Source organism: Hippocampus guttulatus, chromosome 3 (genome assembly GCF_054856545.1).
Source record: "Hippocampus guttulatus isolate MCC_2025c chromosome 3, RoL_Hgut_1.0, whole genome shotgun sequence".
NCBI lineage: Eukaryota > Metazoa > Chordata > Actinopteri > Syngnathiformes > Syngnathidae > Hippocampus > Hippocampus guttulatus.
In genome coordinates this window covers 23,402,016-23,609,450 of record NC_141263.1, presented here as the reverse complement: position 1 = coordinate 23,609,450, position 207,435 = coordinate 23,402,016, and the positions used below count along the sequence as shown (strand labels likewise).

Genomic DNA, 207,435 nt, shown 5'->3' with positions numbered 1-207,435 from the left:
CGGTTTGGGTTTGAGCCCCCACCGGTTGCCTTCTCTGCATGGATGGTTGTCAGCCGAGGGCTTCAGATGGCCGGGAATGGTGGCATCGCAGCGGCTGTCCCGTCACCCCCTACCCCTGCCGTCTGTTGTGGCAGAGCCTGTTGCCTTGATTTTTTATTTTTTTTCTCGCTCTAAGGTGACGATGGTGGTGCTGCTGCTGCTGTGAGGGCAACATGGCTGCAGGCGTTATTTCTCTCAAACCTCCAAGGGAAGATTCACTGCTGTATAATGTGTGCTAGCAAACTTCAACTTGAAGGTTACAGAGACAATTGTCGTTTTTGACTGAAAATTTTCTGAGGGCTAGTTTCACAGTACTATACTGAGCTTTTGTCTTTTCTGCATTGTTGTGGTGCAGTAAATACAGAAATATTGTGCATAAATACAGAATTTGTATGGTTAGCAAGGATAGCAAAATTATTAGAAAAACATCACCTCATTTAAACAAGTTGATATGGATAGCAGTTAAGGTTCTAAAAATAGAATACTGTAAATGGATATTCAAAATAATGCAAGCACATTTAAATACTAAACATAAAATAATTTAAATAACATGAAATTGTTCCGGCGGCCCGGTAGTCCTGTGGTTAGCACGTCGGCTTCACAGTGCAGAGGTGCCGGGTTCGATTCCAGCTCCGGCCTCCCTGTGTGGAGTTTGCATGTTCTCCCCGGGCCTGCGTGGGTTTTCTCCGGGTGCTCCGGTTTCCTCCCACATTCCAAAAACATGCATGGCAGGCTGATTGGACGCTCTAAATTGTCCCGAGGTGTGAATGTGAGCGTGGATGGTTGTTCGTCTCTGTGTGCCCTGCGATTGGCTGGCAACTGATTCAGGGTGTCCCCCGCCTACTGCCCGGAGACGGCTGGGATAGGCTCCAGCACCCCCCGCGACCCTAGTGAGGATCAAGCGGTTCGGAAAATGGATGGATGGATGAAATTGTTCCAATTATCATAGCAACAGACAATTTTTTTCAAAAACGTTAAAAAAAATACAAAGCTAGCAAAATATTACTAAAACATGTCATTTAAATAAGTTGATTTGTATAGCAGTTAAGGTTCTAAAAATGGAATCCTGTAAATAAAATTTAAAAAGAATTAAAGCAAATTTAAATATAAAACATAAAATAATTTAAAGAACATGAAATTGTACTAATTATCATAATCAAAGACAATTTTTGCACACGTGTGTAAAACAAATACAGTACAAAATATGACTTGAAATTTTTTTTTTTGTGGAAATAATATATTGAAATAGAAACACCAAGTACATTTTCTGAAACTGTTAATACTTCCCATTTGCATCGTCTGAAAGTGGGAGGGAGGGGAAAAAACTACTCTCACCAAAACTATGATGCGAATGAAAGAAAAAATGGTCATGTTTCGTGCGCCTTGTCATAAGTTTTGGATGTTCTTGTTGGGAACCTCTGGAGTACAGGATATACAATTTCACTACAATACAAAGGCTTTCAGAAATGGGCAACGTAGATAGAAAAAGCTCCTTAACAAAATAAAAGCTATAAGTCAAGCCTTGCTCACCTGTGGCGACGTTTAGCAATATATGCTAATCTGTGTGAGCACGACCGCCGAGCTAAACACGCCATAAAGCGGCTTATTGCAACTCGACATTGCTCACAATCAGGCATACTTTCTCACGGGACTAAGAATGAATTTGCCTTAAGGTATATATGTACAAACTACTGTCCAATCGTAATACTTGATTACGTTGTTTTTATCCCCTTCTGTACGCACTGCTCATTGTGACAGAAATGTCAAAATTGAACGCCGTTTTCCCCTGTTCTTATTGGGGAATGCTTGTTGCACACTATTTTGAAGCATCCGCACTAACGAGCTACGGCTAGTACTCCTTCAGGAGTTGGACCGGGCTCATTTTTCCATCCTCCCTCTTTTTCTTTGCCACCCTGGGAGACTGGGAGATTTGGAGAAGGGAAATGTGCGGGGGTGGGGGGGGTTATTACAAAGCAATCCATTGCCGAGATGGACTGGAAGCGAACTAACCAACCAAAGGCGCGTTCGGAAATTCACTCTGACGTCCGTGCACGACTGAGAGTGGGTGTGTTCGGAGAGTGAAGAGTGCACTTTGCCCCCATTAAATTCTGAACGCCGCCAGCACTGGCACACTGTATCCCCCAGTCGGAGCGCCGAGTGACATTTTTGGTGCACTCTGAATTGCCGAACGAAAAATTTGAGCAATTCTCTAAATTTCCGAACGGTCACAATGAATTATTTCCGAACTCGCCCCTAATGTACAAATAACTAAAAGAGGCACCCTGCACCAGGTACAGCAGCAGCACAAACACGGAAACAGGAATTGTATTGGAATAGAATGGCTCCTAATGATTTTATTTTCATCTTTCAACTTAAATATATAAATAAACGAATTGCTGGGGGCGCTTGGAAACGATTAAACTCACACAGTAGCACCGCTTGGAAAGCTGGAGAAAAATTGCACCCAAACATCAGATGGACCACCAGCGTTTTTCAAAAAAAGACCCACTAAATTATTGGGCGATCTTTATAATATTTTCAGAGGTTGAAGTGGGCATGAGTAGAGATGTGCACGTACATTTTGGTGATGATTTATATTGTTTATCGGGCATGAGGTGACATTAAGCTTTTTTTTTCATGAGGAATGCTTGCAACAAGCTGTTTATTTGTCACTCCCAGTTGAAGTTGATGAGAAACAAAAACTGGAATTATGGATTGTATATTCAAAAACCAAAATATTCACCCTTACTTCATCTAACCAAAGTCTCCTATCCTAAATGTGCATCTCCATCCAAAATAGGGGAACAGTTGTCTTGGGGCATCACAAACACTAAAGAACTTATTTTGATTTCCACATAAAAAAAAAAAAAAAAAAAATCTTCATTAGATGATAAAGATGTCATATCTTTCGGTAGGTGTTACATATTGCAATATCATAGATACTGCAAAACAACACCCATGTCGCATATTGCATGTTTTTCCAATACAGTATAATGCAGTCTCACTTGAAAATGACGAGAGTCATAATGTATGACACCTATGAGTATCAATTCAGTATCACGATGCCAGGCCGAGTGTACTTTTTTTTTTTTGGAAATCAAAATATTGTCACTCTACTGTGACACATGGAACAGCAACACGTACAAAAAAAAAAAGCACAGCCGTACTCACAAATATTCACTTTGCTCTGTGTTAAGAGATGAGGACGTTCTCTGCCTCTTCCACTTCTTGCGCAGCTCCTCTCCAATCAAACCTCCTTGCTGCCATTGTTGCAGCACAACGTCGTTCTATCTACGCCGAAAGCGCGCAACTTTAAATCTGGACTTCCGTGTAGATTGAAATGAAGTATTTCGGTATACATTTCCGCAAAAACAAACAACCCCCCCCCCCCAACTGTGACAGAGTGGGGGAACAAAAAATTGAATAAACTCCCATGATTCGACAGTATTCCGTTGTATATCATTGTGGTATGGTGGCCTTGGAAAAAGGTATAAACAGGTGCACTTGGGAGCAGTATGAGCGATCAACAAATCTACACACGTGCGTGCATGCTTGCGTGTGACCCTCGCACATGAGTTGCAAGACACGTCAAGCGCCAATTCAAATCAGGCCAACAGGAAACACCTGAAAAACATTTCACCCGTATTTCTACAATCAGACGTAGGTGACTCAAAAAGGAAATAAGTCGAGTCGTGTGGGCGTTTTAGTGGAAAGGAAGCACGTTTTGAGAGGGTGGGGGGTGCGCGCAACAGATGTGACAGCACCACAGGCAAAGCCGCATCGAATGGAAGCCGTGTGGCAATACTGACATCTACCGTGTGCGTTGAATAATATGATGATATATATTTTTGCCTTTGAGGGATTGTGTGAAGTCTTATCACGTATATTTCCACAACGCAAAAAAAAAAAAAAATCTTGAAAACTAATACCAGGATATATGATTAATTTATAAATGAATATGACTGCAATATCAAGTTATGTTCAAAAATAAACAATTGATGAGTCCTGCTAATGGGAAAATACATCCATCCATCCATCCATTTTCCGAACCGCTTGATCCTCACTAGGGTCGCGGGGGGTGCTGGAGCCTATCCCAGCCGTCTCCGGGCAGTAGGCGGGGGACACCCTGAATCAGTTGCCAGCCAATCACAGGGCACACAGAGACGAACAACCATCCACACCCACACTCACACCTAGGGACAATTTAGAGCGTCCAATCAGCCTGCCATGCATGTTTTTGGAATGTGGGAGGAAACCGGAGCACCCGGAGAAAACCCACGCAGGCCCGGGGAGAACATGCAAACTCCACACAGGGAGGAGGCCGGAGCTGGAATCGAACCCGGTACCTCCGCACTGTGAAGCACTGTGAAGCCGACGTGCTAACCACTGGACTACCGGGCCGCCTGGGAAAATACATGTTACAGTAATTGTGTAACTTAATATTTTTCAATGAATAATACAGAAATAAACAATTACAAACCCCCAATATTAAAATTTGTATTTGAAAGTAATACAATAACTAGTGATGGTCTAATTAAAATGAGTCCAATGAAAGTTTAGAGTTTATGTATACTTGAGTTTAAATGAATCGGTAAGACAGAAATACAGAAAAAGAAAAACTTTCAAATGAATTACACGGATAAAACATTTGGGTTTAATACGTCAAAAAAATAAAGTAAAATTCTACACTTTTACCATCCAAAATAATCAATTTTAGGAAGATATTTTAAATTACAGTATTTGCAAATAAATAACGGCAGTCAGGTCAGGTGGAAAAAAAATCTGTTTTATTTGAGCAACAAAAGGAAGAGCAAAGACACGTAATTAGCTACACCTGCACCATCATTTGCATCAAGCCTGTGTATGGATGATGCGGGTGTACCTAATATTGCGACTCATGGGCCCAGGATGAAACGCTCCACCTTCATCATGTAGGCCGGCTTCAGGAAGCGCTGCAGTTCTCGTTTGTTCAGCCACATGAGGGCGGTGTTGGCCTCGGCGTTGGTTGGGGTGTCTGGTGTCAGGATGGCTTTGAAAAAGAAGATCTTGGCGCCCACCGAGGTGTCGCTGCGGGCGGCTTTGGGCAGCTTGTACTTGTACACGCCGCACGGTGCCTGGCCTAGGAAGTTGGCCTTGATGGTGGGCTCTGAACACGGAAAAAGGACACCAAGCTGTCAGTCATATGTTCAGTAGTACATGTATAAATAGGAAGTAGTGGTATTAGAAGTAGGAGCAGTGGTGGTTTTACTGGTTATTATATCACATTTTTCTGAAAAATTGTTTGAAATTTTCAAGTGACAAAAACAGGAGCCACTAAAAGTAACTCCAACATAGCCGGCGGGGGTTCATAGCTGCTAAATACCTGCGAGGGAGGCGAGTGCCCTCTGTGCCGTGTGCCTCAGCGTCTCTCCCGGGCACCACTGGGCCTGAGGCAGCAGCCACAGCTTGTCACTTCCCACCTGCTGCTCGGCCAACAGCACCAGCGAGTCGGAGAGCAGGCGCCCCGACGAGCTCAGGTCCTTATCCGCGTCATCTGTGCAGACACACGGTGACGGCGTCGCTTAGCAACCGGGGAACAACTGTGACATCCGGCAACCCTTGGGAAATGTCGCAGGTGATAAAAGCACGAGAAGAATAGAAGGAGTATAACAACTGGCTGTCGAGGTACAGGTGGAAAGAGCAGAAGAAGACAACGCAGAAGTCGCATGGCAGTGGTAGTGGCACTACTAGTAATGGTGGTCGTAGTAGTGGTAACAGTAATAGAAGTAGCAGTAGTCATAGTTATACTGGTGGTAGTATTAATAGAAAAAGGAGTAGAAAGAAAAGGAGCAAAAGTACTAGCAGTAGTAGTCGGAAGTACAGTTAGTATAGTTTTAGAAGTAATAGTAGATTGTATTCGTAACCTGTGGTTCTGGGCGCAGGCCTAAATGTCTTGAATTTGCGCTCCCACTCGTCCTCCAAGTCCTGCGTTAGTACAATGTCTTGCTCCTTGCGCTCGTCGTCATCGTCGTCGTCGTCGTCCTCATCCGCCTGCTTTCTCCTCAGCCTCTCCGCGTCCTCCAGCAGACGGAGCTCATGCTCAGACAGGATGCTTTTCTCCAGCTCCATCTGATAAGATAGTACACAGTTACAAAACACGGAACCTTATTCCTTGGATTATAGAAAGACCTTCATTAATCAATGAAGATGTCATAGCATTGAGGATTTTATGACATTTTGGTGACATCGTGGAAACCCTTTTTCTCTCGGTTTTAACAAGTCCTCCATTCAAATATGTTAACATTACATCTGTCTCTAATCTCTCGCACAACTCTAATTGCCCCACGGGGATAAATAAAGTTTTCTGAATCTGAAAAAAATCTATATCATGTATCATATAACAGTACATGTATGCATAATGCCATGTTGTACTTTCTTTCCGTGTCATTTTTTTACACATAAAAGGTACCACCTATCTAGCATGACGTCATAACGTCATTCAACCCTACTTGACATGACAAAACTACGTGAGCATAGACACACACACACACACACACACACGATATATATATACTGTATATAATCAAGTATCAAGTACAACTTTATTGTCAAATGTGCTGTATGTGTAACATACAAAATATAAGCTTATTTTAGGCTTCGTGGGAGCCCATTTTGTGCGTGACGTCCTTTGCTACGTTCCTGGAAACGAGGTAGTTGGACCATGTCCAACACAACGACGCAATTTGTGAACTGTACGTAAATGAACTTCAACATGTCACTATCAATGCCCAATTGTGATTTATTATGGTTATTATTGTCAAACACACCTGCTGCATCAGGCGAGCAAAGCGCTGCTCCACCAGACTCAAGTCCGCAGAGATGACCGGCGGCCGCTGCAAACACACCGCAGCCATCAGAGTCCATGGGGACCGCGGTGTTTCCGGCGCTAATTTGTTCCGCAAGTTTGAACGGCGAAGGGAACTGTTGGAAAACGGACGAAAAACAGAGTTCGCGATCGTGGTCCTCTCAAAACGGGAGAAATAACGAAGCAGTGGCCAACTCGCCATCCTTGCACAGGGAGCCGCCATCTTCTTCTGTGACATTCAGGAATATCAAAAAAATATATATTATTTTAAGAGGTACCGGATTTACGCTTTTCATCTTATTTCACTATGCTGCAAGAAGAAGAATAATATTAATATGTATTTTAAATTGATGCATTCGATAATATTTTGTGTCATTAACTCTAAAAAGGGAATGGAGCGTACGCGTGCCTTCTTGTTAATAAAATGAAAATATACGAGGTTTTGAATTGGTTCATGAACGCGACAAATTACACCCACAATTCTTTGCAGTAATCGGGCTAGCCCATTCCAATTATTGTGGGTGAAACATGTGTTAATATGTCATCTTAAGTTACGTGAAATGTTGTCAGAAAAAGTTAAGACACGTTATGCGATGTAATATATAGGTTATTTCAATATAATTGACTCCCTTTTGAAGGAAATACCTATTTTCAATGATTAGTAATTATTCTGTCTCGATTCATTGACCCTTCCAGTTATGTACTCCTCGGACTGGTGTCTGGAAGCAGTCAATGTCACGTTTGTAGTGTTTTTGCGGTTAAAATTGTGCAAAGTCTCCATCTTTTTAAAATGTTTAAACTAACGTGTTCAGTCGTAACCTCTTTGAGTACTGCTTGTCGACAAGCTTCAACCAAAGGAACCTCGTTGTAAGTTGTTTTTTTATGCCGAATGATAACTCGCTCGCCATGTAAACATTGTACACGCATACCTATAGTGGCTGCACGTTATAGCTAATGGATGCCAGTAGCAAGTACGTTCATGTGTAGTCAGATAATTTGTGTTTTTATGACATGTATTTCGAAGCAGCCGTACATTCCATGGCACCACCGTCGGTTTCCAGGAGGTGGCAGCGAGCAGCAAAGACTCCTCGGAAGCCTCCAGAGACTTCAGGTGAATTGTTTTCAATTGATGTCATTATGGATATGATGTCATTATTAATCCCATCATATTGATTGACTGGATTTGGACCCGCAGCCATTTCCCTCCCTTGCCTGGCCACGACAGCCCCCTTAGGTGGGGCGGAAAGAAGTTTGAGGAGTTGCCCATCCTGCACATCAAAGCTACATATAACAAGTATGCTCATTTAATGTTGGTACTTTGTGTAAATAGCTTGACAACCACTGGCATACAGTATCATCATAACTAAAAAAAAAAAAACTAAATTGGGACAGTCTTAAATCAAGGTGCGCATTTTTCTAGGGTTCATTTTTCTTATTTCAGAGGAAAAGATGAATATGAGCCAAACAGTTTGAATTCCAGCTGTTATTTTGTGGTATTTACATCGAGATGTGTGAAATAACTCCGGACCGAGCACCTCTCTAACCAAATGGCGCAGTGAACCGGGCAGCTTTCCCATTCCATTTGGTGACGTCATGATATAACATTTCCTCATGAACACACTTTGCTCCCCCAGCACACACATCCAGCTGACAGACTGCGAGGGCCAGTCCTTGGTCAGGACTTCGTGCGGGACGGAAGGCTTCAAGAACATCAAGAAGTCCACGCCAGTCGCCGCACAGACCGCTGCCATCTCCGCTGCGGCCGTATGTATTTATTAGTCATTATTCATTCAAAACATTGTATTTCTATGAATGAATGAATTAAATTTGTCCTCCCCACCCCCCTCCTTTGAGAAGAAAGCAACGGCCAAGGGGGTGACGTTTGTCCGTGTCATCGTCAAAGGTCTTGGTCCGGGCCGCTTGGTGAGTTTTCACATCACGGCATTAATAGTACTGTACAGTGATCCCTCGCTACTTCGCGGTTCGTTTATCGCGGGTTCAGTGCATCGCGGATTTTTTCAAACATATTAATTTTTTTTTTTTTTAAATACATATACATGGAGTACAGTACTGTATATGTTGCTCTATGTGACTCGCTGTTGTTTTGCAGCTTCTCGCGGACCGTTTGCGGACTTTAAAAAAAACTAAAATAAAAATTTTACCTGTTTATGTTAATTGGACGCTACTTCGCGGATTTTCGTTTATCGCGGGTGGTTTTGGTCCCCATTAAACGCGATAAACGAGGGATTACTGTAGTTAATACTACAGTTAAGTGACTTATCAAAAGTTTATAATGGCATCATGACCAGGAATCCTATTTGTATGTCACACCTGTCTTTTTTTCTCCCCCCCCCCAGTCGGCCATCAAAGGCTTGACCATGGGGGGCCTGGAGGTGGTCTCCATCACGGACAACACACCTGTACCGCACAACGGCTGCCGTCCACGCAAAGCCCGGAGGATGTGATCATCCTCTCCCACAGTAAAAAAAGCCATTTGGGGGTTTTTTTTGTTTCAAAATGTCTTGGCCGCGCTGTGCCATTTTAAGATTCATCAGAACATTTGGACACACGGCCGATCGCCATGACGACTTGAGCAGTAGACAAGTGGAAGACACATCAGCGCAACCTTCCGTCACTTGACTTTTTATTTGTATTATTTACACGATGCACTGTTGCCAAGACAACAAAATCAACGTAACATATAAATATATCCTCAAGTGCTGCGTTTCCATTTGACAGGTTCCTTAATGGCAGATTAACGTTATTCATGATGTGCAGCAAAATGGAGGACACATACTTTTTGCTAAAATAGCCCTTCATAAGCAACATGGTCATCAACACAATCCAGAGATAAAACATATGAAAAAGTACTTCACACTGATTAAGATGAGCAGATATATCTTGCAGTATATGATTACATTGACAGCATGGCTGGCATAAATTGCCCAGCAGAATAGTTTCAAACCGACAATATCCTCTGAAAGTATTCAAAAATAAAATGTTCTGGACTGCAGTGATTTTTTTCTGTTTCTTGACACGTACAAGATTCAAGAGTTCCTTTGGATCAAAGGGAAGAATAATACAAGAAATAATGTTGCTATTTTAGGTGACAATCATGTGAGGTGGGGGGGGCATTAAAAAAATTTTCATTTATGTGTGATTGTTTAGGGGAAGTGTTCCCCACCTACTGCCCGAAGACAGCTGGGATAGGCTCCAGCACCCCCCGCGACCCTGGTGAGGATGAAGCGGTTCGGAAGATGAATGAATGTTTTGGGGAAAATATATCAAGGATTAATACATTGAATGAGAATCATTGTAATGCCCCACAAAAAAAATTAAATCAATCAAAACAGAAGTTTTGACAGAGTTATGATTGGACCAAAAAAAAAATGAAATGGAAAAAAGGGGTTATGTAGTATTAGCCAGGAAAGAAATGTAATTTGATGAAAATTAAGTTTAAAATATATATATTCTAAAAATTGTATTTAGTTTTAAAACAAAATATTGTGTAAAATGAGATTTTATAAAATCTAAATTTTGTAATGACTGTTTTTTTCCCCCCATTTTCTTTCTTTTCCCCCAAAACCTATTTTAACATATTAAGCCTGTCGTATATTTCCATAAAATAAAAACATTTATTCTTGTGAAATGAGTCCTTTCCCTTCGAAGAAATGCATGCTTAATCTTTTTTTACGTGTCATGAGAACTTTTTCCCTTAACTTTACTCTGCATCTGTTAAGACTTTTTTTTTCAAAGAAACACAAATTTATAACATTATGGGTTTTTTAAACATAACTGTTTTTCTGTAAGAGTAAAACTTTTTCACATAAGATTCCGAGTTTCCTCTTGTAGCACATTACAATTTTTATTTTTGTGATGACAACTTTTTTCCCCTTAACGAAATAACATTTCCTTGTGATCTTTTTTTTTCATTAAACGCAAACGCTGTATCGTAACGTTGCAATTAAAAAAAAACGTGTTATAAATGACAACTTTCATTCCTCAAAGAATAAACGTTTTAACTTGATATGATGACTTCCCCCCCTCCCCCCTCATTCACATTACAACTTTTCATTGTATGATTTTGTACTCAAAAGATGACGTTGCCACACTATTCTTGAGATATTCAAACATTGTTGTCCAAACACTTTCTCATAACATGCATGTATGAAAATGAATAACCTGGTTCGATAGTGCAAACGAGATGGCAATAGGAAGCGACAGCAGAGAATTTTTTGACTGTGGACAACTCACATGTCTTCGATGGAGAACCGGCATGTCTTCTTTGACTGTGGTGGACCAGCGCGTTAGAGAGCTGATTTGACCTCCATCAAGGCACTTTTGAGTCCAGACCAATGAAGTAAATGTCTGACTTTTTTTTTTTTTGCCAAATATTGCACTTCAGTAAGCATGAGCAGCGATGTGTCGCCATCACTCGCCCTGGAGGTTGCTCAGTTCCAGGTCGTCTTTGCGTCTCCGGTGCTGCTGACTAAAGAGGGAGCTGAAGGGGTAAAGCTTGGCCTTGGCCGGGTATCTCTGCCCGGCCACGTCCACCTCGTAGTCTCCTCGATTGATGAAGTCTGGGGTGACGGAGGAGGGCAGGCCGTCGGGTCCGGGGGGCGGGGATACAAACCCGAGGCACACGTGTCTCTCCAAGGTGTAGCTGTAAGCGCTGCTGGTGGTGGCCCCCGCCAGATGCCCGTTGCAGTAGATGGGCTCGCCCCACCAGGGCCACAGGTCCAGCTCTGTGTCATGGTCGTCCAGGACCAACATGACGAAGCGGCGAAACACGCCGTCTTGACGCTGCTGCAGCAGAGCCGAGCGACCCACAAAGTCTGTGTCCTGAGATGCGACACAACAGAACACGCCACACTTTATAAGCGCAAGCGCCACAAAGGATTGCGAAACACTCACATATCACGTGGGGGTCGGACTCAAAATATGATACAGTGTGACCTTGACTTGTGGGTGCCCCATTTGCAGCGCTACAAACAGCCAAATGCACTAAGACAAAATGAGAACGCTACAGAGGAGCTTTGAGGAGATGGTAATATTCAGCCAACCATACACAAAAACCAGAGAACACTCCATACTCACAAAAAAAACCCCAAAAGGAATGAAAATGTTCCAGATAAACACCTCACTCGGAATAAATATGTCTAAAACTATCACAACTACTGTGCTAAAAGAGAAACTAACTTCATCTTGACAAATCACAATATGTTTACATCAATCTCCCCGTGTCACATGGTCAGTGTAGCGGAGCATGTAAACGGTAGATCGGCAAAGATCACCTTACATGGAAACCTGTGATCAGAAATCTTCATTCGGAATGATTTCAATCAGATCGACAAAAGAGTCGCCATGTACAGTTACGACGTGACATTGGATGGACCGTCTGTCTACCTTATCAAACTTGACGCGGAACTCCCGTCCGCACTCCAGTGGCGTGGTGAAGGTGTCCAGGTCTTGTCCCCAGAAGGCGAAGAACTTCTCGATGCGCAGGCTGCGCAGTGCGTAATAGCCGGCGTTGCGGATCCCGTACTTCTGACCCACCGACATCACCTCGTTGTACACGTGTAGCGCGTACTGCGAAGAAGAGAAGAAGAGCTGGAGGAAGCCTTCATGCATTTTTGTGGAAGCCATTTGAGCATCTCTTCGATATCCTTGATACTCATCTTATGGTCCACGTACAGGTACACACTGCACATAAATGTCTGGAAGCTAATGGCCGCCACTTTGAGCACGTCTTGTAATTGAAGATGTCATGTCTGAATACATTTTACTCACGTGTGAATACATTATTTTGACCGACTGTCCATATAAATATACCGGTACATATATTTGGGATGTGCTATATCCCCAATTAAAAAAAAATGTTGATACATCCAGCATCTCTATACATTGGGCCCAATACAAATCAAGGACGATTTGATTTGGTTTGATTCAATGCACTCGTGATTAAAACCAGAATTGATTTTCCGATTCAAATGAGTTTTCGTTCCACCCCTAATGTAAACACTGTCCATAAACTCAAAAGAAATCCACGATAGACTGTTATAGCGTATGGCATTTTATATTGTATCTACGATAAGCTGCATGTTGTAATATCACACAAATATAGGTTGTACCCCAAGTTCTTCTGAAATCTTTTTGAGTTTTATGCAAATTAAAGAGACTTAAGCTATATAATATCAGGTGTATTGAATGATCAACGGTTTGCTCTCCTTTGGAGCGTGTCGCTGGAAGTTATGAAGAAAAGCGTACCTCGATAGGGATGTACAGCATGAAACCCGGCTCGCCCGTGTGGGTCATACTCATCACTCGGATGCCGTTAGCGTAGCCCACGCTCATCTCCTGCAAACACACAGAAACAGAACGTTGCCAAGAATTGACCATTTCAACAGTCGTACAACCACACGTATAAGTCAAACTCCTGACTCTTCGAAGAAACATAATGCAGAGTGAACCTCGCGGTTTCTTCATTGGTACCAAATTGCTGCAACATTTTGCAAAGTTTCACTTCGGAGACAGCGGATGAGAACATCAACCCACCTTACAGAACATGGAGGGAAAGTGATCAGGAGTCATGGAAACATACGAGAGCTCCGCCAGAACATCCGTGGCACGAGGTCCAATCAGATTTAAAGCTGAAAAGAGAAGGCGCGGTTTTTGTCGTGGAGGTGCAGTGAGCGGGTGTGGATTGCGGGCTTACCTGTGTACTTCCAGCTGACGTCCTCGAGGTGAAGGTGCGGGTCATTGGGCATATGTTTCTTGATCCACGACCAGCAGTGGACTTGCTGGTCTGTTGGTGAGATGATGAAGAAACTGCCGAGGAGAGAACAATGGCAAAGTTGTTGTTCATCTCGGGAATCTTGGAATGAACTTCTCCTCCCAACCGCTACACGTTAAAAGTGTTAGTTTGAAGCACTTATACTCAAAAGATGAGTGAAAATTACAATTTTTTTATCCTTGTTGCGTGTGGGCAGCACATTCACTTAGCAACATGAAATTTGGGAGGCACATTTGTCACGAGTAGACCCACAAAGCCTGAAAAGAGATGAGCAGTGAGTTGTTTTGGTGCAACTTCCAATGGTCCTTCAAAGACTAACTTGGACAAACACATTTTTAATGAATAGATTAGGAAGCTCCATTACAGAAAATTCAAGTTTTCATGACTGTGTTCGTGCTCAGCTTGAAACAAAGACGACCATTTTAAGAGTTTGCATATATATGACTTTATAAACCTTTGTGAGAGGGCATTCATTTTTGCTTTTTGCTATTTGTGGCAGGGCTCTGTCCCTCTGTCAGGATGACTGTACGACTAAAATTTTTTTTTTTAATAATTACAAAAATAAATCGAAAAAAATGTCAAGAACGTTATGACTTTTTATCTCGAAAATAGGCAACTTTTGTCGTCTGATGAGGTTTAGAGGTCCATATATAGTTATTACTTGGCAATATGAGGGGTCCCAAGACTGCAAAAATGTAAGAACCCCTGCTTCTGAGGTCTTTTTTTTTTGACTTTTTTTTTTTTTTTGAACCTGTTCTTGCTGAGGCGCACTACGCTGCAGTCATTCTCGTAACCTCCTCGTTGGTTCAGCATGCCCGTGTGGACGATGTGTCCCACTGGAACGTCCAAGTCATTGGCACACAGGTGCTGCAGCAGGTCCAGGGCCTCATCGCCCGAGGACTAAAGGACGGTGGGACAAACCAGAAGACACCCCATTCGGTTCACATGCACAACCAACTGAGATCTAGTATCAATATTCAGTCTGGTCAGCTTCAAAATGCTAACGAGGAAGTGAGCAACCCATATCAGATCAACACGCGTGTTTATGATTGTCGTATATAGTTGCAGCTGCAATTTTACAACAATGTGAACATTAAATTAGAGATGAGACTGTGGAGAAGAATACTGTGATGTCCACAGCCGAAGCAGTGTTACCGTGAGTTCAAATTTGGTGAAGGACGACATGTCAATGACGCAGACAGCCTCCTTGCAGCACTTCACCTCCCCACCGACGATGTCAAACCAGTCAGGCTTGTAGAAGGTCTTGCTCTGGTCCAGAGAGAGAAGATCTGCATGAACAAACAACAATTCGCATGCCGGTTATTCATGATCATCGCATCCTTCATCCATCCATCTAAAGCCATATAAAAGGAAAGTCTGGACACTTTTTGACGTGAACAAGGTGCTGACTTTCCAATTATATGGCTGTGCTTTTGTCTGTCCCGGTTGTGTGAGCGGTCCATCCGCACTGCGTGATTCACAAACTCTTATTTGCTGTACTCGGGGTGTACCCCCGGCTGGCTGCCAGGCAAGTACAGACAAACAACCATTCACGGTCATATTTTTGGAAAGTCTCGTGTACCTTTGCCAGGCGGAACAAAGTATTTGGGTCTCTCAAAGCCGTGTTTCTCCATCCAACGAGCTCCCTGTGTGTCCAGTCGGTCATACAATGGACTTGTCCTAAGTTGCCGGCCTGTCTGGAAGTCCCAGCGAGGAACCTTTAGTTCGTACAACAGCGCTGGAAACACAAATACAAACACACCACACATGCAGCAGACCGGATTTAAGTGCCTTCCAGATTCAAGATGTGCGAATCGTGTGGCCGTTGACAACAAAATGGCGACTCACGCATGACCTCCATAACGCGGTGTCGCAGGAAGGTCCGGCTGCTCTGCAGGTTGCCGAAGCGCTTGATGTCGAGCGGCCACACGTTGGCGGTGGGGTAACCGTAGGTCATCCACTCAGCCAGATATCTAGGGTTAAAAAAAATAAATAAATACATTTATTGGGACAGGAGACATTTTCTGTGGAGTTCGACTTGCTGCATCAATACAGCACTGAACAGAAGGAAACACTGACTTTTTTTTGATCATCAGAATTTCATGGACAGAATACATTTAGCCCATTTTGGAAGAAGGCTGTAGTCAAAAAGCCTTTTTCGAAATGCAATGAATATTTTTTGAATGAACTGTACTATAAACAACGGAAGACCGATTCCCAACCCAGAAATCATGCAAATAATGTAGCCGTATCTAAAAGTGGCAAATTGTAAACGTGAGGCAATACAATAAATATTCTGATATTTTCTCGAAAACAGTAAGACCTCTGAGACTTAAGTCTCGTAATGTTACCATTTTTAAATTTTAAAAAAATATACTGTATACTACTTTTTTGTTAGATCAGATTAAAAAAACAAGTACCGGTACTTTTTTTTTTTTTTGAGAATAGCCAACATTTTACATTCAAGAAAAGTGACTGAATTCTCCTGAGATTACTGAGAAATATTTTTTTTTTCTCTCAATATCCAACAGGTTCTTCATACTGAGGAATCTTGACATGTGGCGTTTCAAGGTTATGCTCAGCACACAAACTAGTTTCTGCGATGCTCAAAAAGGCACTCCCTAAGATACTGCCCCCACTTACTGTTTTTCACTGGACTGGTTTATATTTATGGCCAAGGGGTGTTTTGCATACAAATATTTACAGTATGTCAGACTTTACTACTGCTTTAATTTAGTGCAGTGCACCAACGACACCCCATCCCAGACTCACTTGCCAGCTCCTCCGGCGAAGGCCAGACCCGAGGAGTTCATGCCGGCCAGCACGTAGTAGCCCGAAAGGCCCGGCGTCTCGCCCATCAGACAGCGCATGTCAGGGGTGAAGGACTCGGGGCAGTTGACCAGCTGCTGGATCTCCGCCGACTCCAAACCAGGCATTCTCCTCAGCAGCGCGCTGAGCATCGGCTCTGAAACGAACGAGGAGAGACCCCGCTTCAGCAACCGAAATTGAACAGGACGCCAGTTGTTTTGGTTTTAAACATCTATTTTAGTTTGAATTTGAGAGCTCATAAATTTGACCATGAAAAAACATGACGAGTATTTTTCATCACAAAACAAAACATCTGTTGCACACCTTATCTCAAAATGTCTTGCTTAAGACCCATGTTTAATGGACGAGGTCAATTCTACAAAGCATTAGCAAATTACTTGATTCGTGATACATTTTATATTTTTACATTGCACTTCAGGAGTAGAATTGGCAAACAGTACATTTCCCCCGCTTCTTTTCTCATACACAAAAGGCCGACTTAGATGTAACAACGTAAGGAAGCCAAGTTTGGCTCAGGCTTTACGACCACCTCTCAGGCTTCTATCCTTTCAGATGACATTACCGAATTGCATTCAAGGTTGCCCATGCTGAAGGAGTGTTGCTCACATGAGTGTGGTAAGGTGAACATTGGCCAGAGTCCAATGGATAGCGCTTATTAAAGCAGCCTGTACGCTCTAATAAAAATGTTTGATGGTGGAAAAAAGAAAAAAAACACTCACATAAACAAAGGTAGTTAAATGCAACATCTTGAAAGCAAACCTTCGTCAGGGAAAAACATTTCAGGGAGGGTGGTTTAAAAATGGGTTTCACTTGCTGTTTCTCTAGGTTTTACTGAGCAGGGGTGAGCCAAAAGGGAACGAACAAAAGTCTTGTTTAAGGGGGGAAAAAAAAAAAACACTCGCACAAACTCTCGTGATGGGTGCGAAAGCCATTTTCAACTGCTCACTGGTTTAAAATAACGGCTAATTTGTGTCCCAGGGGGGCTGGAATGCTCATAAACAATCATTGAACAAACCCCCTTTTTCTACTGTTCCTCACCAAAGTGGTCCCAGTCCTCCTGCATGTTCTGAATCTCCAGCTGGTTGCGTCCCTCCGTGAAGATGGGCTTGGGATTTTTCTCGAAGCCCCCCGAAAGCAAGCCTCCCTGCCACGGCCGAGCGTATATCCTGCCGTCCATGTCGAACACCACTGGAAGACACACAGAATGGTACCTTGACTGAATTCATTCCGTGACCATGCTGATCAATCAAAGAGACACTACATTTAAAGTTGGGTGTTTTCTAATGATAGAAAACAACAGCCAGGTTGCCCGCAAGTACGAAGGAGATGTTTAACAGCAACAAAAACTATTACATTTTTTGATATATAAATACATTTTAAATTTTACAGGTCGCACATGCGTGGGTAAATTAAAAGAATTATTTGCACTGTCTCAAATTTTAGAGGCAAAATGCCCCCATTTAGCGGCAATCAGGAGCGATGCATTGCGATGCAATGGCGAGGCGTGAGACCTGGCGTGTCGGCCGGGAGGTCCTCCTGGAGAGGTTTGGTGAGGAGGTAGAAGTGCTCGCAGCCGTGCAGAGGGACAGAGACTTTGGTTTCACTCGCCTGGCCCAGCTCGTACGCCCACTGAAGCAACACATTCAGAAAGGAAAGCGCTGTGATTCGTGGGCATTCTTCGGGTTGGTTTTGCAGACTCAAGCCTAAAATAATCATTCAAGCTTGATGATGGTGGTGAGTTTTTTTTTAATTGTATTCATAATACTAGAATCAAGTGGAGGTTCAACGCGCACACAGCTTTATAGTTTTGCATTTCACGTATAAGCCTTGCGGGTGAAAGCGCCCTTTATTTTTATACCTGTCCAGCACAGTTGACGAAATATTCACACTCGATGGAGCCGCGGTCCGTCTCCACCGCCATCACGTGGCCCTTCTCCACCAGAACCTGCTGAACGGCGGTTCTTTCCAGGATTTGAACCCCTGAGTGGGGAGACACAACGAGAAGGAAGAATTAGGCATGCGCCTTTGGTAATAAAGTACAAACCCATGTGCCATGCCTTGTCCGGCTGCCGCCACGGCCAGGGCGTGATTGACATCTGGCGGCGACACCACAGCGTCGGCAGGCAGGTGGAGCGCCCCCACTAGGTCGTGAATGTTCACCAAGGGGTGGAGTTTGGTCACGTCTTTGGGTTTCACAATGTTACAGCTGATTCCCATCACCCTGGAAAAACAGAGAAAGAGAGGTGACGGTTTATTTCGCATAAACATCCCTGCAGACATCAGTATCTGTTCCTGTGTAACGCTACTTATTTAATGTTATTTATTTATTTATGTCCGTTTCTATTTCTATATTTGTTTAATTTAATATGTTGTCATTCTTTTCCATGACCTCTGATTTCAAACTATTTGTTGTCAAAATTAGATACAGTGCAATAAAAAAATGCAACGGTAATTGTGCTGTGTATTTAATAACGGGATGCATTAATATGATTTTCATAACGACCCTCTGAGGGAAATCACAATGTGACCAGCCATGGAAATGAGATGGAATGACGCCCCTGCTTTTAAAATCTCACTCGGCTGAAATTTAACGATATGTGTTCACATATGATGGACCATCAATGATGACTTCTCATGTTTTGTGGGTCTTTGGAAGTGTATTTTCGAGAACATTGCTGTCCAGTTCTGCATTTTTGAGATTTACCCATATTCACAATAAATGTGGCCAAAAAGTCTCACTTGAGTCTTGACGCGAGGCGCTTCAGTGATATGAAGCGGTCCTGATTCTGAGCCAGGCAAAGAGAACCCGTCTTCACGTAGCCTGAAACACAGAAAATGGAGGGCAAATTCCAAGACGGATGCCTGGCGGGACACTAAGACGGCTTACCCGTTTTGACGCCAGTCTCCTCCTCGAGCTGCTTGTACAGAGCGTTGGAGTAGTCGGCCATTTTGCACTCAATGGAGATGGGCTTGGCTACACTGACAATACCAGCGCAAAGTTTGGTGGTTCCTGCTCCTAGTCTGTCAAAAAACAAAACAATGACAAATATAATCCTGACAGTAGAAGGACCTGTGCACCTTCATATGGGTATTTTGGCATTTTATTTCAGTTTACACGTTGAGTAATTTAGTGTGTTTTTTAGCTTATGGCTTTTTTTTTTACTTCATATTGTCCATTTTACTTTGACAAGTACGGATAGGCAACAGAGTCAACAGAGCTACTTAAGTGATTGTCAAGCATGCACAGTGATCCCGACTGACATCTGTTATGTTCCTTAAGAATAAAATGAAATAACATTTTATTTTGGACACCGTTACTCACATTCAAAGTCCCCGTACAGCAGCTAAAATCATCTTTAATATTTAAATGTGTCATTTCAAATTGCCCCCCTCATATGACTCAGGTAGAAAATAGACGAATGCTTCATCAGATGTCATACCTGCCCTGCTCCAGGAGAACAATATCAGTCCATCCCAGCTTAGCCAGGTGATACGCCACCGAAGTCCCCACGATGCCCCCGCCACAGATGACCACTCGGGCCTGGCTGGGTAGTGGCAGCGGCTGAGAGGAGTCCCCGCTCCCCGCCTGCATGCAGTTCGTGAAGGTCGACAGGCCCTTGCCGGCCAATGTGTAACCGGTGTGAGGCAGAAGCAGCCTGGGGAGCAGGGCAGGGGACAGAGCCCTGTAGCTCTGCACACAGCTACACATGGCTGGCTGTGCTCTCTGTTGGTACGCACACAAAAAAAACAAAAACAACCAAAAAAAAAAAATCTAACGTTCATATTTCTTATACGCATAACGGAAGATTTCAGTAGCAGTTCAAAAAAGACAGGTGAGGCTCCAAGTCTTCGGGAGGCAAGTTATTGTTTACCAGACACTGGTGTTCCGGATATTGCTTTGATTTTAAGGTCACACTTTGGTTCACATTTGTTATAGTAAGTTACTGGAAATGAAAACCAAACTGCTTATCACGTGATTACAGGGACAGATTTGATTTCCCCTAAAAGTCAAAACATCAGCAGAGAATGCAACAGCAAGGTTGTCAAGGCCGTTCAAATGTTGATATTGATAGTGTGGATAGCGTTGTACAAATCAGGATGTATTGTTTTGTTTTGTATAGTGTTCGCACTTCCTTTACTTTATTTTATTTTTTCAAGCCACGAAGTTTGCTATGAAGAAGCTGCAGCTGCAATGTCATCAAGAGGTTGAAACTGAGTAAAGGAGTCACAGAAAGGGACGTCATTGGAAATTCAAACGCCGTCCAAATTATGTTGGAAATGTGCATTTTAGTTTCATCCTGAAATTTCCCTCGAAAAACGATTATCTCCAACTTTTAGGAGAGGTTTTTTGTTTCCACTGTACGTTTTGTCTTTTCTTAATATCAATTAAAGTGACTCAAATCCTTGCGACTGTGTACGAAATGCGGCTCTCCCTGGGTGGCAGTTGAGAGTCACTGCACGAAGAAAGATTTTTAAATCACGCATCACGCCAAGTTCACTTACAAAAGTCCTTCAGGAGTCACAAATGGACTCGTCGACTTCTGCTCGACACGAATGTATGTCCTGACACAGCTGACCGCTCGAGAGCTTTAGCACACGCCGGACTTTATTCGCTTGTGCTGGATGTATTTATGCCTTAACTGCATTTTCGCTGTTTTGTAAACTTGTTAAACTGTTACATGTGTTGGTGTTTCAACGTCTCGGTGTGGGAGTTGGCACGCCGAGTGACAGACATCGCGGCTAATGCTAACGAACGAGTAGCAAAAAAATGTCGAAGGGGAAAGTATCTAAATGTCAACAAAATGGAGACGGGCGGCTCTGCTTTGACTGCCGTTCTGCTCGTCTTTCTCACTTACCAACTAAGTCAGTCGCAGCGGAATTTCGGCGTCGGTAGACATGTACACGAGTGAGCACTGGATCGTGTTGTGATGACGGAAGGGCCTATTGTTTGGGTCCAAGGCAAAGCTATTGAGTATTCAGTCGTAAGGCAAGCGAGCAGAAGTGTAAGCGGATGTTACTTCTGGGTGATTTTTCAACGTAAAAGTGAACGGGTGTTTGTTGTTTTTTTTAAAGGCTACTTTTAAAAAATCATAACATGTTCAGGGTAGGTTGTTGTTTGCCTATGTGTTACCTATTGGCTGGCAACCAGTTAAGTGTGCATCCAACCTCCTCCCCGTGCTCCAGCGCGGCCCTTGAAAGGATAAAGCGTTTCAGATATTTGATGAATGAATATTTACACACACGAAGATAGGCCAAAAGTAAGTATACTTTTAAAATTAACCTATTTAAAGAAGATAGAAATGACGGAAGACAATATGGAAGAAAGAAGGAAAGACGGAAGGAAGGAAGCATGGATATATGTAAGGAAGACCGGGAGGATGATAAGGAAGGAAGGAATGGGTTTATCATCACTTCTCGGGTCTTCACCAGATGAAACAAACCCACACCTGGATTTGGATCCTGAGTTGCTGGCATTGAAGCCGTAATTTGAAACTCAAGTCATCTTTTAACATTTTAAACCAGGTTGATTTGAATCCATGATTTGAAACGCTAACCTATAAACAGTCGAAAAAAGTTTACGAGATTAAACCGTCTTTATTAAATGCCGTAGTTATAACTAAAATGTCGTAGTTAAAAACTATTTTTGGTGCACCCCGTGTTGTTCAAAGAATAATTCTACCATAAAGAAAACAGCCCAGGACAACTGAAACGTTTGCTGCATGACGAGCCACAGAAGAAATAATTATCTATTTTTATTTACGGACATATTTTTACATTTCAGATATTTACAATCACCCAAAAACTAAAACTAACACAATGGCAAGTTAAAATACCACACATCATTTGTTAGTACTATACATGGTGTGTAATGCTCATGAGCATATTCTCCTGTATGGAAGTTGAATTAAATGCCTCATTGTCTGACTCAGAGGTGAATTCATATCATTTGGATTTTTTTGTTTTTTGTTTTCATTTAATATAATCCATTAGCCGCTTGTCACACATTAGCATTCGGTGATGGAGTTTTCTTTTGTACCACAAGATAGTAGCAGAGTAAAGTCAGTCAGTTCAAAGACATACAGAAACAAAAAAGTCCAAATAGCTTCCCAAAATCCAAGTAACACAGTCGGGTTTTAACATCAAACTGACAGGGCCGTCACAACTTGGCTCATTGTGGCCCTACTCAGAAAGGCTTAATGTTGCACCGGTGCCAAATCAAGACTGACCAATCAAGACCAAATCATGTTGGTGATGAATCTGAAGAGTTTGAATAATCGAGAGAGATTGAGGAGTCAAGACCAAGTCAAGGTGAACACCCTGAAGAGTTCAGACCAAATCCTTTATGCTTGCATTTCAGTGTGCAGTCTGAACAGAAACCAAACTGGGTGGAGAACTGTCAAAATGAACTTACCTTACAAGTAGGGGTGTAACTAAAAGAAAAAAAAATATTTGAATCGAAAATTTGGATTTGACCTAATGAACCAAAACGTTTGACAATCGTTGCATCCTTGAATCTTATCGTAGCCCGATATATCAAAATATAAATGAAATTGTCTTTTCTGAGAGATGAAAACCATCAATTTGATGTTGCCGCGTGATGATTTGTTGTTTCTCTTAATTTAATTTACTTGGATAGTTTGGGCTTTGCGGAGCTTTTATATGCTGTTGCAAATTAATAAACATGACAAATACTACAGCCGTACCACATTGAATCAAATCCAAATCCCATTTAATTGAACCAAATCCATTTGTTACATTTTAAAATCGTCACCTCCTTGAATCGTCTGGTGCCCAATGTATCTGGAATCGTATTGAATCGTCTTTTGTGGATTGATGCACACCCCTACTTACAAGCGATTTAGACTAGAGGAAGCAACCATTAAGCATCTCACATATAAGCACAGTCATACCATATATGTGTCACTTGACAGTACAGCAGATGTAAACAGACGGTCCACACACAGGCACAAACTGGAAATTGGGCCCTGCGCTGTAAATCCATCTGAGGCTACGAGCAGGACCTCGGGGGGCGTGACGGCGTCGTTTGCCGCGCTAAACTTGGTTGTTCCGGCTGAGTTCCTCCGAGACGCTGTTGTACGCTGTGGCCCGAGTGCTCATGCCCAGGTACTGTTTCAGGAACTCGCTGAAGCGTTTCTGGTTGTTCCATTTGCGCGCCGACTTGCGGATGCCGATGAAACCGCCGTAGCGCTTCTGGTAGGACCTGGCCGGGGCCATCAGCTTCCTGTAGCCATGGCGGCCCTTCAGGAAGCCACCGAACCTCTTGGAGACGCTCAGGGCCACGTCGCTGGCGTCGGAGTCCTCATACTCTTCGTCCAAGGGCAGGGGATCGTGGGTACCCGCATCCGTTTCATCCAGCCCCAGCTCTCGGGTCATGTGATCGAACCTCTGCAAGGCCAAGGGCAGCTCCTCCCCTTCCTTCTCTCCATTGTCTTCCTCCTCAGCAGGGAAGAAGGCCTCCACTTCCTCCTGGGATCTTTTGGGCATCAATGACAGCGACAGGGATCCACGGCAGGTGTCCCAGGAGGATGTCGGAGAGATGGAACCCTGACATGCAAAAAGACACTCCTGACAGGGAAAAAGATGAAAGGATTAACCCGGCATACTTTTTCTTTGGCTTTTTTTTTCATTATTCCAGAAGAAAGAAAAGCCTCAACAATGGAGAGTTACCAGAACGAATCACACATGGGTCCTTGCCATTTTACAAATGTCTTGTTATGGTAGGATTCGATTCATAGTAAATTTGTGAAACTCGTGACAGGGGCTATTTTTTTTTTAAGATAATCATGAAACTTTTTTTTTACATTTTCAGTCCACATTATCTTACATTGGTAAAACAGAAGCAAAAAAATGCAAAAATGTTGATTTTTGTGGGATTGTGGTGAGTACCACAACATTTTCATCGAGTTCCAGAAGAAGAAAAACAAGACGACACTGAAAAAAAATGGTGTGTTGAATGTACTCAATTTTATTTTGTCAAGTGGCTGCACATAATAGCATCATCTGGATTTAGATACATCTTTTTCAGTCTAGTATAGTTTACTTTATGGTGTAGTTGATTTTTAAGTGCATTTTATGTTTATAACCATAATTTACAGAACGACATGGACCCAAAATGTTATCGTACTTCTTAATTCAGAAAAAAAATTTGTTGAGATTGTTAAGATTTTTAAAATCAGTCCCAGACACCATCTTCACTGATCAGCACAAAACTGGGTCGACGTGTCTCTTATAATGCACACGAAAAAGTTAAAAAAAAAAAAAACAACAACCAATGACCCCAAGTGAACAGGAAGTCAACATTTTAGTTGACTGGAACAGGTGGAAACAAAAGACCGAACGGGACAAAACACAAACCTCCAAGTGTTTGGATGCTTAATACTAGTCGCTTCAAATCATTCTGATAAACACATTGTCCTGTGAATACCTCCCTTGTAAATAAGGCTTAACTGAGCCGATCGGTGCTGTCAAAAGGCAATAAATCATCATTTGTGCCTTTTCTTCATGCCCTCAAATGTCTTTTCCAGTGTCGACTTGTCGAGAGGCGCGCGCGTGCATCCCCCGGAATCAATTAGCCACAACAAATTAGTAAAAGTCAAATGCCAAAAGGCTAATTTGTTGAGTCACGCAGAGTTAGAAGTGGAAGGTTTAGCTCTTATCAGCAAATGAAAATTGAGTCTGTCAGGGAAAGCTTAACAAATAGCAAACGTGCGCGTGTGTGTGCGAGCGTGTGCGCGCGTGCAACGTGTGCTCACCATGATGTTGAAGGTGAGCCGTTTGGGCAGGATGAGGCTGCAGGACAGGCAGTCATCCTGGCAGTCGCCATGCGCGCCATCAACACAAAGCAGCAGCAGGAGCGCCACCAGCGTCTTCATGATGGTCTGCAGGACAAATATGAAGACGAGACAATCTTTAATCTTCTGCTTCTATATAAATCAGCATGTATTGTATTGTATTTTAATTATTTGTTGTTGTTACTGTTGTTGGTGTTGTTGTTGAAATGGCAGTCTAAAAAAAATAACAGAACAACAAAAACCATTTGAGATTCACAGTAAAACTTTTTCATAGGACAGTGCTGGACTGCTCATGTCTTGATAAGCAGAACTTGTGGGACATAATCACCGAAATACAGTCAAGGAATCATTAATGCCCCCAAAAATATTTCAGCCTGCAAAACCAGTTTCACTTCGCAAAATTACATTTTGTGGACATGTATATCTTATGTAGACCCATTAAAAGAACCAAAGCCCAAATAGCCACAGGACGTCGGCCATTTTGGTTCGAAGCAGCCATTTTGGGGGCTTTTTAACCAGATGTCTCCATCCATCCATCCATTTTCCGATCCTCTTTATCCTCACAAGGGTCGCGGGGGGTGCTGGAGCCTATCCCAGCTATCTTCGGGCAGTAGGCAGGGGACACCCTGAACCGGTTGCCAACCAATCTCAGGGTACACATAGACGAACAACCATCTGCGCTCACACGGGACAATTTCGAGTATTCAATCAGCCTGCCATGCATTTTTTTGGAACGTGGGAGGAAACCGGAGTACCCGGAGAAACCCCACAAAGGCCCGGGGAGAACATGCAAACTCCACACAGGGAGGCCAAAGCCAGAATCGAACCCACGACCTCTGCACTGTGAGGTAGACGTGCTAACCACTCGTCCACTAGGCCGCCAGATGTCTTTCCAAGGCAAAAGTATCCAGGAGATTTTGTTTGCTTGCTCTAAACTTGAACTAGTGTTTATTACACTAGGCAGATGGATTAAGCTAAATTGCAAATCATTTATCTTTTTGTCAAAGCATTTTTGGGGAAGAATGGTGGGAAAATTTTGATGAATTTTGGCCTCCTGGAAGTTTTAGAAAATGTTTATCAGGCGTAATCTCACCACCCCCATCCAAAAAAAAAGTCTGAAAAAGACATGGATAAGATGTCAGAGGAAGTCTGATATTTTGGTTTGGAAAGGAAAACTTGTCCGAGAAATTTTGTTTTAATGCTGCCAAAAAAAAAAAAAAAGCTTCCGGAAATATGCCAGACAGATGGGTGACATTTAATTGCAAAGCGTTTTAGTTTTTGTGTGCGTGGGTGGAGCATGACGACAAAGTTTGATGACTCACCAGAAAACAAAAAACTAATAACTCAATTCTAAGAAAAAAAAAAAAAAGACGAGACACGGGAAGTCGATTTCAAGTGACCATTTTTGGGTCATAGCAACAATTTCCAGGGGTCCTTAACAGGCAAACGTGTCCTAGACATTTTATCTGATTGCTACCATACCTGAACCAATTCTACGTGACAAACTGGGGACACCAACTTTTGAAATATTTTGAGATTTTCGTCATTGCGTGTGTGCAGAGCGTGGTGGCGAATGGCAGCGACTCAACAAACCGAACACTTTGTCTATCTCGAACTGACGAACAGCCTTTAAAAGGACAATATGTATTGAACAATAGACCTTATTAGAGGCAGACATCTTGACTGAGCTCCACCGCAACAACAAAAAACACAAGAAGCGCTAATGACAAAATGACGGAAAAGCCGAGCTTTCTGCACGTCGTCTTGATCAGAACTATTGTGTCTTCACTGATATGCTTCGAGAGCCACAATGACATGTTTGAGGGGTGGAAGTGAAAAATGACATTTACTGACGCAAAAAGAGATGAGGGAAGGTTTTTTTGACCTCATTTTAGGAGCATGAAGAAAAAGTTTCCACTCACTTTCCACTCATTCAATAAACTCATCAGCTCCTTTTATCAATGCCAACCTAGCACTGACTCATTGTTTCACTGACACAAAGATTCACTCACTTACACATAAAAGCTTATAAGAAAAATTTACATAATTATTCACAAAAATTCTCACATAGGCCTACACACACACACACACACGCACGCACGCACACACAAATCAGCATGGCAGCGTCATCTATTTGAGCAAAAATCCTCCATCTTCAAATCTCCGTCTACTTTGTGACGTTGCCGTCAAGTCCGCGCAATTAGCTGGTTATCTCCACTGAGCCGTAAAAATGTGTGCTCAGCAAAAGTCAATGACAATCAGTGTGACATGCAACTGGTGAACGTGACTTATTAATATTTCTATGAGGACACCGCCCAAGTGGAAACATCTGAAGACATCTAATAATTTTTTGGGGGGGGTTTATTGTTTTGCAATTTAACATCGCCCGTTTGTCTTGCATACGTGGTACCAACGTAGTAGTAAGTGAACACTAAATCTCCTTGACAAGGTCTCCTTGAAAGGACTCCTAGACATGAACAGACTGACTCCAAAATGGTCGCCTCAGACCAAAATGGTGGACTTTTGTGTCTTTTTCGGCATGGATGCTTGAGATTTAAAATTTCGCTGAGGTGCTGGAGGCCAAATATTTAGGAGTACCACCAGCAACAAGCAATGGATTTTTATGAACCCTGTCATTTAAAAGTCACTCATCTGCCTTCAGGGACAGAATTTAAAAATGACTTTAAAGGTGCTACTGATTTTCTTAAGAACTGCTAGCTGAAATCTAGCTTCTGATTGAATTCAGGTTATTTTCTTCTGTACCCCGTGTGGCATTTTTTTCCCCTTTTTTTTTTTGTTCTCACTGAAAATAACGATGCTGATTGAATTGAGCTAAAATATCCCATCGACTGTCAGGTCCTCCCGGGAGCTCCCTGAAAGCAATTAATTTGTTTTTAATGGACCGATTAACTGCTAGCTAAACTAGCTAATTAAGGCCATTACTGTCTGTGCTAGTGGAGCTCTGCTGCGATTAAGCAAGGGCAAAGCAGGGCAACTTTATTTATATCGCACATTTTATACACCGGGCAACTCAATGTGCTTCGCACAAGCAAAGACACACACCTTAAGCATTTCCAAACACGACAGCAAAATTATTAAAATAACGTACACGGACACCATTTAAACACGTTAAAAAAAGACTTTAAAAACATTGAATTCACTTCTATTTGGCAGCTTATTCTATCGTGCGGCATAGCAGCTAAAAACAGTTTCACCGTGTTTGCTTGGCACTCTGGGGTCCACGAATTGACCAGAGTCTGCAGACCACCAAGCTCTCCTACCTATTGCCGATTCCCTCCTGTTCCCTGAAAAAACTATCAATCCACAGAAAGAGCTGTGGAAGCTGAGGTTCAAGTCCTGTTGAATTTCATGAAAATGAGTGTCGAACCAAGCGTGAATAAAAAGTAAATGTCTTACATTGCACTTATTGAGCAGTTTATTTTTCTCAATGATTGCTTTTCTCCCATTGAGGACATGAGCAGCTTGAAAATAAATGACATCCGGTGACCTAAAGCCGGATTATTCACGGGCGATTGAGCACACTGCACATTATTATTACCGAACTCGAACTGGTTGCTCAATTTTGTGATGGTTTTTCTCATCATGTTTCTTTTTTGGGGGAATAATTGACCACCCATTTGCATGCAGCGTTCACAATGAGTTTGGATTACAGCCTTGCTATTCACCCTTAACTGCTTCTTGCGAGTATTAACACTTTTATAGACATGCTGGTCATCCGTCAAGAAAGTGCCAAGGCTGCTGTCATAAAAGGTTTGTTTCAAATCCAAACTCAAATCCAAAGTTTTTTTTTCTTTGAAGTAATGCTCCTGGAGCACTTTCGCCGGTCTTGCTCAATATATTTGCAGTAAATCTTCTGAATGTGCTCGTCTGTAAGTGTGGATAGAGTGTTGTATTTGATAAGATTTTAGGGGTCACCAACACAACTCAGTTACTGCCTGTGGAAAGCAAAAAAAAAAAACCAGCCCTAACGCCAATTCCACCACCCACAACGAAATTGTGTGATGTATCTCGTAACAGGAACCACAAAAAAAAAAAGTCTCAAGGAGCCACACGTGTAAATAAATAGAAAAGTTCCTCCGTCTTCATTCAAACAATCGTCTTGGCCACATTCCAACAATAAAACCTCAGCAAATTTGTGCAATTTGCATAAATAAGCTCAAAGTTAAATTGTGTTTCCTTGTAAAGCTTTTTTTTTTTTTTTTTTTGCCTCTGCCATGTAATTTTGGAGGTGTGTGACGTTAAAATGTGATGGTCATTTTGAGAATTTGCTTTATGGATATGGGTGTCCATTCATTGCTCATTTTACATTATTTTTTATTTCCATGGTAGAAGAAATACAAAATAGATTCATTGTAGTGATCCTGGCACTAAAAATAAGGGGCTAAAAGGGGCCTGAAATGTCCAATTTCTACTTTTTTTAAAAACAAATATTACGGTATACATTATTTGAGATTTCATATTTCATATGTCACACACAGAAATACACAGGCCTTTGTTCAGGCCAAGTGAACATAAACATGGATGCGTAGCTCTTATTTTCATTTTTCTTTCCAGAAATTTCATGGAAACAGTAAACATTTCCAATATCGTCCCTCACCCAAAACGTTTTTTTAAAAAAATCATTTATTAACATTTTGAATGGTTATACATGCAACTGGTCACACCGACCCACAAAAGTCTCGGTGCTCCAAAGAAGTAAATATAGATCGAAGTGTAAAGGGGCTTTTAGGAGCTCGTTATTATCCATTGATCCATTTTCCGATCTGCCTAATTCTCACAAGGCCGTCTCGCAGCCGTCTTTAGGCAGTAGGCGGGTGACACCCTGAACCGGTTGCCAGCCATTCGCAGGGCACACAGAGACGAACAACCATCCGCGCTCACACCCACACCTAGGGACAATTTAGAGTGTTCCATTAACCTGCCATGCGTGTTTTTGGAATGTGGGAGGAAACCGGAGCACCCGGAGAAAACCCACGCAGGCCTGGGGAGAACATGCAAACTCCACACAAGGAGGCCGCAACTGGAATTGAACCCGGTACCTCTGCACCGTGAGGTCGACGCGCTAACCACCGGCCCACCGGGCCGCTCGCTCATCATTATCCGCTTTGTAATTAGTGCTACATATGTCGAATGATGTGTAAACATTAGCATTGAAGCAAACATCGAGCCTTGTAAAGAGGCAGAAAATTTCTCCTTATTAAAGCCTATTCACATCCTGACAGTAACTTCACTTTGTCTGGCCCACTCAAAACACACTCTGTCCTCTTTTGTTTTAACTATTGAAAAAAGTCTGACCAATCTATATCACCAATCAGCTTGACTGAAATGCTAATTGGCTCGTGCTCATCAACATAATGTCGCCTGCTGTTAGAAGAGGAAAAAAGACCCCACGACATTTAGAATGGAGACAATAAAGCGACATTGTGAGGTGCTTGCTAAACAACAGGCCACAAAGCAACCTTCCAAAAACTACACAGCCGGGGTAGAAATTGCTCAAAAATATATTTTACTTTCGACTTTTTGTATGATTCAAAATTGTTTTGATTCTTGCTATGGTGGGCTTATTACAAGCAGACACGGTAAGCTGAATCCAATTCCCCTGTTCAATATGGCTAATCACCTCGGGTCGATTAATGAAGGTGGAGGTGGGCTCACACTTTCACACACACACGCACACAGGGGGGGGGCGTCATATCAGACAGTTTGCCATTGATTTTCTTTGTTCGCTTCTCCAAGGTGAGATGTTGTTAATGGCCTCATTCAATGTCTATTTAGACGGACTTGACAACGAAAAACCAAACAAGCTGATTGCCGATTGAAAGCGTTGCTGTTCGATAACCTGCCAGCCTAAAGATGTGATTAACACAAAATGCACAGCAGAGTCAGCTATAGTCGACATAATGTCGCGCATGCACAGTGAAGGCATAAAGCAAACATTGTTGAAGGGCCTTGGTCTTTCAAAATGTGCATCGAATGTGGGGGGGGCGGGCAGGTCAAAGAAAAAGCAAAGCACACACGTGCAGGCTGACGTCTTGCCACCTGTGACATAAACGTTCATCTCTTTTGTGAGCCAATGTGTACAAAGTAAGAAAACTAGGCACCCAGGATTGGCATAAACGTTGTCCACCTCACCGCCCCCCGCCGCCCCCCGGTACAAAAGGGACGCACGGGGGGACCCTGTCGTTTCGGGGACATTGCCTCTTTGGATTAACGTGGCACAGTCAGCGTCACATTGAAGACGGCATCCTGGCGTGTGACCCCGTGACCGCAAACGATTTCACTCGCCTTCCATCCTACCCGTAGAGTCTTTATTGGACGGTGGTCTCTGAAGGGGTCTTTGATGTTTGTCTATCTCATGTGGACTGTGTAATCCCTTTCAGAGACACTGTAAAATTGGAAAAAAACAACTAGAAGATTCCCCGCCGAAAAACTTGCGCAAGTCTGAAAGCCGCATTTGCTGAACACTTTGGAGCTGCTTGAATTCGCCCAAGTCATGTGGAAATTAAAGGTAACCGGTCAAAATTGTAATGCTGGGCTTTTATTTTGAAAATACAGTAAATATTTAAAAAATGAATAAATATAAAATAAGGAAATACAATTAAAATTGTGGTCAATGGAGGCATTGTGTGACATTTCCCTTCACCAATGTCGTGTGCATATCAGAGATGTATTGAATAGTATGTGGCCACCTACACATCTTGGAAAAAAAAACAGGCCAGAATCCATTGCTGCACTTTGTTTTGGACAAACGAGGCTGCTGTAGCCACCAGCTACAGAGTGTCAACGGCTCATCAATACTTTGCTCATCCAATATATCCCTTCCCGTAACAGCTGCACAGTTAACAGGCGCACTGACATGCTAATCCGTTAGCCGAGAGTTTGGTCCCGATGCGCAAATGCGCCAGACACATTCACCATCTGGTCTACGGCCAGTTCTGTGGAACGATTCTTTATTGCATTGATATCAAAAATAAAAGGTGTTTTATTTCCTATTTTACATTCTGCATATCTTTTAAACTCTTTCATGCACCAACAATGATAACCTGTAACCTGATAACCGCAAAAGGGGTTAAATTGTTAATAAAATAGACTTCTATCGGATCACATGACGTATTTTATTCATGTTTTTTGTGATAATAAAAACTATGTGTGTCCATGTGTGTTCAAACTTGTTGACACTTCTTCCAATTACAAAAAAATATGTCAAACACATCATATAATACGGCTCTTAATGACGTCCATAACTTACCTTGTTGGCAGCACATGCCCAACCGAACTCTGATAAAACAGTGAGACATTAAGATTGATCTATGTGCCCCGTTTGTTTAAATAGAAAAATCCCAAAGCATACATTAAATCCACATGAGTCCAGCCACATCAGTGGAGCGCTACCAGGGGTTCAAGGTTCATGGTACAGTCATTACCGAGCATGCCTTGCTACCGATACGACAATTCAATTCACCTATCTGGTCTGATAAGCTGCTAAAATAAATAAATAGATGTACTGTACTTTTATATTTTAAGAATTTTCAAAAGGGTTTTTTAAAAGCCCCTCCATCCTCAAACCGCCCCGGCCTGTAAACTCCTACCCGTGTTGGGGGTGACAATCCTCGGGTGCAGAGGCTGGAAGAAGTGAGTTTCCTCCGTGAGCGTGTCTGGCTACGTCGAGGATACAGGCGAGCGCTCTTATAGGGATAAGCCACCCCTTCCCCACCCACCCATCGCCATCACTTGCCACCAATCACCCTCCTCTGCCGGTTCGCTCTCTCGCCTCCTCGAAACTCCTCACAGAGGGAAATAAGGATGAGAATCCAGCCACACGCACGCGTACCAATGATTGTCGTGTTACAAAAAAAAAAAAAGCTGTAAATCAGAGTATAGCACCGCTTTAAACGTTTATCTCAACCAACTCATTTATTGTTGAAACTAGATGATTTTGCTCTCCTGTGAATCACTGAACAAATGCTTTGCGGAATAAACCCTGCCTCTGAGAGCCTCTTCACGTCTACCTTTTTCAATACAAATTAAAACGTTGACTGTTGAAGCTCTATTTTGGTAGATATGGGCAAAGTTTCACATCATGACCAGACCACACGCCGAAACTCACTGACCTTAAATTGAATTTTATAAACACTGTTTTGAAGAACCACTTTAATTCTAATTTAAGGGCTTGCAACCTATACAAAAAAAATCCAAAACAAGAACTAACATCAAGCAAAGGAGTGTATCTGTAATAGGTGTTAAATCTGTGTTTAACACCTATTAAATCTCTCGGTGTTAAATCTCGCTGGCTGAGTTCAAAAAACAAATTCAAGAAAATAGTACAAAAAACTACATCAATTAGAGTTAAGGTGTTAAATTCGAAACATTCATTAAATAGAATAATAAATCAGAATTAAGTTGATAAACGTAGTAATGTAATGCATAATCCATTAGAGGAAAATCAACATATAAAAGTGCGAGAGCGTGTATGTATATAATCCCTGTACAAACCAAAAGTTGTAAAAATAGCTAAGTATAGCACAGATAAGGGTAAAAGCATTTGTTTATATGCAGACTTTTCTTTTTCTTTTGTGATTGATATAAAAAATGATCTATTTATACATTAATACAAAACATGGGGTCAGACTAGATCAATTTTTTACTTCTTCCTACTCCTTTGAAAATATAATTGTAAAAATAAAATGCCTGTTTTCTTTTCCTTTTTTACTGTTTTACCTTTACTTGCTGTCAATGTATTACTGTGTTTATTGTTTATTGAACATAAAAACATATAAACAAACAAACAAAAAACTGTGTTGGACACATTTGTCATTTAATACGCGAACATCAAGACGGTTAAAGATGTAGCTTGAATAACATGGATTACATGAATATTATTGTTTGTGAAGACAGCTAAAATGAGTAATTGCTGTCATTTACTGTTTAGATACCGGCCATTTCCTCAGGGGGAATCTTAACGAGTTTTTAATTAATGACGTTGAATCGTTTATGAGAGGCCAATCCAGTCCCCCGGATCAGAGACAAGCGCATGAGACATGTTCCTCGTCAAAACTCTGTCACGGCTTTGATGATGGCGTCAATTTTCCTAATTAGCAATAGGCCAGCTGGAGTCAGGTACACGATGCCAAGAACAATTTTTTTTCTCAATTTATCTCTATTATTTGGTTTTGGATGGTTTGGTAATCCTACCAAATTATCCAATCCGATGGAGTTTTCATCTTTTATTTTGAATTTATAAAGAATGAAAGAACAATCTAAACAACACGTAGATTCACCAAAATTTGTAAGCACACGATACATTTGCATTCGTGATGTATCAAAACTCTCACAAAGCCCGATACCATAAACGCCTCTCGTGCTCATCGTATTCCACGAAAAACATTTATTCCAGGACGCTCCTGACGAACACGTAATTGCCTGTCGTCATTGCTTCACGTTAAAATGGTGACAGTAATGAAGCGCTGCCAGCATCAACGGCAAAGAAGAGGAAGAAGACGAGGAGCAAAAACGAGGAAGGGGTGGACTGTCACAAGATGGCGGAGGAGTGACAGCACCGTGTCCTCGTTGCTAAATAGCACAGGGCTCCTATCTTATCACAAAGTGATCATGTGCTTTTTCTCTGAAAATTGACTTTTATATTGTAAGAGTTTAGCTTGCTTATTGAAAAAAAAAGACAAAAAGATCGCTCGATAGTCATACTTGTTATACTGCCCAAGAAAAAAAAAAGCACTGCACTCGGCATACTTTAGTTTGCACCTTCCCCAAGTTGGAAAGCTTTTCCGAGTCGACAATTTGTCAGTGAAGCTTTTTTTTTTTGTCTTCTTTAGGGATGCCGAGGAGGTCGTGATGATGGCGAGGAGGAGGGGCCCGGGGGTTGCAGGTTGGTCAGACGGAGAGATAGATAAGCGGCCTTATCTTCTCCATGCCAGACGCCGAGGCCCCGTCCAATCCTGAGCTGCTTGAAACAATTCATCGACTTATCCACCTCAAAGACCTCCAGAGGTTCTTTAAAGTGGAGGAGGGAAGACAAAAGGTGGAGATGAAGGGGAACGTGCTGACGTCAAAAGCTTGGATGACGCTTTCCCTTTAAATGACGTAATTGTTAGCATACCACAGCACAACGCATCCGATCGAGGCCCGTTTTCTTGGCAAACCTTCCACCTAAATAAGGGGTAGGACTAGATAAGTTTACTTCTACTTACTTCTTCCTACTCCCTTGAGCATACAACTGTGATGATGTGTGTTTTTCTTCTTTTATGTACTTTCTAATTTTCCTTACATAATTTTTGTTTGACTTTTGTCAACCTGTTATTGTGTATACTATATATGCTCAATAAACAATAAACAACAACAACAACCTAGGAAAGCATTGTAAAACATCTTTACATTTTTAGCTATCCTTCAAAGATTCGGCAAGCCTCCTCGCTGCCCATCTTCAAAACCCTCCTCAAAGCTCACTTGTATTCTTTGGCATTCGACTCAGCATGACTTAGATTTGTTCTTGGTTTTACTGTTCGGTGCTTTCTACCGTCGTTATTACCGATTTGTTTTACTGTTTATTGTATATGTTAAATAGCTCCATGTACAGCACTTTGTATGCAGCGATGGCTGTTCGAACGTGCTCTATAAATACAGTTGAGTTGAAAGTGTGTCAGAGATTTTCTCGGATAAAGTTAAAGAAATGACTCGGCACACAGGAAAATTGTCTTCAATATCGGCGGAAGCGGATCTCTGAGAGCGAACGACGGTTAGTTGCTCCGCGATCACACTCTCAGTCCCGCCACCGCGAGTTCGACATTTTATTGTAACATATGCAAAATACAAAACACTGCCCCCGATATTTGCATGCCGCACCCCCGGTCCGGCTCCTCGGTAGTGATTGGTTACCTGTTTTTCAAACTTGAACCACCAGTACATTGGCGCCTTTTCTGGCTGGTCTACATCGAATTAGCATGTTGTAGACTTTGCGGATGGTCAATGTCGTCTGGGCGCGACGGGTGTTCTCAACTCGTCTTTTGTTGTTCAACCGCTGTTCCCGAATTATTCATTCCCCTTTTGTGACCGAGTTTCGCCCTCTCCCCCGTGATCGCCCACCTGTATTGACGTGCTAATTGTGGACTTCAACAGCCCTTCGGCTTTGTGCACAGGAATTTGGGGGTGCTGGATACGCACCCAAACGTTTAGAAACTTTAAACATGATACAATTTTGCTCATAGATTCCTCTAACAAAGTGTAAAAAGAAGTTCAAATAAAAAGTATATACCTGTATTTATTTTGCTGTAAAAAAAAAAGACATTTTTGGGGGGAAAAAGTCCCTTGAAAAATATTGCTAAATTTTGACATCGGTGGTTTCGGCCTGACGCCAGCGTTATATTAGCTATGTGAATATTTATGTGTTAACTGGGACCAGCCAACTTCTGTCCTGGCTCTCTGTGGACTAGTTCTTCGAACTTTTCATTTTGAAAAAAAGAAAATATTTTGTTTTCTTTATTCAGAAACAAACTTGAGGCATGTGCAGCAGTGACAGCCTAGGAGGTCCAACTGGTTTTCGTCCACCGTTTGAGCGTGGAGCCAAGGAGGCTCTTTCAGGAAGATTGATGGGTGCGCGACGGCCGCATCGGCGACATCTCGACGTCCTGATTGAATAAACGTATCCCTCCATCGGTGACGGCCGTATAATTCAAGTGAATACCCACAATTCAAAGCGGGGTCGGGGAGTCACCTGCCGGTCAATTGGGAGAGTTTTCCGTCATGACGCGAGTGCGTATCCAACAGCGCTGGGAAGCGAACAACATGAAGCGCAAGTGAGAGGAAAAACAATAAATGCGCTCATGTTGGAGATGAAGGAAAAAATGCAGGATGTCAGTGAGCTCTGCAGGTCGTCGCCGGAATCTTAAAATGGTCAAAGTCACATTTGACAACAACACATGTTTGATAAATGGAGAGACAGATCCTGTGTCAGGTCTCAGACTGTTTCTAAGGTCGTGTGAGACTCTTAACACTCACTTGTTAAGAAGATGACCTTGTTTTTTTTTTGCTTGTTTGTGAAGTCGGGTCAGGGAAGCGGCGACTTTAGCAGGAAAGCGGACCTCACTCTCCCAACTTGCAGGGTTCGAATAGTTTTGAGATTTTCATTAAAGTTAGCCTTTGTTTCATGTTGACTTTTTTTTTTAATTGAATTAGTTTGTTTTTAGAACAACTTTGTTTGCTTATGTATGTTTTTATTGTTTTATTTGTTCATTAGTTTTGTTTTTATTAGTTTTAGTATTACTTTGAGTTGTTTTTTTTAATATGTAGAGTGTTTGCCAAGTGCAAGATTAAAAAAAAAAAAAAAAAAGTAAATTACAATTCTCGACAGACCTAGGAATACCGGAATAAATAACATTTAAATGAACCATGAAAAGCTCATGTAGTGTTGATTTGTATTAACTGATAGATGTAAATCAAGGATATTTTTTGCTACAATCATAATTAGCATTAATTCATTTTAGAAAGATAATATGTAGTTTGTTAGTTTTAGTTTTTTTAAAAGCATTTTTGCTTTTTATTTTATTTCATTTCCAAAAAAAAAGGGTTTTTTTCAATTTCATTTTCAGTTATTTTAATTCGTTTTCATTAACCGTAATTTAAAAAGTAAACATGTAAATATGCCCATCTATAGCCAAAAGGCTAATTTCCATCGGTAGGAACACGGCTAATATAAAGCAAACACAACAACATCAGTTTAAAAGGAAAGCAAAATCAAATCAATTATTCAGTTTCGGAGAACCTCGGTCGTGTTGTCAGTTTGGCTGGCTCACGAAGCGTGACATCAATGCTAAAAATCTGCCTTGTTACTGGACTATACATCCTCGGAGCGCCTCTTCAATAGATGGAAGCTGCGGGTCCCCCTCCACCAATCAAGCCGCTAATGAGATGGGACTGTCGCTACGATGAGCTCACGGCCATAAGGCCTCTAAAACCATTCAGCTAATCGAGGTCTGGCGTAATGGACGTGGTCAGAGACCACCCAGGCCATCAAAGCAGGATTCTTGTGCTTTTAGCAGCCCCCATTAAAATGTCCATTGGCATAACTATGGAAGTCGAAGTCATCTGTACAAGGGTCAAGCTCTGGCCCCCGTACAACCCCTTCTGGCAGTGTTTTAAGTCACATTTTGCAACTGTGGTTTGTAACTGCTGTACAGTAAAACTAAAATAAAGCAAAACTATTTATAGATTTGATGATGCAAAGTGGATGTGAACATTTTTAACTCTCATAGAAGCGCAAAAGAGAAGTTCTCCAAATGTGATGACGTGTGAAGGAGGCGCACGCGCACGCACTTACACACAGACACACACACACACTCAAACACATGCACAAAATACATATACGTGCACACGAGTACATGCACTCACTCAAATGTACGTTCACACACACATTTACACAAACATGCACAAAAATACACACGCTGGATTTAATGATATGTGGTCCGGAACAATTATCGCTATCGTGTCATCATAACTAAAGGCAGATAAAGAGGCAGACCACCACCCCCACCCTCCACATTCGTATCAATCCCATCAGCACAAACACACACACAGACAGACACACACACACACAAACATGCATCCTCCTCTTTATGGTGATATCAACATAATGGCATGGCAACACATTCAGCATTTTTGGTGGAAATGTGTGTGGATGGTTACATTGTTTACAGTCTTCACTTTTTTCATGCTACTATGATGCCACCTGGGGAAAAAATATCCTCATTCTTTAATTGTGTGATATTGTTGGGATTGTGTAACAAAGTGGAAATATTATCAAAACATTTTAGGTTCTTTTTTTTTTTTTAAACAAATGGATTGCCCGTTCAAAAAACTCTGACGTGTGCTGAGTGATGACCTAAATGTCTGACAGGCCCACTCCGCCATTGATGCAAACACCCCCCCCCCCCCACACACACACACACACGAGTACAGCGCCGGGACATATTTTTTCTTTTCCGAATGTGAGTACTGTATTTGTTTTGTTTGTTTTTTCTTCTTTCTTCTTTCTACCCACATTCTTGCTGCTGGAGGCTGTAAATTTCCCCAGTGTGGGACAAATAAAGGATATCTTATCTTATCTTATATCTGTACATCAGTATAATATGAGTCAGCAACAGCCCCTCCGGCCCCATCAACACAAACGCCCATCTCACCCACTTACCCTCTACACCATAGGTGTCAAACTCAGGTCCTGGAGGGCCGCTGTCGCGCATGTTTTCCAAGTCTCCCTGTTGCAACACACCTGATTCAAATGAACAGGTTCAATGTCAAGCTTCTGCAGAGCTTGCTGATGATCTGTTCATTTGAATCAGGTGTGCTGCAACGGGGAGACTTGGAAAATATTCAGGGCAGCGGCCCTCCAGGACCTGAGTTTGACACCTATGCTCTACACTTTCCAGCTCTGTCCGTCTGCCGCTGCTGGTCTGGGAAAAGCATGAAATTGTATGAATGCGTCCATGGCAAAAAAAAAAAAAAAGAGGTTGGCAACCACTGGTATGGTTTCCAACTTTAGAATGTCAGAGTATGTCCTGAAGAGGGCAGAATTGTCCCAGAGAACCTGTTCGTGTGTTATACACGACTGACGATTCCTTGCCGCTACTTTCAAGGCAGTTTGTATTGCATAGTGTTATCTAGTGGTGAACTAGTAGAATGCAACAACCTAAACTCAAAACGCGTGCCCACCAGTTTGTCTATCGTCAGTCCTTCCACCCCTGAAAAAAAATATAATCATCCAAAAATGTCAAATCCACTGTGATAAGAACGGCAAATGGAATGCACTATCTACAATATAAGAATCTACAATCTACATCATACATAATTTAATTGTATCAGTCTTGTTTTAAAATGAGGATGTTTAAAATCTACCATAAGTGACAATCACGCATCAGATGGATGGCAAAATAATTGTTTGTCAAAACAAGAACCCTATACAGTACATAATTTTTTTGGACAATTGATAATCTGACTGCAGGTAATATGTGTGACACCCCAAGCCAAAGCAAGAATCCGGGTCCTGTTCATTTAGAATGCTTCACAAGTCACACAAGATCTGGTGAATATGTACACTGTATTCATATTTGTAAAGTACACAGTACCTGCATGTGTTCCCTCTAAAAGTAAACAGTCAACGCATCTGAGTTATCGAGACAAGAGACGTCAAGAAATAGGCAAAGGGTCACAGTCATTGTCATACAGTGAACGTGAGCTGGTAAAAAAAAAAAAAAGAGTTGCAACACAACGTCTTGGATGTTGCGCAACCTTATGCATGAGGACATCTCGAGACAGCATCATGTGCAAGAAGTCTTTTGCAACAAGTGTGGTGTAATTTTGGAACCCAGGGACACTCATTTTAGTCAACTCCAAATTCTCTTTCTCTCTCACATCCGTTGGAAATTATATTTTGAAATAATAAAAAGCCATGTTGAAAAATAATTCAAAATATGATTTAATAAATTACAACTACAGCAATGACAAACACACCACATAAAGCATGTAGCTCCACGTTATGTGGGTTCATTTTCATCCAACCCCCCCTTAAAAAAAAAATCAACAAAATGTTGACAGGACAAACTTTGGAGATACAATGCATGCGCAACACATTTGAGAGCGGTTCACTTCCAAAATAGATTAAGTGAATCAACTTCTTAAAATTCTAAATCAAAAAGAAAAAAAAAGTTTTTAATACTATTGCATTTTATAGATATAAAAATATATATTTGGGGGGGGGGGTTTACAGTAATCCCTGCACATTCGTGTGTCAATAATTAATTATTTGTACTTTTTTCTGTGGAACCTGGTCCTTGTAATTTGGTGAAAAACTCACCTTTGTTGCTTGTTTTGTCCACTTTCTGAAACACCCGAAGGTGCCACAAGATCCTGCCTTGTCAAAATAGGTATAAGTAGGACAGTTAACATTGTCAAGGGAGCAGCACTGTACATGCTCTTTGTTGTACGTTGACAAATGAATAAATAGCACAAAGACAAAAAAAAATGCAGGTGTCATCCAAGGCTTTACGTTATTGTGCGGATGAGAGCAGCCAGCGCACAAAGCCAAAACGAGGGTCTCGTCGATGTGGCGCTGCCCGTGACGTGTACGGCGTAGCGGGCGAGCACGCGGCTGAAGCCGCTCTCTTCTGACACGCACGTGTACGCCCCCTCCCGCTTGTCGTTAATCAGGAGCAGGCAACCGTGGGGGCTCCAGGCGCAGGGTGTGGCGCCCCCGTCATCGTGATGCCAGCTGTAATGGGCATGGCGGGACCCCACGGGGCAAGGCAGGAAGTACTGATATCCGTGAGGAAGTGCCACAGCCACCTCGGGCATGGTTGAGCGATTGACCACTGTAAACATCAACGCCCACTTAATACAAAACATGCGGAAGTGACAGATAGCACAAAAAAGTCTCCATTTCTTCTCCTAAAGCAACACTGCGGGATTATGGGATAAAGGTCGCTTTGTGTCAACCACCGATCACCTCATTTGCTGGTCGTGTTGTCGGTGGACCAACCTTTTTCGCTCTATTTTGTCATTTCAGAAATGTGTGCTAATGCTAAGTTATGTTAGCATTGAGTCATGAGCCCACTGTTTTAAATTTGCTCTACTTTCTTATTCCTTTGTACCAATCACCCAACGAATGTGCAAGAGTGCTTTGGTTCCCATAATATGTACCATGAGAAAACGGTGTTTGGTGTTTTGATACCAATATGCTGACTGTTGTTTTGGATAAAAACCACCTGCAGATAATAAAACCATGCACGCGCGCAGGCACACAGGCGTACACACAGCAGGAGCTCATATCATGCAGGTCACATGACAGCAGAAGCTGATAAGGGAGCGGCTGTTCTGTGTTGATGGGTCAGTTTCAAGGGCGTATTCATATTTGTCACGCCAAGGTTAGCCATTTTGTACTCGCTAAGAAGCTACAAATGTGGGAAATGCGGGTATTTACGTCTCTTATGGTACGTTTTGTGCTATTTTCTTCAAACAGTATGAAAATATCACTATTTGATTGTTAATGGGTGGAGGTGTTTTCCAAACCAAACATGATGCAAATGTTTCTATTATTGTGACTGGTCATTTGCATTTGACTCACAGAGGATGCGTGTTGACTTTGTTTAGTGATTCGGCCTCTCAGCACTTCATCGAAATGAAAGAGTTTGTCCTATTAATGACTTTTTAAGAAGGAGATGTTATTGTACACACCTTTTTTGATGTGATGAGAAGGTAGGGATGAGCACAAGTGGTAATTTCCTGAATTCACATCCTGAACCACGCTACCACTGTCAAACAAAACATACAGGCGTTACCGGCACTTAAGATGGTACAGCTCGAGATGTTTGCACTTAAAACGTCACCACTTTACACTTGAGATTGTACCACTTTATATCTTAGCACTTAAGATGAAAGCACTTTCGATATTTGAACGGTAGAATTTACAACTTGAGACATTAGTACTTGAGACTTTGGAAGAGACGTTGGAACATTTGGATGTGGAAACATCAGACTTTATGACTTCTGATTGTAAAACTTGATACTGTGACTAAATATTGAAAATGCAATGAGCATGAGTGGGGATGTACTAATTCAGTCAGAGTGAGTCATTTTATTCAAATAAAGAAAAGTCATCATGTCACGATGGTGTTGAGTTATATTAGTCACTGCTGTGCCCTTCACTGTGTCATCTTTATTTGATGGATTTTGCAACTGCTCGTTGACCAAGGGTGGATTGTTTGGATTGTAGGTCTATTCTTCGGCAGTGGTTGAGTTCATTTTAAACTCGTATGACAGTGAATGATGTTAATATGTTCATCAAAAAATACTTGGATACTTTGCTCTATGGTGACAAAAGATTATTTCTATTTGCCGATGGGTATTTTTCTTTCATCCATTTTCGAATCCGGTTATCCTCGCAAGGGTCGCAGGCGTGCAAACTCCACGCCGGAAGGCCAGAAGCGTGGAATCGAACCCCGCGCCCGCACCTCTGCGCTGCGAGGCCCATGTTGTAACCCAGGGGTCGGGAACCTATGGCTCGCGGGCCATATATGGCTCTTTTGATGATTGCATTTGGCTCGCAGATAAAATATTCTCGCTTGTTTAATCCATCCATCGATTTCTGACTGCTCATTTCCTGTTTGGGGCTGCAGTTGGCTCCAGGAGCAATTTTGATTGGCTAATACTGACTTACGTTGCTGCTGAAACAGGTAACCGCCCCCTTTTGCTTGCCCGCAGCAACTCTGGCAAGCTGACTATGATTCCGCTTGTTTTGCTGGATTTTTAGCAATCGTGAGGAACGGAAATCCATTCACGTTAATGGTGAGTATTATCACAAAATTATTTAAAGGGCTTATTATACGGACATTTTGTTGAATTCACTTTTAAAATACAGTTCGCATGTCGCCCCGTATTTTTCTTTCTTTCAACAAAAATGTCGAACTTGCGACACACTCGCCGCAAACACCCGCTAAAGAGACAACCACGGATATGAATCTACTCTATTTTCGATGTGACTGACTATTTCCCGCAGAGGTGTGATGGTGTTGCGGCATTCTGAGCCACGGTGGTCACACTTTGGTGAGGGTGTGTTTGTGTGTACGCACACTAGTAGCACCACAAAGTATGTCAGACCTGGTAGGGGTGGCGACAGTGCAGCCGGTGCCGTCCCAGGCGCAGTATGGGTCTCGCGCCAACACGCACTCCTCGCAGGTGTCTCCATAGTGGTCACAGTCGGCCAAGTCCATCTGGACGAGCTGAGTGCGAGAGCCGACGTAGAGTTTTTTCTGCAAAATACTTCATGTTAGGGTTAAATGCATTTAGCCATGAGGAGGATGTTACCTTTCATCGACTCACAGAGGAAGGATGGTGGATGATGCTGTCGATATGAGCTCTGTGCGCAAAAGGTCTATATTCTGCGATGATGAAGGCTGCGCTCTTGCTCTCCAATACCTTGTCCACTCCTCCGCAATCTGCGGAAAACAAAAAAAAATCCAGCAAGTTTGAAGGGAGAGTAAAATATCCCCAGAAAGTCCAATTAGGCAAAAACAACCTAAGAATGTACAAACATCAGACTACCCATGTTTTTCGACAGCATTACATTGTTTTTTCCCCCCCAGACTTTTGTTCTTCTGGCTTCTAATGGGCTCTAATGGAGGCGTACTGTAGTAGTTTTCCATAAGTCCTCGTTTCCTTCAATCACTATCATTATCGTTAGACAATAGACTCTTTACTGTCATCGACTTTCTTCAGGCTTGCGAATGGCTCAAATAGACTTACAGAGGTGACTTCATCAATCCACAATTCCGCATTTTCTCCCAATTATCATCACTGTTTGAAGTGCCTTTTCTGGAAAATGACTTTGTTCGGCCGTCTGATTGGACTTACACTGTAGTGGTACTCCTCCAATCAGTGGCATGGAACTTTTCACCCCGCAAATGATATTCTTCAGGCTTGTCTTAGGCCAAAATAGACTTACACAAGACATTTTTGTCATCTGTCCACAACCGCTCATTTCCTCTGATTGCTATCAATGTTCTAAGGGGTTGTTTTTTTTCCTGCAAATGACTTCTTCAGGAAGTCGCTGATGGTGTCGCAGTTCATTTGCCTAACAGGCAGCAAGGTTTCACATGCTTGTCGGTGATGACGTGAATGTGAATGTGAAAGTTTGTCTGTCTCTTTATGTGCCGTGTGATTTGCTGGCGACCAGTCTTTGGTGTAGGCTAGACTTGGCTGCCCTTGACCCCTTTGACACTGTCTGTATCAGCTACTGTCTGCCTTTGAAGATAGTATTCAAACCTCATTTAACGGGACAAAACTGCACTGAGCGACAGTTTTCCACCTTTGGAGGTAGGTAGTATGAAAAGCTCCATTCACGCTGTTTGTAAAAGCCGACATTTATGAGCCATTTTATTCATAGGTTGATATTCTGTCACGAAAGTAATGGCATAGACCCAAAATTGGGGAGACAAAGTTGTGAATTTTCTGCCTTTGAAGATATTATAGAAGTTATTAAGTTATCAAGTAGGTATTGTTTGGAGATGCCCTGTCGTTGTGTGAAAGCGCACACAATGGTGGTGATATGTCACTTTGCTGGGTTCTGTGTGAAAGGAAAATTGGATATACGCTGGGTCTTCTGCTATAGCTCCTGTGTTGCAATTTTGCTGGTTCTCTGGGTGAAAAGGGCATGCGGTGCTAATTTTCACATAATTACACAAGCATTTGCCGACACTAAACGTACATTTTGAAAGTTTGAGGTTGTAACTCCTCAACTCAAACGACTGAGATGGTGATGACGTTGATTTCAAAACGACCACGAAAGCTCCGTCCTCCCTCACTGCTTTGCACACCGGTGCGTGACCAACCAAACCCTTGACGCTTCTTTACTATTGGTTCATGACGATGTGGTCATCCTGAAGTGGGTGAGAGGTACAATGGGAACATTTGAGTGTTGCTGCTTTTTTTTGCAGGAAGCTTGAGTCAGCACATCATGAGCAAATATCACATTTACTCCAAGTCCAGACTAGTTTGCCCTGTTTCAACGACAATGAGCCGTTGAAGGCGTAGTCACCGTTGGGTTATTTGAGGAATGACAGAGATTTGTAGATTATTTGTAGCCATTCTGTGTGTGTGTGTGTGTGTGTGTATATGTGTGGGGGGGGGGGGGGGTTTGTGCAGGGTGGCACTAAGCGTTACTGTGAAAGACTGGCGGAAGGATAATTGTATAATTGGTATACTGAGTCCATACCTTTTCTCATGCGTGCTGTTTCATTCGTCTATCGATGATTTGTTGTCATTCTGTGCATTTCTATTGCAGCGGTAAGGAGTGCATTCCCACTCCCCAAATGTACCCGACTTTCAGTGTTAAGACGGCAAAGCACGGTTGCAACAAAGGCCTAGTGTGACCCGCTTCCTCGAAGCAACAGTTGACCTAGTTTTAACAGTGGCGGCGGTGTAAGGCGGCATGTTGGCGTGCGGTCCCCCTCCGAAAGGCAGGAGTTATTTTCAGTTTCACGATGCTTACTTCGAGTCAAAAAGAGAAGCGTGTTTTCCTTTGTGAAAGCAGCGTCGGCGCGGATGTGAGTATACATGTGGTGGCTGATGAGAAGTGGGCCTGATTTCTTCATAGGCTTCACCCACTCTTCCATCTCAGAGTTGATCCGGGTCATTTTCAGGACGTCCATAGAGAGATGTGTGCTGTCTGAAACGCACTGAAGAAGAGAATTTTTTTTTGTGGGGGTCGGTTGCATCCTGAAATGTCACAGTCAAGATCAACTGTTTTATTTTGACGCTGTCGTACCTCCCTGGACCGGCCCCTCTGATTGTGTGCGCCTTTAAACGGCGAGTTGGTGAAGACGTCCTGGATGTCCTGCGAGGAATAAACGCATACGGCGCTCATGTTCCTGCAAACAGAATGTGACACTGTTGTGAAACCCGTTCAGCTGTATCAACGGCTGCTGCGGCGCAGAGTGGGTCAATGTTTATACCAGCCGGAGAATAACAAACATCCTGTCATTTGTGCGCAAACAGCAACGAGTCGAACAACACGTCAACATTGACGCACGGCCCACACTCATCTAAAATGGTGGCAAGACCAGATCCATCTATTTACTAAAGCAGATCACTCAGAACGCTCATTATTAACGTCTTAAACTAACCACCAGTTCAGAAACATGGACGATGTTGAAGGGGTAAGAACTGAACGCATGTTTTTTAATAAGCACATTGTAGTCTTTAACTAAACTATGCACGTTTTCATAAACATCAACAATTAAAGTCTTCCATTAACTGAAGTGTTTATGGTTTTGCATAACACCAAATATAAGTGAGGCGACAATGAACCCGATGAGAGACTTAAGCAAGCCAAATGTCATTTTTTTGGTCAACATTGAAGATAATTTGGCCTTCAACCATCCTAAATTATGTGTTTTTGTCAACAAAAAAAAGAATCTAAGCCACACTAAGTCCCCAGTCGACAAAACACCGAACCAGATAACTTCTTGAAAGTGAACCATCCTTGCTAACCACTTGTTTAAAGTCCTACCATTCATTCCTGAAGAGCACATAAACACGGGTGTCCTGCCATTGCTCTGCGTGCACGGTGGCAATGTCCACCATCTCGAAGAAGTGTTGTTTGCTCTTTGGGTCACCACACAAGAGCCTGGCACTCATCTGGGAAGTCCAGATGAACTGCAGGTTGTTCTTGGGTCCACCCATGTCCGCCTGAGGAGAAGCAACGTTACAATGTAATATATACAATACATACAGTACAAGTTGTATCGAACTTCATATGTACGATGAAATAGCAAAGTGTGAAGAGTCTCTGTCACGAAATGCATGTGAGCTTTCCATAACCAAATTAAATTATATTTCCAAATACAAAGGGGGCGGCACGGTGGACCAGTGGTTAGCGCGTCGACCTCACAGTGCAGGGGTCGTGGGCTCGATCCAGGCTCCGGCCTTCCTGTGTGGAGTTTGCATGTTCCCCCCGGGCCTGCATGGGTTTTTTCCGGGTACTTCGCTTTCCTCCCACATTCCAAAAACATGCATGGCAGGCTGATTGAACACTCAAAACTGTCCCTAGGTGTGAGTGTGAGTGCGGATGGTTGATCGTCTATGTGTGGCCTACGATTGGCTGGCAACCGGTTCAGGGTGTCCCCCGCCTACTGCCCGAAGACAGCTGGGATAGGCTCCAGCACCCCTCGCGACCCTTGTCGCCGCGGATCGGAAAATGGAAATGGAAATACAAAGGAAAATCCTCCCAACTGGCACCAAGCCGTACAGTATACTGCAAAGTGTACGTATAGTATATATTAAGTGTTTTAAAACAATACTTAACTATATTGATAATGTCATATGTACCTGTGGGTAAATCATTGACATTTGTTGTGGAAAATTCACTACTTCAATGAAACCGACAGCCTCTGAAATATCCACACGTTCTCCTTCTATTTCTCGTCCCTTTCCTTCCTTTCTTTGTATCATTATATTATGCATCGAGTGAACATGGTGTTGTCTGAGGTTCAATAAAAAAATAACAATGCAGTGTCGGTGCCGCCTCAGAAACAGTTCCTGTTCAGAACAACGGGGATTTTGTTGCAACGATTTTGTATATGTGGGCCAGGGTCAATTGCTTGTTACGGATTTGGTTTGTGGACTGTTTTTTTTTTCTTCTCACAATCGTGCAGTTCAGTCGCTCTCGGGCCACGTCGCACCGTGTGCGGCAGCGCTAAATACTCACCATGCAATACTGGGAGACGTACGGAAGCCATGCGCTGCTCCACCCGTTCAAATCTTTATTTTTCTCCTTGTAGAAGGCGTAAACTTTGTCCTGCAAAGGTTCATCCCTCCGTCTGCTCGTCACCAAACCCAAGTAGTGCTGCTCTACAGGCAGAAGCATAGAAAAACAAACACACACCTAAGCTCATTCAACAATACAAATATCAGACGCTTATTCAAAATGACCCATCAACATTTTCTGCTACGCCTTTGCCTGTGGTGAAACCCACACCTGTTTTCGGTGCGGCTTGGAACTGTCACGCCATGGCATGAAGTACACGTGCACGGGCTATTGACATCCGATAGAAGAGTCGTATCAATAATTTGATCCACTCATTCATCTGTGTCACGCGTGAGGGTACTCGGAGGAAACCCCACACCTGCACACGGAGAACGCACAAACTCCACGCAGGAAGACGAGAGGCCAGATATCAACCTTCAACTTCAGAGCTATGACGCACACGTACAAACTATTCATCCACTCTTTTTTTAAGAACTCTGTCCTTATCAAAGATAATGTGCTCTAAGAGAGACTTTCATTGAACAAGGTTGAATATGAACATTAGCATACGTCCGAATGTTTGATACAGCACTTTGTAAAAAAAAAATAAAAAAAATAAAAATTAAAAGGTAAATGGCAAACCGCAACAGTTTAATCGGGGCTGTTGACTCTTATGACTGGAGTCACATGTGGCAATAACCAAACAACTCTTGTGAGCGGTCCTAGCGACACACCCACCAGAAAGGCTACACTTAAGATTTAAGACTTGCCAAGTCTCTCCATTTACAGGTGAAGCATCTTGAACAACCAAGAACAGTCCAGCTTCTTCCACTTCTACTCTTGCAGCTTAGCGTGACTGGAAATGGACACAGCCGCTCTCTGTATGGGACTTCACGTGTTACCTTTGTCGTGGTTAGCTGGTCCCACTCTGTTCTTCCCAAATTTGTGGACGCCCACGTACTCCTGAGAGCCGGAGTACGTTACATACAGCGAAGAACTTGTTTCAGATTCTGGAATTCAAAAATAAATACATCAAAAGAGAATCTATCTAATTGCCTCTCGCAATTGCCCGGTATGGAGGGAACTTCGCTAAATCTTGGAACGCTCGCCCCCCCCCCCCCCCCCCTCTTGTGTACCAACTCACCAACGAGAGCAGAATGTTCAGCGTCCTTCAAGATAAAATTCCTGATACTCCCTCGCATGCTCTCCAGGTCGTCAGCCGGTATGCAGATGGGAGGATTCTCTGATGGCATCTACAAAGAAACACGGGAAGTCAGCAAAAAGCCGCCATGCTTCTCGAATGCATCTCGAATGTCTCACTATGTCGCAGCAAAGTGTTTCTGCTCCGTCCGTCCCGCACACAAACACCCGGCTGGTGTCCTCCCTCTCATGGGCCAGGACCACATCATAGCTGCATCCCTGAACGACATTTTAGGACGTGAGAACCGAGCATTTGACCTACCAGGGTGCTGCGTTGTGTGTGTGTGTGTGTGTGTGTGTGTGTGTGTGTGTGTGTGTGTGTGTGTGTGTGTGTGTGTGTGTGTGTGTCTCACATTTGGCGACGCTGCGGTGTCGGGGCACTCGGACCATAGCAACTTTCTTTCAACGGGAGTCTGCAATGGAAGGATGACAGAGAGAGCACCTCGGCACTGTGAGGTTGACGCGCTAACCAGTGGCCCACCGGCCCGCCTAACCAGAAGTCATTTCGACATATTTTGTCACACGTTTTTCAATTATTTAATCACTTTCAAGTGCAGTTGGTTACCTTGGGAGGATGCAGGAAGCTGAGAGAGATCAAATGTTTTTTTCCGACTGCCATCAGCTTGCCATGAACTCTTTCTGGATGAAGAAGTGTGCGGATTTCCCCGGGTAAGATCACACTTTTTAGTGCGATCTCTGCCAAGGGAAACATCAAAGGATAAATTAGATAATGGATATATTGAATTAAGTCCAAGTCAAATTTGCAGCATGAGGTTTGAATCAAACCAGAAAGCCCTGCATGTTGATGTAATTACTTTTTAGATGGCATTTTAGCAAACCTTTCAGAAAATACATCCCCGCATTGACTCCTGATCTCACCGACTCCGCAAATCTCAGGAGACTTAATCTTCGTGGACTGACTGATTTTTTTTTTTTAACTGCTCTACCAGGGAAGGATACTACCGCGTATAAAATATGACAGGTGGGACGTTTTATGACAAAGATGAGTTTTTAACTGCAAGTATAGGTCAGTGATTCACTATGGCACATTTATGCAGAAATGTGGGTTGCATCACCACGGCAAAAAAATAAAACTAAAATGAATTGACAAAATTCAACAAGATGAGGTGTCGCAAGATTTGAGAAGCGGGCGTGATGTAGTGAGATTTGGTGCTGCTTCAGAAGTGTCATTTTCCAGAAAAGTTTGCTCAAATACCATCTAAATTGTAATTCAATCAGGAGGATGGAGAAAAAATATACTGTATATTTTGAAAATCTGTTTTTTCCATTGGCCACTGACAAAGAACAACAAAATGGAACGGAACCCCCTTCTGGGTAATATGATAACTTTTTGCTTTCGATAACATGGACTTTTAAATGATCTGCAATTCCATTCGCTCACTGTCTGCAATAGGTGCGCCTTTCTCTTTCACTCATGTTTCTGTTTTCATTGAAAACAAGAACAACTCTACTCAAATAGAGAACCAAGCTCCAGACATGACTTGAGTTTTTTGGTTCTTTTATTTAGTGGCTACAATGTAGTTATAACATGCACAGAAAATGCTGATTTGGAGGTTTATCATCATGACCATAGACAACAGGGGCAAATGGTATTCACCTTTGAGAAAAAATTGAATGCCTTGTGGCAAGGGTCTTTCCTTATTTTGTTGTCAATGGCAAGTGTTTCAAAAGGAAATTCAATTTTACTATACTGGCTCTGTGTTCCAAGTTTTTAGCCTGACCTCCACCTCAACATTTATATTTATATAAGGATCTCTCACTTTGCTTTTCCAACTATCCAGTACGAAGCCACAGCTTTTTTTGTGGCCACAAATGTGTTTTGTGCCCACTTTATGTCAAGCTCTAGGTTACAGATGAGTATTTTGTGACTGCAATTGAGAATTTGGTGCCCACTTCGTATCAAAATTGTGGCCAAAAATGATTTGCTTTCAAAAAGTACCCAACCACATCATGTCTGTGGGGCTCCCGTGCATGAGCATCATCATCTTCTAGGCCACAGGTGTCAAACTCAAGGCCCGGGGGCCAGATTCGGCCCACCACATCATTTTATGTGTCCCCCGAAAGAAAATCGTGGGTGTTAACTTCCATGATGCTCGCTAAAATCTGGACAGAAATGCTACATTGTCATGTGTAATAAATAATGAGATTTTGCAATAATTTTGTTCCCCTGGTTACACTCACTGCAACAATAATTGAACAAACAAATAGTTGACTGATTTCAAAATAAAAATTCCTTTAATACCAGTAATTTTTACTTGCCTTCACTTTTGTCAATCTGTTATTTATTGTATGTTCTGTATATGTTCAATAAACATTTTTTAAATAAACGAGTAAGCCATCATTTTTTGTGTGTGTGTGTGTGTGTGTGAACAAGTAATAATACGATGTGATGATGAAACGTTTATTCGGTTTCCGACAAAAATGAGTTTGACACCCCTGTTAGGCTGTGTAAGAAGTGAGCAGCAGCAGCAGACAAGAACACAAACACACTCAGAAACACACGCCGTTTCACTTGTATACTGTACAAAGTACATAGCGCCAAGTGCAAGTTGTCAGCTTTAAACACCTGCCTGCCCGTCCAAAGGTCCCTGCAATTCACACTCTGTAAAAAGGCACAACGTGGGGTAACGAGCAACAAAAAGTGATTTAAAATAAGTAGTCTAAATAAAGACAGCGGCCGCACGGTTAAAGTCGTCTTTCAAGAAAGAGAGCTGAGTCTCATTTCATCGTAGATTTCCTGCTTGAATAACATTAAAACAACTTCACTAGTGATCGCCTACCGTCCTGTGTGAACGTCATCCTCGGTAAAAGCGTCGGGTCCAGTGAATTGACACAAGAGAGGAGCCATGAAACATGATGAATAAAATACAACGCCGGTAGAAATGTGGTCATCCTTCTGCGTGACTGGCAGGCGCACACCCGTAACAGAAGTGGTAAATGCGCAACTGATGAAGATTGGCGTCGAACTTCGACTTGATCATTTAGGTGGATTCCCCTCCTCCTCCTTTTTCCCCTGTTCATTTCTCGTAACATTTGTACATGTATTTGTTTTCATAAAATAAATAAGGTTATGAAATAAATAAACATTTGAATAAATCATCCTTTTATCACCTATAAATACACAAATAAATAAATAAACGAAAACCAATTACATATTATATCATCATTAAAATGAAGTTTACATTCATATTTTCGCTACTTTTTTTAAAGTAATCTACAAATAACCTGGCCCAACAGTCTGTTAATAAATAAGAAAGAAGAGCATTTTTTCCCCTCAATCCCTCGGTTAAAAAGTACTGTACCGAACTTTATACCAGCAGGTGGCACTGAAGGATCGTCTAATTCTGCACTCCGGCCGATTTCACTGCATCGAATGAAATCCAATCCACAAAAATATGCCCATGCAAAAATGAGAATCCATATGCAATACTTAACATAACATTAAATAGGCTTTTGCACTAATAAAACACTCAGAGGCTATCTCATCCATCCAAACAATTAGCATTATCACTATGAAAATAAAACGGGGTGGGGGGGGGGGGCATGCTGTAGCTGTAGTAATTGATGCCAGGAGGGACTCTAATTCTTCGTTCACAGTCCATTTCATTGGGGACTGTAGAATCACTGCAGCAAATGAATGGAATACCCCCCAAAAAACCAAGAGGCAATCAGGAAGTGTGGATGCTGAGCAGTCCGTCAGGGCTGCAGTGCATTGGTGGAATAAATCCAAGCTCAGTCAGCCTGTGTGTGTGTGTGTGTGTGTGTGTGTAAGTATGGTGGTGGGTGGGGGGGGGGGGGCTCCTTGATGATGGTGCTGGGCTCACACTGACTCCACACACTGCAGAGTGGCGGATGCAATCATGTCACACTACATCCTGCCAGGTAAGAATCTGCATTTTCTGCTCTTTTGTTTTGGGGGGGGGGGGGGGGGGGGTAAGAGTTTGTATTATTGAAATAGCACTTTGGAGCTACAGGATTTATCTTTTCATTCTTAATTTTAGTCCAAAACATTAATGAAATGTAGCGTCCTTGATGATAAACATCAACACTGCATGCTGAATTCCGAAGTCAAAATGTAGGACCGGATCAGATGTCGTTGTAATGCGTTTCAAATGAAAAGATGACAATGAAATAAAAGTTCAAATATCAAGCTTTGATTTCATGGTACTTACATCTAGCTGTATTTAACAACCCAGGACCTTTTGTTTGAAGCCATCCTCTTTTCAAGTGAGCAAAAGTATTGGAACAGACTCAGAATAACTTTTAATATTTGGTAGCAGAACCCTTACTTGCAAATTTTGCATCAAACTTATGCCTGCCACAATCACAGCAGGGCAAGTGAGGAGGACATATTATGTTGACGTCAGCAACTCAAAAGACCATTTGAACCCGTTTCATAAAAGAAACCACGGGAGCCACAAACCCTTTGGAAATCTAAAATGAAGAGAGCATTTTTATTTTGCTTTAGTGTTTCTGCCTTGGTGACCCGTTCCGAGCAATGGTAAATGGGCTGACATTTGTATTGCGCTTTGGTACTCAAAATGCTTCACACGGTTACTTCGTTTACATACTGATGACGCAGAATCAGGAGCGAGTGGGGGCTCGGTATCTTTCCTCAGGACACTTCAGCATGGTTGCAATGGCCAGTAGTGAACCTCCAACCTTTGCGTGGGAAGACAACTACTCTACCACTGAGCTATACATGCTCGCCGTATCGGATGTGGCCATCGTATTAGCCATAAAAGTCAACATTTATGATTAAACAGGAGCTCATTTTTTTTCAGTATGTAAACGTTTTATAACATCTTTAATGGGTTGTGTGAAATTAGATTTTTCTTTTAATGCTAAATGAACTACAACTCATGTTGCTTCCTGCAAACACATTTCATGTCGCTTGAACCCCTTTCATTTAGATCTTCCATAAAATTGTGTCTCCATTGATCCTTCCAAGATTGTGGTCACTTGCTGATTGGAAATCTAAATTAAACCCTGTCATGATAGTCTCATATGAGGACACTTGCGGTCTGACTGTCAGGAAATTTAACATGCCCTCTGTCTGGCTTTTTGACAGCGACACTGTCATTAGCGATTGTCATGAATGAGGGACATTTCCTCATTGATCTCATTAAGATGACTGTAACTCATTTAGGCCTCTTCAATATATCAGTCTGGTCCCCAGTTTGGTCATTGCTGTCAGCAGTCTGCAAAATCCGCGTGAATTCAGTGTATATAGTTAATGTTTGAGTTTTTCAAGAATAATTGAAGACAGATACAAAGCTGCTCTCAGAAAAAAAAACCCGAACTATTGTTGCCTGTAGTTCATCTGCAGGTCCTGCTGGCCGTGCTCCTGGCCGTCTTCTGCTACTGCATGGTGCTCGCCTTCATCCTCTGCTGCAGGCCAAAGAAGGGTGTATCCTCAAAGGATAAGGAGTTGGGAAATCCGTGCCCTCACCCCAACGAGCGAGTGACCGTGACGCTGACGCCGACGCTGTGCACACGGCCCGTCCGGCAACAGTACGAAGAACTGGATGGTGACATTTTGGACTTCACGTCCTCTAAAAGCAGCTCGTCCCCATCCGAGGACGACCTCAGCGATCTCCCATTTGATTCCAGGTGTTCGTCTCCACTACGCCGCCTCAATTCACCGCTCGTTCCTTTAGCATCCCGCAAGAAAACGAGCCACAGCCAGGCATCCTTGCCCTCATTCACTAAGCTAGTTCCCAAATCCCGTTGGATGAAGGGTCGGCGCAGCACTGTGAGTGGGGAAAGTTTAAGCCACCAGGCTGCGCTCTCTCCATCTCAATATGGCTCCATCACGTCCTCCATCCCCGCCAAGCCGACCCCCTTGCTTCACTTCTCCCTGCTCTACTCCTCAAGCGGTACCCTGGTGGTCAACATCTTGGGGGTGTCTGGCCGGAGGAGGAGTAATAGGATTCTGGTACGGGCTAGCCTGCCACCAGTGTGCCCAGTACCATGCCAGGTGGCATCCCGACGCCGCAGCTTCAGCCCGGAGCTGCAAAGCCAGAGCGCGGCGCTCCAAGCGGGGTCCTTGGAGAAGCTGCGGGCATGCACGCTGAGACTAGAGGTCTACAGCCGAGACTTCTCAGGCCTGCGCGAGGTGGCTCTCGGCGTGGTGGAACTGTCCTGCCAGCAACTGGACTGGGAGCCTGACACAACGGCAACCTGCACTAGGCAACTCAGCCCTGCCAAAAGTAAACTCAAGAAGGTAACCTCAAGCATTTCTTTCTGTTTATTCAGTAAATATTTGAATTTGACACGATAAATGCAACACAAATGCGAAGCAGTTTTGAAAAACATGGCTTATCGGGCAAAATGTGAGTGCAATAATTCACAGCAGTTTTTACAGTAAATGTTTGAGTTTATCAAGAGTATGCTACACAAATATGATGCAGTTTGCAGAACCAAATGTGTTAACAAAAAAAAATCTTTGTACGTGTTTCAGTTGATAGAAAAAGAGTTTGAGTTCATCAAGAATAATGCAATAGCACCAAATCAGCTGTGCCACTAGTGTGCTGTACTTTTGTTCATCATGGTCAAAATGAGCAGCAAATCTGCCAGGGCAGACAAGAATAACTCAGGAGATTGTGACAACAGGCGGGCAAAGTCAAATTTTTGTGAGAGCCTGAATTGACTGATGCGTGTAGACGTGTGCGTGAGTTGCAGCGGCTGTGATGTAAACGCCAGCCACCCACACAGTGAATTTATGACCAAAGTCAATCTTCTCAGCTCGGATGCCCTGCGTGCCTTTGATACAGCATGCGAGTGACGCAAATCACAAGAATGATTTTATCAGCGGAAATCCAAACACAATAAAACAATTGCTTCCATCCATCCATGCAGGCAAGGTGCATGCGTGATTGGTTCACCAACCAACTGTAGGACACTTTATAGGCAAACAACGATACGATGATTCATACCTGTGGACAATTTGGAGTGAAGTCAACATTCATTTTTAGAATGTGGAAGTAAGACAAAGCATTGACAGAAAACCCCACGCCAACACAGAAGGAATTAAAAAAAAAAAAAGTCCACACACGAGCACCGAAATTTGAACCAAAACCCTTAGAGCAGGGGTGTCAAACTCAGGTCCTGGAGGGCCGCTGCCCTGCATGTTTTCCAAGTCTCCCTCTTGCAACACACCTGATTCAAATGATGAGATCATCAGCAAGCTCTTCGCAAGCCTGACATTGAACCTATTCATTTGAATCAGGTGTGTTGCAATAACAACAACAATGTTGTTTTGAAATATAAGGAGTATTTGTCAAGTACCGCATGAGTCACCACACGGCAATCAAGGCAGGGCAGTGACGTCATCATACTACTTGTATTAACTGTATGAAAAGTCGACGAAGAGTGACGTCACATTCCACCGTGAAGCCGACAATGGTCCTTTTTGGCGCATTATGAAGTCCCAACGACTCAGAAATAAAATGAATGGGATCCGACACAGATCACGAAGAGAACATCTGCTGACTAAAAGACTCCTTTGAGTGTGAGTTTGATCATAAAATGTGGTGTTCCTGTGTTGTTGTTCCTCAGAGTGTGAGCTCTCAGGACACACGGTCGCACAGGAAAAGCCCGCTGTGTGCGCCGCGATCACTGGGCCAACTCTTTGTACTGCTCCAGTACCAGGTGCCGGCCCATCGCATCAAGGTGATGGTGCGTAAAGCCGACCAGGTGGCCAAGCTCACCCGCATCCCCGGAGCCCCGGGTAATATCACCAATCAGAACACGTGAATGATATTTGATCAACACTCAAGTTCCAATGGAATACAATGCGAATCATTGCAATTACAATACGTTATCATCGGTATCAATTATGTAAGCTTAGTTTATATTATTAATAATTATCATTTTATGTTTGAGCATCATATTATTTCATGTTAAAAATACCCAAATTATATTCTGTTGTTTAATAATTGCTTAGACATGTTTTTAATGTTGGTAGGTTCTGATTGGCTGTTAAAGTTAGAGAAGCAGGAAGTGATTTTAGTTACGAGAGTTGTGGTCTCGAACGTGCTGCGGTGCAGATGTCTTTTTTTCCCTTTTAATAAAACTGCATTTAAAGGATTCCATCTCTCCCTTTGCCGTTCGTAAAGTAGAGCTATCCACTAAAAACAACGAACCCCTCAATTTACAATGATGATGGAAAGCTACCTAGTTCCCCCATTTACGATACATTTGACTCCATTTCCCAGATAATTCACTTTAACTACAATGATACAATAGGATTCCTTGCATTTACAATATGATTCACCTAAATACAGGTCTGATTCATTCCAATTGCCCTAAGATGTGTTTCACTCCATTTGCAATACACTTGACTCCAATTCTGACATGATGCATGCTGACTGGCAGCCAGAGGTAAACTTGTGACAAGTGAAGTGCGAGTATGCGGGGTATGACTGTACCACTATTACAGACTGTAGGATTGTCGAAATGCTAAAAAGCCATAACTATGATGTTATCGTATAACTGGATTAGGAAGCCGTGCCGTTTCCCCTCATGTTTACTCGGCATCTCATTTCCAGCCTCGCTTCACTGGCACATGAGAAGGGAGAGAACAAAACCAGCGTTGACATTTTCAGACAAATTCATTCCACTTTGTTGCCCCCAGAGAGAGTCCCACGCTTCCAGGAATGTGTCACCACCATAAATGACACATTGCTTTTGAATTATTATGCAATCCAATTAGAAAGCTTGAGTGGATTAAAAAAAGGAAGTCATATTGATTGTGGTCGACTGAAAATGCTGATGCTAAATACTGATGCCATGTTTTCCTCATCAGTCCACTACGTCGTCATCAACTTGCATCATGACGGCAAAGTGATCAGCACCAAAGAGACCAAAGCAGCCGGCAGTTCAAGTCCCGTTTGGAACGCTCCTTTCCTGTTCGATTTGCCACCCGGTGATGTCACTCATCTGCCATTGCTCTTCGAGTTCATTGTCATGCAGGTATCTGGAAAAAAAACGAACCCATTCCTCTTGAGTACCTCCAATTACAACACGAGCCACTCAAATTAGGATACAATACAATTTACCGTCAGTTATTTTGGATTTACTCCAATTAGGATGTAATTCAGCGGGATTAGCATACGATACTCCAATCATGAAACTATTTATTACAATTCACTACAATTTCTCGTCCACAGGGTCGTCTCTACACGAAGAGTAGCATTCTGGGCCGCGTGCTGATTGGTGGCCATGTTTCGGAAGCGGGGCGAGGACACTGGAAGGAAATGTGTAGCCGGGCCACCGGGGAGACCGCTCGTTGGCACACCATCCAGTCAGACAGGAAGCAGGAGTGATTGATAGACAATTTGATTTAGTGTTGTTTATTTCATTGTGAAGTGTCCATCTATAACTAATGTCTCTTACGAATCAATCAAAAGCAAAAAGCAATAGGCCTGCACAAGCGTCACAGCCTGAAGCATATACCCTAGCTTGCCTTGTTAGCTAAGCCTGCTAATATTTTTGTTTTTATTTTGATTTTTTGCATTGCACTGTGGGCGACCCGGTAGTCCAGTGGTTAGCGCGTCGACCTCACAGTGCAACGGTACCGGGTTCATTTCCAGCTCTGGCCTCCCTGTGTGGAGTTTGCATGTTTCGATTGCAGGCAGGATTGAAATTTAAAATGCTTTAACATTTCAATAAAGCGGGCGGCCCGTTGGTCCTGCGGTTAGCGCGTCGACCTCACTGTGCAGAGGTGCAGGGTTCGATTCCGGCTCCGGCCTCCCTGTGTGGAGTGTGCATGTTCTCCCCGTGCCTGCATGACATTAACATGCACGGCAGGTTAATGGAACACTCTAAATTGTGCCGAGTTGTGATTGTGAGTGCAAATGGTTGGATTAATATAAGATCAAGCAAGCATTTGCCTCTCTACACATTTAATGTATTTATAAAACTACACGAGTGATATTTGGGGTTTGTTTGTCAATTCACCATGTATGATGTGTACTTTTGCTATTGCTCTGAAGAAGAACCACTGGGAAACTGAAATAAACACATTTTGCCAAAAATTAAGCAATTTGGGGTTTCATGTACAGGTATGTCATGTGGTTTTTTTCTGCCTTACAATGTATCATTTTTGCCTAAAAATCATTTTTGCGCTACAAGCAAATTATCTAACAATCTCCACAACCCTCTTATACAGAAGTGAAAATTAACATGTCCTCCTATTAAAATGATCTACTTCATTTCTGTCATTTTTGCAGTTCACATAGTTGACTGTGTTTCAAAAATAGAGCACATCTGTGATGTAATCTCATCCTGGGGCAGTATGATGTCATAACACATCAGGCAGCACGTGAAATGGTGACATTTATGTAATGTGTAATATGCCATGTTGCCATGTAAATCCAGCGTAATGAGAAACATTTCATTAGTTGCTACATTCAAGTCTCTTCTGTTGTCATTGTACTCAGAGTGGAAGCTAAAATAGGAAATGCGTGTGCATTTAGTTTTTAACATTATGAGTCAACTTTACAAAATTATATGAATGGCAATATATATATTTTTTTAAGCCAGCGTATTAATTTGGACATTTTAAATATTAGAGCAGGAAACATTTTCAAGTGAGTTGAACTTTGGAGAAGTTATAGCAGTAAACATGCCCCTGACTCTGACTTTTTCCCCCGCTTATTTCTCAAATATTTGCAAGACTTTGGTCCTCGAGGTTAAAAAAATATTCAACTATCTAATTTTTCAGCGACATTTTTCAGCCACACTGTCTTGCTTTATTTTCATGTACAAATTAATTCACATGTTATATCTATAAATTCTAACCCTCTGCCCGATTTCCTGTTCTCACTGTCTCCAATATCTCAGACAATTTCCTGATTTTAACCATGTGTAAGAAATGATCAGTCAGTGGGCCTGGTGATCTCTTGAGAGTCTGAGTCATCTTCCACAAATAACTAGAACCTTTTCTTATTGATCACAACACGCTGGGTTGGTCCATGTGTCATTTGTTATCCGGATTGAAGCTTTAGGCCTTGTGTATTTACCCCCGGATTTGCAAAATAAAAACCTAGAAGGTAAGATGTGAGTTGACAGTTAACCAATATGAACTTCAACCGCTGCATAGTCCATCTGTGGTGTAACCTTTAAATAACGCACACCTCGCAAAGAACATCATTTTTTATTTATGTATAAATCATGCAATCAATGGATTACAAGAGAATAAATACTATGAATTCTTTGCCTTCGTTTGTTATTACTATTAAAGAGTATGCTTTAGCTTTTGTGTTGTTTTATATAAATGTCAACAGTGGTGCGTTGAGTCGTAAGTTTTAATTGTTCTATAATAAAGCTTTTAACTCACTCTATAATGTACTTTCTAAATACATACTGTATAGCGATAACATATCTAAGTAGAGTGCAGAGAATGCAATTGTGCATCACATTTACCGTAGGTTGATACAGCTCGTGCTGGGGAGTGATTTGGCCAGCAGGGGGCAGCAAATTCTAGTCCTCCCACAGATTGGGGTTATTTTAATGTGGTTTGTGAATCAATCATGTTGTTTTAAGATTGATCTTGGATAGTGAAAAGCAGGCATATTGTCGACCCCCAAAGGAGACTAATATCATTTCTTTTCTCCAAATTACTAAAAAGTTGCTAAGCCTCATGCACGACAAATTCGTTAGGCCTTTAAAAAAAATAGTATTGCCATAAGTACCCCAGCAGCTACAATACATATGCCATGAACCTGATTTTTAGGGACATCCATACATACATTTTCTATTCTGTTTTACCCTCACGGGGGTCGCGGGCGTGCCGTAGCTTATCCGAGCTGTCCTCGGGCAGGGGGGCATCCACAGAATCTCTGAGACCCCCTATCAAGGCAGTTTCTTCAGCCTTTTAAAAGCTTCATTGATCGTTGCTAATCTCACCAGCACACTTGTGTTTCTTAATATTTTGTTTACTCGAGAAGCTTTTATGACACACACTACAACTGAATGGTTTCTCCCCAGTGTGTGTTCTGGCGTGTGTTCTTAAGTTTCCCCTTAAAGAGAATTTTTGACCACAAACTGAGCAGGCAAAAGGTTTCTCTCCAGTGTGTGTTCTTGTGTGTGTTCCAAAATTTGCCTTAGTCGCAAAGCTTTTACCACAAATTGGGCAGGCAAAAGGTTTCTCTCCAGTGTGTGTTCTTGTATGTTCTTCCAAAAGTACCTTCACGCAGAAGCTTTTACCACAAACTGAGCAGGTAAAACGTTTCTCCCCGGTGTGTGTTCTTTTGTGTGTCGTTAAGTATTCCCTCACAGAGAATCTTTGACCACAAACTGAGCAGGCAAAAGGTTTCTCCCCAGTGTGTGTTGATGTGTGTTTTTTTAAGTTTCCGCTGACCGAGAATCTCTGACCGCAAACTGAACATTCAAAGGGTTTCTCACCAGTGTGTGTTCTTGCATGTATTCCCAAATGTCCCTCCTGAGAAAATGTTTTACCACAAATTAAGCAGGAAAAAGGTTTCTCCCCAGTGTGTGTTTTTGTATGCGCTCTCAAATGTCCATTCCGAGTGAACCTTTTTCCACAAACTGAGCATCCAAAAGGTTTCTCGCCAGTGTGGATCATCATGTGCTTTTTCAAAACGGACTTGTAGACAAACGTTTTGAAACAATGACAACATCTCCAGCGATTGTTGTCAGTGTGACATGTCTTAACATCTTTACAATGCTCCTGGCCATCATCATCATCATCATGAGAGCGTGACATAACATCATTACTATCTGATGAGAGTACGAGGCTGTCTCCTTGGAGTCCCCCACAGTGGTCTCCAGGTGTAATGTGTTGACTTGAGCTGCTACTTGGAGGCGCCGCGTTTCTGCTCTCCTCACTTTGACCTTTGTCTTCATCCTCTTCACCCTTCAAAGGGAAAACAGTCAAAGGAAACCGGGTGAGCTCATCCTCCTCTTCCTCTTTAGTGTAGTGGGGATCTGGCTCCTCCTCTTTGATGTTGGGGGAGTCTGGATCCTCCTCTTTGATGTTAGGGGTCTCTGGCTTCACTTCCTCTTTTATGTTATGGCGCTCTGGTTCCTCTTCCTCTTTAAATGCCCCTTCATCGTAGTCTGCTTTAACGTGAGTGGTCAGTGGCTCCTGTCGCTCAGGATGAAGATATTTTTCACTGACGTCTGCATTACACAAGAAGACAAAAACACAAGGTTAGGTGAATTCAAATCCCATGCTGTGACATTGATGTTGTGAATTTTCGTTAATACGGTTATAACTGATGATGGTTTTTGCATGATTTGTAAATATGTGTTCCCGGTGTCAGCGGCATTCCTGGTTGAATGTCTCTTATTTAAATTTATTTTTATAGGCTTACCATCATTTTTGTCCACGCCTGTTTCATTAGGTGTTTTTTTTTTTAATCCAATGAAGCAAAGTTCAAAAGAAATATTTGGCTTTCATTGGTTAATTTTCCTTGATTTTTATTATTACTTTTATTATTGATGTTGTCTTTCTTTCATTACCATTTTTATCAGCAGTACTATTAATTTTCTTTAACACAGTACCAACAATTTTGTTCAAGCGTTTAGTAAGTGATTGTGGAATTTTGTATGGAAAGGGGAGCATGAAACTTTAACGTCTTCAGGCTTCACACTGTGCCCATCTCCTGGTCAGGATGAGAAATGCTGTTGGTGACAACTTCCGGTATTACAAAACAAACGAGACCATTTTTCGTTGTCTGTTTCGTGCTTCATTCCACTTTCATTTCAGAAATTTAAAATGGAAAAAAAAATCAAACTGATAGTCGTCTTGTCCTGACTCGTCTCAGACAACAAGAACATCAAGTTGTATTTCAAATTGGATGCTTCTATTTTAAAACAGATATCTCATTATATGTGGGTTTTTTTTCTATTTTTACATCGGTTTCCAAACGTAATAACCAATTACAGTACCAAAACGGACACTGAGCACCTCTATTATATCTGAATTATCAGTGAACAAACCTGCCCTGTGTAACACAAGACGAGGCTGCTTGTAAACCGCTTCCAGTAGTTGACGTTGTCGCACGTTCTTCTTTTTTGTTCCACAAAGGTTCTCCACGAATTCTGTCGTTGTTCTTGCACACATTTTCACACTATGATGGCAATACTTTGCGCGCACACACGCACACTTGACATCTGTTTAGCGATGTGTTGCTAACAAAGGAATCTCGTCGGATTATGAATGGACCACAAGAGCCGTTTGGTCGCCTTCGTCAGAAGTGGAGCCACTGGTGGCCATTTTACGTTGCCAGTCGTTAGTCCCCGCCTTACTCGAATACATTGATGATTTCTCCGCAGTGTTTTCATGTTTTGTTTTGTTTTTGTCTCCACGGTGTAAATGCGTGTGGCGTACGGTTGTCCCGTTAAGTATGGGAGAGACGCTACGTTTAAATTTCATTTTACAAAATCTGATTGTATATTTTCTTTTGAAATGTATAAATCCGAGTATTGTACTACCCAGCCCTCTTGATCATGTCAGATTCACAATAACGGGTGAATGCAAACAATTACATTGTTTCTTTGGGCGGATCTCGTTAATCTCTAAAGAGATCCTGTCATAAAACACGCACTCATAACATTTTTTTCACTGGAAAAAAAAGCCGTCATAAAACATGCACTGATAACAGTATTTTCACCGAGAAAAAAAAACCCCGAACAAATTGTCATTCCGTGGCAACGTAAAAAGGCTGCCCTGTGGCTTCAACCACGGGTAGCGCTAAGAATACGTCACTTCCGCATTCAGTTTGAAAATCAGATGACGTCTGCTGCCGCTTTTTACAATGGTGTCTTCTCTGCTATTGATGGATGCTTGGTTGGAGTAAAGGTTGACGGCATGAACTGCATGTCATTTCACCAAATTTCACCCATGACGGTCGTTATCCAAGCCTTTTGGCACTGCGATGTGATTTTTCGATGACAGTAAGTGGCAAAACGGCACCTCCCTCAGATGAGTGGATTTTGCTGCGTAAATTATATTCCTCAAACGCAATATTAAGTAGTTTATTTCCATGGCTTAGGTCATAGGTGTCAAACTCAGGTCCCGGAGGGCCACTGTCCTGCATATTTTCCAAGTCTCCCTGTTGCAACACACCTGATTCAAATGAACAGGTTCAATGTCAGGCTTCCGCAGAGCTTGCTGATGATCTGATCATTTGAATCAGGTGTGTTGCAACAAGGAGACTTGGAAAACATGCAGGACAGCGGCCCTCCGGGACCTGAGTTTGACACCTATGGCTTATGTGATGAATTGTGCAGAACAAAAAAGAAAAAGGTAATATGAAGAAGAGAAATGAATGACCTTTCTGAAAGAAGAAAAATAAGCTTTGATTGAGTACAAATAGTGCGAAAAGCTCCATGTTTTTCAAATTTATATCGGTTCATAAAAGGCACACGAGTCCACTTCAACACAGTAGATGGCGGTAATGCACTATCTAACGGCGAGTAAACAAAGGCCCAAGTGTGACGTAACAGGTTCGCGCGAATCAGGGTGACGTTACGTGGCAGCCATGTTGAAGTCGGTTGTTTCGACGGAGCAACTGTTCAAGCGGACCCCATTCTCGAAACTTAAGTTAAAGAGAACATAGCAACATGTCAACGGACGATTTTCAAACGAAATACGCCTGTTTTATGGACACTCTGGTGAAAAGTACTGTTGCGGAAACGACCCGACTTTTTGAAACGGTGGTTGACGAATTAAAGGCAGAATTATCAAAGGTGAAGACGGAGAACGAGGCCCTGAAAACAACATGCAGGCAAATAGCTGACGCGAAAACCTTTGCTATCCGTGAGTACGCACGAGGTGGCCGTCCGCAGATCCAGGACAACGCTGTGCAATGTGGTGAGTGAGTTGCTCTTGTTTTTCAAACAGATAACCGAAACTTATTTAAATGATGTGTAAACGCGCGTTTTAGTTAGATGACCGGTGAACATTCACTCTACATCCGTGAAGTTACATTCGTTGTCGATTTACTGTCTTCCGGTTTGGCGAACTACGATGTCGCGTTTTCGTAATCTTAAGTGAAACAGGCGAACATGGGCCTGATGAAACATTTTTTCCACGATTCCAAAAGCTATACAAATAACTCCGTTAAATTAACGATTCAGTTTTGTTTGTGTTCCTGGCTGTCATTCGAACGTACTGTAAACTCGTTCAAACGCACAATGGAATGTATAGTTATGATTTTAATTAGCTCCACGAGTCCATTTGTAACTTGAAACGTTCATGAATCAAGGTAACGTTTGCCATTGAAATGAATGGAAATGCAATTAATCAGTTCGACAATAAAATGTAAACTTTACTTTTAAAAATTATACAGTATATATGATTAAAAATAAACATTATGCAACATAGTAACAAGGTTAAACACACACTATTGTAAAGAACTAAAACACTTAAAAAACATTAACATCAACATTAACATTATGACTCATTAACTTTACCTGAGAAGGGGAAAAGGGGGAAGATGACTACAGCCCCGTATTGAAAAATTATTCCATGATAATGTGGAGAAAATCTGATTCTAGAGTTTCTTATTAAGTCTGTTTCTTTTGTCATTCATTAATTGATTTTTAGCATACCGATTCAGGGACACTTGTCTTTTTGGTTAAAAAAAAAAGTGGGACACATTTTGTCACTTAAAAGATTATCTAGACACTAAAGAAATTAATTCATTCATTCATACTTATCAAAAAAATAAAGACTATGACCTTAAATATTTTTCCCCAAGATTGCAGTTTGAAAATTCAATTTTACTACATTGCGACGTAGATTAATTTGAATTAAATTAATTGTTCAGCCGTATTACGTATCCTTAATGTGTTGACAGAGTGTGAGGATCCCTATTTGTCAAAGTGATGGATGAACAACACTGCATATAATAAATGCATGTCAACATGTAAATTTGACTTTGAGCTAATGTTTTGCAGACCTTCTTCCGTGCCATTTTTTGCTGATTGAGCAACCGGTGGGGCCAAGTGTCGGTGAACAAGGCAAACAATGTACTGAACAGGAAATGGTGTACATCCTGATCAACGACAATGATGTTGATGCTGAAAAAGGAGCAAAAAACCTGACCGTTTCACTTCCAAATCATGAGGTGTGTATGTGTACTGGTAGCCAAAAGTGGACAACTCACCTGCCGACAGTGACATGTAGATCTGAGTATCCTCTGCCTAGTTGTGGTAGGACACTTTATACAGTCTGCATTATGTGTCCTAAAGAACGCCAGAGATTCCCACCCAGTGTTCTAACCTCTGTAATAAACTCACAAAGTTGAGTGTATCAGCAGCACTCAGGTTCAGCAGAACCAAGACTGAGACTTTGCCTGCATCAGTGTTTCGGCCGACATCATTTTGGCATTTTGGTCAGAGTTGTCTCAGTTCTGCGACGGGGCCTGAAGTTTGATTGGAAAGTGTCAAAGGCAGTATTAGACAGGAGAAAGTCAGTAAGCTGTTGGTGTACAACTTTCAAGGACTTTGTCTAAGAATGGCACGTTTGATGTGGGGATCTCCAGCACTCCCTTTTCTGTGCCCTAATAAATTTTTTGTTTCCTGTCTACTTCTAATATTAACAAGACGAATGGTACCCAAACATTTAAACACTTGATAGATTGGAGTTGGCCAGCTCAACCACAGAAGTTCACTCCATATTTTCAAACCTTATCATTTCCACAAACATTAAATAGAGCTTCAGCTTCTCCATCTTCTCCTGTTGTGAATTGGCACTATATTTTGTTCAATTTGTTACTATCAAGTTGTATGTAATATTTTTTCTTTCTTCTGTTTATTTTAAAGCATTCTGAACCCACCGTAGTCAGCGGAAACATAGTTTGTGCAATTGCAGGTAAGGAGTTAAAACAGACAAATATCACCACAAACTGAAGTTCTACTTGAAAAAGGTCTACAAACTGTAAATGTCTTAATTCTCTTTTTTTAGATCCACCACTGAGCTCTGCTTGTCAAAATGAAACCATAGGCCCTGAAACTCAGCTACCACCATTGAGTGAAACACCAGCACATGAACAAGCAAAGAGGCCGGACATTGCGCCAACGCTGCCAAACAAACAACTAGGAGCGGAAAAAACAAAGTGCGGCTTGACGGAGGATCAGACCGAGTGCGAACCAGAAGTACAAGTCAACGAAAAAATTCGAGAAAGAAAACAGCACTCAGAAACCCAAGATGGTGCATCTCACGGTGACATGAAGAATTCACACGCCAGCCCAACGGCCCCAATACCGCAAGCGGCGTCGCCTGCGCTCGGAATACCACGTCGCAGCTCCGTAATGGTGCAGGATGCAATGCTACTTATTGAAGCAATGGCTCAATCAAAGAATCGTACCTCGGCACTGGAAAATCCAATCGCCCAAGACTGCTGTAGTCGCCCTGTTGTTACCTCACCATCTGTGGTCAAGTCTCAAGTATTTTCCTCACAGTCACGACCAACCGACAAGGTAAGTGACAAAGGCGCAGAAGAGATGTCGACAAACCAGACACTTTCTGTCACTTATACAACAGCATCCAGCAGTTGTCCGTCCCACATTAGAGTTCCAACAGAGCACCAACAAAAACACGGTGTCGGTTCCTCTGACATGACTTCGACATTATCATTGACCGCCGCAGCAAGCGGATCACTTGAGCAGCGCGCACCCCATACTCAGAGCATGTTAGCCGAGCCATTACAGACAATGGTGGTCTCAGAACCCGTCCCCCAAAAAGTCTTTTCCAAATCGCCGTGCACTCGTCCGCAACGTACGATTGCCCCACCGTCCCCGAACCAGATTACAGCTGTCATGTCAACAGTTGCTCCTGCCCAGAATACGTTTACACCCATAGCATCATCTTCTTCGGAACTTTCTCAAAGAAAAAATGATGTTACCAGCGCAGCAGCTGCTCCGCTTGACACGTCTGACACGGAAATCAATTCACCAGAACAAGGGGCAGGCCCGGAGCCGTGCAAAAATATTAAAATAGCAATTCGCAGAGCTACAGATGCGACAAGCCAGCCACAACCGTCTGAAATACCGGTTGCATCTCGCAACAAGAATTCAGTTGGACCGGGTGTCCCTGTGTCATCCTCATCGCATCGCCCAAACGCGGGCGCTCAAGTGGTTTCAGATGAAAATAAAACACCGTTGGCGTCTGGACAAACACCATTGATTGCATCCCCGCAAGTGGAATGTTCTTCAACGCAGGCAACCGTTTGTGAAAGTTTCGAAATAACTCCTGGGGAACAAGCAGCAGCATCGGCGTCCGAGCTTGTGCCAGCAAAGTCTTCTCCACTAGTCCCAATAATCCGACTAAAAAGGCTGCCGAATCTAGCATCTGCCACCGGATCATTTTTGGTTTCACAACTGTTTTGTCATGGGAAGGAATCTGGAGTGGTCCCACCAGACGGCGCCTCATCTTTGATCAATGAGCAGGCGTCCACGTCAACGGTCCGTTCATCAGAAGCAGCTGCGCTATCAACCGGCTTGCATCCCAATTTAGAAGAGACCTCGGTTGGTGAAATTAGAAAGGCATCACCCTGTTCCGCTCCGGAAGAGGCGCCGCCCACTGGTTTGTCAGCTTGTACACCTTCCTGTGGGTGTGAATCGGTCTTGGAGAAAGCAACGACGGACTTTGACACGGTCGAGTTTCCAGCCGTAACTGACCAAGCACGTAAAACTGGCACTGTGGACGAGGGAAGACTCAACACGGTGGAGCACAATTTTGTTTCACCGAATGGCTCTTCGACGACCCCTGTGCATTCAAGCCCGATCAGCAAGCACCCATCTGAACCTCATTTACAATCGATCGAAACGGAGTTCTTCTCACAGTTGGAGCTGTTGCCTATAAATCAAGATGCTAAAAAGGTAATGTCAAATTTTGCACGCTTTGGTCGTAAAATTATATTTTCAATGGCTAATACAAAAGTAATCCTAAGTAAGACTTTACCAATCACGCTGAAATGGATTGATTGCGTTTCTTAATGATACAAAATCTGAATAAAATGTTGTCATCTTATTTTGTAGATAACAACGATTGAGTCTGCAGATGCCCAACGTTCGTGTGTTGAAAGGACCAGTACCGACGGAAGGAGAAAGTCACACAAAAAGTCCATCGTTGCCTGTCCGGGAGTTCCCCTCAAAACGTATTCGCGGACCAAGCGAACAAAAACGAATTCGCAGCCACATACAAGCCAGCCTTGTTTCCCTGAAAGCCCCAAGAAACCGAGATTAGAGAATGTTAGTACGACCAAACAAGTTTCTACCCAGAAGCCTATTTCGACAAATACTGCCATTCCCTTGAGTCCCACAGGGCCACTGAAGGAAACCGAGTTTTCCCAACTCAGTCTCAGGAATCAACGGCAGACAAATATCAGTTGCACTGAAAGTGAAACTGTTTCTGCGAGACCCCGAAAGCCAGTTGTAACTTTGTATAGGTTATCTCTAAAAGACACAACAGACAGCACTTCGATTATCGCCCCACTGCCACGCCCCGGAAAAAGCGTCACCCGCGTAAGCCCAACAAAACGTGCGTCGGCGTCTGGCAGTCTAAAAATAGGAGATGGTCTTGAACGCGTTCCAATCGACACTGAAAGGCCGTTTAGAGCTGAAGAAATTGCAAGCGCACCAGTTGAAGCTACAGTCTGTCCAAGGTCGAGTTCAATTGCGGGTACAGCTGAGAAGGCAAAGACAAAGTCGGCCCCGCTGAGTCGTCATCTGTCCAGTAGACCCGTCAGTCATGCCGTCCCTGAAAAATCGGGAGATTTGAGTCTGAGTCCTCGGTCGGGTTCAACCAAAGTGAAACTCTGTGTTACACAAACAACGGTCGCTGCCGTGACAACTGGAAAGCCGAGCACAAATGAAGGGAAGGGCAGCCCAAAGAAGTTGAAAGCCACAAATGTGTGTCTGTGGTCAAATACAACCGAAGGTACCACCGCCGCTTTCAAGACTAAATTGGCATATCAGAGTCCGAAGAAAATTGCTTGTGTTAAAAAGACCCATTTCAATTGTCCTCGAGACCTGTCTGCCCATGAAACGACCACTCCTCCTCCTCCAAGGAAAAAATTCACGAGGGACGATAAGAAGCCCAAAAAGTCCCAATTGCCTCCCGTCAGTCAAACTGAGTCGAGGATCATTAAATATGTTCCTAGACCTCAAACTTCTAACTGTGAATCCAAATCTCTTTGGATTTGCAACCTTTCTGAATTGGAAAACTCAAAACGAGCATCGAATTCATTAATGGGGAAAAGTGTCTCCCCAAGTAATCTGTCGCCGAATTTGACTGAAATTGCTCACGGTTCAAGTAAGACTGGAGAAAGTACTGCGAAGGCATCAAGGATGAATCCAAAGCCGACTGTTCAAGACAATGCGAAGGAACAGAACGCAAAGAAATTAGCCCAGGCGGCAAAAGCCAACCCCATCGCAGAAATGAAACAAACTAAATCAAACATACCTAAGCAGAAAATTCACCACCATGCCAGCAATCAAACGGGAAACAAATGTACTTCTCAAACCATCATGCGCACTCCTCCGAAAATGCAAGCAGGGGAAGCGACGCAAGCCAAAGCGACCCCAAAGCCTCGATTCGCCGGCGGCAGGCACCTGCGTAAGAACCAGTGCGGGGAGTGCGGCCGCATTCTGAGCAGCAAGACGGCCCTCGAAAGTCACGTCCGTGTCCATACTGGTCACAGGCCATTCTCTTGCACGCTCTGTGATAAGAGCTTTCCCGACTCCAGGGGTCTTAAACGGCACAGCATCGTGCACCGCAATGGGCGGCTGCACGTTTGCCAGCAGTGCGGGAAGGGTTTTGTTTACGGCTTTGGCCTCGCCAAACATGTCCAGATGGTACATGGGAAAATCAAGCCTTTCGTCTGCCAGGTCTGCAACAAGTCCTTCTTCACAAAGCGAGATGTGGAGACCCACATCCGAGTCCATACGGGGGAGCGACCGTTCCCTTGCCATTTATGTGAAAAAAAGTTTTCGAGGAGTGTCGAACTCAATGCGCATCTGAGGTGGCACCGTGGGGAGAAAAGACATTGGTGCCCGTATTGTGGGAAAGGATTTTTCGACCAGAACAACCTGAAAAGACACAAGTACATCCATACAGGAGAGAAACCACATTCTTGCCCACATTGCCCGAAACATTTTACACAATCTGGACACCTGAAAAAGCACGTTAAAAATGTACATAAGGTTCTGTGAGAGACGGCGGAAAGGTTTGTCACATTTCTTTTAGTAATATAAATGTCTCTTTGACATGATTTGTACTTGATATGTCAAATGAAATAAAGAAAATAATTTATCTTGGTGAGTTATTTTTATGGGGTTGTTAGTTAAGTTTCATGACTCCAATGGACCTCTGCTATTCGCGGGGAATTGGGCCCAGCATGCTACTTGTAAAAATCGGTTCTTCGAAATGTATTGGGAAATCTATACGTGTGTGTGTGCGGCGCGCGCGGGCATGTTTGGGGAATTTGGGAGGAAACCAGAGTACCCGGAGAAAACCCACGCAGGCACGGGGAAAACATGTAAACCCCACACAGGAAGGCTAGAGAAGCGAACTGGTGAAGCCAAATTCACCATCATAGTTTTGTTTCTTGTCCAAAGACACACTTTTACACCTGACTGCAAAGAGTCAGTTTCTTCAAAGTCTATTTCAGGCTTCATTGATTGCTTTTATTTCCACCTGGACACTTGTGTCTCTTCATATGATCCTTACGAGAGAATATTTTATCACATGCGCCACAACTGAATGGTTTTTCTCCAGTGTGTGTTCTTGAATGTGCTCGTAAGCTTCCGTTGACAGAAAATCTTTGACCGCACACTGAACAGACGAAAGGTTTCTTTCCAGTATGCGTTTTTGTGTGTGCTCATAAATGACCCTTGAGCGTGAATCTTCTCCCACAAACTGAGCAGACGAAGGGTTTCTCCCCGGTGTTCCTTCTTAAGTGTGTTTTTAAATCTCCTTTCTGAGTGAATCTTTTGCTGCATGCAGAGCAGGCAAAAGGTTTTTTCCCCAGTGTGTGTTCTTGTGTGCATTATTAAACTATAGTTGACAGAGAATCTTTGACCCCAAACAAAGCAGGCAAAAGGTTTCTCCCCAGTGTGTGTTGTTAAATGTGTCTTGACAGAGAATCTCTGACCACAAACTGCATGCAAAAGGTTTCTCTCCGGTGTGTGTTCTTGTGTGCATTCGTAATTGTCCCTTGACAGAGAATCTTTTACCACAAACTGAGCAGGCGAAAGGTTTTTCCCCAGTGTGTGTTCTCGTGTGTACTTTCAAGCCCCACTTGGAACTGAATGTTTTCTCACACTGTGAGCATTTGATATGTTTGTTGCCAGAGTGACATGTTGTACCATATTTTGCGTGTTCCCCAACATCATCATCATCATCAGATAAATTGGGCCAGATCTGGCCTCCGGGCTTTGCGTTTGTCACCTGTGCTCAAAACTATAACTCGATTGTTAAAATGGATGTCAAATAATTTGACACTTCGACTGTGCAGCTGAGTGAAGGGCGTGACATGTCACCTCACATTAAGATTGATGTTTTCTAAAGCAGCATACCAGCTTCAAAACAGGTTTGATTCCTTTGCTAACGTAAACTAAATGAAAAAAAACAAAACACTTTACTGTTTTTGATTTCTCAGATTAGGTGCAGAACACTAGTTGCCGTTTGTTTTTTTTTGTAGACAGGCATGAGACTACCATTAGTCACAATTTGTTTTTGTAAACGACATCAGACAAATGTCTTAAGGCCATGGAAGGGGAATATCTTGCTTCTCCGAATCTGTTGTTTATGTTGTTTAGGGAGTTGGAAATGAGTCAAACAATGATTGCCAACACAGCCTCCATTTATTCTGCCACTCTATTGACTAACACTCTTCTCACCAGCACACTTGTCTCTTAATCTGATTATGTTGTGAAATGTGTGTTTACAGCAAATCTTTTATCAGTCTGAGTAGGCAAAATGTTTTTTTTTTTCAAGTCTATGTTCATAAGTGTGTTAAATGTGTCTTTAAAGAGAATCTTCTACCACAAACTGAGCATGCAAAAGTTTTTCACCAGCGTGTCTTCTTTTGTGTGCCGTTAAATTCGACTTTCGAGCAAACCTTTTACCACAAACTGAGCAGCCAAAAGGTTTTTCTCCAGTGTGCGTTCTTGTGTGTGATGTTAAATGTGTCTTTAAAGAGAATCTTTTACCGCAAACTAAGCAAGCAAAGGGTTTCTCTCCGGTGTGTGTTCCTGTGTGTATTGTTAAACCTGACTTTCCAGAGAATTGTTTACCACATATGGGGCAGTCAAAAGGTTTTTCTCCAGTGTGCGTTCTTGTGTGAATTCTTAAATCTCCCTTCTGAGTGAATCTTTTACCACAAACTAAGCAGGCAAAAGGTTTTTCTCCGGTGTGGGTTCTTGTGTGTATTTTTAAAATTCCATGTCGAGAAAATCTTTTACCACAAACTGAGCAAGTGTAAGGTTTTTCGGCGGTGTGCGTTCTTGTGTGTATCATTAAATCTCCATTCTGAGTGAATATTTTACCACACACTGAGCAGGCAAAAGGTTTTTCTGCATCATGTCTTCTTGAGTGTCGTGTTAAATTTGTCTTGATGGAGAATCTTTGACCACAAACTGAGCAGGAAAATGGTTTGTCTCCAGTGTGTGTTTTTGTGTGTCTTGTTAAATGTGTCTTTGTTGAGAATTTTTTACCACAATCTGAGCAGGCAAAAGGTTTTTCTCCTGTGTGTGTCCTCGTGTGCGTTGTTAAATTGGTCTTTACAGAGAATCTTTTCCCACAGTCTGAGCAGGCAAAAGGTTTTTCTCCAGTGTGAATTCTTGTGTGTGTTTTCAACAATGACTTTTTGTGAAACGTTTTGTCACAGTGAGAACATCGGACACGTTTGTTGTCAGTGTGACATGTCAAATCACCTTTAGAGTGTTCATCATCTTCATTTAAAAAGTGCGATGTTATGTCATCACTGTCTGATAGTGGAGCCAAAAGGCCATCTGATTGTGATGCTCCACAGTGCTCTGCATCACTTTCTTCACTCTTCATAATGACACCAGGCAATCGAAACTTGGTGATATCGTCCTCCTGCTCTTCTTCTTTGATACAAGTGTACTCAGGCGGCCCTTCCTTGTTGGTATGAGCAAGCTCTGGCTTCTCATCTTTGATATGGGGGGACTCGGCACAAAGATCCTCATCACTGACATCTGTAGGACACAAGAAGGCAAACACGTTTTACTAAAGTCAAGCTTCGCTCAATCAAGCCTCATGTTGTGATTTTGATGTTGTGTATTATTGTGGCAATATTTACCATATCCGTTATTGATCAAACCAACAACAATGTACAGTTGAAACAACCACTATGACCTACTCCGGTCCCAACAGTAATTTCAATTTATAAAACCAAAGAAGTAACTTTGTCAAGGTAACGGTGTCAACACGTCAGTGATTAAGGTAAAACAAAAACATGAAACGACCACAGGGATGTTGTTACCAATGAAGTTGGGTTACTAAAAGAGTAAGAGTAAAATGTAAGCAAACCTCCTCTGCGTACCCCAACTGGAGGCGACTTGCAACCAGCGTCCAGTTGATGACGTTCGTTCTCTTCCGTCAGCGAAACGTCCGTTTCGTACTCATTTTCTTTCACACTTTTTGCACACATTTGCACAGGTTAAAGACAACACTTTACACTCACAATTGATATCTGCTGAGTGAGGTGTTGCCAACTCAAGTGTCTCTTTGTTAGCGGCTAGCAAGCTAAGCTAAGCTAGTTCGAAAGGCTTCAACTTGCGTCGACACGAGTATAACCGGACACAAGGGCTTAACTAATGATGTTTTAGTCTATCAAATTGGTGATGGAGTCTTCAGTCCGTTTGGTAATTTCGGAGGTTACAAATTGGCGAGGTTGCATCAATAAATCTGATGGGGAAGATGAGCCGCGGATGTTGTACGGCAACGCCACTTGGACAAACCACATTTAAAACTCAAATGCTGCCGACTGGCAAACCAGCAAAGGTAATGCAGTACTGTATTTCAAAGAGACATCTGACTACTTGTCGGACTGGAACGATGACACCCAAATTCCATTTGTAAAATATTTCAACTCTGAATGGTTTCCAAAACAAGTGTTGTTTCAGAGTTGATCACATAGGACATTATTTTACATTGATGCTGTGAACTGCAGTATGTACAGCGAGGAAACGATATTTAAAAGAAAAAGAAAACTGTGTTTGTTGAGGGGAATGAACAGTAATTGTGTGTAGCTAGCAGCTACTAACCTAGTTCTTGTCAAGTTAGTCTTATTAGCTAACTGTTTGGTATCGCTGCGAATATTCTCATTGATCCAAGTCATTTCATTCTCAGGGCGCTGAATCCAAAACAGACGAACAACCTGGGTGTTTTTCACCTAATATATGACCCAAAAAGGGACAAAAACATTCAGTTGTGCTCCAGAAATATATGTAAATAAATTCACGAGTGACTACATTGAGTTGAGACGCTGATGTTGTCAAGGGTGAGCAGAATGTTTGATTTCCGTCGTCATGGAACACAATGGCCGATACACGATCGCCATCTAGCGGTAGCGAGAGCAGTTTGATTGAGACTCGTTGTGAATTGCGACATTAGTTCGTCTCCGGGGTGTTGGAGAGGAGCAAGACACACCAGAACGCACGCTGGAGAGAAAACCTTTTGCTTGCTCAATTTTTGGCCAAAACTCTCACAATGTCTCACAATGTTGTAAATGTCAACATTACGACCGCACATTGGAACACACACTGATGGTAAACGTGTTCTATGTGCGTTTGTATTTTGGTCCATCGATTGCAAGCTTTAAGAATGCTTAAATTTCCCGAATGGGTTTATTATCAAGTATCAATCAATCAGTCTATCATAAGAAGGAATCAGTGTGTTTTACAATCCAAACGAGGCCCATTTTTGATTACAAGCTTTTGGCCATCGTTGCCTGATAAGGAACAGCACTTTTTATGCCAGTAGGTGACACTGTAGGATCGTCCGACTCTGCACTCCAAGGCCGCTTCCAAAGCTACATAATATCGAATGAGATTCAATACAAAAAATGTGCCTGTGCAAACACGAGAACGCATCTGCAATATTTAACATAACACTGAAGACATTTGTGCAGTAATAAAAAACACTCAGCTGCAATCTCGCGTGTATAAACATAAAGCATCATATCTCTTAAATAAGATTGCGGTGCATCAAGGAAGTTATAGATCATGATGTATCCTTAAAGTAGCCCTTTGGAGCTGCAGGATTGATCTTTTTTAAATTGAATTTAGGGAAAAATATGAACTCAATGTGGCCTCTTTGATGTGAAAAGACTGAGCTGATTGAAGCGGCATACATCTGTGCAGTCTTATTAGACGGTGTTGGTCATTTGTCAGACGCGCACAAGCACATTTTAAAAACAAGCGCGGTTTGTGCTGTTGTGGGCGTGAGCACTGCCAAGTTAGTTTGCCGCCAATCCTCTCATTCCCTTTAAGTGAGTGCAAATGACAGTCTTGCATAGATATATTTGTGTGCGGAAAAGGAAGCAGGAATCGGTGCATGATTGGAGTACAGTATTGTCAGTGCGTTTGACCAGTGTGGCAACAGACAACTTAAGCAGGTACAGAGTGAACTGTTGATAACGGCTGTTGAATTAAATATGCCCACGGACCTTTATCCATCTATCCCCACCGTAGATTGTCGCACTCAAAGAAGCTCACAATCTCTCTCTTTCTCTCTCTCTCTCTCAGACACACACACACACACACACACACACACACACACTCACTGCACAGGAGGGCCAGACCATCTGGAGGCCAACACAGACCTGGTGTTGGATCAGAGAAAAAGTCTTGAGATCAAATCAGGCTCTCGTCTATCAGCGCTCTCTGCGGCTATGATTAATGAAGCCTCCGTCACGGTGGCGCGACTCAATTTCAAGCTTTCGCGTGCGTACCCCTGAAGTCGGGTTGGAACGAAATCAATCACTGGGTCCAAAAGCAGTAGAATTTTGACAGTGACTGAAAAGAATTGCAAAAATATGCCTCAAAAAGTCAAACAAAACCTCCACACCACTGCACCTTGCAAGGCATTACATCATTGAGCAGCGAAAAGATATTTGTTGCACTTTTTCTTTTTTTTTTTCCGGAAAATCTTGATGTGGACTTTCTAGGCTGTGTAAAGATCTATTCGACTTCACGAAAGCACTATCGTGTTAAAGCCAAGGCTAAGCTGCGCGGCGGCATTAGCAAAGGCTATCATTAGCTAACAGTGCTACCAGTGTTAGCTTGTTATAATGCCCAATGTTCAGCTACTGTAAATTGTCAGACAGGCAGGCAAGGTTCCTTTTGGCGAAGGATTAATTTAATTTGAGATTTTTTTAAAATAAAAGGGGGGAAAAAAAGGTTCGGCTTTTGTGGTGTACCTGGCAGTGCAACCCATAACACAAATTTCTAAATCCGGACAGTGGTAGTCACTCACTTTCTGCCTGTGGGAAGAAACCACAGTGCCTGTTGTTTACAAACATTTAGAAATGGTTTAAATTCAGAACATTCTTCATGAATTGCTGTTGTGTATTTCTATTTTTATTGTCTTCTATGGGAGAATATCCATCCATCCATTCTCTCACTTGGCTAAATGTGTTTTGAAATGAGAACGCGTCTGTTGCAGTGTACCCTAATAAACAGGTGTCGCAGTGTGGTGCAGAACGGGGGTGGCGGGAAGTGTGTTCTCGATATTCCGGAGCAGCAGCTGGCCTCGGTGTGCCTTTCTCTCTCTTTCTCTCTCTTTCGCTCTTTCCGGGCCACATAAACAAAGCAAAAGCAGCATTAAGCAAAAACACATGAGGAGGAGACAATTTTCTTTGTTTCTTTTTTCTTCTTCTTGTTCCAACTCATCGACACTGTTTTGTCTTCAACTGACAATGAACCTTTGCCACCTGGGGAAAAGTCATTACTCTGCGGCTTCATTATGTGGCTGTTATTTAAAATAATTTTTTAAAAAAAGAAATAAGAAACGCTGTGGCCAAAGACAATCAAGATCAAAGAAGAAAAAGAAAACCAACTCTCATGTGTTTTGCATAAAAAAAAAAAAGCGGGAAAAAGTGCAAAAATCTGCTGGAAGACGAAAAACAATTGTGTGGGAAGCGAATAATTTACATTCCCATCCGTGTAATACAGTACACAAATGCAGCATTATTATATGTATTTGTGTTGGATAAAGCTGCGGGTGCCTCTTTCGAGGGTTAAACTATGGACCTCTAGGAGCTTTTTCTTTGTCTTTTTGTTTTTGTGTTCTCGTTATGTTGGGATGACAATTATGATATAGATCATAATGGCGATTGTTTTTTGGCAATTCGGTGTGTCCAGTCTTCGTCATCATATCACCGATGCATCTCACAGTCGTGAACCGTCAGGGCCAGCATAACCTTCTTTGCTGGCCTAAAACACGAGCAGAACCACATTTAAAGCATGAATTGAAATAGCATAATTTGCATAGAACAAAATGCACCAGGTGTAATAAGCTGCCTCCCCCACCCTGCAAAAATCACCCTTATAAGTTGTTTTTTTTCCTCTGTACTTGTGTATAATACAATCCCTCGATATGCTAGGTGTATAGTCGTCATGACTTACTGACTTTACTTGAACTGATATTTTTCACGGAAATCCATGTTGATGAACAGAGTAATAATAGTGATATTATTCACTAAAATATTTGCATTTAATTAACAGGCACACTGAACACTAATACAAACATTTCCATGATTTTAAGCCTCATTTTACATATTTATCATTACTTTTTTCATTCAAAGTAAAAAAAAAAATCAGCTGTATAATTATTTATATACTGCTGTTACTTTTTCTTCCAGTCAAATGGCAATCTAAAATATTTAAAAACTTACGAAAAACATTGAATGTGCAGAAAATTAAAAGCAGGGGGAGAGGATTTCTGAAGTTTTGATGCAATGGCTCATGTCTTTTGACAACTTAATGACAGTTAAGAATGTTAGTGTCGATGAAGGCTCAATCAGCAACAAGAATTTATAATTTGGCATGCAACTCTTTTCACATTCAATTGGGGCTTCACCGTCTAATAGGAAGAATAAAAACAAAACTGCCCGTCAGTGTTGTTGCGCGTGCAGTGCGTGCGCTGCTCATGATTTTCTTTCTTTTTTTTCTTTTTTTTTTTTAACAAGCTGCAACACACACCGACGGCGTGGCCAACAGGCTCTGCGTCACCTCCGCTTTTGTTCTCCTGCCAGAAGGCCAATAAATAAATAAATAAATCCATAATGGGAGTCAGATGACGTGACGGCGATGTTACGGGAAACGTGATGCACAGAAGTTCGGAAACAAAACAAAACAACCCCAAATTTCCATTTAACTTTTGGCACTGATTTTTTTTCCCCCCCAGAACATTTTAGATTAATTCGATATATATATTTAATTTATTGCATTATTTTTAGTTCAATTCAATGTGTTTATAATTTTTATCACTCAGTCTATCCAGTGGTGCCCATCTTTAATTACTCTACCGATGACTCCATTTTAAAAGTAAAAGCGAGCTCACAAGTTTCATAGTTACATTCAACAGATCCCGATAAACCTGCTCGACATTAAAAAAAAAATATTAAAACATATATAAAGCCCAAAAGGACATTCATTTAATCATCCAGCAAATCCAAAAATGGATGCAACAAATACAAAAAGTGTACAACTTGACCGGGAAATGCGTTTCTGAGTTTGTTTTAATTCTGCTTGCGTATTTCCGGTCAGATGTATAGACTTTAGAAACTAGATTGCTGCCAATATTTGGGTTATAAAAGGGTGATTGACCGTGTAAATGAAGTCAATGACGCACTGAGGAGTAGCAATGAAATGTGACCCGTGTGTGCGCACACATCCTCAGCAACGAGATCGATTAGTCAGCCTTGGATCGAAGTAACTGTTTATCAGACCATCCGCAGCCAGGGTTTCATGAAATAAAATCCAGACAATCTTGCCCAACACACGTAGAATACAAGCAGGAACAAATCAAAGTGAAGCGCAATGTTAAGCTGTGTTTCGTTTAGTAAATAAAGCACTTTTCTTTCCTGTTTCTTTGCTTTTTTTTTTTTTTTGGTCAATTCTATGTCTTGAACTGATTTGCTAGCGACCAGGCAATCAGAGTGATCAATTGTCATAGACTGGCGACACTGTTTTGCATACTACCAATGGACGGCTCGTTCATTCAAATCATATTGACCGGGCACAGTGATGATGCTACAACAATCTCGAAATTCTTCACAATTAACTAAACATTTATTTTTTTTTCAGACTTGTTCCTGCTTGTATCTTGAGTGCGTTGGGAAAGCCTAGTACAATAAATGTCTGCATTTTATTTCATGAAACCATGACTGTGGATGGTATGGTACACACGTACTACTCGGCCATGTTTACATTGAAATCCTTCACTGTAACTCCCAACCTTTAGAAGTTTTGTGTTTAAATGTAATGTACGCTGGTCTCCCCCGCGCTCCTTAGCGTGTATGTCATGGCTTTGTACAATTAATGTATATGTAATTGACATTTGATTGCATTTTTCGCTGTCAGTAAGTCCCACTTCCTGCACTGTGGTTATTCCTACACGTCTGCTGTAATTGAGCTCACCCTGATATTTTGTTTTGAAAGACCACCCCCGCTTTGTGCTTGTAGGAGGTGATGATCTTTGTAGTGGTGAATTAAGAAAGCCGCCTTTACGGGTGGGTTTCAAAAAAAAACGGTTGAACGCGTTTTAAATCCCCCCACCCCATGACATCACTTCCGCTCTCCCGACGGTGAAATTTACAAGGCACAGTAAAGGCAGACCAACAATAAAAGGACAACTATTTGCGGTTTGATGACTGGCAGCGCTGTCTCCATCTGGTCCTGCTTATGGCACAGCTTTACAGTTGCACTGGCACAGAGGCCAACTTGTTAAAATCTGCATTTGTTACCTCCACTCCAAATGGTCGCTTACTTGACGATATGGCATCTCACATAACCAGTAAAAAATACTTTGTTACAAAGTATGAATACTTTGATTGATTGATTGATAGCTTTTGAGTTTTAGAAGGCAGAAAAAAACTGAACGTGTACCTAAATCAGTAAGTTGCCCGACTTAAAGATAAGATAAGATAAGATAAGATATCCTTTATTAGTCCCACACTGGGGAAATTTACAGCCTCCAGCAGCAAGAATGTAGGCAGAAAGAAGAAGAAAAAACAAACAAACACCATCCAATTAAGTGCAATATAAATACAAAATGGATAAATCGCAGTGCTATTTACAGTTGTTTTCCACATCATTCAATTATTAAATATTATTGTTGCTATTTTTTATTCAGCAGCCTGACAGCAGTTGGTAGGAACGAGCGTCTGTATCTCTCCTTCTTGCAGCGCGGGTGTAACAGTCTCTGGCTGAAGGAGCTACCTAGTGCTGTCAGGGCGGGCTGGAGACGGTGGGAGGGACTGTCCATCATAGCTTTTAGCTTAGTTAGCATCCTTCTGTTGCCCACCTCCTCCAGAGTGTCAAGGGAGCAGCCCAGGACAGAACTGGCCTTCCTGACCAGTCGCTCCAGTCTCTTTCTGTCCCGGGCTGAGATGCTGCCTGACCAGCAGACAATGCCATAATGGATGGCCGAGGCCACCACCGACTTATAGAAAGTCTTAAGGAGCGACCCCTAAACCCCAAAAGACCTCAGTTTCCTGAGTAGGAAGAGTCGGCTCTGTCCTTTCCTAATCAGGTTGTCCGTGTTTGTAGACCAGTCCAGTTTGTTGTTCAGAAGAACACCTAGGTACTTGTAGGAGGTCACCCTCTCTATGTCCATACCCTGGATGTTCATCGGTGCCGGTGAGGACTGTTTCCTGCAGAAATCCACAACCAACTCCTTAGTTTTCCTAGGGTTGATCTGGAGGAGATTCTGCTGGCACCAGTCCACAAAGTCCTTCGTCATTCCCCTGTACTCCCGATCGTCCCCCTCTGTAATGAGGCCAACAATCGCAGAGTCATCGGAGAACTTCTGAAGGTGGCAGGTTGGAGTGGCGTGTCTGAAGTCCGAGGTGTAGAGGATGAACAGGAATGGAGCCAGAACAGTCCCCTGCGGCGCTCCAGTGCTGCAGAGAAGCCTGTCCGACTCACAAAGGGTGACAAGAATTGCAGTCAATGTGCTGTTTGGCAACATAGTGTGTACCGCATTAAACATGGATCAGAGGAAGCGAAGGAGAGTGTTGTCACTGGAGCTTAGAAAGAAAATTATCGACACGTAAATTGCACCGGGTACATTTCGTGGTTTGCCATTTGCAAATTCTCCTATTGGCCAGAAGGTTTATTTTTATTTTATTTTATTGACTTAAAATGCACAGATTGGTTGTTCCTGTGTACAGGCAGTGAAAAGTGATGGTGATGGCTGACAAGCTTAGTAGTGCCTTGCCGCCATCTTGTGGCAGCTTGATGCTCAAGGAACTATGTTGAAGTGAGTTGAGGAATTTCATTTATACAAAAGTAGTGCCAACTCTTGAAACTCTTGAACCGTTTTTTTTTTTTTTGCATCAAGTAATTTAGATTTTTTTTGTAGTTGCAACTTGGCTGGGTTCCAATCCACCACGTACCTCTTATGACCTGAAAGCTGCAGGGACAAGTGTATGGCACCGCTCACAAAACGCATTTTACTCGGGTCAGCAACCATGGGAACGTTGCAGACCTGTCTGGCATATAACATTTTAATGTGTATACTTTGAGCCGAGTGAGTCAGTGGACGTCGTAAAAGCAACAGGTAGTCCCGAAGCGAAGGACTTTGAGATTGGCACGAGACGTGTACGGATGGTTCCTAGTGAACGCAGCTGCTGTTGAGAGAGAAGTCTGGCGGCGAGCAGGAAATTGTTTTGGATTTCTGCGTGTCTCATTAATCTCGCGTTGGAAGTTTCGTTGTGGGCGTCGGGTCGTTTGTCAACGTCGGCTTTGCGGTTCACATTTGCGGTCGTGTTATAACTGCAGACGGAATGTTGCCATGAATGAAAAGGAGAATTATAATCACAACATTTCGTGTGAAAAGGTCCGTATTGGTACAAATGCATTCTTTGTTTTCATCATAATGCCCATTTTCTTTTCTCCCAATAAAATTATTCCGTACACGTCATTGTTAAATGAACACTTTATCCGCTAAATATGATTAGGAGTCGGACTTTTATCTTCAACTTCATTTTCCGTCGTAAAATCAACTTTTCATCTTGTGATGACTTCATCATGATGGGACGATAAATAGACATCCTCATTCTCATAAGATAGCAACTGTTTCTTGTTTTGGAAATTTGTCATCCACATGAAATTGCAACTTTTGCTTGTAAAATGACCATGTCGTTTCCAGAATATTGAAACTTTATTCTGGTGAAATAACCACTTGTGACAAGATTGCACATTTTCTCGAGAAAACATACAGCCTTGTTCTCACCTGATTTAGACTTTTACCTCATACAATTATGACAGTAAAATGACAAAATTATTATATATATATATATATATATATATATTACAACTATATTCTTCATCTGCATATAATTATAACAGTTTTGCAAAAATACATTTGGATTTTATTCTGGCAAAATAACAACTTTCTTCTCATCTGCTTCAACATTTTCTTCTTTTTTTTTTTCACTGTAAAATTACAACTACCTTTCGCATTTGCAACATGTGACCAGACTCTCCCACTTGACCCTGAGGCAAAAGTGCTGCTGTTTTGGTTAGCCACTGCAGATTTCAGATGACCTCGGTAGTTAACTCTGAACGATCAATGAACCACGAGCCATCGCATTGGGTACCTGTTATTTTACTGCTGTGAAAAAGGGGGCATTTATTGTATTTGAGGAGGGCCTTTATTCATCTTGTTGGGATACGACAGCCATTACAGTGAAGACCACTATTTGAAGAAATACGATAACTCACGTCATCGACGAGCCAGCATCTTTATGTTGTGTAATGAAGCACTGAAAGCCGGGAACCCAACACGACTTGTATCATCCAAGTGTTTTTGATGAGAAGGATCTCTCTTCTCCCACCTTCTCCTAATCCCTCCTGTCCGAGGTCAAGCAGCATTCCTGGCTGTGAGCTTTCCACACACTTGTAGCTCATTAAACATATCGTTGAAGACACGCACACTGGCTGGATGCAGATCTGCAAGGGGAGTTAGAAAGACGCAGAAAGTCCAAGCAAGGAGCAGGCAATGGGAGGGGAGGGGGGGGGGGGGGACATACACAGGTGAGTTAAAAGGCCTGTTGTGAAAGCTACATTTCCTAACCTAGACACTAGTACTGTATACCGTCCATTTTCCGATCTGCTTTATCCTCACAAGGGTCACGGGGGGTGCTGGAGTCTATCCAACAGCCATCCGTGCTCACACTCACACCTAGGGACAATTTAGAGAGTTCAATCAGCCCGCTATGCATGTTTTTGGAATGTGGGAGGAAACTGGAGGAAACCCACGTAGGCCTGGGGAGAACCTGCAAACTCCACACAGGAAGGCCGGGGCCGGGATCAAACCCACGAACTCTGCACTGTGAGGTCGACGCGCTAACCGCTTGCCGAGCTGCCCACTCTGTATACCCACTTTGCTTAATCTTTGTGGAAAACATCAGTGGGTCACATGGCGAGATGAAACCATAATGTCTTTTTTTCTTGACTTTGAATTAGAATGAGATTTTTTTTGTGAGGGTTGCACAATGCGCAACACAATTGGGCTAGGTTATTGTCCAAACTCGAGATTATTTTTCCACATCTAAAAATAACTGATATTAGAATGCCTTATCTGGTTCTCCTTCTTTCAGACCACAAAAAATGGCGTTTGAAAACGGGTGTGCATACTTTTTATATCTTATTTACACGTTTTCAGATCAAATATTTTTCTTCAGTGAAACCTAATCCAGTTTTTTTTTAAATCAAAATTGAAGGCAATATAAAAACGTCAAAGACGATTTTCTCAATTGAACCTAAAGTCTGCGTTTCTGTTGGGATTAAAAAACAGCTTACAAACGTTTCAAATATCAAACATGAGTTCAATGAACCTCACATACACATTGACATAAACATCAGTGACAAGCTGATGTTTATGTTAACCTTCAAGACAATTAGTTTTTTTTTTGTAAACATGGACTCCAATGCAGAGTTTTCGGTCACTGAAGCAAATGTGTTTCCTGCAAACACAATTGACAATTTTTGTCGAATCGTCATTGCTTTTCGGTGCCTCACAGCTGATACACATTTTGAGCAACTGAGGGGGAGGGTTGGGCTGGGAAGGGCTGACATGTTTTGAGCTCAGTGTGTTTCCAGCTGCATAAATGCTCCCTGCACCTGTAACTTTAAATCGGGTAAATCACTGCAACTTGTGCGTGCGGATTCTTTACACACCTTGCAAAAGAGCTTTTTTTGTTGAGTTAAAAGTAAGGTTAAAAAAAAAAATCATTCTTCTTGGCAGAGCTCCATCCACAGTATTTTTTTTCCCTCCTGTCTGGGGTTCGACATTTTATGGAAGATTAAGTACAGTAGTGATATTTTTACAAATCTTTACCTTGTTCGCTTGGAACAAATGATAACCACCAACCCCCTCCAGCCCAACCCTGCCCCCTTTGTGTGTGTGTCCCAGTGGAACCCAATTAAAGACACGTTTGCTATCAGCGGTTAAAGAACAACATCTGCTCAATCTATCACCGCCAAGGTCAAATCATTCCAAGGGTCATTTTCAGTTTATGAACGGTCGGTCAGCCCGTCCGTCCGTCCGTCTGTCTCTCATCCCCTTAAAGACATACTGTCCAGTGTATTTATCTCTACCTCGGCAGCACTTCCAACATCAAATCACCGGATTACACATGGATGTGTGCATGTGGCGCATGCAGCGGACACAATGCACACCCGCAATGACAACGTTGACGAATATTTGAAAATGTGCTTTTCGGACGTTAACGCTGATAACGTTGTTAGCTAAGCTATGTATCCGACAACAATATTTTATACAAGTTCCCTTTTACCGAATACAGGTGTATGTCTGTCATTTTGGTGCATATCTGGATAAATGTGCAGCTCTGAGACTTTAAAAAATAAAAAATAAAAAAATTATATATATATATATATATATGTATATATATATTTTTTTTAAATATATAAAATACTGCAATAATATATATATATATATTATTGCAGTATTTTTTATATTGCCTTTTTATGGCACAGTTGCTTGCTGGCTGATGACGTTCCCATAGACGTGAACCATGTAAATAATGGAGACATCCCACAAAAAACAAAGACAATAGAATCATCATAGTCGGCAATTTGTGTCCCGACAGTGAACCTCATCAAAAACCACTTCTCATCCTGCATCCAAAAAAAAAAAAAAATCATCAATCAATTGAGGCTGTCACTCAACATGCCACAGAGCTGGACTGACCTCTTTACGCTCCCCTTAATTTGTCATTGTAAGAATATTCATGATGGCAAAAGGTGAGGGCTGCTCAATTTTCACAAAGCCTTTGGGGAAAAGTTCTGGAGCGATTCTTTGCATTTCTAATTGGGGGAGGTTTGAAGTCGAATGAAATGAAAAGCAGATCAATGGGAAACACGCAGGGACTCTCCACGCTGGAAACGGCACAGAAATGGAACGTGTGATGGGAATAATGAAGACCAGTCGGCCAGTTCGGCAGCAGCTGCGCTTCTCGAGCAATCGTTAGTTTCCCTCTTCTTACATGAGAGATTGACTGTAATCCCCCTTCCATCGCGGTGGTTACGTTCCAGACCACACCTGCAACAAGTGAAATCCGCAATACAGGAATGAGAGTGAAATACTCCTTAAGTATGTTTTCAACATTTATATACAACACATTTATTGAGAGAGAGCGAGAGCAACGGGCAACACAAAAATATTGCGCTGTACCGTAGATTAGCGTGCTGATCCCTCTGTGTTTACCATACTGTAAACAATCCCGTTATTTTTTTCAAACATCCAAACTTACCTTGCTATCTCATAATATATAATATATATCAATAATCATGGCCAAAGACGTACATTATAAAATACAGCTGCTTTCTGTGGCCTTTAATTAACAACGCACTCACTCCCAAAGACGTTTTTAAACGTCTTTTCAGACTTGGTCTAGAATTGGCTGGTACTGAATGAGTTAAAAGCAAGATTACAGGAAATGACTTGAATTAGTCCTCTTTGTTCATCTTCTTTCAAAGTTCCACCTCTGAATAAGTTTTGTGCCACCATCTAGTGGTCAAAATAGAATTACCTCCAGAATCGACCACATTTCCAGAGTTATTATCTCTACCCAAATAATCTTACAAACCCGGAAACCGCCAAGGAGGTGGAATTACTGTAGATCTTCCTGCACGGAATGCGAAGCCAAAGTACACGATTGAATCGATTGCACTAGGGCTGGTTTACTTGCATGTGGATTCTTCATTCGAGTCTGAATAAAAAGCATGTGTTTGTGTTGAGCGCTAGCCAAGAGCCCCCCAATGTGGCTGGGAGACGGAACGGTCGCCATTACTTTACATGGCCTGTGCTTCCCAAAACACGTGAATAGCCCTTTGCTGGCACTCCCTAGCGTCACTGTTGCGTCAATATTACGCCACCATTGGCTTATACGTTCAACAAATGGTGACCTTCTGTCATTGGTCGGTCTACGCGTCACCACATCACTCTTCCATATGTAATGATTGATGACTCGACAAGGAATGACCACTGTTTAATAATCCCAAAGACCGATGCCACATAAGAAACTCATTCATCCAACGATTCAGATATGGTTTTGTTGCCATTGGTGAATAAAGAACGTCCCTAATAATAACAGCGTTTGAAAATATTCCTTTTCACCAAACACAGCGAACTTAATGGACTCCAGTGTCAAAGGTGACAGAACAATTATTTGAGTAATGTCGCTGGGAGATAGAGAAAAAAAACCCTCAAAAACTCAGTCGACATCGTCTGTCTGGGTCATTCCATGGTCGCTCACATGTTTCACTCTTGTAGTTCTGATGTCATCAGAAATTCTCTTGCTTACTTGATTTCCTCCTTCACCTCCTCCTCCTCCGTCCCTCTTGTTTCTTCAGCCCTTTGCACTCGGCTCCATCCTTCCTTGATTTGATCCCGTCTTTTTACATCTTTAACTCCGGGAAGACAAACGACATACACTGCAGTTGCTGCTAATCCAAACAGCAGCACCTAAATTAGACACGGGGCCATTTTTGCTTCTCACGTTTTATTTCATCCTTCAAAATAAAAAAACAAAAGAAATAAAACTTCAAGTCGGAACACCCTGAGCTGAACATGGACGTCGGCTTTCCTGGTTGCAAAAAAAAAATGTTGGCGGCTCAACAGAGTTAATAACTTGCAGCTTGTTCCCAGCAACAAAGCAAACCTTGAAGAATGATGCAATAATTCCTTCTCGTTTTTGGTGTTGTTGAGCCGCTCCAAGCCATCTGTCTGCGGGAAAGTTCCAATGCGTTACCGCAGCTATATTTCACCGCAATGTACAGTGTGTGTGTGTGTACGTATGTGTTCCTTAACTATTTTTTTTTCCAAATACCAAATATCATTTTTCATTCATTTCTTTTGTTTTGTTTTAATCACAACCTCAGCATTATTCATGGTTATTTCCTGGAGCTGAAAATGAAAAAAGTGGAGAAAAAACCCCTCCATGAAAATGGAAGCGATTTCAAATGTTTGGCCCAGTGGTTTATTTGTAACATTTTATAGCTGTGTTTTATTTGACTGTCAGATTTTGAAAGCTGGAAATGTTGAGCACGACATTGTGTCGTTTTTTTTTTGGCTGCTATTCCTTTCACTCACTCATTTTAAACGACTTGTTTCATCCAGAGGTCACCCTTGGACTTTATTCCACTTGATTTCTTGATTCCTTCATTGCCTCTTTATCCAATCCTCGCTCAGTTTACACGCCAATCATTACACACAGAATAGTAATCCGAGAATAAACTTTGGTCTGGTGGTTTAATTTTACTCTTCAGTTCCAGTTTGTATTTTATTTTTTCCTGGGAGATCTTATGACAGCATGAATGGATGTTGAGCGATACGGTGTATTGCACTTTGGATCAGGTTCCACTTTAGTTACTCATTTAAAGTGACCGATTTCATTCTGATCTCACAACTTTTTGGCTTTCATCCCATGCCAAGTGTCCACAAGAGAAATAAGTATGAAGGAATGCAATGTGTCAAAATTTCTCTTGGATTAAATCATACTGCTTCCAGTAAATCGTCGGCCATCGCACAGATGTTATCAAATAACTTGATGGGGGTCTGTGTTAGCTTTGCGTATTTCATATTGATTACAGAGGACCGTTTGGTCTTTGTGTTATGTTTGTTGTTATGTTTGGCATTTTTGGTTCATTTAGAATTGTCAGTGTCATTGGTTGGCAAGTGTGTCCAACTTCGCGGACCCAATTTTCACAGACAGGCGCCCATGCGCTGAGCGCATCCTCACTTTCGTGCCCGGGACATATCTAATTTTAGACCGCGCTCTGCCTCGATAGGCGTTCCAGCGTATTCTATTGCAGGCCCACAGCGCATCTGGCAATTGGGAGACAAAAAGTGGGCTGGATGTTAGACGCGCGTGTCTTTCTCACTTTATGCAGTCACTGCTTTGAACTGACAATTGATGCTCAGTGAAATGCAAGGACAGACCCCCCCCCCCCCCCCCCCAAAAAAACTAAATTTTATTTAAATGGTCCAAATTCTTAAAAAAAAAAGACACTGATAAATATTCAATATATGTTTCATAATATATGTTTCACATCGGGTAATGAGAGGGGGAAAAAAAAAGAAAGAAAAATTGCATTCTGCAAATGCGCTGGCGCTGAGCTGGAAGTCTGCGGCTGTCGACTAGATATTGGTCAGAATGTCTCTCCCACAATAAATGAGATTTGTGGCTCTGGGAAACCTTCAGAAGGACTTAATTAAATTGACTTTGTAATTTAATTGTTACCATATTGAAGGCCATTCAATAATAGGGCCATGTTAACGACATTCGCCGTAATGAGCCAATTATTGTGCGTTGTCTTTTGTGGTGAAAGCAGCAGGAGTGTGCCTCTTCTTTTGAGGAGGAACGGGGGCGGGCTGGGGGGGAGGAATGTAAATCCAAGGGGGGGATTAGAGGCAGCGCACTGGACCGTAAAGTCCTCCTTCTCCGCCTCAGCGCGTCGAGTCAGGGTGGACTGCACAGCGCGGGAGCGACTGCTGCTCACATGCGCGCAACACCACGCTGCGGTCCCGCCGGAGGACGAAGTCTTCTTCCTCCCCCTTCTTCTGGTTTTTGGAGGTGGCACACTCATGTGAAGAAGTGAAGCAGCTTGAGGAGCATCGGTCACGGACATGGGTCACATTGATGGTGCCACTCTACTAGCGTTTGGCGCCGCCATGTGTGCGGCCCTGCTTTGCGACTCTGGTGCCGGCTCCATCAGGACCGCGCACGGGACGGACGACTCACAGTAGGTCCTCTCTCGAGACTCGTGCTTGTCAGTGAAATCATGTCCATTCTAATGGATGGACGGATGGCTGGAGAAGTGGTCGGAAAGGTCGATGGATCGATCAAAAAAATTGACAGGTGGATGGATTGATGATCGGTGATGGATAGATGAAAAGATTGACAGAAAGGTGACATGGATACAGTATGTCGATCTAGACGTGTGGATTGGCAGATGATGGATGCTTGATCTGGCGATAGATTGATCCATGAGTGGATGGATGATTGATGGATTGGCAGATGGATTCTGTTGGATGGCTGAGTAAGTTGATGGATTGCATGATTGCAGATGGATTGTCACGGACGGATGGATGGATTGAGTGCTTGAGTGATTGGTAGGTTGCTCAAGACTGGAGATGGACGGATAAATATGAATAGCGATGATACTGTAGAGGGAGAGAGAGAGAGGGATAGATGGACAAATTGATCGGTAGGTAGATGTGGATTGATTGATGGATTGATTGATTGTTTGATTCATGTTAGGTTGGTTTTTGATTGGAGATGGATAGGAATGATGGATGAATGATTGACTGATTAGTTAAACAATTGATTTCATTGATTGATTGAAGGTATGTGGATAAGTACATAAATAGAGAGGTAGATAGATATGTGGGTTGATGATAGGTGGATCGGTGAATAGGTCGGTAGGGAGGCAGATGAACGGATGGGTAGGTACTATATCTTGAAAGACTGATCAATGGGTAGATTGATAGGTTGGAAGTTGCGTTGTTAGGCAGATCTTTCCACTATTTTTCCCATAGAAAACAATGTAAAAGGACATAATTCAACTTTTTCAGCATTATGAAATCCTACAGCTGTGTATATTAAGTTAACCATTGTATATTAAGACGTTCCAAAGAATAAAACACTCTATTAACTTTAAGGACATTTAAAAAAAAAAAATTTTTTCTTCACAAAAGCAAACAGAAGTTAACCACTGTAAAAGCCGAGAATGTCCGTTGTGTCAGAGAAGGATTAGGCACAAGCACATGGTCTCTGTACTGAATGTAATATTCATTGTGGTTAATACGCGTTAAGTAACCCAATACTTGGGACATCACATGCCTCCTGGAACCAATCATTGGCCAAAATTCAATTAAATAACCAGAACAAATGCATTTTGTTTCGGAACATCATGTGGAAAAAAAATTACCTAAATCTTTTTGATTCCTCAGCGCCAAGTGCCCGGACGATAAAATCATAACCGTGGAGTATCCCTGCGTCCAAGCTGGAGGGAAGAGCAGCATCTGCTTCAGGTAAGGTACCCTGATAGTTTTGTTTGGGGGTTTTTCTCGATAGCATCCTGAGCTAGCATTTTCAGAACCTTCCTCCCCACCACCCCCAAACAGTGTACATACTCCCACTAAAAACAAAACAAAACAAAACATGGAAATAAGTAAATAAATAAGCAAAAATGCCCAAATACAGAGTGGCTTTGAAAAAGTCCACTTGGAAGACATTAATATGATCGTAATTCATGTGCAACTTGCAAGATGCGTTTGACAACATCATGTCCATTTTTTTCCCCAACTTCCTGTTCACTTAATATTTGACAGCAGAGGATGTGATACGTTACTTTTATTGCCCTCGTCTCACACAGGAAGAATCCAGAAAACTCTGCAAACTCCTCTTTTTGAGGGCATGATCCACCCACGTTGCACATAGTCTATAAAGATTATTTAGTATGTGTAACCTGTTTCAATCTGCATTAGTTGTATGAAAGCCCTTTATCAGTTGTGTGTTAGCCACTGACTCGCTGTTTGCTAACCATGTAGCTTTGTGACGGGTTATATTTGTTGTGTGCTAATGCTGCTTTAGCTGCGTGAAATGTTCTATTTGCTGTGTGTTAGCCACTAGCCTGCTAAAAATAAGGGCCATAGTATTCGATTTTTTTAGCTATTTGCTAATCATATAGCTGCCTAGCCTCTGGTCAATCACTATGTGCTAGTTGTGTGAAACTTGTCAGTTGTGTATTGGCCACTGGTGGCTAATGTTTAGTTTAATTTTACTGTTTACTTACTATGTACCTGTTTGACAGGCAGAGTTAGTTGTGTGCTAAAGATTAAGCCCTTCTTTAATTGAGTGAAAGGTTTTGTTAGCTGTGTTGGATGAGCTAACACTAGCTTGACAAATTAAACAAACAACAGCGACAAAAAGAAGCGAAAAATGAAAATGCCCATATTTTGCAATTATTTTAACTGTTTGCTAACCACGTAGCTATGTGTTAGCCTCTGATAGCTATGTGGTAATAATTTAGCACCACAATAACCATTATCTCAAAATTGAACATCGATAAATTAGATAGGTGTACGAGTATTTGACATTGAACAGTATTCTTTTCTGTTTCCTGATCTGTGGTTCTCATCACACTTCTTCCTGGCAGTGCAGTGTAAAAATAGGCAGAATCGAGAATTCAATGCAGATTTATGTCAGAATGACGAGCAAATAGATCTTCCCACACGCCAGGGGAACACGTCAGCGGCTCCTTTTATTGTTTAGACAAGTTCCCCTTGAAGGAAAAACTGGCTGGCGTTTAGTCGGGATGCTCTCACAGTCGCGGTCGAACTGCATCTTGTTTGCTTACTTGGCTCGTTGAAAGACATACGACTCCACGGGAGGCAGTTTTACATGAAGATGGATGCATCTTGTTATTTTTTCCCCCCTCTTGGATCAAATTGTCCCTTTTTAAAAAAAATGAACTCACATCTGATGGGTTGATATGGATTCATTACAGGCCTTTTTTTAACTGGCTGAAACCAGGAGCACACACCAAATGGAACAATGTAGAAAAAGAAAAACCAAACCAGAAAAAATGAGATTAATCTTTTTTCATGGTCTAAAATATACAACTTTTTACATTTATTTTGTTGGCACTCGCTAAATGAGTCACTTCTCTGATCAAACTAGTATTATTCCATCATGCAGCTCAGGATACTCAAATCATATCAAGGCTGGGTTTAGGAAAAGATTGCAGATGGCATTCTGAAACAGCAGGTGGCGTTGTAAGCCATAACCATCAGGTCATTTGACCCAATCAGAAGCTAGGAAAAAAAAATCATTCACTAAACAGGCAATATAACTTCAAGGGAAAATCAGGATATTCAAATGTTTTCCTTTCATTACAGTGCCTTTTTTTTGGTTAACTTGTCAATCAATATGCTCAAATAGGAAGCCTCGATAGTTTTTACAAGGCTTTCGCAACATCCTACCATGCGTGCTCGGATGTGCTAACACTAGACACTTGTCAGTAGAACATACACAAAACGGTGGCGACATGTTTCGGGGTTACGAGCAGGCCACTCAACACGTTCACATAAGTTATTCTCAGGAATATCTCCAGAGAGAAAAAAAAATGAGTGTAGAGTGAAGCCGTTAAACTGCATTTGACTCGGTCCTGGTGAGTCCAATCATCGCTCGAAGCGCCGGATGTATTTTTCTGTGCGAATGCCGTTGACGTGTTAAGCATTTAGAAGCGGAGGGCCTGGCTGCTGTCCAACCAGTCGGGCTAATTGCGCCACTTATGGCGCTTCCATTACCGTCGCCGACAAGTTCTCTCGACTTTGGATGATTACATGACACATTCTGTCATGTGGTACGGCTGCTGTGTGGTTCCACACGGCTGAAGTTGGAGTCAAAATCAATCAAGTAATTTACCTCAAGATGGCGCCGTAGTTGACAGCCCTCTGCGGCAGTTCTGCTTTTTTTTTTTTGTTGTTGTTGTTTTTGTCTTTTGTTTTGTCATATGGTGTTTGTTGTCCTTCATGTGGACCCGTTGTGGACAGTTTTCAGTGTTTTGGGCATGATATGCCTCGAAGGAGAAGAATAGTTGGCTTGATGGTTTATGGTCTTGGCAGTACCCGTGAACCAGCACTGATTTTGAGAGGGTGGAATGTCGGCGAGATTTGTGTGTTGCCACTTGACAGCCCCCGGGGTTGTTTTTTGTGCCTGAAATCGACAGCGATTTTGTGCCTGTAATGTCAGCACTGTTGGACAGTCTGTCTTGGTGCGGCTGGATGATGGATGGCTGCTGGAAGCGAGGATGAGGAGAGAGGAGAGTCGGCGGGGAGCGCGGATGCGTATTTGGACCAGAGAGTCGGCGCTTGGAATTGAAGCGGATTTACATGGAACAGGAGAAGTGAACCCATCTCTTTTTTTCATCAATGGACACTACAGCTTCTTGTTTACTTTCAAACTTAGCTTGAGGCAGACATGTGCATGTTTTGAGCATGACATCTCTAGAACAATTCTCTTTGTTTTATGAATACTTTGACAATTCTTTTATTTTTTTTTTTTTTTACTATTTGCATTGAATTTCTGTCCGTAACCCAAATGAATAGCAGTGGATTACTGTATTAAGGGAGGAATACAAAGAGATGGCAATAATTAATGCAGACCGGGCGTAGTAAATCAAAAACACTCGATGTTGTGGACTAGCCGCATGTTGCAGTCTACCAGAATCAATGTCACATGATGTACGATCATCTTTAATGATAAGAATACTCCATACTTGAATTCATCTGGGACACTGTTTGTGTGCTGCTGCTGCTGCTCCTTTGGCGAGCAACAAAGTTTAAATTGATTTACTCTTTGTTTTTAACCGCACGTGAAGAAATGTATGTATTGGCACTGATCTCTTTTCTTTTAGGAGTGCAAGATCAACCGTTTTTACATTTTTTTCTAGAAAATGAGAAAATGAAGACTGCGGACCAACGTAACTGTAATTGTTTTATAGTCTGAAATTTTCGGATAGATCTTTATTGTTACTGTTGCAGGTACAATGTTAGGCATCTCACCACCTGCAGCATTGAGTTGAAAAACATATCTATAAAAATCTGCATTCTATCAAAAGACACTTGATAAAGTTTTACATTTTTTGTCCAAGACCCACCCAAAATGGCTCCACGTCCCACTTTTGGATTCCGACCCCCAATTGAGAATCACTGTTCGAATACCTTTACTGAAAATGTTACCGGTAGAGTACCGTATTTTCCACACTATACGGCACACCTAAAAGCATTCAATTTTCTCAAAAGCCGACAGTGCGCCTTATAATCCGACGCGCCTCATATATGGACCAGTGTTCGGATTTCTTGGATGTAGCATTTTAAATGTTCTGTAAAGCGCGTTGTTTCAGCTTCAGCGGTTGTGAAAGCACTATATAAATAAACCGGTATTGTATTGTATTCTCTTTAGCGTAGCTCCATCTAGTGGATGCATAACGCAACCGCCGCCACTATTGTAGTGTCTATTCTATCCACTTTATAATGTGGTGCACCCCCCAGATGAAAACACTTTTAAAATAGGCCATTCATTGAAGGTGCGCCTTATACTCTGAAGCGCCTTATAGTGTGGAAAATACGGTACTTAAACTTATGCCCACCCCCAAAAAAGCGTGAGATTTGAACTAGAGTATGGATGTAAAGTGTGTCGTAAAGCTTCACCCTTTGTGTATTTTGTATTTTAATTTGATCCCCCCACTTTAGGGAACTTGATTCTCATGCTATCGAGCTGCGAATGTCCGCCTTTGCGGCACTCTCAAGTGTTTTGACAGATCTCCTAAATCAAAATCCAATGTTATTGTCCCCAAGGAGTTTTCGCAGCGTCAAACAAGATCGAAGGCCCCTGCAACCCGCTGACAAAATGACCACTACATCCCACCTTCTGCGGTTTGCTCACAGCAACGAATTTTTTTAACATTCTCATTGTTGTGTTTTTTTTCTCGCTCGTATTACCCGTTCTTGGCAATAGGCCACTAGTGTGCATGTTGAGTCTCTCTCCAAATGTTTTAAATTGTCAGGATGATGACGTTACATTTTTTTTTTTTTGGGTGTGTATGTGTGGCTAAATGCTCTCAGCTGTGGAAAGCTCTCACGATTGAAGAGAACAACATGACAACAAGCGCTTTTGTTTGAAATGACGCACCCTAAAAGTAGACCCCGCACACATGGAGTAATTGAAGACAGCATAAACACGTTAAGATTTAAGTTTGAAGTGGAGTCGGACGTCTCGCAGCTGTGAAGAGTAAGTGTGATGGCAGTATGCTGCTGCAACAAACAGGTGAATAAACAAAACAAAACAACCCCCCACGCCCAAATAAAAAAAAATGGAGGACAACATGGAACAAAATTGTACATGGAAGTCAAGGGCCGACAATAATGGCAAATAATGATGGAGTTAGTGGAAATGAATGAATGATTTAATTGACAATTTGTTTCCACGATAGGATATAAATATTTTTATAGTCTTTATAATGATTACATTCTGTACGGGGGACAAATAAGCAACTTATCACCTATGGATGTAGTAAGGTACAAGAACAAGGACTTCTTCAGCCTGATTATTATGAATGCAATGTACATACAGTACAAAAGTCACACTAGGAAGTTTTCACTTCAGAAAGGCGTAACATGCAGGCAGGGCAGAATGTCAGAATGCCAGGGGGGCAGTTTTAAGTTTAACACCTGCCACTTACTTCTCCTGTCTTGTTGCAGTGAAAGCAAGGTCGCTCTTGGAATAATATTAAATAAACTATGAGTAAAATGAACAAAATGAATTCATTTAGCCATTCCTTTATTAAAATTGGTTAATGGTTTATTCACTTTTCTTTTTGTTTTGATTTTTAATTCAATAGCTCTTTTAAAAATTGGCTATTTTATTTGTGTTGGTAAGAAATCAAATGCATGGATACTTTGGAAAGAAATCATTTTACATGTGTAGAGTACACTTTGTAATTAGTGATTTAAATTATGAATTATCCCCAAACAGGATATGGAGTCTAGAAAATGGATGGCTGGTGTGATAAATAAATTCCAAGAATAAAATAATGAATGAGAACAAAATTGTATGCATAAAATAACCTTCTTTTACATACACAGTTTTTAAACCTCATCTATGAATGACTGGGAGCACATAGAATTTCTGTGTTGGAGGTGTGCCTTTAAGGGGCGTGGCCTAATGAGGTTCAGGAGCTGGAGTCTGTTTGTGTCCTAGAGCAGCTCCTTGCAAGTGATTTCCATTTGTGTCTTCGAGTTCGTGTCTCGTTCAATAAGCGGCTAAAAGTTTATCGCGACGGGCTCTCATTGCCCACATGCTCAATTTTTTTCCCACTTCGCTCGGCTCATTTAATTAATGTTGCTTGAAAGCTAAAATGACTGCGCTCACAAGTCGCTTTGGATGAGAAACAACAGACATTTGGATCTCTTAACGACCTCTAAAGAGCCTCTTCTTGTTCGGGACTTGGGCGACGCAAGATTGACATTACACTCTAACCGCAACCACTTCCTGTCTTGACTCATTAGGGCGCCCGTGCAGGGTTTCCCTCCCATGAACATGGCCAGGAAGCGTTCCCATGCAAGTGAAGTCTGGACTGTGTCGCCATCAGGGATACTTTAGATTCATTCACATTCACGTCCGTGTAGGAATGTCTGCCAGGAGTTTCCAGCCTAAAGGAAGGATTCTGTGCTCGCTGTGCATGTGCTTTGCGAGCTTGCGTGAGTGTGTGTGTTGGCGTATCCAACTACTTACATGTGCCGTTTAAGATTTTTGATGAGCAGTCAGCAATTGTTATCGACAATGTTGTTTTTTTCCCCAGGAATAATGTACTTTCTTCTCTGTGGCTCATTTTATACCATAAACCTCAGGCCGATATTTCTCTCAACATGACATATAATACTCCAAATACAGTATGTCCACTTTCTCTCATTCGTGTCTATTTCCACTCATAAATGACCAAAAACAACCTCTCTTCGATCCTATCAGTTTTCTTTCCCACATGTAAAGTGTCAAAATGTCAAAACTGAACATGGTTCACAGACCACAGGGCTGAAAGGTTCTAAAAGCACCTTTGTCTTGTTTGCGGTCTGTCTTGTTCTAGTAATCACGATTCAGGGAGTGCAAACCAAAAAATGTTTAAAACTACGATCATGACAGGGACAATCAAGCAGGCTACAGTATGACATCTGAGACAACTGAGCATGCTTAAAGGGGACATGTTGATCAAATTTACCTCCTGTGAAAAGATGTGTTGCTAGCTGCATACAAGTCTGCCACCCACAAGCTAATTGGGCACAGGCTAACCACGTACAAGCTAACTGCGTACAAGCTAACCGCATATGTACTCATACGTGCGAAACGGACCGTCTTATCTTATCGAACACCAGATGTACTGTTGTTGCCAATTAATTTTTTTCGCTCACAGCGACATCAAACCACATCAGAGAAATGAAAGCGCCTTTGTCTTCGCTTAACTTGGCCCTTGACAAATGTAGGTGGAACACAGCGTTTGATGAAAACTTGGCTTCTATTCTGCACTCGAACAATCACCATTCTTGACGGACGATCTTCAAATGTTGAGTGTTAGTTAATATCTGAGGAAGTAATTGGAAACAGCTGTGTGGAATGCATTGTGGTTGTTTATTACCATCCATTTTGTTGTTGTCTTTTATTGTGTTTTATATTTGAACGAATATCAGTTCCAAGTGGTCGAGGTAGCTTGGGTTCTTAGCTTAGCTTTGAACTGATCTTCCACATTGTTCATCACATATATGACTTATTGTCCTATTGCCTGTAAACCCGCCTTGGCAGAGGTGATAAATAGCAGAAAACCCAACTGAAGCAAAACAAAGAAACTTTTTGCTATCTCTGTGGTGATTGTGGTCTTTTCCAAACATTTATCTCTTAATTTAGTGACCGTACAACCTATTATCGTGACCACTTGCGTGCTCATTGTTTTGTGCGTAAAGTACCCTGGGAAACACCAATGCGGTCGGTGAATGTTGTTATCGTTGGCTCAGTTTTCAGACTTTGAGTGCATTTTGGATTGGGACTCCTTTTGTGTTTTAGTAACCCATAGTAGGTAAATAATTTAAAGGTGACATTTACCTTTTTCTATTGATTATATACAAAGTGGTTGTCAGGAATCGCTACCCAGCCATCAAGTGTAAAATTAGACAACCAAGTTCAACATTTTTTGAGGTGCATAGCTCTAAAATGATGTCGGTGAGCAAGCCTGGTTTGCCAAATTGTGTCACAATTCAGGTTTATTGCCATAATATCCTGTCTGAAATCATGTCAATGCCAAAAGCTAAGCAGAGCTGCATTGAGTTTTGTTGGATGCGCACATTTTCACTAGAAGACCACGTTAGCTTCTGATAAAATGCAGACGTGGTTGCTGGCTGTCGACGTGGGAGTGGGCTTCGGGTGAGGTGGGTATGTCTGCTGCTTGTGTCACATTCATTGACACGCATGTGAAGTGCTGCCTCCACCAATGGAAATACAATCCATGCTTTTACTGTCATTATGGGCCTCGTATTTCTCTCTTCAGACACAGTGCTGCTCGAAAACAAGTAGTAGCTATGCGTCTCGTCACAATAATCGAGCTCTGCCCTGGTTGTCGTAATGAAAGTAATACACGGCGTTGGGGCTGCTGCAGTGGCTCATTTACATGAGGCAGGACTACCTCTTAAAAAGTAGCTATTTTCAAAGGTGCTGGAAAATAGAATGGCGAGTGTGATGTCATTCTTAATCCTTGGTGTATTTTGGTGGAATCCGTGCTCAGAAGGACAGACCCAAATTGGTCCGTATCAAAAAAGTAACAACTTGAGTAACCATCCCGATTATAAGACAGTTTTAAACTGTAGGAAAAATGCTGAATAGGTCATTTTCAGGTGGTTTGTTATGTAGAAACAAGCATTTTTCATGTCTTGTGAATGACTCTTTTTTTTTTTTTTTTGGGTGGTTAGTGGTGGCTAACCTCAAATGTTCCTCAGAGACGGGGACAAAGTGGGCACCGATACTTTATCTCCAGTTCCACAACTTCCTGTCCCCTAGCGCTCTGATGTGTCAGGACAGAAACACAATCCAGACGTCCTAGTAGCCGCGGCGTTAACGTCGGGTCAGGTGGGGTAAACGGTGAGCTTCGCAAGTGTCACACTTGCGCTAAGCAGATGAGGTCATCAGAGGTTGTCGGTCAGGCGTAAATCTCGTCCTTTGGGATGAAGTGTCGAGGGCTGCAGGCAAAGTATACATGCCCTCTTGACTTTAGTCCCCATCAATAACACGCAGGGAAAACAAAACCAGAGTGGCTCCAAGACATCCGCCAAGGTTGAATTAGAGTTGTTTGGTTCAGTGCCAAAGTATAAAACCTCTGACGTTTGAATGGATTTATGCACTTTCGATCCATAGTGGATATACTAGTAGCCAGTTGTCGCAGGGGCCTTAAGCCTAACTACCATTCACACTCACATCCACACTTACTGTATGGACAATTAAGTGCCAACAATGAACCTAACGTGCGTATTTTTGGAGTGTGGGAGGAAGCAGCTAAACCTGGAGAAAACTGACATGCCGCTTACCCACCATGCAGCCAAGATTCCTGCATTATCCACTGAGAAATTATGACCAAAAATGAAAGGTCCCAGCATTTGTATTTTTTGAATTTTTTTTATTTCGAGGTAGTATCAGAAACCACTTTCAGAATCAGAATCAGAATCGCCTTTGTTCTGATTGTTTACAATACAAGAATATCTGAGGACGCTACCCCTTGGTGCCTACATATACAAATGTTGCTTGCCAAGGCATTAAAATGAATCAAAATAAGGATAGTAGGAAAACATGATCTATATTCTGTCTTATTTCATCTATTTTGTAGAAGTACCGAAATGTACATGAGAACAATAAACAAAATGGGTGAAAAGAGTGAGCAGTTGTTGCACGTTATGTGAATGAAATTATATTGTACTGAAATTCAAGCTTTATAGACAGAAGATCAGCGAATACCTCACATCATTTGTCACTGTTCTATATAAACTGCACTGATATGGAATGGCGGGGGAGGGGGGGGTATATTTGACCTGGCATTTTCCTGCCTTTAGAATCAGAATCAGAATCATCTGATTGATGATTTAGAGTGTCAAAAGTCATTTTTTTTTCACCGGCTTTAAGTTTTTGCCTTTTCTAGGTCATTTTTCTGAAGAAATTTCACTGACACGGAAAGCTGGAATACATTTTACTTGATCTGTCTACCTTTGGAGGTGGTATCACTGGCCACTTTACACTGACCCTTAAAAGTTGCCTTTTTCTTCCCTTTTGGGGGTTGCTTCTCTATGTAAGCGGCACCACCACGGAACCAACCTGGCATTATTCTGCCTTTGGATGTCATATCAGAAGTCACGTTGACATTGCCTATAAATTGTGCTTATTTCTACCTACGTGTGTGTGTGTATGTGTGTGTGTGTGTGTGTGTGTGTGTTTGGTGGGGTTGTGAATTGGCCTTCCGCCTTGGGAGGTAGTATCAGACGACCCTTTTACAATGCCTGTAAAAATGTTTTCGTCTACCGTTTTTTTTTTTCGGGTCAACGATTTAAAACTGCACTGACACATAATTGGGGAAACAAAGTCGACCCCAAAATCTGTCTTTGGATTTCGTAGCAGTAGCCCCTTTTATGCTGTCTGTTAAATCCATGTATGATTCTTACCTTTTTTTTCATGTCAATTCCTACCTTTGTGGTATAATATCAGAATCGTCTCTCAGACTGGTCGTGAAAGACGGCATATTTCTGCCTTAGTTTGAGTTGCTCTTCGACACGGAACAGTAAATGTGACCTGGGAATTTTTCGGCTTTGGAGTTTGTATTAGAAGGCTCTTAGACAAACCATATAAAAGTCAGACATTTCCACTATTTAAAGTAATGTCACATCTTGGATTCTCCGGTCTTGAAATGATCCCTGTAAAGTCACAGAGGCAAGATGAAAACTGCTCCCAAATTCATAACAGATATTCTTGTTCATAAAAGTGACGCGTCACTGAACTTTAGGGCATCACTAAGGGAGACCGTGACAAATGCACCAAGTGTGTGTATGTGTTTGCTTTTTATCACGCCGATAAAGTGGGATGATTCCACACAGAAGACACCCGACCCCCCTTTACTCGCCTCCTTTGTTTTATGGCGTTACACTTGGCTTTCACTTCCACTCTGAGCTCGTAAACACGCACACATCGGCGTCCATTCATGTCTAGTAGCAAAATGAGAGCAATTGTAATGAGGCTTTGCAGAAGGTCTAGTGGGGGGGGGGGAGGGGGGGTCTCCACGGTAGATTAGAATGTAAACAAACAGAGCTAATGAGTTGTCCAGCTCAGCAAACCGCGCTGGGGGCAAGACAGGCGAACAAGACATTTGAAGCGTAAACAGAAAAGATAAAATGACATGAAGACCAGCGATGAGTGACAGGCCAACTGGATGCAGAATGACGAATGAAAGATTTCACACCCGCGACCCGCACACGGATAAGCAGTTCAGAAAATGAAAGAGTCAGTAAAGTTCATCTCCAAACCTTTGAGTTAGCTCATTCCCTCTGTTCTCATAACAAATAAGAAACAAAGCCCCCCCCCACCCCCCTCCCCGCACTGTAAACAGTTGGCAAACAGAGGGCGTTTTCGATCCAAAATGGTGTGTCGCTACTGTCTGATGGTGGATTGGCTCATTACAACTCCTCAGCTGCTGGTAATTTAAAGGGGGTGGGGGGGGGGGGGCATCAGACGCAAATCAGTCCCCAAAGGAAAAAAAAAAACCAAACAACATAACACAAACTTGGCGGTGAATGGTTTGATTCCAATGGACTTTAGAAGTTATTTTTGGCATTTAATGAATTAAAATTATCTTTATGCATACAATCTGTTTCAATTATTCTTCTAAAACACACTGCGCACAACCAGCAGGATCGTTTTCCATTTTCACATTCCAAACATCCCAAACATACGACATCAAACCGCGAAACAGTTTGTGTTTTGCATTTGTTTTGTTGCTTTTTGTCCTTTGTTGTTTGTTGTTACTTCGTGTGGACCCGATGTGGACTGTTTTCAGCGTTTTTATCCATGACAGTCGTAAAAAAGAGAAGAATCTGTGCTTGGTGCTTACGCCCTCTCGGCAACACGTGTGTACCATCACTGATTTTCATTGGGAGGAATGTCGGCGCTATTCGACTGTCACTGCCGGTTAGCCCCAACGTGCTGCTTTTTTGCGCCTGTTATGGGCAGCGTTTTTCACAGACCCATTTTGTTTGGCGGAGATGTTGGCGCTGTTGGACAGTCTGCGCTGGTGCGGTTGGATGGATGGCTTGTGGAGCCGAGGATGAGGAGAGAGGAGTGTCGGCGCTGAGCGTGGATGCGTATTTGGAATTGAGAGTCGCCGCTTGGAATTGAAACGGATTTACATGGGATAGGAGAAGTGAACCAATCTCTTTTTTCATCAATGGACGCTACAGCTTCTTGTTTACTTCCAAACTTGGCTTGTAGCAGACGTGTGCACAATTTGAGCATGATGTCTCTGATCCACTGACAAAAGGACACTTGGATTCTTTCCTCTTTCATCTAGGACTGCTTCCAAGGACAAATAGCAGCCGCGGCTAAGGTCAGCTTGTTTACGATCTTGCGTGTTCATGTCAATGATGTCAGAGACGGGATGGGGTAGGATGAAATCCATCTCAGCGTGCACAGGTGACACACGTGCTTCTGTCCACAGTGAACAGAAACTCACAGAGAGGCAGAGGAGTTGGCGTGAGAGGTGGTGGACAATAAGAAAGGGTGGACGTTTCAAGAAATGTTTGCAATCATGAAAAACTGTATTGGAAACAATTGTAGCCACACCTTCATCACCTTCATCATCGCAACTAAGTTGGCGCACTTTCTCTCCCCACCCCAAAAGTTTTTTTATGGCAAATTTTTAAATCCATGCACCATCTTCCGTTTTGTCATTTTGTGGCACAGGAATGCAAATAAAAAGTAGACGATGAGTGACAGATTAATGGCGAAGGTGGAACGAGACGAGGGGAAGTAAAAGAGAAGCAACTCAAAACTCTGGGGGGATGCCGTCATCAACGTCTGGTGCAGAAATCCGAAAACAAAGCCAACGAAAGTGAAATAAAATGAAACATTGACAGCATTCAAGAGATTTGTTGTGTCAGGCTGCCGTTCCGTTTGTTGGATTGGACAACCCCCCCCCCACCCCCCACCAACCCCCCTCCACCAACGGCGAGTATCTTTGTTTCATCTGGATGAAGAAATCCCTCATGCTTCCAGACTACTTTCATTCTTGCATTCCCAAAGCCGACACGTCACCTACTTTGTGTGTATCCGCTTGTCTCTTGTTTCTTAATGGGCCCTTTGTTCATCACAAGGTTACGAGAGCTTTGGATTTTTCATTATAATGTTTTTTGGTTTTTTTTTTTGGCTTTTGTTATTAAACTTCAGTTTGTTTTCGTTTGTTTTTTTAGAATGGGTTTACGAGTCTGTATTCGTTTTTAGTTTTTGGATTGCTTTGTTTTAGATTTAGCATTAGTTTTATGGATATAATATCCTATTCTAGACCACGGGGTCTCCAGGTCCGGTCCTTAGCCCTAACACACCTGATTCAAATGAGGGGTTGTTCATTTGGGTGTGCAACGTTCTTTTTTCCACACTGGTCTTTGTCGATGAGGTCCCAAATCATTTTTCTCACACTTGCTTGATTTCTCTTGAATGGATTCCTCCTTCCTCCCGACCATTCTCCAGATCTTTTGACAGGGCCCTTTGTGTTGAATTTTCTGTCTTTAATGGAATATTTGTCTTGGTAGGCGTTGTAGACTAGAGGAGTGTGACCCCCAACAACACACACACACACAAAAACAACAGTCATCTTTTTCTGATTAGTGTGCACCTGAACACCCCTCTGGGAAACCACCGTAGCCGCCTTTTTTTTTTAAACAATGTGGTCTTCATTAGCTGTGTTCAGGCTGTCAGTGTGTATCCATCAACACAACAAATCAGCAGGCCAATAAAACACACTGTAACTACGCTGCTGCCATTCTATTGTTTGCCTTTTGCAAGCAAATTGGGGCACTCGTCTCAAAGTGTCGTGTAACACAAGTGCACACACTGTGCTAGAATTTGAGAATGCGTGGCTTCAAATATTACACATTAGCTTAGCCTGTCGCTGAAGTGTCATGGCCCACAGTCTCTGCTTTGCTGCAGCGTTACATTTTCTCCCTGCCTTCAGTTTTCTCTCCACAGTCTCCATTTAGCTGCAACCCCCCGCTTCTTGTTACGCTCTGTCTACTCTTACATAAAATTTCTATAACATTTGAATCAATATGTTTGTAAAGGCAAAATAAGCGGACATGCTAACATTAGCAAATGTCATGAGCCTTCATTTCTTGACTTCAACATTTTTGTTTTGCTTTTTTGGTGTGTTTTTATTACTAACACCACCACAGATGGGTACCTGTTACTTTTACTTGGTATGAGTGCTTCACGTGTGGGCAATTGTGTGTGAGTGTGTGTGTGTGTGCTTGAGCGTTTCATAAATGTGAGTGTTTCACTCGTGTGTGAGAGCGGGCTTCACTAGTGTAAGAGTGTTTAAGTGGAGTTTGAGAGTGTTTCAATGTGTTAAGTGAATTCCCTTGGGGGAAATTGTAGCTTGTTTTGTGTATCCCCCCCCCCCCCCCCCCCCACACACACATGTTTCCATGTGAGCACGCTTGTCTGTCAAGGTACGATGTCAACACAGCAATTCCCAGCAGACAAAGACCATCATGTGTGTGTGTGTGTGTGTGTGTGTGATAGTAAGATGCTCAGAGGGTCACCGATGCCAAATTCTTGCGGTGACACCAAGCCCTCTGTGGGGTCAGGCGCACATTCCAAATGCTCATCATCTCCGAGGAAGTCCCACTCACTCATTCTCGCCACTTCTCACTTCAAATTTGGCTGCTTTTATGGGGGCTTTGGTTTTTTTTTTCTTCAGGTGATCTCTGCTGCATGCGCCACATGCATGGATCTGCTACACTAATCGATAAGTGTAATCCTGTGGAAGTACAGTGCATGCTTTTGCTGATTTCTTTTTTTTTCCCCTTCATCCGAATGTCCACTGTGGGCAGTATATCAGCCAAGGGCACATTGGCCTCACACTCCTGAAATTCAGCATTCGAATTCTGGCGGGCTGGTGATGAAGTGATGCCTCCATCAGTGAAAATACAATCCAAGCTTTCACCGTCTTCTTTTGTACTCGTAACTGTTTTTCATGTAGATCTTTTCACCGAGAGGATTCAAAAGCTTTATATAACAATACAGGGTGTCTGAAAAATCCTTTGACAATTTTTTTTTTTTGAGGCATGATTTAACATTTGACAGCTTGGCTGAGCAGTTTGTGTCAGGATATCATTCCTTTGCCCACGGCAAAGCAATTGACATTGGAGCAACATTGCAAAATTGCAGTCTGGCAAGAAGTATTTCTCTCCCAATTATACCTGAAATGAAATACTGTCGAAACAAAGGAAGTGCATAGTGACTTTTGTGGCACCCTCTATCAAATATACAGAAGCACAAAAGATTACAGTTAATACAAACCACCAAACAAAAATAAAAATCCAAAGTAGAGAGGCCGTTCAAAGCTCAAACTGAAGTGCACAGTATTCCACAATTTGGGGGGACGTATTGCGAGGCTGTTTGTCCGTTGCATGCACCACATGCGCAAATCCACTTACTTGAAAAGTGAAGTGAGTGAAGTATGGCATCTCCCACTGAAAATATTTTATCACTGTTCTCTTCAGACTGTGTGTTGCTTGAGAACAAGTAGCCGCTTTCCTTGCTGCAACACCCTACCTGCTGAGGAGTTGGGTGATCATTGACTCATATGCAAGGCCCATTTCTGAGAGACAAGAAAAATAGGGTAAAAAGTGTGCAATAATTCTTGGTTCTTGTTATATTTTACCCAAATTGTACCATAGAGGTGTGACGAAGACACCTGGGATCTGGTTTAAGGAAGATGGGAATGTGATAGACAGGTGACACCGGTGCCGGAAGCGAGGCGAGGCATCACATGGGAAGTGAACCAGGAAGTGCGGGTCAAACGTGTTTGGCGGCGGAAGCCCATCAGGACCTCCTGCTCGACTCGCTCTTGTCAAAGCTTCCTCTGTGAGGCGAAACTCTGATGTCTCCCCGGAGGCCGACGTCCTGGAAATGCGCGGTGGGCTGGCAGGGCAAATAAACAGCCAGAAGGAGGCCTTGGAGGAGGTCTTGGCGTGTAACGCCTTCACACAAGACGAGGTCTTGCGCGGTCTGTAATTAGGAAGCAACACCAAAGAAGCTGCAACACGCTGCTGTGGGAAACTGCCTCATAAAACCTGCTGGTTGGTTTTCATCTGTAAATAATAAGAGTTGTAAAATGACACAAAAATACAGTGAATCACATGTCCTTTACAATCGGTTATTCTTTCAAATACAGCTGTATTGAACACAAACGTAACATAATTGAAAAAAATTGTGTGCGTGTTGTCCATGTGTGCCCTACGATTAGCTGGCGACCAGTTCAGGGTGTACCCAGCCTACCGCCCGAAGACAGCTGGGATAGGCTCCAGTACGCCCGCGACCCTCGTGAGGATAAACGGATCAGATATAAGATCAGATATAGTTTATTTTATCACAGAATTCAATTGTCTAAACTAAAATTGTAGCAAATGTGCAAGACATGTGACAAATTGCATCTACAATGACCAAAAAACTAGCAATGACAATTAAAAAGAAAGAAAAATGAAAACACAATACAATTAAAAAAATTTTTTTGAAGACTTAATTTTCACCATACATTAAAAAAAAATACAAAGTCTGGGAGATTGGAGTGGTGCCCTTGTTCGCCAGACCTTTCTCCTTTTGACGTATTTTTTTCTGGCGTTTGGTAAGTATACTGCATGAAGATTACAGATTTAAACCCTCATTGATAAATGCACACTCTAATATACTCGACATACTGAATCATACTCGGAAAAACAAATTGCTCTGGCAACATGACATTAAAAAAAAGCCTACAACTTGCTTTTTGTTTCTTTTTCATTTAGTTTAATTTTGACAAAATTGTTCTGCATCGATTTAACAGAGACATCCTTGGAAGAAATATGGAGAGACAAAAAAAAATATGGAGAAACGTTTGGTAAGAAGAATGTAAATCCAAGGGAAACAAATCCTCTCTGGCGGAGGTACAGATCCAAATATTTAAAAAATGGTCCCACGAGATGGGGGGGAAAAGTATATATAGACCCGTCGTCTATAAAACACACTTTAATATTTGAATTACAAAATCTGACAGTGCAATCCATCTTTATAAGGGAATCGGCAAGGCCTGTTGAGCTAACACAACCACGACAGCACACACACACACACACACACACACACACACACACACACACACACACACACACACACACATTGGCAAAGATTTTTCTACACTGAAAATCAAGAGTTTCTTGATCCGAACTCGCAGCATCTGGAGCTTGTTGTGCACGAAAACCAATGACCGCACACTCAACATTGTCAACACGACTGTAAGAATGTATAAATATTGCACCGATATTTCATCAATTGGTTTTCACCAATGCCAGAAATTGGGAAATAACACGCCATTTGCCCACATCTGCTGATGTGAACATAACAAAATGCTGATGTTCGGTAAATGAGGATTCTGTACAGGCTGGTTGAAAGGAAGGCTGGGGGGGGGGGGGGGGGAATTACATTCAATGTGTCCCAATACTGCACAGTGCATTAGATGGCACAGGAAAATGATACTATTATATACTATTGTCATAAAATCGTATGTGATAGTTGATACCCCAATCGCAGGGCACGTATTGATAAATAACACCTAGGGACAATTTAGAGTGTTCCGTGAACCTATCATGCATGTTTTTGGAATGTGGGAGGAGACCGATGTACCCGGAGAACACCCACGCAGGCACGGGGAGGACATGCAAACTCCACACCAGAAGGCTTGAATCGAATCCTACACCTCCGCACTGTGAGGCCAACGTGCTAACCCGTCGGCTACCGTCCAACATGGCGTTGTGCATTCAAATTAACCATGAGGATTTTTTGGGGCAAATACAAGAATGAGAACACCAGATATTGTTCAAACTTTTCGATATTGCTCCCTTCAAGTCCCCACTAACTTTCAATCAGGGTTGAATCAAGTCTCTCACTCTTGCTCCTCACTGTGTTTTTTTTTAAAAAATTTTTTACATACCATGTGAGATAGGCTACCTTTAGAATAAACGAGGCATTACGTGACTCAAAGTGATCTGCTGCCTGTTCCCAGCAACACATCACGCCAGCTGTCGGGGGAGCGATAGGGAGGATTTGAGATCGTTCAACGAACAAGGAGCACAAATCCCTCTTGGTGATGGATGCATCGGAGGGGGTGTGATTGTCTACAGACTAAACTGACCTTTCATGCGGGTGTTGGATGGGGGCCAGTGTGGACGGGGGTCTTGAACATCTCATCTCGAACCTTCAATGCTGCCATCATTCTGAGTTTTTGGTGCCAAAAGCAGCAGAGCACCACTTCAGGAGACGGGTTGCAGAGCTGGACCTGGAACACTTAACAATGTCGGCTGAAAGATTCACAATTCAAGTATGTCTTTGCTGTAATGGGCAGCCCTGTGTTACAAAACATGGACATTATATCTGGTAGAAAAGTCATGATTTTCAGCTCTTCCTAAGCTACGCGTCCAGTCATGACTCTAAATAGGCTAAGGAGCGTGGAATATGGATGATCATGCATTTTGTGCGAAATAGTTGAAAACTTTGTTCCGTCATAAAGAAAAGACCCACTGTAAAAACAATCCAATCTATCCATCCATTTTCCGATCTGCTTTTAACCTCAAAAGGGTTGCTGGAGCCTAGCCCAGATTTCTTTGGGCAGTATGCGGGGGACACCCTGAACCAGTTGCCAGCCAATCGCAGGGCACACAGAGACGAACAAACATCCGTGCTCACACTCACACCGTGGAACACTTTAGAGTGTTTAATCACCCTGCCATGCATGTTTTTGGAATGTGGGAGGAAACCGGAGTACCCGGAGAAAACCCACGCAGGCCCGGGGAGAGCATGCAAATTCCACACAGGAAGGCCGGAGACGGGATCGAACCCACGATCTCTGCACTGTGAGGTCGACGTGCTAACCACTCAACCATCGGGCCGCCCAAGCCCAATTTAATAATTAGATTTAAGAGGCACAAGCGAAAGCTCTCGGAGGCCATTTTGAGAACCAGCGAAGCAGACTGTATCTTGAGAGGGACGTATGGACAATCTGCTCTCGTCCCAAAAGGGTGTGCAGAAACCCAAGTTTCGAGGACCAACTGGAAGTCCTTAAGACCAGATGGTAAACCCTGCTCAAGGCGGTTGACAATGTCAAGATCCGGCGTTGACAGTTCCAAGTTGACCGTAACCAGAAGCAGGCATTAGCACTCCATTAAGCAATCTTGTCAAATAAGCACCAATGAGAGAAAGAACGTCAAGTTGGGGTGGGAGTGGAGGTTAAACGCGCTGTGGTATAGGGACCGCGAATCCTGCGCGGGATAAGCGTCTGGAGGTCGTTGTAGGAATGATGCCAGAAATCCTAGAAAGAAGACGGTTCATCCACAAACCCATCAAACGTGAAGACACACGCGTGCACGTGCACACAAACACGTGCGCGCTCGTCAGTGTGTTCTGGAGGCCTGTTTCCTGTCTACCCGACATACTTTCACACAGCAAAACAAAAACACACGGGTCAGCTCTCCTGCTGCCCTCATCTGCTCGTCCAGACACCACGGCTTCCTCCGCGCTCTGCGCCAGGAGCCCCCACGGGACACGTTGCAGACATTGATGCAGAACTGCTGGCCGACAGGCTGCCGGCTGACTACGTACACCGTTGTCCCGCAGATCATCGTTCATGCGCCGCTTTATCACAAAAGCAAGAAAAAGTGATTCTGTACGTGTACCTTTTTGGACACTTCATTCGGTATAGTTTGTTGAGCTCATCGGTGTGTTTAGCGTTTGGCTTTGATTTGATCGAGTTTTTTGACCGTCACTTGAAAATGGTGGATCTTCAACCAACGTAGCTGCCAGGTCATGGGCGGAGCAACTAGGTGATGGGCAGTATTACTACTGACAGCAAAGATAATGATGGAGTAACCTACATACGGCGTTGACATCATTGCTACTTGCAAATGTGCACGATCAAAAGACGACACGATTGATTACTGCTTTCGTCCGGTGGCTGACGGCTCGTTATTAGCGGATAAACAGCTCATGCTGTGAGGATAAGCGGATCGGAAAATGAATGAACGAATGAATGAATATTTTAAACATGCTATTACCCACATACACTTACACCAAAATTGCTAGTGGTGGAGCCAACCCTGCTTCGCGGTCTTTCACTTATCACAGCAGGGTCCCGGTCCCCATTAGCTGCGAGAAATGAAGTATCACTATACTGTATATAAATAACTAAACGGTTTGGGGAGGGATCTTTCTGTGCGGCCCAGTACCAAACGGGCCGTGGACTGGTACCGGTGGTTGGGGACCACGACTCTAGAGGACCAACGATAATGTATGTGTGCAATCTACTAAAATGTTGCTTTGACATTATAAACCCCTTTTAAGGTGTTCTGCAATGATTTCTTAACCCCCCAAAAAGTAGTATTTTGCTATTTTAGGATGTTGAAAAGAGTCCTGCCTTGGCCTCACAGCACGCGTGTCTCCTAGAAGTGATGTCATCCGTAATAAAGAGCACTTTCGGCCTGATTTTACGTGGCTTGTAACATCAGAATCACACCGACTGGAATCTTCACGTCACGTAACCTTGCGCTGGTTTTAATCTGAGCGGCGTAAAAGGTATGAGTTTCTCCCGCAGGACCCGGCTCCCATCTGCAAGTCATTACCTCCAACGACTGATTTGTCGACGGACTCAATGAAGTAGTGACAATTTTCATCTTAACTTTCACCCACCTGTCTCCACCTCGGTTTAGGATTGAAGCGACCCAATCATCTGGTTCTCATCAGTTCAGGCCTGTCTCGGCGGTTTATGGGGGGACTCTTCACTCTGGGGAGTGGGGTGATTTAGAGTGACGTTGCATGGAGGTTGCAGATTAATAAAAGGCAACTTGACTTCTCGCACTAATTCACACTCTCACGCGTTTCCTGCCCTCGTGTGTGATATTTGTTGTGGGGTGACGCCGCTTGAGTCATTTCCTCTTGTGATGTGCGTAACATATGTTGGGCCACATGTGACAAATGCTCTAAATCACTCTTTGGGCGTCATGGCTTCCATAAATGAATTAAAATGGATGGATATTTTTAGAAGCGCAGCAGACGTTTTTCAAGCATTTGCACCATCAGCGTTGTACAAAAGGATTTCGGGACCACACTGAAAAGGGCGGGAACAAGTTGCCATTTTTTTCCTAGTAATAATCCAGATTTATTAGCTTTGAAAAATGTTCCCAATATTTCTACTTAAGGCAATATGACCGAGGATTTAAGCCCACAACGTCAGAAGTGTGAGGCAGATTTGCTAACCACTCCGCCGCCATTAATGGTTATTTGACAAGCTGTGTCTTGATATGACGATATCAATACTCAAACCTTTTTTTTCTCTTCTCAGGAGAAAATGCTGTGACGGCTTCCGGTTCGTGATGGGCCAGTGCATACCTGAAAGTAGGTAAAACACACTTTTTCAAAGTTTTTTCTTATCTCTCTCTCTTTCTCTCTCTCTCTCTCTCTCTGTCACACACACACACACACACACTCAAGCATTGTGATTCCCATGCTCCCATGTCATCTTCCCATTCCTCGGCCTTTATTGCTGGGAAACATCCTGCGCCAAAACAAGGTCTGCAGGCCATATTGCTTTGTGCGGCGCTCCAAAGGATTCCACATCATTGGCTTTTTGTCACTTTGGAAGGATGACGTGAGCCAAATAAGCTCACTGCTGGCGCCCACAACAAAGCGGCCTTGGCGGTTGAACTCGCATTTGTGCTTCATTGTTGTGCTTCATATGGAATATACAGTATCATCAATCATCGGGTATTTTCTTGCATTCTTAAGAAGGGATTGACTGACAGTAAATACATTGAACCACAGATAAAGAATAAAACAAGACCAACAGTGTCTTTTTCCCCACTGGAGTTCCACTATGAAAGAGTTGCAGAATTGACAGTAAATACAGTAAAAAAAAAAAAATTGTATTGAGAAAATAAATAAACAAACAAATATTAAATAATACACGTTACCTTGCTATAAAATAATGGCCTACTGTATGTTAGGTTTTTTGTTTTGTTTTGTTTTTTTTGTCCTCAGGATGCTGGCCACCTCTGCTCAAATTCCACCATGATAATAAAATGTATCTTGGGTCCAAAAATACTCACCCACTTGTAAGTCCTGTCTGTTCCGTCATTTTTAACAGCTCCCCCGATGTCTTTTTTTTTTTTTCTGCACAGGCGTGGACGTGTGTGCCGAGTCGCCGTGCGAGCAACAGTGCACCGACAACTTCGGACGTGTCGTGTGCACGTGCTACCCGGGCTATCGCTTCGACCGGGAGAGACATCGCAACCACAAGTCTCCATATTGTCTTGGTCAGTTGCGCTACAATGCCTCTGTGTAAACCTGAGAAGGAAGATGTCCGGTGGGCCGGCATCCCTTGGGGCTGATCTGGTGCTATTTCATGATAATTCCCCTTAATTTTACCCCGAAAGACCACCCCACGGTTTCAAGGAAATAGCCCATGAATCTATTTACAATAAAGCAGGGGTGTCAAACTCATTTCACATTGTGGGCCACGTACGGACTCTGTAGATGTCAAGTGGGCCGAACCATTAACATATACCCTATACACATATACCATACTGTGCTATGAATGACCAAAATATCATCTCTTTCCTTTGTTTTGGTCTCAAGAAGCATTGATTGGCGCTTTCATATCATTTGCTGCGTTGGGTCTATCTCGGTGACAGACTGAGACTGTTGTTTTCTTCCCCGATCAAAACAATGTTGTCTTCGACTGTAATCAAAACAGTGTGCCCCCTAGCGTACAATCCACGAATTGCATTTTATTTAAAATATTAATTCTGTGTCTTTAATGCATTTTTTCACTTTTAAATGATCCCGCGGGCCGGATCGAACCTTCTTGGGGGCCGGTTCCGGCCCGCGGGCCGTATATTTGACATCTCTGCAATAAAGGCATTAAAGCGGACCAATCAACATCAGTGGCAGAGCTGCGTATTTTCATATTTTCACACCATAGCAAGCAAACAACGCGGATTGCATTGTTTTTCATGAAACCTTGACTATGGATGCTATGACAAACAATGCCTTTTCAGTTACAGAGGGATTTGGGAGCAAATAGACAAGCACGTGCTGGTCAAAATGCTACGGCCGAATTTTTTGTGCCAGGCTAGTCATATACAAATAAAGCGTATCTGACATTATATGTTTTGGCTGGTTTGTGGTTTTTGGGGCGGTGTTGGGGTCAGCTCACACTTAAGTGTGGTCATTTGTTGCTTGATAGATATTAAAAATGGGGGGGGGGGGGGGAAGGAAAAGGAAAACAACTTTTATGAGTAGAATGGAATCTGCTGCTGCTTTTTATTTTACAGACTACTGTTGAATTGGTGGTTCCAATTAAATATTACAATGTCCTTTTTTTCTCTCCCCCTTTTGCGCAGACATCGACGAGTGTGAGGAGTCGAGCGGCGGCGTGTGCGAGCACGAGTGCGTTAACACGGGCGGCAGCTTCCTGTGTCGATGTCACAGTGGATACATTCTGGCTCCCGACCAGCGTTCCTGCATCGCTTTGTACAACCGTAAGATGCTAAGACATTTCAGGCTTCTAACATCATGGTATAACATTGGATTTTTTATTTTATTTTTTTTTTTGTGAGGATTCAACAACCAAGTGGGAAATACTTTTAGTTGCATCATTTTAATTTGATTTTTTTTTTGCAATTACCAAATATGATGGCTTGCCCTATATATGACTACTTTACTTGTGTGTGAGTATATAAAATGGGCTGCATAATTTAAACAAAACACGCATGTGGACTTCATTGATGGCAGGTGCACGTCCTGCATGTGAAATACATTTTTGCGCTATCAAGATATAAAATGCTGGTGCATGTGCAGTAGACATGTAGTAATTCTATATATTTATATCCAGCAGTGAAGCAGCTGTATGTTTTGATGTTGTAACTCCGAAGCGTGAAGTGCAGCTATAAATCAACGCATTGTGTGTGGCTTGCCAAAGGCGCGGCAACATGTCGTACGAGGAATTCATCATATATTATGGGATGTGGGTGGGTGAGGGATCACAGTGTGGTGCTCATTTGTCAACGCAGATGTGTTGGATTTAAAGCAACTGTGTGGAAATTTCTTTTGGACTCGGCGGGTCCACCGAAGCAGACCTGATGACACGAGCGTTGATCTTGTGCGAATAAATATGACATGATCTTTATAGTGGGCATTATAATTACGGCAAAGCATCAATTATAGAACAATGTGACCAAGCTGTGTATGACTTCATTAAAGCACCAATAAGTGATTGTTTCATTTTATTGAAAATGTGTTGTGCTGGTTTCCAGTGAGCTCATCGGGGAAGTCGGACACGCTAATGAGCGCGGATACCTGCTCGTTTACCTGCCAGGACTTCATCAACATGAAAAGCAATCTGTTGCAAATAAAACTGCGGTTGGCCAGTTCGCAGGTAGCCTTGGTGGAGGTCTCATGCTGGTTGTAGTTTATAGTTGTTTTGTTAATCCGGTTATGCTTGCTGTACTTGCAGGTTAGTGAGCTCCTGGCCAGTCGCAGTGACAAACCTCCACCTCTCAGGAAGCTGGGAAAAAGTTCTGAGAGATTATGCCGTCCTGGTCTACCTGGACCTCCAGGACCACCTGGGGTCCCAGGTGACGCCTTCTACATCGCTAATATAGCCCACCGAATTTATCCCCCAACCTATTTCCATATCTGTGTCCAGAATTGACTTTTTTTTTGCCATCTAAACTACTCTACCTAATTTTCCTGCCTCGTACACCTACCTAAATGGTCTCCCTAATCCACCAATCTAATGTACAGACTCACTAAACTACCCACCTACTTATCAACCTGGTATACCAAACTATTATACCGAACCTAATCTACTGTTGCCTACCTACCTACCTACCTACCTGCCTACTGACCTTTATGTACCTACTGTACCCACCTCGTCTATCACCCCCCCCCCTCCTCCCTCCTAACTGACCTACCAACAACCAAAACAAAATGGTGTGTTGATTTTACTAAAGGGATGGCACGGTGGTCGATCCTTGTAAGGATGAATGGATTGGAAAAAGGAATGGATGGATAGATGGAATTTACTCAATTTTAATTTGTCCAGTGGTTAGTGCGTCGACCTCACAGTGCAGAGGTCGTGGGTTCAATCCCAGCTCCGGCCTCCTTGTGTGGAGTTTGCATGTTCTCCCCCGTGCCTGTGCGGGTATTCCTCACACATTCGAAATATATGCGTAGCAGGCTGATTGAACACTTGAAATCGTCCCTAGGTGTGAGTGTGGCGCGGATCGTTGTTCGTCTGTGTGTGTGCCCTGCGATTGGCTGGCAACCGGTTCAGGGTGTCCCCGCCTACTGCCCGAAGACAGCTGGGATAGACTCCGGCATCACCCGGGACCCTTGTGAGGATAAAAGCGGATCGGAAAAAGACTGAATGGATCTGTCAAGTGTCTGCGAACAATAGAATGATCTGGATTTAGATGTACAGTACAGTCTCTGAAAAAAATGGATCGAACATAAAATTGAGTAAAAAAAATTTTCTTAATGTAAATGTATGCATCTCACTATCTCTATCTATCTTCCTCCCCCTCTCTCCATACCCACCTACCTTTATTATCTCCCTCCCAACCTCCCTACTGACCAATCCAACTACCTATTCTACCTATCCTACTCCTGAACCCACTGCAAAACCTACAATCTAACGTCCTGCTTAACCTACATCTCTTCCGACCACCTGAATCTTCAAATCACCTAACTTACCAAAATACCTACTCCACAGGACACCCAGGGGGGCCAGGAGCTAGAGGGGACCCAGGCGAGGGAGGCTCTCCAGGGCCTCGAGGTCCCCGGGGGGACATTGGACCCATGGGTCCAGAGCCTGATCTAAGGCACATCAAAAGAGGCCGCAGAGGACCAGTGGTAAATAATAAAAAACACAAATATACCAAACAATACAGTACTGTATATAGTGTACAGTCCTGGGTGTATTTGAAATAATATGCATGTAAATGGAAAGCAATCATTTTGCATTGACTTGGAAAAAAGAAATTGAAACTTGTGTTTTATTCTTCATGCAGGGACCACCCGGGGCCCCCGGAAAAGATGGTTCAAAGGTCAGTTCAACATCCTAATATACACATATATAAAAACAATTTCCTCACGTTCATGTCCATGTATGTGGCCTGCTGCCCCCTGGTGGCCAAATCACCAGTTACAACAACATCTCACAGCAGCTCAAAATTAACCAATGACTGAGTCTCTTCAGGGTCAAATACTGCATTTGTATAGACTGTACATAATGCTCGCGTCGGTTCTGTGATATGCCATGTGATTTTTTTGGGTTGTTGTTGCTAACAATATTGTATGTACAATTTGCCATTTTCAGGGTGATAGAGGAGCTGATGGTCCCAGTGGACCCCCTGTAAGTTTGTTTCACATTTTAATGCATTATGGATTATGGATGTTTTCATCCATACATCCATACATCCATACATTTCCCCACCGTTTAAACGTTTATTTCTGTTAATATTAACATTGTATCATTTTTAAGGCCAAAACTGAGCATTGCTTGTCTCATGAAGACACTTTGAACAATCACTGCCCACCCGTAAATCCTCGCGATCTGTTTGCCAGGGCCCTCCAGGCTCCTTCGACTTCCTGTTGCTGATGATGGCCGACATTCGAAATGACATCATTGAACTGCAGGAGAAAGTGTTTGGAGACAAGAGGGGCATCTCGTTGGACTCTTTTCCCTCCGGTGGGGAGCCTGATTTTGCCGAGTGGGGGTCCGGCCAAGGGGACCTCATGTTCAGCACCTGAACGTTTTGAATGCTGCTGGTGTCATTATTTAAAAACATAAAGAGGACTCCTGAAGGACACAAAGGACTTGAAAGGACAAGCCTTCCTCATCCTCTCTCCTCCTGCTACAGGTTAGCATGCAAACGGAGAGTCTCTTTTCAAAATAAAACGAGGTTCTTTATTGCCAATGTGCAGTGAGAGGGATTATTTGTTCAATAAAAGAAAGAAAATGTCATATTGTTATGAGAAAGCGTGTAAGTATAATGACAATTGGGTCTCTTTTTCAAGAAAAACTGGAGAAAAAAAATCGATGAAATTGTCATAAAATTCAGAGAATAATTTCATACTCAAGTTACTATTTTATGCAATACCTGGTACATGAAATGATGAGACAAAAATCATATATAAATAAAATCATAAAGTCCCCATCATGTGAGAAAAATAGATTTAAAAAAATATATTATATTTTTATAGGAAACACATTTTTGGTGTCACGAGAAAAAGTTGTAGAGAAAAATGTTTCAAGAAAAAAATTCAAATCAATTTTCTGTTTTTTTTTTTTCATCGAGCTATTTTTTTCCTTAATCTTGTTAATTTTTCTGATAAAAACAAAGCATATTGTGCTGTTTGGTGACTCGGTGTTTACCACACAAAACACGATCCAGGGGAAGCGAAGGAGCGAGTTTTCTCAGGAGATCAGAAATGAAATGATAAACAACCAAGTTGAAGGTGAAAAATAAAATACGAGTGGACACGAAGACTGCGAGACAATCTCCAATCAGCTCGACGTCCCTGTAACTACAGTTGCACATCTGATTCAGAGGTTTTAGATCCAGCGGACTGCTTGCTAACCTCCCTGGACATGGCCCCAAGAGGAGACATTTATGTCAAATTGAGTATGTGGAATGGGAAAAAAATGGTCCAAAAGAGCCCAGAACAGCATCCGAACAACTTAAAGGTGAACACCAAGGCGACGGTCCATCAGTAACAGATCACATCATCCATCAATGTTCGAGCCAGAGTGGACTTCAAGGAGGACACCACTGTTGGAAAAAACGTCCTTAAAAATAATTGTCAAACTGCAGAGTGACAAAGATTCTGGGAGAATGTCCTGTGGAGAGTCGAGACAAAAATGGAACTTTTCAGCAAGGTGCATGAAGAAACATGGAGGCGGCTCTGAGTTTCTGGGGCTGCTTTGCCATATCTGGTCCAGGGGGTCTCGAATCTGTGTAGGATATATTGAAATCTCAAGACAATACAAGAATGGCTAAGAACAGAACTATGGATTTTTCTGAAGTGTCTGTCTTTGAACCCTGATCTGATCTGATGTGTGTGTGTTTGTGTGTGTGTGTGTGTGTGTGTGTTCTCCTTTGCATCTTGTTTACAAGAAATGTATACAGTATGGCATTTGAAGGGCTGAAATAGGAAATCCCTTGCGAGCTTTTTTGTTTTGTTTTGTTTTTAATCAGAATGAATGAAATAACAAACAAGCACAGTGTACTATTTTTATCGCAATGGTTATCTGATAATGGGGGGGCTGGGGGGGGGGGGGGGTGTTTGCGAGGCTCATTAGAGTGGGCCGGAAAAATTTTCAAGATAAACATCCAAAGGCTATCTGAGAAGTTAAACAAATAACCTACTCATCGTAAGGAAAATGACATTTAACTTTGTACTAAAATGTGGGAAGCAAAAAAAAAAAATCTGTCAGTACGTAAATAAAGACTCAATTAAAATGTAACCCCAAAAATTTTTAATTACCGTAAATCAAATTTTTATGAAAATAGTTCTGAAAGATGAATGTATTTCACTTATAAGTTAAATACAACCGAACTGAGCTTTGGCAGTAATTCTTTCAATTATCAAAAATGCAGACGACATTCTACGAACAAGTTATACCGCCTTACGTTGTTTTGTACCCAATTACCACTGAAATTAATATTTGATTTTCAATTTTATATTTTTCTTCTTACAGGAATATAACATTTCTCTTTTAAAATGATAATAAAAAATATTCTTCCAAAATTGCAGGTTTTTTCTTGTCAGAAGACAACCTTTTGTACTCTCAAAAATCTATGAGTGAAAATCCTATTCTGGTCTTTATTTATTTATTTTTTACTCATAACAATTGAAAGTTTTCCCAAGTATTTCACAGCTTTTAAAATATATTTTAAAATGTGCGTTTCTTCTGGTAGTCTTTTTTTTTCATTGAATTAGAATGGGGTTTTTTCGGACGAAAAACAACTTCAGTTTTGTAAAATTATGTTGTTGTTTTTTCTTTTGACTGTACATGTACAACTTTTCCTTCAATATTTCACAACTTTTTCTAAACAAACAAATTTAAAAACTATATTATGATTTAATTAGAACTTTTTTCCCCCTTGACATTAGAATGCTTTTCTCAACCCTATTATATTCATCATAAAATGTATTTGCAAGTCTTATTTCTTTTTAGATACCGACATAAAGGAGATCTAATAGAATTATGGCATTTTTTTCTTGGGTCAAATAAAACTTTATTTTTGTAAAATTACGGCTTTTCCATCCTGAACATACAATGCTCTTTGTAAAAATCTTTTTGTATTTATTTTATTTATTTCTTGTTTTATTTCCATTTTTCATGTCTTTTTTCTTTCTCGTATTTTTTGGTCTTGACCAGAGGATGGCACTACAGTGCACCACCGCCACCCATATATGTGTATTATCCTACCATTTTTTTTGGTTTCGTTTTATTTTCTTTTTTAATCAAATAGGTTTTTATTCTCAGAATAATATTTTTTATACTCTAAAACTGCTACTTTTCTCTCTACATTATTGTAAAATTCTGCCATTTCTTCCTCTTCAAAGTGTGATTAAATGTTCTCATAACATAATAACTGCATTGAAAGTTCTTGTTTTTCTTGACTTTTTTGCTGCAACAAATACACCTTTATTTTCCACAGAATGCTCAAATTTTTCAGAAGCTCCGTTTTTACTCCGTAAAATCTCGTGCGGGGGTTTTTTCCCTTTAAATATGCAGATTTTATTCTTGTAATATTAGAATTTCTTTTTTTTCCCCCTTTTACACTTTATTGATAGAATGGAACATGTAGGTTTTTGTTCTCTCGATTATTTACCTTTTTCTCAAACTCAACTTTATTCCAGGGGAAATTTATTTATTTCTTCATTCTCGTTAATTACTTTTCTCTTTAAAAAAAAATCACGATACATTCATCTCATACGTTCATACTCATCCTTCTGTTTTCATCCATTTTTTTCTTTAATGGTGTCTGCTTTTCATACTATGTATAGTTTTTCCTCCCCGCTCTTTTTAGTGTAGCCCAAATTGCCCAGACAAGGATCACAACCTGCCATATGTGCGTATTTCCCATTAACCCCCCCCCCCCCCCCCAACCACACACATGTAAATCTTCACAAACAGTTGAACCCTTGCGTGGCTAGGTGTCATGAGAAGTGTCGGGAGCAGAGGTCAGAGGTAAAAACAGCTGAAGGGGATAATTGCAGAGTGAAGGGAGGGGTTGGAGGTGAGTTGGGCGCTTGCCTGGACTCGCTCCCACCACCACCACCACCACCACTCAAAATGCACACACACACATACGCGCGCACAAACATGATCTCTCTGTCTGTCTGATGTGTGGTAGTGTCTCCGGGCCAACGGTTCTGTTTGAGTCCCGCTACGTGTGCGGTTATACATGATTACAAGAGCTATTGGTTAATGTATGTGAGTAAGTGCCTCGCATGACAGGCGTCTCCTTACCTGTTGCCATGGCGACCAACAGCCGGGGGGGGGGGGTGCAAAAACCCAGGTAACAATTCGCTCACAAAGTCGTAATGAAGACAATGTGTCATATGCCAGAAGGAACCAAGAGATGAGCTCACTTCCGAGGGGCTCTTGTCATGAGATTGGAGGCCCATACCCTGGCCTGTGGGGGCGCTGGAGGCGAGATTGACAGAAGAAGCTGAGCGAGCAAGAAAGAAGTGTGAACATTTAGACTTAAAAATCACTGATAATATATTTAGAGGGACAATTTGATGTTCCATTAACCTGCCATGCATGTTTTTGGAATGCGCGAGGAAACTGGTGTACCCGGAGAAAACCCACGCAGGCACCGTGGGAATATACAAACTCCACACAAGCAGGCCGTGGCGGAATCGAACCCTGCACCTCTGCACTGTGAGGCGCAGGTGCTAACCAGTTGCCGCCTTAAATGAATATTATTTCATGAATAATAGTAATTAATTGGCCACAATTTGCTTCATATTACACTTGTATTATAGTTAAAATGTATGTTAAAACACTGGGTGTATCGTTAATAAAGTTTAAGATGGCAACCAATCTGGTCCCGGTATGCATGATTTGAATTCTTATGACCTACGGGGACATTGTTGTCATGCATTAATTACATCGTGTTGGGAGGTCAAATGTATGCCCCATGACAGCGTGTTGACTCAGTGACACACATAAAATTAGTTAGTTGGTAGAGGAAAACTTCATGGCAGATGTCAGCAAAGGTGACATGGGTATACAAATATTCCAGTTTTTTTTTAAGCGTGTTTCCAGGGATAGCTTAATAACATCATGTCCCTCATCGCTTGAGTATTCAACACACAAACACGCACACACACACACACACACACACACACATACACACACTCTTCTGCACGAAACACCTGCCAGGTGCGGGCGTGGTCTGCCGGCGAGACACGCTACCTTGACACGCTAACTCATTCTTAAAACGAAGTGACGCGCCTCAGGCGCAATGCTGAGCTCCAGCCTGCTTTCCCATGTGTCTAAGTGTAGAGGCGTGTGTTTATATTTTCAAGAAGAAAGTATTGTAGGGGAGAAAGAAGCTGCAATACTCAGAGGGGGGAAAAAATGATATATTTTCAGTGCATATGGAAGCCATAATATCACAAAAATAAAATTGGGAAAAGAGTTGTATATTTTTGTGATATATACTTATATATATAAACATATATATGTATTTAATATTTCAGAATACTTGAGAATCTTTTCTTTTCTTTCTTTTTTTTAGAATAAAGTTGAGGGAAAAACATCTCCCCAATTTCCCCAATTTTCCCCAATAAAAAATTTAAATTGAGAAAATGGTAATCATGCATTTTCAATAGAAACATTGAACTGTATGTTTTCAAGATGAAGAAAAAAGACATATAGTGGGGCAAAAAAATGCAGAAAATTGGCAGCATTTTTTTTTTTACTCAAAAAGATAAAAAGTTGTAAAATGCCTGAAAAAGTTGAAAACAATGCATATTACAAAAATAAAGCTGAGAAGATATTTGCATTGATCTGTGGCAACAAAATGGAATATTTGACAATACAGTGTGAATATACCGTATATACTGTATAAAAGAACAATTTAAAGCGTTGTTGCTTTGAAAAAAAAAGGTTTTTGTAGTTTTGGCAGGAAAAATGTGTTTATTTTCAAGATTTAAATGTATATATTTTTGACATAAAAACAAATTGCGAACCATGTAGAGCTACCTCATTAGCAAACAGCTAAAAGTGACAAAATACACCTGTGCCAATTTCGACTTTCACACAGCCGCGGCAATGCTAAATCATCGCGCTGTGTCTACACATGCACGAAACAAACATGTTGCAGTCATGCAAACGCGGCTCGAAAGAACGCTCCACTTCTGCCGTTTGTTTTGCCGTGCAATTGAAGCCATGCGTGAGGACTTGTGCTTCCCTTCACGGGAATGTTACAGCATGACAGGCATTGTTACGGAAGACTTGAACAGCACAATTGCAAAGAGGGCGGATTAATAGCAACACTCTGTGTAAACTCCCCTAGCCCGAGGCGCTGGGGGTGCAAACACCTCAGCTTCCTGCGCCGGTGACGAGCGCTTCGCATGCACGCTGGCGCGGACCGGGCTTGGGGAAAACCGGACGGTTAAGTCAGCGAGACTGTCTCGTCTCCAGCGCCGTTGACCTTCTGACCTGGCAGGTGGCTGGGAGGGTAGAGAGGGTGCATCTGATGCCGCTGTTACGAGTCTTATATCCATACACGGTCACATAAAGTACTCTATTTTCATGACCAGTTCCAAGTGTGGCAGGTAGCGTGGTGTGAATCTGCATCGGGCCAGGCTAGCCCAAGTTTTGGTATTACTGTACATATATTTATATTTGAGTGTGGCACCGGAAATAACCAAACAGCACATTCACACAACGAATATTCCAGAGTGTAGCAGAGTGCGTGATTGGTGACCATTGGTGCTAATTCATTAGCTGTGTGCTAATGAATGAGTGACCATTGGTGCTAATTCATTAGCCGTGTGCTAATAAATGATTGACCATTGGTGCTCATTCATTAGCTGGGCGATAATGAATGAGTGACCATTGGTGCTAACTCATTAGCTGCGTGCTAATGAAGTAGCCAAGCGATATTTGTCCGAACGATTCTGTTAGCTCGGTGTTAGCCACTGACAGCTGCGCACTGTCTCCGTTAGTTGGTTGATAACCATCTAGCCGTGTGATCGGGTCACTCGTTGATCATTCGTTTGCTCAACATTTTCATCATGTCAAAACAGTGCATACATAAAGACATCATCTTGTCATGTCAGCCCATCGTAAACGGAATGTTCTACCGCTGATGATGATGTGCGTTATAACATTCCCTGGGAAAACAAATACAAGTTGTAACAATTCCTGTGAAGAGCCGCAGAGTACTTCGTGTTGATGTTTGGGAGCCAAACCACAGCGGCCATGGCACGCAAAGCAACACATTCACCACTGAACCACTGAATCACACGAGCTTTTTTTTTCTTTTCCTTTTTTGTGATGTCTCTATAGAAGGGTGGGAATTTCATGATAACCATAGAACAGGAAATTTAGATTTGGAGCAAAATTGTGAAATTGCTCAGTTCAGCCAGCATCAAAGCCCTACCAATACCATTATTATTATTTATTTATTTATTTATTTACTAGACCTCCGTTCAACAAATTGTTTTATTTAATATATTCTCACATTATCCATCCATCCATTCATCCATTTTCTGGTCGACTTTATCCTCACAAGGGTTGCGGGGCATGCTGCAGCCTATCCCAGCCATCTTCGGGCAGTAGGCTGGGGACACCCTGAACCGGTTGTCAGGCAATCGCAGGGCACACATAGACGAACAACCATCTGCACTCACACTTACACCTAGGGACAATTTAGAGTGTTCAGTCAGTCTTCCATGCATGTTTTTGGAATGTGGGAGGAAACCAGAGTACCCAGAGAAAACCCACGCAGGCACGGGAGAACTCCACACGGAGAGGCCGGAGCTGCATTTGAACCCGGTACCTCTGCACAGTGAGGTCGACGGGCTAACCACTGGACCACCAGGCCGCCATTATTACATAATTTTTATCATATTTTAACAACAGCCCCCCCCCAAAAAACACACACACATTTACTTGGGGTGTGCATTTCTTCACTCAAAACAATTTGATCCAGTTCTCAACACACAGGGTTACGATATGATTCAAGGATGCAACAATTTCAAAATGTCACGTTTCGATTCGGTTCGATTCAAATCAATGTGTTACGTTTATTAACTTGCAACAAGATGTCAAATCTCTCCAGAACCAAAACTATTTGTATTTGTGTGACATTGAAAGATGATAACCCAACCCGAGCATGTTTTTTCTTGGCCTTTTTGTGTACAGGAAGCAAGACAGCAGTTGCTCTCACTGCCCATCACGCTTTCTTCAGAAGTCAGCATGCATCTAATTATCCAAAAGCAGGAAGCGGCAGCAGTTGCGTCATATGACTCTTCGTAAAGTGCCCTTCTTCAATGAGTTCAGTGTGAAAAAAAACAACCCCCTGCCTCCACTTCGCCTCACAACACCATTGTTTTGCTGGAGCCCCGTGAACTCTGCCTAGCAACACGTGACAAACCTGTGAGCAGGAATGGACACCATAAATACCCCAATTATGACCACTATATACGGTTCCCAGCTCTGTCTTGCATGTCGAGCTGCAGTGCTGTCGCGTGAGTATGTTTGCGTGCGTAAAAAAATAGCGAACAGGTCATAATTTTCATGCCCTGAGCGTGCCGTGCCGTCTTTCAAGTGCTGGTATGTGTGCGTGCGAGCCTTCCACCAGGTGTGTGCAGTGCCTTTCGTGCAGGGCGGGGAAGCCGGCAGGAAACCTTTCCGCCCATAGAAAAGCCTTTGACGGACACTTGAAAGGATTTTTTTTCTTGGGGGGGGGGGGGGGGGGGATTCACTCAGTCGTTTTAACTCGTCACTTTCATCGCCCTGTACAGGGACATGCAAGTTGTTATGACAATTTTGTTGGACCAGGAAACGAACTCACTTTCTAATTAATTACGAATTAACTCACAAAAACCAAACAAAAAAATAGACTTAATGAGTCAACCAAAATGGAAAAAGTTAATTTGCAATGTACTATGAGTATAGCATGTACCTAATGTTACGTCCAGTTTATGGACAAAGCTTTTTTGTACAATACTCCCCGCTGCTTCGCTTGCTGTCTAATGGAACAAAATTGAACAGTACAACTTAGTGGTTAGCGCATTCGCCACATAGTCCAAAGGTTCTGGGTTTGAATCTTGGCTCCAGAGTTTTCTTTAAGGTACTAAAAACATGCAAATTTGAAATTGTCAATGAGTGTTTGTCCATACAATGCTGTGAGAAAGTATTTGCCCCCTTCCTGTTTTCTGTGTTCTTTGCATATTTATCACACACAAAGTTTCAGTTCATCAAACCCAATTTTGATGTCACACAGAGACTACCCAAGGAAATACAAAATTCAGTTTCTAAATTCCAATTTAATTTATTAAGGCACAAAAAATATCCCAAACTACCTCTCCCTCTAAACAACCTTTTTCACACACTGTACGTGCCCCGTAGTTTGCTGCATTCAGTCCGGGCTGTACTCTTGAGCAAAGTCAGCAAAGAGTGGCTCCAGCTCACCTGGCACCCTCGAGAGAACAAACACGATAGAAAATGGATGGATGGAGGCTCATTGTGCAGCGATTAATGAGTTTACAGTAGCGTGCTGCTGGTAGGATGAGTCAGTATCCAAGCTTCCTTCAAACAAAACGGTTCCGTGCCCGCCGCCGCCGCCGCCGTGTGTCCCAAGGCCAAGTCATGTTTTGTTGCAGACTCTGTACAATGCTCTTTAATTATATCTGGAATGCGGTGGATAGCTTCAGATTCAACGCAAACTCAAAAGGTGGTGGTCACACTGGAAGCCATTGGTGATTGAGCAAAGGAGTGCCAATCAACCAACTTTTTAAAAACATGAAGAAATGGTTTGAATGCATATGGAAACTTGTTTTGCCTTCTATGGTCTTCTCCAGCTCAGGCTCCTTCCTTGTCAGACAGGTCGCACTAAACCTGATCTCCTTGGCCACTCCTGCAAGTGATGAGCCCATGAGAAGAGAGATCCACGTTGTCCTTTTGGGGAACCGCAGTGATCCATGTTCGAGCGATGGGGGAGGTGTTCCAGTGGAAAAGAGAATTACAGAAATGTATAAAATGGCTAATTGTGCTAATATTTGTTGGGGGGACGGGGATAGATGAAATGAAAAAATTGCGTCGACAAACAAAAATTTTTAAAAATTAAATCATGCAATAGGACACCTGTTATTATAAATGTTAGGTGGGCTGGATTGAAGAACAGAGCGGACCGCATCAGGCCCGCGGGCCATACTTTGATCACAGCTGGGACACAAGGCAAGCTAAACCATTGGGATTTTTCCCTAGACAGGGGCCGAGTAAAATAATACCCTGCAGTGATCAGAGTTTATTTAAGGCTGGCTACACCCATTGGCATCCAGCACACGCATGCTTGTTTACACCTGCAGTGGATCACACACATTCACAGCAATGAGGATTGCGCCACACAACGCCATGTGCCAAATGCGCGACTCCCTTCTTCGTCTGCAGGGCGTCTTCGCCAATCACGACAGCTGCAGACGCTCTCCTGCAAGCTAACAAGCTGCTTATCATGCATGCAAACATCACACACTTTCCCATGAAGCTTTGCTCACTTGCCCGTGTTCGACTTGCGTTATTTGGTAGCAAATAGTCGTGTGGATGATTGGAATTTGGACGCTTTGATACGCAAGACCCGGTTTAAATCCAACTATAGTCAAAGGACGAAAAAAGGGGGTCCCGCAAATGGCAACAATCGATGATGTCATGCCCGATTAGTGAATCAAGCCCAAGTTGAAAACAGGACACTCAAAAAGAAGACAAATGGGAGAAAAAGAGGACACCTGGTCACAGGGCGTAATGTGGCGTCAGAATCCTGGCATTTGAGGAATGCGCCTAACGTGATGAAGTGGTGGCAACGGGGCGTGATTCGGGAGATAAAGCACGGCCGCGCTATCCTCGGTGCACGCACCTCCTCACGCCAGGAAACTCATTACGTATTGTTTCGACTACTCCTTTATAGATTTTGCGATGTCTTTTCCGATTTTTTTTTTACTGAGAAAAAAGTGCCTCAAGATAAAGTAGCATGATGTGTTTTTGATTACAGTCATCCCTCGCTACTTCATGTTTGGTGGCTTCTGTGCTTTGCGGGTTTTTAGAAAACATTGAATTCACGAAGAAAGAAGTATCGTCATATTGGCAGCCATATTGCAAAAAAAAAATGCAAATGATTTCCCAGCATGCCGAGCGACTCGGAGGCTTTTGTACATGCCCGTGCCGTGTTGTACAGGCCACTGGCACTCGTACAGGCACGTGATTGGTTCCCAGCGCGAAATTGACCAATGAGACTACGACTAGCTTTATCTCGGGAGCTGATTGGCTGTGCATCATCGCAGCCTCACCCAGCACCTTCGCTTGTGTCCTGTCACGCTGTTGACTGTCTCGCATACTGTATCTTTTTTTTTTTTGGACTAGTTTAGCTGCGCTCCAACCACTTGCCGCCACCGAAGCAATGCGTCCAGGGTGTGCGGGAGCAAACAGCTCAGACAAAGGCTGAAGTGATAGCCAAAACTGTCAGCTAGGGAAGAGTTTTTTCTTCACAAAAAAATAAAAAAAGACAATTGTCTGATAAAAAAGAAACCTTCAACTCATTTCAACTAATAAGAAGCCAAGTTGAGTTCATGGCACGACCCGTCGCCATGTTTTTCTCCAATTTAAAAACCTCAGCTACACCCTCAGCGCCTCCAGCACCAATCCTATTTTGTGGTTTTCACCTTTCGCGGGGGGTTTCTGGTCTCCATTAACCGCAAAAAATGAGGGATTTTTTTTTCTAACTGTTCTCGTCAGCTCTGTTCCTTTTGTCAACAGGTTAGCGCCCTCAGCCACTTGCGTCTCGAACAGGTGTTCCTCATTGTTCCGTCAGTTTGCTTGTATTTAGCTGCATGGTTTCTTTCTGTCCTCCTCCGTTTGTTGCTTCTGTTTGTGCTGTAGCTATCGTGCATCTTCATGCTAACATTTCCTTTTGTCTTGAGTTTATTCCGTGTCTTTGAACCTTGTTTTGGGACTTGTAATGAATGTACTATTTTGGGTCATCCCAGTGCCTCGTTTGCCCTTTTTTGTTCTTTTTGAAATGAAATCCCTTTTTTTTTTTTTTCCCCCAGAAGACTCCTGCTCCTCTGTTTTGCTTCCCTACACATTGTGCCTCCAACACCACGAAAATCCCCCAGTTCGTGACACAAGTACGATTCTGTTGTCATTTTGGTTTCGTTGTATTTTAAATTTCTAAACAGCTGCGGTCATGTTAATGCGAGAAACAGTTTGTGGACACAAAATTACAGTGGAACCTCCAACTTGGTTAACTTTTAACTTTGAACCGTGGACCCTCTAAATGGGTTGACTTCCTTTTTGCAACTTTATGACCAGCTGATTTATGATCAGGTTCAAAATATTGCAAACGCTAGAAGTCTTATGAATTGAAAACTGACCAAAATGTTAGATGAGGCTTGAGCACATCTTGATTTGTTTTTGCACTTATGCATCTGGTTTTGGGATTTTTTTGAATACATTAAAGAAAATATGGACACCAAATCACTGTGGAACCCTAAAATTAAAACCTCCGAAGTCATACTAATTGGAACCCAACCAAATTGTTACATAGGGCTTCAGAATATCTTCTTTTTCCACTAATGGATCTTTTTTTATTATTATTAATCAATAACTTACTTAATTAATGTATTTAATTTTTGTGGTATGGTGCTGGCCCCGCGGTCCAATGGTGAGCGTGTTGACCTCAAAGCGCAGAGGTCGTGGGTTGAATACCAGCTCCCGGCCTTCCTGTGTGGAGTTTGTATGTTTTCCCTGTGCGTGCGTGGGTTTTCTCCGGGTACTCCGGTTTCCTCCCGCAGTCCAAAAACATGTGTGGCAGGGCTGATTGAACACTCTAAACTGTCCCTAGGTGTGAGTGTGAGCGCGGATGGTTGTTCGTCTCTGTGATGATACTATGTGACACAATGAATCTGTTATAAACTGCAAGTTTGAATTAAAATGATCAGCATTATGTGTAATTAGGCAGATATAATTGCCATTTAGACGAACAAGTCCAAACAGTCAAAAGTTCAAAGCGTGTATGCCTTTTTTTTTTCTTTCTTTCTTTCTTTCTTTTTTTTGTGCTGAACTTGGCGTGCCGTCTAAAACAGCGGCCGCCCGATTGTTTTGATAGGGAACGAAATGGCGAGCGATACGTCCCTTTGCTCTTTCTGTACACAGGCCCAGCGACCCTTGGCTCTGTCAGAGCAAACACAGTCTGCACGCAATGCACAATCATTAACCCCCTGAGATCCTCTATTCAAGTGAGGGATCACTGGGAAACACAAAAGGATCGACGTCTATGACGTGGAAAAACCACAGGCTCCTAGTCACTGCTGTTGCATCAACATGTTGCTCATAATACGTACTTGGGAAGAAAAAAAAGATGGGGAGGGGTGGGATATGTTTTTTCAGATTTTATTTTTTTTGTTTGTTTGTTTGTTTGTTTTAAAGCAATTTAAATGCCGACTGGAAAACAACATTTATAGCCTACACTATAGTACAAGTGTGGTTCTGTTCGATGTTGGAGAACATCCAAAGATTTTTGAAAATTATTTTATTTTAATTTTTTATCTGTGTTTATTCGTGTATTTCAAAATGGTTTTCAGATCTACTTTTTACAGTTGGAATGTAGAACTGTATTTGGCTACTCACAATTCTCAGAGGCTGTTAGAAACTACCTTACCAAAATAGAAAAAGGACAAATTGATAAATTATAAGCATATATTCCACTGGAAAAAAAAAATCATTAAAATGACTTGGAAGTATCAACAACAAATTAATGAAAATGTTATTTAGAAACCCAAGCAACAAAGCCAAGTTTTCCAATTAAAAAATGTAAAAAAAAAAAAATAGAATAAAATAATGTTCAAAAATCTCACTGAAAATTTAATTTACAAAAATATGAACAAATAATTTAAAAACAAAACAAGTAGATACAACAAGTAAATAAAAGGATATTACTTACTATATTTTATATACAGGTGTGTATATATATATATATATATATATATATATATATATATATATATATATATATACTGTATATACTGTGTCTGTATATATACACTGTATATACTGTGTGTGTATATATATATATATATATATATATATATATATATATATATATATACACATTAGGGAATACATGAAATGCACCATATAAATCAGTCTTGCCTTGCCTCGCAGTCACAGTAGAAACGTGCAAAGGTGCTAATTTCCATCTATCAAGCCAACGTGCCACTAAGATGGTTTTCAATCCATCCACTTTTCCCAGAATTAGCAAAATCACACAATTACAGCATGAGCTTGTTTTATTCATTTCCTATTGCTCAAATTGAAAAAAAAAATGACTGCAGTTGCTAGAACAGAGTGAGACCTCTTTGCCAGGTCATTCAGCGGGTAAATTCATAGAATGTGCGTGCATGCGTGCGTACGGGTGTGTGCATGTGTGCGTGCGAAGGAGGGCAGAAGAGGTTAATGTGAGCCACGCATGACTTGATTTACATGCTGCTCTCCTTCATACGATTCGCCCGATGGAATAGAATTAAAATAGCGCAGTGCATGCAGGGGACAGTGTTATAAATAAACACAGCCCACAAGGCGGTGAATGGGACATTCAGGAGGCCTCAACCAACACGCTCTACCGACAACTCTCATGCCATCACAATGAGTCTTATAGAAAATGCAGCACACATGACATGCATACGTGATGAACAATGTTAATATTTATTTTACGATAAATTGTCCATCCGGCAGGTGAGCTGGAGCCTCTACCGATTGACTTGAGCCACGCTGGACTGGTCGCCAGTCACCGAGATGGATAAAAACAGGTGGATTTTTCTGCTTAATACAGATTCCATCCATCCATCCATTTTCAGATCCGCTTTATCCTCACAAGGGTCGCGGGAGGTGCTGGAGCCGACCCCAGTCGTCTTCGGGCACTAGGCGGGGGACACCCTGAACCGGTTGCCAGCCAATCGCAGGGAACACACAGACGAACAACCATCTGCGCTCACACTCGCACCTAGGGACAATTTCGAGTGTTCAATCAGCCTGCGATGCATGTTTTTGGAATGTGGGAGGAAACCGGAGTACCCGGAGAAAACCCACGCAGACATGGGGAGAATATGTAAACTTCACACAGGAAGACCGGAGCCGGGATCGAAACTCCTTCCTTCCACTATTGAACAATGCACACTAAAACAGCATTCTAAAGCCCTTTTCACACTGCACTTAGTAGGGCTCCGCGTGCCGTTGACAACATTTTCTTTTCATGAGTGTCGTCATCCTGACTTCAGGCAATTTCATACTCCATTCTCATAAGCTGTCGTGAAAACGGGACATGAAATGGCATTTTGGGACCGTTTGTAAAAACGACAACACTGCTTTTCTGCACTGACTACCGGTATTTGAGATAATGTCCTGTTTTTTTAATAAAGGGGTGGAAATGAAAACATGTTTTTTTTTTATCCTATTCATTGATGAATCCACAAAATAATCAACAGATAATCACAAATTGCAGGTCCTGTCTCAATTCAGTGCTAAGGCATGTTCGCAAAAATGTCCACTTGAAGCACTCTACTTTGAAATGTTTGTCTTGTCGGCCCGAAAATGACCAACCGGCACATTTTAAACATCCCATGATGCCTCCCCCGAGCGACTTTGCTTCTACCGAGCTGACAACACCGCAATTATTCCCCTGTGGAGAGTCATAACTCTCCTCAAACATGCAACTTGAAAATGTTTTGCTCTCACGGCACTTTCCCCACTTCCTCCCTCCCCTCCTTATCCTCTTCCTCGAGTATTTGCACTCACTTATGACACCTTAGTAGCACAGAGTCAGAGGTGACTGGAAGATGGATGACCGAGATACTTCCGCACGCAACTATTGTTACACGCCAGCTCGTATGGGGGCTGTAAAGGAGGGAGCTGGCGAGGTGGGTAAGGGGGGACCATTAGCTCAGTTACTAATCTGCTATTTGTGCCAGGTCAGGAAGGGAAGGTGATCTACTTGCACGCGCGCGCCCACACAAACACACACACACACACATATGCCACATGGTAGAAGTATATGTCCCTGTGGTGTTTGTGTTGCGTTCAGGGTTGCGTGTGAAGCGTGCTGCTTGCATGTGACCCCCGCTGACCCCGGTGGGGGGCTCCTGTCACGACTCCCCCCCCCCCCCAGGAAGAAGAAAAAAATGGCACATCAATCAACAACAGCAGCGTTCGCGACAAGCTAACACTTACTGCCGGAATGAAACGAAATGGTTAAAAACGTTTTTTAACACACGGGCAAAATTACCCATTTAAAAATCTGACCTAAAAGACAAATAAGCAAATAAGGAAAAAAATGTTTCAAAAATTGCAATTTAAAGAATCTACCCCCAAAATGATCACATAAAACATATTACCTGAAAAAAATGATTGCAAACTAGAAAATGTAAAAAAACAACAACACAAAAGTAAATGACCTACAAACATTCTGGAAATATGAATTCATATTTGCCAGAAGAGTATCAATTACAAAACTAAAGTAATGAATAGAATTCCAGCAAAATATGAGCAACTTAAAAAATAAACTCTATAATCTGACCGGATAAGTAAATAGCGGTCCGTGGGCAGCATGTGGCCCCTGCCACACTCTGAGGGGCCCCTTGATTAAAGACCCTTCAAAAAAAAAAACATGAACCAACTCTGAGGACATGTCTTCCATTGTCTATTCAGAGTTTCGCTTGCTGTCAAGCTCAGACTAAGCGAAGCGAATAGAACACATAAGCTCCAAATTTTCAATGAAATAACTTTTGTTGCTAAAATTGTCCACTGGAAGGCGCATTGACGACCACTTCAATGACCACTTCCCACTAGCTTAGTATTCTGAAATTCTCAATCAGGATTTGACATCTGAAGGATAAAAGACACCGAGAGCAAAGTTAGCCGACTTCAGGATGAATGTTTGCTTTGTACTGTGAAGAAGATGTTCACATTTGGTTGGCATTTCTATCATAAATAGTCCCACAAAAAAGTCTCGAGAAGCCAGGCCTGAAAAGCCACCGGGAGTTCACTTTCATTCATTCCAGCAGGAGCATGAGGCCACATTCCAACTGATCTGCTGTTGTGTGGGTCTTGATGCTTACCCTGGCTAGCTTGCTAACAGTAGCGGACCCGCCTCACTTCCTGCGAGGGAACATGTGATCACTTTAATCTGTTTAAGAAGCTTCTACGAGTCATTCCTCAACTGTGCTCACACCTCTGCTATGTGAACTTACTGTCCAATTGTGTGGCCTACCTACACACGCACACACACACACACACACACACACACACACACACACACACACACACACACACACACACACACACACACACACACACACACACACACACACACACACACAATAAAACAAACTGCGCGTTTGAAGTTGACATTTTATTGCGGCAGCCAAAGGCACACTTGTGCAATTAATTTGTTGCACTATGTCAGCCAAATGGTGGACTTGCCGGATACTGGGTGTTTTTTCTGGCTGAAATTTTAGTCATTTTCTATTTTTTCAAACATATGCAACTTCTCCTGAAAAATATAATATGGAAAAAAAAATCGAAATTATTCAAAACATGACCTCATTTTTTGACATTTTTTTCAGTTGTGCAACTATTTTCCCTCAAAATATTCAACTTTCTACATAAAAGTATTACGAATTCTCAATAATACAAACTTCTAAAGAATATATAATTTGTTACATTTATTTATTTATTTTCCCCTCAAAATATTATTTCCACGACTTTCCTTGATAATGTCATTTTTGAATTCTCAAAACTATAAGCTTCCCACCTGCAAAATATAAAAAAGAATTTCACAAAAATACACATTTTCTTGATACAAAATGTATATTGTTTTTAATATGACATTTTTCCTCAAAAATATGTTTTTTCTTGGAAATACAAGACTGACTTTTTCCTTGAAAAGTTTAAATCCTCTACACCCCCCCCCCCAAACCCACTACAAAAATCGAATACAATGCTATTTATTTATTGATATTTTCCCCAAATACCTTTTCCTTGAAAATCTAAGAAAATTCAAAAATATACTCTAAAATCATCTTCACAAAAACAATTTTCTGAAAAATATTTATTTCTTCCATTTTTGTCTTCTAAAAAAATGCACCCCCCCCCCTCGCCCCAAAAAAACACAATCAATTAAGCTTTGTCGCAAAATGGACGTTTTTCCTTTTTTCTTTGAAATTGTGACGTTTTAAAAGACGCTTTCCCTCAAAAGTACTTTTTCTTTTCTTTTAAAATAAAACATCTTTTTTTTCAACAGACAGCTTTTTTTTCCCCCTTGCAGACATAAATATCTTTCCCTGGAGATATATCCTTTTTGTGCCCAACACAACACTGTTTTTGTCGTAGAACCCAGGGGTGTTTTCCTCGGCAAAATCAAACTATCTGACTGCACTCCTTGGCAACGCGGACCTCGAAAGCGAATCCGGTGCAGCCGCACACTTGTGACATCATCTTAATCCTGATTTGTTCAATTTGTTTTGAAAGAGCCCTGTTCCTCGCTGCCTTCTCGTGTTGCATGAGTCCGATGAGCGAGAGCTGAGTGGCACATTGCATGACTCCAAAGCCGCCAGATCCTCGCCTGCTCCGCTCACACACTCGCACACGCTCACGCACACACGCACAGATCGGAGTGGTGGTCGTGCGTTGTTCTTTGTTCTGCCAGTTTAAGAGCCTTGTGTGTCTTTTGCAGTGGGTGCCGCCTTCGCGTGACTTGAGCCGGCAGATTTAGGATTGTCCGCAAGTCCGAGACCCTCCCCTCCCTCTGGACCCAGCCTCCGCTTCTCACGCAAACGCAGCCGCACGCACGCACGCACGCACGCACACACGGACACACACAGTACTCTCTCTCTCTCTCTCTCTCTCTCTCTCTCACTCACTCTGTCCGCATGCACCGACCCTCTGGACAATAACAGTTTAACGCCCCTCTCTACCTTTGGCCACGCTATCGTAATTAGCGCGTTTTGTTTTGATGGACGTCACGTGACTCAACTGTTTTGTTTTGATTCGTTTTTTTCCATCCATTTTAGCTATTTGGCTCATCTGGTGCCTCAGTTAGCCTCTATGTATTTATTTGTACATTTATTTACAGACACATTATGCTACATATTCATTTGATTTTTATGATCTTTTACAACTGACGTCACCAGTGTGGTCTCATTGTGCATCCTGTATCATTGCAAGTATAAAAGTATAAAATGCTACTTTTCATTTTTTTCTTAATCTTATTTTGACTTTTTTGTGAATTACATGGAAGAATAAAATATTGCTTGTATTTTATTTCATATTTTTTGGCCTTTTTGTGCTTTTAAATTAATTCTGTCTTTGTTATTTTATTGAGTTTTAATAATGTTTTAACTTTGAGTTTTTTAATGTAATATTATTGCTTACAATGATTTGATGGTTTATTTTATTTAAGCTTTAAATTTATATTAATGTGAATCGTGACGTTTATGTTGAATATTGATATGAGTCATTGTATTGTTTTGAACTATTTATGTAGATGCAATCATTATTACTCATTTATTGTAATATTGAATGATATTTGAGCTTCTGTTTTGCTTTTTTGTTTTTTTTAATTCTGGGGTTTTTTCACTTTGACTTTACATTACCACTTTCAAAATAAATCTATTTCATTTTAAGAGTTTTATTTCATTTTTATTCCAACATTAAGTTCATACATTATTTTATTTTATTTTATTTTGTTTAGAATAAATTGTTTACATTGTAACGGTTAAAGATAAATTTTATTGATTTATTTTATTTGTCTTTTCTTCATCCCAAATTTTGCTTTTGAAAAATGTTTTTTTGTTTAATATAAATTTTTTCCCCCCTTTTGGGGGGGGGTATTTTTTCCCCCTCCACAGACAAATTTATTCTTTGGATCAAGAACATATCATGAGGATGAATCTTGTGTTTGTTTATTCATGTTTTATTTATTTATTTGTGCTTACCCGTTTATATAATTATTTTTTTCAGTTATTTAAAAAAATATTTATTCATGTATTTACTTATACATGTATTCATTTATTTGTCTATTTATTGTTAATGGTCAAGATGAAACCTTATTTAAAAAAGAAAAACTGTTTGGCTGTGTCAAGGCAGGATTTGCAAGTAAGCCAATAAGAACAAGCTACAGTATGCATATCGCTATTAATATTAATACGATGCCACAAAAACGAAACAAAGCAGATTAGAATATAACAATTCACCGTTTTGGCTTTGTTTTTTTTGTGTGTGTGTGTGTGTGTGTGTGTGTGTGTGCGTGAGTGTTTTATTTGTTTGTTTCATAACGCTTGTTGTTGCACAAGCTTGGCATGGAGAGCTTGTTTCGCACGAAAATGCCACATGTGCAACTAATCCTTTCAAACTTGAGCATTAATCATTAACTGTTTCATCAAAGTTCTTTACATAGAACCCCATCAGTTCGGCGGTTTTGCTTAAATTTAAATCCGAATGTCATGATGGAAAAGATAAGAGAGTAAAGTTTCAATGTTAGGAAATGTTAGCATCGCAACTTATATCTTGCCACACCCCCAACATTTTTTCTTGAGACCGTGCAGCGTTAATCTTGCGACATTACAACATTATTTTCATGGCACGAGAACTTCTCGTTAAATTAGGTTTTAAAAGTAGAATTATTACATCTTGAGTCTTGTAATATTAAAATTTTTCAAAATTAAGCCTATCCCTCGTGACATTACATTCTTATATCTTTACTTTTTTTCATTCTGGTATCACAACTTTTATTCTAATAACACTGCAGCTTTTTTCCTCAATTAAAAATTAACCGATGACATATTTTTGTTGTGACTTTTTAAAATTCTCGTAACCTTTTTTTGGGGGGGGTGATAACATCCTGACTTTGAACTCACAACATTTTTCATTCTAACTTTATTCTCATACAGTAATGTTGAAACCTTTTTTTTCTCGTAACCTGGCGACTTTCTTGTGTTAACAATTTGACTTAATTCTCATTACGTTGTGATCGTATTTTCCTGAAATTATGACTAATCTTGTCACACTCAATTTTGTAAAATCACGTTAATCTCGTAATTTTGTTACTTCTGTGAAAATGTTATCTTGTAACATTAGCATTTATATCTAATAACAAAATACAATGTCAATGTCGTATAATGTCAACTTTTCAACTTTTTGGGAAGTTGCAATGATTTTTTTATTTTTTTTGGTTATCATTTTATTCCTATTGCATTGCAACCTTTTTTCTGGTAACATCATCATGCTTTATCTTGTAACATGATCTGATACTTTTGCAACTTTTATTCTTGTAACATTCCGACCGAAATGCAATATATTATATTTTTCTCAAGAAACATTCCAATTGAATTCTCCCAACATTACGTATTTTTCTCGTAATATTACGACTTTAAACTTGCAACATTGTGGTTTTTTCCTCATTTTCTTCATCCTTGTAGCAGTGCCACTTTCATTTTTGCAACTTTATTTCTGTTTCTCATTACTACTCATTAGTTCTTTCTGTCTAGGTTAGGTGGATACTTAAAATGCCAAAGGGAACAATAACATGTGATGTGGCTTTAATTTTTTTTTTTTAATATCGTTTCAACTTAACCCTTTCACAGCGGTTACTACAGTGGACAGTTTATCATGTTACCAGGTCACAGGGTGCATAAAAGGGTTAAACATCAAAATGACAGCCAATCAATGTCCGATTCAGGCTGTGACTAACAGTTGTTTCCCCACCCTCAACTACTCGAACACAGGAAATCAACACATGAAAAGGGATATTATAAAAAGGCAACCCACCGACAGAAACAATAAAGTTAGAGATTAAAATTTAGATTAATGCGATTAAAAAACATAACGCGCTGAAGATGACTGTAATTAATTATTCGCAATTCATGTGATAAATTGACACCTCTAACATTTACATCAAGTGTTTGTTTCCTAGCTGCATACAAACCATTCCGCAAAATGATCGCATTGAAATGGTCAACCCTTGCACTTGCACAGACACACTGAATCCCCACCCCACAGCCCTACTCCCACCCACCGGCCCCGCTCCTTCCCAGCATCGCCACCTCAAAGGGGAGGTGAAGGTTTGATCACTGCGCTCTCACGCAACTGGTCAATGTTTAACTCGGGCTCACAGGTACTAGCACGCAATGGCATTCGACCTGAGTGCTTTATCAGGACTTAGCGCTGCCTGGGTGGTAGATGTTGTCACTGATGCCCTTTCTCAAACAGACCCCCCCCACACCCCCACCCCTCTCCCCCTCACCCCAACCCACCCCCAAGTTCTCCCTCGCACTTTTAGTCTCCACGTGCACGATTGGTTTCAACCCCCACCCTTGCTTATCCCAGCCCTTTTCCCTCAGGCCGAGGTGGTGGTCAAAATTGAGTAAAATGCAACAAAATTCAAGTATTGAAGGCGCACACAAAAACAGCTGCAGTCATTGAAATTTGTTGGATTTGCAAGCGGTTTATCAAACAAAGCGTTAACAGGCAGGCATCACATCATGAACCATAAATGATATCATTATCGCTTTACCGACGGGGATATTAGACTGGCAGATAAGTTCTTATCACGATGTTTTGCTCTTCACCTATTAATCTTGTAACGTAACGACTGAAATATTTGCAACATTGCAACTTTTCTTCCCTGCACATCATCCATCTGTGGCGGTCTGTTTCGACCTCCTCCACGGGCTCCAGCAAATCAGTTTCTTCTAGCGCAAAGTCAAGGACTGTGTACCTCTTGCAGGCCAATTCTAAAGGGAATGACAGGACGCGCTTCTATTGGCAGACAATCTAGTCGGCCGTGTTTGCACCCAAAACGCCTTTTTTAAACTGCTTCAAGCGGTGTGCATCAGCAAAAATACCAAAACGAAGTCGAGCCCGCCCCTGCGCACATTTACCTCACACCTCGCGCCAGACTTGAGCTGGTAACATGGATCGAACCCCTTAACTTTATTGTGGTAACACCACAGTTTAATTCTCACGTTATTTGGACAGCAGTACTTTTTTTAACAACCTTTTTTTCATTGCATTAATTTTTCATTCTCGTGACATATTACTTTATTCTCGTAATTACGACCCGTAACTGGTAACATTAGATTTTTATTTTCACAACATCGCAGCTTTAATCTCGTAACGATTTATTTGATAACATTATGGTTAAATTAGGTTAGGCAGATTTACTGTTGCTTGAATCCAACCAAAGGAAATTATTCATTCTTGTAACAATTGCTGTTTCTGGTAACATTATGGCTTTATTCTCCTAACATTCTGACTTTTTTGTCATTGCATTAAAACTTTTTTTTCGCTCTTCATGCTACATCTTTATTTTTGTCACTCTACGACTTCTTTTTTTTTTCAGTTAAATTGCTCTCACACAATTTTCCACTCATGGTAATTAGACCAATAACGGTCCCGCGATGACTTCATCGGCAAAACTAGAAAAGAAGGCCATGATAAAGCAATGAACGTTTGTTACTTTGTTGCATGCCGCTGAGCGCATGCATTAGAGAGCTTTCGAAACATGCGATCACACAGGCGCACGGCGCACACACACCTTTTCAGCGCACTAGACTTCATTCATGACAAAGAGAAGGAGGGGTGATTACATCACGGGCTGCAGCCAATGGAGTGGAGGAGCACGCTATAAAGCAGAATCCCATTCTCTCTTTTGGGGACACAAGGAGTGTGAACTTGGGTCTGAGCACTATTTTGACATCTTTGGACTCCTCTTGGATTGCATTGCTCATCTGGTTGCTTGAGGGTAAGTTGACTTTCTGCACCACAGGCTTCACAAGTGTCTCACGTGGACTCGAGTGAGATAGAGATTGGGTCGTCAGAGGAAATTTGCAGATGTTTTGCTTTATCTCTACTGTTAAATTTCTGTTCGTTTTTTACATGCAATGCATCACATGCAGGGTAAAATAACATGCAGTCCTCATTCGTTCTCCACAGCAGCTAGTCGACATGTTGCACAACCTGCCTCTGCCCTAACACACCTCTGCCTCCTCTATTTCCAGGTGCTTTGATTTTTGCAGCCAGAAAATAATAAGGACGTTGCCATGGTGCTAATGATACTGCCGTTGGTGGGGGCCGTGTCCGTGTCGGAGACCCTGGTGGCCCTGACCACGCTGTGTCTGGTCTACCTGTTGCTGAAGTTCCTCCGCAGCGACATTCCGCAAGGGCTGCGGCGGCTCCCGGGGCCCCGACCCCTGCCGATCATCGGCAACGTGCTCCAAGTGGGCAACAGGCCTTACCTGAGCCTGACTGCCATGAGCAAGCGCTACGGCCCCGTGTTTAAGATCCAGATTGGCATGCGTCCCGTGGTGGTGCTGAGCGGCAGCGAAACGGTGCGACAGGCGCTCATCAAACAAGGAGAGGACTTCTCGGGCAGGCCCGACCTGTACACGTTCCGCTTCATCAACGACGGCGAGAGTCTGGCCTTCAGCACGGACCAGGCAGGTGTGTGGCGGGCCCGTCGGAAGCTGGCCTACAGCGCCTTGCGCTCCTTTGCCACCCTGAATGGCACCTCGCCGCAGTACTCATGCATGCTGGAGGAACACATCTGCAAGGAGGGCGAGTATCTGGTCGAGCAGCTCAACAAAGTCATGAAGGCCGAAGGCAGCTTTGACCCCTTTCGCCACATCGTCGTCTCTGTGGCCAACGTCATCTGCGGAATGTGCTTCGGCCGCCGCTACGACCACGACGACCAAGAGCTTCTGGGCCTGGTCAATCTCAGTGACGAGTTCACCCAAGTGGTGGGCAGCGGCAACCCAGCCGATTTCATCCCGGCTCTCCAGTACCTGCCGAGTGCCACCATGAGGGCGTTTGTAAGCCTCAACGCCCGCTTCAACGACTTTGTGAGGAAGATTGTGGTTGACCACTACACCACCTTCAACAAGGTACCAACTACCAATCTTAAACCACCGTTTCTTCCATTTTGTCATACAGTGTTCCCTGGCTAGACAGTTTAACACCCAGACTCTATCATACATTTGATTCCTTTGTTATGTTCAAACACATTTGCACTGTGTTTGCTTTAATCACTGTAAATGTGTTAACAGCATAAGTAGTTGGGTAAAACTGTGCACGAGAGCTGTTTTTTTTACATGGATATATATACAGGTTGATTGTGAACAATATCCTCGACAAAACAAAAACTGTTTTCACTGTGCTGATTAGAATTGTCCAAATGCTTCACTTTCAGGACAACATTCGGGACATCACAGACTCTCTCATCGACCACTGCGAGGACAGGAAGCTTGACGAGAACTCCAATGTCCAGGTGTCGGATGGCAAGGTCGTCGGGATCGTCAATGACCTCTTTGGAGCCGGTTGGTTGGAGCTCTTCTTTCTACTTCTCCCATGAGTAGAAGCAGTTGCGCATCCCACCCATTTACATTGCTTGGGGTCGATCTGCAGTGGCTAGAATGAGGCTCAAGGAGATCTCCAGCGGCTCGGACTTTGGAGATCTTCTGTGGCTAGGTTACTGGGATCTCCGGTGGCAACTAAAGATGTTCTTGTCTGAAGAGGCTACTGGAGATCTTGTGTGTTCTAGCTACGGGAGATCTCTGGTCTCTAAGGGACCAGTGGTCTTCCATGGCTGCTACAGGAGATATTTGGTGGTTAGGATCTAGGTTGATAAGGCTATTGGAGATCTTTGTAGGCTAGTGTGTCAAAGCTACTGAAGATTGGGAGGTGGCATCTGAGACACGGGAGATTTCCAGTACCTAAGCCACCTGAGTCCTCCGGTCACTTCAACACTCTAGTCACTGGAGACCTCAGATGACCAGAGTCCAGATGGTTCCTACCTGTGGTTTTGGTCTTGAGGCTATACCAGTGCTGATTTAAAATCACCTCTAAATAAATGAAATGAAGTTTGATTGTCCCCTAGGTTTCGACACCATCTCGACCGCTCTGTCATGGTCAGTCATGTACTTGGTGGCTTATCCGGAGATGCAGGAAAGACTTTATCAGGAGCTGAGTAAGTCCCTCAAAGTGGAATTCCCCCTTTCGCGTCCTGGCAGACTATTCACAGAATCTTTTCATTTGCAGAGAACAAAGTGGGACTTCACCGCTCTCCTCTTTTGTCCGACAAAGTCAACCTGCCCCTCCTGGAGGCCTTCATCCTGGAAATCTTTCGTCACTCGTCATTCCTGCCCTTCACTATCCCCCATTGGTAAGGTTAATTTCTGGGAAGGTGTCCGATGCTATCGCTGGGCTAGCGTGACATTTAATGCATGACCTTGCTGTCTTTCCAGCACCACAAAGGACACATCTCTGAACGGCTTTTTTATTCCCAAAGACACCTGCGTCTTTATCAATCAATGGCAAATCAATCAAGACCCGTAAGTAGAATGCTAACTTTTTTATCGCCCGGCTGACAATAAAGACTTACCACAATGGTTGCTCCGCAACTTTCAGTGAGATCTGGAAGGATCCATCCACCTTCAACCCGGAGCGCTTCCTGAGTGATGATGGCACCGAGCTCAATAAGCAGGAGGGCGAGAAGGTGATGATCTTTGGCATGGGCAAGCGCCGGTGCATCGGCGAAGTCATCGCGCGGCACGAGGTCTTCCTCTTCCTGGCCATCATTGTGCAGAGGCTGCATTTCCACACCATGCCCGGCGATCCTGTCGACATGACGCCCGAGTATGGCCTCACCATGAAGCACAAACGCTGCCACCTGAGAGCTACCATGCGACCGTTTGACGTGCAGTGAAGACAGAGCGGAGAAACGTCTGTATGAACGATGTGCGAAGCTGGGAAAATAAGCAACCGCAATGACTATCCCAGTGATGTACAATGCGTGTTATACTGCATTTGAGTTCTTATTACCCGACGGCTTCACCTTAAATAATCATTCACATCTGATCTGAGCAAAAACATAGTGAATAGGTGAGTTTTTCGGAGGCTACATTTCACCCCTAAAAAAATAAGTGACCCTGGAGTATCGGATTGCAAATAAGCAGGGGAATACTCTTCTTCCTCTCGACCAATTTACTGCACTACTTAAGCAGCCTATTGAAGCAGGAGTTTGGCATCGTCTTGTGTAATCTTCTGGCGTTTCAGGAAAAGCGAAACAATAAATGCGAATAGGTGTTAAGTTCGGAATTGCCAACCACAAATGTGCAGGGTTTCGCTGTACTCCTCTGTGTGTGATTTGCGTTTCTATTTGCGGGGGGTCCCGCCTCCCCACCCAGTCGAGCAGTTCAGTCACTTTCAGTGACTCTTGGACCAAATGCTATTGTAATAGCAGCAACACTGATTGGTCATGATGCCACTTTACAATTCAGCAACGGTCATACTGTAATATAACAAACGACTTTTAACATATACAGTATATGGCTCACACAAAGAGGGTCATATTGTCAGAATGTAATGTACAGGCGACGTTGAAGCTATATTTTTTACCGGTGTCCTTGTTATGGTTTTGAGTGCCGCTGCTATTTTGTGACTCTGAACGAAATACAAATGAGCTTAGACCGTTTGTAATTTATAACCCAATATAATGTGGATGTGAGGACACTGAAGCTATATTTGTATCCGAAAATGTGACGTTTGTGTTTTTATTAAGTATTTTGTAAAGCAATTTTATGGGGCTAATATTTGTATATATTTGAGGGGAAATTATTCTGCTGTGTGTGTGTGTGTGTACGTACATGCGTGCATCCAGATGTGTGTGTGTGCACACGTGTTGATTTGATTTGTAAGAATGCCAAAAAGTGATTTTGTTTTTGTAATGCAAGAGTAAGCTAGTAGATTTTGCATTTCTATTGTTTTATGATTACACATGTGTAAGTGAACATGTGATGGTTGACGCAATAAAAATATGTTCTATGAAAACTGACGATTTTCTTTTTTTATATCGTTTTGTAATTCCGTTTATACTTCTTGCCCCCCCCATACATATGCATACGCCTAACATTTGCTGGAATAAAAAGCGAAACGTTTGCATCAGAAATTTATTGTTTCAAAGCAGATAGCAGATTATTTTGCAGTCATTTATGTATTTTTTAATCTTTTATTTTGTTGTATTTATCCAGCTTCAATAAAAAAAATTTTCTCCATTATTCTTGACACGATACGCTATACAGTCAATGTGTCTCCTTGATAATAAACAGTGACATAAATATTCAACACGGTGTAAATCGTAACAGTAAATTACAGCATGAGCTAGTGCAACTTAATTTGTACAGCATCTTATTTTGTAAATGTGTTGTGCCCGGACCACAATTCAAAGCTGTGGAAAAAGCCTGGACATTGAATGAATTTAACATACCTGCTCTGCATAAATTCAATGCACCACATGTCCCTGTTCCCGATGTTGCTTTGTATTACCATCAAATAGTTTGGGGCCTTTTGAAGGGTATTTTGGGGGCTTTTTGGCTATATTTGGCAAAATGGTCGGTTGCGTGGCTGTAGGCTGTTGCACTTAACTCAAACAAGAAGTATGATGCCACTGGTAGGTAAATATTAATTGTATGTCAATTTGAAAAAAAATCTAGCACCTTTTCTTGAAAGAGATAAATAATTAATTTATTTTGCTTCAGAAATGCTACATTTTTTTTTCAAAACAGAAGTGCTTGATAACAAAGTGCATGCCCCACACCATTCTTATTCAATTGCTCATTGAAATCAATGGAAATTGCCCATGAGTGAATGTGAGTGTGAACGGTTGTTTGTTTGTACTGTCCCCTTTCAGTGACTACACTGAAAAAAATAATGAGTTGAATTTACTCAATTTGATTTTGTTAAGTGGCTGCACACAATCGAATCATCCGGATTTCGATAGCTGGATAGTCTACTTAAAAATTTAAAAAAATGAAGCTGGATCCAAATGATTTTATTTCTTGATGAAATAAAATTGAGTAAATTCAATGCACCATTTTTAAAATAGAAATAAAAGAGAAGGATGGACTTCTGTGCAACTTATTTTCCATAAAACACAGCAAATTAGTTTATCTTGAGTAAGAACTTTGGGAAACAAAGTCGCTGAGTATTTCCTGGAAACATCCTTTATAATTGCAAGCATGTGTATTGTGTTCATTTCTAAAAACAATGTGTGGTCGTGTTGATTAATGTTGTGTCTTGTGCTGCGGCAATAGGAACAAGGGGGCAGTGAGGCCAAGGACCGCCCCAATGGTGTTTGGTCTATTTACCGCGTGCTGAGCTTCTCTGGGGGGGTGTGGAAAGGAATACAACATGCACCAAAAAGCACAATAATGGAGGTCGGCTGCCGTCCATTTCCTGAGGTAGCATTCAGGTGCCAAATGATTTTAAAGGGTATAAATAACTGTTACAGGTGTCTTTTAAGTGAAATTTTAACATCCAATTTACATAAAAACAAGAAGCGGGTTTGAAGAAGAATTTTCTTTTTTTTTTTAAATACACACGGTTGGGTCTCTTGTGTGTCTGATCATCCATCAAGTGTGAAATGATCAAACCACATACATCTTTTTATTTGCCTATTTCTGAAAATGGAGAAAACAGAAATCGGATTTCCAATGTCCCCCCCTTCAGAAATAGAAACAAGCCAATTACTCGGAGGCTTTGCTTTATTTCTCCTGATATCAAACAGGCTTTGAAATATTTTTTTCCTGGGCATTAAATGTATGAAATGTAGGAAAGAGTACTGCTGCACCTCCAGCTCTTTTTTATTTTTTGTTTTTGAAGTAGAGTTGCACAGGTGACGCAAAATGACCTCTGCAAATTCTGTTCATGTTTTCTGTTTCTCAGCTAGGAATAAAGTCACTTGTAATATCGGCACAAGGCTGGTCAGAAAAGTTGTGAAATATAGCGACCAAACTGCTTCGTTCGCTGACTACTTTTGTAAACTAGCTTCTCTCCGTTTGCAGGGATGGGAGCATTTTGCCGGCCTCGTCTTCTGTATGTGGTGTAATGCTATAGTTCAGCCGATTATCTTCAGAATTATAAAGCCAGACCCTCCATTGGCACAGGATATTCGGTACAGTCCCTCACTTGCATTAGACAGGCTTAAAACATGTTATTTAGGCCAGACATTTGGGAGAACTTTTCTAATTGCCATACAAGGATAAAAGTCATGCATGGTCACTTTTGAATTTTGATTATTATTTTTTTTCGCTGACTGAAAGTGAATTTCCTTTTATTTTATTATTATAATTTTTTTGCTGACTCGTTGTGAAAGTGAATTTCCTTTTATTTTATTATTATTATTTTTTTGCTGACTCATTGTGAAATGAATTTCCTATTTTGACATCATGGGAATCACACACTCCGTGACATGGATTTATTTTTAGGCTCGATGAACATAACGGAAGGAAATGTGACACAGTCACATCGCTTACGTTGTGCAATTCAGGGTTTTTTTTCTCATTCTCAGTAAGAATGTTAAGCGCGAACTGCAGCAATGACTTGCAGATTTTGGTGACAACCCAAGAAAAAACGAGCTGTTCGTATGTCTGCAAATTTACTAACTACTTTTCCATGGCATGCGAAGGATATGACTAATGAAGAGCAGGACAAAGTGAATGGAAACCAGCCAGAGGAAAACAATGTCAAGCGGCCAATGCGACGTTGATAAATTCTTACCAGTTTACTGGCTATTGTTCTTTGTGTTTTCACAAGGAACAATTCAATATCTCGACAAAACCCAATCTGACAGATGCAAAGACATGACTAAATGTTTGTTTTCAGTGGATTAAAAAAAAAAAAAGCAGTGCTGGTCTGCGTCTTGCTGATTGCTCAGGAGCTAAGCCTGCGTGGGTTTTCTCCGGGTACTCCGGCTTCCTCCCACATTCCAAAAACATGCATGGCAGGGGGATATATACATATATATATATATGGGATATATATGTATATATATATTTTTAAACCTTTTCAATAAATAAAAATGAAGAAAGTTTTTGCTGGGTTGCTTGGTCAACGTCCCCTTAGAATGCATGGCTCGGCATTCTGCGATAAGCGCAGATAAGCGTTTTCCAAGGGTCAGCGGGAAGCATGTGTGCACAACTCATCAGTTAAACTCACTTTCACACACAATGGAGGAGGTCACTTGTGGATCTCAAAATGGCATCCGAGAATAAAGCATGCACTTTTTTTGGAAACAAATTCCTTGTGTGTTTTAACATATTTGACCAATAAAGATGAGTCTGATCCTGAGTAGGGGTTACAGTTGGCGTACGGGAAGGACTTGGGTATGATCGGGCAGTGGAGTTAAGGATATGGGTTGGGGTCAGGTAAAGGTTAGGGTCGGGCAAGGTTTAGTGTTGGGGAATTTTTCCTATTGTGTCTGCAGTCCTAAACTCCTTCCAGTGTATTTGTTAAAATACAGTCGGGGAATTACTGGGTTTGTGTTTGAAGAATTCTTCACATTGTGTTGGCAAGACTTAACTCCTAGGAGTATACAGTATATTGGTCAAATGCTTGAGCACCGCACTGAGAAAAGTCCTCCTGTGCATCCAACAACCCCACCCCCCCCCCTCCCACCCCCAGTCCCGATTCCCATAGCGTGCTAGCGGCTCATAGCAAAGTTCCTCTCTTTACAATACGTGTGTGACTAAGATCAATAAACATTCCTCCCTCCCATTGGCTCTCTGCTAGTTAAGAGAAGTCCAATGCCTTTCATGCCTCTGTGTTGTCCTCCTCCCCCAATCAGCTCAGCACAGGAAACGCGCACCCGCCCTTGCACCCCGACCGGACAGGAAGCAGTGTTGTCCCAGAGTGCTTGGAAACGGCCTGCGCGATATCAATTGTGGAAGTTTATCTTGGGGAGTTTTTATTTTAATCTCCCGCTCTCAGGCGTGTGGCTGGGTAGCGCTGGCCAAATTGCACTGGGTCAACGTGCCTAGGGGCCCGGGCGGGGCCGGCGCCTTTACACGCGATGCCATACCATCCTGAGAAGCCCCATCGCTGATCCCCCGACCACCCCCCCCCCACCCCTCCTCTTTCCTCAGCCACAAACAAGGGAAAGCAGGGTGGGCCCTTCAGGAATTTGCCTGTGATATCATCCATTGATCTGTGTGGGAGAGCACGACGGGAAATCTCCAGAGTTCAAGTGGGAATTGTATTCTCAAGTCCAAGTGAAATGCGGAATCGAACCCACGACCTCTGCGAACCAGTCGACCACCAAAAAATACACATAAAGTGGAGATGCTAGACATGCTTTTGAGGGACAGCGAAGAGACCCACACCCAAATGAACAATGTTCTCGACAGTGTTCATCCTCCTCTTTTGTAGTTTTTGCTGGGCTTTGTCAAAAGTAGAAGCTGCCGGTTAATGGCTTGGAGCGCTGCCTACTTCCTTTTTCATATGCCGATGTACGGCGTGACAAAACATTTCCCTAGCCAACAATGACATTGTTGCTTTTGCTAATAACGTGGCATGGCCACTGCCTTCACAGGTGAGCGTGCCAATTCGCCATCCCCTCCCTGATCCTCCCCTCACTCATCGGTGTTAAGAGGAACATTTGGGTCACTTTTAGAAAAATGACTTTTTCCGCAAAAAAATCAAAAAAAAAATCAGTCCTGTCTGTCTCTGTTGTTTTGGTTCTAGGTTAGTTTGGCATTTCTTCTTTTTTTCTTTTCACACCTTGCGTGACAGTCCGCAGGGTTTTGGCTGTCACAATGTCAAGTAGCGTGTGACTTTACTTCCACGGCTCATGGTTAGCGTGAGAGCTAAGGGCTGAAGGCCAGGTTTTTCCAGTTTTTCTTTTCTTGTTTTTTTTCCCCCTCACTTCATTTCACTTTGCTTGCGTGCTTACATTTATCTAAACTTTACCAAGTAGTAGGTCACTTGGATTGGTATATTGGCAGCAATCGCGGTCGAACCGGAAGCTAATATTTTCTTTGGTGGTTCATCTCTTTCAACTCGGAAAGAGTGATATGGCCGATTTTGCTTTCTCTGTCCTGATACTAAACGACCTTCGAAAACATTTTTTCTCAACAAATTGAAAAAATGAAACCAGAAATAATTGAAAACATTTTTTAAATTTTTTTTTACAGAGAATGAGAAAATGAGTGTCGCCTCTTACATCACACCCCATCCGGATCTGTGTTCGGGTTGAGCAAGGCAAACTCGGCAAAATATTTCCAGATTGGGAGGACATAACTCTCCAACATTTGGATTAATCTCCACTTTTGTAACATATATATGGCCACTGTGTGTTTGTCTATGTTGAGCATGATTGACTCTGGGATTGCCTTGAGCAGGGCTCCTTTCTGGTCACATTGAATAACCACGCGAACGTGATTTTGCTCATGATGTCTGCTTCTTAGCGGGAATTAAACTTGATTGACACTTTTGTAAAAATAAGTTACAAGAGGGGTCAGAAAAATCACTGACATGGCAAGCACTGCCTGTGCTTTTATCTACTATCACTTCTGTTCACAGCCATGCTGTTAGTATAAGCATTGAGTGTCATCGATGACAGCAAAACACATGCTGCAAAAATATATATATATATCTTGTCATATATCTATGACGCCCACCCCCTCCGAAAAAAAAGTTAGGACGTTTTTTCCTGAGAATTGTATCCTTTTAAATTAAAATCCCAAATCTCTAATCTTGTGTCATTGCTACATTTTTATATGAAGGGACACATATGTTAGATGCGTATAAGATTTTATAATGGTAAAATGTGATCTTACGCACCAATTGTTTCCGTTTCCAATGTTTCCTAAGGGACGAATTTATTTGAAATCTGAACAAAATGGTTTCCACGGTGGATGAAACTCCATGATACCATCACCCTGTCACTGTTTAGCGTGAGGGTGACTTTTGACTTTCTCTTCAGGAACCGGTGTGCCTTGCATAACCTAACACACATATACTGTTACATGATAAGTGTGTGGCACGACACCGCAGGTCCAAGGTTTGCATGATGCATGTCAATGTGAAGAAGGTGACGAGGTGGGAAGCGGAGCAACGGATTGATTAACGTTCTGCCAACATTTAGACTGCCAACGCTTGCAATAGGGATTCGTCTTTGGAATGATTTGGTGAAACAACCTCAGAATACAAGACACAAAAATATTCCTGAAATTATTCAAATCAAGTAGCGTTTTTTATACTCTTTTATGTTTTGTTTTTTTTACAGGTTTTTTTTTTTGTGTGTGTGTTTTTTAAAAATATATTTTCAACCCACACCCTGTGACTGTGTTCGGAATTAACCAATTGCATTCAAACTGAAATTAAAAGTTGGAGTCAGCAGACGCTTCCTCTGATTAATGAGACAAAAAGTTTCGATGTTCTAGTATACCTTCCATCCATCGATTACCTGATCCGCTAACCATTATATGGACGTTAATCATTTTTGTTTGAGTTTGTTTATTTTACCAGATGTTCACTTAATGCATATCTTAATTCAAATATGCGATAAATTTGTGTGACAGCGTAATGGTTAGTTTTGCAAGAGCCCAAGATCAGGTAAAGGCAATCATTACCTTGTTCTTCACAAGGACATGCTAGTTTAGATTTTCCTGTTACTTACATAAGAAACTCTCCTTTTTTTTCTCCATGATGGAAGTGTTTCCGTTAACGACAACGACTCGAAAACACCAGTAAACCAATCATGGCTGCCAACTCCATTCCAGTCTTCTTCTCTAGTGGAGTTGAACCTGTGAACATTAATCAGCAACATCTGTCCTCTAGTGGTGACCGGTGCAATTACAACTTAATTGCTCAGTTGCTCTTCAATAATCGGCAATGCGAAATGACATACTCCACACGCCGATCGGTGGACTATTTGGTCCAAACCCTCATGGTGACTCGCGCATTATTTTTCCATAAAGTCCCACATTAGACAGTCACTGACGAGAACGGGCCCAGCTGTCATAAAATAACACCAGAGAAGATGACAACTTTGCTGTAAATGCGCTGCCCTCCAGCGTCTTCCTGACATGGCAGCACCACGCCGAATGCATGCTTGTGAAAGTCCAACTTGGCCCACATCCAACCATCATGTGTGAGCTGTCAGCATTGGTCATGCTTGAGGGATCGCTTCCAAGCACAAGTTTATTTTAGCTCCGCTGCATACTCACGACTACCAGCTGCAGCTCACTGACGGATGACTTTGTTTTTGAACATTTGGAACGCAAAAATCAAAGACAACTCAGACACCATTGGGGCTCTGATGTGACATGTTGATCAAATTAATGTGACAATACCTGAACGGGGGAAGTCATTCCTCCCGCCTCGTTGTCTTGAAAATGATGTCGTTGTCCAAAATGTATTTCATACACCAGGCGATGGTGCTGACATCATCTAATTATCCAATAGTGGGATGCCAGGTTGCTGTGTGAAAGCTCACACAGTTGAAATGATATTGAGCTGCCGGAGGAATTATTATTATTATCATTATTATTATTAGTTACTGTTTAAACGTTTAATATAGGTGACTGTAAACATTTAGGCGGCCCGGTAGTCCAGTGGTTAGCACGTCGGCTTCACAGTGCAGAGGTACCGGGTTCGATTCCAGCTCCGGCCTCCCTGTGTGGAGTTTGCATGTTCTCCCCGGGCCTGCGTGGGTTTTCTCCGGGTGCTCCGGTTTCCCCCCCACATTCCAAAAAACATGCATGGCAGGCTGATTGGATGCTCTAAATTGTCCCTAGGTGTGAGTGTGGGCGTGGATGGTTGTTCGTCTCTGTGTGCCCTGCGATTGGCTGGCAACTGATTCAGGGTGTCCCCCGCCTACTGCCCGGAGACGGCTGGGATAGGCTCCAGCACCCCCCGCGACCCTAGTGAGGATCAAGCGGTTCGGAAAATGGATGGATGGATGGATGTAAACATTTAAGCAGCTGTCAAACACATGCAGCATTTACTTCTCTTAGGACTCAGGCGTGGCGATTGTGGGATGTACGTGAGAAAGAGGCCAAAAAAAAAATATACAGCACTTAAATGTTCTCTTTTGGCGTCGGCATGTCAACAAAAGAGCCAAAGCGGTGTCGTGTGAACGGCCTTTTACCTGTCAGAATACTTGAGCGGCAATTAGTGCACACGATTACGACTCCCACTTCCTGCTGGCCTAACACTCCAAGCAGCCGTTTGCATGACAAGAGGTGCTTGACTCTTCCTGTCGCACCCTCAACAGTATTTACGGGGCCAAACAATAAGCGGCAGGGAATAGGGTCAAGATGAGGAGCCACGTGTGCTCATGCAATTGTCTTGTGCGTGTTTGCGTGACGATCGCGAGCGTGATGGTGTGCACACATTACTGGCGGGGCCATCAGGTTCTTGGCGAGCGAGCTGAAAGGTCCGCGGGGGGCCATTATGGACTTAACAGGCTCCCAGCAGCGTTAGTTGTCAAAGACATCCTGAGCCGGGCAGTTCCCTGCAGTTTGACTTTCATTGCCCTGCTAATGTGCCACTAGCAGGGCAGCACGGGGGGATTAGCGAGGGGTCTCTTTAAAACAGGGGTGTCAAACTCATTTTTGTCGTGGGCCACATTTTAGTTACCGTTTCCCTTGGAGGGCCGTTATCACTGAAATCAGAAAAATAAAACGTCAACAATAACGATGTATTCAACTATTGTTTCAGTTACCGTAATGAGTGTTTGGTAACAAGAAAATGCTGGCAATATCTCTCTTCTTTATCAAATATGAGAATTTAAAATTTTGGTCGAGATTTTAGCAAGCATCATGGAAGTTGACATGGAAGTTGATTTGCTTTCACAGGCCACATAAAATGACGTGGCAGGCCAGATCTGGCTCCCGGACCTTGAGTTTGACACCTGCGCTTTAAAAGGTCACCAGTTTGCACAGAAACAAGATTGTGTCATTCGTAAAAGAAAGGCATATGTGCCTGGTATTATATTATCTATCTTCGGAGGATGCGTGAGAACCCAGCACGTGGATAATGGCTTATTAAAACCACATAAGAGAGTGCGCCTCAGTTCTTTGAATGTAGTCAAAAGTGCCGGACAGGTGGGTTTTTTTTTTTGAAGGGATCGGTAGCCTGCAGCCACTCACAAAATTTAGAAAATGGATTTCGGGTGGTGAGCGGAAAATAGACAAGAGATACTGTATGACAATATTTATTAGCACAGGAGCGCATTAGTAGTTCTAAGGCAAACCTCCAGTTTGAACAGCTGTGTTTGATTTTCAGTACTTGACAATAGATAGAAATATAACCAAAAAATAAAAAAACACTGTCAAAAAGCACCCAACATCGGTGGACAAAGATGATTTGATCTTAAATATGAGGCCAAAAATACTCCTTTTTAAAGGTATTTTATAAAATATACTGTATATACATATTTGTTATCGCAGTTGTAGTTAGTTCATTAAAACACGAGAAGAAATTTGCAATAATGAAAAACCCAAATAAGATAAGAATTGTTGCTGGATTGCCATTGGGTGGTATGTCGGTCAGTCAGTTGTCAGGTTTAAAGATAAACTATAAATCTAAAAAAAATATAAAGCCTGTTAACCAGTCAGTGAATTATGAAGATTATGCTAGAAATAACTGAAATTTGTTCCCCATCACTGTTTGTTAGCTATGTTGCAGGACGATACAAAAAAAACCCAAAAAAAATGTAATACATAACAGTTGGTTTATGATTGCCGTTGGTGAGTTGGGTGCTTGTTTGCCAATTTAGTAAGTCAGCAACATTAGGAAAATCTATCAAAATGGTTGAAACCTCAAACCTCTTTTGATTTTGATGTCAGTCCGTTCGTCCGCCCCTTCCGTCCGTTACGAAACCACTTAAAAGTTTTATTTTCGTTATCCATTTGTTAGATAGTTCATTTATTTGTTTAATTTTCACTGCTTCAGTTATAGGCGCAAGGAGAAGAAAAAAATCCACTCTTCATGATGAGAATAAACACCTAGTTAGTTAAAAAAGGTTACTGTGTGTGGCAGTTGGCGCCTAGTACTGCCAGAACGAAAGCAGAGGTGTCCTACGCCGGTCCTCGGGGGGGGGCTATCCAGCATGTTTTAAATATTTCCCTCCTCCAACACACCTGATTCAAATGATCCCGCCAGATCTGAGAAGTCTGACAACGATCTTGAGCATCACGTGGCATTCGATGAATTTTCACTGATTGGCCTGCCCAAGGTCTGCTCTCGAACAGTTGTCTTTGTAAAGTATCGCAATAAAACGTTAAATTGGGGTCATTAATCATGCTATAAATCCCTTGAAAGCTTTTGTTGCTCGGCTGCTTGAACCTTTGTTGCGTCGTCCCACAGTCGCGAGGTCAAGTGCTGTGGTCAAGGATACTTGAGGACAACGAGGTGAAGGGAGGCAGTTTGAGCCTTCACTGTTTGGGCAGCTGGAGTGCGGGATATACTGTAAGTCATTCATGAGCCCGCTCGGTCTCTGACATGCAAGCGGTTAAGGTCTTGGCATTAGCATCAAGCCTTATTTGGCTATTTGCGTCCGTACATGCAAAAGAGTACTGTATTCGGAAAGCACAGGTTGCCGCGGCTCTCGGCGTTCTCGCCATCGCGTGACTGCTCGAGCGCCACATACGCGCTCGGAGTAACAGCGGACACTCGGAACTCCGCAATTACTGTTCGCCATATAATACTTTACTTCATTCATTCATTCACTTTCCGATCCGCTTATCCTCACAAAGGTCGCAGGGGGTGCTGGAGCCTATCTCAGCTGTCTTCGGGCAGTAAGCGGGGGGACACCCTGAACCGGTCGCCAGCCAATCGCAGGGCACACATAGACGAACAACCAGCCATGCTCCCACTCACACCCAGTGACAATTTAGAGTGTTCAATCAGCCTGCCATGCGTGTTTTTGGAATGTGGGAGGAAACCAAAAAACCCACGCAGGCCCGGGGAGAACATGCAAACTCCACACGGGAGGCCCCAGCTGGAATTGAACCCGGGCCTGTGAGGTCGACGCGCTAAACACTGGACCACCGGGCCACCACTAATACTTTAGTCTCAAACTAAATTTCTCTTTTGTCAATTTTCAAGGTGATTGACAACACGTTGGATGGAGCCTCCACTTTGTCTCCGCCCTTCACAGTCTTTATCGTGACCGGTTCTCAACTGCCCCAAATCTTGCTTTGGTCTTCACTCTACAAAATCCTGATCTTGACCTGGTCACAGCGTTTCAAATTCTTTGTTTTGACTTGGTCTCAACTCCTCATCGTCTTAACTTGGTCTTGACTCCACAAATTCCTGGTTTTGACTTGGTCCAATCTAGTTCTTTCCTCGCCTTCATTGAGCCAAGAACCTTATTTTACATGAGAAATAATCTCTTGGAACCCAAATAACTACAGCGACAGAAAATATGGCCTGCCTGTTATGTTTTGTTAAAGTCGCTGACCTTGCCCTTTGTTGAGCAGATAGCAGTGACAAACAGAAGAAGGAATAAGTGTATGCTCCAGGATGGGAACAAGATCTGCTCATGTTGAGGGAGGGGGGCTATTTTAAAACTCGGAATCAGGTCCTTGTTTTACAAGCATCGCCCTGAGAAGCCGCGTGGGTGTCTACCTGTTTTGTATCTTCAAGGTCAGGTTACGGGGTTATTTCCTCTGCAAGGTGTGATGTGACGGCATCTTAGGTCTAAGTTACGCATTTAGTCTCTTGGCAAGAGTGTCTCTGGAATTTTTCTAATGAACATCATCATTGGAAATGAGGGTGGCTGCTCTTCAATTTGGATACACTGAATTTGGCCACATCGGAATTGGTTCACTTGAACCATGTAGTGTAAATTCATCCCAATAAAAAGTGAAAGTATCTTTAATCCATTTTCCTTTAATATTTTCTTTTTAAATTTAAACAAGTAAAACAAATAAATAAAAACAATGTCTTGTTTCCATTGAGTTGTCCTCACATCCACTGGCTAGACTTTATTGATGACAGACTAGGTTGCTAAGATGAACGGCAGGACCCGTGTCAAATAAGTGGGCATTATCACAGGGTGATTGCATCAACAAAAACAAATACAGACATAAAATTGAATGACTGTACTAATATGACAAATGCTCCACAGCGTTGAACCTCTGGGTGGGAATGTGCTCATGCAAGAATTTCGAGTCAAAGACAAATGCTACTCTCTAGTGGATAAATTATAACATAACACAATTCCAGACTTCAGGAAGTCGTTGACTGCAAACTAATGGTTTTGAGTCCCTGAAAATTGCCCCACTCAACATATAATCACTGTATTTGGCATTATTTTTTTTAAAAATTACTTAAATACATACTTGTTTGAGTGATTGGTTTCAAAGTGACCCCTTGCATCCTTCAACGTGGCTCTATGCGGCCCATGAAGACATTAAACATTTAGACATACGACATTTAACACAGACATGTGTGTTAAATGTCTGCATCCATTGCAGTTTGCTCATCCTGGAAGGGCGACCCCCAATCTGAGGCCACTTAGCAAGGTTTCTTCATTTTTCTTTTTTTTTGTTGTTGTTTTTCCTTGCCCTTAAGATCTGGGGATGTTGTTAAAATTAATATTTGTCAACAGTGGGTTTGTGAAGCCCTTTGAGGCGCTTTTGTGATGAAATGGTCTATCAATAAAGTTGACTTGATTTGAAATGATTTACGCAATGATACTATATCAGAGGTCACCAACTCCGGAATCTAAGAACGAGGGACAAGAGAAACAAGCTATTTTAAATGTCCATTGGGTATTTTGAATAATATTTCAAATCTCTTGATCAACAGCACAATTGCACTACTTTTTTTTCCTTCGGCCAAAAATAAATATCGAAACTCGTGCTTGTGTTTGTATTTTGCACATGGATTATTTGAGTTTACATAGGGTGGCGAGAATATCAAGAATTTTTTTTTCATTCCTGGAATGACCCATACCCCGACAATGAGTCGTCTTATCGGGACGAGAATCGCTAAACACCATTTGGCAGTAACAAGTCGACCATCGGTTGATTGTTGCCTGTTATATTGGCCGCTGGGTTGTGCTCGCCGACCGTGAAGCCGAGCCAGCTGCCGCTCGTCCGGCTGCGCATGCGCGGAGACCATTTCCTCTCGGCAAGCAGAAGGCCCCTCTCTCTCTTGTTGCCTTACTGCCACACGTACGCACACAGCCACATAAATAAACACACATGATCGACAGGGCGCAAACTAGCGTCAAGTCCACGCAGCGTTTTTGGAATTGTCGACAACTCGAACCGCAGCAGCCCAACCCGGATGCTCCCCGCCGCAGTCACCCCCATGGACCACCGTCGCTAGTTTGTCGCAGCCCGCTTGGTCGACGCTTTCTCGGGGTGAGTTAGCCTCTTTTGTAGCCTCTGTGGGGGGGGGAGTGTTTTCATCTCGCCGTGCTTGATTTCGCTCGTCGTAGCATCGGCGGCTAACGGGACAACGAGAAAACCACGAGCTGCCATTTGGTTTGTATAAAGCATTGTAATGTTGTGGTTTACTTTTTTTTTATTAGCCGCATATTGCTAACGCGTAACCACCAGCAGCACTTTACCGTTAGCCGCTAGCCCAACACAAAATGAAATTGCATGAACGGAGACGCACACACACACGCGCGGATGCTCTCTCTCTCTTATCTTGCTATATATCGTGTTACTTTACGTAAATGCATAAATGAGGCGATTTTTGCGTTGGCGTTTGCTAACAACGCCCACTGCTAGTTTTGAACCGGAGGACACCCACTAACATGGGCTCGTGATTCCATTATCGGACTTTGCTGGTGGAAGGCTTTTGTGGTCTAACCACCAGTTGTGACAGGATATTCGTTGCATTCGTTTGAATAGAATGACGATAGGTAGGAACTGCCGGAAGAACCATTTTGGTAAGACGTTGTGTGCAATGCAATCATTGACGGAAACGGTCCATACGGCCGCTGTTTTATTTTTAAACTCGCAGGATTTGTGTTAGTAAGACCAAGAGGGCATTAAAGCACGATGAGACAGTCCTGTCCGATAACAGACCCCTAGATTATACCCACCTCGTTTCATTGCTGAAATTCTGCATATTTCAAAACGTGCAAATGATCGGATTGTCAGTTTTATCCCAAACATTGCCATCTCGCGTTTAGATTATATTCGATGCTGTTGAATGATTAAAGAACTTGACCGGCTGCAGCTTTTTTTTGGCCTTGTTTGCCAGTCGCTTCCCGTCCTGCCTGCTGCGCTTTCAAGCCATGATTGGTGCATACCTTTGCAAGCCGGGACACGACCACCAAGGGCTTCAGCAGCCTTCTTCACTCCAACCACGAAGAAGGAGGGGCCCTTGTGTCTAGCTCAACTTATTTTTGTAGTCTTTACTCACACGAGTGTGGATGTAAATCAGCGCAAATGTACTGTACACTTTTTGGGCAGCTAAAAAGCTGTGGCTAGCCCAAGAAAGTAATGTAGTGCTCTACATCTTTAATTGATGTTCCGTCTTGTCAAAGGGCCCAAACAGAAGATCTAAATCGTCCTTGGATCGCAAAAAGCTGTTAAACGTCGCTGGTCAAAATTCCTTAAACGCGGGGGTGTGCTTGAGAGGTGTGTCGGTGCACATGCATTATTGACCAGTGCGCCAAATTTTTTCAGTCACTGTGCATACGCATATTTAGTATTTTGTACTGTCTTATTTATTTTTAGGTGTTTGATGAGTGAGTCTTTGAGCTCGACTCATTCAAATGAACGTGTGAATTTAATCGCTTCATGAAATGATTTGGTTGTCTCATTTTAGTTGAGCTTGGCTGTGAGAGCACAACTTTAAATACCAATTTTCTGTTTGATGCACATGTCACGTACTAATTCTCCTGCCAAAGCCTATGGCACACACATGCACATTTACGCAGATGCAGTTAGCAGAAATGTATATGTTGACATTTTCTTTAGTAGACCCCACGATGGATAGAATTAGAAATGAGCTCATCAAGCGGAACAGTCAAGGTTCAATGTTTTGGGGGGAAAAGTATGAGAGATCACCCTGAGTTACTTTGGACAAGATCGCGAGTATATCAGTCGACGGATGATGAGTATGGAGCAACTGGGAAAGTGAATAAGAAGAAGACAAAGCCCCTATTTCAGTGAGAGGCAAAGGTTTGCAAGTGTGTGTGCATGTAGAGCACAGGTGTCAAACTCAAGGCCCGGGGGCCAGATCTGGCCCGCCACATCATTTTATATGGCCCGCGAAAGCAGCTCAAAGATGTCAACTTCCATGATCTTTTCTAAAATGTCTACCAAAATTTGAAATTCTCATATGTAATAAATAAGAGATATATTCTAAGCATTTTCTTGTGACCAAACCCAACTCAAAATGATCCCTCCAAGTGAAACGGTGACTAAAATGTGGCCCGTGCCACAAATGAGTTTGACACCCCTGATTAGAGAATGCATGTTTTTTAGTTTTTTTCTGTTCATGGTTCATTCAATGTTACAACCAACTGCAAAGACGTTTGCGAGACATTCCTAAATCATTGTAATGGTTGCAGATGCTTTTTGTTGTTGCCAAAATGTCTTTGCAACAAGAAAAAAACCATTCGCTCGGTGTGCTCGCATTGGCAAACCTTCAGTGAGATTCGGCCTTAAGAGCAGGCTGATGGGTGTCGTGAGAGTAGACGTGAGGGCAGCTGGTTTTCAAGAGGAGGATGCAGAAGATAGACTTTGAGGGAAATGGAACACTCTCTGTGGCGACCCCTCATGGGAAAAGCAGAAAGGCAAAGAAGACGACAAATATTTTCAAAATAGCTGAAATAATATCGTATCACGATGCTAAATAGACAGGGGCAGTGCCCATTCTGGCAGGCGTACCACCACCACCCAAATATACTTAACGTCTGACTACGCTTCTATTGCAATACCGATATCTACGTAAACGTAACCACTAACCTTGTGCAGCCAGCCGGCCGTGTCAGGTTTTGGCATGAGTGTGCACAAAGAGATACACTGACACAAATCTTTTGTGGGAATGGACGTGTTGTTTTGTTAAGGCTGACCTACAGTTTTCTTTGGCCCGGAATTGCAGTATATACTGTGTGGCCGCATCCTACAACATTTAACACGTCACATTCGCGCGATGTTGAAACACTTGCATCGCTCCATCTGTCGAGTCTTACGCTTCGAGCTTCGCTATGCTCCCCACGTGATTGACGCGCAGCGAGTGAGGCGTTGAAAAGGCCTCGCCCAAACACATTTAAGGGGGAAATGTGTATGGCCGCAAGGTCATTTTTATTCATATTTGTTTGTCAGTTTGGATCCGAGCTTTGTTTCCCGTTCCGCTACGCCGCGCAGACTTCATTGGCATGCGGAGTGGAGTCTTTTTGCAAACAAGGTGCATCCCCGAGCTGTCCATCACTTGGTGCTCGGCCGCCATACAAACGTGGAGTAGGCGCACAAGCGTGTAAAATGGGATTGCCGTTTTCAAAGGAGATTTATGTAACGATAACAAAACCCTTTTAATGTGCACGCCGGGCATGTAGTTGGTGATGTCATTTTGAAAAAAAAGACATGCTGTGGCTATGTATGTCATCTCGGGCCAAACCGTTTTTTGGAATCCGTTTTGTCTGCATTTATGTGTGAAGTCGTTACTGGCCTCAGTTATTCATTGAAAGTTTATTGTTTACGCTCAGGGCGAAGCAAGTGAAGTGTTACTTTTGTGTTATTTGGTGGAACGTTGGTTGTAGGTATCGCTTATAGATCGGGTTTTTCTTCTGTATTTGGGATGTCCAGATTTAGAAAAGTAATATGATGTACAAATTAGGGCTGCGCATTGTCAAAAAAAAAACATTCTCATCATGATAATGGGACATGCAATTCGCAATACAGTCATACCTCGGTTTTCGACATCTGTTCCAGGAGGCCAACCAATTTGTTCGAAAACCGAAACCACGCTCTTCGAAAACCGAGGTTTGACTGTATTCCTCTTGAATTGTATCCTTTTATCTCACTTTCGCTAATAAGATGTAACCTTAAATCTACATTGCCATCTAATACCTAAACAGTACCAAGGGGCATTACTAAATTTACAAACACCAATATGTATGTGTCTAATTTTGGAATGGCGGCGGTGGAGGTAAAATAAATTTTCCCGTACAAAAAAAAAAAAGACATTTTTTTTGGACTGGTCCGACTGTGAAGGAAGAAAAACAGCAAGAAAACGTACCAAAATAGTGAGGTAAAACTGTAATACATGAGGTTCTGGATTGAATCAGCAAGAACTGAACCACGAACTAGCGAGGGAGCGGTGCGATAGCATTAAAGCCTGCATCTAATGATAAATCCCTGCCCTGGTGGTTGTTAAAGGCGAAGCGGACACAGCATCGAGAATAGCCCCCGGGGGGGGGGGGGGGCACAAAGTGAACGCTTTCATTGTGTTGAGGTCAGCAGACTTTGGCTGGGCTTCAAATGGGCATTGAGCGTACCCACTGAGGATCCATTACCCACTTGCTGAGCACCTAAGCCAGACCGGGTGCTGCTCCACGTGGCTTTCAGGGAGAGCATTCTGTTCAAAGCGCATCGTCAGTGCATCTGAAGACTTTTTCCGTCACTTGATGAGGCGGCGCTCCCTTTCGGTTATCAGTCGGGGCGTGACATGAATGGAGCGACGTTTCCAATAAGAGCAGACGATCCCAGCTGCCATCGGGCAGGACGTGTGGTACGGCCATAAATAAGACAAATATGATGATGATGTTAAATAATATGGTCATTGCGTTCCCTTTTTATTCACATTCTACTCAACGGCCCCACTTCCCAACAACTGGAATTGAGGTTTGTAATTTGTGTTCCAAAGAACAACACCTTTCATCTGATCCCGGTTTGGAAAGTGTGCCTTGTGTGTATGCCGGTAACCAGTTTCACTTGAACCCCTTTGGCAGCCATTTTAATGTTAACGTCTTGTGTTCAGGCATACGTGTTTTGTGCGGTTCTTATTAGTAGTTCAGGTTGTAGGCTAGGTCGGGAAGCTCGGGTCTTTACTGGGAATTCTGCCACCTGTGTGTACATGCTCGTGAACCGAACCATTTTGCAGGTAAAATTAAGTAATCTTTTTTTTAAAAAAATTATGCAATTTAATTTTTATTAAATTAAAATAATTTATTAAATTACATTGAAATGTTTCTTGTTTTATGTTGCGTTGGAAGAAATTTCATCACAGCACATTTGACAACAAAGTTGTATCCAATCCAATCCAATGTATAGCAAATAATGTGGGCGGAGTATGGCGTCAAAATGCTGAGATAATTTTGAGGAGTCGCCACGAAAGTGGGGTGGTCGCCACGGCCTTAAATTCTGTTCTGCTGGATACTGAATAAATTATCCAGGCAATTTACCCCTTTGTTTACAGCCAGGTGTCAAAGTCAAGGCCCGGGGGCCAGATCTGGCCCTCCACATCATTTTATGTGGCCCGCGAAAGCTAATCAAGCATGTCACCTTCCATGATGCTTGCTGAAGACTGAATCAAAAATTCAAATTGTCATATCTAATGCAAAATAATGTTTGAACAAGCCATTATTCTTGACTTCTGATTTCAAAACAAGCTATCCATCAATTTGTTGTTCGCTGTGTATGTCATATGTGGAGGTGGTCAAACAGTTGGATCGTTTTAACAAAATTCACAGTCATAACAGCCCTCCGAGGGGAAACCGTACCAACAATGTGGCCCGCAACAAAAATGAGTTTGACACGCCTGGTTTACAGTCTTGTTGTATTCCTGATTTATGATGGTATCAAGAAAGTGTATGCAGAAAAGTGGTGAAGATTGCACGACTGTCTGTGTCCTATGTGTTGTGTTGTGCTATTTTTGTTATTTTGACTTCAAAATGGCGCCGCGTGGGTGGCTGCCTTTCCAGCAGCTCCTATATTTTGTTGATCTACTTCTTCCTTTCATAACTTTGCTGCTGTGAATCGGGAATTTCTCCATTGCGAGACTAATAAAGGTTTTCTTATCTTATCTTACCAATTTGGCATATCTGGAATGCGTCGCCTTGACTGTTGCTGTTCAGAAGTACTTTTCGGCACTTCAATGTCACAATGTCACGCTCTCTGCTCATCACTCACAGTGTGCCGCCCCCGCCCACTACTCAAGACCCCCATGGCCGCCCCCCTCATCATGCGGTAGAATGGTAGCATTGTGGCAGCCATCTTGGGCGCAAACTCGCCTCGGCCTCTCTCCATCTGTGCCAGCGTCTGGTCAGTTCCATCCCTCCCCTGCTCCCTCCAGCTTGACGTCTGCGAGGGCTTCTTCTCCCACGCCTGCTGGCGAGCTGACCAGCGGTCATGTTGAGCTGAGCAACTGGCCGCAGACAATCGTGACACTTACCTGTTTCCAACTCACCTCTTCACCCGAGAAACGTTCCCATCGAGGTGTTTTTGAAAACTCCTCAACTTTCCCAGTCTGTTTTGAAACCCGTTGCAGGCATAAAAATTAAAAATGAGATAAGAAAAGCTTTATTTGTCTCACAATGGAGAAATTCCCAATTTACAGCAGCAAAATTATGAAAGAGTATAAGACAAAAAGTATATAAGTAAATATATAAATATAAGCATATTAAAAATGGGTGAGTGGGGTGTGAGTCCAGGTTTTCAAGCCCGTCGATTCAATAGCCTGATAGCAGGCGGTAGGAACGAGCCTCTCCTTGCAGCGCGGGTCTTTCAGTCTCTGGCTGAAGGGGGCTGCCCAGTGCTGTCAGGGTGGCCCGGAGGAGGTGGTAGGGTCTGTCCATCGTAGCTGTTAGCTTAGCTTGCATCCTCCTGTTGCCCACCTCCTCCAGAGTGTCCAGGGAGCACCCCAAATATGAGAGAACCTTTGCAAAGTCTAAAACCCACACAATCGATTCTCCCCACCGCAGTATACGGATCGAGCAATCCTCAGCACAAGGCTCGTACATGGCGCCTACATGATGTCAACCCGCGTGTGTACTCAAGCTTGTTTGATTGCTGTTGTGGCGAAGCGTTCAAGCACTTCCTCATTTGCGCCGGAGTAGACTTTTCCACTGATCTGGTTTTATTGTCGATTTTTGTGATCGGCCGTCATGTCTTAATTCTTCATTCACGGTGACCAAATTCTTCCTGGTTCTTCCAGCCCGTCTCGAAGCCATTCCAAGCCTTTCAGTGAGTTCAATGGTCTTTCTTTCTACATGCAAAAACAAAACTGATGTTAGTCGTGACTTGCTTCGCCAGCAACACTAATCCTTTGCGTTCTTTTGCTAGCCGTCACTTTAATACAGTCCTAATTCATACTTGGCGACCACCCCAACCCCCTGACATGAGAATGGACCCTTTTTTCATTCCCTCCTGTTCATTAAGTGCGTGATCACAACCAAACCTCTTTTGCGCAGGAATCTTGGAAAGTCGCTGCATCTGAAGACATTTATTAAGTCGTTCCTTTTAAGCAGAACTCACCAAACGTTAATACAACAGGCCGAAGGAAGCGTGTGCATTGCGGAACACCTTTTCACGAGGCCTGGGCAATTATAGAAAAATGAAAATCACAATTCTTTTGATTGTATATTTTCTACCAATTTTTGTGCCAAACTCCATCCCTGTAAGCCCCAGATGGGAAAGCAATTCACAACTTGCAATCGTAGGCGCAGGAATCATGAGGCATGGTGCATTCCGAGGCCACGTTATCATGACTGTGTACATATGGGACACCGTTTATTGAGAAAAGTGCATTCCACCTAGGCGCAGTGACAAAACAAGCCTTTGCGATGAATCCTCTGACATGAATATGCTCCTTTGAAACTATCATCAAGCAGAGGATGTTTTAGGTCGTTCTCTCCCAGATAATTAGGTTACATTTTCTAAACGTAGCCTGTGAAAAGAAACGGCTGGCCTCATTCGCTTCATCTCAAGGGGATTCCGCTATTGTCAAAGTTTTTCACTTTCATCTATTGCACATTTTAGGACCCAAACACTTTTTTTTTAATGTCAAGGTCCTCTGAAACTTTTTTTTGTGTGTTAGCTGCAATATTTAATTATCCACAAACAATAAAGAACCAAGGTCATCTGCTCGACGTGGTTGAATGGTGGAATATGGATTCACTTCCAGGATGCAAGCGAATATGCCCACACACTATTTCACTTCCTGTTTTCTGAGTGTGCGTGAGCAAGTGAATGTGTGTTGTGTTGTGTGGTCCCCAGAGTGGTGAGTGTCCCGCACTGCTCGCTGATGCTCGCCCGCACACAAAGATGAATAATTTAGAGGCTTGGCACAGTGCGACACAAATTCTATTATTCATGGCTGGCACCAAATCCGACACATGACTGCTGATAACGTGCGCACTCGGTAGATGCCACGCTGCCAGCCAGCAAGTTCACGCTCCTCGCCATCTAAAAACCCGATCTCCTGTTTTTCACCTTTCAAACTCTTGTGGCCACTGTTAAAAGGAAGTCGTATGACGCCTTCCTGTCTCGAAATAAGAATAAAAGTTGTCACCAGGATCCAGACATGGCAAATTACTTGAATGCTAAAAAACGCCGAGTGCAGCACAACAATCTTGCTCGTGTGTGACATTTAAAAAAAACATTTTTTATACATTCATTCATTTTATTAGAAACACATTGTGCTTTTTTTTCTCAATTTGGTTGACGCAGCACTTGAGCACCAATTCGCTGAATTACATTTGTCAATTAATGTTCGTGGATCTGTGCATTTGGCACATGCACAGCACACAGACTTTGGGATCCGGCAGTTGCCGGAAAGTGTCAGATCTTCCCCCAGCCTACCTGCCAATCATCAGCGGACATCGGGTATAGCATTTAATGAATTGGCAATTCAGCCAAATTTAGAAAGGCTTGCTCACAACGCGTCTTTACAAATAAGCGCCTAACGAGACTACGCAATTGACATTGGTATTGCTCAAAATCTTGCCTTGCAGCAGTCTTTTTTTGTGGTACTTTTTATGCAAGTAAGTTTTTGTGAATAATTGCGAATAGAAACTGCTGATAGCTTTATCATTGAAACGTCAGTCGAACAACTTGCTTTAATGGTACACGGGCATCTCATTTGAGGTTGTCATTAGAAGTCTGATAGAGCAGCCATAAAATCAGTGGAATCTGCCAAATATGCCCCCCCCCCGACAGATGAACCATCTCGTTCTTCTCGTTTCCCAGTTTTGCCAATGTGCCGCTCCTCCTCCCCCTCCTCCTGCTAGTCACGATGCGGATGTTTCTTCATGGTGTCATTGGTGCTGAATGCATCTCTTTATCAAAAGAAATTTGGGGGCTGACATATTGTGCCCGCACCCCGCTGCGAATGACGCTCTTTGTGCCTCTGTGTGCATGCGCTTTGCATCCCCTCCTCTTCCCCGCGGCTTCAATAGAAGTCTTGTCATGTGTTGCTACCACACGAGATGAGGCAGCAGCCAAACACACATGCACACACACACACACACACCATTTGCCGTCACTTCCAAGGCAGTCCCCGATGTCCTTTTAACAGACTGCATCCACCTGGATGCAGTGTCCATGTGTGCCCAGGTTAGAATATTTGAGACAAGAGTTTTTGAGACACGACATCCCAGCTTGCGTCTTGCTACATGTGGCGATAATGCATTCACTAAATCTCTCGGAAATTGTCGTCCATCCATTCTATCCACATTCCGCCCACCCCTCTTCTATCGAATGCCCTGCCTGACGTCACTCCAGAGTTTAGGATTTTTCAACTCGAAGCGCGGCGCCGCCACGGCACGCGGCCGCCACGGCACGCGGCCGCCACGGCACGCGGCCGCCACGGCATGCGGCCGCCACGGCATGCGGCCACCTCGCTGCGTGACGCAATCTGGCGTTCTGTCGTCACGCCCTCGCAGCACATAAACACTAAATGAGTTTGTCTCGGATTCACTGCGCCTATCGAAGTGCAGTGTGAAAAAGCTTTGGACCATCTTCCAAGTGTATCCCAAAGCAGCGCAGCCTTGGAAGAAACACACGTCATAAGTATCCTTGAAGCGTGCGGGATTCCTCCTGGAAAGAAAGACATCAATCATACGGAGGCAGGCAATCAGAGCAGGCAGCCCCTTTAATTTAATTCAGCATCTCCATAATGTATGTGCTGATAAAAGCGAGTGCAGGCTGCCTCCACCTACGTCGATGGAGAGGGTATAAATAGCCGGCGCTGTAGAGTGTGTGCGTCTGTCCGCGCTGAGACTCCGAAGCGCAGCGCTCAAGCTCAAACAATAAGCGTTCGCCATCGCCCAGCATCACCCTTCCTCCGCCTCTGCGGCCCCAGCCGTCGCAGGCCCTTTCGCCTCCCCGCGGCCCCTCTTCCTTTCTTTCTTCCACTTCCTGCCTGCCTGCTTTTGTTGTCCGACGCCAGCGGTGAGCCCGAGCGGCCCACTGCTCCGTGACGTCACGCCGTCTGTCTGTCAGCCCACCTGTCTGCTTGTCCCCCTTCTCTTGTCACGCTCCCTTCTATTTTTTTTTTCATTCACTTCGACAAAGATAGGAGGCAAACGCTCGGGGATTAAACGCAGCCGAAAGGATGTGAGCTACTTCCCGTTTCTTCTCGCTTGCCCCATTGGAATATTTTCAATCTGTATCACCAAACTCCTGAAAGGACGTAGTGGAGAATTGCTAGGAAGTTTGGCCAATATGAGCTTATTTGTGGATATATTAACAGAAATTTGTCAGCTTATTGAAAAAAAACCTCGGACCATGGGAGCAGCAGACAAAATGAAAGGATCAGATGTCGCAGTAGGCATCCATCTGACAATGCTGAAAATGAGACTGTATATTGTATCTGTGGGTATATTGGCACTCTTGGCAAGTTTTTGGTTTCCTTGAAACTCATAGCAACTGTTACGATTCACCAAGTGGTGCATCATTGCATTTTCATTCCAGTAATAGAATGTAGAAACAAGTAATTTTGCAATCAGATGTGGCGTGAGGCGCATACCGTATTTTCCGCACTAAAAGGTGCACCTAAATGTCTTGCATTTTCTTAAAACCTCACAATGTGCCTTGTGTATGGTCATTACGGGAATATTTCGACCTCAAAATGGCTCCTTGCTGGAGACCTGCTGACAATGCAGAGTTCAAACTTAAGGCGATCAGTTACGCAGTTGAACACGGAAATAGAGCAGCGGCAAGAGAGTTCAACGTTAACGAGTCAATGTTATAACTTACTGTTGGTTAAATGAACTGTGTCGCTGCTTTATTAAATAAGTTTTACTGACATCTGATCACTCTGTTGGCGTTTCCTTGATCTAGTGGATGCATTGTAGATTGCGTCTTATAATGCGATGTGCCCAAAAAACGAAAAGAAATTACAAAATAGGCCATTTATTTATATTTAAAACTTCACCAAAAGTGGGGAAAATTCTCTGGATTCTGCTATTGGCCGGTGTACGGTAAGGGATCCTGCAGGTGAAGATTATTTGAAGTTATTTAAAAGGAAAACCTTTTCATAGGTTGACACAGCTGCGCATCAGCCACATATTAAAAAACAAAAAAGTGCTTTGGACAACATCTGGTGTAGAAGAAAAGCACTAAATGCGTGCACTCCAGTTATAGGGATTCGGGATTCGGTGGTTAAATGGTCACCAAATATGCTAGCGCAGATTTGGCCTATGAGTCCAGGCTGTCGTCTTCACAGTTGCCAACAGACAAAATGACAGGCACAGTTGAATGAGATGCATTCAAGTGACACTTCACTTGCAGAGAATGCAGAGAAACTAACAATACATTTGCATGATTTCCTCTACACATTTCCATATTGCTCTTCTGCTCCGGTCATGCTGCGTTGAGACATCATACAACTGTGAAAAGAAGCCCGGCAGACCTTTTATCTCTTTGAATTTGGGGGAAGTAAAAAATAAATAAATAACTAAATAAAGATCATTCGAACGTGACGGTCAAAAATTCCAGGTCATTGCGACTACAAAGTAAAGATGTTCATACGGCAACCAGAGGGCTTGTATGGCATTTCACTAACCCCGGCGCTTGGATTTGTGAAGAATGTTGTTGACTGGTGATAAACATAATGGCGTCCTTGTGCTGAGTGAGGTTATGGCTGTTGTTTAATTGAGTTTTAATATATTAGATTACCCTCAAGACAATCTGTGACTTTTTTTCTTTTTTTTTCTTTAAAAATATCTGGGCCAAACAGCAAATAAATAGGAAGCCTGTCATTACGTTCGTGATTCTGTGTTTCCTGTGCGTCGGCTGCCGAAACTCATCGCGGTGGAAGCGGCGCAGTATAAATAAAGTGTGCTTTGCATCGCCCCAGATGCCTGCGGTTTTGTCGCTCTAGTTTTAGAAGCTGACAATAACTTTCCCGAACTTGGGCCCTCTCTGGTGATTTTTATTTACACCAATGGAATGAAGCTAACAGAGTGACATACCCCAGCATCACATTGACCAGCCAAGCCATGCAATTTGACGTCTCATTTAAGTCATTGAATATTTTTAAAAATATATTCATTTGTAACGATTATATTTACATGCATATTTTCACAAAATGATCCCCCCCAGAGGAAAAATGTTCACATTATCTGTGTAGACAAATTGATGCAAGTTGGTGCTTGGGGGAATAAAGTTTTTCAAAACTTGAGTGGTTTAGAATGAATCAGAAAAAAATCTCCGAATTAGATTTTTTTTATTTTATTTTTTTCAGAAAGCCCAATGACTTAGCTCACAGATGTCAAACTCAAGGCCTGGGGGCCAGATGTGGCCCAGCACATCATTTTAAGTGGGCCGCGAAAGCAAATCAAAGATGACGACTTCAAACTTACTTGCACACATACTTGCTAAAATGAAATCAAATTTTCAAATGTCATAAATGAGAGAGAGATTGTCAGCATTTTCTTGTTTCCAAACCTTTCATTACAGTTACTTAAACCATAGTTGAATAAAACGTTATTCTTGACTTCTTTATATAGTTTCAGTTATCATGGCCCTCCAAGGGAAACAGTAACTCACATGTGGGCCACACCAAAAATGAGTTTGACACCCCTGACTTAGCTGAAAGGAAAGCTCCTTCAGGTGAGAGGCATTGCCATGCAGATATACCGTATGTCAGTGTCAGACGAATAGGATAAAAACTCCAACGCAGCCATAAGAGCACGATGACATCATCAATCTACAGGCCTGCTGCGGAGTAGTTAGCAGGAGCACAAGGGCAGGATTCAGTGCACGCTATTTTGTCTCAGGCGGGCTCATGACACGGCCTCGGACAACATGGTGCCGCGCATAGGGAAGTGCTCCTTCATTGAAGACTGCTATTGCATCACCCATTGCCATGACAACGTCACCATGAGCTGAGACAAATTTAGATACTAGGAGGAAAGGATTGTCATTCATGTCTGCCGTCCGCAATAGTCTTAAGTAAAGCCTTGATACGAATATTTGTGTATCAACATCCCATGTAAAACTGCCCGTTGCTTATCCGGAATGCCAGTGCTTAAATGCGGAGCTTCAGTGCCAAATATTAGCCAACACAACAATTTCCAGTTGTCATTGTATATTCAGCTTTGTGTTACAAGTTTTAGAAGCGCTATTTGTTCAAGCTTCTCTCAAGCTTGACAGTACAAAGTAACTTTCTGTCTAGCTTCTAGTCAGAATCGCAATCTAAATCGTTACCGTGAAGGATTCAGTTCATACCGTGATATGAATTTTAGGGCCCAGCCCTACGCGAGTAAATACTGATGACCGCCGACTGAGTTCTTGTGAGAGGATCTATTGTTTCTTTTGACAGTGCAAATTTAAGTTTTACAACACCAGAAATGTTGGCCTTCAATCCCATTTGACCCTCAGAACTGCTGCATTCCGGTAGCGTGGGCCTTTTTTTTTTTTTTAATAATTTAAATAAACCACAATTATACAGGGACTGCACTACAGTTGCATAACGCCCCCATTGGTGTGTCAGACGGCATTAGATCGGCTCTGAAATGACTCACGCTTTCATCAAGAAAGAACATCTTAATGGCGGAACACCTCTCGACATGAGCTCCACATGGCCCCGTGTTGACAATCCGAGCATCCTTGTGAACAAGGCATTTTGGCAAAAGTGTGAAGGTAATTAGCGCGTCGGTGTAGGAGTTAATCATGCATGTAGCTCCTCGTGTTAAGCATCCATCATGCAGTTAACACATACAAATATTTGTGTGTCCTGCCAGAAGCTGCACTATTATGTTATACTTTTAGGTCACCCAAGTACAAATCAATCTTATTTTTCTGTAATGAGGCAAAAATCCATTTGTGGAGTTCTGTCGGGCCACATGCAATAACGCTATGATATTCAAAACAAATTGCCATCTTCGTATAAAAGATGCATTCTGACCGCTTTGCGTTATTAGCGTCGTGCATTGATAAATTGGTACAGAACAACGCAAACGATTCAGTGAACACACGCACGCAACACTTCTATTGTAACCACAAAAAAAAAAAAAAAAAGATTTCGCATGAAACCACAGTTGCATTATTTTTAATTTTATTGCTTGCATTGTTAATGTTGATGGCTGTTTGTAAGTTCTAATAAAAAAATTTAAAAAAATAACCTACACGACACATCCTTTTGGATTGATTGATTTACTTATTTAAATTATTGTAGAAAACATGCTAGCCTCCTTTTGGGGAAGTGCACCCAATGGAATATAATTAGCCATTACTCCACCTACAATTACATTAAAAAAAAATAGTATCTATTGCTATATTCAACACTCGTATTGCATGTTCATCTCATAGCGTGCAGCCCTGATTTGCATGTTTTTGTTGTTGGTCGAAGACCTATTCTATGGTCCGGTTTTGAAATGGCAACTGTTGTCGAGCTAAAGCAGAGCTCCTGCACGCTCATCAATATGATTTCCATACACGTGCGAGGGCCGTTTGAGCAAGTCAACAATGGCGTGCCTCCCGCAAGAAAGAGGAAGGCGTTGACTGAGTAGCACTTGACTAAGTTGGGCATATTGCTCGAGCAGCGTGTTGCTCGATGTGCTTGAACGGCTCTTTAGGCATTCCTCAGTTAAGAATAGCACTCTTTGGTCTCACAATGCTGCTGTGGGTGACTCGAGAGGGGTCGGCTCGGGCTAATACGTAACTGTTATCTGCAATTGACTGCAGCCCGGCTAGTTCCTGTGTCAACACAGGATGTGGTGGCGAGAGCGGCGTCGTCGATCTCTCGAGGGAACGTGTCATGCTCACCGAGCCGTACCAACAAGTATTGCTTTCCTTTGTGGGGGTTCGGACGTTCTCGTTGGCCCCTCCCCCGCTTCATGCAAAGAGATGGAAAATATGAGTCTATTGACTTCCTCCTTCTCGCTCGACTCGCAACTTCCTGTTCGGCTGACTGGTCGCAAAAGCAAAAGGCTTTAGAAGAGGTCATCACATTTTTCAGACTAAGAGCCACTTTTCTGGTACTTTTTAATGTGAAGCACGGCTCGACACAAACTTTTCCACTGGTAGCACAGATTTGGTCGTACTGTTTCTGGGCGGAGGGGGCTGTATGGCATCACCATCTTTGCTGATGCGTAGTCGTCCCAATTGGCGGACCATAGTTTCGGAAGATGATTGACAGTGACTGAAGAAAACTACCAACGGGTCACTTGATAAGACTTTAAAAGAAGACAAAAATAAGAAACAATGACATGGTAAAAATGTACAATTATAGCTGGCAGCTAAACAACTTCAATTTTGCCTTATTAATTTTTCATAATAATTTGGGGTGAATTCCAGGAGTCGTACGGTGCCGAACTAGTACTCTGGAATTTTCCCAAATTGTCACCAATCAGGAGAAGGCGTGCTTGACCGATGGATGATTCAAAATCACGAAGCTACAGGTATATGGTGGAAACCATCTATTATGGGCATAGTATAGCGTCAGAATTCGAGAATCATTTTTATGCATTGTGTGAATGCACGTGACTTTTGACCCAACATCTAACACATGGCTTTGTTCACGTGGCAGCTCTGATGGTACCAGCTGAACAGTGAGCGCTACCTGCCTGAGGACACCTGCCGCCCACTTCCTCTCATCATGTCTGGGATTCACGTAAGTCAATAGCACATCACACCTATCCTGACACAAGCAGAGTCCGTGATACATGGATATAGATTTTTAAGACGATTTATTTTGACGTTTGTGTGCAGTTCACCCGTGCTTGAGGTCAGGGGGAACATTGGCAACAGTGTGAGAATTAAATTTAGAATTGCCACGCCAACACTGCCATTGAGTCAAAAGGCAACAGAAGAAAATGTCATTGAAAAATCAAAATGAAAAAAAAAATGAACATGAAGGGGCACTCTCAACACTGATGAGGAACACCAGCTTAATACTAATATTAAAATAAAAGATTTAAATGTTCAATCAGATTTTTTTCCCCCTCTTGATTTTATTTCTATAGCTGGAGAATCAGTCAAAAGTGAAAAAAGAAAAACGCTTCAGCTCCCGCCACAGGTTTTCTTTTGGCTTTAGAGAGATTGACTCGACCACTCCTTGATGTACTTGAGCGCCCCCCCCCCCCTGTTGCATTGGAACTATGTTTTGGATCATTATCACACGGGAAAACCCATTCATGACCCATCTTCAGTGTTTTTTTACGCATGCCCCTTTGATCAGTAGCGATTAGACGCGTTAAGCCACGAAACAGGTTTGTACGCTGGTCCTGACGCCATCTTCTTTTTTGTGTTGCAGGCGCCGTGGTCGACGGGCACAGAGTGCGTCGCCAAGTACAACTTCCAGACGGCCAACGAGCAGGACCTGCCTTTCTGCAAAGGAGATGTGCTGACCATCATCGGAGTCACCAGGGTAACCGGGACTCCGTTATCTTTGACTAGAACGTTTGCTGCGGTCAGATGAAGAAAATTTTTGTCTTCAGGATCCGAACTGGTACAAAGCAAGGAACATCGTGGGCAGAGAGGGAACCATTCCAGCAAACTATGTCCAGAAGAGGGAAGGAGTCAAATCAGGAGGGAAACTCAGTCTTATGCCGTAAGTGCCCAAGGAACGATGTTTGCGCAAAAGATGGCAGTCCAAGCTCCCCTTACAGGGTGCCGACGTGCGCCTCAAAAGTGAACGAGTCTACGTTTCCGCCACGATGAAAAGAAAAGCAAACGTTAAAGCGGCCGTATGATGTGAAGAGGACTTTTTAGTAGCTTGTATACAGAGATTCGGGTCTCTGGAATGCGTTTCCACTCGTAACCAAGAATATTTTTTGCGAGCTACCAAAGTACGCCATTCTGAATTGTGCCAGAGTGTGATGTCACAACGGGGCGAATTTACTTATTACCGCCTCCTCAGTTTCTTTGTCCATGACTTGGCAGCTATGCTGGGTGGGCACAGTTCCCCCACTTTCAAGCGACTGCATAGAAGGTTTGGCATAGATTAGCAATAACTGACAGCATTCTTGGCGTTAGGATCTGGGAACAAACATATTTGCGATGTAATTGGTGATGAGGTTATGTGTGCCTCAACCAGGGAAATTGCAAGCTGTGATTTGGTTTTCTTCAAACGGGAGGTCGCTTTATCCACCACACGCTGAAATCCGTACAAGCTAATTGTCAAAGTGTAATTTGGGGGCCTGGTAATGAATTGTTGTCTCCAACAGTGAAAATACAATTCCTGCTTTTACCTTGTCTTACTGGTGGTTCACTTTTTTCTTCGCGACACACCGGCAATAATTGGACCCCACACCACACGCCGCGTGTCATTTGCCGATCCATAAAACGATCCCCAAACTCATAAATGCTGCACTCCAACTCCTGTGACCCCTTTGCGCCCGTCATGAGCATCACGGACGGCAGCGTTCAACTTTTGAGTCATTGGGTCATCCAGCGCTCGACTGGGTTGTTACATAACAAGCGTTAATGATTGGCTACGCAGGCACAAACTTCCTGTTGCTCCACTTCAGTCCAACTTTCTCTTCACGTATTCCCAAAGGCATAGCCTATTATCACAATTTTTTTTTTTTTCTTAAGAGTGGTACGAGGAAACAAATACCAGAACAGTCAAAGTTAAAAACATCGCCATGGGCTGTGCTTTGGGGTGATTTTATCTATTTTTGTTTTTGGGTGATTTTTTTGATGCCATTGAGGGCAAGAGACGAAAAATGTGATCACCATCCATCCATCATTTCCACGGTGCTTGTCCTCATTAGGGTGGCGTGAAGGAGGATACAATGCACAATATTGAAGCACAGAGCGTCTGGACAGTGAAGGAGACGTGCTAACCATCATTCCCATCATGCCGTACTGATGATCAACCTGGCTAACTTTCATAAAAGTCTAAAACTTTGCAAGTTCACTTTGCCATAAGTACATAAAAACTGAATAAAGTAAAACTACTCGGCGTTCATCCTGTAAGATAGGAGTGGTGGACACAGAATTCACTTCCCACTTTGTCTTATTTCCTCTGTGGAAAATAGTTTCGAGCCGTTTCCTCCACGGCGAGGAGTTGATTCGCCTATGAATGACGGGAAGATATTTTTTGAAGAAGCACTCTCTCTTCTCACATCCGGGTTATGTGATGGCTTCAGCTGTGGTCCCGTTCCCATTCTGACGCACTCAGACCCAGTCGGAGCCGCAGTCAGTCAGCCACCCCCCACCCCACCCCTCCACTGCCCCCAAGTGGCGGCTGTGAGGAAAGCTGCAACTCTACTATCCTGTGTTACGGAAACGTTATACTTTTATCACGATGCGTTGCACCTAAGATGCTTGGTCGTACTGCTAGTGTTTCCTTTAAAGTATGGGGCAAGTTGTAAGCTTTGTCATGCATTTGTAAATGTCCATAAAGTGTCAACAGTTTTCACTCCCTTGTCATTTGTAACTGACAATCTTGTCTCTCAACGTCAAGAATGACAATTATTTTTACAGTGCCTAATCTTATGTCCTCCTCCCCCCGGTCTGCTCTCAGTTGGTTCCACGGGAAGATCACTCGCGAGCAGGCCGAGCGGCTGCTCTACCCTCCTGAGACGGGCCTATTTCTGGTCCGCGAGAGCACCAACTACCCGGGCGACTACACGCTCTGCGTCAGCTGCGACGGCAAGGTGGAGCACTACCGCATCATTTACCACAACGGCAAGCTCACCATCGACGAGGAGGAGTATTTCGACAACCTCATGCAGCTGGTGGAGGTGAGCGGGCGAAAAGGGGGAATGGTAGCGTAAAACGAAATAGTGTGAAAAGGGCTTACAACAAGAATTCTGCCATGAGAAAGATGGTGATGCTGATTTTTGACAGTCTGTCGAGGTTTGCTCCATGACCGTGACATGCAAACAAGGTGGCTTTACAACACGTGCGGTATCCATTACAATCCCACCATAAAGATAAATCTCATTGTTGATTTCCACGTAGCACCTACCTTACTTGAACCCTTCATGGTTTTTGCAAGTTAAATAAGTCAGTATATTGTATAAGAAACGCCTCACTGCAATGTGGTAGTTTGTTTTGGCGAGTCTTTTACTTATCCAGAATTTTAAAAATTATTTGAATGGACAAAAAATAAATGTGTTTCTACTCATTAACATCCATTACATAACTCTGCGCATTCAACAGAAACACACACACACACACACACACACACTACGGTTGTTCCCAATGGGGTTCGACTAAACTTCTCATATTCTTCAAAAAGCCTGTCTGATCTGTTATCTGCCAGACTGGCAAGGCGAGTAGCATAGACTTTCATCCCGTCAGATAACACAAAACGAAACACAAGAGCTCAACCTATCGCGCTTGTAATGAGGCCTGCAATGCTGATATACAGGAATACCTTCGAGGTGGAGTCCAAATGGTTGCCCTCATAAAACCCCACAGCAAAGGCAATATTCCAAGCAACATTTGTTCAACACAATCTAATACTGTTTCAATCCGTGTAACACCCTTTAAACGCTCTCCTACTGCACTCACATAAACACTCTTGACTCAGACTGCGAGCAGCATACGGCTGCTATTGCTAACCAAAAACAAACATAGCTCTGTGTGTGTGTCTCTCTCGCTCTCTCTTTCCCTCTCTCTCTCTCTCTCTCTATCTATCTATATGTATATATGTGATTACTTTTTAGCACACTTGAAAAGCCGTAATCCCCGCTGTATATTAATTCACCAATCGCAGTTCTCCTCAATCAAGGATTTTTCTGTTAAACGAATTTTTTTTATTTTAAAAAGTGTTTTAGATCAGTTTCAAGTTCATTTTCCTCGTGATGTGTTTTCAAGCCGCTGCGCAAACTGGTTCATTGCGTGCACCGCAAAATGTTTGTCAGGACCGGATGATGAACAGGATGTCGAGACCTACCAAAATAACATCAGCAACACACTCAGTAAGGCCATACCATCCAAAAGTACTTGGACACTGCCTGACTCTTCTCTGCTCCAAAATGAATGTGCATCCGAATTCCTTTGATGTCGGTCAAAATGAGGTCGAGTGAGGCTCACCTAATATGCTCACACCTATCTTTCTTCAAAGTTTCTTTCTCCCAATGTTTTCGCCTGAAGGTGTTGGATTTTTCACTGTAGCTGTTCCCCGTCATTCTATTTCTTTCCCCTTCTTTTTATGTGTCATGATGGTTTCCCCGGCTCGATACCTGCCTCCCTTGTGTATACTTCGACTCTGTTCTGCAGCCTTCGCTTCTTTCTCGAGTCTATGTATAGCCTCTCCCCGCGTGCATTCTTCACCTCGTCTTCCCTCCTCACTAGCGGAGGATTCCTCCCATTCTTAATGTGTGTATTTTCCGGCTCAGCAGCCAGCCCCCCTCCGCTGCCGTCGACTGCGTCGGCTTGTCGCGACAGGCCTCAGCCCAGACTGACTAAAGAAGGCACCCAATGTGATGCGCTATTCAGTGGACGCAGAGTGCTCACGCCTTCATCTTAAATGACATTTCATCGTCATGAATCTGTATGCGTTTGCGTAATGCATTGTTCTCAGCGCTCACCCACGTGGGAATTTCCTTTGCTGCAACGTCACCGCCTGGTGGTTGCAGTCGCCAACGCACGCCGTCGCTCATGCTGCAGCCTTTGGAATCTTTTTACGGACTCCGTGCGCGCTTTGCACGCCTTCTCAACTGCCGCTTCCCAAAATAAGTATTGCCCCCCCCCCCATCCCCCACCTCGCAAGGCTGCGCTTCCTCATCTGCATCCTCATCAGTGTTGTCATGTCACCCATTCCACCCGGCCGCTCTGCAGCGCAGCGAGCTTTGGCCATGATGTCATCGCTGTCCAATCGAGGAGCGTGTACAGTACCACCAAATTTTTACATACGTGCTTGTCATTGGATGAGGTTGACATGTATGGGGGTTTTTGGGGGGGGGGGTGAGTCAATGTCAGTAAAAAGAGGTGATTGCTACCCTGAAGACTTAATCCCAAAAAAAAAAAAGATGACAAGCGACTGACATTCGATGAAGTGTTTCTTGTAACAGACAAAAAGCAAGGAGGCAAATGTGTTTCGGTGCTCAGAGAAAGCGTGAGATGAAAGTCAAAGCTGTCGTGGTTTATCCTTGCCGCCGTAATGATCCGTCTTTCAGGTTCCCCTCGGCAGGGGAGACCTCAGAAACATCAAATGCACTTTAGAAGTCTGTTTGTTCGGGTGTCCCCAACTGCTATCCACACTTAACAGCTGATCAATTGATGTGTTCTTGGCAGATTTTTTTTTTTTGTTTTGCATTTCACACAGATTTAAAAAAAAAAAACCCCCGTCTTTGCTTTTAACTCTTGCTGCAGCTGTGTGTGCTTTCACAGACCCAGACAAAAGGACAAAAGCGTCTTTCAAACAGATCCTGAAAAATTGGTGCATCAGAGCCGCAGCATTAGGTCCAGCTTGTGTCCGTCTTTGTTTTTTTTTTTTGTTGTTGTTTTGAACACACAACCAAGCAACGGCAAGGCAGCTTTATTTATATAACACGTTTTCGACACAAGGCAACTTGGCGTGCTTCACGCAAGCAAAGACGCAACACCTAAAAGCATTTGCAAACCGAACAGCGAACGGCAATCAGAAGCAAGGTCGGGAAAACAAAAGTCGCTTCCCAAAATGACTAAGAACGTAACTTGACAACATTTAAACACATGAACAGAAAACTTTAAGAACATTTAAAACATTTTAAAACTCAAAGGAAATAAAATATTTCAAAAAGATTTCACTTCTGCTGGCAGCTTGTTCCATTTCCGTGCAGCGTAACTAAATGCAGTTTCACTCTGTTGACTTTGAACTCTGGGCTCTTCGAATTGAGCCAAGTTCGCCCGATCTCAAAGCCCTGCTACGTAGCAGTAAAATTGGTGGTAAAATTTGTTTTCAAAAGCATCCCGCAATCCGATAATAGCCAAATTCACAGAAGGATCCCGCAAAACTTGTGTGTCACAGATCTGGAATAAAAGATCCTACAGCAGGCCGCCATTGGATTTTAATACAGAACACAGCAAAGGCCAAATATTGTATTGTATTATAATAGTGTGTGCTTTTTTGGGGGGGGGGGCTATGGAATTGGACAAAAACATATTTTCAAATGAAAGAACTCATTTGAGCTTCAGAGTACAGTAGATCCAGTACGTGTCCATCCTTGCCTTTCGCACAGAACACAGCAAAGTGGGATTTGGCCACAACTGTACGCAGCAATTTCCTTCAACAGAACAGGGCGAAAGTAGCCAGTGTCCGGTATGAAAACTTAACACTCCTGTCCCGGTATCCCATAATACCCCGACACCCAAGTGTTCTCCTTGACTTAATTACCATCCAGCGACATTGCTTTCAACACAACACAGAGGCAGAGTGAGTGTTGGCTTTTAAACTTCATCGTGCCTCTGTTACAGCTCTCTGGTTCATCCCCCAAAGGTGGAAACTTAAATTGTTTTCGACTACGTTTGAAATAAGTCTCGGCAGTGACGTTTGCTTTCAACACAACAGGGGCACACCCAAGAATCATCCGATGTGATATCGCCTCCGAATGCGGAATGTTGGGCGTGACGCGGTCCCCCTACTCGGTTGCTGCCGTTTTTTACAGAGCGGATATTGCGTGGCCAAAAGCGCACTCACTGTGGTCTCGTGTTTTTCCGGCAGCACTACACCAAAGACGCCGACGGCCTGTGCACCAGCCTCATCAAGCCCAAGTTGATGGAGGGCACTGTGGCGGCGCAGGACGAGTTCTCTCGGAGTAAGGGCGCATTCAGGACTCATTCAACACAACTGTTTTGCGTGTGTGTACACAACGTAAACAGATGAGAAGGCTGTCGTCGCATTTCAGTGCCTTGAAAAAGTATTCAAGTGACTATGAATGCTCAAAAGTGTGGTGTGCATTTTTTCTTCAGCCCCTTGTAGTTGGACACGCATCCAATTGAGTGCAATCCCATCGCTTCCAGAGTTCACCTGATTAGTAAATAGTCGACCTGTGTGTCCAACCCCTGCCTTGATAGTCTCAAGGAGCATCGTTCTGAGCATCATTAAAAAATAGATGAGGGGGGAAAAGAAAAAATGCTAACCTAACGAGACTTGGCCGGTGCTGAAAGCAGAGCAATGTGATTTTTTTTTTTGTTGTTGTTGTTGTTATTTCCCAACGTAAATCCAATTGAAGTGAGACTGATGTGCGGTGTCCCCGCAGGCGGCTGGGCCCTGAACAGGAAGGAGCTGAAACTCCAGCAGTCCATCGGCAAAGGAGAGTTTGGAGGTGAGTCGACACGTCACGATTGGGGTTTCAAGCCTGAGTTTGGTTTTTCAACCAATGTTATGTTTACAAATTAGTGTTCCAAACAAGGTTTCGGGTTTCAAATTGCATTTTCATGCTTTGGGTTAGTGTTTCACACTGGTGCTTTAATTAAGCCGGGGTTAAGATTTAAACGGGGGTTCAAAGGCAGGATTAGTGTTTTAAGACCAGCATCTGCTGTCAAATAATGGGTTCAACTTTGGGTTAGCGTTTCAAATGAAGGTTTTCAAGCAAGAGTTATGATTTCAAACAAGAATAGGATTCCAAGTTGGCCTTGCCAGCTGGGGTTGTTGTCGTTTTGTAATGGGGGTTTCAAACCAGGGGGGTTCAGTTCATTGGTTTTAAGACGGGGTTTCCAAGAAGAATTTTTGAAAGGATCAGGCTCAGTCGAACGCTCAAGATTGTCTCCCTCGGTCTTGTCAGATGTGATGGTGGGCGACTATAGAGGGACCAAAGTGGCGGTGAAGTGTATCAAAAACGACGCCACGGCGCAGGCTTTCATCGCCGAGGCCTCCGTCATGACGTGAGCCGCATCGGGCACACAATCGATCTCAAGATGGGAGTGTCGTTCTTTCGAGATGAACCCCGTCATTTTGTTTTGATGTGCGCGCAGTCAACTGAGGCACAACAACCTGGTGCAGTTGCTGGGAGTCATCGTGGAGGAGAGGGGAAGTCTCTACATCGTCACCGAGTACATGGCCAAGGTCAGTGGCACCGCAGGCTCTGCTGGAGGGCGCTTTGGTCATGCCTTTGCGCAATTGCCTTTGCGTTGGACTTACTGTCTTTGGTTGCGATGCCATTTTAATTGAACTTTGGTCGTCCTGATTATTGGCATTTCCAAAGTGCTTTGTGGATCGGCGGCATGGTGGTCGGTACGCCTCACTGGCCTACTGACGTTTGGTACCCCCGGTGTAAGACTTCCCAAAAAAAAACCAAATTAACAGCTGATTGATTCCTGTGATTCCTTCATGAGCATATTAATTTTATATAATGGTGCCATGCAAAATGTGCTATATATTCTCAAAGGCCTTGTTTCCCCCTCTGTGCAACAGGGCAGCCTGGTCGACTACCTGCGCTCCAGAGGGCGGACTGTGCTCGGTGGTGACTGCTTACTGAAGTTCTCACTGTGAGTTATCTGAGTGCCTTTGTCATCAAATTTTAAAAAATGTATATACAGCTTGTGGCACTTGCCCCGGTCTGCATTGTTGTTGTTGTTGTTGTTTTTTAGACGCATGGCCCTTGCCTAATACGTTCCAGTTGGGAATTAGTCTCTGAACCCAATAATCTGAATGATTACAGTAGAGTTTTAAAACAAGTTTAGGATTTGAATTTAGGGTTGGGGTTTCAAGCCTGGGTCTGTGTTTCAAATTCAGGTTTTAACCCAGGTTACGGTTTGGTTTTCCAATGAGCCTTTCAAGCCATTTCAAACGAGTTAACAAGTTTGACGTGGTTCCAAAAGCAGCTTGCTATGAATACAGAGGCGTAGCTGAATCCAGAGTAGCATGTGGCTCGAGTACAAGCACACTTCCCGCCCTGACCTCGTCTGTTCTATGCAACTTCATATGTCTCTGGACCACACTGAAAAGTCTGATTAGAAGTCCTGTCAAACCGTTACCGCATACAATCGACAAGTGAGTCACGCCAGGCTGTTGTGGTCGTAGTGCTAAAAGATTTGTTTTGTTTTTTTGTTGTTTTTTTTTTAAACAAACATTTTCTCCCATGTAGTGATGTGTGCGAGGCCATGGAGTACCTGGAAGCCAACAACTTTGTCCACAGAGACCTGGCGGCCCGCAACGTGCTGGTGTCGGACGACAACATCGCCAAGGTCAGCGACTTTGGCCTGACCAAGGAGGCCTCCTCCATTCAGGACACCGCCAAACTCCCCGTCAAATGGACCTCCCCCGAGGCTTTGAGGGAGAAGGTGACAATTACTTTCAGTCTGTGATAAGTGGCAGTCAGGTCGCTGAACTTGGCATCAAGCTGACTCGCTCTGGCATCGTTTTTTTTTTTTTGTTGTTGTCCCCTGCAGAGGTTTTCCACCAAGTCAGATGTCTGGAGTTATGGAATCCTCCTCTGGGAGATCTACTCCTTCGGCCGTGTGCCTTACCCTCGTATTGTGAGTATCTGAATTTAGTTTCGACAAAGATTGACCATCATCCATCTGTCTAGTATACGTGATTCAAATTTGGTAGACTCTGAAAAATCACACGGACAGTTGAGTCTTTCTCAAGGCTTCCTGGAAATGGCCAAAATGACCCTAAGCGGGTTCAACTCCCAATGCCTGATAACGTGTGTCTTTTGAGGCATGGCATCTTAGACGTTTTGTCACGCGTCATATTTTCTGTTTTTCAAATTGCGTTACGGGTTCATGTACGTATTATAACAGTTACCTTGTTTGAAGTCCACCCCTTCAAAAAAATATATATACCGGTAGATAGATATTTTTCTCAATTTATGCTGATTACGCAAATTCAAGGGGCTTTTTTTTTTTTAACCAGATATTCTGTAGAAAATGTAACACGAGTGTTCTCCTGTTGGCCTGTCCTATATGTATTTCTTTTTAATCGAAGCCCAGCCGTTGCGTCGTGTGTTTGGACTGCGAGGCCCTGGCCTGCAGGTGGCAGCATTGTTCACTTTTGCACGTCTCCCCTCTCCCGTCCGTCTGGCAGCCGCTGAAAGAGGTTGTGCCCCGTGTGGAGAAGGGTTACAAGATGGACGCCCCCGATGGCTGCCCGCCCGTGGTGTACGACCTGATGAAGCAGTGCTGGACCCTCGACGCGGCGGTGCGGCCGTCCTTCCGCATGCTGAGGGAGAAGCTGCAGCATATCCGCGCCAAGGAGCTCTACTTGTGAAGCGGCGGGCGGGCAGGAGGGTGCTGATGATAGGGGTGAGGAGTTTGATGGGGGGGGGTTGGGATTACAAACCAAGGGACCACAGCAAGCTTTCCTCCCGCCGTCCCTGGATGCCCGCCAGCTTACCTTAAAGGACCCACTTCTGTTGGTGTTGTAAAGCTTTTGCCCAGTTCACCGCTTTTTTTTTTCTTTCGCTCCTCCTCTTCCTCTCCACCTCTGTTGAACACGGCATTAAGTGGAGGGGAGGCTGGCCTTTTCCTCCACCTTTGTCAGGTGCTTGCTCTTCCACACTGCCCCTTTCCCATCTCTTGCCCCACCCTCACCCCCTGCATGTCCCACTGCCGCCTCAGTCTCTCGCCCTCCTCCCTCTGCTGGCCGTGGTGTCAGGTGTGGGGCCTTCGCTCTGTACCAAAGTGCCTCCAGTCCTCCAGAGCTCCACAAACGCACCGCCGCTGTCTTCTTTTTTTTTTTTTTTTTTTTTTTGAATTGCTATCTTTTTTCAGGGAGGTTATCAAACCAGTTTTCTAGTGCCGTATTTCTTTCTTCCATTTTTTTTTTCTTCCAATGTCAAAATTTTTCTGGGGTCCAAGAGCCAAGATGGGCGGAAATGGAGGAGGGGGCAGAACGAGGACATGGAGCTGCCTCTGAATGGTTCGTTCATCATACGTGGGCTTGTTTTTTATATCAAATATATTTAAAGGATTTAAAATTAAAAAAAACAAACTGACTGGGGCAGAGAATTTACAAAAAAAAAAGTAAAGGCTGGAGGGGGCGGTTGGGAATGGTGGTGCACGGTGCGTGTGTGTGTGTGTGTGTGTGTGTGTGTGTGTGTGTGTGTGTGTGTGTGTGTGTGTGTGTATGTGTGCATGTGTGAGAGGCCTTCGGTTCAACTGTCAGTGCTTTCAATGTTCATTGTTTTATTATGCTATCATGAATAAATCATTCCATCTGAGTAGACACGTGAAAGCACTGCTATCATTGATTTGTAATGTAAACACAACACGACGGCGGACACGCAAAGTATTCAGTGCTTCACTTTTCTCCACATTTGTTTCAGCCTTATTCCCACATTCTACACAAATCACTGCATAATAACGAGATGAATTTTTTTTTGAACAATTTTTTTAAAAATGACGGCCAGAAGTATTGACAGCCTTTACCTTTCATGTTATGACTTTTGATGTTGCATTTTGAGGTGAAAAATATGAATGAAATCCATTTTGAATGTTCTAACTGTAATTGAACCATTGTGAATATTTTCGGGATGCCCTGGATGTCATCACTATGGTGTGCTGTCAGTGTCCGACCCCCTCGAGGTAGTCCAGAGTCATATGTGATGATTCCCAGGAGTCTTTGCGACAGCGGCACAGTTACATAACATCGCAACGCCTACGGTCACGACTGTCCTGTCATGTACCGCCGCCGCCATTCGGGCAAGACCGCCCGCATCCGGCCATACGTGACATCACTGCACACGTGTGAAGGTCTCCTGCCTGAAGGACAAATTACCCATGATGCTTTTTCACTATTACACACATGGCGTAAAAATCCACGCTATACCAATCTCAGTTTATATTTACTGTATATGTGTACAGTATATGTAGATAATGTGTATGTGTGTGTTTATGTGAGTCATTCCAGAATTGGAGGATATTTGGGCTTCAAAATGCTTTCCCCAAAAATATTTTCAGATTATTTTCTGACTTATACGGTATTCATCAATAATTGGTGATAAACAATCAAAGGTTTGATTGTTTATATGATTCATTTGGTGTTTACGATACCTGTCACTCATCACTGTAACGGGGTTGCTGCGAATGTTGAGTTTTCGCTCCGTAGTAGAAGCTGGCTTTTTCGCGAGCTGTTACTGCTGACCGAGAGGACGATTTTACTTATGTAAATACGTAAAGGGAAAAAAAATGTAAGAATTGTTTTATTCTGATCATGTGCATAAGGCTAACTATTTTATAAAAATGTGAAAAATATAAGAGGACATCGTGTACCATTTCGCTATCCATTATCATATGTTATAAGTCCAGCGTATCATATGATTTACCGCTTTTCTATTCTTTGACCATGCAAAAAAAAAAAAAAAAAGTTCTAGAAACAGGGTTGTGTGCATGTTGTGGGACACATGACCCATGAATAATAGTAATAAGGATTATTTAAAATGTTTATTAAAACAAATGTACCCACAGTTATGAGACGGCAATAAAACAATATCCCAAAAATGACATTTGAATTTTATCGGTTTTATTTGAGATTCAATTTGATTATTTGGGGTTGTGGGACGAGAGGGGAAAAAAAAAATCCCTTTTGGGGGTTACTCCAAATTTGTTATTCTTTTTTTTTATTATTACCCCGAACAACTAAATGTACTCAGAAACTGCATGTTGATTATTTAAAATTTGATGGGTGGGATGTAAAATGTCCTCCAATTCTGGAATGACCCACGTTATATATTTATCATGACTCGCCAAAAATAAATCAATCAATCTGAAAAACTACCATCCAAAAAGAAACAGTCAGACATTTTGATTCAAATTGGCCATCTTTAGGGTCATTTTGGCCATTTCCAAATTAGGGTTCAAAGACAAACGGCAAATAGGTGAGTTTTTCAGGACAGTCCTCCAGATTTTGTCTAATTGTTTCTCGGTTGGAAACTTCCATACAGAACAGATGGGTGACGCTACATAGCAGCATGAAATTCTAATTACTTGTTCAGGTTCACCAACGTAGCTCTTTGAACAAGACAGCAGGAAGTCAAAGCTGAACTTTTCCATTTTTTTTTCCTCCCCCGTCGGTTCTAAAGGCGTTCTCACATTATTTCAGGCTGCTTCCTGACGGCGTCAACCTACTCCCCTCAATCAGCATTCATATCCCGCGGCTTCCTTGAGGGGGCTCGTCAAATCCTTCTGCGTGGGAGGAAGTCAACCTGCGTCGTTGCAAATATGGTCCCCAAAAAAAAAAAAAAGTAATTAATGTAGAGGGATCCGGGCCTCGCAGGCCGATGACTCACGTGTCTTCCCAAAATTTCATGTAAAGCGTAACTGTTCAACAGAATCCAGATCTCAGTCGTCGTCGTCGTCATAATGTCACAGCATCGATGGAACCGAGTCGGTCTCGCCACGGGTTGAAAATAAGTAAATAAAAAGTTGCTGTAATCTGATTAATTATGCTTGCTAATGTGTCAGAAGCTCAGGTGCACATGTTCTCATTAAAAGCTGATTAGCACACATCCCCCCCCCCCCCCACAAGACTGCTCATCAGGATTAGTTCAACATATTTACCGCCTTTAAATACGCCGGAGGATGAGCGGCGTTCATGAGGACCGCGGATCATTCGACGGCGGCGGCAAACGCACATACTGACGAATTTGACGATTTCGCCTCCTATATCCCATTAAATGTAGCAAAGGCCCGATCGTTGGATGACTTTTAAGATTGTGGTCATGTGATCATGTGGTGTGTTGAGAGTGGTTATTTGTCTTCTTGCTCTCTTTGGAGCTTCCGGCAGTTATGCTGTCTTCCACAAGTCAGTCTTGGTACTGCAAAAGTATTCTGGGTTTGCTAGTCACAAATTCACCGAGCGGTGTCGTCCCCCCCCACCCCCTGCGGGGAAACTATTCTGAAACCATAGTTGCCCGACCAGAATAATATATCGCAATTAGCACAAATTCAACTTCACGTACAATTGTGTAAATTGAGGGGTACGTAGTTTTGGAATGGATGGCTCTACGTTAAGAATGGGCAAAAGGAGATATGGCCTTCGTTTGAACACAGCTTTATTTTTCCGTGTCTACTCCGCAGTGCGTGCGAGAACACACTTCTTTGCGGCTACTCAAACACTTCCCGTTTCCTTCAGCCAATCAGACGCACGTTTATGTTGAGACATCTTCTTTTCCTTTAGGCTTGTCCCTTTTCAGGGGTTGCCACGGCGAGTCATTCATTTCCATCTTTCCCTGTTTTCTGCATCCTCTACTCTGACTCCAACTTACCTGCATGTCTTCCCTCGCGGCATCTATGAATCTCCTCTTTGGCCTTCGTCTCTGTCTCCTACCTGGTAGCTCCATCTCTAACATTCTCCTACCAATGTATCCACTGTCCCTCTTCTGTACATGTCCAAACCATCTCAGTCTGGCCTCTCTAACTTTTTCTCCAAACTTTCCTGTCTGAGTTGTCCCTCTGATGACCTCATTTCTGATCCGGTCCATCCTTATCACTCCTAAGACATAAACATGTTTAAGAAATTATTAAAGAGAATATTAACATCAAAGACAATATTGTAATGTTCAAACATAAAATTATAACTGATTAACAATTTAACAAAAGCTTGTAATTGTAACAAGTGGCGATTATCGTTGCATGCTACAGGCTAGTAACTTTCTCAAACTCAGTTTGCGGTATAGACACCGGTGGTTGTTAACAACAACCACCAACATACTTTTGGACGACCGTAACCATAATGTCTTTGTGGTGAATTGCAACGTGTCTCTTCAGGGTTGTCCCCCCCCCCCCCCCGGCCCCCCACCCCCACTACCTTGTTTCCACATTCCGTCCTTTCAACGAAAATCAAGCATACGGTTTTTGTTCCTTTGTCCTGTTCATATGCATAACAGTGTTGCATGAGGTAGAGCAAAATGCAAAAACGTGTCCATGTATCACGTCTTCTCTGTGCAGAGCATCACCTTCACTGCTTCACTTTTACACAGGGGTTATTCCGCCAGTGCACCGGCAACTAGCCACATACTGGCCTACTGTCATATCATGGTGAATCACCAAAGAATTTAATGCAGACATATTTTGAAGATTGCCGTAGCTGCAGCACAGCGAAATGTCTACTGTGCATGCGCAGCCCTGATAATACAGTTGTGTGTAAAAAACATGTAAAGCTCATTGACTGCCTTCATTGAAACGGTTGACTGGAATCCTTTCTGACTGTTAACTGTGATGTTTTTGTGCACGTGCTCTGTTGTGCCGTGATGTAACTTCCCTGCTGGCCGGCGGCAGGCATGTTGGCCGCCTTTTGACTTTGGCAAATATCAAGGTCCTCCCCCGAGTCGCGTCGGAGCATGTTTTTTTTTTTTTCTGCGCTGCTTGTCAGCATGAATTTGCATTGCGTTCTCCACATTTCACCTCCCGTTCCCTCCTTCGAGCATGCTGCTTGCAATGCAAGGGAAGGGCAAACGGCCCCGCGGCTTCCACGAGTCGCTGTGTCGCGTCCTGTGAACTGCAGCGTCCGCGGAAGATGCAGCTCCGGATGTTTTTGCTGCTTGTTAGTGGCGTTACATGGGGGGGGGGGGGGGGGGAAAGGCAACACATTAAATTTCGTTGAAGATCCAGATAAAGCGATTTTATTACTTTGTGTAAGTGTCTGGACATCTTTACCGGGGGGCATTAAAAGCCAGCTCAACATATGGCCACATCGCACTTAGCATTGCTAGCATGCAAAACTGTTTCGATCAACACAATGTTGTGTTAGAAAAGTTCCAGGACAGGTCTCACAAATGACGTCTTATCCTCCCCACTGTGGGCCAAATGATCAACCAGGAGATTTGTCAGAGGATTGTAACTGGCTAACATCTACGCCCATTAGCGCAACCTTGCTAGCTAATGAAACCAATCAGCACCTGTTATATGAGGTTGTTACATTCATCTTTTCAACTAAAATGTGGTAATAAATGTCGCCAGCCAACAGCGTCATACTTAAAGTCGTATAGGTACTTATTTTTACTGAGTCTTTTCACACAATTATCTGTATCTACTTCTACTGAGTACAGACATCGACCAATACAGTTTCACTTCCAGTATTATATTACATTAGAAATGTTCCATTTGCCTCATTTGGCTAAAATAGTTAAATAAAACAAAAGAGTACCACTTCAAAATGGAAGCCAGAGTAGATTCTCTTGCTCTATTTTCAGTAGATGCCATCACGGGCAGGCTGATTATGTGATCTGCACACCAAATGGCTGCAAACATCACCTGCCAATATTTTGTGTTTTGTTCATTGAAGCTGCCGAGAGAAGCCCGGCCGCCATTTGGCGACACTGCTGTGCAAACTTTGTTGGCCGCCCCTGAAGGATGACGAGTCGCTGCTCTGCGTGAGGCGCAACGTGACGGCGAGGCGCGTCCGCTCATCTCACGTCTTATTGTCGGTGCGACGGCTTCTGGCAGGTTGCCTGAGCAGATGATGTCTTTATGCACCTCCGACGGGAGGAAGCGCTCCACTTGGCAGAGCTTTAGACGCAAAGAGGAAGTGTGAATTGGCTCTACAAATGAATTTCAAGTAGCTGTCAAAATGTTCTGACGGAGGCAGCCGGTGCAGGAGTGGCCAGCGATGCTAAGAATCTGAGGCTATTTGATTGCTAATACCTGGCACAACTATTGCTAAAACGCGCAAATTTACGTCGTCGCCATTAGTTGTGGGTGAAGTGTAAAAACACTCTAAATTGCCTTTTTTTTAAAGGTTTTTGAAGGCTAAATTGTATTGAATATTTCCGAAAATACATTCCATTTGTCGAAGACTCAAACCTCCAGTGATGTCTTCTGTGAAGTTTTCCGAAAACCAGAACCTCACATCAGATTGTAACAACTTAAAATTGTCTTTTATTTTTATGAAAAACATGTTTGTGAGATTTGCCAAAGTCGTAACGTTTGTTAGTTTTGTTGAGGACTCTAAATTGCACTCAGTTTTTTACGAGAACCTGTCCATGAGGCATTGTAGTTGAAGCTGTGAATAGCCTACAAATGTTTTTGTGTGTGTCTGTGATTGAAAGGTCGCGCTGAATCATCTGGGCTCTACGTCACCCGCATCTTTGAGTGTTCTAAATATACAGAAAATATACCAACACGAGCTCGTATGTCCGGCGGCAAGGCCATGTCGTGACAAAAGGGAACGCGTTCTCTCTCACTCTCAAAGTGACCCGTCTTTGAGTGGATGACTCGGCGAGGACGTAACGTGAACGCTTGTGACACATGAGGAGCGGCAGCCGAGCGTGAGTAATGTTGGAGGTTCACAAAATGTCGTCAAGACTTCAGATGGAAAAATAAATAAAAAATTAAAAATGCACATTCGACCACTTGTCACAAGTCCACATTCTTGTTGGATGTTACCACCTTCCGGCTTTGGATGCTGACTTTACTTTCTGTGTGTATTCTTCTCACCTTTTTTTTTTTCTTGTAAAACTCCTTGTTGATGCTGCACTTTTTGAGAAAAAAAAAAACTATTCTGCAGTCTGAAGTGCGAATTTAAATACATTTTCCTGACAATTCTGGGGTTAACTGAGAGACAAGGGCGCTGCAGTTCATTTTTGTTGTTTTTCTTTATATTTTATCGTCTTTCCTTGAAAGCAAAAATACAACCAAAAAAATGACTGTGTGGCACTGTACACATTTCATTGTACAGTATGTCATCTGTTCATGTGTCGGACTGAGTTGTTTGTTGTGTAATTCATGCAGCACGGTGTAAATCCAGCGTGAAGTGTGAAGAGAATGTACCCACCCAAGGGGATTAGCAGTTTGCTTCAAAAAACAGAAACTCAGAACACGGAATATGAGCACCCAGCTTGTAAATAAAAGCAGATTCCTCGAATGGAGGCCCCATAAAGACCCCTGGACCTTCCTCCTCACCTGGCGGCCCAAAGAAGTGCACACAAAGACTCAGATGAGCTCTCAATAAATTGTCTTTGTGTGTGAAATCTGTTTTGTTTTTCATTTGCCGTTTTTTTTTAACATTCTGGAACCTTCTGTCCGGTGATGTAACAGCATGTCTGTAGCTCCCAGCTCCTTCATTAAGTCAATGCGTCATGCCACTGCACATGTGCTAGCCTGATAGCCGTTAGCGAACACATCCCAGCCAGAGGTCAAGCATGCTACTTTCACTTCTCGTTTTTTTTTTTTTTCCTTTGTCTGGCTCCCGCCTTAACGGATCGCTGCTTTAAGGGCCGCCGTGCTTTTGCCCGTGTGTCCCTGTTTGGGCTCGTAATCGGCGGATGTTGAGTGGGAAAAGCAGGGTTATTAGCATTGTGTTATGCGTTATGCACTCAGCCTTGTTGCGTAACGGCATGATTAATTTGGGAAAATGGTCGTCCTCATTACACTGGGGCAGGGGAGGCGGGTGGGGGCGGGGGGGTTGGAATGGTCAGCGGACACTTCAATCAACACACCTGCACAGTGTAAGGAGAACGTATGGGAAAGCCTTATGAGAGACTTTTACAAATACAGTGTCGTCAGTGTTTTAACTTATCCTATCAATGTGTGGATTATTGCACTGAATATTTTCATATATTACAGTGATTGGCAACCAATCCAGGGTTGTACTCCAGGCTCCAGCACACCTGCAACCTTAGGATGGTTGCTGGCAGAGATACAAGATGGCTGGATTCGCTCAAGTTGTTTTTATTCCATCTGAACTTGAATAATGATTTAATTCTTCATTTAACTGTATTTATTTTATCTTTTTTTTAATATTCTGCACCAGATGTTCTTTCTCCTGAGCACCTCTGCCCCATTTCTTACACTTGGTGTAGTATAAACAGTTGGAGGTTGGAAACAAGTTGTTCGCCAACAATAGCCATTGATTTAGCTCTGGAGTAGTAAGTAATAACGTTGAATAAATGACAGTGTGTGTGTGTGTGAGCGTGTGCGTGCGTGTGTGTTTTGATCATTGCATCATGTGTGACCTCAGTCCAGTTAAATTGCTTTACGTAAGAGCGACACGCAGCTTTTTTGTTTTCTATGCCGCCCTGAGGAGCTTTCGGTGTCACGCGACCTCGCACCATTCCATTCATGCTGCTGCACCAATAATGGCTCCTCGGCACATACGTCGGTTGACGTGCGCAAGTTCTGAATCAGTCTAATGTGAGTCATGACTCAAGAGAACCAGAAAACTGTACCCTAGTGACCATTGTTTTTTGGTTTTTTTAATGGTCAGAGGAAGCTGTTGTCAGACATTTCGCCAGAGATTTAGTGCGATAATAGACTGTGAAAGCCGTGCTTTCAATCACAGCGGATGACAGCCATTTGTGGGAGGTTCATTGTAAAAAGTGTGAAAAGCGCACTTACGCAATAACTCTGCCAAAAATAGCCTGCGATCGTGTTGGCAGAAGTGCCACTGAGACGGTGTTTTGCATTAAGAGCAACGTAGATGTGCCACTAACATGACTTTACAGTGGACTGTCACAATACTGACACACTGACAGAAATATTCGCATCATTTCCTGAGAATAACGCGGATTACACTACTCCGACCAAAATCGGCCTTAAAAATGTGTTGATCATACGGTTCCCTGATCTGCTTGCATCCTTCATGATCAGAGGAAGGACTTAAAGACTACGATGAAGGAAATGTTTGCTATTGTCCTAGTTCACTTTAGTTAGTTTTGTAAACACAAAATGTTGTTTCAGTTAGATATGTTTTTATTAAAGCCACTCTCATTGTTGTTTTATTCTGTTTAAGAAAAAAACATTTTTCAATTTTTGTTTTTTTTTTTTGTTTTAATTTTGTAAATTATGATCACTAGCTGTGAACATAAGTTGTGCGCCGGTACATCGGCACTTAGAAAGAAGCTTGACGAGATGTCTTGTTGTCATCGATGAGTAGTAACACTAACGTGTGCGGGCGTCTTGTCGATTCAGTCCAGAGTCACGTCCCACCTCGGGAGGTTTGACGGCCGGCCAGCTCAACTTACCTTCGACCCCCAGCCATGACGAAATGGCGAGACTCTCCGGTTGAGCCAACGTAATTGAATTCGCGAGGCGGAAGAAAGCTCTGAAAGTTGGAGGGGGGGGTTGGGATCACCACGGCTCCAGTAGAGATGAAGATGACACAGTTGCCTTGGGGGGAGGGTAAGGTCGGATTCAGTCGAGCATTATGAGACATTTTCAGCGGATTTCATCAGAGCTCGTGTTGTTTGGGCCGGGACGAAGGGGCTGCGTGAGGTCGACTGGAGACATTTACCAAAACATCCAATCTTACGTAAGATCTGTGAGGTGCACAGTGTTTGCTTCGATAACCCAAGATGTGCTGTCAATACACCACAAGGACCCACAGTGCATTGATGAAATGAACTGAGGGTTAGAGTTGGGGTTAGGGTTAGGGTTTAAGGTTAGGTGGAGGGTCAGGGTTCTGGTTAGGGTTAGGGGGGAGGATTAGGGGTTGGGGTGAGGGTTGGGGTTTGGGTTTAGGGTTGGAGTTAGGGATTAAGGTTTAAGGTTAAGGGTTAGAGGTTAGTGGTTACGGGTAGGGTTGGGGTTAGTGTTAGAGTGAGGGTTAGGGGTTAGGGCTAGGGTTAGGGTTAGGGGCTAAGGTTAGGTGTAGGATCAGGGTTAGGGTAGTGGGTTAAGGTTACGGTTAGTAGTTGGGGTTAGGGTTTAGGGTTCAGCATTAGGGCCTCATGGTAGGGTTTTCAAACTAGAGTAAAGGTTTCTATTTAGGGCTATGAACTAATGTTCGTGTTTCAGTGTAGTGTTTCAAACAAGTTAGATTTCAAAGTAAGGTTTTAAACTCTGGTTTGGGCTTCAAATTAGCCTTAGGGTCTCTCAGTAGGTTTTCAAACAAGGCTCGGGCTTTCAAAGTAAGGTTTTAAATTAGGGTTTGGCTTTCAAAATAGAGTTTCAACATAAGGTTCAAAGTTAAAAATTATTTTATTAAACTAGGGTTAGGGTTAAAAAGTAGCATTTCAAACTAAGGTTAGGATTTTTAGGCAGAGTGTTGGGGTTTTGAGGTACGGTTAGGGCGTTAATTTAGGGTTTGAAATTCAGGTTAGGTTTTGAAATTAGGTTTTTATGTCGAGGGGTTTTTACACTAGGACATCCACTTGAGCCCTTCGACAAATTATTTTTGTGGGGCATTAAAATGGGCCAGTCCCCATCGTCCACTGCACGTGAGGCGGATGAGCTCCCCACTCGGATGCCGTTCTGCTCTTGCGGCACTTTCGTGTGTTTGCCGCCTCTTCAGAAAAAGCCCAGCACTTGATTTGCATGCCGCCTTGCACGAGTGCAAACAAATGGCGCAACTCTATTTCCAGCACCAAGATGCCCGAGAGAGAAAGAGAGAGAGTGCGTGTGTGTGCACGTGAGAGTGTGTGTGCGTGTGTGTGCGTGTGTGTATGTGTGCGCGCACACAGGGACACACACCGTGTCAGTGTGCTGTGATATGTCCAGACGACATACCAGAGCTCATGCATTTTGTGGCCCGCTGGGACCGAGAGAGCAGGCCACGCATGATTTACACTGCACAAGCACACAAAGATGCACAGCACTCCCTCAGTGCAAACGTTAATACAGGACCCAGACTTGATACCCTGGTTTTAAACACTATCCCTTGTTTGAAATCTGAATTTAGAATCCCAACTCGTATTTCGTACTCGCAGGTTTGAAAGCCGAATTTGAAAATTGAAGTCTTCTTGGGAAGCCTAATTTGAAATCCGGACCCTTGTCTGAAACTCTGACCCTGATTTAAAGCTCTAATTTGAAACCTTTAGCCTCCTTGCATGAAACCGTAGCTCTGACTTAAAACCATAACTTGGAATGTCAACCCTTGATTGAAGCCTTAATTTGAAGTCAAACCCTTCTATGAAACCCTAAGCCTGATTTAAAACTCTAATTTTAAACCCTAACCATTGTTTGAAATGCTAATTTGAAACACCAAGTCTTTTTTGAAACTCTAACCCTTGCATAAAATTCTCACTTTGATTCAAAAACCTTAATTCATAACACTACCTAATGTCTGAAACCTTAATCCTTGCATGAAACCCTAACCCTGACTTGAAACCTTAATTTGAAATCTGAACTCTTGTTTTGAACCCCAATTTGAAACCTTAATCCTGGTTTAGAACGATAATTTGAAACACGAACCCACTAACCCTTGTTTGAAACTCAAATTTGAAACCTTAAACCTTGTATGAAACTCTATCCCTATCATAATGCCATTATTTGAAACCTTAATCCTTGTTTTAAACCTGGATTTGAAACCATAACCTTTTTTTAAAACCCAAATTTGAAACCCTACCCCTTGTTTGAAACCCTGATTTGAAAGGCTAATCCGTGTTTGAATCCCTAACCTTTGCATGTAACCCTAACGCTCACTTAAAACCCTAATTTCAAACCTTAATCCTTATGGTTGTTTGAAACGCAAATTTGATACCATAACCCTTGCTTGAAATCCTCATTTGAAACCTTAACCCCGACTTTAAACCATAAATTAAAACGTTCGCCCTTGTTTTTAACCCTATTCCAAATTTAAAACCCTAATCTGAAACCCTAATGTTTGTTTGAAACCCAAATACAGATTTAAGACTCGAATTGGATTGGAATGGATACAACTTTATTGTCAAATGTGCTGTATGTGTACGAAATTTCTTCCCTCTCAGCCCTAACCCTGCTTGAATACGTAAACCTGGCTTCAGATCTGAATTTGAAAGCCCAACACAAGCCTTCAACCCAAATTTGAAATCCTAAACCCTCATTTGCCCTCTTTGCTCGTGGTGAGGCAGCACGTGGGCGTGCAGGTTGCGCGAGGTGACGAGCACGGTGTTTGGCTGGCGAGGCCTTGTCCAAGGAGGGGGTGTTGTTTACCGGCGAGGAGGTCAGATTTACATAACGTTGCGCATGTGGCGAGAGGGGCCCAAAGCAGTGGAGGTGTTTGTGTATATGTTTGCGAGTTTGTGTGTGTGTGTGTGTGTGTGTGTGTGTGTGTGTGTGTGTGTGTGCGCGCGTGTGTGTCTGTGTGTGTGCGTGTGTGTGTGTGTGTGTGTGTGTGTGTGTGTGTGTGTGTGTGTGTGTGTGTGTTGTGCACTCATGACTGAAGCAGACACAGATGGAACTTTGGGTTAGAGGCGCACCTCCCGGCTGGAAAACCAGATGACAAGATGTATTGGGAGAATATGAAGTGATGCATCATGGGAAATTTCAAGTCATTACGATGTCTAATGAGTCCGCCGAGCACTGCGTTCGCACAGGAGCTCAGCTCTGCGTGGCTGGGTCAGAACAGAAGGTAGGGAAGACAAGCCGCTGCCGCTGCTCAGGGTTTCCGATTAGGGTTTCAAATGAAGGTTCCAACATTTCGAATTAGGGTTTCAAACTTTGGTTAGGGTTTAAAGTGAATGCTTTCATCAAAGTTTCCGTTTTCAAACTGAAGTTTGAAGCCAGGGTTCGGGTATTAAACAAGATTTAGAGATCACAATTAACGTTTCAATCTAAGGTTTGATTTCAAATTGGGGTTTTAAATTTGGGTTAGGGTTTCAAATGGTGGTGTTGAGCCTGGGATAGAAATCCAAACAATATTTAGGGTTACCAAAAAACGTTTTTAAAATCTTCAACCGTTTCAAGTTAGGGTTTAGAAATGAGGGAATCCGTTTCGAATTTGGGTTTCTAAAAAAAAAGATACAATGTTGAACAAGGGACAGGGTTTGAAATTTTGGTTTTAATTGTGAGGTCGGAAACTAGAGTTGAGGTGTGAAATGAGGGTTTCAAATTTGAGTTTCTAGAAAGGTTTGGGTTTTAAAAAACGAGGTTAGGGTTTTGAGCCAAGATTAGTGTTTCAAATTAGGGTTTCAAATAATGGTTATTTCAAGTCAAAATTTTTAATTCAAATATGGGTTTTATGTCTAGCTTCAAACAAGGTTACCACTTGGAATTTAGGGTGCTACACAAAGGTCAGGGTTTCAAGCCAGGGTTAAGGCTTCCAACTAAAAAAAAAAAATTGAAGAGCACATTAGCGGTGGTCCGCGTCAGTGGCTAATCGACTAGCCGCTCATTTATACAGTGACGCTAATGGCTCGCTAATGTTAGCCACCATCTTCCTGAGCTGGCGTTTTGCCGCAGGGCCAACAACCAACCAACTGGTGAGAATGGCATCTACTCAGGATGATGAGAAACCAGCGCAATCATCCTCCTTCACATGTTTTTATTGTTACATTTATGAACAAGTGTTTCATAATTAACTGGACGCAACATTGGCTTCACCTGAACCATGTCACCCAACACGAGCAGTGTCAATCATGGCTAGTTTGATGTTTGCTCGTGACCTGCACTGCCTCACGTCTTCATCACGTTCCTCCTCTTCATCCTCGTATTACTTCGATTAGCAGGTTGCTTGCATGTCGTCATCAAAAGGGGGAATTTTCTGCTCAGCTAATTCCATATAAGCTCAGCCGGCACGAAGTCTTTGTGACGCCATGTTTCCTCCAAAGCAGCCCTCGGGACGCACGCCACATGCGACATGGAGGAAAGGGATGGAAGATGGGGAGGGGTTGCGGGGGGGGGGGGGATAAAGGGATGAGACGGTTGGATGAGGTCAGCAGAGAGGAGAAAAAGGAGAAGGATGTGAGTGATGGGAAGATGGGGGGGGGGATGCTAGCATGATGAGATGCAAAGGGGAATTGAGATGGATGGAAGGGAGGAGGAAAAAGGAGGGATGTAGAGGTTCCCTATAGGATGAAGGGATGAAGAATGGAGTGATAAGGGAGGAGTGGGGTAGGAAACATGAGGGGATGGAGAGAGGTGGGGGAGGGATGAAGAAGGAATAAGGAAGCGGTGTGACAGGAAGTGGTGGGGATGGAGGGAAGAGAGGAGAGGGGGATGATGAAGGGAGGATGGAAGAGTGCAGGGGATAAAGGCATGAGAGGAGGAGAGGAAAGACAGATGGTGCAAGTGGAAAAGGGAAGATGGATGGAGGGATGAGGGGAAGAACGAAGAAAGGCTAGTGTAGAGAGGACGGATGGATCAGGGAAGGAAAGATGACGGATGTTAAAGAGGGTTGGAGGAATGAAGATTTCACACACACATACACCCACACACGAATGCACACACACACACACACACGCACACACACACACACACACACACACACACACACACACACACACACACACACACACACACACACACACACACACGTCTGTGCTGCTTTCACTGTTGATCTTTAAAGCCTCCAAAGCTTAATTTAGCTTGTTAGCGTGCTAACATGCTAATATTGAAGCGGATTAAACGCCATCGTTACACACAGTGAAGAATTGTGGGTAAATGATACACCGCGCTCGTGTGTGTGTGTGTGTGTGTTTGTGTGTGTGTGTGTGTATTCCATTTGAAAGCAGACATCCTGCCTTACCTTCCAGTGTGTTACTTACAGTATTTTTACTTTTATGTTACTTTTTGCAGGGTATGATTGCGTTTATTTTCTCTCTCGCTCTATGTGACGAATGCTTACAGCCAGTATAAAAAGTGAAGTTGCAGTTTCAGATTATAGCCCACAGAATCTTTCTTAATGAGGCTTTTTGAGGCTTCCTGTTATCAATTCAAGCAATTGGTGGAGTGGGTGGCTGGCATCAGGAGAGGCAGCTGCTCCGGCTCGGTGCATCCTCTGAGTGGATTTTTTTTTTCGCTCCGTTTACACTGACTTGACAAACCCTCTGATTGGTCTTTCACACGTCTTCTAAAATCTACACACTTCGCTTGAGAACATTCAAAAGCGTTGGCATGCGGAAGTAGGAACAACACTTAAGATTTTTTATTTTTATTTTTCTCACAAACAAACCCAAAAGATGCTGCGGTAACCTGATGGCATTCTCAAACTACTCAAGTTGAGCCCCCGTCATCATTTTGAGAGTTCTAAAGCAAAAAACTATGTGACATTTCAACAGCTTCAAAGTCACCTCCATGGCACACAGAGATGTGTTCCTCGAGTGTTCCTCGAGACCGCCCCTCGGTCCTCGAGACGGTCCTCGGTCCTCGGCCTTGGCCTTGGAGTCAAGTCCTTGGTCCTTGGCCTTGGCATCGGAAGACAAGTTGAGAAATGACTTTGCATAGAAGTCAATCACTGAGTGCAGAAAAAGCGGTAATCTCTGCAGTGATAATTTTACAGTTTACCGGCAGCGAGTCCCAGGGACTCGCTGATCAGAAAAGTATGAGTCCCATTATGCATTGAGAGAGTCCAAAATTTCGAATTCTGAAATGGTCTACTTATTCAATTGCATATGATAATAACACAAACAACAACATATACATACAATTATAAACAAATGTGGCAAAAATTTAAATAATTCAGGAGCAGGCCTGAGGATTTCGGCTCTTTGAAGTGAACGATGATTCGTTTTTAGACGAAAAAAAGCGACCATGTATAGTAAGGCGTTTTTGGACGAAAAAAACCACCATGTATAGTAAGGCGTTTTTGGACGAAAAAAACGACCATGTATAGTAAGGCATTTTTAGCCCTAAAAAAACGACCATGTATAGTAAGGCGTTTTTAGCCGAAAAAAAGACCATGTATAGTAAGGCATTTTTAGCCCCAAAAAAACGACCATGTTTTTACGGGGGAGGCTCCAGCACACACCCCCGACCCCGACCCTTGTGAGGACAAGGGGATGAGAAAATGGATGGGAGGGTGGACGGACAGCACCCATGCCAGCAAGAAGAGAACACGCAACAGCGACAGGCCGGAGCTGGATTTGAACCCCGGACCTCTGCATTCGCATTCTAACGCACTAACCAGTGGGCCACGGAGCCAGCCCAGCATTACACTCAAACATATAAATGAAAGCATAAAACACTTTTTTTTTTTTAAATTAAAAAAAATAAAAGTTCAACACAACACATTAAAAGTCATGATACTCTTAATTCTCTCTGTGTTGTCATTTCTTGCTCTTGTGCAGCTTTCTTGGCTTCAATCTTCTCCACCTGTTCCTGTCGGAGAAAGGGGATATGTCATCTGACCATCTCAATCACAACAGGACATTTCCTGAAATGTCATCAGCCATCTAAGTCACAACAGGATTTTTGCGTTTTTGGCCAAAAAAAACGACCATGTATCATTAGGCGTTTTTAGCCGAAAAAAACAACCAAAGATAGTAAGTCGTTTTTAGCCGAAAATAAAACGACCATGTATAGGAAGGCGATTTTGGCCGAAAAAAAAGACCATGTATAGCACGGCGTTTTTAGCCGAAAAAAATGACCATATATAGCACGGCATTTTTGGCCGAAAAAACGACCATGTATGGTAAGGCGTTTTTAGCAAAAAAAACCCCGACCATGTATAGTAAGGCGATTTTGGCCAAAAAAAATGACCATGGATAGTAAGGCGTTTTTAGCTGAAAAAAAAGACCATGTACAGCACGGCGTTTTTAGCCGAAAAAAAATGACCATGTATAGTAAGGCGTTTTTAGCCGAAAAAAAATGACCATGTATAGTCAGGCGTTTTTAGCCGAAAAAAACGACCATGTATAGTAAGGCATTTTTAGCCCAAAAAACCGACCATGTATATAGTAAGGCGTTTTTAGCCGAAAAAACCGACCATGTATATAGTAAGGCATTTTTGGCCGAAAAAAAAACGACCATGTATAGTAAGGCGTTTTTAGCTGAAAAAAACGACAATGTATAGTAAGGCGTTTTTAGCAGAAAAAAACGACCATGTATGGTATGGCGTATTTTGCACCAAAAAAACGACCATGTAGAGTTAGGCATTTTTAGCCGCTAAAAAATACGACCATGTATATAGTAAGGCGTTTTTCGCCGAAAAAAATGACCATGTATTTTAGTAAGGCGTTTTTAGATGAAAAAATCGACCATGTATAGTAAGGCGTTTTTAGCCCCCAAAAAAAATGGTTTTCTTGATTGGCTGGCTCAGCCGGGTGAGGGTGCCCCCTCCCCTCTGCCGATGGCCCGAAGACAGCCGGGGGAGGCTCCAGCACACACCCCCGACCCGACCCTTGTGAGGACAAGGGGATGAGAAAATGGATGGGAGGGTGGACGGACAGCACCCATGCCAGCAAGAAGAGAACACGCAACAGCGACAGGCCGGAGCTGGATTTGAACCCTGGACCTCTGCGTTCGCATTCTAAGCAAAAAATAAACGTTCAACACAACACATTAAAAGTCATGATACTCTTAATTCTCTCTGTGTTGTCATTTCTTGCTCTTGTGCAGCTTTCTTGGCTTCGATCTTCTCCACCTATACCTGTCGGAGAAAGGGGATATGTCATCTGACCATCTCAATCACAACAGGACATTTCCTGAAATGTCATCAGCCATCTAAGTCACAACAGGATTTCTGCGTTTTTGGCCAAAAAAAACCACCATGTATCATAAGGTGTTTTTAGCCGAAAAAAACAACCAAGGATAGTAAGTCGTTTTTAGCCGAAAATAAAACGACCATGTATAGGAAGGCATTTTTGGCCCAAAAAAATACACATGGTCGTTTTTTTTCGGCTAAAAACGCCTTACTATACATGGTCGTTTTTTTTGGGTTAAAAACGCCGTGCTATACATGGTCTTTTTTTTCGGCTAAAAACGCCTTACTATACATCGTCGTTTTTTTCAGCTAAAAACGCCTTACTATACGTGGTCGTTTTTTTTCGGCCAAAAATGCCTTACTATATACATGGTCGTTTTTTTCGGCTAAAAACGCCTTACTATATACATGGTCGTTTTTTTCGGCTAAAAACGCCTTACTATACATGGTCGTTTTTTTGGGGCTAAAAATGCCTTACTATACATGGTCGTTTTTTTCGGCCTATAATGCCTTACTATACATGGTCGTTTTTGACGCTAAAAATTCCTTACTATGCATGGTCGGTTTTTTCGGCTAAAAACGCCTTAGTATACATGGTCGTTTTTTGGGGCTAAAAACGCCTTACTATACATGGTCGTTTTTTTGGGGCTAAAAATGCCTTACTATACATGGTCGTTTTTTTTCGGCTAAAAACGCCTTACTATACATGGTCGTTTTTTTCGGCTAAAAACGGCTTAGTATACATGGTCATTTTTTTCGGCTAAAAGCGCCTCACTATACGTGGTCGTTTTTTTTTTTCAATTAAAAACGCCTTACTATACATGGTCGGGGGGGTTTTCGGCTACAAACGCCTTACTATACATGGCCGTTTTTTTTTTGTTGTTAAAACACCTTACTATTCATGGTCGTTTTTTTCGGCTCAAAACACCTTACTACACATGCTCGTTTTTTTCGTCTAAAAACGCCTTACTATACATGGTCGTTTTGTTCGGCTCAAAACACCTTACTACACATGGTCATTTTTTTCGTCTAAAAACGCCTTACTATACATGGTCGTTTTTTGCGGTTCAAACGCCTTACTATACATGGTCTTTTTTTTTCGGCTAAAAACGCGTTACTATACATGGCTGTTTTTTTTTGTTAAAACGCCTTACTATTCATGGTCGTTTTTTTCGGCTCAAAACACCATACTATTCATGGTCATTTTTTTTTCGTCTAAAAACGCCTTACTATTCATGGTCGTTTTTTTCGTCGAAAAACGCCCTACTATACATGGTCGTTTTTTTCGTCTAAAAACGACTCATCGTTCACTTCAAAGAGCAGAAATCCTCAGGCCTGCTCCTGAATTATTTAAATTTTTGCAACATTTGTTTATAATTGTATGCATATGTTGTTGTTTGTGTTGTTATCATATGCAATTGAATAAGTAGACCATTTCAGAATTCGAAATTTGGGATCTCTCAATGCATAATGGGACTCATACTTTTCTGATCAGCGAGTCCCTGGGACTCGCTGCCGGGAAACTGTAAAATTATCACTGCAGAGATTACCGCTTTTTCTGCACTCAGTGATTGACTTCTATGCAAAGTCATTTCTCAACTTGTCTTCCGTGCCATGTCATGCCTGTTGAGTGTTGATTTACTTCACATTAAGAAACTACTGCACTAAAACATTAATTCATAAATGTATATCATAGGCTTTTTTGTTTTTCTCAGTATAAATAACACGTACCCTGACTGTTCTACTCTTTGAATAAAAACACTTCATTCAAGCGTTAGGGAGTGCAAGGGGTTATGATGGAGGGGTGTTGCAAATCATGAAGACCTGCCAAGTGATATGATAGCATTGTTTTATACATGTCCCCGGCTAGGCCTCAGCTTCAAAATCAGTCCTTGGTCCCTGGCCTTGGAGGCAAGTCCTTGGTCCTTGGCCTTGGCCTCGGAAAATTTCTCAAGTCCTTGGCCTTGGCCTTGCCTCGGAAAATTTTCCAAGTCCTTGGCCTTGGCCTTGGCCTCGGAGTCAAGTCCTTGGCCTTGGCCTTGGCCTCGGGTTGCCGGTCCTTGGACACAACACTGATGGCACACTGCCTTGTTACAAAGAGAGCGGCTCCTTGAGATGTTACCACAGCAACCCCCGGATGAGCTACTTTAACCAGCCAGAACACTTTGACTTTCACTTCAGAGTTGACATGGGAATTAAACGCTTTTTTTTTTTTGTCGTCATTTTCTCATCGTTCACCTGACTGTGTTCACTAAGTAGTCAAATATGTCATCATTTAGAGGTTCAAAGCAATTCTGGGAGAAGTGGACGGCTTGAAAACCGTCTTAGTGGCACGTTGGCTTGATAGGTGGAAATTAGCACCTTTGCACGTTTCCGCTGTGACTGCAAGGCAAGGCGAGACGGCTTGATTTATACAGTGCATTTCATACACACTGTGCTTTACGTGATGAAAAAAAAAATCCATTCAAAACAAAGAAATGAAGACGTTTGAAAACCACGTGCGGGAAGAAAAGATCAAATGGCCTCTGATTTTGACATTTTGCCAAAAGAAATTTTGATGACGGTATTTTGACGCAAGGCATTCAAAGATAGAATTTGATGAAACATATTTTTCGGTCATTCTTTTGATGACATCATCCCGGGTCGGCACAGACCTGCTGTAGTTTTGTTGTTCACCGCCCGTTGACGTCAAATGCTGATGGTGATCATCATGTTCGCAGATGTCAGTCAAAGTGGGAAACAGGCAGTAAAAAGACGACTAAAGCGGAGCACGAGGCTGCGGGGGCCCTGACACGCGTCTATTTTTAGATTCTGGGAGTAATGTTGTTTCCGCGCTCATCCGGGAGCCTTTCGTTACGCCGCCATCCGCCGTTGCCGCGCGTTTGCATGACTTTGACAAACACAGCTGCTGTTGAAGACCCCGTCGGGCGAACAAGACTCTCCATGTCAAACCTGCTGTACATCGTATGACCTCACATCCACTTTTGTATGCATACATTTCTGGCAGTTCTAGTATGATAGTGTTTCATTTTCAAATTCCTGTGATATCATTTTATGACAGAAATAAAAAAAAGTGGCATTTCATGGAAGACATTTGTCGTGATTTGATGGTAATGTTACGCTCTGAGTCATACTCCAATTGAAGAAATGTTATCCTCCAGGTGTGTAACGGCAGCAAAGCATGTTGCGTGTCGAGCGAAGGAAAGTAGGTCAGACGAGGTGTCACGTTGATGCTGCTGCGAGGATCATCGCACTCACGATGTCGTCGGTTTGT

The 207,435-nt window shown here is 42.7% G+C and overlaps 12 protein-coding genes, 1 long non-coding RNA gene and 1 pseudogene across 18 annotated transcripts; 7 read left to right on the top strand and 7 right to left on the bottom strand.

Moving 5' to 3' along the window:
- Positions 1–4,804: 4,804 nt before the first annotated feature.
- On the bottom strand, positions 4,805–7,180 carry mrpl46 (mitochondrial ribosomal protein L46). Its single transcript, XM_086106728.1, has 4 exons — positions 6,846–7,180; positions 5,943–6,147; positions 5,402–5,572; positions 4,805–5,185 (listed from the first exon to the last, which is right to left on the bottom strand). Exons 1-4 carry the CDS (start codon positions 7,119–7,121, stop codon positions 4,935–4,937), a joined length of 903 nt encoding a protein of 300 aa, XP_085962854.1. The 5' UTR covers positions 7,122–7,180; the 3' UTR covers positions 4,805–4,934.
- A 416-nt stretch (positions 7,181–7,596) lies between these two features.
- mrps11 (mitochondrial ribosomal protein S11) lies at positions 7,597–10,238 on the top strand. 3 transcript variants are annotated; one of them, XM_086107533.1, is made up of 7 exons: positions 7,597–7,750; positions 7,908–7,994; positions 8,079–8,177; positions 8,518–8,647; positions 8,741–8,806; positions 9,241–9,363; positions 10,052–10,238. In XM_086107533.1, exons 1-6 carry the CDS (start codon positions 7,674–7,676, stop codon positions 9,346–9,348), a joined length of 567 nt encoding a protein of 188 aa, XP_085963659.1. In that variant the 5' UTR covers positions 7,597–7,673; the 3' UTR covers positions 9,349–9,363; positions 10,052–10,238. The 3 variants fall into 3 exon arrangements, with proteins under 3 accessions (XP_085963659.1, XP_085963660.1, XP_085963658.1); XM_086107534.1 differs by lacking the exon at positions 10,052–10,238 and having other exon boundaries at positions 7,911–7,994; positions 9,241–9,896; XM_086107532.1 differs by lacking the exon at positions 10,052–10,238 and having other exon boundaries at positions 9,241–9,896.
- pdpr (pyruvate dehydrogenase phosphatase regulatory subunit) lies at positions 9,511–21,517 on the bottom strand. The gene is made up of 18 exons (XM_086107528.1): positions 21,362–21,517; positions 19,946–20,229; positions 19,393–19,526; positions 19,245–19,326; positions 18,563–18,726; positions 18,364–18,485; positions 18,017–18,134; positions 17,544–17,693; positions 16,449–16,641; positions 15,525–15,649; positions 15,259–15,414; positions 14,832–14,965; positions 14,428–14,576; positions 13,599–13,711; positions 13,439–13,533; positions 13,151–13,240; positions 12,290–12,472; positions 9,511–11,725 (listed from the first exon to the last, which is right to left on the bottom strand). The coding sequence occupies exons 2-18, from the start codon at positions 20,212–20,214 to the stop codon at positions 11,315–11,317; spliced, it is 2,688 nt and encodes an 895-aa protein (XP_085963654.1). The 5' UTR covers positions 20,215–20,229; positions 21,362–21,517; the 3' UTR covers positions 9,511–11,314.
- Positions 21,518–22,245: 728 nt separating this feature from the next.
- On the bottom strand, positions 22,246–32,985 carry LOC147207910 (prepronociceptin-like). 2 transcript variants are annotated; one of them, XM_086107531.1, is made up of 4 exons: positions 32,929–32,985; positions 25,503–25,532; positions 25,280–25,405; positions 22,246–24,092 (listed from the first exon to the last, which is right to left on the bottom strand). In XM_086107531.1, exons 3-4 carry the CDS (start codon positions 25,397–25,399, stop codon positions 23,559–23,561), a joined length of 654 nt encoding a protein of 217 aa, XP_085963657.1. In that variant the 5' UTR covers positions 25,400–25,405; positions 25,503–25,532; positions 32,929–32,985; the 3' UTR covers positions 22,246–23,558. The 2 variants fall into 2 exon arrangements, with proteins under 2 accessions (XP_085963657.1, XP_085963655.1); XM_086107529.1 differs by lacking the exon at positions 25,503–25,532.
- Positions 32,986–34,682: 1,697 nt separating this feature from the next.
- LOC147207909 (uncharacterized) lies at positions 34,683–38,563 on the top strand. Its single transcript, XR_015100375.1, has 2 exons — positions 34,683–35,514; positions 36,838–38,563. It is a non-coding gene; the product is annotated as an uncharacterized LOC147207909 (long non-coding RNA).
- A 2,230-nt stretch (positions 38,564–40,793) lies between these two features.
- Positions 40,794–52,816, bottom strand: LOC147207908 (semaphorin-7A). Its single transcript, XM_086107527.1, has 14 exons — positions 52,640–52,816; positions 50,404–50,534; positions 50,192–50,251; positions 49,959–50,057; positions 49,783–49,891; positions 49,541–49,648; positions 48,600–48,742; positions 47,403–47,581; positions 46,659–46,761; positions 46,383–46,569; positions 44,216–44,331; positions 43,994–44,145; positions 42,572–42,648; positions 40,794–41,709 (listed from the first exon to the last, which is right to left on the bottom strand). The coding sequence occupies exons 1-14, from the start codon at positions 52,749–52,751 to the stop codon at positions 41,384–41,386; spliced, it is 1,902 nt and encodes a 633-aa protein (XP_085963653.1). The 5' UTR covers positions 52,752–52,816; the 3' UTR covers positions 40,794–41,383.
- An 873-nt stretch (positions 52,817–53,689) lies between these two features.
- Positions 53,690–59,872, top strand: LOC147207907 (uncharacterized). The gene is made up of 5 exons (XM_086107524.1): positions 53,690–53,741; positions 55,178–56,085; positions 57,420–57,591; positions 58,669–58,835; positions 59,033–59,872. Exons 1-5 carry the CDS (start codon positions 53,720–53,722, stop codon positions 59,186–59,188), a joined length of 1,425 nt encoding a protein of 474 aa, XP_085963650.1. The 5' UTR covers positions 53,690–53,719; the 3' UTR covers positions 59,189–59,872.
- A 1,107-nt stretch (positions 59,873–60,979) lies between these two features.
- LOC147207906 (uncharacterized) lies at positions 60,980–64,059 on the bottom strand. Its single transcript, XM_086107525.1, has 2 exons — positions 63,831–64,059; positions 60,980–63,008 (listed from the first exon to the last, which is right to left on the bottom strand). The coding sequence occupies exons 1-2, from the start codon at positions 63,952–63,954 to the stop codon at positions 61,750–61,752; spliced, it is 1,383 nt and encodes a 460-aa protein (XP_085963651.1). The 5' UTR covers positions 63,955–64,059; the 3' UTR covers positions 60,980–61,749.
- Positions 64,060–65,378: 1,319 nt separating this feature from the next.
- Positions 65,379–72,153, top strand: LOC147207905 (uncharacterized). Of its 2 annotated transcripts, none has more exons than XM_086107523.1 (5): positions 65,379–65,706; positions 66,795–66,964; positions 67,662–67,710; positions 67,804–68,318; positions 69,879–72,153. In XM_086107523.1, exons 1-5 carry the CDS (start codon positions 65,457–65,459, stop codon positions 72,051–72,053), a joined length of 3,159 nt encoding a protein of 1,052 aa, XP_085963649.1. In that variant the 5' UTR covers positions 65,379–65,456; the 3' UTR covers positions 72,054–72,153. The 2 variants fall into 2 exon arrangements, with proteins under 2 accessions (XP_085963649.1, XP_085963647.1); XM_086107521.1 differs by having other exon boundaries at positions 67,804–69,719.
- Positions 72,154–72,225: 72 nt separating this feature from the next.
- LOC147207904 (uncharacterized) lies at positions 72,226–73,377 on the bottom strand (annotated as a pseudogene).
- On the bottom strand, positions 73,223–75,790 carry LOC147207903 (uncharacterized). Its single transcript, XM_086107526.1, has 2 exons — positions 75,397–75,790; positions 73,223–75,062 (listed from the first exon to the last, which is right to left on the bottom strand). The coding sequence occupies exons 1-2, from the start codon at positions 75,515–75,517 to the stop codon at positions 73,870–73,872; spliced, it is 1,314 nt and encodes a 437-aa protein (XP_085963652.1). The 5' UTR covers positions 75,518–75,790; the 3' UTR covers positions 73,223–73,869.
- A 15,268-nt stretch (positions 75,791–91,058) lies between these two features.
- Positions 91,059–119,911, top strand: LOC147207902 (collagen and calcium-binding EGF domain-containing protein 1-like). Its single transcript, XM_086106620.1, has 11 exons — positions 91,059–91,367; positions 92,578–92,658; positions 113,841–113,893; positions 114,676–114,810; positions 115,900–116,037; positions 116,812–116,933; positions 117,012–117,132; positions 118,272–118,411; positions 118,570–118,605; positions 118,878–118,913; positions 119,126–119,911. The coding sequence occupies exons 1-11, from the start codon at positions 91,252–91,254 to the stop codon at positions 119,309–119,311; spliced, it is 1,164 nt and encodes a 387-aa protein (XP_085962746.1). The 5' UTR covers positions 91,059–91,251; the 3' UTR covers positions 119,312–119,911.
- Positions 119,912–142,518: 22,607 nt separating this feature from the next.
- On the top strand, positions 142,519–146,495 carry cyp1a (cytochrome P450, family 1, subfamily A). The gene is made up of 7 exons (XM_086107520.1): positions 142,519–142,602; positions 142,859–143,740; positions 144,046–144,172; positions 144,733–144,822; positions 144,894–145,017; positions 145,100–145,186; positions 145,263–146,495. The coding sequence occupies exons 2-7, from the start codon at positions 142,901–142,903 to the stop codon at positions 145,558–145,560; spliced, it is 1,566 nt and encodes a 521-aa protein (XP_085963646.1). The 5' UTR covers positions 142,519–142,602; positions 142,859–142,900; the 3' UTR covers positions 145,561–146,495.
- A 13,275-nt stretch (positions 146,496–159,770) lies between these two features.
- cskl (c-src tyrosine kinase-like) lies at positions 159,771–187,121 on the top strand. Of its 2 annotated transcripts, none has more exons than XM_086107518.1 (13): positions 159,771–160,012; positions 175,590–175,673; positions 176,316–176,429; positions 176,500–176,612; positions 178,533–178,752; positions 182,664–182,757; positions 183,202–183,267; positions 183,727–183,826; positions 183,917–184,007; positions 184,356–184,429; positions 185,029–185,224; positions 185,333–185,419; positions 185,973–187,121. In XM_086107518.1, exons 2-13 carry the CDS (start codon positions 175,659–175,661, stop codon positions 186,153–186,155), a joined length of 1,353 nt encoding a protein of 450 aa, XP_085963644.1. In that variant the 5' UTR covers positions 159,771–160,012; positions 175,590–175,658; the 3' UTR covers positions 186,156–187,121. The 2 variants fall into 2 exon arrangements, with proteins under 2 accessions (XP_085963644.1, XP_085963645.1); XM_086107519.1 differs by lacking the exon at positions 159,771–160,012 and adding an exon at positions 160,075–160,135.
- The last annotated feature ends 20,314 nt before the right edge of the window (positions 187,122–207,435 follow it).

Excerpts from the sequence above, each read along its gene's own strand:
- mrpl46 (XM_086106728.1), bottom strand. The coding sequence starts at position 7,121 with ATGTCACAGAAGAAGATGGCGGCTCCCTGTGCAAGGATGGCGAGTTGG. Across the intron at positions 6,148-6,845 it reads TTGCTCGCCTGATGCAGCAG|ATGGAGCTGGAGAAAAGCAT; the intron begins GTGTGTTTGACA and ends CTATCTTATCAG. Across the intron at positions 5,573-5,942 it reads GCCTGCGCCCAGAACCACAG|ATGACGCGGATAAGGACCTG; the intron begins GTTACGAATACA and ends GTGTCTGCACAG.
- mrps11 (XM_086107533.1), top strand. The coding sequence starts at position 7,674 with ATGTTTAAACTAACGTGTTCAGTCGTAACCTCTTTGAGTACTGCTTGT. Across the intron at positions 7,751-7,907 it reads TCAACCAAAGGAACCTCGTT|CAGCCGTACATTCCATGGCA; the intron begins GTAAGTTGTTTT and ends TGTATTTCGAAG. Across the intron at positions 7,995-8,078 it reads GAAGCCTCCAGAGACTTCAG|CCATTTCCCTCCCTTGCCTG; the intron begins GTGAATTGTTTT and ends TTGGACCCGCAG.
- pdpr (XM_086107528.1), bottom strand. The coding sequence starts at position 20,214 with ATGTGTAGCTGTGTGCAGAGCTACAGGGCTCTGTCCCCTGCCCTGCTC. Across the intron at positions 19,327-19,392 it reads GGAGACTGGCGTCAAAACGG|GCTACGTGAAGACGGGTTCT; the intron begins GTAAGCCGTCTT and ends TCTGTGTTTCAG. Across the intron at positions 18,135-18,363 it reads TCGTCAACTGTGCTGGACAG|TGGGCGTACGAGCTGGGCCA; the intron begins GTATAAAAATAA and ends GTGTTGCTTCAG.
- LOC147207910 (XM_086107531.1), bottom strand. The coding sequence starts at position 25,399 with ATGAAGACGCTGGTGGCGCTCCTGCTGCTGCTTTGTGTTGATGGCGCG. Across the intron at positions 24,093-25,279 it reads GGCTCACCTTCAACATCATG|GAGTGTCTTTTTGCATGTCA; the intron begins GTGAGCACACGT and ends TTTCCCTGTCAG.
- LOC147207908 (XM_086107527.1), bottom strand. The coding sequence starts at position 52,751 with ATGACCACATTTCTACCGGCGTTGTATTTTATTCATCATGTTTCATGG. Across the intron at positions 48,743-49,540 it reads ACCAGCTAACCACGACAAAG|AGCAGCACTACTTGGGTTTG; the intron begins GTAACACGTGAA and ends TTCTGCCTGTAG. Across the intron at positions 44,146-44,215 it reads TCATCCACCATCCTTCCTCT|AAAAAACTCTACGTCGGCTC; the intron begins GTGAGTCGATGA and ends AGTATTTTGCAG.
- LOC147207907 (XM_086107524.1), top strand. The coding sequence starts at position 53,720 with ATGTCACACTACATCCTGCCAG. Across the intron at positions 57,592-58,668 it reads CCGCATCCCCGGAGCCCCGG|TCCACTACGTCGTCATCAAC; the intron begins GTAATATCACCA and ends TTTCCTCATCAG. Across the intron at positions 58,836-59,032 it reads TCGAGTTCATTGTCATGCAG|GGTCGTCTCTACACGAAGAG; the intron begins GTATCTGGAAAA and ends TCTCGTCCACAG.
- LOC147207906 (XM_086107525.1), bottom strand. The coding sequence starts at position 63,954 with ATGTGTGCAAGAACAACGACAGAATTCGTGGAGAACCTTTGTGGAACA. Across the intron at positions 63,009-63,830 it reads TCTTGTGTTACACAGGGCAG|ACGTCAGTGAAAAATATCTT; the intron begins GTTTGTTCACTG and ends TGTGTAATGCAG.
- LOC147207905 (XM_086107521.1), top strand. The coding sequence starts at position 65,457 with ATGTCAACGGACGATTTTCAAACGAAATACGCCTGTTTTATGGACACT. Across the intron at positions 67,711-67,803 it reads CATAGTTTGTGCAATTGCAG|ATCCACCACTGAGCTCTGCT; the intron begins GTAAGGAGTTAA and ends CTCTTTTTTTAG. Across the intron at positions 69,720-69,878 it reads TAAATCAAGATGCTAAAAAG|ATAACAACGATTGAGTCTGC; the intron begins GTAATGTCAAAT and ends CTTATTTTGTAG.
- LOC147207903 (XM_086107526.1), bottom strand. The coding sequence starts at position 75,517 with ATGTGTGCAAAAAGTGTGAAAGAAAATGAGTACGAAACGGACGTTTCG. Across the intron at positions 75,063-75,396 it reads AGTTGGGGTACGCAGAGGAG|ATGTCAGTGATGAGGATCTT; the intron begins GTTTGCTTACAT and ends TGTGTCCTACAG.
- LOC147207902 (XM_086106620.1), top strand. The coding sequence starts at position 91,252 with ATGGGTCACATTGATGGTGCCACTCTACTAGCGTTTGGCGCCGCCATG. Across the intron at positions 91,368-92,577 it reads CACGGGACGGACGACTCACA|CGCCAAGTGCCCGGACGATA; the intron begins GTAGGTCCTCTC and ends TTGATTCCTCAG. Across the intron at positions 118,412-118,569 it reads GAGGCCGCAGAGGACCAGTG|GGACCACCCGGGGCCCCCGG; the intron begins GTAAATAATAAA and ends TTCTTCATGCAG.
- cyp1a (XM_086107520.1), top strand. The coding sequence starts at position 142,901 with ATGGTGCTAATGATACTGCCGTTGGTGGGGGCCGTGTCCGTGTCGGAG. Across the intron at positions 144,173-144,732 it reads CAATGACCTCTTTGGAGCCG|GTTTCGACACCATCTCGACC; the intron begins GTTGGTTGGAGC and ends ATTGTCCCCTAG. Across the intron at positions 144,823-144,893 it reads AAGACTTTATCAGGAGCTGA|AGAACAAAGTGGGACTTCAC; the intron begins GTAAGTCCCTCA and ends TTTCATTTGCAG.
- cskl (XM_086107518.1), top strand. Across the intron at positions 184,008-184,355 it reads TCACCGAGTACATGGCCAAG|GGCAGCCTGGTCGACTACCT; the intron begins GTCAGTGGCACC and ends TCTGTGCAACAG. Across the intron at positions 185,420-185,972 it reads GTGTGCCTTACCCTCGTATT|CCGCTGAAAGAGGTTGTGCC; the intron begins GTGAGTATCTGA and ends TCCGTCTGGCAG.